We start from the raw sequence: 228,077 nt of genomic DNA on the forward strand, positions 1-228,077 counted from the left end.
ATGAATAGATTGACTTTGATGATTAAAGAAAGAGAAGATTCAGAATACTTTAAGGTATGGAATCAAGTCTACTACTGGTTAGAAAAGAGATACAAATAAGTAAATTAATAGTTATGTATAAAAATGCCATAATCAGAATATTTTGTTAGTGATGAATTGTTGTATTTTATTGGATGAGAATGAAGACAGAAGAAATAACAAAAAGAAGAACGACTGAAGACAACACCGAGATGTCACATGGAAGGAATGACTGATGTATTAAATGTTTGTTTAAAAAAATAAAAAACTTTTTTAAAAGAAGAAGAAGAAGGAGAAGGAGGAGGAGGAGGAGGAGGAGGAGGAGGAGGAGGAGGAGGAGGAGGAGGAGGAGGAGGAGAAGAAGAAGAAGAAGAAGAAGAAGAAGAAGAAGAAGAAGAAGAAGAAGAAGAAGAAGAAGAAGAAGAAGAAGAAGAAGAAGAAGAAGAAGAAGAGGGAGTCAAGCTATTCTCCAAAGCACCTGAAGACAGGACAAGAAGCAATGGGGGGAAACTAATCAAGGTGAGAAGCAACCTAGAACTAAGGAGAAATTTCCTGACAGTTAGAACAATTAATCAGTGGAACAACTTGCCAGAAGTTGTGAATGCTCCATCACTGGAAGTTTTTAAGAAGATGTTGGATAACTATTTGTCTGAAGTGGTGTAGGGTTTCCTGCCTAAGCAGGGGGTTGGACTAGAAGACCTCCAAGGTCCCTTCCAACTCTGTTATTCTATTCTATTCTAGTCCATTTTTCTACTTCTTTTCCTTTTAGGAAAGAAGCTCTGAAGGGTATTTAAGAGCTGGTGGTCCATCACCCTGGACTTGTGAGCTGGATTTGCAATTGTTTTTCTTTCTTTCTTTTAATTGGGGAGGTTTTCTTTTTCTCTCTCTTTTTTTTTTTTTGCTGCTTCCCTCCATTGCCTTATCTGACACTTCCATGGAGTCAGCCTTCGTCTGGATGACCCGTTCTTTTTAAGATGGCATTTCCCAGCTGAAGGGCCAAGGTGGCATCGCTCTGTTTGCAAAGATTCCTTCAAAGCAACCGTGGCACCAATTAGGGCTTACGATTCCTGCCGGTTGTATAAATAGCCTTTTCTGATGAGCGGGCTTTGAGTGCTCCCACGTTTTCCCAGGTTCCTGCGGACCCCTAACACACACAGACAACACATTTACAGAGTGTTCGTATTGATTTTTTTTTCCCCCTCTGAGAATCTTCTCTTTACCTTCCTACGAGACAGGCCGAGCTGGTGGATGTCTTTAATTAAAACGTTTGTGGCCGAGTTCACACGTGGCGCTAAGCCACAAAATAGCTCCTTTGGTTTGGACTTCCTGGTGGTGTGAACCCAATCATGCTTTGGAAAATATGGTTTATGATTTAATTGTGCAGGCTGATATGACCACCCTAAAGTTGTTTCTTTCTTAGGATTTAAGGAGCTGCTGATTCGGTTCTAAAGAGGAATGATTGAGTCTCCCATCCGCATCTCTATAACTCTATAACCTTCCCCCAGGATGTTCTGTCCCCAACCACACGCACACACACCAACAGATGTTCAAGAGTTAAAAACCAAACCAGCCAGCAAAATCCTTTTCCTTATGATAACAGAACTTGGCAACAACCTAGTGGCTGCCTGCCAAGAGTTTATTATTTACGAAGAGGAGAGATAACTACTCCCCACTCCTGGTACATCAAAAGAAACAGCTCAATAATTACGGAGTCAATCAAGTCCAGAGATAATCCAGCAACGTCTATAGCAAAAAGTCCGGCAATGCAGAATGGCGTGGAAGCTTTCAGCTTTGTTCGTCACAAGGTTTGACTGGCCACCACGCTCCCTTTTATATCCTGTGGGGTGTGGTCCAGTGACTCAGCCTAATCTCGGGCACGCCTTTTCTTCTGTTGTGCGTACTTATCTCTGCGATGCTGGCGTGGATCCAGCCAAGACTCATTACCCTCATCACTGTCTATCTGTGCCTGCGTGGACATGCTTGGCCCCGGCCCTATCCAGAGAGGAGGATCCTGGAGAGGGAGGCCTTGCCAACTCCTCTCCTTCACTCTCGGAGTCCTCTCCTGCCGATGACATAGGCTCAGGTAACGGAGCCACAACACAGGAGCGGGGTGGGAATAGAGATTTTGCAGTATCCTTCCTCTGCTACGCCCACGAAGCCACACCACGCCCACCAAGCCACGCCCACAGAACCCGTAGTAAAAAAAAATTGGATTTCACCACTGAAATATACTTCTGGTCTGACACCTGCCCCCTATCCCTACCCCGCCATACTGACACTTTTTGGAAAAGAGCAACAGTGGATTTTCCATCTACAAGATGAAAACATTGTTCAACAAAGGAAATTCAGATTTCATTTTTATTTTTTTTTAACAGTCTCAGAGCTATCCACAAGGTATGGTCACAAAATCACAGGGGTGGCCACAGGATTGTGAAAAAAAATTTTTTGACATACCCAGTAGACATCCCGGGTCTGGCCCAGCACAATATTTGAAATATTTGCACGATAAACCAAAAACACATATCTATCCCAGCCGCCTTTCCAATTCCCCTCTGTCGTTTTTTTTTTTTTTGCTAGTTGCCTCAATAATCATTTGTTTATTATTCTTGGGTGTTTAAAACATGACAGGGTTCCCTTTGATCAGATGGTAACAACATAAACAGCTTTGCTAATTCTTGTAATGGAAAGCAGGGTATGAATCTTACAGCGGCAGGCGGAAATAATTGGTGTTGAGACATCCTCAAGAAATCTCCTTGACAAGACACAGTGATGAGAAGGGTCTTCTTACATTAAATATCCCGGAGTCCATGCTCTACAAGTGAGCTTCAGCATTGAGGACTAAAATATTTATTTGCCCGTAGGCATCGCTGCTAATTTCTTCATGCTCTCGTTAGACCCTCTGTCAAGCTAAGCCTTTGCAAAATCCCCATTCCCTCCCCACTCCAGGGGAAGGGTACTGCAAAATCTCCATTCCCACCCCACTCCAGGGGAAGGATACTGCAAAATGCCCATTCCCTCCCCATTCCAGGGAAAGGATACTGCAAATGCCCATTCCCTCCCCATTCCAGGCAAAGGATGCTGCAAAATACCCATTCCCTCCCCACTCCTGGGGAAGAGTACTGTAAAATCAGAGTCAGCATCTTGCCCTCAACAATCTGGGTCCTCATTTTACCGACCTGGGAAGGATGGAAGGTTGAGTCAACTTCGAACCGGTCAGAATCAAATTCCTGGCAATGGGCAGAGTTAACAATAGCAACAGCTCTTAGACTTATATACCGCTTCACAGTGCTTTACAGCCCTCTCTAAGTGGTTTACAGTCAGCATACTGCCCCTAACAATCTAAATCCTTCCTCTTACCGACCTCAGAAGGATGGAAGGCTGAGTCAATTATGAGCCGGTCCGGATCGAACTACTGAAATACTGGCAGCCGGCAACCAGCAGAAGTAGCCTGCAATGCTGCATTTCTGACCACCACGGCTCAAATAAATAAATTTGGCTAGTGGCCTAAAGAAAAGAATCTTGCTTTTTAATTTTAAAGGAAATCTTAAGATTTATGGGTAGTCAAATTGAAATCGGCATAGGCTGGAGATGGCACACGGAAGAGCTTCTATAAAAGATGGACCAGTTTTTCGGAGGCAACCTAAAATTAGCTAAGAGTTTTCCAGAGGGCATTGCTTGGCTTTAAATACCGGGAACACCTGTCCTGGAGTTTCTCACCAGATGTTCCCATCGCCCTCGGAAAAAGCCGCGGCATTTAAGAGCCACGGCCTCGTCTAGACAGACGCCATAAAACTCTCCATCTGAACACATCAGCTCCCCTTCTGTCCATGCCCGGCATCCAACAATAATAAAAAAAAAAAAGAGAGAGAGAGAGAGAAAGTCGCATTAAAGCTCCATAAAGTTAATTGGATCCCACCTGATTGAAGCCTCAGACCGCAGCTATTTGGAGGGAGATTTAATTAAAACACAAAGAGAATCTGGATGCGGGAGGAGGGTGGACATAAAGAGAGGGAAGGACCACAAATGCAGACTCTGGGGTGATGGGAACGGGCTAACTTTCTAGGAAGCAGCAGCTGTTCCAATGAGGCACAATCAGCAAAGACCAAGAAAATGCCTTTTTGTCCCCCTCCCCACCTCCCCCACTTCTCAACAGTTGAATAAAAACTGCTCTTTCCACACACACTTTGGTTGGAAGAAGAAGGGAGGGATATGTTTCTGCAATTTTACTGATTCAGGGGTGGGTTCTAATTTTTTTTACTACCAGTTCTGTGGGCGTGGCTTGATGGTCACGTGACAATAATTTAGGATTTAGTAGAGGTACTGGTCTACCAGGCTGTACCGATCTACTCATGTATTTTTGCAGGCACTGATCTACTCATGTATTTTTGTAGGCACTGATCTACTCATGTATTTTTACAGGCACTGAACTACTCAACCGGGGCCAGAACCAGTTCGGTGATGTCATATCGTCACCACTCCCGGCTCGGCGGAACCGGGTGGAACCGGGAGGAACCCACCACTGCCGTGGATATCTGGTGAGCAAATTTAACAGTAACAGAGTTGGAAGGGACCTTGGAGGTCATTTAGTCCAATCCCCTGTACTGGGGATTCGAACCGCTGAACTGCCAACCTTTCTGATCTACAAGCTCAGCGTCTTAGCCAGTGAGCCACCTAGTCAGGCAAGAACCCAGAGTAAATCCAAGCCCTGCAAAGCAGGGGATTCAAATGTACTGCTGGTACATGCTTCTTTCCGCAACCGTCTGCAGCACATTTAAAAAAAAAAAAAAAAAACTCCCCAACCACTGGTATAGTTTGGCGGCTGCAATTTTTACATGTGTGAATATATTGCCCCCTGGTGCAGGCCGAATGTTATTACAATCAGCACTGGATGGCGAGGGGGTGGAGTGGGGAGAAGGACACAGCTTCCTCCTTGCACAATGACCTCAGGAGGCATTACGCAATGTGGCCTCCCTTGACAAATGCAAAATTGTTTATTTTCATTCAGGATTTTAAATGCAGTATGTGTCCAATCTGTAGGAGATGACTAGGCTGAGCCTGAGGGTGGGGTCAAATGCATCATAAGTCAAGAGTCCCCGTATGCCGACGAGAGAGCGAAGTCCAGCCAACCTTGAATGCCTTTCTTATCCCCCGCTCATTTCCTTTGACCGTTAGTTGGTCAGATTCTTGTAGAGAGTTTAAGACTGCAATAAATCCTTATACTCAGACCAACAATCAAGTAAGCAATAGCCCAATCAAGGAACTGCCAAAGAGCCACAGCCCAACCAAAGAATCTCTTAAGACCGCCCCCACCCACACAGACAGGCAAGACACCAGAATATAATCTGAGAGTAAACAACACTCCTTACTAGTACTGATGATGTTACCTAGTTAGGGTAATGAAACAACTGCAAGAAACAAGCAGAAAGCACCCAGGACCCCTCTTTATACTCATTTGAACTGCCTGAATTTCCTGCTTTCCCCGGTGCTTGACAAAATCCAAAGAAAAAGGATGGATGGATGGATGGATGGAAGGAAGGAAGGAAGGAAGGAAGGAAGGAAGGAAGGAAGGAAAAAGAATGTAAAATGAAAGAGAGGGAAGAATGGAGGGAAGGAGAAGGAAGGAAAGAAGGTGGGAAAGTGAGAGGAGGGAGGGAAGGAAGGAAAGAAAAATGAAAGAGAGGAATGTAAAATGAAAGAGGGGGAAGAAAATAGTGGAGGGAAGGAGAAAAAGGAAGGAAAGAAGGTGGGAGAGGGGAGGAAAGAAGTAAGGAAGGAAGGAAATCAGAGAGACAGAGAAGGAAGGAAGGAAGGAAGGAAGGAAGGAAAAAGAATGTAAAATGAAAGAGAGGGAAGAATGGAGGGAAGGAGAAGGAAGGAAAGAAGGTGGGAAAGTGAGAGGAGGGAGGGAAGGAAGGAAAGAAAAATGAAAGAGAGGAATGTAAAATGAAAGAGAGGGAAGAAAATAGTGGAGGGAAGGAGAAAAAGGAAGGAAAGAAGGTGGGAGAGGGGAGGAAAGAAGTAAGGAAGGAAGGAAATCAGAGAGACAGAGAAGGAAGGAAGGAAGGAAGGAAGGAAGGAAGGAAGGAAGGAAGGAAGGAAGGAAGGAAGGAAGGAAGGATGGATTCTGGACCAGCCATAACGTTTCTTTCATTCATGAATATAGCACCAGAGGTCAAGAGATGTCTTATGTCCTTACCACTGCAAACCCCCGTTATGATTTCCTGTGATCCACAGGAAGCTTATCTCCCCATGAATGTCAGGACTGCACTGTACCATTATCTGGAAGCAAGCTTGCCAATGCCAACCCATCGCTGTTGACCGGAACCGACCACCTACCACGGTAGGCCAAGGGTGGTCCTTCTGCTTCACCGGGGCAGAGTCCACCAGGAGTAGAAAACGCTCGGTAAAACCTCGATCCCCAGAGCAGAAGGTTCTCCAGAATCCTCTGCCACTCTGCACCCAGGAGAGGAAGGTTAGCTCAGAGTCCCGTGCAGAGCGATGCGGCAGCCGGCCACCCCGCCTGGGCTTGATGGCACATAATGGAATTTCATTCATATTCATGGAGCTGTAATCTCCAGAGTCACCGAAGCAAGCCGATGGAGTGAAAATTTACAGCATCCCTGCCGCTGCTGATGAAGCGCATGGTTTACCCATCACCGACTCTAATTAAATGGGAAATTTAAAATGTTAACTTTGGCAGCCGCCCCTGGAGGATTTCCCAAGCGTAAATTGTGCTTCCCATAAATTAAACCAAAGCCAAGGAGGAACCCACTGGGAGTTACTTACTCACAGCCGAAAACACCTTCAGTGGTCTCCTCCATTTCTTTCAACGGTGCACGGGTGGGTTTGGGATGCTAAAAGAGGGTTCGCACGATGTCATATAGATTTGCCTTAACTTGGTTTGGATTCAGCGGCTCGCTCAACAGATCATGGTTAAAAAAAACCAGCCATTTAGAAAATAGGAAGGTTTTCAAGATGAAGAATGTCCATCTTACCTGTATACCCTTTAAATGTAGAGTAGAGTAGAGTAGAGTAGAGTGGAGTGGAGTGGAGTGGAGTGGAGTGGAGTGGAGTGGAGTGGAGTGGAGTGGAGTAGAGTAGAGTAGAGTAGAGTAGAGTAGAGTAGAGTAGAGTAGAGTAGAGTAGAGTAGAATAGAATAGAATAGAATAGAATAGAATAGGGAGTAGAGTAGAGTAGAGTAGAGTAGAGTAGAGTAGAGTAGAGTAGAGTAGAGTAGAGTAGAGTAGAGTAGAATAGAATAGAATAGAATAGAATAGAATAGAATAGAATAAGAAGTAGAATAGGGTAGGGTAGGGTAGGGTAGGGTAGGGTAGGGTAGGGTAGAGTAGAGTAGAGTAGAATAGAATAGAATAGAATAGAATAGAATAGAATAGAATAGAATAGAATAGAATAGAATAGAATAGAATAGAATAGAATAGAATAGAATAGAATAGAATAGAATAGAATAAGAAGTAGAGTAGTGTAGGGTAGGGTAAGGTAGGGTAGGGTAGAGTAGAGTAGAGTAGAGTAGAGTAGAGTAGAGTAGAGTAGAGTAGAGTAGAGTAGAAGAGGGAATAGCATTAGGAGTAGAGTAGAGTAGACTAGTACAGTACAGTACAGTACAGTACAGTACAGTACAGTACAGTACAATACAATACAATACAATACAATACAATACAATTCAATACGGAATAAAATAGAATTATGAGTAGAAGAGAATAGGGAATAGAATTAGGAATAGAGTAGAGTAGAAAATAAGAAAAGAATAGAATAGAATAGAATAGAATAGAATAGAATAGAATAGAATAGAATAGAATAGAAGTGCACATGTATGCAAGGCGTGCGCACAAGCAAAGCAAGTGTGTACGCACACTCACATGTTCGATTTTGGGCAAACTGGTTGAAAAATGATGTGAAGCCCACTTCTGCCATCAGATAAATAAAACCTGAGTCCAGAGCAAGTTGAGAAAATATTTCAAACAAGACCCTGCATTCAGATTTGAAAGGTTATTTTACTATATCTTTACAATAAGTAGTATTGGCATGCTTCACTTGGGTTGCCTAGTCTGGTCTACCTTGGAGGGCTGGCAGTTGTTAGTTAAAAACAAAGATGATTAGGCTAAAACATATAACGAATGGATGTTGGAATTGGGTATGTCTAGTTTAATAAAAGCAAGGACTAGAGCGGGTGACATGATAGCAGTGTTGCAATATCTCAGGGGCTGCCACAAAGAAGAGGGAGTCAAGCTATTCTCTAGAGCACCTGAGGGAAGGACAAGAAGCAATGGGTGGAAACTAATCAAGGAGAGAAGCAACCTAGAATTAAGGAGAAATTTCCTGAACAATTAATCAGCGGAACAACTTGCCTGCAGAAGTTGTGAATGCTCCAACACTGGAAGTTTTTAAGAAGATATTGGATAACCATTTGTCTGAAATGCTATAGAGTTTCCTGCCTGAGCAGGGGGTTGGACTAGAAGACCTCCAAGGTCCCTTCCAACGCTGTTATTCTAAATTCTAAAAAAACCAGCTTCTGTGACTTGTAGGAACAGGGATTCTATACATTATCTCCATAGTCTTTCCTCTCTCTGTCAGCAGTGGCACAACCCAACTATATACCCTGTACCTAATGCAACCTGTGTTCATCCACTCTCCATTGTTATATTTGTTATGTGCCGTAAAAAAAAGTTTAAAAGCACCCAGTTTCTCATTATGCAAATCATTGCTTCTCAATCTTAGCAACTTTTAAGATGTGTGGGCTTCAACTCCCAGAATTCCCCAGCCATATTCTGGTATGTATGTACGTATGTGCCGGTATCTACAGTACGTATGTATGTATTTATTTATTTTTTAGAAAAAATTATATTGCTGCCTATTCGCACATGGCAAGTGGTATACCTGTATATTTGTTATAATTCTGTACTTTTGATCTGGTAAAATGACTTCTTGTTGTTGTTGTGCCATATTCATCATCGGATGTTGGCAATCATGTTGGCGATCCTATTTTTATCAACAGGCACAACGAAAAAGTGCTGTTGAGTTTTGTCCGAACCGGTCCCTTAGATTTTGAAGCCATGATGTTCTCCTTCTGCCTGGATCTCGTTTGCCTTCAATCTTTCCCTGGAGGATTAAGTGAAGGATGCTGTATTTTTCTGGGTGTCGCATCCCATGTCTGAAATATTCTCACTTTTAATTTTTAATGGCTTTGATGATTTGCCTTGGCTTTCCCAGGTGGCTAATCAACCTCTTCATTTCTGATTTATACATAACAGCCTACAACAACAGGTAAAACTACTACTACATGAATAAAATTTCTATTGCATTCAAAAATCAAGTTAGGTTAGTTGCAGAAACACTTTATACATAACAGCCTACAATAGGTAAAACGACTACATGAATAAAATTTCTATTGCATTCAAAAATCAAGTTAGGTTAGTTGCAGAAACACTTTATACATAACAGCCTACAATAGGTAAAATGACTACATGAATAAAATTTCTATTGCATTCAAAAATCAAGTTAGGTTAGTTGCAAAAACACTTTTAGGCAAACCTTAAAAAAAATGGACCCATTGAGTAAACCATGATTGTTTTATTAGGAGTAAAGGGTTATTTGCAAACATAGGCAACATCGGGATAAGAAATAGAGCATTTTTTAATTTCCAATTAAAAAACATTTTAAATTTATTTATTTATTGGTTCGATTTATATGCCGCCCTTCTCCGGAGACTCAGGGCGGCTTACAATGCAATTCATACTTTTGTATATACCTGCTTAGTAGGGCTTTCGGCCCCCCCTAAGCGGTGTTCATTTTATACAAAGTCAGCTTATTGCCCCCACAATCTGGGTCCTCATTTTACCTACCTTTGAAAGGATGGAAGGCTGAGTCAACCTTGAGCCTGGTGACATTTGAACTTGCAGTAATTGCAGGCAGCTGGTGTTACTTAACAGTGCTTTAGTCTGCTCTGCCACCAAGGCTCTTAAATAAATAACAAATAACAAATGTCACCTTTTTTGACTTAAAAAAAAATATGGGAGTTCCACGAGGGAAGATGAGATGATAAAACTATCCCCATTTGTGGAAATAGAATAGAATTTTTTATTGGCCAAGTATGATTGGACACACAAGGAATTTGTCTTGGTGCATACGCTCTCGGAGTACATAAAAGAAGAGATACATTTGTCAAGAATCGTAAACACTTAATGATAGTCATAGGGTACAAATAAGCAATCAGGAAACAATATCAATATAAATGGTAGGGATACAAGCAACAAAGTTACAGTTATGCAGTCATAAGTGGAAGGAGATGGGTGGTGGGAACTATGAGAAGATTAATAAAATGGTAAATTCTTTGGCCAAGGGGGAGAAAAAAAACACCCCAATAAAATCTTTTTTGAAAAAAAGTCTAGAAGTTTTTGCTTTTGGAGTTTTTGTTTTTTTCCCCCCCAGAAAAAAGACCCAGCAGCTGGTTTAAAGAGATTTGAGGATTAAAAAAGGTCAAAGGAGGGAGGGAGAGTAAAATGGCAATTACTCAATAGAAAAACGGAAAATCATAATTCTACGTTTTCTTCCTTTATTTTTTTCACTTCCCTTTTTTAAATCTCTGTTCGCTTTCTTACACTTTTATGACCTTGGAGGGGGGGGAGAAAAAAAACCCCCATCCTTATAAATCTAAACCCAAAGGAAATAGCTTTGGAAGGCGGGGAGGCTGGTGGGGAGACGCACGGGCTTTGTAGTAGAAGGGGGGAAAAACACGGGAGTTGCGGTGCAAGGGATCCTCTTGGCGATACTCCCGTGTTTCTCCTTCTGACTACAAAGCCCATGCGTCCCCCCCACCCCCTCACCAGCCTCCCGCCTTCTACCGCAGCTTAACCGGGAGAGCCAAATCCCTTTCCCCCACTTTTGGCGCCTGAGCCTTTCCGCCCGGCAGGGGTCGCTGCGTAGTTTTCCCACCCACCCATCCATCCAACCGCCCGGGCGGAAGCGGCGCCGCTCTAGCCGCCCTCCGGCCCTTGCTCTCGTCTGCTCCCTTCCTCCCTCTTCTGCGGGCTGCGCGTCGCCGAAGGTCGCCGCCGAGTCGGGAGCGCGCGGAGGGGAGGGGGGGGGCAGCGCAGCCCCCCGGGAACGAGCGTCCCCTGCCCCGCCACGGGGCCTGGCCGCCTCCATGGACCCTCTGGCGACCCCCGCCCCTGGGAGGAGGACCCTCGCTGTATCCTTAGCCCAGCTGGCTGGGGGTGGGGGGGCAGTTATGGGGCTGGGGGGGGTCGTCTGTGGGGAGCTTGTCTAAACAAGGGGGGGCAGGCTCTGACCTTGTCCTGGGAGGGGCAGCGAGAGGGGGAGCCCCCCCTCCGTAAAATCAATCCCTCTTCTTGGCTTTGGAGTCCCCCCTCCCTATTTGGGGGGGTTGGGGGGGGCTTTGGGGGGGAGGAGGAGGCCCTGCTGTCCTTGCTTGCAGCACCCCAGAAATGGGTGGGATGTTCAGGGCCCAACTGGCTTGGAAGATAGCCTGGCTTGCTTCCTCCCTCCCAAAAGGACTTCCTCTTGAAAGATCAGGGATGGCTGGGCAGGGGACGATGGGCACCCTGCTTTCCTGCGGGCTGGGCAGGGGATGATGGGCACTCTCCTGTGGGCTGGATAATGGGCACCCTGCTTTCCTGCAGGCTGGGCAGGGGATGATGGGCACTCTCCTGTGGGATGGACAATGAACAATGGGCACCCTCCTTTCCTGCAGGCTGGGCAGGGGATGATGGGAATTCTCCTGTGGGCTGGGTAATGGACGATGGGCACCCTCCTTTCCTGCAGGATGGGCAGGGGACGATGGGCACCCTCCTTTCCTGCAGGATGGGCAGGGGACGATGGGCACCCTCCTTTCCTGCAGGATGGGCAGGGGACGATGGGCACCCTCCTTTCCTGCAGGATGGGCAGGGGACGATGGGCACCCTCCTTTCCTGCAGGATGGGCAGGGGATGATGGGCACCCTCCTTTCCTGCAGGATGGGCAGGGCAGGGGACGATGGGCACCCTCCTCTCCTGCGGGCTGGGCAGGGGACGATGGACACCCTCCTTCCCTGTTCCTTTTTTTCCCCCCAGGCCAGCTGAGGTGGCCTGTCCAGGAGGGACCTGCCAGCGTCTGAACCCCCTTGGCATTAAGCCTAGGGTAAGGGTGCCAGAATCGCCTTCCCAGGCCCAAATTTGCTTGCCGAGGAGCAGCTCAAAAGCATGCAAAACCTTTGCCAGGTTCCTGTTGTTCTCCTCCTCCTTCCAGCAGGCTAATTGAGATGCAAACGGTGCTTTGCGGTGTGCTTGTTTCTGCTGCTGATCCCGGGAGGCCGTGGAGGGGGGTGGGAATCCTTGCAATGGATGGCTCTGCCGCTAAGAACTTTCATGTTTTCCGCCCGGTTTTTAAAAGGCTGGTTCTCATCATAGTACGGGGTCGGGTACCAAATCAAAGGGTTATCTAGTCAGCCTGTCGGTCTGCTGAATGTATAGAAAGATGTTTATCAGCATCTGGATCCCTTTAGATCTCTAGAAATAATGTGTATCTTTCAAGGAGATTCTAGGATTTTTCTGATCCTCCCCAGCTCTTTCATCTGATGTCTTCCCTTTCTTGTACTTTCCTCAGCCCATCTAGTCTGTTTGTATCTATCTATGTATGTATTGATCGATCTATATCTCTATATCTCTATTTCTGTCTATATCTAGCTATGTCTATTATATATTGATCTATCATCTATATATTTCTATCTGTCTATATGTCTATCATCTTTCGATCTATCATCTATATCTGTCTCTGTCATCTCTATTGATCTATCTGTCATCTATCAAACTATCTACCTATTTCTCTTTGTCTCTCTATCGATCTATCATCTATATATTTCTATATGTCTATCGAACTATCATCTATATCTCTGTCATCTCTATTGATATATATGTCGTCTATCGAACTATTTATCTATCTACCTATTTCTGTCTGTCTGTCTATCTCTATATCTGTCTATCATCTATCTATCGATCTATCATCTATGTATCGATCTATCTCATCTAGCTAGCTAGCTATCCATATATCTACCGGTATCTATATCTACCTACCTACCATCTATCTATCATCTACTTTTTTCTAGTCCATTTTCCCCAAACCACAATCCCCAAAGTATGCGAGCAGCAGAACGCATCTTCATATTCAGCAGTTTCGTTTCTATACTCTCAGATGCCGTAGGCAGTCAGTCGAGAAAGCTTTATTTTTTTTCCCTGCAGATAAATGAGTTTCTCAGAAACACCTGGCTGGGATTGCTGTTGGAAAATGAACTGGATTTAATACAGGAAAAAAATGGTTCCTCTGATGGTATATTAGCACACAGCAGGTCTTAGTTTAAAGCATAGAAGTCGGAAACAAACGTAACGGTAACAGAGTTGGAAGGGACCTTGGAGGTCATGCAGTCCAACCCCCTGCTCACGCAGGAAATCTGTACTAGGGATTCGAACCGCCGAATTGCCAACCTTTCTGATCGACAAGCTCGGTGTCTTAGCCATGTGTTTGGTTCCCCCGTAACCACACTGCTTTCAGAACAGATGATGGTGTGTTTTTTTCAACCACTTTCTGGTCATTCTTGCTAAAGTATAAAACAGTGCTTTTTTTTTTTCAGGTCAAATGTTTTGGCTTGTACCTCTCTTGCTCTCCCTTAAGGAGCTTGCACAGAGAGGGGGGGGGGTTAGGGGGGAGGAAGCTGGCATGACAAGGCGCTGAGGTTTATCCTCTTTCAGAGGTTGAGTAAGTTGGAGAGAGAACAGAACACAATAAGGAAGACTCTGCCGGTTGGAAATTGCCGGCCTTTGAGGAAAAAACTACCCTCCCTTGCTTTTTTTGCTCTTCCTTTTTCCTTAGCTGGTCTTCAGGGCGTGGAGGTGAATGCAGGTCAGCAAATGCCGTGTGAGTTGAGCCTGGTCCAACGTGGTGGAGAATATGAGTAAGTCCCCAGTGAAGTATGAACATTTCTGTCGCCGCTGCTTACGTACACAGATCCTTGCGCTTGTTAGCCTATGGCAGTATTTCCAACCTTAGCAGCTTTTAAGATGTGTGGACTTCAATTCCCAGAATTCCCCAGCCAGCATTTAGCTCCCATTTGCACTATAGAAAATCATTGTGTAGAATAGAATAGAATAGAATAGAATAGAATAGAATAGAATAGAATAGAATAGAATAGAATAGAATAGAATAGAATAGAATTCTTTATTGGCCAAGTGTGATTGGACACACAAGGAATTTGTCTTTGGTGTATATGCTCTCAGTGTACAAAAGGAGAATAAAATACATTCATCGAGAATAATAAGATGCAACACTTAGTGATAGTCAAGGTTACTAATAAACTATCAAATCGTACTAGGAGACAAATAAAAACAATATAAATTGAAAGATACAAGCAACATGGTTATAGTCATAAGTGGGAAGAGATAGATAATAAATTATTTGGGAAGACATAATAAATTATTTGACAGTGTTGTGGGAATTAGTTGTTTAGCAGAATGATGGCATTCGGGAAAAAACTGTCCTTGTGTCTAGTTTTCTGGTGTGCAGTGCCATATAGCCTGGTTTTAAGGATAGAAGTTAAAACAATTTATGTCCAGGATGTGAGGGGTCTGTAGTCTCTTGTGTTTGGACAAATGCTGTAATGCCATTCCCATTTGTGTGTGTGTCTGTGAATCATCCCACATGTAGTATTTTTGCCTGGAAGGGCAAAACGAAGAATGCTTGCTCCGTTTCCTTCCTGTGCCTCTTAAATTATCACTTTTTTTTTTTTTTAATTGCAGGTTGGTTATAAGCTCCCAGGGGACAGACCCCCCTCTTCAAGAACACATTCCAGTCAACAGCCGTTTTAAATGTGTGCAAGGTATTCAAAGTCTTGTTTTCTTTCTGGTTTGATGACTCATGGTTTCCTGCAAGCCAGGAAAGGTTAGTGTCAAAATCAAAACCACAAACACAATCTGGACCCTAGCAACCAGAGATGCTGGTCGGGAGTTTTCGTGCAACCATAAATCCTGTGCCAGTGGAAACAGAGCAGGGAATCCCCTTGCTTGATTAATGAACTGATAGCCCTGGTTTCAAAGATGCTTTTTCAGGAGGCAACTGGACTTTCTAGTTTTTTCTTTGAAGACGTTTTGCTGCTCATCCAAGAAGCTTCTTTAGAGCTGAGGGAACTTCTTGGATGAAAAGCGAAACGTCTTCAAAGAAAAAAAGCTGAAGGAGCTTCTTGGATGAGAAGCAAAACATCTTCAAAGAAAAAGAGGTGAAGAAGCTTGGATGAGAGGCAAAATGTCTTCAAAGAAAAAAAGCTGAAGGAGCTTCTTGGATGAGAAGCAAAACGTCTTCAAAGAAAAAAAGCTGAAGGAGCTTCTTGGATGAGAAGCAAAACGTCTTCAAAGAAAAAGAGCTGAAGAAACTTCTTAGATGAGAAGCGAAACGTCTTCAAAGAAAAACCAGAAAGTCCGGTTGCCTCTTGAAAAAAGCACCTTTGGGACTGCCATGACCTGGATGACTGAGAATCTCCGCAGACATTTAGTGATGGCCTTGGTGTTTTTGTAAACGAAACTGACTCCGTATCACCTGTAAAACACAATCCAGGCGCTGAGCTCTTGCAAACCAGGATTAAAAAGCCTTACCACTTGATTTCCTCTTTCATTAAACAGTGTGCGGTCTGGGTACAGATATTTCGTGCAATAACAAGGACTAGGGTTGACATGATGGCAGTCTTCCAGATTTTTTTCCCATGTTTATTTGTTTTATTTATTTATATAACATTCAATTTTCATCAAACAGTGTGTGTTCTGGGTATGGTTATGTTTAAATAGTCATATGACACCTCTTTGTATTAAAAGAAAAGTTTTTTAAAAAGTTTTACAAGGCATCTTAGAACAGATAATGCATTTATTGGTTACAGCTCTTGCAGATTCTGTTAAAACTATTTCATTTGATTGGAACAGATTTGACTGATTTTATCCATAGAATGTAATGCAGAATATTTACTACGAAGGTCCAATTTTATTTTATTTTTGTACTAAATCTACAGTAAAGATTTAGCAATTGAAAATAGGCTAGCCCAGGAATCTCCTACCTTGGCCACTTTAAGACCTGTGGACTTCAACTCCCAGAATTCCTCAGCCAGCAAAGCTGGCTGAGGAATTCTGGGAATTGAAGTCCACAAGTCTCAAGGTTGGAAACGCCTGGGCTAAACAGATATTAAATAAAGGAAAGCAAACAACAAAAAATTCTTTACACATTGCATTGTCACTGAATTAAATCCTATGATGAATTATTTTTTTTTAAAAAAAGTTATCACTTGACAGAATGTCTTCACATTTTTTTTTTATCCAGTGTCGTCCCCCAACCACTTGAGTTTCTCCCCTTTAGTTAGCCCAAGTGGGGGGAAAAAATTCCCATTCTATCTTTGCAAGTTTGGCAAGTTTTCTGATTCTTGGTTGTTGTTTTCCCTTCCTTCCAGAGGCTGAAGAAACTTTGCTGATCGACATAGCCACAAATTGTGAGTCTTTTTTCCTCAGAAAGGGTGTCGGAAATAGACTTCTCTGAAAGGCTGACGCGCTTGTCTTTCCCACTTGACTCATTGTCTTGCTCTTCTCTCTTTTGTGCCTTCTGCTGCTGTCTGGGGTAGAGGTTTTCTAGGAAAGGCGGCCGGAACTGGAATTTTCGGTCATTGTTCTTTTCTTTTCTTTTTAAATATTTTTTTTTATTGTTTTATATCACATATTCCATTTCCATGTTGAACAGTGCAGTGTCCAAAGTGTTAATATATAAACGATATGTTCTATTGCTCTTGTCTGGTACTATAGAGAAAAACCAAAAGTACACTATAAAATTCAGCAAGGGATGGGGTGAAACCAGGAAGCAGATGTCCGGCGTGATTACGTAGATATACTGTTTACTTTCAGTCACGGAGAGAATGAAGAGAGTATGCTAATGTTTTTCTGAAAAAAAAGAAAAGTATTCCAGAATGCTGGCATCACAAGCTACATAAGGTCAGAACTATTGAGCCTTGGTGGCACAACAGACTAAAGTGCTGTTAACTAGCACCAGCTGCCTGCAATTAGTGCAAGTTCGAATCTCACCAGGCTCAAGGTTGACTCAGCCTTCCATCCTTTCGAGGTAGGTAAAATGAGGACCTGGATTGTGGGGGCAAGAAGCTGACTTTGTATAAAAAAAGAACACTGCTTAGGGGGGGCCGAAAGCCCTACTAAGCAGGTATATACAAAAGTATGAAAGCTATTGCTTAACGCATTGTAAGCTGCCCTGAGTCTCCGGAGAAGGGCGGCATATAAATCGAACCAATAAACAATAAACTCGGGGGGGAGGGGGGGTCAAAAATATTATCCAAAAGCCAAGGACTTTTGGCTCCAAATAAAACATTGCCTAAAAGAGATGTTAAACCAGACTGATAGATATGACGCCAGAACTCTTCCTTCTGGGTATAGTAAGGGATAATTACAAAAAAGAAGAAGTATATCTTATGGTACACATATTAACGGCAGCGAGGTTGATATTCGCACAAAATTGGAAACGCAGAGAGAACCCACAGGAGGTAGAAATAATCCAACAAAATATTGACCTGTGCAGAAATAGATTAACAATAGGTTAACAATGGAGCTCAAAGATAAAGGTGAATCGGAATTCTATGTAACCTGGAATACATTTTATAAATGGCTAGAGAAAAGGAGGAATGTAGGGATAGAGAATTAGACATGAAGTGAAGAAAAGGGGAGAAAAATAAATAAAATGGTATAAGAAATATTAGATAGGAATGAATTGGATTTGAATAGATACGAAGGGAATATGTATGTAGCTGGAAGGTGATTGAATGTACAAAAACTATATATGGAATATGCATGATGTTATATTGTAATATACACGAAAGAAAAAGTGTTAGAAAAGTATGTACCGGACAAGTCGCACCAAGTCTAATGTTTTTAAATTGTATATTTAATTAAAAATTTAATTAAAAAAAAACATTGCAGAAAATTCGGAGCGATGGAATCTGTAAAGGGTACATTTTCAAGGATGATGTAGAACAGAGGTAGAAAAACTTATGGAGGCTGACAACCGATTTTCCTTTTTCTAAAAAAAATGTTGACCTTCAAGAGACTCTTGGTGATGGTACATTGATGCCAGGGGGGCAGTATTTCCAAACCAAGTTTGCTCCTCCTTTTTTGTGGGGTGGGCGGACAGCGTTTATGCATTCTTTTGGGGTTTTTTTGTGCAGGAGAGTCCAAATAAGCTTGAATCCAAATTTTTGCATCTTGTTCACTCCTGCAAAACAAAAAAAGGAAAGCAGATCGTTCTGCTGAAATCAGCATTTTTTCCAGTAAATTCGGCAAATACAGTCTTTGGGTGTCTCGGGAGATAGAAGAATGACTTGAGGATGCGTGGGGGCCTGATTACCTCTTCTTGTTTAGAGAGAGATGAAAGAATGAAGTGGATGAAATGGTTGTCCCTTTCGGAGGCCTACTATAACTGACCTTCTTACCTCGATTAGTAGCTTCTCAGGTTTATTCTTCGTCACAGCCTGCCAGCCAGTTTGGTATAGTAGTTAAGGCAATGGCCTAGAAACCAGGAGACTGTGAGTTCTAGTCTCATTTTAGGCATGAAACTGGCTGCTGAATCTAGGCCAATCACCAGGTGAACTGTGAGTTCTAGTCCTGTCCTAGGCATGAAAGCCAGCTGGGTGACTGGGCCAGTCCCTCTCTCTGAGCCCAACTCACTGCAGAGAGTTGTGGGGAAAATAGGAGGAGGAAAGAACATTAGGTCCGTTTGGTGCCTTGAGTTATTTAAAAACAACAAAGGCAGGATAAAAATATATCAAATCTCAAAACTGTGGTTGCTTCTGAAGACGCCTGCAAGTGTAAACTCGGAATTCCAGAGAGATATTTATCTATGCAGGCTTAGCCAACTCCCGGTGTAATAATCCTCAATCTCCCAAAGATGTGTGGTTTTTTTCAGGAGGCAACTGGACTTTCTTGTTTTTCTGTCGAAGATGTTTCGCTTCTCATTCGAGAAGCTTCTTCGGCTCTGAGGGCGGGAACCCCACCATCCAGCCAGAGCTGAAGAAGTTTCTGGGATGAGAAGCGAAACGTCTTCGAAGAAAAACCAGAAAGTCCAGCCTCTTCTTGAAAAAATAAAGCACCTTTGGGACAACCAGATCTTGGATGACTGAGAATCTTCGTAGACAGTCCTCAATCTCTCTCTCTCTCTCTCTCTGTCTAGCTCAGGGGTCAGCAACCTTAAACACTCAGAGAGCCATTTGGATCTGTTTCCCACAGAAAAGAAAACACCGGGAGCCACAAAACCCTTCCCGTGCCTGACTATTTCCTGAGCGGCCACAAAACTAGCCTACATAGTTGAATTAAAGATTATGTTTTCTTCTGAAACTTTTCTTTTCTTGGATTTATCCATGGTTGGCCTACCCTGGGTCAAAAAGCTTAATAAATTGCGCGTCGGTGGGTTATGCACATTGGCAGTTGTGATGCATATTTTTGAGCGACGGAGCAGAGGGACGAAAGAGCCACATGTGGCTCCAGAGCCGCAGGTTGCTGACCCCTGCTCTAGCTAGTCATGCCCAAAAACTCTTGCAGAATGGCCGACCCAGCTGAATGAAGCAAGGAATTCTGGATTTCCAAAGAAGAAGAGAAGCCACTGGGTTTTTAGTTTTTGTTGTCGTTGTTATTTTGACCTTGGCATGGAAAAGGGCAGGCAGCGAAGCTTGATGTCCAGGTTTGTTTTGTTTTTTTTCAAGTGTATATTGCAGATAATAAATAGCCTCTGTTTTAGTTTGCATGCCTCCGCAAGTCTCTTTCACTCAGGCGTCGGCGCGGCGGAAACTGATAAAATTGCAAATTTTGGTTGGGGGTGGAGATGGGTGTCTTATCTTGCTCTTGCTGTGGAGCTCTAAAACGATTCCTTTCCCTTGAAAGCCAGAGTGTTTTTTTTTTGTTTTTTTTTTAAAGGCATCCTATGGACCGCAGCAGGGGAGGGGATTTTGAGAATTTAAGGGCCCGAAAGAAGCCTCAAGCCTTGCAAAACTCATTTTGCTGCTTTGGGGTGGGGGTAGGGCAATCTCAAAAAAAATAAAAATAAAATAAATTTAAGTTCACCAACCTTCAGAGAAGCATCTGAGCCAATGCATATTGCATTTTTTTTTGTTGTTGTTTCTTTGAAAGGATCGTGTTAGTATGCAAGCAGCTAGAAAGGGAGGACAATAAATTAAATCTCTCCAGACCTGTTTTGCGCATACCTTTCCTTATATGTCAAGCGCTAACCTCATTTGACTTTCTTAAATAATGTTTGGCATTATTTGATGCAGAAAAATCTCATTTTTCCCTCCCTCCCTCCCCTTTTTTTTTTTTTTTTTTAAAACGTTCTTTGGAATTAGTCATTAAGCAAATGTAAGTGCTTCCGAAGGTCACGTGTGTATTATCGTACATGACAGTTAATAAGATGACAGTTAAACAAACAAGCAGCCCTTCTGCTTATCTCTTGGGGGGGGGCGGGGAGCGAGCAAGGCAAGCTATTAAACCCTGGTTCAAAGAGTATTCTGTATATTGATTTATTGGAGAGCTGATAAGCATAGTTTCTGGATTGTACTAATGGGGAAGGTAAAGCAAGTTTGAGATTTTGCTGGTTAATTCAAACTATGAACTTAGGCAAAAGGATTGTTTCATTCTTGACGAGAAATTATTTGATACTCCTTCCTTCCTTTCTTCCTTCCTCGTCTCTTCTTTCCTTCCTTCCCTCCTTCCTTCCTTCCTCGTCTCTTCTTTCCTTCCTTCTTTTCTTCCTTACTCACTCACTCACTCACTTATTCCTGTATCTCTTTTCTTCTTCCTTCCTTCCCTCACTCCTTTGTCTCTTCTTCCTTCCTTCCTTCCTTCCTCGTCTCTTCTTTCCTTCCTTCCTTCCTTCCTTCTTTCCTTTTTTCCTCACTCACTCACTCCCTTGTCTCTTCTCTTCTTCCTTCCTTCACTCCTTTGTCTCGTCTCTTCTTCCTTCCTTCCTTCCTTCCTTCCCTCGCTCACTCCCTTGTCTCTTCTCTCCTTCCTTCCTTTCCTCACTCCCTCCTTCCCTCCCTCCCTTCCCCATTTGGTTCTTCATTAGATTTGTATCTTCCATTCCTTTGTTCAAAATCCCGTAAAGAGTACTTTCTAGATTAAATGGGTTGAAAGAGAGTGACTCAATCCAACGTCTTAATGGCTGTGCCATGATTTAGTGACTGGTTTATAGCCAACCCTTATTTTTATAAACAACTCAAGGCAAGGAACATACCTCACACTCCTTCCTCCTCCTATTTTCCCCACAACAAACCAGTGAGGTTTGTTGAGCCGAGAGATGGTAGTTGGCTCAAAGTCACCCAACCAGCTTTCATAGCGAAGGTAGGACAGGAATTCATAGTCCCCTTTGAGTGATTGCCCAAAGTCACTCAAGCTGGTTTTTCATGCCTCAGATGGAACTATAACTCCCAATCTCCTAGTTTCTAGCCTGATGCCTTTATCACTACTGGGTCTCAAGAGCTTCCTTTTGAGAAGATGGATCTCTCTCGTGGATATCCGAGTCTTTTCACTCAAGTAGGCCATAGACGCCTATCCCAAAATGTACCTAATTCAGATGCTCCATTCAGGATCTTCCACAACTTTTTTTTTTCTTCAATGAAAGCTAGACATCCTTATTGTACACACGTTTCCTCTTCAACGTTGCTTTCTTCTTTCGTTTAGCATAATATACGATATATGTTTGGATTTCCAGGTCAAGGCAATTTAGGTGCAGCAGGCTCAAAGTCTAATCGCGGTATAGTTTTTTTTTTTTCCACAGTAATGCGTATTCCAGAGCAACGGATCAGAGCATATCCTGCTTCTGGGTGCAGTTCTGATCTTCAAGAGGCAGCCCCAATTCCCAAAAGCCGCTCCGATTTTGAGCAAAGTCGGTTGCTTCCCCCCCAAAAAACTGCTGCTGTGGCCTTTTCCTCTTCCTTCGCTGTCTTTTAACAATCTTCCCTCCCCCTCCCCCCCGGTTCTATCCTTTTAAAGTAAATTGCGACTCGGCTAACGTCCGTTCTCTGACTTATCGGCGTCGACGCCTGTTTCCTGAACATGTGCTTTTCTTGTGTTTGACTCCAAAGCTGGTTGCAAGATCCGTCTCCAGGGTGATCGGACCGCGGAGCGTCTGTTTGACATAGCCGATGAGGAGCAATGCTTGGAGTTCCTTGCCGAGGTGCTACGAGTTCAGAAAGGTGATCCTTCCACTTCCTTGTGATGTCATTAATGAAACCTTAAGTTGGCCGATGAGCAGAGCTGGAGGTGACACAGGTGTCTCTTTTCTTCCAGCGTCATCCAAAGCCCCTTTCCCTGAATTGGCGGACCATGCCTCCTGGCACCAAGTGAAAGGCCTCTCAGGGCCCGTTGAGCCTCTTCCTGCAGGTAAAGGTCTACCTGTCTTGCACGTTTCCCCCTGTGAAAATTCATTTAGCAAATATTAATCTGCATTACCGCGTTTCCCCGAAAATAAGACCCTGTCTTATATTTTTTTGAACCCTGAAATAAGCGCTTGGCCTTCTTTTCGAGGAGGTCTTATTATTTTGGGGCGTGTGGAGCAACCTGGGGCTCCTCTTGCTGTCTTCCCTGATTTCCAGCTCTGCGTTTAAATATTTTCGGGGAGGGCTTATTTTCGGGGGGAGGCTTATTTTAGTGCATGCACTCAAAAGCTCGATAGAGCTTATTATCAGGGGATGTCTTATTTTCGAGGAAACACTATTAATCATCTTATCGTTCCTATCGCCCATCTCCTCCCACTTATGACTGTATGACTGTAACCTTGTTGCCGATACCCTTACAATTTATATTGACTGTTTTCTAATAGGATTTGATTGCTTATTTGTTCCCTATGACTATCATTAAGTGTTGTACCTCATGATTCCTGACGAATGTATCTTTTCTTTTATGTACACCAAGAGCATAGGCCCAAAGACAAATTCCTTGTGTGTCCAATCACACTTGGCCAATAAAGAATTCTATTCTATTCTATGTTTTGAATGCAGAAATTTATTTGTTTTTATTTATTTATTTTGTCAAGCATGTATTAGAGAACAGATATAGGTATAAATATGGTTATTAATACATGAAATGGATACAAATAAAAGGGGACATTAGGACAGGGATGCTAGGCACTCTGGTGCTCATATGCACGCCCCTTACAGACCTCTTAGGAATGGGGTGAGGTCAACAGTAGACAGTCTGAGGTTAAAGTTTTGGGGAATTTGGGGATGAAACCACAGAGTCAGGTAGTGCATTCCAGGCATTGACCACTCTGTTGCTGAAGTCGTATTTTCTGCAATCGAGTTTGGAGCAGTTTACCTTGAGTTTGTATCTATTGTATGTTCGTGTATTGTTGTGGAATATTGTTGTGGAAGAGAGGTGGCCTTGTGTTTCCAGAGCCTCCTTGGAACAGTCTGGAAGTCCTCTGGATGTTTTGAGAGTCAACTCCCAGAATTCCCCCCATTATCAAGGGCACGCTGAGAATTCTGGGAGTGGAAATTGAAGTCTTGAAAAATCTGGGCCGCACCCAGAAGGAAGTTATCAGATGACAGTGGTGCTGGAATAGGGGAATAGGAAATCACCTTTATAAAATGATGACAGTTTATAAAGATTACTAAGTGCAAATAGAAATAACACGCTATTTCCCCATAGCAAGGAAGATAAAGCAGGAATGGTTAATTTTTAAAAAAATGTTTTTTATTAATAGTACAAAATTAAAAAACATTGGACATAGATATGACATCACTGGTTCCAAATGATCTTCCGTCACTTTGCAATACTCATATAAACATATAGTTTATTAACTAATTATTTAGTTAATAATTTTCCCTTATTTATATATATTTATTCCTCTCTAAACATACATTTATCTATAATAACATCTATATTTTTATTCTAACACTGTACATTGTCTCGGCTACCCTCTTGTTATCTATCCAATCATAAAATTGTTCTCAGATTTTGTAATACTTAGTTTCGCTTTTATCCTTGAGTTCCAAAGTAAGTCTGTCCATTTCTGCGCAGTTAAAGATTTTCAGTAATATTTCCTCTTCAGTTGGAATACCTTTCTCTTTCCATTTTTGAGCGAAGGCTATCCGTGCCACTGTGAGTATATGCAGTAATAAATAGTTTGTATCTTTCTTATATTTTCTTTCTATAATTCCCAATAAGAAAAACTCCGGTTTGACTTCTGTATTTGTTGACAAAATTTCTTCCAGCCAATTCTTTATTAAATTCCAATATTTTTGCGCCTTTGGGCATTCCCACCATATGTGGTAGTAATTCCCAACGGTCTCTCCACACTTCCAGCATATTGAGGATTTCGCAGGAATGGTTAACTTGATTTAAAGAGGAAAATACGTTCTTATTTGGATATCACTTCTGGAATTTGTGCTTGCTTGTGAAGAAAAAAAAAATGAAACTTTGATCTTGGTTATGTTGATTAGAAAGATTTGGTGTATAGAAATGGTTAGTTATATATTAATGTGTAAAAGCAAAAAATTGAGGCTGAAGCATGTTTATCTTGGACTGAGCTAGGAAGAGTTGGAAGTCAATGCCTCCTTTTCTTTTCTTTCTTTTTTCTCTTCCCCCTTGTATCTCACACCCCCTTTTCTCCGTTCCCTTTCCCTCCCTTAATTTCTTTTTTGCTTTCTTTTTTTGTATTTTATATTTTATATAATAAAATAAATTTAGAAACAAACTCTTAAGGAACTCTTAAGTGTTAAATTCTTAAGAAATTCTTAAGAAACTCTTAAGTGTGGTCTTTGTAAGACCACACCTAGAGTCCTGCATCCAGTTTTGGTCACCACACTATAAAAAAGATGTTGAGACGCTAGAAGAAGAGCAACCTCTTATTTATTTATTTATTTATTTATTTAGTTAGTTAGTTAGTTAGTTAGTTAGTTAGTTAGTTAGTTAGTTAGTTTCTATTCCGCCCTTCTCCCGAAGGACTCAGGGCAGTGAACAGTTAAAATAACATACATATAAAATGTGAATATAAAATGAGTAAGATTAAGATTAAGATTATGATTAAGGGACAGGAAACTAAAACATACGAAGAACGATTACAGGAACTGGGCATGGCTAGTCTAATGAAGAGAAGGATTAGGGGAGACATGATAGCAGTGTTGCAATATTTGAGGGGCTGCCACATGGAAGAGGGGGTCAATCTATTTTCCAAAGCACCCGAAGGCCAGACAAGGAATAATGGATGGGAACTGATCAAGGAGAGATTCAACCTGGAAACGAGGAGGAACTTTCTGACAGTGAGAACAATCAACCAGTAGAACAGAAGTTGCCTTCAGAAGTTATGGGAGCTTCATCACTGGAGGCTTTCAAGACTGCCATTTGTCAGAAATGGTGTAGGGTCTCCTGCTTAGGTGGAGGGTTGGGACTAGATGACCTAACAAGGTCCCTTCCAACTCTGTTAATCCGTTACCTTCGTTAGCCTTATTTCTTCCATTCTGCTGTTGAATTTCCTGGAAGCCTTCTGAAGGCCAATTTGAAAGTTTTGGTTTTTTTCCCCTTTTTGTCTTCAGGCCTTCTGGGGTTCGAGGATAATTTCAGCGCCATCAGCCTGGAGAAGAAAAGGAACTTGCAGAACCAGCAGATGAGTGCCCGCCGAGAGCCCCCACCCCCACCCCAGCCTCCCAGCCGGTCGTAAGTCAGTCTCAAGAGATGGGCGTCCTGGGTTGAATTGCAGAGGCCAGCTTTGACTCCACGCCTCGTCTCCTTCCTTTAGATACCCCCGCGAGAAGGAGAGCACCAACAAGGACCCGCCCAAAGGCAGCAACACCATGCGCACCTTCTTCGCGCCGTCCACCCAGACGCAATCCGGGCAGAGGGAAGGGCTCATCAAGCATTTCGTCCTTAAGCGGGAGAAAGAATACGTCAACATCCGGAACTTCAGGTGAGGGCTGTGCAAAGAGACCTCGGAGGTTTACCTTAAGAGAAATGGGCCTCTTCGGCTTCCAACGTTGCCAGTCCGTTTCGAAGAAAAGATGGAGGGTGGGAGCATGAGTGAGACACAAACACCCCTCCACCCACCCAAGAAGCTTAATTCAGATAACAGATTAACAGAGCTGGAAGGGACCTTGTAGGTCATCTAGTCCAACCCCACCTCCCACCCTTGCAGGAGACCCTATACCCGTGATGGCGAACCCATGGGACCGCCTGCCACAACTGGCACATAGAGCCCTCTTTGCGGGCATGTGAGCCGACCCGCAGCTCAGCTCCACCACGCATGCACGCGCACCTCCCGCCAGCCAGCTGATTTTTGGGGTGCTAGGGGGCGGGGCGCCCACGCCAGGGGTGGGTTCTACTTACCTTTACTACCGGTTTGCAATGGGGCCGCGTGCTCTTCTGCGCAAGCGCAGAAGCGCTTTGATGACGTCGGGGTCAGTGGGCGGAGCCTCCTGCCGGTTTTACTACCGGTTCTATAAAACCGGTGCGAACCGGGGGCAACCCACCACTGGCTCACGCATGCACACATCACACACACACACACACACACACGCATTCATGTGCATCTCCCGCATGCGCGGGGAGCTGGGGGGAGTGCAGGGGGTGCGGCACGCCCCCCCCCCACGGCCCGTTTTTGGGCCCAGGAGGCTGCAGGGAGGCTTGCTAGGCCAAAAATGGGGGTCCGTGGGGAGCGTGGGGGGTCGTGCACTCATGCGGGGGGGAGGTGCATTGCATTATGGGTGCCGGCACACATGCGTTTTTGGCACACGACGAGAAAAAGGTTCGCCATCACTGCCCTACACCATTTCTGACAGATGGCAGTCCATTCTCTTCTTGAAAGCTCCCAGTGATAAAGTTCCCACAACTTCTGATTCCTAGGCCTGGAGTCTTTGGCAGATAAATACAGTCCTCGATTTACAACCGCAATGGCGCCCCAAATATTCTGTTGTTAAGCGAGACATTTGTTAAGTGAGTTTTGCCGCATTTTACGGCCGTTCTTGCCCCAGTTGTTAAGCGAATCACTGCCCTTGATAAGGTTACTAACCTGGTTGTTAAGTGAATCCGGCGTCCCCCTTTGACTTTGCTTGTCAGAAGGTCGCAAAAGGGGATCACGTGACCTGTGGGACGCTGAAACAATCATAAGTGTGAACCAGTTGCCAAGCACCCACATTTTGATCCCACGATCACGGGGACGCTGCAGAGGTCGTAACTGTGAAAAACAGTCCCAAGTCCCTTTTTTCAGCGCCGTTGTAACTTTGAACGGTCACTAAATGAACCATTGTAAGTCAGAGATTACCTGTGCTTTTTGATTGTGTGAGTCCAGAGGTGCCAGCTTCATGTCTGTGATGCTACTAATCAGTGGTGGGTTTCTAGCGGTTTGCTCCTGTTCGGGCAAACCGGTAGTGGCGGCGGCGGGAGGCTCCGCCCACCCGCCCGGAGGTCATCACGGAGAATCTGCACATGTGCAGAAGCGCTCACGTGTGCTCTCACAGTTCCGAACCGGTAGCGAAGGTAAGTGGAACCCACTACTGCTATTAATCTAGCTTGCCTTTTCGCTTTTGAGGAAACTTCTTTTCATCGCTTTTGGGGTCATGATCTCTGACCTCTAGGACTTTGCCCCGCCCTCAACCACTCCGCTTCCTTCTCTATGTTGCAGGTTTTTTATAGGGACGTGGAATGTCAACGGACAATCGCCAGACGGGGGTTTGGAGCCTTGGCTGATCTCGGACCCGGAGCCTCCAGACATATACTGCATAGGGTGAGATCCCCAGAGGGACCAGAGCCTTATTAAGACCATTCTCGCTTTCTCTTTTGCCACCACGCCACTGTTGTGACCCGGGCCCAAGTAGTTAGTATTAAACACAAACAGTTTGAAAACAAACAGACTTTATTAGAACAGCTGAGAATTAACTCATTCTCAGCGTCGTCCAAACTAAATGAAAGCAAATTCTTCAAAACACCATTCCTCAGTTTATCACCGACCTTGGGATAATTAGGCAAACTGCCAAAGGCTTTTCTTGGCGAAAGTTCAGAAGCAGAAGACGCCGACAAGAAATGAATACAGTGAAACAAGAAGCAATTCTCTCAACGTTGTTTTCCGGCAAAGAGCCCAAGAGCCGTTGCTGGTCTTTTAAACCTTATGGGAGGGGCCAATCATTTTTTTTGGCCCTACTCCCGAGTCGTCCTCTTTGCTTTATCTGCTCCTGCCTTCTGATAGCTCTTCTCATACTTGCACTAGGAACAGGCTCCTCCTGTTCCTCTGCCTCTCTACTGTCAGCCTCTGGAGGCTCCGGAATCCGCACCTCACTCCCCGATGGCCCTGGCCCCATCTTTGCCTCCGACGCAGAGCCCTCATCCGGGCCTTCCCCAGCCTCCAGGACTGGCCCATGTTCTTCCTCAGCCTCATCGCTGTCCGACTCCACTGCCAGCTCCATAGGCTGCTGGCAGACCACAACAACCAGTTCTGTTTCTGGTTTCTTGTTCCTTGTTTTGTTTCTTTTTTAACCGAGACTTTATTCGCTCCACTTCTGTTCATAGGAATCATTAGTTTTAAATTTGGCACAGAGAGAAAAATAATCCCCGGGATTTTGTCCTAGCGTTCTTAAATGTTAACCCAGAAGCAAAAGGTTGGTAAGAGGCCACTTACCTCCGGGAGGGAAGGGGAGGGGAGGCAAAGGGGAAGGGAAGCAATAACCAGGTTTGTAAACATTCAATATATTGTCTTGAGCTCCCTGGGGAAAAGATGGGTGGATGGATGGACAGATAGACAGTATTAGACTAACGTGACTGCAATAAGGATTCTTCTTCAAAGAACAGTAGCAACAGCAGCAACTAGCTTTGGAGGTGACTGCATCAATAACAATAGCACTTAGACTTACCTGCCGCTTTACAGCCCACTCTAAGCGGTTTACAGAGTCAGCATAATCCCCCCAAACAATCTGGGTCCTCATTTTACCCCCCTCGGAAGGATGGAAGGTTGAGCCAATTTTGAGCCTGGTGAGATTCGAACTCCTGGCAGTGGGCAGAGTCAGCCTGCAATACTGCATTCTAACCACTGCACTACCAGGGCTCCTAATAGCAATAGCACTTAGACTTATATACCTCCTCATAGTGCTTTTACAGCCCTCTCTGAGCAATTTACAGAGCCAGCCTATGGCGCTCAACAATCTGGGTTCTCATTTTACCCACCTCGGAAGGATGGAAGGCTGAGTCAACCTTGAGCCGGTCAAGATCGAACTGCTGGCGGTGGGGAGAATTAGCCTGCAACGCTGCATTTTAACCACTGGGAGGGGAGGGAAGGGAAGGAAGGGAAGGAAGGAAGGAAAGTAGCAATAGCATTTAGACTTATATACCGCTTCACAGTGCTTTACAGCCCTTTGTAAGCGATTTACAGAGCCAGCCTATTGTCCCCAACAATCTAGGTCCTCATTTTACCCACCTCGGAAGAATAGAAAGCTGAGCCAACTTTGAGCCGGTTAGGATCGAACTGCTGGCAGTGGGGATGCAGAGTTAGCCTGCAACACTGCATTCTAACCACTGTGCCACCAAGCTGAGGATGGCTGATGATAAGCTGACTGTCGGAGTTTTGAGGCCATGCTCAGCATCTGCTGAATTCTCCCCTCCAGGTTCCAGGAGCTGGACCTGAGCACAGAAGCCTTCTTCTACTTCGACTCCAACAAAGAGCAAGAGTGGCTGGCAGCCGTGGAGAAGGCTTTGCACCACAAAGCCAAGTACAGGAAAGTAAGTCCCAATTCCCTCATCCCGTTGCAAGCAGGCCGGAGGAGCTCCCTAGAATCAGGGCCAGTATGGAGAGCAGGACAGCCATTCTAAGATCTCCAATCTTGCAGGTACAGCTGGTGCGCCTGGTTGGCATGATGTTGCTGATCTTCGCCAGGAAGGAGCAGATGGACTCCATCAAAGATGTGGTGGCAGAGACGGTTGGCACCGGGATCATGGGCAAGATGGTGAGCAGCGCCTCCTATCCCCCGGTGTCGGGATCCCCAGGTTGTCTCCTCGTTGCCCTCCAACCAGACACTGTTCTGTCCCCCCTCCTCACACAGGCAAACGTAATACCAAGCACGCCTGCCAGTATTTTATTAGGTAAACAGATTAGAATTCTTGGCAGACCAAGGTTTTGGCAGCAAACTGCCGAATGCCTGCCAAGACCATTTTCACTCCCATAAAGCAGAAGAGGACTTATCTTCAGTCCGTTCCAGGAGCAACAAATTATCCACGAGACAAGAGTTTAGTCAATGTTCAGTCCAAAATATATCCAAGCCAAATTTCAGAGATCACGATGTGACTTTCAGGGTTTAACTTTGTCCGTCACAAAGCCTGAAGAGCAATCCCACCCACTTTTATTCCTGGTGGGGCGTGGCTCCGTGACTCAGCTCAATCTCTGGCTCTCCCACGCCTCTTCCGTTGCTGCGCACGCTTCTCCCTCCGACGCTGCCTGGGATCAAACCAGGATTCATCCTCCTCGCTCCCTATCAATTGGTGCTCCGATATGCCTTCCTCCTGGCACATCCCAGGCTGTTCCTCTTGGCCTTTGGATGGAACCTGAGGCATTGCCAGAAAGGAGGGTCCTGGAGAGGGAGGCCTTGTCAGTTCTTCCCCATCACCTTCTGAGTCCTCTTCCTCTGTTAGGACAGGCTCGGGAGTCGGGGTCACAACAGACACTTTCCTTCTGCTCTTCCTTCTTCCCTTCCTTCTGTCCGGCTTCCTGCAGGGCAACAAGGGTGGTGTGGCCGTCAGATTCGTCTTCCACAATACCAGCTTCTGCATCGTCAACTCCCACCTGGCTGCCCACGTGGAGAACTTCGAGCAGCGCAATCAAGACTATAAGGACATCTGCGCCCGCATGAGCTTCCAGGTTCCTGACCAGAATCTGCCTCAGCTGACCATCATGAAACACGAGTGCGTCCGAAGAGTGGGACACGGGTGGCGGGTTCATTATTGATTTCGTTGAAGGAAGGCGGAAAGGAATACGTTTGGCTCAGTGAAGTAAACACAATCATTGAAGCCCAAGCCATGAGTGGTGCGATGGCCTAGAGGTGGAGTTCTCACCTCACCATCAGGAGGCTGAGAGTTCGATCCTAGGTAGAGGCAGATATTTCTCTCTCTGGGCACGATGAGAATATATCTGCTGAACAAAACTCCACATTGGCAACAGGAAGGGCATCCGGCCAGTAAACACTCAGCTCCATTCAGTTGCCCCGACTCCACCCCGCAAGGGGATTATGGGGTCATTAAAAGAAGGTGATGATTGAAGCCCAAGCTATCAAGAAAGAATTCGTGGCCACAGAGAAGTTGGGTCATATCTGTGGCATGCTTAAATAAATTATGAATAGGCGTTTTTTGGATTAGATACCATAATACGTGATACGATATCTGGGTTTTTTGTTTGCTTGTTTGTTTTTTTTAATTCTGGTGAGCACCGTTTGGAGAAATGAACGGATTCTTCTCTTCCTCTTTGCTCTGATGAGGTTTCAAGTAGAGCATCTTTAGCCAAGGACACTTACTTAGGACGGGACAGTAAGGGAAGCAGTAGTAAAACCATGCTATCACCGCTAATAAATAATAGTAAAGGTAAAGGTTCCCCTCGCACATATGTGCTAGTTGTTCCTAACTCTAGGGGGCAGTGCTCATCTCCGTTTCAAAGCTGAAGAGCCAGCGCTGTCCAAAGACGTCTCCGTGGTCATGTGGCCGGCATGACTAAATGCCAAAGGCGCACGGAACGCTGTTACCTTCCCACCAAAGGTGGTCCCTATTTTTCTACTTGCATTTTTTCACGTCCTTTCGAACAGCTAGGTTGGCAGAAGCTGGGACAAGTAACGGGAGCTCACCCTGTCATGTGGCACTAGGGATTCGAACCGCTGAACTGCCGACCTTTCAATCGACAAGCTCAGCGTCTTAGCTACTGAGCCACCGCGTCCCTAATAAATAATAGTAATTCGTCCTAATTTATTTTTTAGGTTTCACTACAGAGATTTAACTTTTACCGCAGACCATTCTCAGACTGGGACAGATCAGAACTACAATTCTGAAAGGAATTAAGACATCCGAACCATATAATAAGGGCACCAGGTTTATAGATGGTCTCATAGAGGGGTGGGTTCTACTTACTTTTACTACCGGTTCTCAAAGGGGCGGCACGCTCGCTTTGGTCTCTCGCGCACACTCTCTTCTGCGCATGCGCAGAAGCTTCCTGATGACATCCGGTTCAGTGGGCGGAGCCTCCCGCCGGTTTGACCGAACCGGGGGCAACCCACCACTAGATTCTCGTAGAAGGAGAGTTTCAGGGGACCTTCAAAAAAAGATCTTTTCTTAGCACAGGAATTATTACGATGTGCATCAGAGGAACTCTGCCAGAAAGTTGCATATTTCCAAATGCAAAATATGGGTCGGTGCCATGAAAAGACGTTTTGCGTTTTGCTCATTTCCCAACTCAGGTGGCAGAAGGCATCCAGGGGAAAGGAGCATCCTTGAAGATATGTATCAGTGAGTTTGGGCCGGTAGTTTTTGCAGATCTTCTGGTCCAAAACCACAAAGAGTTTTAAAGATTCTCAGAATGACGTTTGGAAAGAGATCAGGTTCAGTGTAATGTTACCACTCTATTATCTGCTTGTAACTCTCCTCTACTTTCCATTAAAAGAGCTCAGCTGTTCTCCTCCATGCTGGCCAGTGAGACAGGTAGTCCTTGACTTAACGACCACATTTGAGCCGCAAAATTTATGTGGCTCCGTGAAACATTTGTTAAGCGAGTTTGCCACAATTTACAATTTTTCTTGCCACAGTTGTTAAGGGAGTCACATGGTTGTTAAATGAATCCGGCTTCCCTATTGACTTTGCTGCTCGCAAAAGGGGAACCACATGACAGCCGCGACGGTCATAAATATGAGTTACCAAGCATCTGAATGTTGATCTTGTGACCATGGGGACGCTGCAGTGGTCGTAAGTGTGAAAAAACAGTCTTAGGTCTCTTTTTTTCAGCGCCCATTGTAACTCTGGTCGCTAAGCGAACTATTGTAAGTGGAGGACTGCCTGTTAATAGTTCCTCTGCTCTTTCTCGTATCCTTCAGCGTTGTCATCTGGCTGGGAGATCTGAACTACAGGCTTTGCCTCCCGGATTCCAATGATGTAAAAAGTCTAATCACTAAAAACGAGCTTCAGAAACTGCTCACCTTTGACCAGGTAAGAAGGGAAAGGAGGGAGCAAATTGTCATAGATCCACCACGACATGTTTCCTGCCTTTTGAATAAGGATGAGTGACCCCCCCCACACACACACACCCAAAGTCATGTGACAGGCAGTCTTAAGTTTTTCGCGGCCCTCCCTGTCAATACTAGATGGTCTGAGTGAGGTCAGCTGACTGATGGTTGCCTTTTGCCTGCAGCTGAATATTCAGCGTACCCAAAAAGCAGCTTTTGCCGATTTCACAGAAGGCGAAATCAAGTTCATCCCCACGTACAAATATGACTCTAAAACAGATCGCTGGGATTCCAGGTAAGAAATTCGCCCAAATAGTTCAGTCCAGGTAAGAATCTCGCCCCAATAGTTCAGTCCAGGTAAGAATCTTGCCCCAATAGTTAGTTTCCACCCACCTAACCTGCCTGGGACTCGATGGTTTTGCAAAAAAGGTTTTGTTGTTGTTAAATGAGAGGATAGTTCCCATAGAAGGATGGATCTCAGGAATTGAAATTTGTTTGGTGCAGAGATCACGGAAGGTAATGTGGTGAGCATCCTGCAGGCTTCCAGAATATCCCTGATATTGATCCTATCTCCTTCCAGCGGAAAATGCCGTGTGCCAGCTTGGTGTGACCGGATTCTCTGGAGAGGAGGCAACATCAGCCAGCTCCAATACCGCAGCCACATGGAACTAAAAACAAGCGACCACAAGCCCGTCAGCTCCCTCTTCCTCATAGGGGTAATTCCGTTCAGTCGCTCAGTTTCTGATGTGTGGTCCCTGCTTGAAGCTGGTTGTATTACGGGGAGTTGTGGCCTGTCGGCCGCCGGTCCCACCAGCCTCAGAATCAGATGGGGAGGCGGCGTGGGAGGCGGGGCCAGCATCAAGGCAATCAGAGAGCTCCGAGCGGGAAGAGGGAATGCAGCTGTCAGAGATAGAGGCAGAGGCAGAGCCTGGGCCGTCCGTCAGCCCTCAGATGGAGAGTCAACAGCTCCCATGTCTGGAGGTGGCTGATGAGGAAGAGGAGGAACAGCTGGGTCCAGTGCCTGTCGCACGGATGCACAGAACGCAGAGGAGAGGAGAGCAGTGGAAATCTATGGGCCGGTCCTTGGGACAGAAGAGCCACCGCTGCTAGCTAAGCCCCACCTTAGCTCTGGGAATAAAAGGCAGGGCGGAAACGAATAGGTGTGGCAGACAACTATTCATCTCCCTGCCGGTCCGCTAACTGATATCCCGCACTTCCGAATCCTGTCTGAAAATTATCAGAATTCTTCTTGGAATCTGTAGTACCTTCCGAGTATGTGTGTGTGCTTGTGTCTCTGCTGCTGGAAGAAAGCAAGCGCACCTTCCAGGACTTCTTTTGCAAGTGTGGGGAGAGAGAGAGAGAGACTCCTGGTGCGTTGGAGTCATTTCAGAGGGAAAGAGAGCGAGCGGCACTTTCCACAGGCACTTAGGGACTTCGTTAGCCTGCTGTGAGAAAGAGAGAGAGAGAGAGAAAGACTGAGACTCTGGGCTGGGGCTGCTGGCACTTTTAATAAAGGGAATGTTTAGTTAGAGGGCTTGTCGTGTTTGGGAGCCGGGTCAAAACATAGAGTTAGCAAAGCCTCCCTGGAATAGCACTTAGTACTTAGACTTATACACCACTTCACAGTGATTTACAGCCCTCTCTAAGCAGTTTTTAGAGTCTGCCTATTGTCCCCAACAATCTGGGTCCTCATTTTACCAACCTCAGAAAGATGGAAGGCTGAGTCAGCCTTGAGCCGGTCAGGATTGAACTGCTGGCTGTCGGCAGAGGAAGGAAGGGAAGGGAAGGGAAGGGAAGGGAAGGGAAGAGAGGAACTAAAGTACAGGTAGCTATAGCACTTAGACTTATATACTGCTTCACAGTGCTTTACAGCCCTCTCTAAGCGATTTACAGAGTCCGCCTATTGCCCCCCAGCAATCTGGGTCCTCATTTTACTAACCTCAGAAAGATGGAAGGCTGAGTCAACCTTGAACCGGTCAGGATCGAACTGCTGGCAGTGGGCAGAATTATCCTGCAATACTGCATTCTAACCACTGGGAAGGAAGGAAGGAAAGTAGCTGTAGCATTTAGACTTATATACCGCTTCACAGTGCTTTACAGCCCTCTCTAAGCGATTTACAGAGTCCGCCTATTGCCCCCAACAATCTGGGTCCTCATTTTACCCACCTCGGAAGGATAGAAGGCTGAGGCAACCTTGAGCCTGCTGAGATTTGAACTGCCAAATTGCAGGCAGCCAGCAGAAGTAGCCTGCAGTACTGCACTCTAACCACTGCGTCACCGAGCTCGGAAACAACCTCGTTTCTTTTCTACAAGGCCAGGCTGGAGAACTGCTGGATCCACTCCAGAAACTCTGGGAGGTTGGCCAGAGCTCGGTCAAGTAAGGTGTGTCTCCGCTCATTTTGAAGCCCTTTCTTCAAATAACGCAATCTTGGTTTTTCCCAAAGGTGAAAGTCGTAGATGACCGACGGTACCGGAAAGTATTTGAGGACATTGTTCGGATGATGGACAGGATGGAGAATGACTTCCTTCCATCGGTGGAGCTGAGCAGGAGGGAGGTAAGGGAGAGAAAAAATACTTTTTCCTTCCTCAAGAGGGAAGTTCTTCTGCCAAGGGAAATCCCCATCTTGGGTATCTTCCAGATGTATTGGACTTCAACTCCCATAAAACACTAACATGCGTGACCTTGGGAATTGAGTCAAGCACATCTGCAGGAAACATCTGCCCCAAGGAGAACCTCCTCCAATAAGACCCAAATTCTTCAGAGGAAGGCAAATTCCTGAAGTGCTTGTGTGAACCAAATACCGTATTTTTCAGAGTATAAGATGCTCCAGACTATATGATGCACCTACCTTTTTGGGGGAGGAAAACAAGAAAGAAAAAAAAAATCTGCCTCTGCCTCCCAGCAATTTGCCTCTTGCAGTAAACAGCCTGCTTTAGTTTCAGTTTCGTTTTCAGCACAGCCTGGTTAGCCCAAGAAAAAAAAAATCTGCCTCCCAGCAATTTGCCTCCTTGCAGCAAACAGCAGAGGCCCACGCGGCAATAGGCAATGGCAATCCTTGCAGCCTGAAACAGCTGAGGGTCGGGAGGCCGATCCAACCGACAATCAGCTGCTTGTGCTAATCAGGATGTGCTGAAACTGAAACGGGCTGTTTGCTGCAAGGAGGTAAATTGCTGGGAGGCAGAGGCCAAAAGGTGGGGGCCGGCGGATTACATTCGGTGTATAAGACGCACCCAAATTTTCACCCTCTTGGGCGGGGGGGAAGTGTGTCTTATATTCCGAAAAATACGGTATATCCTTCTTGTGTAAACTTAAAATAGAAGCCAATTCTGGTGATCGGAGCGGGTTTCCCTTTTCTGCTGAAAAATACTCAGGTGTTCTGTTGTTGTTTTGTTTTGTTTTTTCTTCTACTTCGGGCCCACAGTTCTCTTTTGAGAATGTAAAGTTCCGGCAACTGCAGAAGGAGAAATTCCAGATCACCAACAACGGCCAAGTCCCCTGCCACTTCTCCTTTATCCCCAAACTCAACGACACGCAATACTGCAAACCCTGGCTCCGTGCCGAACCCTACGAAGGCTATTTAGAGCCAAGTGAGTCTTGAGAAATACGTTCGAATTTTTTTTCCCCTCCCCGCTCCCTCCCCCATGCCTCTTCGTGGTGGAGCCAAGTGCCACCTTCAAGATTCGGTCTTGAAGCTTTCACGGGTCTTCTCCCCATCCCAGACGAGACGCTGGACATCTCCTTGGACGTCTACGTCAGCAAGGACGCGGTGACCCTTCTCAATTCTGGGGAGGACAAGATCGAGGAGATCCTGGTCCTTCACCTCGACCGGGGCAAGGATTACTTCCTCACCATCAGCGGCAACTACCTGGCCAGCTGCTTCGGGACCTCCTTGGAAGCCCTGTGCCGGATGAGGCAGCCCATCCGCGAAGTCCCCGTCACCAAGCTCATCGACCTGGTAGGAAGCTGAGGAGGGGGGGAGCCTCCTGGGATGTTGGATGGTAGCTGAACTCGACGGAGCATCTCCGTTTCCTCGCCCCGCCTGCCTGAATCTCCTCCGTCCTTTCATCCCTGCCAGCGCGGAGGGGACTTCATCCCTCCCGACCGGCATCTTGCAGCTTTGCATTCGCTTTCCTGTTGCGCTGTCCAAATCCTGCCCTTCTGGGTTCCTCCTCATTGAATCAACAGATCTCCTGTTTCCATCTGCCCTTTAACCCCAGCTTCCCTTTCCCCCACGCTGCTCGCTTTTTTATCGCGTGCATTTTCCCACCATCTGGCTTCTGACTTCCCTATAGATGGTGGGTTCCTTTCTCTGCCTTGGACTCGTGCCAGTTAACACATTTTGTGTCTTTCCTTTTTTTTTTTTTTCTCTCCTTTTTTGTCTTCTTTTTTTTTCCATTTTGCCTCTTGCCTCCTCAATTGTGCTCTCAGGGAGAGGACAGCTGCCTTGAAAAGGTAATGGGGCTGCAAAGCCTTCACAGTTCTCTCAGTAGGTGTGGGGAAACACAGCACAGGGGGCACTGACTGGAGAGAAATGCAGAATATTTCACTGAAGGTGGAAGCAATCCGAGGCTGAATTATGGCATGGGGAACGCACAGCTTGGTGGTGGCATCTGCAAAGAAGATTGGAATTGCACCTGTAGTCCTCGACATACGACCCCAGTTGAGCCCAAAATTTCCATCGCTAAGCGAGACATTGTCCCATTTTACGACCTTTCCACAGTTTTGTTAAGCGATGCACCGCAGATGTTAAGGTTAAGTAAACACGGCTGTTCGGTGAATCTGGCTTTCCCGTTGACTCTGCTTGTCAGATGGTCACAAAAGGGGGATCACACGACCCCGGGGCACTGCAACCATCGTAAATATGAGTCAGTTACCAAGGGTCTGAATTTTGACCATGGGGGACACTGCAGTGGTCGAAAATGTGAGAAATGGTCATAAGTCATTTTTTTCCCCAGTGTTGTTGTATCTTTGAATGGTCATTAAAAGAACTGTTGTGTAAGTCGAGGACTAACTGTAATAGATGCACAAGGGATCTATTAACAGATGCACAAGGGATCTATTAAGGGCCTGGTGGCTCAGCAGACTAAAAGCATTGTGATTAACACCAGTTGTCTGCAATTACTGTAAGTTCGAATCTCGCCAGGCTCAAGGTTGACTCAGCCTTCCATCCTTTCTAAGGTAGGTAAAATGAGGACCCAGTTTGTGGGGACAATAAGCTGACTTTGTATAAATATACAAAAGTATGAAGGCTATTGCTTAACGCATTGTAAACCGCCCTGAGTTTCCGGAGAAGGGCGGCATATAAATTAAATTTTAAAAAAAAATACAAATGCCAAAAGGGATATGTATTAGTGGTATGATATGGTGGTTGTTTTTTGTTGTTGTTTTTTTTAAAAGTCAGTTTTAAACTACAGTAGTGGCCAAAATTGTGGAAACATTTTGGGAAAAATGTATTTTCTAAAACTAACTAATAACACCCTTTTTTTTTTGGAGTAGTACCATAAAATTATATATCAATGGAGAGATAATTTATTCAAGAATGTAATGCAATAACTTTTATGGAGGATTTGCTATTAGAATAGCAGTTACACTATAAAGAAGAAAAGTGAAATACGTAGGAAAAACGAGATAAACGAAAATTATCACCATGTCAGTTAATACTTAATTGGGTAACCTTTAGCATAAATTACGGCCTTACAAGATCTTCCCATGGAGTGAACCAAGGCTTTTAGTTCTGCAGCTGTTCTAATGTGAAACCAAAATTGAAGGATTGCTTCTTTTAACTGGGTTTTATTGCTGGATCGCTTCTGACTAACAAGTTTCTTGAGTCGGCTCCATAGATTTTCAATTGGGTGAAGGTCTGGGCTATTCCCAGGCCATTCCAGCAGTGGAATAGGATTATCTTGAAACTTCAAAAAAAAAAAAAAAGATGGTGTTATTAGCCATTAAAAATACACTTTTCCCAATTTTGGCCACTACTGTAAATCAAAATTCAGAGCTTCCAGACCACAGGAAGTCGCAATTCTACTGTGGTTTGGTCTCACCTTGATTTCTAAGTCTACTCCTGGGTTTTTATAAGAATCCAGATAAATTGGAACCAAATTGAAAGAATGTAGTGAAGATGATTAGTGGCTAGAAAGGGAAGAGGGAGAGATTGCGACAACTGGCCACGTTGAACCATAACTATTTCTCGAATCAGATGTCCTACAGAATAAAGTGATGCTAGCTGCGAAGTCCCAATGGCTTAGAAGGTTGATGGCCATCTGCAAAGGAGGCTTGGTTGAGGAGACATCTAGACTTAATGGCCCCAAATGCTCCTTCCAATCCGGTGGTTTTAGCAGAGGGGAGGGCAATTATCTTGATTATGCCCTACCTGGAAGGGGTATAATCAATGACATTGATGGGTATAATCAGTTGAGTATTGATGGCCATAATCAACCGTTGGGCTTAACAAAAGCAAAGTAGGGTTCCTGCATTGCCCATCCTTGCTCTAATCTAATGAGTCATTCAGAAATTTCTATCAGGGATTTATTTATTTATTTATTTATTTATTATTTGTATTTCTATGCCGCCCAACTCTCCAAGGACTCTAGGCGGATTGGAAGGCAAATATCGGCAAAAGCCAGAATAGAGAAATTGATGTCCTTCTTGCTCTCTGTTTCCTCTTCTCACAGCAGTCTCCGTGTTGGCTACCGTATTTTTTGGACTATAAGACACATCTGACTACAAGACATACCTAAATTTAGAAGAGAAAAATAGCAAAAAAAAGTTTTTGGCCTACTTTTTTCAGGCTTTTTTTCAACCCTTTTCCAGTCTTTTTTCCGGCCTGTTTCCAGGGCTTTTTTCGGACCATTTTTTAGGCTTTTTGGGGCCATTTTTTTTTTGGAAAAAACGGGCCAAAAAAAGCCCTGAAAATGGGCCAAAAAAAGCCTCAAAAACAGGCCCCAAAAATGGGCCGAAAAAAGCCTCAGAAACGGGCCCAAAAAGCCCCGAAAACAGGCTGAAAAAAGCCTCAAAAACAGGCCCCCAAAGCCTCAAAAACAGGCCCAAAAAAGCCCCCCAAACAGGCCGGAAAAGCCTCCCAAACAGGCCAAAAGAAGTCTCAAAAAAAGGCAGAAAAAAGCCTCGAAAATGTGCCAAAAAAGGCCCAAAAACAGGGCATACGGAGGCCAAAAAATGGCTGGTGGGTGGGCGGGACTTCGGCGATATTTGGTCTATAAGAAGCACAGACATTTTCGCCCCCTTTTGGGAGACAAAAAAGTACACCTTATAGTCCGAAAAATACGGTATTTTGCTCATAACAGGGTGACATTTGTAAAACAACCAAGAGAAAAATTTTCTGAAGTCCAAAAAACCATTTTAGATGAATTTTTAAAAAACGAAAGGAACCCTTCTCTGTTTATTGTTGAAAGTTCTGGGGAAACCATCTTTGTTCAGCAACGAACTTGTGCTTTTCCTCCCACGATCCACTGCGGATTATTTCAGGCCTTCCATTTTAGCAGGCCAGTTTTGGATGAGAGAAAGGATCATCCCTGTGTCACTGCTAAAAAAAGAACGATTCTCTCTCGATCGTCTGCCGTTCCACTGAGCCCAGTCTAGACCGAGAAGAGAACCTACATTTTTGAAATAGCGGAGGTGGCTTTTATGCGTACTCTCAGGGATGCTGCAAAGCAAAGATGCCATTGATGGACCTTTCAGTGGAGAGACATAAAATAAGCCCCTCCAAGTATTCGGAGGTTCTGATGCCAATTCATTCGCTTTTCAATCAGGAGAAGTCCCTTCTGAAGATGATGCCTCAGGATGAAGATGCTAATGATCGACCTTTGCACATACCCAAGGAGATTTGGCTTCTGGTGGACCACCTCTTCAAGAATGCCTGCCATCAGGTATGCTGGACGGACCATCTCAGCCAGGGGGTCTCCAAACTTGGGAACTTGTAAGACTCGTGGACTTCAACTCCCAGAATTGAACTTCATCTTCTAGGATGTTCTGATCCAGCTCCCCAAACACGACAAACCCTCTGAAGTTAACTCAAAGATTCCTTTAATTAGGAGCACCAGCAGCCCGAGTAAAAAGTTTCTCTCTCACCCCTCCCCCACTGCTGGCACGTGATGGCCCGGTGGGCCTGTTTTTCTCCCCCAGGCTTCAGAGCTTTTCTAGGAGTCTGGAGAGGGCAAAAATGGCCTTCCCCACCCCCCCGGAGGTCCTCTGCAGGCCGAAAACTGCCCATTTGCCAACTTCCGGTGGAACCGGAAGGCCCGTTTTTTGCTCTCCCCAGACGCCAGAGCCTTTTTAGGCATCTGGCGAAGGCGAAAACGGCCTTCCCCACTCCCAGAGGCTGAAAATGGCCAGTTTGCCAAATTCTGGTGCGACCGGAAGGCCCGTTTTTTGCTCTCCCCAGGCTCCAGAGCCTTTCTAGGAGTTCCAGGAGGGCAAAAACAGGCCTTCCCCACTACTCCCTGAGGCCCGCCGGAGGCAGGAAACAGCCTGTTTCCCTACTTCTGCTGGGCCCAGAAAGCCCGAAAACCAGCTGGCAGGCGCACACATCCGGGCCAGAGCTGAGCTCACATGCCCGCCAATATGGGTGGCACACGTGCCATAGGTTTGCCATCATGGTCCTAGCATGTTTCATGAGACCAACACGAGTGTTACATGGGGCTTCTCTCTGGCAGGAGGATCTGTTCCAGACCCCCGGCATGCAAGATGAACTGCAGGATATTATTGAGTGCCTGGACACCAGCATCCCGGAGTCCATCCGTATCCTTTTCCTGGAGAAGAGGACCAAACAGATAGATTTAGTCTGGATTCCGTTTTTCTCTATCTGATGCCTCAAGTCTCTCTAACCAGAGTACAGATAGTCCTCAAGTTATGACCATATCGGAGCCTGCACATTGTGGTTTTAAGTCATAGCAGTCATATGTCAGAGTGTTTATAGCATGACTACTATTTTGAGTCCACCCAGGAGCAAAATACAGGACACAGAGGTTTTGTCATAACAAACAGTGGTTTATATACAAGACTTCTATATACAGACATACACGTGGTAGGCACATACCAGGCAAGCAATCAATCTTCAACTCTACACGGAGAGCTACAATGCAGATAGAACACAACAAGGAGAGAGATACACAGCCTCCCTTATATAGACAGCTTCTTAAAGCGGCAATAACCCTGCTGATCATCCTCAATCTTAAAGCGGCAATAACCCTGCTGAGTCATCCTGGTCCACAGCCTTACAGCACCTGGTCAGCTTTAAATCTGCATTACACTGACATCATAAAATGGATCAGTCGCACTACCAATCTGATTTGATGGTTTTTTGCGCTGATCATTCAGCAAATGTTGCACTTGTATGTGTAAACGATGCAATCGTTAAGCAGGCACATTTTTTCGCCATGGCATGGTTTTGCTTAAAACCGGAAGTAAACTCCCGGTTTTTATCAAAACCATAGTAAAATGCAGACACGTCACCACAGGACACTGAAAACAGCCATAAATGCAGCCATAAATTGCCGAGTGCCCAAAATACAGTCAGATGACCATGGGGGCAATTTGGGGACTTCAGATCCAGGGCATCAATCCTCTTTTTTCAAGTAGGTCACAACTTAAAGTCGCTAAGAGGACAGTTGTAAGTTGAGGAATACTTGTTCCCCTAAGCCTGTGAGTTACCATACTTTTCGGAGTATAAGACGCACTCTTTCCTCTACTAAAAGAGGGTGGAAATGTTGGTGCATCTTAGACACCCAATACAGCCATTTTTGGCCTCCCGAAACCCCACCCGACGCGTCCCGTTTTCGCCAAAAACAGACCCGTTTTTTGCAAAAATGGGATGCGCAGAGCTTTTGGGAGGCCTGCAGAGTGCTCCTGGAGGCTGGGGAGGGCAAAAACACAACGTGTGGGTGGTTTGGGAGGCCAAAAATGGGCCCATTTTTCACAAAAACGGAGGCATTTTTGCCCTCCCCAGCCCCCAGGAGCACTCTTCAGGCCTCCCAACCCCTCTGCGCATCCGGTTTTTGCAAACAATGGGTCCATTTTTCGCAAAAATGGGGCGCACAGGGTTTGGGAGGCCGCAGAGTGCTCCTGGGGGCTGGGGACGACAAAAATCATTTTTTTCCTTGTTTACCTCTTCGAAATCTTATACTCCAGTGCATTTTATAGTCCGAAAAATATGGGTAGGTTGTAGGCTGCACCTACCTGGTAAAACAGGAGGAGGAAGCAAGAAGGGGATGGAGGGCTCTGCACCTACTTGGGAGGAGGCAAAGTACAGATGGTAGCGAACATCATCTTCCTTGACGGAGGACCTTCAGCTGGCAGCAATCACTCCGTGGCTGAAGCTTTGCTGATCTTCCTGGAGGCCCTTCCCGAGCCAGTCATCTGCTACGAACTCTACCAGCGCTGCCTTGACTGCTCCCAGGATAGTCGCCTCTGCCGGCAGGTAGGGCCCCCAAACGGTTGTTCATCTTGGTTCATCCTGGTCACGTTTCCCACTTTCAGCAGTGGAGGAACCAGGTTTTGGTCCCTGGTTGGCATCAGTATCTCCAGCGAGATCAACCCTTTTCCCGGGTGAGTAGGACATGGCCAGCCGTTCCCTGGCCTCTTTCACTCTTCCCTTGGGTACCAGCACAGACCCTCCAGGGATATGCACAGGAGTCCCACTGCCTTCTGGATGCTGTAAGCTAGAGACTCAGAAGCGAGGGTCAATACCATTAATACGTCTCCAACATAAGGGCTGTGGTCATAATTCTCACTTGTCCTTCCTTTATAAGAGTTGTGCTGCAGTGGTTAGAAAGCTGACTCTGCCCACTGCCAGGAGTTCGATCCTGATGGGCTCAAGGTCGACTCAGTGCCTTCCATCAAATGAAGACCCAGATTGTTGGGGGCAAAATGCTGACTCTGTAAACCGCTTAGAGAGGGCTGTAAAGCACTGTGAAGCGGTATATAAGTCTTCTGCTATTACTCTTCCTTCCTCCTTTCCTCCATTCCTTCCTTCTTTCGTGGTTAGAATGCAGTATTGCAGGCTGACTGCCCACTGCCAGGAGTTCAATCCTGACGGAGCTCAGGGTTGACTCAGCCTTCCATCCTTCTGAGGTCAGTCAAATGAGGACCCAGATTGTTGAGGGCAATATGCTGACTCTGTAAATCACTTAAGAGAGGGCTGCCAAACACTATGGACCGGCATTTAAATTGCTATCGCTATTGCTTTTTTCCAGGTTATTTGTCAGTTGCCACGCTCACACCGGAACGTCTTCCGCTACGTGATGGCCTTCCTGCGAGAACTTCTGAAGTACTCCGAGAGCAACAACGTCAGTGCCAACATGCTAGGTGAGAACCAACCAGGTGGACGGGTGCCCACTCTTTCCCCCCATCTCCCCTACCCTCCAACCCTTCGTCTCACCCAAACGTTTGCTTCTTCCTCCCAGCCACCCTCTTTGCCAGCCTCCTCCTGCGGCCTCCACCCAACCTGGTGTCCAAGCAGACTTTGCAAGATCGCCAGCGAGCCAACGGTTTCATCCTGGGCTTCCTGCTGGGAGCAGATGACTACTAAGGACCTGGCATGCATGCTGTGAGCCAGCCGAGTGGCCAAGGGAGGAGAGAGAGGAAGGGCCCAGGTGTTTCTGGGCTCCGGGACAGTTACTACAGGGATAAGATGCTTTAATTCCCTGTCCCTAAGTTTCATCTGTGCCGGTCGCTGAAGCAGGAGGTTTCCTGGTGTTTTAGCAGACAGCCCGTTTGCTGATCTTGGCCGGCACGCGGTAACAGTTCCGTCCACTCCCAGTCTAGTACTGTATTTCCTCACCTTTCGTTCCACCAGTCTTATCCTCTTTAAGTAGCGAAGAGAGCCAGGGCAAGCAAGGTGCACACCGCAGCCCCGTTTATCTCTCAGCCTGCATTTGTACAATTCAGTTGTCCGTTCTCATCTGTGGCCCTTGCTCACAGCTCTCAGCTGGTCTCCCCGCTGTAGTAGTACCCCTTGTACTTCACAGAACAACACCACACTGCCAAAGCAGAAGCGGGAGGGGGAGGAGAGGGGAAGGTCGGCGCAGCAGATCCCTCCTTTCGTGCGAGGTCCACGGGGCAAAACCAGGTGGTTGGGTTCCCCCTTCCCTTGAAGTTTCTGCAACTTTTGTCTTTCCAGTTGTCCGTTTTCAGGTTTCTGTACTTTGTTCACATTCACTCTTTTTCTTTTTCTCTCTCTCTTTCTCTCTCTCTCTTTTTTAACTGTATAATTTATTGGGAAAGTTGTTTCAAAATAAATCTGCACTGTGCAAAAGGCGTCCTGGTATTTGGTGGCAAGGAGAGCGGAGTGGTTGATCTTGTTGTGACCCAGGCCCAAGTAGTTAGTATTAAATGCAAACCTTTCAAAAACAAACAGACTTTATTAGAACAGCTGAGAATTAACTCATTCTCAGGGTCGTCCAAACTAAATGAAAGCAAATTCTTCAAAACACCATTTTTCAGTTTATCACCGACCTTGGTATAATTAGGCAAACTGCCAAAGGTTTTTCTTGGCGAAAGTTCAGAATCAGAAGACGCCGACAAGAAATGAATACAGTGAAACAAGAAGCAATTCTCTCAACGTTGTTTTCCGGCAAAGAACCCAAGAGCCGTTGCTGGTCTTTTAAGTCTTCTAGGAGGGGCCAATCATCTCTTGGCCCTACTCCCAAGTCGTCCTCTCTGCTTTATTTGCTCCTGCCTTCTGGCAGCTCTTCTCATGCGTGCACTAGGATCAGGCTCCTCCTGTTCCTCTGCCTCTCTGCTGTCAGCCTCTGGAAGCTCCGGAGTCCGCACATCACTCCCAGATGGCCCTGGCCCCATCTCTGCCTCTGACGCAGAGCCCTCGTCCGGGCCTTCCCCAGCCTCCAGGACTGGCCCATGTTCTTCCTCAGCCTCATCGCTGTCCGACTCCGCTGCCAGCTCCGTAGGCTGCTGGCGGACCACAACGAATCTCTTCTCCAAAGATCTGTCTTTGGTGATCCTTAGCGATGCCGGAATGGAGATTTTGGGAAACCTTGCGAATCTTGGCTGAGTTTACACATTGCACAAAACCGTGCTATTACTTATACAAGGATAATTTTTGTGTTTTTGGTCACTCTGCTTTATGCTGTGGAAATCTACCCAGTTTTGGGTGATCTGTGTTTTAACAAGCCAGAATATTATATGATTTGCAAACAGATACTCCTCGACGTACAACACTTCACTTAGTGACCATTCAAAGTTTACAACAGCACTGAAAAACAAGTGACTTGCAACCGTTTTTCACACTTACGACCGTTGCAGTAGCCCCATGGTCACATGGTTTACATTCGGATGCTTGGCAACTAGTTCATATTTATGACGGTTGCAGTCACGTGATCCCCTTTTGTGACCTTCTGACAAGCAAAGTCAACAGGGAAGCCAGATTCACTTAACAGCCGCGTTACTAATTGAACAACCGTAGTGAATCACTTAACTGTGGCAAGAAAAGCGGGGCAAAATTCACCTAACAAACATCTCACTTTAGCAACAGATACTTTTGGCCTCCATTGCGGTCATAAGTCGAGGACTACCTGTACAGCTGTTGAGATTGGGGCTGGCTGCCGAATCCGCTTTTTACAACAGGAGCTAAAAGTAGAACAAAACGTAGAGCTGAATAGCGATAAACCTGGGAAACATAGTTATGGGGTCCTTGGTGCTCTCTGAGCTTGGCTGTTTTCTGGCAGACGTTTCATTACCCAACTAGGTAACAGCATCAGTCCTAGAAGGCATAGCTGGCTGAAGAATTCTGGGAGTTGAAGTTCACAAGTCGTAAAGCTGCCAAGTTTGAAAACCTCTGTTTTAGGGCCTCACTTCAAGCGTCCCTTTTTTATCATGGATCTGTTCTGACCCAGCTCTCCAAACACGACCAACTCTCTGAAGTTAACTCAAAGATTCCTTTATTGGGAGCGCCAGCAACCCCGGCAAAAAAGTTTCTCCCTCACAGCAGGCTAACAAGTCCGTCCGGCAGGGGAGATGAATAGTTGTCTGCCGCATCTATTCATCTCCACCTCCTTCCTTTTATCCCCAGAGGTAGGGTGGGGCTTCGTTAGCAGCGGTGGCTCTTCCGTCCCAAGGACCGGCCCACGGATTTCCACTGCTCTCCTCTCCTCTCTGCCTTCTGTGCATCCGTACATCAGACACTGGACCCAGCTGTTCCTCCTCTTCCTCATCAGCCACCTCCAGACCTGGAGGCTGTTGACTCTCCATCTGAGGGCTGACGGACGGCCCAGGCTCCGCCTCTGTCTCTATCTCTCTGCCAGCTCCATTCTCTCTTCCCCCTTGGAGCTCCCAGGTTGCCTTGATGCTGACCTTGACTCCCCACACGTCGTCGTCCTCCTCTGATTTGGCTGCTGGAGGGGCCGGCGGCCGACAGGCCACAACAAGGATCCATCGCTTCTTAGGTGGGCCTTGCCTTGTCTTCCACCACTTCGCTTGCTGATGCAAGGTTTGCTCCCGTTTCTATGCCAAAACCTCTACAATTTTTTTTTATTTTTAGTGTTTCGATAACCTCAGATCATGGAGGCTGTTGAGATTTCTTGACTCAAGCAATTGCTCGGAGGGCTGCTGACTGCAGCAAAATGAATTTGGCTGAATTGATAGGTTCCAAGTCAACGAGCATGTTGGCTTCCTCCAAATAGAAGCCGGTTTTTGGAATACCCAAAGTTAAGAGGGGGGGGTTCTGCTTCGCCATAAGCCGGTTTGTGTGAAATCTTCCTCAACCATGCTTTTGAAGTTTTGCAGATGAAGGAGGATTTCTAATATAAGCGCAGGGTGGGGGCGCTGGGAGGAAAAGGGTCAGTCCATGAGTCTGCGAAGAAGGAGTGGAAATTATGTGAAGGAATAACAGGTGCAATTTATTTTTCCAGTTCTGTTTCCTCACCCACCCACCCACCCCAAAAAAAATGCTTTTAATCAAGACTCCTTTAAGGAAACTGTAACCTCCCAAGTCTTTCCTGCCTCACAAAAATCTAGGAATGTCTCTTTCAAAGAGAAATTTCAAACCCTCTCGTGAGATTCCTAATTTGCTGACAGATGTGACAGATGAACTGCCGACCTTTCGATCGACAAGCTTAGCCACTGAGCCACTGCATCCCTTGCACAGCAGGATAGAGCTGGGCAAATGTTAGGCTTGTAGGATCTAGGGTTTTTTTTTTTCTACAAGTTTAAGGTTTGTCAACTATAGTAGGAAGAGAAAAGCCTATCTAGCATTCTCTCCAATCTGACACTGAACAACGAGCATCTTACTTCATTTGCAACGTGTTGCTTTTTGAAGAATGTTTAAAAAGTTTGCCGGTCCACAATATGGCTTTAGTAGCCTACTATCTGGCAGCCTAAGGAATAAACCTCCCAAGTGGTGTCCATTTAATGTTATGGGTTGCTAACTTCTGGGATAGCAAGGGAAGAAGACTGGGTAAAAACTGTAAAAAGTTGGTTCAGATTGAGTTAAAATCACCTCCGAGCCACTGGACGCTGTGGTTGCATGATGCACATTTGGGTCATTCCGTTAAACTGGGATTTCCCAATTTTCTGCTTTCACTGAATCATAAACTGACCGTATCAGTTTGAGTTTGCACAACCTACTAAGCTAAATTGTGGTCAGCCGTTTGTGGTGGAGTTGTGAGAGCAATAGCCTGCCGGGGGGGCTTGCAAACTCATTCATCTTGAATGCGAATCTTTTCCTGCAAGGGCTGGCTGGCTAAAAGAACTCAATTCACCTTGGCCACCTTGTCTGCAACCTTAAACACTCAAAGAGCCATTTGGACCCATTTCCCACAGAAAAGAAAACATCGGGAGCCACAAAACTCTTCCCGTGCCTGACTATTTCTTCAGCGGCCACAAAACTAGCATATGTAGTTGAATTAAACGTTCTGTTTTCTTCTGAAACTTTTATTTTCTTGGATTTATCCATGGTTGGCCTACCAGTGGTTGAAAAGCTCAATAAATCGTGTGCCGGCAGGTGTTGCACATTGGCAGTTGTGAGGCATATTTTGAGTAACTGGGAGCCGGAGCAGAGGGGTGAAAGAGCCACATGCGGCTCCAGAGCCGCAGGTTGCTGACCCCTGACCTTGGCTGATCTTGAGGGACAGCAAATGAGGTTAAATACAGGCTTTCATTTGGACTCTTAGCTTGAGATGGATTCAAAGACTGTGATTCTGTGTGGAAATTACTGCTTTACTCTCTAATAATAACCCACTGCCTTAAGAAAGTTCAAAACATTCTTAATGATCCATCTCATCCTGAGCACCTTTTTTTTTTTTTTTTAACTATTACCATCTGGCAGACGGTACAGGACAAATAGGCTGAAAAACAGCTATCCTAGAGCAGTAACTATATTGAATTCTACTGTATGGTGCAATATTAATGCAGTATCAGGAGTTTTCAATTCAATCGTATAAAATGTGACAGATGTGTGTTTCTGTTTTATTTTTATAGTTTTCTTATGTATGAGGTACACTGAAGATGGCGTTTAATTTCGTTGTACGAGGTGCAATGACAATAAAGTAATATGCTCTTTGCAAGAACGTTCAGAAGACATAAAGTCCATTGTAGGGCATTCTTCCACCCTAACTTTGCTACAGAGCCAGAACTGTTCCTCCCTTCTCTTCCATCCAGCATCTGTGCTTCTCTCATTTTGTTTTGTTTTTTCAAGATTTTTTTATATTTTTTTACAAACATATCAATGTGTGAACAGTGTGGCACCTGGGTATCATGCATTCTAATACAAATAAAACTAGTAAAATTAATCATAGTTGTTACATTCAATCAACTTATATATTTCTAATAATAATAATACACATTTATATTAAGTTGCAGTCTATTCAATTATTCCATATTTTCTCTTGTTATTGCTTTTTATACATAAAAGTGTATACACTAATATTCCCCCTTCTCTTATTTCTATCTCTTATTCTAACTTTTAATCATATCACCCTTTATTAAAAAACATTTTCTTTCTATCCTACTTAACTTCTAGTCATGTCACCTACCTAAAAAAAAAAGAGAGAGAGAGAGACAAAAAGAAAAGCAAATCAGAACAACAACAAAAAAGAGAGATCATCTATCCATCGTCTCTTGCCCGCTTCAATACTTTTAATTGCTATGCTTTTTTTTTTTACTTGCCTCCCATATTCCTCTCTTGGATCTTTATCTCTGTCTGTATCTACTTCTTGGCTGTTCAATCTAGATATTTCTCCCACCTCTACCTTCTTCCACTGCCTAGTTTCCAAAATTTCTGCCCAGGCCCTTATCTGTGGTTGTCTTGTTTGCAAATTGGTCAGAATCCTGAATTCTAGCAAAGGGCGACCAGCCCCATCAGAGAGTTTTGGATGAGCAACTCGGGGAAAACTGAAGAGAAGCAACATGAAATCCCTGCCGTTGCCATGACAGTGTCTCCTGCAAGCTGTCCCCATGGCTGGATCTCCATGGTCTAGAAACACTATCCTCTTGACATATCGTGTGCTCTTGAATTTTCATCGCTTGCTAAATTGCGGCATCGGCCGAGCAGAGTAATAACCTTTTTTTTTTTTTTTACCAAACTGTCCAAAAAGTAAAAAAGGGAATTCTGCATCTCCAAGGCAATCCTCCCTAGCACCTTCATTGTTCCTCGCTTCCATTTGGTTTCTATTAACCATCTTCTTTAAAAAATAGATATTTGTTTGAATGCACAGAGCCTCATGCTTTGTTTGGGAGAGTCATCTTGTGGCAAGATGGGTAGCAAATTATAAATATTGCTTCATAATGCCTTGGTAAGGCCACACTTGGAATACTGCATCGTTTGTAAAAAAGATGTGGAGACTCTAGAAAGAGTGCAGAGAAGAGCGACATGATTAGGGGACTGGAGGCCAAAACATAATGAAGAACGGTTGCAGGAACTGAGTATGTCTAGTTTAATGAAAAGAAGGACAAGGGGAGACATGATAGCAGTCTTCCAATATCTCAGGGGCTTCCACAAAGAAGAGGGAGTCAAGCTATTCTCCAAAACCCCTGAGGGCAAGACAAGAAGCAACGGGTGGAAACTAATCAAGGAGAGAAGCAACTTAGAACTAAGGAGAAATTTCCTGACAGTTAGAACAATTAATCAGTGGAACAACTTGCCTCCAGAAGTTGTGAATGCTCCAAAACTGGAAATTTTTTAGAAGATGTTGGATAACTGTTTGTCTGAAGTGGTGTAGGGTTTCCTGCCTACGCAGGGGGTTGGACTAGAAGACCTCCAAGGTCCCTTCCAACTCTGTTATTCTATTCTAAATAATTTTTTTTTAAAAAATTAACCCAACCTCTTGACCAAGGAAGGGCAAGCCAAGTTGAAGGTATCTGATTTGTCTTCTTGTGTCTGATGGCTATAACAATTCTGTAAGTCGGACACTTCAGGCAGCAACTATTTTGCGAAGGCAGCCCATGCGTTTCCCACTTTCCATGTTGGATTCGCCGTCTTATTCTCAGTGGGAACTCCACCACCTCTGGTCGTGTTTGGGTTGATTCAATTCAGTGCAATGTTCTTTACTTTCTAGCTTTTACTTAGTCGGATGCGCATGGTGGTTTTCTCGAGAAAGAATGCCGATTTTATGATTTGCAAAACTGCATTTTGGCAGGTTTAAGGAAAAAAATCATGTCACCACACTACAAAAAAGACGTTGAGACTCTAGAACAGGGGTGTCAAACTCTTATTTCATTGAGGGCCGCATCAGGGTTGTGTTTGACCTTCGGAGGGCCGGGGGAGAGTGGCCACAGTGGGCCCAACCCGGGACGAACCAATAGCAACCCACCACTGCCCTGATGCTCATGGAGGTTGAATGCACAAAACTCTGGTTGGTTCAAAGTGCTAGCTAAGCCATGCTTTAATCCTGAAAGAGCCGAGGTGGCGCAGTGGTTAGAGTGTAGTAGTGCAGCTATTTCAGCTGACTGCTAGTTCAGCAGATCAGCGGATCAAATCTCACCGGTTTAAGGTTGACTCAGCCTTCCATCCTTCCGAGGTGGGTAAAATGAGGACCCAGATTGTTGGGGAGCAGTATGCTATTTAGTATACTGTCTTTAGTGTAAGCCGCCCAGAGTCCTCGGAGAGTGGGTGGCATAGAAATATGAATAATATAATAAAATAAATAAAAAATTGGCTACACTCTTAATTGTCTGGCTTCATCATAGAGTGTAAAATTCACACTTCTCTCCGAAAGTCGTTCATTTGGAAAACTCCCGGTTCATCGAAATGCCTAAATTCGACGCAATATTATAGAAGCTCCTGAATAAAACGACTTGCCACAAGATGGAGCTCTGAGCATTTGAAGAAAGAAAACTAGAGTTCCCGTTTTTTTTTTCAGATGGAATTCCCTGAGTGGCACATACAAAAACACATACACACACATCATCCGGCTTCGCAGCAGCTGGTCCCTCTATTTTCCAAATTGTGGACCATTAATTCCACAAATCAGAAAAGCTTCCATTCCCGTGTCAAAATCTACCCTCTCTCTGTGTCCTGGTTTCACCCCAGGCCTGTAATGAGCATCCAGAAAATCACAAGGAATTTTGGAAGCACCTTTTTTCCCAGTAACCTGTATTTTATTGAACGGCATTTGGGAGAGGCCATTTCTCCATCAGATGAGATAAAACGTGCAAATATTTCAACCCAGTGAGCCAGGATGAAATTCTTTTTAAGTCCATTGAGGGTAATGAAGTTAACGAAGGGAAGATCTTGCCTAAATTTCAGTATTTTGATTCGGAAATGTTGAATCACTTTAATCGGTTCTAAAGGATAAGGTAAAGGTAAAGGTTCCCCTCGCACATATGTCCTAGTCGTTCCCGACTCTAGGGGGCGGTGCTCATCTCCGTTTCAAAGCCGAAGAGCCAGCACTGTCTGAAGACGTCTCCGTGGTCATGTGGCCGGCATGACTCAATGCCAAAGGCGCATGGAACGCTGTTACCTTCCCACCAAAGATAGTCCCTATTTTTCTACTTGCATTTTTTACGTGCTTTCGAACTGCTAGGCTGGCAGAAACTGGGACAAGTAACGGGAGCTCACCCCCTTATGCGGCACTAGGGATTCGAACCGCTGAACTGCCGACCTTTCGATCGACAAGCTCAGCATCTGAGCCACCGCATCCCTTTTCTAATGGATACCAGTTAGTAATCAAATGAAAATTCCTTGCTTGTGCTCATCTCCTAGAACTAACCCAATAATTTCAAGGTAGACACCCATTTATTTATTTTTTTACACTTGTCCATGTTCGAATGTAGGTCAAGCAAATGTTGAATTAGATTTTTTTTTTTTTGCAAATAACTTTACCCCCCCCACACACACACACACACCCTTTTCCTGTTGTGTTTTCAAACAGCTGCTTGATGGGATCAAACCCAGAACTGCATATCTGCAGTTTCAAAGAAGAAGAAGAAAAATGCAGCATTTATCTTTAATTGTGGGAATTTCGGAGTTTCAGTCAAACAGCCGTCAAAGTCTATTAAACCCATTCATATATTCTTGTACACAGCCTCGAGCACGATGGAGCCACATAATTAGTGAGCATCATTCTGCCCGAGCTGTTCTTTAGGCTTCCCGAGCTCCCAAATCTGGATTTCTTTATTTCTTAAACCCTTGGCCTTTTCCTACAAAGAATGCCACCATAATACAATGTCAAAAACTGTTGAGTTAACCTAAGCTACAGTTGGAGATCCTCATAGATGAGACTCTAGAAAAAGTGCAGAGAAGAGCAACCAGGATGATTAGGGGACTGGAGACTACAACATACGATGAACGTTTGCAGGAACTGGCTAGTCTAGTGAAGAGAAGGACCAGGGGAGACATGATAGCATTCTTCCAGTATTTGAGGGGCTGCCACAGAGAGGAGGGGGTCAAGGTATTTTCCAAAGGCCAGAGAAGGAATAATGAATGGAAACTGAACAAGGAGAGATTCAACGTGGAAATAAGGAAACATTTTCTGACAGTGAGAGCAATCAACCCATGGAACAGAAGTTGCCTCCAGAAGTTGTGGGAGCTTCATCACTGGAGGCTTTCAAGAAGAGACTGGACTGCCATCTGTCAGCAATGGTGAAGGGTCTCCTGCCTGAGCGGGGGGTTGGACTAGATGACCTATAAGGTCCCTTCCAACTCTGTTAACCTAATCTAATCAATAGAGATGGATGTATGCCTGAAGCCTAGCTAAGCTATACACAGTGGTGAAATCCAATTTTTTTTTTACTACCAGTTCTGTGGGCATGGCTTGGTGGGCTTGGCAGGGGAAAGATACTGCAAAATGCCCATTCCCTCCCCACTCCTGGGAGAAGGATACTGCAAAATCCCCATTCCCTTCCCCACTCCTGGGGGAAGGATGTTACAAAATCTCCATTCCCACCCCACTCTGGAGCCAGCCACAGGTGGTCTTTGCCGGTTCTCCAAACTACTCAAAATTTCCACTACCGGTTCTCCAGAACCTGTCAGAACCTGCTGGATTTCATCCCTGGCTATACAGCTTGAGCTGGAGGCGAGTGAGGTCAACACTTGTAGACATTTTTGGAGAAAGGAAAAGCTCACCGACAAAATGGTAAAATTGCACCCACAGCTTATAAGATTGCGAGATGATTTAACGGAGGAATATTTGGACATTCTGCAGAACTGTGTGGCTTGACTCTCTCGTTACACTATGCTTGTGAGTTACACTACCATTACAGTTTGTTCTATGTCAAGGACAATAGAAAGATTCTCAAGGATACACAGGAACAAAAACCGAATTAAAAGAGGGAGGAAGGAAATCATTGGGCAAGGAAGAACATTAAAGGAGGATATGGCAGAAGAATCTGGCCTGCCTTTATACTACTTGAAGGACCCTGAATAGGTTGAGAGTTGGAGGGCCTAAGTGTAAAACTAATGTGCTCAAGTGGAGGCTCTTTGAGGATATAACAACATACTGTGTGACTGTGAAAACATACAGAGCTCAGACCATCTGCTGGTATGTTAGCTACTACCAGAAACAGGAGGAGGAGGAGGGGAAGGAGGAAGAGAAGAAGAGGAGAGGGAGGGGGAAAGGGGAGGGGGAGAAGGAGAAGGAGAGGAGGAAGGAGAAGAGGGGAAGGAGAAGGAGAAGTGGAGGAAGAGGAAGAGAAGGAGGAGAAGAGGAAGGAGAAGGAGAGGAGGAGGGAAAAGGAGGAGGAGAAGAAGAGAAGAGGAAGGAGAAAGGAGGAGGAGGAGGAAGAAGACGTAGTAGTAGTAGTAGTAGTAGTAGTAGTAGTAGTAGTAGCTGTTACAGGTAGTCCAGAATTTGGGACCAGAATTTCTGTTGATAAGCAAGTGAGCAGCCCCAGATTTTGCAACTCTTGTTGCTTTGGTTGTTAAGCGAATCCCTGCAGTTGAATCACACTGTTGTTAAGCGAATCCAGACTTACCCCATCCCCCACCCCCTTGACTTTGCTTAGCGGAAGTTGCTGGAAAGGTCATAAATGGTGATCACAATGACCCTGGGACGCCACAACCATTGGATCTGCATGCCGGTGGCCAAGCATCCAATTGTTGATCGGGTGGGACCATGGGGATGCTGTGACGGTTGTATGTGCGAGGACCTGTTGTATGGAACTCGCTTTTTCAGTCCCATGGTGCATTCGAATGAGTTGCTAAACGGGGGATTGTTAAGTCAAGGACAGCCGATGTTTGTTGCCCGCAACACGGTTCATGAGCTACCAAACACGATTGGCCAAAGGTTACACACCGTGTAAGTAGCATCACAAATCAACCAGATATAGAAGGCAGTGTGTGAACCAGCTGCTGTGGATTTCTATGTGAAGTGAGCTCTTCCAGACAGAGATGGACAAATATTTATAACAGTGCATCCTTGAGCTCTCTAATGAAGGGAAGAAAACAGAAGGAAAGGAAATGGAAGGGGAGGGGAGGGGAGGGAGGAGAGGAGAGGATTGGAAATAAAGGGAGGAGAGGGAAGAGAAAGGAGGGGGAGGGGGAGGAGAGAAGAGGGGAGGGAGGGAGGAGAGGAGAGAAGGGGGAGGGGAGAGAAGAGAAGAGAAGGGGAAGGGAGGATAGGATTGGAGGGGGAAGGGAGGGGAGGAGAGAAGAAGGGGGGAGAGAAGGGGGGAGAAGAAGGGGAGGTAGGATAGGATTGGAAATAAAGGGAGAGGAGAGGGAAGAGAAAGGAGGGGGAGGGGGAGGGGAGAAGAGGGGAAGGGAGGGAGGGAGGAGAGAAGGGGAGGGGAGAGAGAAGAGAAGGGGAGGGGAGGGTAGGATAGGATTGGAGGGGGAAGGGAGGAGAGGAGAGAAGAGGGAGGGGAGAGGAGAGGGGAGAAGGGGAGGGTAGGATAGGATTGGAAATAAAGGGAGAGGGGAAGGAAGGAGGAGAGGATTGGCAGTAAAGGGAGAGGAGAGGGAAGAGAGACGGGAGGGGAGGGAGGAGAGAAGAAGGAGGGGAGGGGAGAGAAAAGGGGAGAAGGGAAGGATAGGATTGGAAATAAAGGGAAAGGAGACGGAAGGGAGGAGAGGAAAGGGAAAGGAGGAGAGGGGAGGGAGAAGAGAAGAGGAAAAGAGAAGAGAAGAGAAGAGAAGAGAAGAGAAGAGAAGAGAAGAGAAGAGAAGAGAAGAGATAAAGACCATCCTAAGATTCCAACCCCCCAAAAACCCAAGCTTTTATTTCTTTCATATCTCTTTATTATAAAGCTATATTTACATAGAACAAACCTTTACAGATACACACAACACTGGTAACCCAGTTACCAACAAGGGTTTAAAGCGAGGAGGCATCCCTAGCTGGTATAAATTAGTGTTTCTTTACAAAGAAAAGCCACCTGAAGAAAAAAAATAAAAGTTACACAGATGGGAGCTGCCACACCAGGCTTCTGCGCAGCCCCTCCCTCCCCGTGGCCCAAACACACACGCACCCCCCCACCCTCCCCCACCCCCATACACACAAGTGCAAAACAAGAAGAGCACAGCCAATTCTTTTTACAACCTGGGGGATTTTGTTTTGCAAGTGCGAAAAGCCCAAGCAGAGGGTCTTTGGTGAGAAGGTTCCTCCAGTCCAAGCCGAAATGCAGTTGCAACGATAACGACTTTATAGGGTGGCATTTCATGCATCGAAAAGAGCTTTCACATCGGTTTCGGTCACGTTTACAACCTCCCGGTAAGGTAGGCCCATTTTATAAGCCCATCTTATAAGAGGGAGTGGAGGAAAAAGCAGTCACAGAAAGCCACGAACCAAAAAGGACACGGTCTGAAGCTAGCTTGTCTATTCTTGATTTCAGCTGGTTTTTTTCCTTATGGACTCTTGAGGGATGGGACTTCGTCCTCCTGCTCCGTTGCAGCTGCCGCTTTTAAACGGGGTGAGGGTCAAGCAAGAGATCGTAGCAGTGGGGCGTTTCAATTTTTACTACCGGTTCTGTGGGTGTGGCTTGGTGGGCATGGCATGGCATGGCTTGGTGGGCGTGGCAGGGGAAGGATACTGTAAAATCTCCATTCCCTTCCCACTCCAGGGGAAGGATACTGCAAAATCCCCATTCCTACCCCACTCCAGGGGAAGGATACTGCAAAATCCCCATTCCCATCACACTCCAGGGGAAGGATACTGCAAAATCCCCATTCCCTCCCGATCAGCTGGGACTCGGGAGGCAAAGAATAGATGGGCCACTCAGAATTTTTACTGCCGGTTCCGCGAACTATTCAAAATTTTCGCTACCGGTTCGCCAGAACTGGTCAGAACCTGCTGAAACCCACCTCTGATCGTATCCTTGGCTCAGGATGGAGGGTGGAGAAAAGACCGTAGGAAACGGGGCCCATCTCGGTAGGGCAAAACTTGGGGGGTGGAGGGGGGGTGGAGAGGAAAGGCACACGGATGGTCTGGTGCGGGGAAAGTGGCGTGTGATTTTTTTTTTAAAAAAAAAAAGAGAGACACTGAGCAGGAAGTCCTGTTTTGCACCGAGAAAGACCTTGAGGCTCTCGAGACGTCCCGCAGAAAGGCAGGCGCGGAGCGCAGCACCCCAAACTTGGTCTGTCTCCCTTCCCACCCCTTGCCGGTTGGGTCTCCTCCTGGATCTACGTTTAAGTCTGGAGGGGCCAAGCGGAAAGGTAGCAGCTCAGCTTAAGCATCTAAAGGAGAAAAACTGTAGCTGTTTAATGCTGCTGCGTGATTTGTGCAGTTGTGGAAACGTTGCTCTTGGGAATGCTGTGATGGGAGGAATGCAAAAGGGGGCAGGGCAGGGGGGTGGGCGGGCCTGGGGGGGGTGCTGATGATCTATCAAAAGTGCTTTTCACTGGCCAAAGGACCTTGGACTCCAAGGGCACCACTGGTGGAAGAAGGCCTTGCAACCAGCTGGCGGGGGAGACGTAAGGGTGTTCTCCCACACTCCGCCTAACTTCTGTGGCAAAGAGCCGATGCTACGCCTTCCTTCCTTCCTTCCTTCCTTCCTCTCTACCGTCCTCACCTTCTGGGTCCCCCCTTTTGCTTGGCGGTGGGAAGAGAGAGTCAGAGAAGTGTCACCAGCTTGAGCAGGAGGCACCATTGAGACAGTAGAAGGTGGAAATGCTGGACTCGCACGCTCCCTCCCTCCCTCCCACTCGGGGGCTTCCCCGGGGGCAGCAGACAGCTGCGGTTCAAACTCTGCCATGGATGGAAGCCCTTTACAAGCGAAGTTGATCAAGCAGAGAGGACACAACAGGGCAGGTCATTCCCAGGCAGTCCTTGATCCTGTAAAGATCAAAGAGAGAGCAGGGTTAAAGCCTTCCTGGAGGCATCTGGCCACCATTCTCATCGCACCACTGTGGCATGTTTTGGCTGTTCGGAGAAGGCAAACTTCATAAATTGTAGCAACAGCTTCTTTTTTCTCCGGGGATGTGGAGAAATAAAGACCGTGAATGATCTCTTGGCTGAATCCAAGAGGTTCAGCCAAATCATCAAACAGCCCTTACTCGGGATTAGCAAATGACTTCAAGAGATGTTACAAAGGGAGCTCCCCCACCCACCCCAAGGGAGGACATGCTTCGCGTCCTGCTTAATTTCCTTTTATAGCAGGAAGGGCTATAATAAAATACCCGCACTATTGGAGCAAAATCCAAGGTGAGTAAACCATCTGTTGTTTACCTTTGAGGCACCTTTGAGGCACCGTTCAACTCTGGGTGAACGGTGGATATGGATATTATGGATATTTCCATGTAGGATCCCAAAAGATCACCAAAGGATCCCAGGGTTGTAGGCTAAACAAGTAGGAAGTTCAAGAAACATCCCAGAAGGTCCCTTCCTGGAGACATCTGGGTGGCTTTATGGATACTTCCATGTAGGATCCCAAAAGATCACCAAGGGATCCCAGGGTTGTAGGCTAAACAAGTAGGAAATTCAAGAAACATCCAGAAAGTGCCTTCCTGGAGGCATCTGGGTGACTTTAGGGATACTTCCATGTAGGACCCCAAAAGATCACCAAGGGATCCCAGGGTTGTAGGCTAAACAAGTAGGAAGTTCAAGAAACATCCCAGAAGGTGCCTTCCTGGAGGCATCTGGGTGACTTTAGGGATACTTCCATGTAGGATCCCAAAAGATCACCAAGGGATCCCAGGCTTATAGGTTAAACAAGTAGGAAGTTCAAGAAACATCCCAGAAGGTGCCATTACTAAGACAATCCCATAGGGTTGCCAAACATTCTACAGGGAAATATCTAGGCAGATTCTCCATCGTCCAGGTCATGGTTGTCCCAGAGATGCTTTATTTCAAAAGACAACTGGACTTCCTCATTTTGCTAGAAGACGTTTCGCTCCCATCCTTCCATCCTCCACCATTCAGTCACGACTGAAGAAGCTTCTTGGATGAGAAGCCAAATGTCTTCTAGCAAAACAAGAAAGTCCAGTTGCCTTTTGAAAGAAAGCATCTCTGGGACAGCCATGACCTGGACGATGGAGAATCTCTGTAGACACTTCCATGTAAGATGTTTGGCACAGTGGTGGGATTCAAATTTTTTTACTACCGGTTCTGTGGGTGTGTCTTGGCGGGCGTGGCGTGGCATGGCTTGGTGGGAGTGGGAGGGGAAGGATACTGTAAAATCTCCATTCCCTCCCCAACCCAGGGGAAGGATACTGCAAAATCCCCATTCCCACCCCACTCCAGGGGAAGGATACTGCAAAATCCCCATTTCCTCCCGATCGGCTGGGACTCGGGAGGCAGAGAATAGATGGGGTCGGGGCCAGTCAGAGGTGGTAATTACAGGTTCTCCAAACTACTCAAAATTTCCACTCCCGGTTCTCCAGAACTGGTCAGAACCTGCTGAAACCCACCTCTGGTTTGGCAACCCTATGGAATTGTCTTAGTAACGGCATCTTTTGAGGTGTTTCTTGAAGTTCGTTCTTTACGAACTGCCTGATTCGCCAGTTGCGTCCCTTTCTGGACCGGGACGCCTTGCGCACAGTCACTGACGCCCTTGTTACCTCCCGGCTGGACTACTGTAATGCTCTCTACATGGGGCTCCCCTTGAAGAGCACTCGGAGGCTCCAACTGGTCCAGAATGCGGCCGCGCGGCTAATTATGGGTGCAACTCGTTGCGCCCATGTAACACCTCTCCTGCGCGAGCTGCACTGGCTCCCAGTGGTCTTCCGGGTGCGATTCAAGGTGTTGGTTACCACCTTTAAAGCGCTCCATGGCTCAGGACCTGGGTACCTACGAGACCGCCTTCTGCCACCGATAGCCTCCCACCGACCAGTTCGCTCCCACAGAGAGGGACTCCTCAGGGTGCCGTTGGCCAAATTATGTCGGCTGGCGACACCCAGGAGGAGAGCCTTCTCTGTGGGAGCCCCTGCCCTTTGGAATGAACTGCCCCCGGACATACGCAAGATCTCTGACCTCCGAGTTTTCCACTGTGCTCTTAAGACCCTGCTCTTCCGACAAGCAGGGCTAGCTTCATAATTGAGTTTTAAATTCGGAGTTCTTAAATTTTTGGGGTTTTTTAGCTAATTTTGGCCTTAAATGTAATACTTTTAAGAATTTTTTAAATTTAAATTGTGATATTTGTATTGGGTTTTACCTGGCTGTACACCGCCCCGAGTCCTTCGGGAGAGGGGCGGTATAGAAATAAAATCATCCTTATCCTTATCCTTTAGTCTACAACCCCGGGATTCCTTGATCATCTTTTATCCGTGCATTATGTCCCTGGTGTCCACCCTCCTATTCCATCACCCGTCTCCCGCCTTCTCTCTACCTGTGCTAGAAAGGCATGGGTCCTTTATGTGAAAGACGAGGGCGAGGACGGCGATACCTCCGCCAGGCATTGTGCCGGTGCCCCCCTACACTCCGGATGACTTTGGGGTGCACCACGTTGACGGTGTCTCCTTCCATGAGTTCCTTCCCATCATTTGCTTCAGAGACTGGACCTGCAGGAAGACAAGGAATGAGGCGATGGTGGGAATGGTTTCTTTACCAGGGAATCGGTCAATTTAAGGTAAAGATAAAGGTTCCTCTCGCACATATGTGCTAGTCGTTCCCGACCCTAGGGGGCAGTGCTCATCTCCGCTTCAAAGCCGAAGAGCCAGCGCTGTCCGAAGACGTCTATGTGGCCATGTGGCCGGCATGACTAAACGGCAAAGGCGCACGGAACGCTCTTACCTTCCCACCAATGGCGGTCACTATTTTTTCTACTTGCATTTTTTACGTGCTTTAGAACTGATAGGTTGGCAGAAGCTGGGACAAGTCACGGGAGCTCACCCCGTTACGCGGCACTAGGGATTCGAACCGCTGAACTGCCGACCTTTCAATTGACAAGCTCAGCGTCTTAGCCATTGAGCCACCACATCAATCAATTTAGTCTCCCCCAAATTCTAGAATTCCTGGTTTTATTCAAAACCATCGGCAAACGGTCGCAAATCTAGAGTAGAAGCTCCTGGAACCCGACTCATTCACACATGCAGTTAGCTTTCATTTCGTATGCAACCATACCGTCCTTGTCTGCTAAACAGATGGTGGTGGTTTTATGGAAGAGGTTGACCAAATTTGTACGTAGTTTTGTGCAATAACTACAAATAATTGACAGATGAGACCATGGATTTGGGGAAGGGCCATCGTAGGCGGCACAAGCTGCATTTTACTTTGATATAAAGGTCTCGCAAGGTCTTCTGGCATCCAAGGCACTAATCATAGCCGTACTGAGAATTTCAAGCATCTGTTTGACCTGTAACAGCCATAATAATAAATTTAATGTGCCTGCATAGGCCAACGTTGACGCTACAGCTAGTCATCCCGTATTCCATCTCCCAAAAGCGTCTGCCAAAAAAGAAACCCCCGATCGCTTTTTGAAGCTAAGGGGGAAGACTGAGGTCTTTTGAGGGTGTTAGGCAGTGGTGAAATCCAATTTTTTTTTACTACTGGTTCTGTGGGCGTGGCATGGCTTGGTGGGCGTGGCAGGGGAAGGATACTGCAAAATCTCCATTCCCACCCCACTCCAGGGGAAGGATACTTCAAAATCTCCATTCCCGCCCCACTCCAGGGAAAAGATACTGCAAAATCTCCATTCCCACCCCACTCCAGGGGAAGGATACTGCAAAATCCCCATTCCCTCCCCACTCCAGGGGAAAGATACTGCAAAATCTCCATTCCCACCGCACTCCAGGGGAAAGGTATTGCAAAATTTCCATTCCCAACCCACTCCAGGGTAAGGATACTGCAAAATCCCCATTCCCTCCCCACTCTGGGGCCAGCCAGAGTCAGCATTTGCCGGTTCTCCGAACTACTCAACATTTCTGCTACCGGTTCTCCAGAACCTGTCAGAACCTGCTGAATTTCACCGCTGGTGTTAGGGCACCGCTATTCTGATTTTTCTTTTTTAAAAAAAATGCATTAAAAAAAAGCTTTGAATCTCCATTTCAAAGCTGAAGAGCCAGTGCTGTCCGAAGACATCTCCGTGGTCATGTGGCCGGCATGATTCAACGCCAAAGGCGCATGGAACGCTGTTACCTTCCCACCAAAGTGGTCCCTATTTTTCTACTTGCATTTTTTACATGCTTTCGAACTGCTAGGTTGGCAGAAGCTGGGACAAGTAATGGGAGCTCACCCCGTTACCCGGCACTAGGGATTCGAACTGCAGAACTGCCGACCTTTCGATCGGCAAGCTCAGCGTCTTAACCACTGAGCCACCGCATTCCCTACATCCAATAGTTAGCAGCACCCAAAATTATAAACCCAGCACTAAGTAACAGGCGTATGGTCTGCAAACAGGAGCTGGCCAGCACATTTTATAGGAGCAAAAGAAAAGTAAACGGAAATCTTTGGGCTGCATAAATCTGACTGTCGTGGCTGGACAGGAGAGAGAAGAGTTATCAAAAGTACTAAAAATTTGTCTCCTCGGTCAGCCCCTTCTACCCGATCTTTCCACTTTAGAAATTTCCCTCCCCTCCCGTCCTCCTCCACAGCTTTGGGAAGGGCAAAAATTCTCCCTTGAAGGGAAGGCGAGTCCCCAGCGCTTTGATTTCACAATAGAAAAGAGACGCTGCATTGCCAGCCCTCTGTAAATCATTGGGGCCAGATCTCTTTATTAGCCAGCACCAATCTGGAGCCGGAGGAGGCTCTTCCCACTTGGGTTCTGGAGGCTACCAAAATTGGTTCCTCCTTGGATTCTGTTGCTGTGATGTCACCGATCCCTTTTCTACAATGGGAAGGGCAAGAGATTTTTAAAAAGGGTATAAAAGCTTCAAGGAACTCTGGTTCCTGGAAAAATCCTATGTTTTGGGAGAAGAATATTACAGATTAACCGAGTTGGAAGGGAACTTGTAGGTCATCTAGTCCAACCAGAAGTGAAATCCAGTGTTGTGGCCTGTCAGCAGCCTGTGTGGATTGTAGCTGATTTCAGCAGCAAGGAGGCTGGTGTGGTGCTGTGCCAGCAGCCTGTGCAGCTGGCACTCGAGTCAGACAATGAGGAGGCTGGAGAACATGTAGTGTCAGAGGCCTTCAGAACCTCCAGAAGCTCCCTTAAGTGAAGAGGAGGAGCCTCTTCTCGATGCACGGGGCACGCAGAGCTGTTAAAAGGCAGGAGTGGCTCCTCAGGAGGAGGTCTCCTCGAGAGTAAGGCTTGGGGCTAATTGGCCATTCCCCTAGCCTATTTAAGGAAAGACTGAGGCAATTTGCAGGGAACAACCCCCACCCCTTAGCAAATTTTCCCATTGCTATCTCTTCCCTCATTTTCACACATGTTTCTCGCACTCAAACCAAAGGGATTCACTGCATCCTGAATCCAAGAAATAGAAGAAGAAATGATGGGGAAGAAATGAAGGTAGTGACAGATTTTATTTTCCTGGGCTCCAAGATCACCGCAGATGGGGACTGCAGCCAAGAAATTAAAAGATGCTTGATCCTGGGGAGGAAAGCTATGGCAAATCTAGACAGCTTACTAAAAAGCAGAGACATCACCCTGCCAACAAAAGTGCATTTAATCAAGGCTACGGTTTTCCCAGTTGTAATGTATGGCTGTGAAAGTTGGACCATCAGGAAGGCTGAGCGCCAAAGAAATTGAGGCCTTTGAACTCTGGTGCTGAAGAAGACTCCTGCGAGTCCCTTGGACTGCAAGGCGATCCAACCGGTCAGTCCTAGAGGAAATCAATCCTGACTGCTCTTCAGAAGGTCAGATCCTGAAGATGAAACTCAAATACTTTGGCCACCTAATAAGAAGGAAGAACTCCCTGTAGAAGAGCCTAATGCTGGGAACGATTGAAGGCAAAAGAAGAAGGGGACGGCAGAGAAGGAGGTGGCTGGATGGAGTCACTGAAGCAGTCGGCGTGAGCTTCAATGGACTCCAGAGGATGGTAGAGGACAGGAAGGCCTGGAGGAACGTTGTCCATGGGGTCGCGATGGGTCGGACACGACTTCGCAACTAACAACAACAATGAACCCAAGGCCGGCTCCTCCAGGCTGTTTGAGACCAACCTTCCAGTAGTCATGGCAGTAGGCCCAACCCTCAGGCTTTGCTTCCTGAATTGTCCCCCAACCGGACCAATTCAGCAATGAACTATTTCCTGGATGTTATTTAGTCTGAATCTGACCATATCTTTCAGCTTCAGCTCTTGAACCAATGGATTTCCCTCGGCTGGTCTGGGATGTGCCAGCTATGGCAAAGCTCACGAAATGCCAACATTGCTGTTGATTCAACTTCATAAATACATTGGGCCTTTTCCAGAGGTCAAGGTCTTTACGATCCCCAGCGAGAAAATAACAGATAAACACGAGGGAGGGGCAAAGGCCAGGCTAGTCAGGAAAAATACACAAGTTTGCACCAGCTTTAAAAAGAAGAAACCTTCTTCAAACTGGAACTCCAGCCTTGTTGGAGTTCAACTCTCTCAATTCCCAATCAGTGGGATATTTCTTTCGTTGAGACGTCCTTTGTGTTCTCTGAGCTTGGTGGTTGTCTTGCAGACGTTTTGTGACCCAACTAGGTAACATTATCAGTGCTGGAGTTAGTGGAGGGGAGGAGGAGCAGGAGGAGGAGAACTGTGGGGTCCTTGATGCTCTCTGAGCTTGGTGGTTTTCGTGTAGATATTTCATGATCCAACTATGTAACATTATCAGTGCTGAAAGGGAGGAAGTTTGTGGAGGAAGAGGAGGAGGAGGACTGTGGGGTCCTTGGTGCTCTCTGAGCTTGGTTTTCTTGCAGACGTTTCATCACCCAACTAGGTAACATCATCAGTGCTAGTGAGTGTGGGGGTTTGCTCCCTGTTTATCTTCCGTACTTTGCACTGCAGGTTTTGGTGGTGGCTGTGGGTTTTTGTCCTTGGTAGTTCCTTGATTAGGGCCTTGTTTTCTGTTAAGTTGTTTATCTGAACAAACCACTGAATATAAACAGGGAGGAAAGCCCACACTCTCTAGTACTGATGATGTTACTTAGTCAGGGTCATGAAACGTCTGCAAGAAAACCTCCAAGCTCAGAGAGCACCAAGGACCCCCTCATTTCAACCCTGAGCTACAAATATCCCCCCTTTATTGATCCTTTTCATTCTAGTGGGATAAACTCTCCAACCAGGCTATTTTAACGGAGGCACGGACGGACCCACCCACCCACCCCCAAATCGCTCCCGGCAATGGCTCTTCTGGCATGAGAGGCTTGTGTGGCTTGTCCTGCGGCGGAGATGGCACTTCGGTTGGCTCTGCTCCTCGGGCCCTTTCAGCCTTGACAGGATGGGGTTTGTTCCTGGCATGAAAAGCGCTTTGTCCAAGCCTGTTATTGGTGGAGGGGGATGGAGAGGAGGAAGAGAATCGAGTTCCTGTCAACAGAGGCCGATGGGCAAGACCCCCGTAGCGGCAAACATCCGCCTGACACGCAGCCCCACTCAACATGTTGCTGACAGCATCCTCAGAGGCTCTTTTTCCCCCCCTTTTTTTAAAGCAAAGGGCCGGCAGGAACAATCTCAGCTGAACCAGGGATGGGAGAAATGAGAGGAACGACAATGCCAGAGCTCCCTGTAACAGTATTGCCCAAAAGGCATGAAGAGTTGTTAACCTAATCTTGCGTAGCTTCTTCTCCGGCAATATTGTACTGCTAACTAGAGCATACAAAACCTTTGCCAGACCAATTCTCGGATACAGCTCGTCTGCCTGGAACCCGCACAACTCAATACAGTTGAGCGAGTCCAGAGATGTTTCACGAGAAGAGTCCTCCATTCCTCCACCCGCAACAGAATCCCTTATGCCACCAGGCTTGAAATTTTGGGCTTAGACAACTTTGAACTTTGAAAGAGCCTTGGTGGCGCAGCAGACTAATGTACTGTTAAGTAACACCAGCTGCCCGCAATTACTGCAAGTTCAAATCTCACCAGGCTCAAGGTTGACTCAGCCTTCCATCCTTTCGAGGTAGGTAAAATGAGGACCCGGATTGTGGGGGCAAGAAGCTGACTTTGTATAAAAAAGAACACGCTTAGGGGGCCCCCGAAAGCCCTACTAAGCAGGTATGTACAAAAGTATGAAGGCTATTGCTTAACGCATTGTAAGCCACCCTGAGTCTCCGGAGAAGGGTGGCATATAAATCGAACCAATAAATAAATAAATAAACTATGCTGCCTTCGGTCTGACCTAAGCGTAGTACATAAAATTATCTGCCACAATGTCCTTCCTGTCAATGACTACTTCAGCTTCAACCACAACAATACACGAGCAAATAATAGATACAAACTCAAGGTCAACCGCTCCAAACTCGACTGCAGAAAATACGACTTCAGCAACAGAGTGGTCAATGCCTGGAATGCACTACCTGACTCTGTGGTTTCTTCCCCAAACCCCCAAAACTTTAACCGTAGACTGTCTACTGTTCACCTCACCCCATTCCTAAGAGGTCTGTAAGGGGCGTGCATAAGTGCACCAGCGTGCCTACCATCCCTGTCCTAATGTCCCCCTTTTATTCGTCTCCATTTCATGTATTCATAATCATATTTATACTTTTATCTGTAATATATGCTTGAATGAATGAATGAATGAATGAATGAATGAATGAATAAAATAGGGAAAAAATGATGCCTTTCCAGAATGCATCATCAGCGGTCCATGTAATCTTTGGTGCAACGCAGGGAAAACGGTCGCTTAATTTCTACAGAAGAAAAAAGGTTTGCTTTCTGGAGTCGAATTTCTGTTTTTCTTTGGGGGTGGGAAACTGTTCACCCCCTTCCTTCTTTAAATTCATTTGAATAAATTGCCAGCTGGGGAATTCTGGGAGGTGAAGCCCACAAGTCTTACCAGAGTTGCCAAGTTCGGAGACTTCTGGTTTAGTCCCAAGTCTCGCTCTTGTGATGAACTGCAGAACAAGATTCTTTTGTTCACGCAAACCTATTTGTGCATGGAAGAAGGTTTTCTGCTCTCTTCTCTGGACTGTGATTGCAAGCTTCTCTGAAGCACCCTGGATAGATTGATGGCCACAACACGAATTTCCTAACGAGATTGAAGTCTGCGGTTCAAAAGACCCACCACCCTAGGATGGGGAATATGGCTTTAAAACAATTATTTTGAAAGCCGTATCAAGGTCTTATTACTGAGAACTGGCAATTGCCTCGTAACCAGGGGGTTCGTAGGGGTTCGGGAGAACCTCAAGCTAAGATTCTGTGCAGTTCCGAGAACCCCCAAATCCCACTCCAGGCTGGCCCCGCCCATCCCCTCACAGGAGTCCCTACATGACCTGTTTTGGATGCAGGTAAGTGCAGGACGCACAGGGAGGCTCAGGGAGGGTGAAAAACGGGCCTACTGAAAGTTTGGGAAAGCCGGAAATGAGTCCATTTCCAGCCTCCAGAGGGCATCCAGAGCCTGGGGAGGCCGTTTTTGCCCTCCTGGAGGCTTGAGAAAAGCCTCTGGAGCCGGGAGAGGGCAAAAATGCCCCCTCCGCCGTGGTACAGGAGGCCGACTAGGCCATGCCCACCATGGCCACGCCCACCCAGCAACTGGGCAGAGAACTCCATGCTAAAATTTTTGAAGCCCACCGCTGCTCTCAGCCTAAGAAGGAAGCATGGAAGTAACCGTGCCACCATGTATATGGCGACAGATTCACACTAAGCAATGACTTAGCCGTGGTTGACCAAATAAGCCACCATTCGCTGAGTTCCCCCAACAGACTTCGTGAAAGCCAAAGAAGGCAGGTTACCGTAATGTCTGCGAATCCAACCTGATCTACTGGAACCCAATTGCCCTTCTTGTTCCATGCTAAGCTGCATTAGAACGTGCAACTCCAATTACGCACAACCTCCAAACTTTTTAATGCTTGTAAGCTCCCTGGATGAAAGCGGCTTAAAAGAACAAGTCTTGCAACGCCCGTAAAGACTAACCAGTTTGTGAAGACGTTTAAGCCTTCGTGTGGATTAGACTCCATCATCTTTCCAGTCTTTCAAAGAATAGTGGATTCTTATATTGTTTTCGCAAACGCGGCCCGGAACTCTGACGAGATGTCAAACCCACAGCCTTGTGCACTCACCTATGGTTGAAAGCAGTGGTGAAATGTAAATTTTGTTACTACCGGTTCTGTGGGCGTGGCTTGGTGGGGGGAGGGGTAATATGATGGAGTGGGCGTGGCCAACTTTTTTTTTTTTTTTTTTACTTTTAAAATCATTTTTCTACAACCTCTTCGGCTGAAGAGGTTGTTAAAAAAATGCTTTTAAAGCCTCTGACGATCCCAGCTGATTTGCCTGATCGGCAAAGGCTTTTTCTTTTTTTTTAAGCCTCTGACGATCCTAGTTGACTTGCCTGATCGACAGAGGCTTTGTTTTTACTTTTAAAAATATTTTTTCTATAACCTCTTCGGCCGAAGAGGTTGTAGAAAAAATGCTTTTAAAAATTAAAAAAAAAGCCTCTGATGATTGCGTGGCTCATCAGAGCAATGGGGGTGGGGGCAGGGATTTTTGCTACCGGTTCTCCGAACCACCCACCTCCATCGCTACCGGATCAGGCGATCCGGTCCAAACCGGGAGCATTTCACCCCTGGTTGAAAGCTTGGGATCTTGGAAAAAATTTGAGGGTGGCCTCCCGAATTCACAGCCCGTAGGATGTCTTCTCTCTTCCCCCAACCTGTCTGGCACAAGTCCCAGAGATGGCACACACGTGTCACATCAGGCAAATAAATTACATAATGTGTGCCGTTTGTGCAACGCTGTGAGATGTCGTGGGACATCACTCGCCCTTCCTTGCCTCCTGCAGATGCCTGTGCCCTGATTCACTCTCTTCGAATGTGCATCATGTGCAGATGCTTCTCACCTCCCTCTGCAGCCACAGGAGGGAGCCTCTTAATTCAGCACATCATCGACTCATTTTAATTAATAAGCTGGAATCATTCATTCATCAGCCCTCCATGCTGGCCCTTTTAGATATAAAATGGAATGCTGCATCTCATTTGGGTTGCCATGATGTAAAAAAGATGTGGAGACTCTAGAAAGAGTGCAGAGAAGAGCAACAAGTCCATGCCAGCCTTTTTTTTCCTGTAGAACAGGGGTCTCCAATCTTGGCAACTTTATGCCTGGCGGACTTGAACTCCCAGAATCCTCCAGCCAGCAAAAGGGAATTCTGGGGAATTCTGGGAGTTGAAGTCCTCCAGGCTTAAAGTTGCCAAGGTTGGAGACCCCTGCTGTAGACGGAGCCTCCGATGTGGAAAAATACGGTGCCCTATCAGCTGGCCATGATTTTAAGCCATTTTTATGTAAAAAAGATGTGGGGACTCTAGAAAGAGTGCAGAGAAGAACAACAAAGAAGAAGAGTGGACTGGAGACTAAAACATATGAAGAACGGTTGCAGGAACTGGGTATGTCTAGTTTAATGAAAAGAAGGACCAGGGGAGACATGATAGCAGAGTTCCAATATCTCAGGGGCTTCCACAAAGAAGAGGGAGTCAAGCTATTCTCCAAAGCACCTGAGGGCAGGACAAGAAGCAATGGGTGGAAACTAATCAAGGAGAGAAGCAACCTAGAACTATGGAGAAATTTCCTGATAGAACAATTAATCAGTGGAACAACTTGCCTCTAGAAGTTGTGAATGCTCCAACACTGGAAGTTTTTAAGAAGATGTTGGATAACCATTTGTCTGAAGTGGTGTAGCGTTTCCTGCCTAAGCAGTGGGTTGGACTAGAAGACCTCCATGGTCCCTTCCAACTTATTCTGTTATATCCTTGACGCCATCAGAGATATATCTCAAACATCTTCGACCAAGCTTGGTTTGAAGGCAAGGCTGCCTGGGAGAAATCAGCCGTGACCTGTTCCAAGCCAGGTCACAAATACCAATGGCCCTCACTCCTGCTTCTGAGAGGCTTTACAACCCCGAGCTACAACAGGGCAGCTTTGCTGAAAGAACAGGGACAGGCCCACAACCACACCCCAAGGGGAGCACTGCACGGAATCCAGCAGGTTTGCACAAGCCAAGGCCCTTTTCTGCACAACAGGCTGACCCGCAAAGGTTTGGAAAACCTGTGCTTGCTTAGGCAAAAGCTTGCTGGCCTACAACAATATCCAGTTTTTCCTTGTTAAGCCTTATATCACTTTTTTTCTCTCCCCCACCCCAACCTCCCAACCCTGGACTAAATCCAATCCTTTTTCTCATCTGCTTCAAATGCTTCCTCCTGTTTCTTCATCCTGGATGATTCCTGGCAGCAGGGACTCTGCGCCACCCAGTTTTGAGGGCTGCAACTCCCAATCGTTTCGTGCCCAAATTCCAAAGTGCCACCTTTCTACCAGGACAGCCAGTTATAAAGAGCCAGTCAAGAATTTCAGGGAAGAAATCTGTGCATAATTACTGCAATTGGTTGGATTTACGCCCAAGTAGTAAGCCTTTGTAAGAATACAGCAACCGGGGCAGGTCCCGAGTTCAGTTCTCACTTCTACTATTCATTCACTTCCACCTTTGCAATATTAGGAGTGGTAATACAGATAGTTCTTGTTTAATGACAACTGGGACCAGCCATTTGGTCATTAAGCAAAGCAACCCCGAATGAAAACACTGCATTTTTATTTATTTATTTATATGCCACCCTTCTCCGGAGACTCAGGTCGGCTTACAATGCATTAAGCAATAGCCTTCATACTTTTGTATATTTTATACAAAGTCAGCTTATTACCCCCACAAACCGGGGCCTCATTTTACCCACCTTAGAAAGGATGGAAGGCTGAGTCAACCTTTGAATTTGACTCCAGCTCTGACATATGAAGTTATAAATGAGGAGATTGGTCCTAAAAGTTATTTTTTCGTCACCGTCACAACTGCAAACGGTCATTAAATGGCAGTCATTAAACAAGGACTGTCTGTTTGAGCCTACTGCAAAGAGCTGGCACAAAGATTCTTAAATAATCCGAAACACATTAGCTACGGTGCTATTTCATTCGAACAAGATTCCCCCACCCCCACCCCATGCACAGCCCAGATCATATTATCTTATCTTAGTTTGACATTAAGAAATAAATAAATAAATAAATCTTGCATCGTTAATCTTTCCTACCCTGGCAGGACCAGCCAGACAAAAGCTGAAATCTCCAACGATATCTTTAATTAAATACATTATTCTATTCCATCCACTCTTAGGAAAATGGGTTCCGCTGGGAACCCGGCTGGGACTTTAAGCCAACTTCAAGCAGGGGGGGTTGAAAAATCTTCAAGTGTGCCAATTCTGATAAATTTCTCACTCACCCCTCCATCCTTCCCAATGCTAAACTGTAATCAACCCGAAGATGAACTTAAGATTCAGGCTGAAAGTGGAAAAAATATAAAAGAGTTAGGAGAAAGGAGAGTCACCTGCCCAGGAGAAAATCCTAGCTGCCTTTTAAACAAAGCTTAAACATCAAGACAGGCCAAACTGGGTCACACCGCGTGAAAAAAATCCACGGTGACTTGGAATGGGTGAGATTCTAACGAGCGTCTTTACGCAACACATTTGAAATCCGACACAGGGGAGGCACATTCAGTGAAGGATTGCGATGCGTCCCGCATGCCAAGTTTGCGATCCGCAACCTTTTGAGTGACAGGAGCCAGCAGACAGGAAAAAGGACACACACACACCCCGAAGGCCTCCCCGGCAAAGGGTTTTGTGAGACCCCCCCCAAAAAAAACTTTCCAGCTCTTCCCCTTCGGAAAGGCGTGCGCCCCAACGGGTCTGTTTCATCTCCATCGTTGTTGCTGCTTCTTGTTGCAGCGCTTTGGGCAAAAAGGATCGCTGGAGATCCCCAAACATAGCAACATCCCGCGGGGAGGCGGGATCGAAACGAAAGGTCGGAGAAGAGAGCCCGGCGACCGCGTGAAGGTCACAAAAGCGAAACACGAAGGAAGGGGAAGGAGAAACAAGAGGCTGGCTGGCGGTCCACGCTTTCGCCTCCCGCTCCACAGCGCGCGCGTGGATGGATGGGGAAGCGCCAAGCGCGCTCTGCACAGGCTCAGAGGCACCCTTTCCCCTCCCTCTCCCCAAACCCAAGCTTTGGCTTAAGGCCGACCCCCCACCCCCAAGGCCCGCCTTGGCCTTTCCCTTATCCCGCAATCTTTTCTCTAGGAGCTTTTTCCTCCAGCTGCAACGTCCCGGGGGGGGGGACAGCGGCGGAGGAAAGCCGCCCTATTCCTGGCCCCATCGCCAAGAGAGGGACGTGCCCGGCTCCGATGGGCCGGCCCCTTGCGGTTCCCTCCGGACCAGGCTTCCCCCACTTTACCTGGCTGCGCCGCCAGGTGCTTTGCTGGGGTTCCCGCCGCCCGCTCGGAGTCCTTCTCCCCCTTTTCCAAAAAACCGGTCCCCGCTCGCTCCTTTCCCGAATCCCGCGAAAGGCAGGCATTCAACAGGTCGAGCCTCCTCCTCCTCTCCAGACGCGCTGGGAGCGCAGCGCCTCCAGCCAAAGGGCCCTTTTGAAAGCAGCCAATTTCTTCCAAGAGAATCGAGCTGGAAGGGAGGGACCTTAGAGGTCTTCTAGTCCAGCCCCTTGGCTCAAGCAGGAGAAACCTATATATACCATCAAAAAGGGGCTGGAAGCAGGACGGTTCCCTCCCTCCCTCCTTCCCTCCCAGCCAGGCTCTCCTGGGTTCCCTTTTGCCCTTCGCGGGACGGGGAGAGGAGACGCGGGACGGGGAGAGGAACTGCCAATAGGCCGGCCGAGGGCCGAAGCTAGCAGGCGTTCCTGGAAGCAGAAATTCGTCAGGAATGGTGTAGGGGCTCCTGCTTAGGCGCGGGGTTGGACTAGATGACCTCTAAGGTCCCTGCCAACTCTGTTAAACAGAGGCAAGTCGGACGGATCGGACGCTGCTAAGGCTGCCCTTCCACCCAACCACCCGTCCCTGCCCCAGCCAGCCACAGATTGACCCAGGAGCCTGGCACCGGTCCCTATCCCCGGGGAGAGATGGTCCCGATGGCAGCGCCCTCCCCCCCCCCCCGAGGGCGCTTCCACCCACCCACCCGTCCCTGCCTCTGCTCCTGCCCCTGCCAGCCAGAGATTGACCCCAGGAGGCGTCGAGGCGAGCCTGGCACTGGTCCTATCCCAGGGCAGAGATGGTCCCGATGGCAGCCTCCCCCCCCCGTGGGCGCTTCCACCCACCCACTCACCCACCCGTCCCTGCCCCAACCAAGCACAGATTGACCCCAGGAGGAGGCGAGGCGAGCCTGGCACCGATCCCCATCCCAGGGCAGAGATGGTCCCGATGGTAGCCCCCACCCCACGCCCCCAGAGGGCTCTTCCACCCCCCCCCACCCACCCGTCCCTGCCCCTGCCCCTGCCAGCCAGAGATTGACCCCAGGAGGGGGCGAGGCGAGCCTGGCACCGGTCCCTATCCCCGGGCAGAGATGGCCCCGATGACAGCCCCCCGCCCCCCCCCCCAGAGGGCTCTTCCACCCACCCACCCACCGCCCCCCGGCCGGGCAAGAGCCACCCACCTCCGGAGGCCGAGCCGAGCGCCTGGCACAGCAGCAGCACCACCACCAGCAGCGCCAGCAACCAGCGCCGCCCGCCCATCGCGCCCCACGCGGCCGCCACGGCAATGCCCCCGCGGCCAGCAGCAGGCAACAGCTGCAGGAGCGGATGCAAACGGCAAAGCCAGCCAGCCAGCGAGCAAGGCGGTTGGTTGCTCCAGCCGCCGCCAGGCTGCATTTGTAGCCGAGAGGAGCTGGAGGCGGCCCGCCCGGTCATGTGGCTGCCTCCACGCCCACCTACCCACCCAACCCCCTCCACCAGGGCCTCCCACCCCCAACCCTGCTCCCGCGACCGCCAGGGACGCCCCCGCCAGGCGAGAATTCCCTGGCTTCACCCTCCCCCCCCCCGAAGTGGGACTCCGGCCAAGAGGGATCGTGCCCGCCAGGATCGGATCGTGCCCCCCCTCCTTCTCATTGCTAAGACAACCAACCCCCCCCCCTTCCTCGCTGCCACCACTTTTTGGATCTGCCCATTTAGGGGCGGGCTTCCTAGTAACAGTAACAGAGTTGGAAGGGACCTTGGAGGTCATCTAGTCCAGCCCCCTGCTCCAGGGGTGGGTTTCAAAAATTTTTTTATTACCGGTTCTGTGGGTGTGGCATGGCTTGGTGGGTGTGGCTTGGTGGGCGTGGCAGGGGAAGGATGCTGTAAAATCTCCATTCCCTCCCCACTCCAGGGGAAGGATACTGTAAAATCGCCATTCCCACCCCACTCCAGGAGAAGGATGCTGTAAAATCTCCATTCCCTCCCCACTCCAGGGGAAGGATGCTGTAAAATCTCCATTCCCTCCCCACTCCAGGGGAAGGATACTGCAAAATCCCCATTTCCTCCTGACCAGCTGGGACTTGGGAGGCCGAGAAGAGATGTGGGCGGGGCCAGTCAGAATTTTTACTACCGGTTCTCCGAACCACTCAAAATTTCCGCTACCGGTTCTCCAGAACCTATCAGAACCTGCTGGATTTCACCCGATACGAACCCTGAACTGCCGACCTTTCAACCGATAAGCTCAGTGTCTTAGCCCCTGAGCCACCATGTCCCTACGTAAGGCCCACCCTTTTTTTTTTTTTTTTTGCATGCCCCCCTCCCAGTTCAGTACAGCACAGATGCCCTGTAAAATACATCAGGACTCTCAGCATTCCGGGTCTAGTTGTAAGCAATGGGTTGCCATCTTTTCAATTTTTCCTATCAGGTTGGGGATTTACAACCTTTTTTTGATTGTTGGTGGGTGACTTAATAGCAGTGTTTGGGTCAACAGTGAGAGTCAAGCTTTCTCCAAAGCACCTGAAGGCAGGACAAGAAGCAATGGATGGAAACTAATCAAGGAGAGAAGCAACTTAGAACTAAGGAGCAATTTCCTGACAGTGAGAACAATGAACCAGTGGAACAACTTGCCACTAGAAGTTGTAGGTGCTCCAACACTGGAAGTTTTTAAGAAGACATTGGACAGTCATTTGTCTGAAATAGTATGGGATTTCCTGCTTGTGTAGAGAGTTGGACTAGAAGACTCCAAAGTCCCTTCCAACTCCTCTTCTCTTCTCTTCTCTTCTCTTCTCTTCTCTTCTCTTCTCTCCTCTCCTCTCCTCTCCTCTCCTCTCCTCTTCCCTTCCCTTCCCTTCTCTTTATTCTATTATATTCTATTATCAATTCCTATTCCTATTCCTATTCCATTTTCCAATATCTCATTTCTTCTCTTCTCTTCTCTTCTCTTCTCTTCTCTTCTCTTCTCTTCTCTTCCCTTCCCTTCCCTTCCCTTCCCTTCCCTTCCCTTCTCTTCACTTCTGCTGCGAGTGGAGCTGAGATTTTCTCTCCATTATTGCAAAGAAGGAAATGACAAAAAACAATAATAATATTGAGCTTGTTTTAGGATTTATACTCTTATTTCCAGGTGCTTTATTGCAGAAGGACAAAAAAAAAAAAACTCCAGAGTCTCCATTTTCAGTTACTTTGCTGCAATAATTGGGTGTCATTGTTGAAGGAAGTTTCAAGATTTGCACGCGGGTGCAAACTGCCCACTTTACAATTGGCCAAAAGAGGCAGTCACACTCAGCCGTCCTGATTTGGAGGATCAAAGAAAAGGGGGGGGGAAACAAAAAAACAGCTACTTTTGTGATTCTTGCATTTTGTGCAAACAATAGGAGAGAAGATTTTAAAAGCCATTCTAGCAAAAGAATAAAGGGTGGGGAACCGAAAGGAACCGTTTTAAAAGCAATTTCTTCTAGAGGTTTCACTTTTGTTATGAAGATGCAAATGGAATTATGAAGATGCAAATGGAATACTTTTCCCGCAGTTGTTTATTCAGCATTTACTTCCAAGGAACTAGGTTTAGAATTTGCAACTTTACAACACAATCCTTCCTAAGTCTTCTTTTTTTTTAAGTGAGGCACATTATTTTCAGCCCAATAAAACAGAAGTCACTCTCGTCATCTTTGAGGAAGAAATATTGATATACCGGGAAAAAGATCTAAAAATCTTCCATATGGGTTTGATCTCCTTAACGTCAGGAGAAACATCTGTTCTTCCCTCCTCGACGGTTCCTATTGGCTGAAAAGAAATCTTCAGTTTTCATCAGCCCTTCTCCAAAATCCTTCCTATCTTCCCAAGTTGCTGAACTATCCGTTTCCAGCCTTTTGCAATCTGCGATTTGGCACCTTCCAGGAATTCTGCCATTTGACTAAGAGTTCCAAGTCGCTGAACTCAAGAAGAACATTTGGAAGCCAAAGTCATTCGGTAATCTACATGTTTGGTTTCAAAAGACGCGTCTTCTGCCCCTCCAAAACCTCTGCATTCGGTGTCATCACCACAAAACGTGTGAGTACGTGCAAGCTGCAAACCACATCCTCTCCAACGGACTTCAGCTTTTGACCTTCGTTGGAGTTGCTTTAGCCAGTCGGGTGTGAAATACCACCTAATTGGCAAGAGAGGCTCTTCTGTTTTCATAGATGAGCCGTTCCATCTCCTGCTTCAATTCTGGAGATGATGGTTAAAAGGCAATCTAGAGCTAATTTTGGAATCCTGAAGTTGGCTACAAAGTTTGAGAAAGGTTGTTTCTCAACTTCATGATGATGCTGAAGGTGGAAGTCCAGTAGAACAAGTCTTGGCTTCCCGCCTTGAGGTCAAGCACATTTGCTGATTACAGGTAGTCCTCGATTTACTGTTTCTGTTGCTAAGCGAAACATTTTAGTCCTTGATTTATGGACAGAATCGAGCCCCTAAATTTCTGTTGCTAAGCGAGACATTTTAGTCCTTGATTTATGGACAGAATTGAGCCCCCAAATTTCTGTTGCAAGCGGGACATTTTAGGCCTCGATTTACGGATAGAATCGAGCCCCTAAATTTCTGTTGCTAAGCGAGACATTTTAGTCCTTGATTTATGGACAGAATCGAGCCCTCAAATTTCTCTTGCTAAGCGAGACATTTTAGTCCTTGATTTATGGACAGAATTGAGCCCCCAAATTTCTGTTCCTAAGCGAGACATTTTAGTCCTTGATTCACGGACCCAATCGGGCCCCCAAATTTCTGTTGCTAAGCGAGACATTTGCTAAGTGAGTCTTGCTCTCATTTTACGACCTGTCTTGCCACAGTTGAGTCAATCGCTGCAGTTGTTAAGTTAGCAACATGGTTGTTAAGTGAATCTGTCTTCCCTGTTGACTTTGCCTGTCAGAAGGTTGCAAGAGGGGATCGCACAACTCCGGGACACTGCAACTGTCATAAATACGAGTCAGTTGCCAAGAGTTTGAATTTGGATCACGTGACCATGGGGATGCTGAAATGGTCGTACGTGTGAAAAAACAGTCATAAGTCACTTTTTCTTACTTTTAATAAATTTTTATTATAGTTCAAAAAAACAAAAACAAATGTATAATAGTATAATGCATAGCAATGGAACCTACTTCCACCAATGGTGGACATGTCCGCTGGCAGCTAAATATTGGATGAAAATACGACGATGGTTGCTTGAAATTACACACCGTAGAGTGGAACTGAAACCTTTCTGTTGGAGGTTAGACCCGCAAATATTGGATTGACTAAATGGTATCTGATGCTGCTGCACATAATCACTGCAGGGAGACTGGCATTCGCACAAGAATGGAAGAATGAGGACTTACCAACGTACTCAAAAATAATTTATAAAATCATGGAATGTGCGGGGTCCGACAGACTTACCAAACTGATCAAGGGTAAAAGAGACTCAGATTTTTACAGTAGTTGGAACATGTGGTATGATTGGATCCAGAAACAATGGGAGAGAGACAAAGGATAATGTTGGATTATAATTATAGATGATGGTATAATTATGGTAACCAATAAGTATTGAAAATGTAAATTTGTATATAAGAAAATGTAAATAGTTTCTATTTTTACTTTCTGATTATTGGTGCATATATACATGGATATTTTGGTGATCTTACACCGTGATAGAAAAACTATTATACATTTGTTTTTGTTTTTGTTTTTGTTTTTTTGAACTATAATAAAAATTTATTTAAAAAAAAAAATAAGTCACTTTTTCCGGCGCTGTTGTCATTTTGAACTGTCACTAAACAAATAGTTGTCACATTGATGACTAGCTGCCCCTTTCTATTTCCAGTGTCTTCCTTTAATTAAATCTAGAGTTTAGGAAGACAGAAAAGATAAATCCATTTCTGAGCCGGTAAGTTCTGTCCCCAGTAGATTTTTTTAAAATATAAATTTGCATTCAAAGCATTCAGAAATAAGAGACCAGGGCATGCTGCTATGCAGGTAGTCCTCCACTTACAACAGTTCGTTTAGTGACTGTTTGAAGTTACGACAGCACTGGAAAAAGCTACTTACGACCGTTTTTCACACTTATGACCATTGCAGCATCTCTGCGGTCACGTGTTGTAGGGTCTGCTTGGGCGGGGGGGCGGGGTTGGACTAGATGACCTACAAGGTCCCTTCCAACTCTGTTAATCTGTAATCTGATTTATATTTGGATGCTTGACAACTGGCTCACATTTATGACGGTTGCAGTGGTCATGCGATCCCCTTTTGCAACAAGCAAAGTCCGTACGGAAGTCAGATTCACTTAACAACCATGTTGCTAACTGAACAACTGCAGTGAGTCGCTTAACAAACATGGCAAGAAAAGTCGTAAAACGGGACGAAACTCACTTAACAGATTTCTCTTTGAGCATCACAAATTTTGGGTTCAATTGTGATGAGGACTGCCTGTAATAATAATAATAATAATAACTTTATTGTCATTGTATGTGTATACACAGTATACCCATACAACGAAATTCACTTAACACCCAAAGACCAGGTCCAACACACATAACAATCCCCAAACACACTCCCACCCACCACAATTCCCCACCCCTAAACCACCCAAACATCCACACAACAGACCAAGTAATGCTGTCCAACAGCTCACTGATGGTGGCCCTTTAGTTCATTCTTGAGTGCAATTATAGCTCTGGGATAAAAACTATTCAGAAGACCGTGTGGTCCGAGTTTGAATTGTTCTGTATCTTCTGCCGGAAGGCAACAGTCCAAAAAGATTGTAAGCAGGATGGGAAGAGTCTCTGAGAATGTGATGCAACAGCGAGATTCGAAGATGTCGTCCAGGGCTGGTATCTGGAGTCCGATGATAGTCGTACCCCCTCCAAGGGTAGTTCCTGGCTTATGCATCCTCCACGCTTTATGTGCATATCCTATACAGTGAAATTGTAGAAATGTGATTGATCGGGGAAATACTTAAAATCCCCCTCTTCTTGATATAGTATGGGATTGATCGGTGCTTGCAAAACCTGGAATGGATTGGAGCACAAGCTTCTTCGTTCCATTTGGTGTGGCGCAGGCTGGAATGCTGGGCAGTGTTTAACAGATTAATCTGTTAATTAACAGATTAACAGAGTTGGAAGGGACCTTGTAGGTCATCTAGTCCAACCCCCCTTGCCCAAGCAGAAGACCCTACACCATTTCTGACCGATGGCAGTCCAGTCTCTTCTTGAAAGTTTCCAGTGATGAAGCTCCCGCAACTTCTGAAGGCAACTTCTGTTCCATGGGTTGATTGCTCTCACTGTCAGAAAATTCCTCCTTATTTCCAGGTTGAATCTCTCCTTGTTCAGTTTCCATCCATTGTTCCTTGTCTGGCCTTTGGAAAATAGCTTGACCCCCTCCTCTCTATGGCAGCCCCTCAAATATTGGAACATTGCTATCATGTCTCCCCTGGTCCTTCTCTTCACTAGGGTAGCTACTAGACTAGTGTTGCTCAATGCATGAAGCAGGCTCCAGACCCCAAAAAGCAGAGGTACTGTTGGCGGACGTAATGGCTTCCCCACCTCCCTTTAAATGCTTTCATAAACAGCAAATTGAGCCTTCCATAAATGTTTACGCTAATCTGATGCTTTCTCTAAACGCTGCTGGGGTTCCAAGGCAGACCGAAGTGAACTGAATCGCTTGGGTGTCAAAGTCATACTTGTCAAGCTTGGAGTGAAGAGGTCCAGGGGCAGAAGCAGGCAGGCTAAAATAATTTTTTTAAAAAAACGGTGCTTGATTTTAAATTCCATCCAAACAGCTGCAGTCAGCAGGGAAGACGTTTGAGAAGAAACAACTGGAGATGAAGCCACCCATCTCCATGGGATCTGTTGATCTGTAGCAAAGAAAGCTGAGCCCTCAATCCTTATTCCAATCCGATTTCCAGGTGGAGAAGGTAGACTGTGAAGGTGGACTGGTTTCTGAAACAGCTCTCGGCTCCATCCAGGTATCTCGTTGAATTCTTTAGAAGTAGCATATTGGCACACAGGTAATGCTTGACTTACGGCTATTTGTTTATGCTCATCCATCCCATTTGGCAGACGGTCAAGATGCATTGGGGAATGTTCGTATTTTATCATGAAACGTATGAGAAAGGAAGAATGCCTTGTATAAGATTTGTAGCGTGAAGTTTATAAATAGGAGTACTAATGATGAAGTGAACGGCACTCCCAAAAAATGGAAAAAAGTGAAAGAAGGAAGGAGGAAAGGAGGAATGAGAAGAAGAAGAAGAAGAAGAAGAAGAAGAAGAAGAAGAAGAAGAAGAAGGGGAGGAGGAGGAGGAGGAGGAGGAGGAGGAGGAGGAGGAGGAGGAGGAGGAGGAGGAGGAGAAGAAGTTGTTCTGTTTATAGAAGCTTTATATAGAAAGAAGAAGGAGGAAGAAGGGAGGAGGAGAAAGAAGAAGAGGAGGAGGAGGAAGAGGGGAGGAGGAGGAGGAGAGGAGGAGAAGAAGAAGTTCTGTTTATAGAAGCTTTAATAGAAAGAAGAAGGAGGAAGAAGGGAGGAGGAAGAGAAGAAGAAGAAGAAGACTACTTCTTGTTTTATTTAAGGAAACTTCTGCTAAATCCAAAACTCATCCAAAATTGATGCCTAACACTTGGGGCAATCCAGTGGTTTGATCTCTATCTTGCATAAGGAGAAAAATGGAGTTTGATTCATGCATTAACTCAGCCAGTAACGATCCTCTACTTAAACCAACATGGCTGAACGAATCATGACTCGGTCCAACTTATGAGGAAATCATCTCCTTTTGGAAAAACTTGCTGAATGCCCAGCTTTGGCCCTTCTACTGTTCCCAAGAGACTTCCAGCAACGACAACATCGATGACGGTTATTTCTGCACACCAAGACACCTGCCAGCCGCGAAGAGAGGAAAGAGGTTATTGTCGCGAGTTGCATTTTTGCAAGCTTAGCTGGCAACGGCTGGCACATTCCTCCCGTGATGCAAACATCTGCAGGATGACCAGAGCCAAGACAGCAGAAGTTGGGAGGAGAAGAAAGGAGGGGGGTGGGTGGGAGAAGAAGAAATAGCTTCATTAAAGGCCTCAAGAGGTCTTTCCAAATGGTTTAGCATCTGGGGGATAAACAGGAAACCCAGAAGGAAATACTCTTAAAGAGGAAGGATGCAAGACAGAATCCGGCTCAAGGCGCATCATGCTTCTGGAATGTCAGGACCAAGGGACCCAACCTCTGGGCAGTGGCTGCTTCTTGGGGAGGGAGGTGTGACCCTCAGCACATCTGCCAGGGAGCCTCTTTGACCCCCTCCAATTTCAGAAGTCATGGGGTGAGCGAGCCCCACCTGATGCTAAGTTACGATGGGGTTCCTTTAAGTTGGGCTTCATGTATAATATATTTCACATAAGCTACTGTTGTTGTTGTTAGTTGCGAAGTCGTGTCCGACCCATTGCGACCCCATGGACAATGTTCCTCCAGGCTTTCCTGTCCTCTACCATCCTCTGGAGTCCATTTAAGCTCACACCACCTCGTTCTTTGTCATCCCCTTCTTCTTTTGCCCTCAGTCGTTCCCAGCATTAGGCTCTTCTCCAGGGAGTCCTTCCTTCTCATTAGGTGGCCAAAGTCATGTATGTTATAGAAGACCTGTATATTATACGGGTCAGAAAGAGTCTAAGAAGATATCTGCAGACCCTTCACATTCTGGATAGGGGTCCCCAATCTTTCGGACCTCAGGGACCACTAAATTCATAATTTTAAATCCCGCGGACCACTAATACGATCTGCCTAATGACTGGCTGGATAGGCATGCCTGGGTGGTCATGTGACTCGGTGGGCATGGCCAACTCAATGTCACTCACGTCGAGGGGCGCCTCGCCAGCTCATCCCTTCCCTCCCCGCCACTCCTCGCCTCCCCACCTGGGCTCCTTAGGGCCCCAACAGGAAGCAGTTGTTCGAGCTAAGCAGCCACCACGAGAAAGAGTTGGCAAAACAGCTGGCTCAGTTCAATTTGGATCTGGCCGAGAAGAAGGCTCAGCAGAAGCACCTCACTGAGGACTAGGAGCATAGGCTTTCCAAGCAGAGGGAGTGCAAGGCCAGATACCAGCGCCTGGAGGTTCAGTGGGCTGAGATGGTCAGCCAGTTCCAGGCCATGAGGCAGTCCCACTGGAACAAGGCCCTTTGGCTCTTTGCCACCAGTGGCACTTCCCTCCAGTCTTTGCCCAAAGCCCTGCACCAGGAGGCTGAAGCAGACCCCGAGTCGGAATTTCTGCCCCCCTCCGACCCACACAAAAAGACCCCGAAGGGGGAAGCTCTATACAGCAATACAAACGTTCATTGCACATATGTATCCCACGGGCCATAGTTTGAGAACTCCTGATTTAGTGCAATATATAAAAAATGCAAATAATTTTTCTGCGGACCACCAAAATTTTCTCGTGGACCGGACTGCCAATTGGTGACCGCTGGATTAGAGCAGTGTGTGGAGCTATTCTGTTCTTATCACAGTTGCAATCCTTGCTCCACCGATGCTCATCCACTCATCCTGTTGTCTTCCAAATGTGTGGGAATGCAAGCTTCTCATACCCTACCTAGCTTTGATCTCTCCCATTTAGATTCTGCTACTTTCTCATTAAGAGCCTGTAGTGCAGTGGACTAAAGCACTGTTATTAACATCTGCTGCCTGCAATTACTGCAAGTTCAAATCTCGCCAAGGCTCAAGGTTGACTCAGCCTTCCATCCTTTCAAAGGTAGGTGAAATGAGGACCCGGATTGTGGGGGCAATAAGCTGACTTTGTATAAATATACAAAAGTATGAAGGCTATTGCTGAACACATTGTAAGCCGCCCTGAGTCTTCGGAGAAGGGCGGCATATAAATTAAAGCAAAAAAAAAAACTACCACCACCCGACACCTACATAAAAACAAAAAAATCACATGGGTTGCAGTGTGGTATAACAATAACAACATGCGTCCAGGGTCAGAACTCGACTGCCACAGAATCTCAGCTTTTGGGGTGTGTGAGAAATTGAGTTTGTTTAAGGTTGGGAAGAAAAATGTGGAAAGCAGGCAGGCAATCCTTACTAACAAATCCGAAACAGACAGAAGCGAATAAAGTTTTCATTGGTTGTGAAACTTGATCTTAATCAGGGGTGAAATCCAGCAGGTTCTGACAGGTTCTGGAGAACTAGTAGCGGAAACTAGTAGCGGAAACTAGTAGCGGAAACTAGTAGCGGAGAACCGGTAGCAATTTTGAGTAGTTCGGAGAACTGGCAAATACCAACTCTGGCTGGTCCAAGAGTGGGGTGGGAATGGAGATTTTGCAGTATCCTTCTCCAGGAGTGAGGAGGGAATGGGGATTTTGCAGTATCCTTCCCCTGGAGTGAGGAGGGAATGGGGATTTTGCAATATCCTTCCCCCAGGAGTGAGGAGGGAATGGGGATTTTGCAGTATCCTTCCCCTGCCATGCCCACCAAGCCATGCCCACCAAGCCACACCACGCCCACCAAGCCACGCCCACAGAACCGGTAGTAAAAAAATGTTGGATTTCATCACTGATCTTAATTCTAATTTTTTGCAGACACAGAGCCCATGTTGCAAAACAATAATGAGCAAGAATAATTAAGGATTAAGTTAAACCAAAACAAGAAACAAATATGCAATGAATGCGCTTAATAAAACCCTAGTGAGACCACATCTGAAATACTGCAATCAATTTTGGTCACCGTACTACTAAAAAAGATGTTGGTACTTTGGAAAAAAGTTCAAAGAAGAGCAACTAAGATGACCAAAGGCCTGGAGACGAAAACATAGGAAGAACGGCTGCAGGATTTGGGTCTGGCTAGTCTAGAGAAAAGAAGAATTAGGGGCGACATGATAGCAGTATTTCAGTATTTGAGGGGCTGCCACAAAGAAGAGGGGGTCAAATTATTCTCCAAAGGACCAGAGGGCAGCACAAGAAATAATGGATGGAAAGTAATCAAAGAGAGAAGCAACCTGGAATTAAGGAGAAACTTCCTAACAGTGAGGACAATTAACCAATGGAACAGCTGGCCTCCAGAAATCGTGGGCGCTCCATTATGGAAGTTTTCAAGAAGAATCTAGACAGTCATTTGTCTGAAATGATATAGGTCCATGATGGCAAACCTATGGCACGCGTGCCACAGGTGACACGCGGAGCCATATCTGTGGGCATGCAAGCGTTGCCCTAGCTCAGCTCCGGCACGCATGTGTGCAACAACCAGCTGATTTTTGGGCCTTCCGAGCCCACTGGAAGTCAGGAAACAGGCTGTTTCCGGCCTCTGGGGGGTGGGGAAGGCCATTTTTGCCTTCCCCAGGTTCCAAGAAAGCCCCTGGAGCCTGGGGAGGGCGAAAAACAGGCCTACCAGGCCCACCATGCCATCATGTCCCAAAAGCGGGAGGAGGGCAGAGGGGGTCACGCACGCATGAGTGGGGGGGCCACATTGAAATGTGAGTGTGGGCACGCGCGCATGTGACATCCCTCCACTTTTGGCACCACTATAGGTTCTCCTGCTTGAGCAGGGGGCTGGACTAGAAGACCTCCAAGGTCCCTTCTACCTTATTCATTCTAATCTAAATTTCTAAAGGATTATTTTTTGAGAAATGCATGCACACGCATTACAGGGGGCTTGTTCTGTCCCCGTCTCACACACACACACAAACAGACAGCCGGGGGTTAAATAAACTGGCAGACAATCAATTCTTTTGATAAGAAGCTTAGCAGCAACCCAGTAGCTGCTTGCCAAGAACTTTACTCAATAAACAAAATACACACAGTTAAGAATTGTCCAGTTCGTAAAATAAATCCAAGGCCGATAATGTTGTTTCCAAAGATGCAATGTGACTCAATAGTTAGTTTTGTCCGTCACAGAGTCTGAATGGCCACCTCACCCCCTTTTATACCCTGTGGGGTGTGGTCCAGTGACTCAGCCTAATCTCTGGCACGCCTTTTCTTCTGTTGCGCGCGCTTATCTCTGCGACGCTGGCGTGGATCCAGCCAAGACTCATTACCCTCATCACTGTCCACCTGTGGCTGCGTGGACGTCATTGGCCCCGGCCCTATCTCTTGCCCTTTGGCAGACACCAAAGGCATTGCCAGAGAGGAGGGTCCTGGAGAGGGAGGCCTTGCCAACTCCTCTCCTTCACTCTCGGAGTCCTCTCCTGCCGATGACACAGGCTCAGGTAACGGAGCCACAACAGGGCTCTGGCCCTTTCTCACCTGTTCAACCAAGGCAAAAAAGCCTGTAAGGAAACTACTTTTCCCTTCTACCCAAAAATGGCTCTATGTCCCACCCGCTCCCTTCAGCCGTTTAGCAAATTTGGATTTGCACACCAACCAACTCGCATCGCATGAGCCTGGATTCAGATGGCTGAGACCTCCCAGGGAACACAGAGGCCACTTAAAATGTTTGGGATGTCAACATTTCAACCACACATCGATCCAGCCATTAATTACACAAGGATCAAACCCGCAGCTTATTTCTCTCCCCCATCCATCGCCGCTTTAAAAGCTGGGGAAGTGGAAAATACAGGCAAGGTGACCCCTCCCCAAAAGTTTCTGTCTAAGGCAGCGCCTCTGAATTTCAACCATTGTAAGATTTGTGGACTTCAGCTCAGGGGCGAAATCAGAGGTGGGTTTCAAAAATGTTTACTACCAGTTCTGTGGGCGTGGCTTGATGGGGCGTGGCTTGGTGGGCGTGGCAGGGAAAGGATACTGTAAAATCCCCATTTCCTCCCAATCAGCTGGGATTCGGGAGGCAGAGAATAGATGGAGGCAGGGCCAGTCAGAATTTTTACTACCAGTTCTCCAAACTACTCAAAGTTTCCGCTACCGGTTCTCCAGAACTGGTCAGAAACTGCTGAAACCCACCTCTGGGTGAAATCCAGCAGGTTCTGACAGGTTCCGGAGAACTGGTAGCGGAAATTTTGAGCACTTTGGAGAACCGGTAGCAGAAACTTTGAGTAGTTCGGAGAACCGGCAAATACCACCTCTGGCTGGCCCCAGACTGGGGTGGGAATGGAGATTTTGCAGTATCCTTGCCCTGCCACGCCCAACAAGCCACGCCCAACAAGCCAGACCACAACCAACAAGCAACGCCCACAGAACCAGTAGTTAAAAAAATTGGATTTCACCACTGCTCCCAGAATTCCCCAGCCACCCTGCAAGCGAGTTCTAGTCCTGTCTTAAACATAAAAGCCAGCTGGGTGACTTTGGGGCAGTCCCTCCCTCACAGCCAACCCACCTCACAGGATTGTTGTTGTTGTTGTGGGGAAAATAGGAATAGAATGGAATAACAGGATTGGAAGGGACCTTGGAGGTCTTCTAGTCCAACCCCCTTGCTTAGGTAGGAAAGAGTATTAGGTATGTTCACTGCCTTCAGTGATTCTTAGTGGGATATAAATAAAGAAAACGTCTGCTTTAATTGATCCAATACTGACAATTACTGGCAGTTCTCTCTCTTTTAAAATTAGGACTAGAACTCACAGTCTCCTGGTGATTGGCCCAAAGTCACCCAGCTGGCTTTCACGCCTAGGACAGGACTAGAACTCACAGTCTCCTGGTGATTGGCCTAAAGTCAACCAGCTGGCTTTCACGCCTAGGACAGGACTAGAACTCACAGTCTCCTGGTGATTGGCCCAAAGTCCTCCAGCTGGCTTTCATGCCTAGGACAGGACTAGAACTCACAGTCTCCTGGTGATTGGCATAAAGTCCTCCAGCTGGCTTTCATGCCTAGGACAGGACTAGAACTCACAGTCTCCTGATGATTGGTCTACAGTCAACCAGATGGTTTTTGTTTCTAAGAACAGGACTAGAACTCACAGTCTCCTGGTGATTGGCCCAAAGTCCCCCCAACTGGCTTTCATGCCTAGGACAGGACTAGAACTCACAGTCTCCTGGTGATTGGCATAAAGTCCTCCAGCTGGTTTTCATGCCTAGGACAGGACTAGAACTCACAGTCTCCTGATGATTGGTCTACAGTCAACCAGGCGGCTTTCGTGTCTAAGAACAGGACTTGAACTCACACTCTCTCATGTTCTTAACCACCGGCTCTCTTACAGAACATCCCTATTGTCTGCAACCTGTACTCCCCATCGCTCTAGGCATCGCTCTGGCTTTGTCCTCCTTCTGCAAGACGAGATCTTCTTCACCTTCCTGAGGAGCCTTTCTCCCCCTCCCGGTTTCCACATTCCTGCGTCCCCCGATGGGCTATGCGAGGCGCATCCTGTTTCCTAGAAGCATAGCAAGGGCCTTAGTCATGGCATCAGCCGCTCCGGCAGGCAGGTGACGGAAGGCTAACAATAGCCAACAAAGGGAGGATGTGTCACTTGCGCACGATCCTTGGGCCAACCTGCGAAGTATCCTGCCTGACGAGGACCTTCGAAGAAACTCCCATCCATGGCGGAACGTGGTCCAGATGAGCCCCGTGGCTCAACCGACATATTTTTTTTCCTTGCCCCCCCCCCAAGGAAATTGGTTTTCCTGTTTGCAAATGCAGGCTTTGTTTAGGGAGGGGAAGGATGAGGCAGAGGCCGAACGGCGGTATTGGGGAACAGGTGCTTGGCATCTCCCGACTCTTCATTCCAGGGCCCAGACCAACTCTGGTTCATACACTGATGGCCCCGGTTGGTTTCTTTTTATAAAGAAGCGGGCACAGCTGGCCAAGGGAACAGGGAGCCAGCTTGACAAACAACTGCCCGACCTTATGATTCTTGACGAATGTATCTTTTATGTACTCTGAGAGTGTATGCACCAAGACAAATTCCTTGTGTGTCCAGTCATACTTGGCCAATAAAGAATTCTATTCTATTCTATTCTATTCTATTCTATTCTATTCTATTCTATTCTATTCTATTCTATTCCTCTTCTCTTCTCTTCTCTTCCTCTCTTCTCTTCTCTTCTACTCTACTCTACTCTCAATTCCTATTCCTATTCCATTTTCCAATATCTCATCTCTTCTCTTCTCTTCTCTTCTCTTCTCTTCTCTTCTCTTCTCTTCTCTTCTCTTCTCTTCTCTTTATTATCAATTCCTATTCCTATTCCTATTCCATTTTCCAATATCTCTTCTCTTCTCTTCTCTTCTCTTCTCTTCTCTTCTCTTCTCTTCTCTTCTCTTCTCTTCTCTTCTCTTCTCTTCTCTTCTCCCATCCCATCCCATCCCATCCCATCCCATCCCATCCCATCCCATCCTATCCTATCCTATCCTATCCCTTATTCTATTCTATTCTATTCTATTCTATCCTATCCTATCCTATCCTATCCTATCCTATCCTATCCTATTGTATTCTAGTGTTTGGCAACTGGCCGATATTTATGATGGTTGCAGCATCCCGGGGTCATACAAAAGATCATGAATTAATTAATTAATTAATTAATTGGTTCAATTTATATGCCGCCCTTCTCCGGAGACTCAGGGCGGCTTACAATGCGTTAAGCAATAGCCTTCATACTTTTTGTATATACCTGCTTAGTAGGGCTTTCAGCCCCCCCGCAAGTGGTGTTCTTTTTTATACAAAGTCACCTTATTGCCCCCACAATCCGGGTCCTCATTTTACCTACCTCGAAAGGATTGTGCAGAAATGGACCAATTAACGCTGAGTTTAAAAGATAAGAGACATGGATATTTTACAATGTGTGGGAACAGGGGTATAACTGGATAGAACGGAGATAGATTGAAGATAGATAGTTATTAAGTACAAGTAATTGATAAAATAAGAATGTAAATACGCACAATTTAATTTTTGTAAATAATGCACGAATTATTGCCACGAAAAACACCACAATTAGCTGTTGCTGAGTGAAATAATTTTTTTATGTTTTTAATGTAATAAAAGTTTAATAAAGTGTTTATATAAAAAAAAAGAAGATAGGTGGAGATTAAACAACAGCCAGCCACGTTTCTAAGAAAGCCAGTTCCCAGAGGCTGGATCTCGACAAGGGGGTGGCTGAGCGTGGCCTATGCCCCAGCTGGCTGTGACCTCTGACTTGGCTCCAAGCGATGAGGCTTTGCAGGCTAAGGTAGACAGGCAGGGAAATGCACACACAACCTCAGTTGTTGTCTTCTCCCTGCACAACAACAACTCCCATCGCTTTGCAGCCCAGCCTCAACGTCATTCTCCGGCTCCCAGGAGGGAGGGAGCCCTGATTCGCAACTCTCCCCGAGTTGTAACTGGAAAATCTGATAACATTCCCCCTGGTGAAGGAATATAATGAAACCGCCACTTAGGCTGCCAGCCTGGAGGCGATTTATGTCACTTTCACCGCTCTCCCAGAGGGCAAACGTTTGTGTATTCAATACCCAAGAGGGGCACATTCATGGCTCCAATCCCAGCCAGGTAAAAAGATCAGCCGCCAACGAGCAGTCCTGAGCCAGAGAAATCTTGAAAAGGACCCTGATCTATCTCTCCCTCAAGGACGAGCTCCGGTTTCGGGGGTCCACATGTTGGAAAGAAGGCGGAGGAGAGGAGGGGAGGGGAGAAAAGCCGAGGGAAGAGGAGAAGGAAGGAGAGGGAAGGAGAAAGGAGAGAAGGAAAAGGATGAGAGGAGAGGAGTAGGAGAGGAAAGTGGAGAAGAAGAGAGGGGAGAGGAGAGGAGGAGAGGAAAAGGGAGAAGGAGGGACAAGGAAGTAGAGAGGGGAAAGGAGAAGGAAAAGGATGAGAGGAGAGGAGTAAGAGAGAAGGAAGGAGAGGGAAGTGGAGAAGAGGAGAGGGGAGAGAGGAGAGGAGGAAAGGAAAAGGGAGGAGAAGGAGGGAGAAGGAAGTAGAGAGGGGAAAGCAGAGAAGGAAAAGGATGAGAGGAGAGGGAAGGAGAGGGAAGTGGAGAAGAGGAGAGGGGAGAGGAGGAGAGGAAAAGGGAGGAGAAGGAGGGAGAAGGAAGTAGAGAGGGGAAAGGAGAAGGAAAAGGATGAGAGGAGAGGAGTAAGAGAGAAGGAAGGAGAGGGAAGTGGAGAAGAGGAGAGGGGAGAGAGGAGAGGAGGAAAGGAAAAGGGAGGAGAAGGAGGGAGAAGGAAGTAGAGAGGGGAAAGCAGAGAAGGAAAATGATGAGAGGAGAGGGAAGTGGAGAAGAGGAGAGGGGAGAGAGGAGAGGAGGAGATGAAAAGGGAGGAGAAGGAGGGAGAAGGAAGTAGAGAGGGGAAAGGAGAAGGAAAAGGATGAGAGGAGAGGAGTAGGAGAGGGAAGGAGAGGGAAGTGGAGGAGAGGAAAAGGGAGGAGAAGGAGGGAGAAGGAAGTAGAGAGGGGAAAGGAAAGAATGAGAGGAGAGGAGTAGGAGAAAGGGAAGGAGACGGAAGTGGAGAAGAGAGGGGAGAGGAGGAGAGGAAAAGGGAGGAGAAGGAGGGTGAAGGAAGTACAGAGGGGGGAAGGAGAGAGATAAATATATAGAATGTTATGGTACAACTATGAAAATAATGCTTATAACTATGACGTACAACATTATGCATTTAAAAAAGACTATAAATGTACGATTAAGAGAATATTGGTTATAATCAGGGTGTATAAAACTATGCGTACTTAAAAAGGGACTGGATGCAGCCAGTACATTGTCACTGCAAAACTGGAAATGTGCTGTATTATAAAGAAAAATGTACAATAAAAATATTTATATTTTTATAAAAATATTTATATATTTAAAAAAAAAGAATTTCATAATTCGAACACAGAGCCTCTCAAACACTCTCAGGGTTTTTGTTTTTTTGTATTTTGGGATTTACGAGTAATCCTAGACTTACAACAGTTCGTTTAGGGACCGATTGTTTTTGTTTTTTTCCCCTTCACTCTTTTAAAAAGCCAAAAGGTTACTCCGGCTTTTTTAAGTCCTGGAGGGCAGACAATTGGGAAATAAATCATCATAATAGGAGAAGTGGGATGGAGCGAGGGCTGAGAAATAAACCAGATTCATATTGCTAATGCAACGGGGCTTCCGTTTGGCTTTAGCCTGAAGGATAACTCAGCTATTAAGATTTAGTTTAAGCCGTATTTAAACTAAACATAATACCCAAACTCAATTTCTCCTTCACCTTGAGATAGGGATAAAGGTAACTTCATAGGTCTATCTCCGTGATGGCGCATGCCCAAAGTGGCACGCGAAGCCATGTCGCCTGGCACACACGCTCTTGCCTGTTTGTCTTCCGGGTTTCTGGCGTGCATGTGTGTGCGACAATCATCTGTCCTTCACGCACGGCAGTGCCGAAAACTGATGTGCGCATGTGTGCCAGCCAGCTGATTGCCTGATGTGCATATGCGCCAGAACCTGGAATTTCAGCTTTTCTGGAGCGCAATCCCTTCGCGTGTGCAGCAGTACCAAAAACCGACCAGCACATGTGTGCTGGTCAACTAATTGTCGGGCACACGTGCGTGCTAGAACCTGGAAGTTCAGCTTTTCCAGAGCGCAATCCCTTTGTGCGCGTGGCAGTGCTGAAAACCGGCCTGTGTATGCGTGCCAGCCAGCTGATCGTCGGGCGCACATGTGTGCTAGAATCCGGAAGTTCAGCTTTTCCAGAGCATGGCCCCGACAAGGATGTGCGTTCATCACCATCTCTGGTCTATCTGCATTCTGTGGTTTTTTTTTTTTGTTTGTTTGTTTTTCTTTCTTTTCTTTTTTCTTTTTTCTTTTTTCTTCTCTTTTCTTTTTCTTTCTTTCTTTCTTTCTTTCTTTTTTTGGGGGGAGGCCAACAGATTGTGGGGGCAATAAGCTGACTTTGTATAAATATATATAGAATATAGAATGAAGGCTATTGCTTAACGCATTGTAAGCCGCCCTGAGTCTCCGGAGAAGGGCGGCATATAAATCAAATCCAAAAAAAAATATGAAGTTTTACCTTCTAATTATAGGCAGAAGGACATTTTATTTTATTTTCACGCTGCTCTTTCCTCCAAGTACTAACTAATCCCATCCTTTCAGCCATATTCAAAAAACCAGAGGGCCTCCTGCATCTTTAATTGAATGTTTCCTGTGTGAAAGGCCTGCTGAGACCTCCAAGGAAAAGTTTTTGCAATTGCAGAGTCATGGAATTCATGGAATTCAAAACTCATGGAAGGAGATGGGCCAGGCCCAGCCCTCGCTCAATTCCAGCAGTATTTGGCTGGGATTTGGGGCATACATTTGTTTTCTCCAAGGGGATTGAATTGAAAATATAATAACATCCTAGGCTTCTTTGCAACCTACCATATCCAGCAAATGTCTGAATTATTTCTCCCTCCGTTCCTCTTTTCTTTCCTCTTTCTCTTCATTTCTTCCTTCCTCCTCCTTTCCTCCCTCCCTTTCCTTCTCCTTCCTTCCTTCCTTCCTCTCTTCTTCCTCTCTCTCTCTTTCTTTCTCTCCTTCCGTCTTTTCTCCCTTCCTTCCTCTTTCTCTTCTTTCATTTCTTCCTTCTTTGCTTCCTTCCTCTTTTTCTCCTTTCCTCTGTCTTTCACTTCCTTCCTTCCTTCCTTCCTATTTTTCTCTCTTCTTTCCCCGCTTTCCCTTCCTTCCTTCCTTCCTATTTTTCTCTCTTCTTTCCTCTCTTTCTCTTCTTTCCTTTCTTCCTTCCTTCCTTCCTATTTTCCTCTCTTCTTTCCTCTCTCTTTCTCTTCTTTCCTTCCTTCCTTCCTTCCTTCCTTCCTCTTTTTCTCTCTTCTTTCCTCTCTCTTTCTCTTCTTTCCTTTCTTTCTTCCTTCCTTCCTCTTTTTCTCTCTTCTTTCCTCTCTCTTTCTCTTCTTTCCTTTCTTCCTTTCTTCCTTCCTTCCTTCCTTGCTTCCTTTTTCCTCCCTCCCTTTCTTCTTCCTTCCCCCTTTCCCTTCCTATTCTTTTTTTCTGAGCTGGAAAAAAAAAAGTAAAGGAGAGAAATCAAAGAGGTCAGAAAAATCTCAAGGAGGAAAGCAGGGAGGACTGGGGCCCTTGTTCAGAGGACATTCTGTGGAAATAGCTTTTTCCTAAGCAGCTAAAAGGGCAAGTGAAAAGGGATGGGCATCAAAAATTTTAGCAAGGGGTTCTCTGCCCAGTTGCTGGGTGGGTGTGGCCATGGTGGGTGTGGCCTAGTCGGCCTCCTGCACCATGGCGGGGGGAGCATTTTTGCCCTCCCCAGACTCCAGAGGCTTTTCTCGAGCCTCCGGGAGGGCAAAAATGGCCTCCACAGGCTTCGGAGGCCTTCTGAAGGCTGGAAACAGGCCCATTTCTGGCCTTCCCGAACTTCCGGTAGGCCCGTTTTTCAGCCTCCCTGGAGTGGGATTTGGGGGTTCTCCGAACTGCACAGAATCTTAGCTAGAGGTTCTCCTGAACCCCTGCGAACCAGTGGCGAAATCCAGATTTTTTACTACCAGTCCTGTGGGCGTGGCTTGGTAGGCATGGTGGGTGTGGCAGGAGAAGGATACTGCAAAATCTCCATTCCCAGCCCACTCTGGGGCCAGCCAGAGGTGGCATTTGCTAGTTCTCCGAACTGTTCAAAATTTCCGCTAATGGTTTTCCAGAACCTGTCAGAACCCGCTGGATTTCACCCCTGCTGCGAACCCCCAGCAGCCCACCCCTGCAAGTGACCTACCTGATGGGGTTGTTGTGTGGGATAAAACACAACTATCCAACATGGTTGGGCCTGTGAAGAGCTTGGGGGGAGGAAAAATGTCCAAAAGGGAACATGGAAAAAAAAAACAAAAAAACAAAGTTTTGCCCTAAGTAACTTTTCCAGGAAAACAGTGAGGCCGGTTTTTCTTCAAATGACTTCTGGAAGTGCTTTTGAAGTGTATCACAAAAATTAAAATAGACCTAATTTGAGTGATTATTTTGGACAGAAGCCTGCCCCACCTCCAAGGGCCTTTTTTCATTTTCTCAGTAATTACATAAATTGAGTGCCTTGAGCAATTCTCAGCCTGCTTCTCTCTCCTAGGCTGAGCTATTCGTGCAGTTTGGGATTTACTGCTTAACACAATCTATTGTACTGGCATAAAATGAGCACTAGACAACTTCATCTCTTCGCAGACACAAGTCAACAAGGATGTGTGTGTGTGAGAGGGGGGGAGAAGGAGAAGGAGAGGGAGAGAGAGAGGGAGAGAGACAGAGTGAGAGAGAGAGGGAGGGAGGGAGAAGGAGGGAGAGAGAGGGAGAGAAACAGAGAGAGAGGGAGGGAGGGAGAGAGAGAGGGAGGGAGGGAGAGGGAGAGAGGTAGACAAGGGATCAGTTTAGCAACAAAAGCATTAATATATCCAATGGCAACCTGGAAAATGACCAGTTTCAGGGTGCCGTTTTAATTATGACAAGGGAGGAATTTATCTCCCTGTTGCTATGGCGATGCTGGTCCCTACCAACCTGGAGCTTGGGTTGCCATGGCAATGCCAACTGCCCGGCCTTCTCTCTCCATCCCTCCCAAAAAAATGAAGAGAGATGGTTTTTGCAGTTGAAAAACCAACGTGGCTCATGCATGCCCATTTCTGCAGTGGGAAGGAGAGAAAGGAATAATGAAGAGTTGGACTAAGCCTCTCTGAATTGACATGCATTCTTCATATGTTTTAGCCTCCAGTCCCCTAATCATCTTTGTTGCTCTTCTCTGCACTCTTTCTAGAGTCTCCACATCTTTTTTACACAATAATGGCTTAAAATCATGGCCGGCTGATAGGGCACCGTATTTTTCCACATCGGAGGCTCGGTCCAACTTTGGCAACTTTAAACCTGGAGGACTTCAACTCCCAGAATTCCCTTTTGCTGGCTGGAGGATTGAAGTCCGCCAGGCGTAAAGTTGCCAAGATTGGAGACCCCTGGTCTACAGGAAAAAAGGCTGGCATGGACTTGTATTTCCTAGCATATTTACCTACTTATGAAAGCAGCCCTCCATACAGCAAACAAATCTACTTGTTGTGATCCTCCAGCAGCCCGCGGACCTGGCAGCGGAGTCGGACAATGAGGAGGCTGGGAAGGACAATAGGCCAGTCCTGGAGTCTGGAGAAGGCCCAGACGAGGGCTCTGCGTCGGAGGCAGAGATGGGGCCAGGGCTATCTGGGAGCGATGCACGGACTCTGGAGCCTCCAGAGGCGGACAGCAGAGAGGCATAGGAAGAGGAGGAGCCTGTTCCTAGTGTACACATGCGAAGAGCTGCCAGAAGGCAAGAGCAGCTGAAGCAAAAAGGACGACTTGGAAGTAAGGCCAGGAAATGGTTGGCCAGTCCCATAAGGCTTAAAACAGCAGCAACAAGCTGTTGGGTTCTTTGTAGAAAAGCAACGTTGATTTCAGTGCTTCTTGTCAGCATCTCTTGAACTTTGTGGGGGTTTTGCCAAGAAAAGCCTTTGGCAGGTTGCCAAAGACATCCAAGGTTGGTGATAAGGCCGACAGACTGGTTAGGAAGAATTTTGTTTTGGACTAAGCTGAGAATGAATCAATTCTCAGCTGTTTTAATAAAATAAGTTTGTTCAGGACTGAATTGTGTTTGGTAATCACTACTTGGGCCTCCGTCACAACACTATTTATTTATTTATTTGTTTGTTTGTTTGTTTGTTTGTTTGTTTGTTTGTTTTATTTATTATTAAATTTATATACCGCCCTACTCCCAAGGGACTCAGGGCAGTGAACAGCCAAGAGATAAAACACACAGAATTACAAAATTTAAAAACAGTATAAAAAACTACTCTCCCGTTATTCCAAAGGTGCTTTTTTCAAGAGGCAATTGGATTTTCTGGGTTTTCTTTGAAGACGTTTCTGCTTCTCATCCAAGAAGCTTCTTCAGCTCTGTTCAGAAGCTTCTTGGATGAGAAGCGAAAACGTCCAGCTGCCTCTTGAAAATAAAGCACCTTTGGGACAACCTGGATGACTGAGAATCTCCATAGACATTTACTCTCCCGTTAAATTTCCCACAGTGCCACTGAGGGAAGTCTGATCTTAGAGGCCGTTGGGGGGTAATTTGAAAGCCAAGCAAAAAAAGCTGGAAGGCTGGAGCAGGAAAAGGGATGTCAAAGGAAATCAGGAAGGGTCTTTCTCAGGGCAGCTGGCCAAGGTGCTGATGTCAGTTCTGGTTAGGAAGACACCATTCAAATTCCGGCTTCATCGTGAAAGTTATGGAGGAAACGTAGCCAATCGTTGCCTCGCTCAGTTTTGATCTACCCTTTGCAAGGTTGTTGTGCAACATTACAGATTAATAGAGTTGGAAGGGACCTTCTAGGTCATCTAGTCCAACCCCCCACCCATCCAAGCAGGAGACCCTACACAATTTCTGACACAATCTCTTCTTGAAAGCCTCCAGTGATGAACCTCCCACAACTTCTGAAGGCAACTTCTGTTCCATGGGGTGGATTGTTCTCACTGTCAGAAAGTTCCTCCTTATTTCCAGGTTGAATCTCTCCTTGTTCAGTTTCCATCCATTATTCCTTGCCTGGTCTTCGGGTGCCTTGGAAAATAGCTTGACCCCCTCCTCTCTGTGGCAGCCCCTCAAATACTGGAATACTGCTATCATGTTTCCCCTGGTCCTTCTCTTCACTAGACTAGCCATGCCGAGTATTTAACAGATTAATTGAGTTGGAAGGGACCTTGTAGGTCATCCAGTCCAACCGTTCCACCCAAGCAGGAAACCCTACACCATTTCTGACAGATGCCAGTCCAGTCTCTTCTTGGAAGCCTCCAGCGATGAAACTCCCACAACTTCTGAGGGCAACTTATGTTCCATTGGTTGATTGCTCTCAATGTCAGAAAATTTCTCCTCACTGACTGGGGAATTCTGGGAGTTGAAGTCCACCCTTCTGAAGGTTGACCAAGGTTGAAAACCCCCAGAATTAGTTCCTTCAAGAGAAATGAATCAAACTGTAGTAATGTCCTACTGGTAGTGTGTGTGTGTGTGTGTGTGTGTGTGTGTGTACATATACACAGCTCATCAGTTTGGAACCTGCACTGCATATCAGACATTAATACAATTGAGCGCGTCCAGAGATATTTCACGAGAAGAGTCCTCCACTCCTCCGCTCGCAACAGAATCCCTTATGCCACCAGGCTTGAAATCTTGGGCTTAGACAACTTACAACTATGCCGCCTTCGGTCTGACCTAAGCGTAACACACAAAATTATCTGCTACAACGTCCTACCTGTCAATGACTACTTCAGCTTCAACTGCAACAATACACCAGCACACAATAGATACAAACTTAAAGTAAACCGCTCCAAACTCGATTGCAGAAAATACAACTTCAGCAACAGAGTGGTCAATGCCTGGAATGATCTACCCAACTCTGTGGTTTCTTCCCCAAACCCCCAAAACTTTAACCTAGACTGTCTACTGTAGACCTCACCCCATTCCTAAGAGGTCCGTAAAGGGGGGCGTGCATAAGCCCCCCCTGCATAAGTGCGGACCCTGTCCTACTGTCCCCCTTTTATTCGTATCCATTTCCTGTATTCATAATTGTGTTTATGTTTATATCTGTTATCTTATACGTGTTTGACAAATAAATAAATAATTTTATCAAGCAACCACCAATGAAAAGTAGGATTATTATGGGAGCGATTCCAACGTGATTGCAGTGCCACCTAGTGGTTGATCCTGCTGATAGGTTGTCAGGTTATTAGATCCTGTGCAGCAGCACTGGAGATTCGTCGCAAACACGTGTCTTCTCCACCATAGCAATGTTATATAACAATTGTGGCAAACCCTTTGCACTGCTTAGTCCTTTTCCTTTTAGCATTGAAACTACAACAGGCCACACAGTTTATGGATTGCAACTATTGTATAGTCCAGGGGTCTGCAACCTTAAACACTCAAAGAGCCATTTGGACCCATTTCCCACAGAAAAGAAAACACCGGGAGCCACAAAAACCCTTTCCGTGCCTGACTATTTTTTGAGCAGCCACAAAACTAGCATAGGTAGTCGAATTAAACGTTCTGTTTTCTTCTGAAACTTTTCTTTTCTTGGATTTATCCATGATTGACCTGCCGGGGGGTTGAAAAGCTCAATAAATTGTGTGCCGGCGGGTGTCGCACATTGGCGGTTGTGACGCATATTTTGAGTGACAGGGAGCCACAGCAGAGGGGTGACAGAGCCACATGTGGCTCCAGAGCCACAGGTTGCTGACCCCTGGTATAATCAGACCATGTATAATTGACACTGGATTTTATTATAGATTTTAGTTCTTATTTATTATTTTATACTTGAAGTTTTAAGTGTATATATACTGAGTGCTTTTATTTGTTCTGGTCTAAGACTGTAATAATAAATTGTTGTCGTTGTCGTGTTACTGCAGTATTTCACGGCAAGAAAAGTTGTCAAATTGGCAAAACTCGCTTAAGAAATGTCTCGCTTATCAACATAAATTCTGGGCTCCATTGTGGTTGTAAACTGAGGATTGGGCCCTGCTTGGGATAGGGGAGAATTGTCTCATGTATTCTTGGGGTGGTGGTGGGGTGGAGGAACTCACTGGCTTTATTATTTCCCCTACCCAAAGATTCTGGCAAGTTAAGAGCAATGGTGTTGTGGCCCGTCAGCACCCTGTGCAGCTAGTAGCTGATTTCGACAGCGAGGAGGCTGGTGTGGTGCTGCACTAGCAGCCTGTGCAGCTGGCACTCAAGTCAGACAATGAGGAGGCTGGAGAAGATGTGGTGCCAGAGGTGGGGATTCAGCCAGGGCCTTCAGAACCTCCAGAAGCTCCCATAAGTGAAGAGGATGAAGAGGAGGAGCTTCTTCTCGATGCACGGGCACACAGAGCTGCCAAAAGGCAGGAGTGGCTCCTCAGGAGGAGGTCTCCTCGAGAGTAAGGCTTGGGGCTAATTGGCCACTCCCTTAGCCTATTTAAGGAGGAATGCCGACTGAAGCAATTTGCAGGGAACAACTTCGTTCACTCTCCTTTGTGCCTTGATCTTAGTTCTCTGCAAATTGCTTCTGGGCTTTCTGCCAACCATAGTAAGATTACGATTATTTATTCTTTGGATTCTTGTAGGTAGGCTGTTAATAAAGTTAATTAACAGCCTTTGTTTGTAAAAGACTGATTTAATTTAGGTTTGTATGGACTTTGTGTGTGCTGCGTTCTGTGGGGTCCGTAGCTGGGGCAGAATAAATGGGGGGGGTTGGACTAGATGACCTACAAGGTCCCTTCCAACTCGGTTATTCTGTTCTGTTAAAATCCTGCCAAAGGAAAAAACTAAGTTTTAATTGAAAATGGTTTTCCTTTTCTTTTTCCAATGATCTAAGTAAGTGCTTAGTTTCACTTTTGGCCTATCTCAAGACGAAAACACCAAAGGGGCCCCCACACACAGTTGCTGGTCGTCTTCTTTTCCAGCGGATCGTTGCAAATCCTTTCTGTTGCCGTCGTTGGCTCTTCTTCAGCTTCAACAGATTGCTTGAACAACTTGGCTCCTTTTCCAGAAACTCCGCGCGTTGTTGGGAGCCAATGTCATTCCTGCTCTGCCCACAGCTTCGGGATTCTAGGAAAACAGAACACCAAACAACTCCGAGAGGGGGGCAAAAGTTCCAGTGGTGAGTCTGGGTTTCTCTCTCTCTCTCTCTCCCTCTCTCTCTCCCTCCCTCCCTCCCTCTCTCTCTCTCTCTCTCTCTTTCCTGAAAACAGACAGAATTCCAGAGACGTCAGGGAGATGCAACTATTCAACAGATGCAAAATGCAACTTTTTTCAACAGACGCAAAATGTTGCAAAGGGCCGCTTGGGCTGCAGCGCCTTGTGGCACGTCAGCCGCCGTTCTTAGGGGAGGGGTGAGATTGTCGAGCCACACATCCTCCAGCTGGACTTGTCTCTCTCTTGTCACGTCCAGCCCTTCAGCTCAAAAGCAGGTGGCCCAATGTCAGCCTTAAGGAAAGGCGCTGGCGAATAACCTTGCGAGACCTTGAGCATGCCGCGTTGCAGCTCTGCAAACTCTTCCCCCACCCCCGGGATTGACTCTAGCAGCCTCGTTGCAGACTTACAGAACTCTGGTTTCTGCAGGGAATTGAATTCCTCTGCCAGAGCAACAGACATGTAGCAAGCAAGATCAGTTCTGTCCTAGATTTTTTGCTCAGGGGGGTTCCAGATGGATGGTGAGCGGCATTCCCAACCTTGCAATAAGACTTGGTGTCTTTAGCAGCCCCAGACATCGTCGAAGTCCCTTCAGCTCTTCCTTGCAAGGTGGATATAACAGTCGAGTTTCCTGGGAAGGTTTCAGGAGGGGTTTGTTATTCGCCTACTTGCTGGAATTTTCTCCAACGCTGAGATCGCTTGTTTGTCTCCCGTCCAAATACTAACAAGGACAGGTGGTGGTACGGGCTAGAAGATTCAAGATCAGCCAAGGCCAGGTGGGTGCTGCCACCTGCTGGACTGGTATGAAATTGATACAGATACAGATTAACAGAGTTGGAAGGGACCTTGTAGGTCATCTAGTCCAACCTTCCACCCAAGCAGGAGACCCTACACCAGTGATGGTTAACCTTTTGCCCGTTGTGTGCCAAAAGTGTGGGGAACGTGAGGGGGGGGTTGCACGCACATGCACACCCATAATTCAATGTGCCCTGCCCCCCTTGTGCATGTGCACACGACCCCTCCTCCGTGCTCCCCCCGCTTTTGGCACACAATGGCACGGTAGGCACTGTAGGTCTGGTGTTTGCCCTCCCCAGACTCCAGAGGCTTTCTTGGAACGGTCTTCCCCACCGCCCACCCCCCGAAGGCCCTCTGGAAGCAGGAAACGGCTCATTTCCTGACTTCCGGTGGGACCGGAAGGCCCGTTTTTTGCTCTTCCCAGGGTCCAGAGGCTTTCTAGGAGCCTGGGGAGGGCATAAACGGCCTCCCCCCCTCCCACCGGAAGCCTTCCGGAGGCCGGAAACAGCCTGTTTCCCGACTTCCCGTGGGCCCAGAAGGCTCGAAAATTAACTGGCTGACACGCGCATGTGCACTGGAAGCTGAGTTAGGGCATTGCTCGTGTGCCCACCGATATGGCTCCGTGTGCCACCTGTGGCACGTGTGCCATAGGTTCGCCATCATGGCCCTACACCATTCCTGACAAATGGCAGTCCAGTCTCTTCTTGAAAGCCTCCAGTGATGAAGATCCCACAACTTCCGAAGGCAACTTCTGTTCCATGGGTTGATTGTTTTCACTGTCTGAAAATGTCTCCTGATTTCCAGGTTAAATCTCTCCTTGTTCAGTTTCCATCCATAATTCCTTGCCTGGCCTTCGGGTGCTTTGGAAAATAGCTTGAGCCCCTCCTCTCTGTGGCACCCCCTCAAATATCGGAAGATTGCCATCATGTCTTCCCTGGTCCTTCTCTTCTTCACCAGACTAGCCATGCCCAGTTCCTGCAACCGTTCATCATATGTTTTAGCCTCCAGTCCCCTAATCATCCTGGTTGCTCTTCTCTGCATTTTTTCTAGAGTCTCAACATCTTTTTTAGAGTGTGGTGACCAAAACTATAATGAAATTCAAAAATGAATCGGTATGTGGTTATATCAGTCCATGATTGCAGTGAGGGAAGAGCTGCATTTATTTCCCAGTTTATTATTTCACCCCATTTCTAAAGCATATGAAACTTGAAGCCTCCAGATGTTCTTGGCTGTATTTCCCATTTCTCTATTACCTGAGCCTTGCTCAGGAGATTGGGGTTTGTAACAGTGGGGGGTTTCAATTTTTTTTACTACCGGTTCTGTGGGCGTGGCTTGGTGGGCGTGGTGTGGTGTGGTTTGGTGGGCGTGGCTTGGTGGGCATGGCGGGGAAGGATACTGCAAAATCCCCATTTCCTCCCAATCAGCTGGGACTTGGGAGGCAGAGAATAGATGGGGGTGGGGCCAGATAGAATTTTTACTCCCGGTTTTCCGAACTACTCAAAATTTCCACTACCGGTTCTCCAGAACTGGTCAGAACCTGCTGAGACCCACTTCTGGTTTGTAGTTGGACAATGTCTTCAGGGCCTGGAGTTCTGTATCCCTCTGCTTCTCCACTTCTTCTGCACCACAGCTCCTGAGCAGCATCACATTGCATGTTAATACCTGCTATGCCTTTCTGGCAGCTTTGATGTAGCTCAGGTAATCGACATCAAAGCCCAGGAAGCAACGGGGAGGAAGGGAAGCTGCCATGCACAATTGGTTGGTTCTTCTGAGTTGGGAGAAGCTTCCCAAGGAAAAGTAAAGCATCGATAATCAGTTTCTCTTGGGGTTTCTCATTGGCTGGCCATATCTTCCCCAGGAGTAAAGACTCCACTGTGGCAAGTAATCATGATAGAGAAACCATGATGGAGGAGGAGGAGGGAAGAGGGAGGAGGAGGAGGAGGAGGAGGAGGAGGAGGAGGAGGAGGAGGAGGAGGAGGAGGAGGAGGAGAAGACGTTCTGTTTATAGAAGCTTTTGCTAAATCAAAAACTTATCCGAAGAAGAAGAAGAAGAAGACAGAGGAGGAGGAGGAGGAGGAGGAGGAGAAGGAGGAGGAGGAGGAGGAGGAGGAGGAGGAGGAGGAGGAGGAGGAGAAGAAGAAGAAGAAGAAGAAGAAGAAGAAGAAGAAGAAGAAGAAGAAGAAGAAGAAGAAGAGGAGGAGGAGGAGGAGGAGGAGGAGGAGGAGACGTTCTGTTTATAGAAGCTTTTGCTAAATCAAAAACTTATCAGAAGAAGAAGAAGAAGAAGAAGAAGAAGAAGAAGAAGAAGAAGAAGAAGAAGAAGAAGAAGAAGAAGAAGAAGAAGAAGACGGAGGAGGAGGAGGAAGAGGAAGAGGAGGAGGAGGAGGAGGAGGGGGGGGGAGAACAATCAAAGATGTTAGCTGCTGAGGAGGAGGAGGAGGAGGAGGAGGAGGAGGGTTTGTCCATCTTCATGCTTCTGGTTGCACCGAATTATATGTTTGATTTTTCAAAATTCTAGTATGATTTAAGGAGACGCGCACCACATTATGGAAATTGCAAAGAAATTCCAGGTAGATCAATCTAATCTGTTAGATAGATATTTGACCAATGGGCTTCCCTCAAGACTCTTTTTCCTTCCCCCTTTTTTTTTCTTTTTCAGGTTCCTCATGAAAAAATTCTCCAGATAGTTTCTCCTTTCAATTTTCATTCATTCACTTTGAAAAAAAGATAAGTTATTTTTGAAATGCCATTTGGCCAACCTGGGGTTGAAAACCTCAATAAATCGCCTGCTGGCAGGTATCGCATATTGGCAGTTGTGACGCATATTTTGAGTGACAGGAGCCGCAGCAGAGGGGTGAAAGAGCCACATGCGGCTCCAGAGCCGCAGGTTGCTGATCCCTGGACTAGACAGTCCTAGTACACACGAACTCTATGTCTGTATACATTTTAATTCCTTTGATCTTGGTTCATCATAAAAGTGACCTTGTTCTTCGAAACCTTTATCCAACACTTTCTCTATCAATCAACATTATCTTGGGTTAAAGCGATTGTGGTTATCATAGCCTCCTCTGGTGCCAGGTGCCTCCGGTCGAATGTGCAAAAATATAATGACCCATGAATGATCCGAGAGAGATTGCAAGGGAAAGACCCTGAAATAACCTTCTTAAAGTTGCCAGCAGTTCTTATCTCAGGCTAACGGGAAGGTCTGAGCAAGGAAACATTTTTGGCAAGCGTCCCTGCACGCCTTTTTAGTCGCTGCGGCAAAAACACCGAGCAAAGCTCGCCGGCCACAAATGTGTTGCTAACGGCAGGATGTGGCTGCGGGTGCGTGCATTCCTGCACGTTAGCAAAATCATGACAGCTTTCCTCAGGGGAGGGAGGGAAGGAGGGAAGGAGTGTGGGAGGGGGGGAGGATAGAGTATCCCAGGCGGAACCTTTGAGTAAGGCTTGCCATGCCTGGAAGGAGGGGAAAAAAACGCACCAGCTGTCTGCCCGAGTGCCAGGGCCTTGGCACGGCGTGTGGAAAGGGAGAAAACAGCTGACTTTGCTGGATTTCAACAGGGAGAGGTTTGATGGCTCTGACCTGCAGGCGAGATCGGTCGGTTCTCCTTTGATGAGCGTTGAAGGCACTTACATAATCAAGGCGGCATCTTGGCCCTGCCTGCCTCGCAACTGCCTTTCTCAAAACTTGGAACAAGGCCATGGAAAACCCAGGAGAAACCAGGAGGAGAGCTTGGTCCTTCTCCTCCCTCTCCCTCCCTCTCTGGCTGTTCTACGAGCAGATCTAGAGCTTGGAAGAAGCAGAGCTAAGTATGCCAAGCCCGGGAGCCAATAGGGAGCCGAGCGCGCTGTTCTCATGGTTACCGCATCCCCGATGGTACCCGAAGCAAGGCTGTTCCCAGAGGTGGGCCTCGCACGTAACGATGCTTGCCTATCTCGGGCCTGCGATTGAGCAAAGAAAATGGTTGCCATCTTGGATTAGAGCAGTGTTTCTCAACCTTGGAAGCTTGAAGATGGGTGGACTTCAACTCCCAGAATCCCCCAGCCAGCAACGCTGGCTGGGGGTTCTGGGAGTTGAAGTCCATCCATCTTCAAGCTTCCAAGGTTGAGAAACACTGGATTAGACGATTGCCTCGAAGATACTCCGGTCTCACAAACTTGGATGGACTTCTTCTTCCTCATCATCCTCTTTTAATGACCCCATAATTATCGGGGTGGAGTCTGGGCAACTGAATGGAACTGAGTGTTTACTGGCCGGATACTCTTCCTGTCACCAATGTGGAGTTTTTTTTCAACAGATATATTCTCTCTCTTCTTTTTTTTAATTTTTTTTTTTTTATTAAATATACAGTTAAAAACATTAGACATAGTGCGACTCTTCTGGTTCAAACATTTCCATCAAGTTTTACCTTACAACAAATACAATTCATATTCGATATATAAATATGTACAGTCTTATCAAAATTCAGTCACATAAATCTCTTCGTTTGTGAAAATTACTTTCAATATCAATACAATTCCTACCTATCACATAATACTAACGTAATAATTTACCAACTCTCGACTTATCAATATTTCTTTATCCCGACACTCAATGACAAGGGTGAAACGGAATATCATGAAATCTGGAATAAAATGCATCAATGGTTGGAGAGGAGGAAGAATGTCAGGAGAGGGTAAATTCTCATTGTGGCCAGAGAGAGAAATATCAACCTCTACCTAGGATCAAACTCACAGCCTCCTGATTGTGAGGCGAGAGCTCCACCCCTAGGCCACTGCACCATTCTGCTGGACTTCATCCTCATCTCGGCAGGCTATTGTGTTAAATGCAAGTCTACAAGGAGGGTTCCTTGGTGCTCCCTGAGCTTGGATGTTTTCTTGAAGATGTTTCATTCCCCAAACTAGGTAACGTCATCAGTGCTAGCATGAATGAAACGTCTGCAAGAAAACAACCAAGCTCAGAAAGCGCCAAAGACCCCTCAGTTCAGTTCTGAGCTACAAAATATTCTCCTCTACAGGTAATCCTGGACTTACAACAGTTCGCTTAGTGACCATTCAAAGTACAATGGCACCAGAGGTGATTTTCAGCAGGTTCTGACCAGTTCTGGAGAACTGGTAGCGGAAATTTTGAGTAGTTCAGAGAACCGGTAAATACCGCCTCTGACTGGCCCCGCCCCCATCTATTCCCTGCCTCCCGAGTCCCAGCTGATTGGGAGGAAATGGGGATTTTGCAGTAACCTTCCCCTGCCACGCCCACCAAACCATTCCATGCCACGCCCACCACGCCACACCCACACAACCGGTAATAAAAAAATTTGAAACCCACCAATGAACGGCACCGAAAAAAAGAGACTCAGGAATGTTTTTTACAGTTACGACCCTTTGCAACATCCCTACGATCACATGATCAAAGTTCAGATGCTTAGCAACCGGTTTCCTATTTATAACGGTTTCAGAGTCCCACCCAGGAGTCACATAATCCCCTTTTGTGACCTTCTCACAAGCAAAGCCCACGGGGGACCCCAGATTCGCTTAACAACCGTGTTAGTAATTTATCAACTGCAGCAAATCACTTAATAACCGTGGCAGGAAAAGTCGTAAAATGGGGCAAAGCTCGGTTAACAAACGTCTCATTTAAGAACAGAAATGTTGGGCTCAATTGTGGTCATAAGTTGAGGACTATCAGTATTGATACCAAGTCTATAAGTCACTCGAGTCCCGATTTACCGGAATAATTCAGGGCCAGCTACTTTTGCTCAGAATAATCACCTTCCCAGGGCATAAAAAGAAGGGAAGGACCTTCGTGTAAGCTGACTCAGGCTTTCTTAAGAAAACAGACACTCAATAAGGGAATTAATGTGACTCTCCCACTCCTTCAATTTTACTCTCCTAGCCTGCAATTGCAGCTGACAACACCTGGATTCTCCAATTTGAAGATTTGATTTGGACTAATAACCTTTTGGCTTTGCACATTGGTTTGGTATTCATGTTTTTATTTTTTAAAAAAACATTTTTAAGCACCTTTTTTCATATATATATATATATATATATGAATATATATATATATATATATTCTTACTTCTTGGTAGGATTTATGTGTGTTTTTCCTCTAGCCAGGTTTTTCCTACGTAACCAAGGTTTTTCTTGGTTTATATATATATAAAATACTGTTTCTATAATACTATAATACTTTATTATAGTATTATATATAATACTAATACAGTATTATAGTATTACATATAATACTAATACAGTATTATATATAATATAATACTGTTATATTAAACAGTTTCTAAATATTAAACAGTTTCTATTTAAAAAAAAAAAAAAAGAACAGCATTTGGGGTGGTAGAATCATTGGTTCCCTGCAGGGGTGGGCTTCAAAAATTTTAGCAAGGGGTTCTCTGCCCAGTTGCTGGGTGGGCGTGGCCATGGTGGGTGTGGCCTAGTCAGCCTCCTGCACCACGGCGGGGGTGTGTGTCGTTTTTGCCCTTCCCGGGCTCCGGAGGCTTTTTTTGAGCCTCCGGGAGGGTGAAAACAGCCTCCCCGAGGGCGAAAACAGCCTCCCCAGGCTCCGGAGGCCCTCTGGAGGCTGGAAATAGGCCCGTTTCCGGCCTTCCCAAACTTCCAGTAGGCCCATTTTTCACCCTCCCTGAGTCTCCTCTGCCCACGCCCTGCACTTACCTGCGTCCAAAATGGGCCGCGTGGGGACTCCTGGGAGGGACAGGGCCAGCGTGGGATTTGGGGGTTCTCCGAATTGCACAGAATCTTAGCTAGAGATTCTGCCGAACCCCTGCGAGCCCTCAGCAGCCCACCCGCTGGTCCCCTGTAATATTGCCAATTCCAATATTAAACTTTTTTTAAAAAAAATCATATAAATGTGTATAAAATTAGAAGAATAATCTTTGCTAACTCTCGTTTAAAGCCTTTGCCCTTTGAGAGGACTCTGCTCTTACTTTTTTTTTTAACTCCCTGAAATTGCTGATTTCTTTTTTTTTCCCCTTTGAGAAAAAGCGATAAGAGCAATCAGCACACCCAATAAAGCATTATCAAACTATCATTCCATACGGCTTAACCTGGTCATTGACCTATACAGCTAAGTCCTCGACTTACAATCACAACTGAGCCTAAAATTTCTGTGGCTAAACGAGACATTCGTTGAGTAAAATTTGCCCCATTTTGTGACCTTTCTTGCCACGGTTGTTAAGCGAGTCACTGCCATTGTTAAGTGAGTAACACGGTTGTTAAGTGAATCTGGCTTCCCCATTGACTTTGCTTGTCAGAAGGTCACAAAAGAGGATCACACGACCACAGGACACAGCAGCCGTCGTAAGTATGGGTTGGGTGCAAAGTGTCCCTGACGGGGGGGGACTGTGCTGTACCCCGTGTGCCCCGTTTTGGGCCTAGGAGGCCTCCCTGCAATTACCTGGGAGCCAAAATGGGGTGCATGGGGACTCCTGGAAGGGTTGGGGAGGGGCAGGGCCAGCCAGCAATTTAACAACTGATTCAGCCGAACCGGCCCGAACCGGCTGAATCCCACCACTGCTTATAAGTGTGAAAAACAAACATAAGTCACTTTTTTCAGTGCCGCTATAACTTCGAACTGTTACTTAAAGGCAGTTTTGTAAGATTATGTGATGATGGTTGCAATGTTGGAAGATCTGAAGGGCCAAATTTGGGGCCCATCATCCTGGGTGAAAAATCCATCTGTGTGTTTGCTAAGAACAGCAACTCGATGGCCCACACTCCATCAAGTTCATCTTTTAAGATGGATTACGGTTTTTCAGTTCTGTATGGGGGTAGATGTGGATTTATTTGTGTATTTTAATTGTGTTGTTATGGCCCTGTTTAATTCTTTTACTGATCTTATTAGGAGAAATAGAAAGACATGATTACTGCCTGCTGCACGATAAAAAGGACAGTTAATTAAAATCATATGTAAAAGAAACAAGATTAAACAATGTATTTATTTATACAAATGAGAGGCTCTCCAAATAAAAATTATGGGTGGTTAAGAGAAAAAGAAGAGAGCCACCCATAATATCTATCTATCTATCTATCTATCTATCTATCTATCTATCTATCTATCTATCTATCTATCTATCTATCTATATTTTTGTTGAGTGGGGAGGTGTTTTTCCTTTTAAATTTGTTTTTAATAGTTGTCGTATTTTTCCTTCTACCTTCACTCTGGCCTAAGCGTATTTTCTTTACAATAATGTATTCTTTTTCCTTTTCGGTTGTTTTGCTTTTGTTTGTTTCTTCTTGTTTTACCTAATTAATCATGCTCTCTACCGGGAGATTCCTCAAGATAGGAGAAAATTTTTAAAAAGTATCTGGAATTCCCTATTGTTGTGGCCCGCCAGCGGCCTGCGTGGATTGTTGCTGATCCCGACGACGAGGAGGCTGGTGTGGTGTCGCGCCAGCAGCCTGTGCAGCCGGCGCTCAAGTCAGACAGCGAGGAGGCTGAAGAAGATGTGGTGCCAGAGGCAGGGATTCAGCCAGGGCCTTCAGAACCTCCAGAAGCTCCCTTAAGTGAAGAGGACGCAGAGGAGGAGCCTCTTCTCTAGATGAAGCACAGAATCAGAATAGAATAGAGCTGGAAGGGACTTTGGAGGTCTTCTGATCCAACCCCCCCTCCTCCTCAAGCAGGAGGCCCTATACCATTTCAGACAAGTGCTTGTCCAGTCTCTTCTTAAAAACCTCCTATAATTTTCTTTATCAGTGTAGTTTGAATAGATCTTGGGACCGCAAGGGCAGCTGGAATCAATTTAGACTGAAGCTTGAAAGAATCTCAAGGTCTTTAACAGGACTGGAGGAGCTGTGAGGTGACCTTGGCTACAAAGATCTTGTGGGTTGGGAGTTGAAAGCTTTTGAGAAGCTTTACTGGGCAACCCTTGCCAGATATAACCACCGTTTCAAGGGGTCCTTGGTCCTTGGTGCTCTCTGAGCTTGGTTGTTTTCTTGCAGATGGTTCATTACCCAAAAGAGATAACGTCCTCAGTGATGATCAGAGCAGTGATGGCATTACCTAGTGTTGGAAGAAATATCCATCTGGTTCAGTTCCAAGCTGGGAAAAAGACACTGGAAACATAGAGCCTGGTTGGAAAAAATGGTTTATTGATGAAACAGAACCACATGGTGGTTTGTGGTTCTGGGCAGCTGACCACATGGAGTTGAGTGTGAGGGGTTTTTATACCTTCTCTTGGGCTTTGCACTTGAGCTTCCTGTTCCTGTGCAGGAACGTGTATTCTATTGGCTGTTGTCAGACTCCCATGGAGCCGTGGAGCTGGCTCTATAGGTTGTCTGAGCTAGGTTTGGTTGAAGTTTGGAGGGTGATGCAATGTTCTTAGGAGATTGTGTAATGCAGTGAGCTCTGCTGCTGGATGATAGTGGGTTAATCCTATTATGTCCTGAAGGTCATGTCTTCATCCCATCATCCTGGAGCTGAAGGTCTTTTGTTTTGTAGATAGGATGGCCCAGACTTTCTTAATAGGCACAAAATATCTGCTAGGGACAGGGAGCTAGGGCTCTGAGTTTCTGTCTCCCTTAAGATTTTAATTTCTCTTTTAGGGGAAATATTTTATCCTGCCTTTTTTAATATTTCTCAAAATATTTCATTCTTCTAAGAGAGGGGTCGTCGTTAACTTTCTACACTAGTTTGGTCATGAAATGCCTGCAAGAAAGCATCCAAGCTCAGAGAGCGCCAAGGAACCCTAGATTTCAACCCTGAGCTACAAATATTCTCCTTCGCTGGAGAAAATAGTTCTCTCCAGCATTGCAAAATCTGGAACAGCCCCCCCCCAGAGCATTTATAAGTTCACAACTCCTTGAGAACATTCACACTGATTCACCAAACATGAATTGTAGGCTAATTTTGTGCATTGGCTTTTACTTTTCCGATCATCTACGACTAGTTTTTCCTTTGAGCAGAACGGAGACCAAAGTTAGCGGCCTGACACACAGCAGATGTTTCTTTTTAACTTACACAGCTTGCATCTTGATGCAATTCGATCCCATCACTCTCTCTCTCTCTCTCTCTCTCTCTCTCTCTCTCTCTCTCTCTCTCTCTCTCTCTCCCTCCCTCCTTCCTCCTCCCTCCCCCCTTGTCTAAAAACACTAAACCCAGAAGTTGTGAACTCACCATTGAGTGAGTCCCTGTTTCCTTTTTTGATTGAACTATTATTTACATTTCAATGTTGTTGTTGTTGTTTTAAAAAAAACATCCTTCGTTTCCTTTCTTTTTCTTTTTCTTTTTTTTTTACACCCTTCCCCTTTTCAGCCTGACTGTTTTTTATGAGCCCTACCATGTTTCTGACTACCACAAACTTCATTTTTGTAACCTTCAGCTGCATCGGGAGGCGAAGCTCCCTTGTTTACGCTTTGAAGTGAAAACTTCGAAGTTTTTCAACTCAATTCTTTAAAAAAAAAAAACAGTTCAATTGGAGTATATTACTCAGAGCAATTGCTTACTCATAGGACTGTTGCCCAGCCTGAAACTAACACAGACTTCCTCCGATTTGATTCTTGCTGTGCTTGTGAGTTGCAATTTCTTCTCAAACGGCCACATTTGTTGTTGAGGTTACCTCCACCCACTTCAGACTCCAAAGACAAGACTTGTATGATATAAACACCACTGGGCCAAGGAAAAGCTGGACCGTCTCTAGTCCCTCATAGGTAAGTGACCAGATTTTAACATTGGTAAAGCGGGACACCATTGACCGGGGGGGGGGGGTTCTTTTTTTTTTTTTTTGCAAAATATTTTTTTTTTCCAACATAACACATAAAATACATCTCTTTCGAGAGCGAAGTCTCGATACAATCGAGGTACAAGGTACAATCACTTACATTTTAAAAAAGCTCCATTCACAATTTCCCATTATATCTTTTAAAATTCAAAGTCAAAACATAGAAAAATTTTTAGTCTAATAAACTCTAATATCTTGATCAGAACCATTCTATTATATCACCACCAATTTAATTTCCAAGTACACATTTAATTCATTGTTATGTTCATTTATAAGTTCAATTATCTCTGGTTCTTTTCCAAGTTCTCTTCATTACACCTTTTAACATCAATATTAAAACATTAAAAAAAGAAAAAAAAATATTCTAATCTCTTAGTCTAATTATTTACCTTACAATTTCTAACCACACATCGTAGTTTCAACTTAGATACAGCTCTATTTTTTATTTCAAATAATAAATCAAAATTCAGTCCATATGTCTTAATCTCTTGACCCCTTCATCAGATCTTTAACCCTTAAAGCTTTGTCAATTTGCCTTTAGTTTTGCATATTTCATGTTCTCAAATTTATCTCAAAATCCCTATCCTCCTCCCTATCTCCTCCTAATTGGCTGATTTCCAGCATTTTATTGTTTGGCTGATTAACAGCATATCCTCCTCCATACCTCCAACTTTTGTTTGGCTGATTTTCAGCATGCTTTATTTTGGCTGATTCCTAGCATAGTCACCTCCATACCTCCCCCCGTTGTTGGCTAAAGTCCAACGTATTATATTTGGCTGATTTCCAGCATCGTCTCCTCCATAACTCCCATTATTATTGGGCTGATTTCCAGCATATTTTATTTTGGCTAGTTTCCATTTTAATTAGTTCACATATAACATAAATTGCCTTTTCATTGCCACAACTTTAACTCAGCATAGTTTTTAACGAATATCTTCTCATCCATTTTCTCCTAGGTTGTAAATTCCCTTTAAAATAATCTACTTCATATTTAATTTAAATCTCAAAAATTCATTTAAGCATTTAGAACATTTCAAAAGGTCTTATACTCACTCAATCATTTATAGTCTCATTTCATAACTAAGTATGAAAGAGAAGGTGAAAGAGAAAAAGAAAGAAGAGCAAAAACAAGGAAGCAAAGGAGAGGAGGGAAGACAAAAATAGAAAAGAACAAAGAAAGTATCAAAAAGAAAAAAAGAAAGAAGAAAAAACAAAAAAACTGAAAAGTAACAAAGGGGAACAAACAAAACTACAACACATATATATATATATATATATATATTTGCTTATGTAAGTTTTCACGGGTATATATGTGTGTACAGTTAATAATAGCTCGGGTTTCTTCCCATGTAATTGTAAACATATCCTTAAAAGGGTAGTAGCGACGTTTCGACGAAATCACATTTCATCGAAACGTCACTACTACCCTTTTAAGGATATGTTTACAATTACACGGGAAGAAACCCGAGATTTAATTTTAATTTAAATTTAATTTAATTTCCAATTTATATACCGCCCTTCTCCCTGAGGACTCAGGGCGGTGTACAGCCAAGATAAAAAACATAGAATACAAATATTATTAGATATTAACTGTACACACACACACGCACACACACACACACACACACACACATATACACACATAATTCTTCGTATCAGTATTGAGACTTCAGATATTCATTACATTTCTAATTTAATCAAACTGTGTTATTTTTCTTGTCTCATAACCTGCTGCATTCCATTTAATCTTTTTTCCATCTGTCCAAAATTGTTCTTTTTCATTTTCAATATTACCACTGTTAAGAATTTTATAAAGTTTGATTCGTTTATATCCTTCCATGTATGATCAATTCTTCTTTTAGTGCCACGCCTTTTTCCTTTTGTTGCTGCGCCTATAAATCGAATTATAATTATCCATTTTATTTCTTCTTTCTTTCCGTCAATAAAGTTTCCGACAGACAAATTGAGTCTCTCCAAAATCAAAGCTTCTTATTTGTTGCCAAAGTAGTCCAGTTAGGTTAATGAGACACACAGTTTCTCTTCCAGATTGCTAACAAGCCACAGTTATACTTTCACTTCCTCACAGTCTCCATTTTGTGTATTCCAAGCCCATCCGCTTGTCTTTTTTCTTTGTTTAAAAAGGTCCCGCTTATCAACTCTTTCCTTTTCTCTCTTCCGAGAATAATCCATTCCCATTTGGTAAAAAGAAACAGTTTTTCAAAGTTTATAGCTCCCCAAAAGAGCAGTCATTCCCAATTAGCAATAAAGTCTGCAAACCTTTATAAAGTTAATGGGTCTTTCCCTTTTAAAAACCATTTTGTAAATCTTCTTGCCCCAATCCTCTGTAGCTGCTAATTAAGGCTGGGGCACATTTGTAAACCACAATTTAAGCGCTGTTCCCGCCTGGGTTTAGTCTTGCTTACCCAGCTTCCAAACAACTCGCTCTCCCATTCTCTTCTTCCTCCTGCACAGTGCTTTCTCTGGTTGGCGTGGGCTTCGAGGCAGTCGCCATGACTGCCACTCCCCCGCCGCCGGCTCAGAGGGCTTCCTCCGGCCCCAAGGGACCTGCCCGTCCCTCTCGGCCGTCCAAGGGGTCCCTCTCTCTTCCCCTGTCCCTACAGGACAGGGTAGGTCCGTAGTCCAAAAATCGGGACTTTTTAAAAATGCCGCGGGATGCGGGACAAATTGTTAAAAATCGGGACTGTCCCGCCAAAAGCGGGACGTCTGGTCACGTTGCTCATAGGACACCCAGAACTGACCAGCATCATTCTGGGTAATTCTTAGATGTTTGGTTTCAGTTTCAGTTTCAGTTTATTTAGATTTATATACCGCCCTACTTCTGAAGGACTCAGGGCAATGAACAGCCAAGATAAAATACATATAATATAAAATTTAAAAAACAATTTAAAACGTATTAGATAAATTTGGCCCATGCTAATTAAAATACCCCCGTTTTTTAAAAAACGAATTAAAATTAAACAATTAAAAAGAGTTAAGCCAGTTCCTTGCTGGACTTCCATAAACTTCGTGGTTTCCTACCCAAGATTGCCACGCCTGGGCTCAACCCAGAGACAACTGCAGTGTAAACTAAACAATAAAACCGGTTTAGTAGCTTCTCCTGTTTTGTTTTGAAAAATCAGCGCCGATGTTCCAGAAAGGAAAACAAAATCATTTTCCGATGCTGAAATCTGGACTTTGCATCACTCTCTCTCTATCACATGCTATTTGCTTTACTGGAGAAAACAGAAAGAGAGGCATTGAGAGCTGGATAATCTGGAATGTTGTTTCGACTGACTTGGACTGCTCTTTCACCTTTGTGACATCGGCATAGTTGGACTCTCACCTGGTTGATGGGATTAATTTGTTCCTGAGATTATTCTCTTGGCAACGTCGCGAGTCTGAAGAAGGACATGGCCTCCGTTTCTTACGTCCTACGAGCCTGGGTTTTTCTCTTCCTTCATGGTACGTATTGTGGTTTGAGACCTGGACACCCTTTCCTGGAACTGAGCAACCTAAAGAAAGGATGTTCTCATTTGTGTTACTCTCGAGATGAGTTCTCATGACTTCAGTGGTCTGGTGAGTACAGAAAAAGTGGAAGGACTCATCTGGGTAGATTTGACCCACAATGTAGCAATTAACAATGAGATTTCTTTCCTGGGCACCTGCTGAAATATTGCATGATGTGACACTTTTCTGTCACTTTCATTTCCTTTTCTTAGTTCTGCAGGACCTCCTGATCCGGGGGACCATGGGAAAAAAATCTTGTTTAGATGCACTCCAAGGGACAAAGCAGAAATGCATGGGGTTTTGGGAAATGTAGTTCCCTTCTCTGCCATATTACTAAAAGTTCCCCTCGCACATATGTGCTAGTCATTCCCGACTCTAGGGGGTGGTGCTCATCTCCATTTCAAAGCCGAATAGCCAGCTCTGTCCAAAGACGTCTCTGTGGTCATGTGGCCGGCATGACTCAATGCCAAAGGTGCACGGAACGCTGTTACCTTCCCACCAAAGATAGTCCCTATTTTTCTACCTGCATTTTTACGTGCTTTAGAACTGCTAGGTTGGCAGAAGCTGGGACAAGTAACGGGAGCTCAGCCCGTTACGCAGCACCAGGGATTCGAACCGCTGAACTGCCGACCTTTCAATCTACAAGCTCAGCATCTTAGCACTGAGCCACTGTTTCCCACCATCTGGGATATTACTGTATTGTTAATATAAGATGAAACCAATCATAGCCAATCAGAACCCTCTGGGCCATGAGATTGTTAGGACTAATTGATCCCATTTTGAAGTAAAGGGATGTAAATTATCTCTTAATGATATTAAGTCCAGCGTCTAATAATTAGAACTGGAGGGGATCCAACCAACACTTGCTAATTTTTGCATATAGTTATAGCACGGCTAGGCTCAATCATTAGGTGAGATCTAATGGCTAATTACAGTACTGATACTGTATTGCAGAGGTCTTCAAACTTGGCAGCTTTAAGACTTGTGGACCTCAACTCCCAGAATTCTCCAGCCAGCATAGCTGGCTGGAGAATTCTAGGAGTTAAAGTCTACAAGTCTTAAAGCTGCCAAGTTTGAAGACCTCTGCAATACAGTATCAGCAAACTGCGGACTATTTGATGCATTAATATGGTATTTGCCACTGCCAAGAAAGGAAACTTGAGAGAAACTCTCATGCAATGTTTTGACTTGACTGCTACAATAAGGTGACCAACCTTGACCGCTGAATATCTTGAGCGTGGAGTCCACTATGGCACTCACAGTTTGTTTTGAAAACTTTTCTATTTTTTTTTTTTTACACGCTAACACTTTCCCCATGTTAAGAGGTGTTCGTCTCCAGATTGCAATTGACTCAATATCCTGCTCAGGAGAAATGATGTTCAAATGTTGCAGTCACAAACTAGGTCAGATCAAAAGAGAGCAGCATAGATTCGAATGCACCAAAGCATTAAATGTGCAAAATGTACATTTTTTTAAAAAAAAAATTTATATATATATAATTTGATTTCTATGCCGCCCTTCTCCGGAGACTCAGGGCGGCTTACAGTGCATTAAGCAATAGCCTTCATACTTTTGTATATTTTATACAAAGTCAGCTTATTGCCCCCACAAACTGGGTCCTCAATTTACTTACCTTAGAAAGGATGGAAGGCTGGGTCAACCTTGAGCCTGGCAAGATTCGAACTTACTTTAATTGCAGACAGCTGGTGTTAAATTACAGTGCTTTTAGTCTGCAGAGCTATCCAGGCTCATTTAGTGTGACTTTTTTTTAAAAAAAAGCAGGAAGTGCTTCCGATCCTTTTATTTACGGAGATGCAGGAGGAAATGGATGTGTGGTTTCCCCATCCAATGTTTTGACAAAAGGAGAAAAATGAAAAAGACAGCATTGTGAATTACTTGATGGATGGATGGATGTTCAAACCTCCCAGGCCATTTAAAGAAGGCTTCCTTGAATAAAAGTTTTTTTTTCCTTTCACCCTAGGCTGCATCACAGGGTATCCTAAGCAAGCACGCTCTGTGTCAGAAGACACAAGAAACTGTACAACTAACCCACCAGTGAGTTCCTAAACCTTGCCCCAAATGTGTGATCTGATAATATGTTAGAACAGCTTCTCCAAATAATAAAGTTTGGGCAACTTCCGATGCCTGAGCAAAGCCCCATCCTTCCTAGTCAGAAGAGACAATCCAGTTCCACTTTTGCAGCCCCCAAGTCCTTCAGGATCACGCCAATGAAATTTTTGAGAGCCAAATCTCTGTTTTCCCCCACCGTCTCTCTCCGTTTCTTCCTTTTTGTGGTTTACGTCATAAAAAGATGTGCTGGACCTGTAAAAGAAAGTTTACCAGGGATTGCCAGGGATGTCCACAGACAGATGGGCAGAAAAGTGGAGATGACAACCAAAACCATCCAATTGATGCCCTGTGCTCATCTTTGGTTTATGGCTGTCTACAGTGGTGGGATTCAGCCAGTTCGCACCTATTCGGGAGAACCCGTGGTTAACTTTCTAATCAGTTCGGAGAACCGGTTGTTGGAAGAAATCTTATTTTGTTTTTTTCCACTTTACAGGGCTAATCCTGTAAGGAAGGCAGGAAGGAAACATTCTGCTGTTGTTTCTAGCCTAATCTTTATTGCCCTGCTTACAGAAACTGCCTCTCTGGTTAGCCCTTATTACATTGTAACAGTGAGTGACGTTGAGTTGGCCACGCCAACACAGTCACATGACCACCAAGCCACGTCTACCCAGAGGATCATTAGAGCAGAGAACCAGTTGTTACATTATATGAATCTCACCACTGGCTGTCTAGGAAGGAAGGAAAGGAAGGGAGGGAGAGAGGAAGGAAGGAAAGGAAGGGAAGGAAGGAAGGGAGGGAGGGAGGGAGGGAGGGAGGGAGGAAGGAAGGAAGGAAGGAAGGAAGGAAGGAAGGAAGGAAGGAAGGAAGGATTAGCAATAGCACTTTTATACTGCTTCATAGTGGTTTTGAAAGCACTCTGTAAGTGGTTTATAGAGTCAGCCTCTTGCCTCAGCCGAAGAGGTGGTAGAAAAAATGCTTTGAAAAGCCTCTGACGATCCCAGCTGAGTTGCCTGATCGGCAGAGGCTTTTCAAAGCATTGTTTTCTGCAACCTTTTAAGGTTGTAGAAAAAAATGCTTTAAAAAGTTTTTTTAAAAAAAAAAAGTTGGCCATGCCCACCAGTCACATTACTCCCCCCCACCAAGCCATGCCCACAAAATAAGCCACACCCACAGAACCGGTAGTAAAAAAAAATTAGAATCCACCCCTGTGCTGATTGTACACAAAAGTAACTGTACAAATGCTAACCTCTTTAATCCTTCTGTTCCTCTCTTCCCTCTCCTAAACCCTCTGCCGCCCTGTTTTTCTATGCTGTAAGTACTTGCCACCCACGGCGATTGTGACGGGCGAGAGGCTGAAGGCCTTACGTGAGCATATGAAAACCTACAAGCTGTCAGCCTATATTGTGCCTAACACAGATGCACACCTGGTAAGTCAAAGAAGACAGGAACAGGTCAGTAGTGTGATTCAAATCCCGTCACTACCAGTTCGCTCGTGGGTACGTGCCAGTGGTAAAATCTGAAGAAGCTTCATGGATGAGAAGCGAAACGTCTTCGAAGGAAAACCAGAAAATCCAGTTGCCTCTTGAAAAAGAGTTGGCCATGCAGAGTTAGCCGTGGGGAGGTGGCCACAGCAAGTTGGCCATGTAGAGTTGGCCTTGGGGAGGTGGCCACAGTGAGTTGACCATGGTGAGGTGGCCACAGTGAGTTGGCCATGCAGAGTTGACCATGGGGAGGTGGCCACAGCAAGTTGGCCATGGTGAGGTGGCCACAGCGAGTTGGCCATGCAGAGTTGGCCATGGTGAGGTGGCCACAGTGAGTTGGCCATGATGAGGTGGCCACAGCGAGTTGGCCATGTAGAGTTGGCCGTGGTGAGGTGGCCACAGTGAGTTGGCCATGTAGAGTTGGCCGTGGTGAGGTGGCCACAGTGAGTTGGCCATGGTGAGGTGGCCACGGCAGGTTGGCCATGCAGAGTTGGCCATGGTGATGTGTCCGTGGTGATTTGGCCATGGTGAGGTGGCCGTGGTGAGTTGGCCATGACAAATTGGCCATGGACAGTTGGCCGTGGCGAAGTGGCCATTGAAAGTTGACTTTGAGAAGTTGTCCCATTCCACGTTTTCGCTACGAAAGATTACTTAGGTGATTACTCAGAGAGTATTGAGTTTTCTGAAAAGCGAAGAGTATAGATAGGCCTGGGATCCTGTTCGAATGGGACAGCCGTGGGCCGTCTCTTGTTTCTGAAAACCTTCTCATCTTCCAGAGTGAATACGTCGCAGAACGGGACAAGCGACTCGCTTGGATGTCGGGTTTTTCAGGATCGTCGGGTGAGTCCTCTTCCAGAAATGCAGCAACCCTCAAACCCTACATTTCTTAGTTGAGTCTCAGGTTGTCAGGAATCAAATTAGCAGCTGTTCTCAATGCTCATTGGTGGATCAAGTGCAGCTAGTCCTCAATTTACAACAGTTCATTTAGAGAGACTATTCGAAGTTACCATGGCACTACAAAAAGTGGCTTGTGACAATTTTTCACACTTACCACCATTGCAGCATCCCCATAGTGACATGACGCTGTGGCAACTGACTCATAGTTATGACTGTTGCAGTATCCCAGGGTCATGTGATCCCCTTCTGCAACCTTCTGATGAGCAAAGTCAATGAGGAAGCCGGATTCACGTAACAACCGTGTGACTATCTTAACGACTGCAGTGATTCACTTAACAACAGTGGGAAGAAAGGTCGTAAAATGAGGCAAAATTCACTTAACTTGCGCTTAGCAACAGAAATTTTAGGCTCACTTTTGGTCATAAGTCAAGGACTACCTGTAGGAACTATGAACTAAGCAAAAAAATAATAATAGTATAATCCGTGTGTCCCATCCAAACTTCCTTGAAAATAGTATTAAAAGGTAAAGATTCCCCTCGCACATATGTGCTAGTCGTTCCTGACTCTAGGGGGCGGTGCTCATCTCCGTTTCAAAGCCGAAGGGCCAGCGCTGTCCGAAGATGTCTCCATGGTTATGTGGCCGGCATGACTCAACGCCAAAGGCGCACGGAACGCTGTTAACTTCCCACCATAGGTGGCCCCTATTTTTCTACTTGCATTTTTTTACATGCTTTCAAACTGCTAGGTCGGCAGAAGCTGGGACAAGTTAAAGGGAGCTCACCCCGTTAGGCAGCACTAGGGATTCGAACCGCTGAACTGCCGACCTTTCGATCGACAAGCTCAGCATCTTAACCACTGAGTCACCGCGTCCCTGAAAATAGAATAGTTGCACCCTAATTCCAGGGCAAGGCTGAGTAACATAGATCATATTTTTTGTTGTTGAAATATAGAAAAGCCCTTTTGCTGGGCTTACAGTGGCTCGTCTCCAGTCCCAGGATAAATTCAGATTGCTCCCTCCACCCCGTGGGTGAATTACGACTATGTTTAAGAAAGAAAGAAAGAAAGAAGAACAAATACCTTTATGCAAAATAATAAAAACGAAAGTCTTTTTTTCTGACTGAATCTTGCCTCAGCAGAACTGCAGTGCAACAGCTATATTTAATGTATTCAAGATGTTTAAATGCGTTCGATGCAAATTTCTCACTCTGTGCACTTTCTAAAAATCAACAAAAAGGGAGATAAACCTCCCACGTGTAATTTCCCACGTCTCTCATCCAGTCGCTGAACCTACAAATGTATGTAAACGAAAAATGTCTCCGCAGCTTTCCTGAGTCGAGTCTGACATTAGCAGCTTTCAGGAAAAGCGCCCTTGAGATTTAAAACTCAGGCGTAGCATTAATTGGCAAAATATTTTCACCTTCCTTGGGAGCTGGATTTCAGGGAGATTAGCACCTCCTGTCAATTGAGGATTTAAAAAATCTTAATTTATAATAAAGATTCACATGCTATGAAGCTTATGCAGGGTGTGTGTCAGAGGTGGGTTTCAGCAGGTTCTGACCAGTTCTGGAGAACTGGTAGCGGAAATTTTGAGTAGTTTGGAGAACCGGTAGTAAAAATTCTGACTGGCCCCGCCCCCATCTATTCTCTGCCTCCCAAGTCCCAGCTGATCGGGAGGAAATGGGGATTTTGCAATAACCTTCTCCTGGATTGGGGTGGGAATGGAGATTCTACAGTATCCTTCCCCTGCCACGCCCACCAAGCCACGCCCACCGAGCCACGCCCACAGAACTGGTAGTAAAAAAATTTGAAACCCATCACTGGTGTGTCCCTTCGTCACCAACCAGAAAACGACATCCGGGGAAACAGCAGTGAAATCGATTTTGTCTTTGGCGCCTCTGATTTTTAGAATTTCATCCTTAGGGACTGGTGTGATCACCCTGCAAAAATCCGTTCTCTTCACGGACAGCCGCTATTGGATCCAGGCTGAGCGTCAGATGGACTGCAATTGGGAGCTGCAGAAATCAGGTTTGTCCATGTCTTAATTTTGTCTTAGAGCTCCACGTTTTCTCTTTTCAGCTCCAGTTGCTACCAACAATCTCTTAGCCGTGTAAGCAATATCCTAAAGTAGTATTCCTCAGCTTGGCAACTTTTAAAATGAATAGAATGGAATAACAGAGTTGGAAGGGACCTTGGAGGTCTTCTAGTCCAACCCCCTGCTCAGGCAGGAAACCCTACACCACTTCAGACAAATGGTTATCCAACATCTTCTTAAGAACTTCCAGTGTTGGAGCATTTACAACTTCTGGAGGCAAGTTGTTCCACTGATTAATTGTTCTAATTGTCAGGAAATTTCTCCTTATTTCTAAGTTGCTTCTCTCCTTGATTAGTTTCCATCCATTGCTTCTTGTCCTACCCTCAGGTGCTTTGGAGAATAGCTTGACTCTCTCTTATCCAACTCATCACGGCCAACTTGTCACGGCCAACTCACCATGGGACAACTCACTGCAGGACAAAGAGTTACACTGATATCAAAAGAAATGGTGGAATAGAATCATTAGAGAAAGGATACAAAAGGAGGGACAAAATGAAATCTGACAAAAACAAATTTTTAATCTATTTGAAATAATTAAATTGAATTGATAAATTGTCCTCGTTGGCTGTGGTGAGTTGTCCCACAGGTAGTTGGCCGTGGTGAGTTGGCCATGGAGAGTTGGCCATGGAGAGTTGGCCATAATGAGTTGACCATCGTGAGTAGGCCATGGAGAGTTGACCATGGAGAGTTGACCATAGTGAGTTGGCCATGGAGAGTTGGCCATGTAGAGTTGACCATAGTGAGTTGGCCATGTAGAGTTGACCATAGTGAGTTGGCCATGGAGAGTTGGCCATGGAGAGTTGGCCATGGTGAGGTGGCCACAGCGAGTTGGCTGTGGCAAGTTATCTAATTCCAATTTTCCAGCTCTTCCCTGGAAGTCCTAGAAATCAGAACCTGGGGCTTCTGCCTACTCAGCAAGTGCTCAACCACTGTTCCATGGTCCTTCCCACAACTGATTCACTCTTGTGACCACTGAAATGGGACTCAGCTCCTGCCATGTTGGTCCATGCTTACAACATCTAGTCCTTCTGCCAATCCAGAGAAAGAGGCATGGCTCACTGATGTCTTTTCTTTTGCAGTGTGGGTCACCTCTATTGGACAATGGATACTCAATGAAGTTCCTGCTGGGGGAACCATTGGATTGGACCCCTTCCTCTTTTCTATCGGTATGAAGCATCTTTGGAGTTTCTCGGGCACATCAGGGCAGGCTCAAGAAGCTGGTCCACCAAAGGAAGATGAGGCTACCTCACTGCCTTGCATTAGCAGCTTGCACTGAAATGCTTAAATGCCAGCTGTTGTGCCTTCCCCCATCTCCCATGACAGTCTCCTGGCTGACAACAGCCATTCTGCTGTTATGTTTCAAGAGCTCTCCTTCCCATTCTCTTTCCCTAGACACTTGGTACAGCTATCAACAGATCCTGGATGGTGAAAATAGGACTTTGGATTTCCCTGTCGTTAACCTGGTGGACCTCGTGTGGGGCAGCGAGCGGCTTCCGCCTCCGACCAACACAATCTATCGACTCACTGATGACTTCATTGGTATGTGTGGAGCACAAACAAAGTGCCAAGGGGAGATTCATAATCATAAGTTTATTTGTCAAGCATATATAAGATAACAGGTAAAAGTATAAACATAATTTGAATACATGAAAAGAATAAGAGTAAAAAGGAATATTAGGACAGGGACGGTAGGCACGCTGGTGCACTTATGCACGCCCCTTACAGACCTCTTAGGAATGGGGTGAGGTCAACAGTAGACAGTTTAAGGTTAAAGTTTTGGGGGTTTGGGGAAGAAACCACAGAGTCAGGTAGTGCATTACAGGCATTGACCACTCTGTTGCTGAAGTCGTATTTTCTGCAATTGAGTTTGGAACGGTTTACCTTGAGTTTGTATCTATTATGTGCTCGTGTATTGTTGTGGTTGAAGCTGAAGTAGTCATTGACAGGAAGGACATTGTGGCAGATCATTTTATGTACTATGCTTAGGTCAGACTGAAGTCGGCGTAGTTCTAAATTGTCTAAGCCCAAAATTTGGAGTCTGGTGGCATAAGGTATTTTATTGCAGTTAGAGGAATGGAAGATTCTTTTTGTAAAATATCTCTGGACTCTCTCGATTGTATTTATCTCCGATATGCAGTGCGGGTTCCAGACAGATGAGCTTTATTCAAGAATTGGTCTAGCAAATGTTTTGTATGCTCTAGTTAGTAGTACAACATTACCAGAGAAGAAGCTACGCAAGATTAGGTTAACAACTCTTCATGCCTTTTTGGCAATGTTATTGGTGAGGAGTTGGGGGTCATTTTGCCTGGAGACAAAGGAAGTTTGTAATTCAATATTTGTCAGGCACTAAGCATCGGTGACATCAGGGACGCGGTGGCTCAGTGGCTAAGACGCTGAGCTTGTTGATCGAAAGGTCAGCAGTTCAGCAGTTCAAATCCCTAGTGCCACGTAACGGGGTGAGCTCCCGTTACTTGTCCCAGCTTCTGCCAACCTAGCAGTTCGAAAGCACGTAAAAAATGCAAGTAGAAAAATAGGGACCACCTTTGGTGGGAAGGTAACAGCGTTCCGTGCGCCTTTGGTGTTTAAAGCTCTTCGGCTTTGAAACGGAGATGAGCACCGCCCCCTAGAGTCGGGAACGACTGGCACATATGTGCAAGGGGAACCTTTACCTTTTTATACACAAGAGTCTAGTCAACTAAAGTTCAGTAATAAATTGGTGGCAGATAAGGGTCAACAAAATTCAAAAGAGGTTGCATTTGGGGTTGGACTTGGATAATTTGTGGCAACGTAAGGACTCTAAGATGATGACACATTTAACTCCACCACCAGCCCAGCTCTGTCTGCTCTTCCCTTGCAATATTTCTGGAACAGCTCAATTTGAGAAAGGTGGCCTTAGGGCAAACCTCCTCACCTTAAATTGGCTGCCTATCAGTTCTCCTGTTTAATAGAAGCAGCACCGCAGGCCATAAGAAAAATGTATTGTTTTTCTTGCTCTCTTTTGGCCAGACTGGATGCTGTTTTATAGTGAAGGCCAGGAAATTGGCGTTTTCATCAGTCAGGCCTCCCAGTCTTATGATCTTTTCTTCCTTTAGGAAGTACCTGGCAAGAGAAGGTTGCCCACGCTCGGTCGCAGATGGAGCAACACAGCAGGAAGCCCACAGCAATCTTGCTTTCTGGCCTCGAGGAGACGGCATGTATGTTGGTTAATATTTAACAGGCATCTATTTATATATTTCTCTCCTAGATCCCTCCCTCCCTCTCTCTCATTCTATCTATCTATCTATCTATCTATCTATCTATCTATCTATCTATCTATCTATCATCTATCTATTTATCATCTATCTGTCTGTCTGTCTCTCTAGCTATCTATCATCTATCAATCTATCTATCATCTATCTGTCTGTCTGTCTGTCTATCATCTATCTATTTATCTTTTTATCTATCTATCTATCATCTATCTATCTATCATCTATCTATCTATCATCTATCTGTCTGTCTGTCTCTCTGGCTATCTATCTATCATCTATCAATCTATCTATCATCTATCTGTCTCTCTGTCTCTCTGTCTATCTAACTATCATCTATCTATCTATCTATCTATCTATTTATCTATCTGTCATCTATTTATCTATCTATCTATCACGTACAGTATCAATCATCTATCTATCTATCATCTCTTTCTATCCTATTATCTATCTATCCTATCATCTATCATCCATCCATCCATCCATCATCTATCTATCATCTACAGTATCAATCTATCTATCATCTATTTGTCTGTCTATCATCTATATATCTATTTATCTTTCTATCTATCATCAATCTATCTATCTATCATCTATCTCTCTGTCTGTCTGTCTCTCTAGCTATCTATCATCTATCTATCTATTTATCTTTCTATCTATCATCTATCTATCATCTCTGTCTGTCTGTCTCTCTATCTATTATCTATCTATTTATCTTTCTATCTATCATCTATTTGTCTGTCTCTCTGTCTATCTATCTATCATCTATCTATCTACTGTATCTATTTATCTTTCTATCTATCTATCATCTGTCTCTCTCTCTATCTATCTATCATCTATCTATCTATCTATCTATCTATCTATCTATCTATGTGTCTATCTATCTGTCTAAATATCTGGATATGTATCTGTCTGTCTGTCTATCATCTATCTATCTATCTATCTATCTATCTATCTATCTATTTATCTATCTATCTATTTATCTATCTATCATCTATCTATCTATCTATGTGTGTGTCTTTCTATCTAAATATCTGGATATGTGTCTGTCTGTCTGTCTGTCTGTCTGTCTGTCTGTCTGTCTGTCTATCTATCTATCTATCTATCTATCTAGATCATCTATCTCTATTTCTATTTCTATAACCATCAACTATCTAGCTATCTCCAACCTATCTAGATAAGGTTGTAGCTATCTCCAACCTTATTTTTAATAATATCTCTAGGCATTGAACATACCTAATACTACTTCCTCCTCCTTTGTTCTTCCCAATAACAACCCAAATTGGGCCCAAAATCACCGAGCTGCTTTCATGCCTAAGCTCGTACTAGAACTCATAGTCTCCTGGTTTCTAGCCTGTAAACTCTAAGCAGTTTACAGAGTTAGCCTATTGCCCCCAACAATCTGGGTTCTCACTTGACCGACCTCGGAAGGATGGAAGGCTGAGTTTACCTTGAGCTGGTCAGAATCGAACTGCCAAACTGCTGTCGGTCAGCAGAATTAGCCTGCAATACTGCATTCTAACCACTGGGCCACCATGGCTCTGCCCAGCATATGAAAGGTTCAATCGTGTGTCTTGTTTCCTCATTACACAAAACCTCTAGTTATCTCTTCTTCCCATCTTTGTCTCAAATTCCTACTTCCTGGCTCCCTGCAGTGGCCTTGGCTGCTTCCTTGTCTCTCTTCTGCGATCCGTCTCTTCCTTTAATCGCTTAACGGCTGTCCTGGTTTAACAAGGGGGATGTTACAGGCGTCTTTTTGTCCCCCTGTAGGGCTCTTCAATCTTCGAGGAGATGACATTCCTTACACCCCCGTCTTCTACGCTTACACTCTTCTCACCAAGACAGATATCAGGTACTTGATCTCCCTGCAACAATTCAGACAACCGTCTGGTTCCCATCGTAAGTGGGAGCTTCCACGAAATGTGGCCAGGGTCCAACCGAGCAGTCAGCTTTCCATTCCTTTCGTTTCCTTTCCCCTCCCATTCTGTTTTTCTTTTGATTTTTCCATCTCCGCCCCCACAGATCAGCATGCTCAGACATCGTTGGGCTGTCTTTAGGAGAGAGAATTGCCTTCTTCGTCTTCTCTTTGTTGGCTAAAGAGGGGGTTTTTTGGTCCCATGGGTTCCCTTAAGTTTCCTGAGATCCCTCTTCTGTGCAGATTCATTTGGGTGGAATATACTGGAGTTGCTGAGGTCCTGGTAATCACCTCTGAAGTTCTTCAGAAAAAAATAGACGAAATAATAAAGCCTTTTGTGCACATCTGAAAGCCTTGTCTACTGGGGGTTCGCAGGGGTTCGGGAGAACCTCTAGCTAAGATTCTGTGGATTTCAGAGAACCCCCAAATCCCACTCCCGGCTGGCCCTACCCTGCCCTGCCCTGCCCACTCCACCCCTCCCCTCCCGGAGTCCCCACACAGCCCGTTTTGGATGCAGGTAAGTGCAGGGCATCCGTGGAGGCTCGGAGAGGGCAAAAAATGGGCCTACCAGAAGCTTGGGAAGGCCAGAAATGGGCCCATTTCCAGCCTTCAGAGGGCCTCCGGAGCCTGGGAAGGCTGTTTTTGCCCTCCCAGAGGCTCGAGAAAATCCCAGGGAGGGCAAAAATGCCCCCCCCCACCGTGGTGCAGGAGGCTGATTAGGCCACGGCCACGGCCACCCAGCAACCAGGCAGAGAACCCCTTGCTAAAATTTTTGAAGCCCACGCAAAATCTCCATTCCCACCCCACTCTGGGGCCAGCCAGAGGTGGTATTTGCCAGTTCTCCGAAGTACTCAAAATTTCTGCTACCGGTTCTCCAGAACCTGTCAGAACCTGTTGGATGTATTTCCTTTATTGTACTTTTCTGGTAAGATACCCAACAAAAATACTTCTGGTTTTAAATCAAGTTCAATTGTTGTTTGCAAACAGAATACAAGAATGTCAGAAGGAAGAGACTCTTGGCCGTGGCAGCAACGTGGCAGGTCCACATAGAGAGAGAGAGAGGGTTGGTCCATGTGCTCCCAGGGCCTCTTGGCTGGGTGCCACAAAGATATCCAAGTGCCAGCTGGTACTTTGAACCAGCCTAGAACTCTGAACTGATGTGGCAGGACAAGGCTTACGTTCTTAAGGAGGAAACAAATTACAGGACTTGTAAAATCATGGTGGGAATGTGGAAAAGAGCCATGTTTATACGGCGTGAACTTTGTGTAGTCGAAAGCAAGCCTACATCTTGCATTTGAATTCACAGGCACAAGAAGAAAGAAGGAAGGAAGGCTTTGGGTTGTGAAAATCCTGCAGTGGGTCTGCCTAATAGGGCTTTGTGTTAAAATAAACTTCACTGTTTAGGATAGCGCAGATGGGGAGAATTTTAAAACAAATGAACGATCCACCGCTGTTCGTGTTATATTTGTATATGTTTTCAGCGAACGGCAAAACAAATGTGGGGGAAGAGAGGCCTGTGTCAACCTGATGGCCTCCAGATGTCTTGCACTACAAGTTCCAAGAGCCTTCATCAGTATGGGAATTGTAGTTCAGCATCTCTGGAACAGAGCGAGTTGAAGAAAGCTGACTTAAGCCTTTTTCTTCATCGCTTGGAGAAAAGTCGCGGAAATGCCTTTTGAACCCCAGGAGAAGGCCCGTTTGTCTTCTTCTGAGACGATGGTCAGTGGGTTGGAAGCTGCAAGAAGTGGGCTGAGATCTTGGCCTGGCCAACATTCAGTGGGTTGATGTTATGTCGATCATCAACTTTTAACCGTGCCTAATTGGCAAAGGGGTTATTAGGAAGCTAAAAGGAGGAAGCATGGCCAGGAAATGCTACTCTCCAGCACAAGGAACAATAGTGGGATGGAAAGGAAGATTTCTAGTGTGATTGGAGCTCTCCTATAAATGCTGAACCATAATTCCCAGCAGCCTAGCCAGCATGGCCAATAGGGAAGGATCAGTGGTGAAATTCAATTTTTTTTTACTACCGGTTCTGTGGGTGTGGCTTGGTGGGTGTGGCAGGGGAAGGATACTGCAAAATCCCCATTCCCTCCCCACTCCAGGGGAAGGATACTGCAAAATCCCCATTCCCTCCCCACTCCTGGGGGAAAGATACTGCAAAATCCCCATTCCCTCCCCACTCCAGGGGAAGGATACTGCAAAATCCCCATTCCCACCCCACTCCTGGGGGAAGAATACTGCAAAATCTCCATTCCCACCCCACTCCAGGGGAAGGATACTGCAAAATCCCCCTTCCCACTCCATTCTGGGGCCAGCCAGAGGTGGTTATTTGCCGGTTCTCCGAACTACTCAAACTTTTCGCTACCGGTTCTCCAGAATCTGTCAGAACCTTCCAGATTTCACCCCGGGAAGGATGCTGGGAGATGTAGCTGCCCAACATTTGGAAAGGCCACATTTTCCTGAATAAACTCATTTCCTTTTTTTTTTTCAAAAACATTTTTATGAAGTTATAAAATATTATAAAATACAAAAGCAAATAAGAGGACAAGGAGGGGAAAGAGAAAAGAAAATTGTGGAAGGGTAGGGAAAGAAAAAGAAAAAAAAAACATTGACTCCCGACTCTCTCTGTTACAGTAGAAAAGGGCATTATCAAAAAAAAAAATCACAACTTTTAGTTTTACCATAATAGTATGAACCAGTTATTTCTGGCAAAAGTCTAATCTACCAAACCCAAAGTCAAGATTTCATTCTTTTTCACATCAAGCATGAAGTTCAGAAGCGGTTTCCATCAGAGGTGAAACCCACCTCTGATGGAAACCGCTTCTGAACTTCATGCTTGATGTTTCACATAACAGTTATGCGTTTCACATAACTTTACCACCAGTTCGCCGCGCACTGAAAATGTGCGTGCGCACCTTCCGTTCATACGCCTGGCCTTCCGCGCATGTGCTTTGTTCGTGCACGTGGCTTGCACGCATGCATGCGGCTTAGAAAACATGGCTAAATAGGACGGCATAGAGCCAGGGCGGGTGAGCAGATGGGTAGCCTCACCCAAAGGTTGCCACTACCGGCTGAAGACCACCACTGGTTTCCACATGGAAACAAAAGTAGTCAGTTTTGCCATTTCAGACAACTCCCATCGGCTTCTGCAACCGTTCTTCTATAGGAGGATTAAACTCATTCCCAATGGGGATGTCTCACTTTTCCTTTCATTTACTCCCAGTCTGTTTGTGAACCGGAGTCGGCTGAGCACCGGAGCACTCCAGATGTTGACAGCAGGCTGTGTGGAATCTTTGTGTGTGAAGGTCGAAGACTACGACCAGATAGGGGCCAGCCTGAGAAAATATGCCCACCAAGATGGGGTGATCATCTGGATCGGAACAGAATACACAACTCTGGGACTTTACAAGGAGATCCCTCAAGTAAGAGAGAAGAGAAAAAGAAAGATAAGCTAATTTGTCTTCTTCCCCCAACCCAGAGGTCGGCAACCTTAAACACTCAAAGAGCCACAAAGGTCCTAACCGGAAGCCCCCCTTCAATTCTGGAGCCGACCGGAAGTCCAGTTCCCCCATCATAGTCTCTTCCTAGCATGGCGTCCTTTTTCCTCTGCTGATCAGAAGTTTGGTTCCCCCGCCATAAAGTCTCTTCCTAGCACGGCATCCTTTCTCCTCTGTTGACCGGAAGTCTGGTTCTCCCACCATAGAGTCTCCTCCTAGCACGGCATCCTTTTTCCTCTGCCGGCTGGAAGTCTGGTTCTCCCACCATAGAGTCTCCTCCTAGCACGGCATCCTTTTTCCTCTGCCGGCTGGAAGTCTGGTTCTCCCACCATAGAGTCTCCTCCTAGCACGGCATCCTTTTTCCTCTACCTATCCTAACTGAAAGCCCTATCAATTGTGGAGCTGACCAGCAACAGGGAGCCGCAGCAGAGGGATGAAAGAGCCACATGTGGCTCCAGAGCCGCGGGTTGCTGACCCCTGCCCCAACCTATCCTAATCTCACGTTTCTCCCACGATTATAAGGAGAGTATCTCCTAACCCTGTGATGGCAAAGTTATGGCACATGTGCCAGAGGTGACACGCAGCACTCTCTCTGTGGGCACGCGAGACATCGCCCCAGTTCTGTTCTGCAGTGCATGCGCACGTGCCTCCCACTGACCAGCCGGTCTTCGGGTGTCTGCCGTGCATGTGCAGGAGGTGTGTGTGGGGTATTGCACATGCATGCAAGGAGTACGCAAGCATGCGTGGGTGACTGGGTGCATGCACAGGGACCATGCACACATTGCATTTTGGGGGTTTGAGCATGCACGCATTCACACATGGGCAATCGGTCCGGAAAAGGTTAGCCATCACTGTCCTAACCACTTTCCACCTACGAGCTATCTCTTCTAATACCTGTTCAATCCAACAATTTAAACCCATTTTTAAAAGACCAGGATTTAAGCAGAAGCACAACATCGTCTCAGAAGTTGTAAACAAGGACACAACAAATTGAGCAAGTAGAAGAGGGTAACTATCATACATGTCCATTATTACAACAGGCTGTTAGCAATTTAAAAAAAGAAAGAAAGTAAGAATTGGACCTGTGCTACAGTTTGCATCATGCTCCTAAGCACAAAGCAAGATGCCAATATAATTCTTAATTTCTACGCAGGGGGAAAAAAAAAGAATAAATGTTTGATTTCCACTTGAGGAGGACTTTATTCCACTTCCTTCTTCCTAGATCGTGAATCCCTTAGATCGTGAATCTTCCAGAATCATGACAAGCAAAGATAACCGTGTTCATTGCAGAAACTGTTAAAGATGAAATGCGAAGAAACAGAGGGCAGATTAATGCAAACTGATTAATGGAATTTGCTGTGATGAGTGATGCAGTTGGTTAATATTTAATCTCTGAATGAGCCTCCTATAGATATGCTAAACTTTCCCCCAGTTTTTCTGACTTAGGTTTCTGGAGCCAACTCCAACTCTGGGGACAAGTTAGCACTTTTTCCTCCTCCTGTCCCACCTGAAGCTCCAATAGAGGAACACTGCAGATCTTCTGAGATTCATGCAGCAGCAAAAGCTCTTGTAGGAAGTGCCCCATCTCAGAATCAACCTGACCTGAAATGAAATATTCCAACAGCAATAGCACTTATATACACTGCTCCATAGTGCTTTCCAGCCCTCTCTAAGTGGTTTACAGAGTCAGCCTATTGCACCCAACAATCTGGGTCCTCATTTGACCCACCTCGGAAGGATGGAAGGCTGAGTCAATCTTGAGCCAGTCAGAATCGAACTTCTGGCAGTTGGCAGAGTCAGCCTGTAATACTGCTTTCTAACCACTGGGAAGGAAAGAATGGCTCTTTATGCTGAGATCCCAGTGAAAGCTTGTTGCCAGCTGTGCATTTACAGGTGCATGTCTCAAGAAATTGCTGTAATTCCCATAGCGCTGCCTTAGGCCTGTGAAATTTACCCATGTAGTAGGCTGCATTGCTATTATCATCTTTCTCCTCGTCTCTTGTCTTCTCTTCTCCTATTGGTATCTTATGATAAATTACTTGTTATTTGTCTCTTATGATTAATGATTGTTAACTATGAATTATGATCTAGGACCTATAACCGTGATAGCGAGCCTATGGCACGCGTGCCCTCTTTGTGGGCACATGTGTCATCACTAGCTGCTCTTCTGGTTTCTGGCAGGCACATGCATGCCAGCCAGCTGATCTTCGTGGGTGCTGGAGTGCCGGAAAACAGCCTGAAAACGGCTGAACGATGGCCCAAAAAAACGGTAAAAAACCAGGCCATTTTTTGGGCCGTTTTCAGGCCGTTTTTTGGGCCGTTTTCAGGCCGTTTTTCGGGCTATTTTGGGGGGCATTTTTTGGCCTGAAAACGGCCCCAAAAAATGGCCCAAAAACATGCATGCATGTGGTACAGAATGCATGCACATGCTTTCCGGTTTGGGCACTTGGTGCCGAAAAGATGCACTATCACTGACCTATAACTTTGTTGTTGTATATGTGTACATTGAGAGCTTATGCACTGGAGACAAATTTCTTATGTGTCCAATCACAGTTGCCTAATAAAGAATTCTATTCTATTCTATTCTATTCTATTCTATTCTATTCTATTCTATTCTATTCTATTCTATTCTATTCTATTCTACTCTACTCTACTCTACTCTACTCTACTCTACTCTACTCTACTCTACTCTACTTTATTCTATTCCTATTTCTTATTCTATTCTGTTCTACTCTACTCTACTCTATTCTATTCCTATTTCTTATTCTATTCTGTTCTACTCTACTCTACTCTACTTTATTCTATTCCTATTTCTTATTCTATTCTGTTCTACTCTACTCTATTCTATTCCTATTTCTTATTCTATTCTGTTCTACTCTACTCTACTCTACTTTATTCTATTCCTATTTCTTATTCTATTCCTATTTCTTATTCTATTCTGTTCTACTCTACTCTACTTTATTCTATTCCTATTTCTTATTCTCTTCTGTTCTACTCTACCCTACTCTACTCTACTTTATTCTATTCCTATTTCTTATTCTATTCTATTCTATTCTATTCTATTCTATTCTATTCTATTCTATTCTATTCTGTTCTATTTCATTCCACTCCATTCTAAATTCCCACCTTCCTGTTTGCAGGAAAAACTCTTGGAAGACGATTTCTCCCCTGTCATGCTCTCCAAGGCAGTCAAAAACTCCAAGGAGCAGAAGATGATGGAAGCCGCTCATGTATGTAATCCACAGCAGGGACACTCACCCCACGTGATGCAACGACCTTGAGAGCCGAGGTCCAAAAGGACCTTCAGGAATCAGTGAAAAGGAATGCCCACAGCTGGAAAGATTTTGAGTGTTCCACTGTGAAGCTTTGTGAAGCACACTGGCCTAAAAGCTGAAGGACAGAGGGGCAGAGGGGCGGAAGGTTAGAAGTACGCAGTGCATAGCTAGTCCTCAACTTGTGACCACAATGGAAGCAGAATTTCCATTCTGCTAGGCAAGGCATTTTTTAAGTGAGTCATACCTGAATTTATCACCTTTTATTTATTTATTTTTTTGCCATGTCTACAGAGTTTCTCAGTCTTTCAGGTCATAGTTTCAAAGGTGCTTTTTCAAAAGGCAACTGGCCTTTTTTTTTCTTTTTTTTTTTTGAGGAAGAAAAGGAAGAAAATATTTCGGTTCTCATCCAAGAACCCTTCTGGATTTTCTCCAGGGGTGGGCTTCAAAAATTTTAGCAATTGGTCCTGGAACCACACTTTAGTCACTGTGTACACACGCCGTGTTTAACTTGGTTATTAAATTAACCTATTTGGAGAAGGGGGGATCCTCCCAATGGACTGGATCGCACTAACCCCAAAAGCCAGATTTGCCCATCAGGCTAAAGCGTAAAAAAAAATTCAAACATGATTCAAACTAACCCAAACAGAACTGTTGTGTAAATATAGCTCCAAGGGTTTTACTAACCCAGGGAAAGTGCTGTGAGAGCAGAACCCAGAAGAAGTCCCTGTTTAAATCTTATTCTGACTCCAGCAAAAAAATAAAAATAAAAAAATAAAAACAAGGCATGGCTGTTTTCCTATCCAATCCTGTTATTGCAACTTCTCCCCCTCCTTGCTTGTTCTCCTGCTTCGGTGCAGGGTTGAGTGACAGTGGCCCTTTCCGGGATCTCTCTTTGCTTTGCGTTGGCCTTAGATACGAGATGCCGTGGCGCTGATCCGGTATTTGGTTTGGCTGGAAAAGAAGGTGCCCAAGAACTCTGTAGATGAGGCGTCTGGAGCACATTACCTGGACGCGCTACGAAGGTCAGTTTGAATGAGGCGATTTTAGGGGCCACTAATAAGCAGAGGGGAAATAGTACAACTAGAGAGTCGGGTAAAACATTAGCAGAATGAATGCATCCATTCCCCAAAATGAATGAATGAATGAATGAATGAATCTATCTATCTATCTATCCTATCATCTATCATCTATCTCTTTCTTTCTTTCTATCCTATCTATCATTATCTCCTATCATCTATCATCTATCATCTATCATACATCCATCATCTCTCTCTCTATCTATCTATCTATCTATCTATCTATCTATCATTATCTATCCTATCTATCATCTATCTATCTATCATCTATCTCTTTCTTTCTATCCTATCTATCATTATCTATCCTATCTATCATTATCTATCCTATCCTATCCTATCATCTATCTATCATCTATCTATCATCTATCAATCACCTACAGTATCAATCATCTATCTATCTCTTTATCATCTATCATCCATCCATCCATCCATCCATCTATGTATCTCTATCTATCTATCAATCTATCTATCTATCATCTATCTATCACCTACAGTATCAATCATCTATCTATCTCTTTATCATCTATCATCCATCCATCCATCCATCCATCCATCCATCCATCTATGCATCTCTATCTATCAATCTATCTATCTATCTATATCATCTATCATCTATCATCTATATATTCTATTATCTATCTTTCTATCTATCTATCTATCTATCTATCACCTATCAATCATCTATCTATCTATCTATCTATCTATCTATCTATCTATCTATCTAGTGCTGTTATGCAAAATTTTGTGGTCTTGTCCGAAATTGATTCCACAAATTGGTTGGCACCTTGATGCTTTGAATTATCAACCAGAGATCCAATTGTTCTGATATTTCAAATTATAGAGAACTCTCTTGAACTCGCTGAATATCGAATTAATGATGCAAATCAGCTAGAATATCTCCTATAATCCTAGTAAGAAATTCAGCTCAATTGATGCATTGCCCCAAAGGATAATATGAATTGTTCAGGTTTTAGCTTAGTGCACTATGCAAACCTAGCGATTGGGAGCTTATTCCAGAAATTCTGATTGTTTTAACACAAGGTGGGGATCCAGTCACAGAATACCAGATGTTCTTTCTCCTTCCACAGGGAAGAGCTGCACTGCAAGGGGCCGAGTTTTGAGACCATCTCAGCCAGTGGCTTGAATGCAGCCTTGGCTCATTACAGGTACTGGGAAGAAGAGGGGGAGAAGGGATAGGTTTTAACGGAGGGTGTAAAATAAGCAAATGTTTCCTTTTCCTACAAGGCAGGGGTCATCAACCTTAATCACTCAAAGAGCCACAAAGGTCCTAACTGGAAGCCCCCCGTTCAATTCTGAAGCGGACTGGAAGTCCAGTTCCCCCACCATAGAGTCTCTTCCTAGCACGGCATCCTTTTTCTTCTACCTGTGCTAATCGAAAACCCTATCAATTGTGGAGCTGACCGGAAAACCCACCCCTTGCCATAGTCTCTCCTCCTAGTGCGCTGTGCTTCCCCTCTGGAGCCTGGGGAGGGCAAAAAACAGGCCTTCCGGTCCCATTGGAAGTTGGAAAATGGGCCGTTTCTGGCCTCCAGGGGGGTGGGGAAAGCTGTTTTCGCCCTCCCCTGGTTCCTAGAAAGTCTGGGGAGCCTGGGGAGGGCAAAAAACAGGCCTACCGAGCCCACCGGGCCAAAAGCAGGGGGAGCACGGGGGCGGTCATGCGTGCATGCATGGGGGCGGGGCGCATTGAATTATGGGTGTGGGCACGCGCGTGAGCGATCCCCCGCACTCCCCCTGCTTTTGGCACGCGACGGCAAAAAGGTTAGCCATCACTGTCCTACAATGAACATCTCTTCATTTGTGGAACGGCAGAGGTAGAAGACCTGACTCACATCCTATTTGATTGTTGCCTGTATAAGAGGGTGAGGGACAGGTACCTCGGTCTATAGACCAAATGAATGACCCATTGGGATCCCCATATCAAAACCACTCACCTTATGTGTGGCCAGAATCTGAAAATAACATTTAACACAGCACAGGACTTAAGCAAAATGGTTTGGTTGAGATCGGCATATGTGGGACTGAGTGGGGTAAATGGTAGGGGTGACACTGCGATATAATTTTCTCATATTTTATCTATATCTTAAATTAGTGTATTTTACTCCAATTTCATTTTAAATTGTATTTTATTCCAATTCCATTTTAAATTGCTTTTATCAAATTTTAGTAATAATTTGTTTCTGGAACTCTACACTTTGATATGGCCAAAGGCAGTGGTGAAATTCAAATTTTTTTGCTACCGGTTCTGTGGGCAGGGCTTGGTGGGCTTGGTGGGCGTGGCAAGGGAAGGATACTGCAAAACCTCCATTCCCACCCCACACAGGGTGAAGGATATTGCAAAATCTCCATTCCCACTCCACTCCAGGGGAAGGGTACTGCAAAATCTCCATTCCCACCCCACTCCAGGGGAAGGATACTGCAAAATCCCCATTCCCTCCCCACTCCTGGGGGAAGGATACTGCAAAATCTCCATTCCCACCCCACTCTGGGGCCAGCCAGAGGTGATATTTGCCGGTTTTCCGAACAACTCAAAATTTCCGCTACCGATTCTCCGAACTGCTCAAAATTTCTGCTACTCATTCTCCAGAACCTGTCAGAACCTGCTGAATAGCACCCCTGGCCAAGGGCTAACCAATAAATAAATGTAAATGTAATATGAAGATCTGGTCAGGTAGACATTCCATTCAACCAGTTGTCATAAGACGTGATATCAATGTACTGTAGATATTTTGAAATCTTTATGATATGAATTTATAATGACATTATAGTCAAGCTTATCATTGCTATGAGACTTGATGAAGGATGTGAATGGGGTTATCTTTGATCTTCTTTAGCCATGGATTTTTTTGAAGGCAACATACCTTTCCTTGTTTTTCTTTCAGCCCGTCCAATTTTACTGCTCGAAAGCTAACTCCCAATGAAATGTACTTATTGGATTCTGGAGGCCAATATTTGTGAGTATGACCATCAAGAACCATCTTCTGGATCAAGCTCAGATGCCAGCATTTGGTGGAAACATTTCAAAGGATCTTCCCGGCTAAGGGTTGAAATTGGGGTGTACTCAGAGAACAGCTGTTAATATGATTTATTATGCCTCATTGAATTGATGTTGAGTCTTGGCAACCAGATAGTTAGATGAGAGTTTTCTCCAGTAGGATCTGGTCCTTCAGATCTTCCAACCGTACACCCATATAACTGAGTCCATTCACCTTGTGCTGGTTGGCATCTTCCCTTTCCTTCCTCAGCTCTTTAGCACAAAGTTGTTTCTCTTTGACCAACCAGCCACTTCCTCCTTAGTTGAAATTTTGAGATTTAAGGGCAGCAGAGCGAATCTATCAGAAGAACATGTCAAAATAAATACTGATATTTAGAATAGAATAGAACAGAACGGAACGGAACGGAACGGAACGGAACGGAACAGAACAGAACAGAACAGAACAGAACAGAACAGAACAGAACAGAACAGAACATAGAGTGGAGTGGAGTGGAGTGGAGTGGAGTGGAGTGGAGTGGAGTAGAGTAGAGTAGAGTAGAGTAGAGTAGAGTAGAGTAGAGTAGAGTAGAGTAGAGTAGCGTAGCGTAGCGTAGCGTAGCGTAGCGTAGCGTAGCATAGCATAGCATAGCATAGCATAGCATAGAATAGAATAGAATAGAATAGAATAGAATAGAATAGAATAGAATAGAATAACGAGAGTTGGAAGGGACCTTGGAGGTCTTCTAGTCCAACCCCCTGCTTAGGCAGGAAACCCTACACCACTTCAGACAAATGGTTATCCAACATCTTCTTAAAAACTTCCAGTGTTGGAGCATTTACAACTTCTGGAGGCAAGTTGTTCCACTGATTAACTGTTCTCATTGTCAGGAAATTTTTCCTTAGTTCTAAGTTGCTTCTCTCCTTGATTAGTTTCCACCCTTTGCTTCTTGTCCTGCCTTCAGGTGCTCTGGAGAATAGCTTGACTCCTTCTTCTTTGTGGCAGCCCCTGAGATATTGGAACACTGCTATCATGTCTCCCCCAGTCCTTCTTTTCATTAAACTAGACATACCCAGTTCCTGAACCATTCTTCATATGTTTTAGCCTCCAGTCCCCTAATCATCTTTGTTGCTCTTCTCTGCAGTCTTTCTAGAGTCTCCACATCTTTTTTACATCGTGGCGACCAAAACTGGATGCAGGATTCCAAGTGTGGCCTTATCAAGGCATCATAAAGTGATATTCACACTTCCCATGATCTTGATCCTTGACTTGATCTTAACAGAGAGGAGTAGACAGAAATACATACACAAATAATTTCTTGGAGGAAGGAACACCAGAATAAAGTCGTTAAAAATGCATTTCAAAGTCTTCTTTTTCAGGATAGAAACAGGCAGCTATTATGAACCTACCTTTTAAAAGAAACTAGGATCCTTCAATTCATCAAAGAATTTGAGGCAAATTCTTCGGAATCCAAAGAATTTAGTTTTGAATTGCAGTATTGCAAAGAGCTTGAGTAGGTCAGATTGATTGGGCAACACTGGGGCAATCAATGACCATTCTTATAAAATAACATTAGCATCCGAAAATCTATTCCTGATCTGCTGTAAATAACCCATATTTAGATCCCAGACCTGGCTTTACTCATCTCCCATCCTTTAGAAGGGCTAAAACAAAGATTTTGCTCTGTAAAGCAGACACGAAGGTCACAGTCTCAGGCCTTCCCAGTTCAGGATTCTACTGGGAAGTCTGAAGATCCGTGGCTTGTTAGGAGCTCAGTTGGAGGAAGTTCCGTCTTGAAGTAGCTTCTTCCTTGTTTCTCGTTTTGTAGTGACGGCACCACGGATATCACTCGGACCATCCACTGGGGGGAGCCCACAGCTTTTCAGAAGGTAAGGCTGATTCTCAAACACACCTGAATGGTACAGCTACCGTAAGTTCAGCTGGCTTTCAGCTGGCTTTCTCCAGGAAATCTAACATCTCCAGGAAATCTAACACCTTCCTAAGGGGAGCAGAAGGAGGGAGGTCCCCCCCCCACAAAGCATCCAATTCAGGCTCCTTGGTGAAACTAAGGGTGTCCCAGAAATCCATAATCGGCATCATGTGGGAAAAGGTACAAGCACCCCTTGTGAAAACAATCAAGTTTCTAGTATTTTGTCCAGCAAAGCATAGAGTAGAATATTCACTCCAATGTACTGTGTTTTTTTCCAACAGCTATACCGTGTTTCCCCAAAAATAAGACCCTGTCTTATTTTTATTTTTTTTGAACCCTGAAATAAGCGCTTGGCGTTATTGTCATGTGCTCAAAAGCCCGATTGGGCTTATTATCAGGGGATGTCTTATTTTGGGTGAAACACGGTAGGAGAAATGGTTTATATAGAGTGTTGGGAGAAATGTCCATTTGGGTTCAGCTCCAAGTGAGGAGAAAGACACTGGAAACATGGAGACTGCTTGAAAAGATGGTTTAATGGTGGACAGGACCACGTGGTTTTGAGGTCTTGGGCAAAAAAAGGCACATGGGTGAGAGAGAGAAAATAGAATAGAGTAGAGTAGAGTAGAGTAGAGTAGAGTAGAGTAGAGTAGAGTAGAATAGAATAGAATAGAATAGAATAGAATAGAATAGAATAGAATTGAATTGAATTGAATTGAAATGAAATGAAATGAAATGAAATGAAATGAATTGAATTGAATTGAATTGAATTGAATTGAATTGAATTGAATTCTTTATTGGCCAAGTGTGATTGGACACACAAGAGAGATTTATACCCTCTATTGGGCTTTGAATTTGAGCTTGTGCTCTGATTGGTTGTCAGTCTCCCATGGGGCCATGCAGGGGTAACTTTGTAGTTGTCTTTTGAGTCCCAGGCTTGGTTGACTTTTGCTAGGTGATGATGTAATGAAAGGGCTTTGGGCAATGCCTGAAGGAGGTAGATTTTTGTTATATAGAATAGACTGGCCCAGGCCTTAATGGCCCATTGACAATGGTGGTGGGGGAGGCTGAGTTTCTGCCTCCCTTTTAGGGGAAATATTCTGCCCTTTTAATATTTCCTAAAATATCTCATTTTCCTAGGAGAGGGGTGGGTGCTAACTTCCTACAAGAGGAGAAAAAGAAAGGATATATTATTGATAATATCTTCAATAAAATACTGGATGAATAATTAGAGAGAGGGAGAATGGAGGTCTTGTGAGAGAGAGGTGCTACTCCAGCACGGAGATATTTATTCTATTTAAACTTATTTTAGTCTATAGCAACCGGGCTGTTGTTCTGTACGTCCTTCATACAAGCCATTTGCTGGAAATTGTAGTTATGCATATTCTGGGTTCACACTTCACACACGAGGCCAAGTCCTAGCGCAGTGATGGCTAACCTTTTTGCCGTCATGTGCAGGGTAGTGGGGGGGGGGTGTCACTCATGCGTGTGCCCACACCCATAATTCAGTGCGCCCCACCCCCCATGCATGCATGCACGACCGCCCCGTGCTCCCCCCGCTTTTGGCCCGGTGGGCCCGGTAGACCTGTTTTTCACCCTTCCCAGGCTCCAGAGGCTTTCTAGGAGCCTAAGGAGGGCGAAAATGACCTTTCCCACCCACCCACCCCTGGAGGCCGGAAACAGCCCGTTTTCCAACTTCCAGTGGGATCGGAAGGCCCGTTTTTCACCCTCCCCAGGCTCCAGAGGCTTTCTAGGAGCCTGGGAAGGGCAAAACCGGCCTTCCCCTTCCCCGAAGGCCCCCCGGAGGCCAGAAATAGCCCATCTTCCGACTTCCGGTGGGCCCGGAAGGCCCAAAAATCAGCTGGCCGGCGTGCGCATGCGTGCTGGAGCTGAGCTAGGGCAATGCTCGTGTGCCCACAGATATGGCTCCATGTGCCACCTGTGGCATGCATGCCATAGGTTTGCCATCACTGTTCTAGGGTTACTATAAATTCAACTCACCCTTTTCCTTCCAAATATGATTCCAGAACATCTTCTTTTCGTCTCTAGGAAGCCTACACAAGAGTGCTGATGGGAAATATTGACTTGAGCAAGCTTGTCTTCCCACCCAGAATGTCAGGTAAGAATTTGGGAGAGAGGGGGGAAAAAAGAAAGCAAAGAAAAGCTAACATCCTTACTGATGATTTCTCAGTTTTTCTTTGCTGATGGTGAAGAAATCCAACAACTCTCACATTTTGGGCGTAAATCTAAGCAGGGTTTCCTCAAGGGGACAGAATTTAAGAGGTAATATGTAGTCTGCTCAAACTGATGGGCTCCAGATGTGTTCTTGGAAATCCTTGGCCAGAAGGAACTGCAGCTATTCGAAGCATCTGGAAAACAGTATGTTGAAAGAAGCTGAGCTACAATAATCATCAATGAAAGTTTCATTTTACCACACGTATTTTGGATTGTCTTCTCTACCTCCTAAACATCTTAGGCTTTAGAATACTTACATGTCTTTGTTTTACCGCAATACGCACCTTCCGCCGCGCCCTCAAGACCTTTCTATTTCAACAGGCTGGCCTGGCCTAACTTTCCCTTTTTAAATTGTAAATTTTAAATTTGTCTTAACCATTGGGGGTGTTTTTAATTTGTCCTGGGCCAAATTATTTAATGTGGTTTTATACTGTCTTTTAAATTTTGTAATCTATGTGTTTTATTTTTTGGCTGTTCTCCGCCCTGAGTCCTTCAGGAGTAGGGCGGTATATAAATGTAATTTTTTTAAAAAATAGTCTAGAACTGCATCTCCTCTATAAATTTCTACTAGATTTGTGTATCTAGTATTACCTCATAAAGTAGTCAATTTGTCGCATAGAATGATTCGGAAATGTTTTATGCAGATGTTATCTTGTGAAGCATGATCCTCAAGGCCTATCTAGCATCCCATGCGTGAAAGTCTATGATTTGGTACATTGTGAGAATCCAGCACCATGGACTTCAGAAAGAAAGGTGTCAAGAACACACAGCTACCTGGAGAACACTTCCTTTCAGAGATCTTTTATGAATCCTAAATCATAGCATTGGAAGCAACCTTGGAAAACTTCTGTTCCAACCGCCTGCTCAGAGAAAGAGCCCTCAAACCATCTGAGAGAAATGACTTCCCACAGGTTCTCCAATGTTTAGTAATCTCACAGTCAGGAAATTTCTCATTTAAAGCTTTGGATCTCTCTGTGAAGTTTCCACCCTTGGGTTCTCGTCCTATCTTCAGACATTATGGAAAATAAATCCAGATATTTTCCCAGTGATATTCCCTTCAAGTCTTGGAAAAGCTGTTCTCGTCTCTCCTCTTAGTCTTCTCTTCTTTAGGCTAAACATACTCAGTTCTTTGAACGGTTCTTCTTAAGATTTTGCCCCCATGCTTATCATCCCCTTTGCAGCTCTTCTCTGCATGTTTCCAGGTTCTCAGCTTGAATTCTGGCCACCAAAACTCGCCACAGAATTCCATGCTACGTAGAGTGGAACTCTCACTTCCTAGGATTTCAAAATACTGCTGCCCACATTGGAGAGTTTCCTATGTACATTTGGTTATCACAGTGGGAAGCCAATGTTTGATTAAATTGGCCGATGGCTTGTGGACTCTTTTTATATTTTTTAGAGCAAAGCTTCAACTTGCATGTATGGGGGGAAAAGAAAAGAGGGAAACCTAAATATGAAATAATAGAAAATATTTGTAGCTCGGGTTTTAGATTTTGACAGTGGTTTGCTCTCCAAGCTTGTTTCAATTTAGTTTCTGAACATTTCGTCACCAGACTAGGTAACATCATCTGCAGGATTTTCTTGTCCTATTCCAGAATCGAATCAAATAGAGTAGGGTAGGGTAGGGTAGGGTAGGGTAGGGTAGGGTAGGGTAGGGTAGAGTAGTGTAGAGTAGAGTAGAGTAGAGTAGAGTAGAGTAGAGTAGAATAGAATAGAATAGAATAGAATAGAATAGAATAGAATAGAATAGAATAGAATAGAATAGAATAGGAGTTAGGATTAGGGTTAGGGTTAGGGTTAGGGTTAGGGTTAGGGTTAGGGTTAGGGTTAGGGTTAGGGTTAGGGTTTATTTATTTATTTATTTATTTATTTATTTATTTATTTATTTATTTACATTTCTATACCGCCCTTCTCCCGAAGGACTCAGGGTGGTATACAGCCATATTAAAACAAACCCATCACAAAAATTAAAAACCGTTAAAATAAAGGAGAGAATGGAATGGAATGGTAAAAGGGTTAGGGTTAGGGTTAGGGTTAGGATTAGGGTCGGTTCTTTATTGGCCAACTGTGATTGGACGCAGAAGGAATTTGTCTTAGGTGCATAAGCTCTCAGTGTACATAAAAGATATAAGTGATGAATCATGAACATAGTCATCATAAATACATTTATCAGGAATAATAACATGCAACACTTAGTAATCGTCATGGGATCCTAAATAAGCAATCAATAAAAATCATAATAGAAAACTAAATAAAATGTTATAAATCGTAAGGATACAAGCAACAAGTTATAGTCATAAGTAGAAAAGGAAACAGGGAATAGGAAGGATGAAAAGAATAATAGTAATACAGCCTTAGTAAATACTTTGAAAGTGTTGTGGGAATTAGTTGTTTAGCAGAGTGATGGCATGGGGGGAAAATTGTCCTTGTGTCTAATTGTTCTGGTGTGCAGTGCCGTATAGCGTGGTTTTGAGAGTAGGAGTTGAAACAATTTATGTCCAGGATGTGAGGGGTCTGTAGATATTTTCACAGTCCTCTTTTTGATTTTTTTTTAAAAATTATAAATAAATCAACCTAAATATTTTCCCTGCAGAGGCTAAGCAAGATTTTATTTCCGCATTGCAGGGAGACTGGTGGAAGCGTTCGCTCGCCGGCCCTTATGGGAAGCTGGGTTGAATTATGGCCATGGCACCGGTCATGGCATCGGCAACTTCTTGTCTGTTCATGAGTGTAAGTGGCATGAAGACCAGGTCAGACCACATGTCTTTGGCTGTTTGGGGACAGCAGATCTGGTGGGGCAGAGGTGGGTTTCAGCAGGTTCTGACCAGTTCTGGAGAACCGGTAGCGGAAATTTTGAGTAGTTCGGAGAACCGGTAGTAAAAATTCTGACTGGGCCCGCCCCCATCTATTCTCTGCCTCTCAAGTCCCAGCTGATCAGGAAGGAATGGGGATTTTACAGTAACCTTCCCCTGGAGTGGGGTGGGAATGGAGATTTTGCAGTATCCTTCCCCTGCCACACCCACCAAGCCACACCCACCAAGCCACACCCACAGAACCAGTAGTAAAAAAATGTGAATTCCACTACTGCTTCTGACTAACAAGTTTTTTTAGTCAGCTCCATAGATTTTCAATTGGGTGAAGGTCTGGGCTATTCCCAGGCCATTCCAGCAGTGGAATAGGATTATCTTGAAACTCCCCCCAAAAAGTGGTGTTATTAGCCATCAAACCTCAAAAATCCACTTTTCCCAAAAGGCTTCCACAATTTCAGATTGCAGATTCAAGATGTTAGTTATCACCTTTAAAGCGCTCCATGGCTTAGGACCTGGGTACCTATGAGACCGTCTTTTGCCACCAATAGCCTCCCACCGACCAGTTCGTTCTCACAGGGAGGGACTACTCAGGGTACTGTCAGTCAAATTATGTCGACTGGCGACTCCCAGGGGGAGGGCCTTCTCTGTGGGGGCTCCAACCCTTTGGAATGAACTGCCCCCGGAGATACGGAATATCCCTGATCTCCATGCTTTCCGCCGTGCCCTCAAGACCCTGATGTTCCAACAGGCGGGGCTAAACATACGAACATGTGAATGATTTTTTAAATGTTATCTAATTCTGGGTTTTATTTAATTGGCCAAACTAAGTAATAATTTTAATTAGCAATTTTATGATGTTTGTGTGTCTATATTTTTCTTGACTGTACACCGCCTTGAGTCCTACGGGAGAAAGGCGGTATAGAAATATAATAAATAAATAAATAAATAAATTTTGGCCACTGCTGTACTTGGAAAGGATCATCTCTAAAACTCCGAAGAAGGGAGTGAAGACAATTCGAAACTAGATCTAGGATAGCCACTGATGGGCTGCAAAAAAATCCAGCCAGTCATTAGAAATCAGTCAAGGTTTATTGCTTGGCTGGCATCTACTGGTAATTTGGATTTTTGTAGCTCATTAGTCCTAATTTAAGGCAATTTCTGCATAAGCTGCGTGAATGAGGTCCAATCCCATTTACTGAAATGATTGGCTTGATTGAAAGATCCACATTAATTCACTTTGCGTTTGTCACTTTGATTGTACCATCAGGGTAATTTCATTGCAAAAGACCAGCTCGATCTGGATTATTCTTCTGGGGGTTGCAGAAGAATTTTTATCAATCGAACCAGCTTGCTGTCTCCAACTCAGAAAATTGATTTGATCATCCAATTGCTGAAACGGTGTTGACTTTACGCAAGAGAGGGAGCCACACACTCCCTAATGCAGGGCTCTGCAACCTTAAACACTCAAAGAGCCATTTGGACCCGTTTCCCACAGAAAAGAAAACACCGGGAGCCAAAAAACCCTTCCCGTCCCTGACTATTTCTTAAACGGCCACAAAAATTAGCATATGTAGTTGAATTAAACATTCTGTTTTCTTCCGAAAGTTTTCTTTTCTTGGATTTATCCACGGTTGGCCTACCGGGGGTTGAAAAGCTCAATAAATCGCGTGCCGGCGGATGTTGCACATTGGTGGTTGGGACGCATATTTTGAGAGACAGGGAGCCGCAGCAGAGAGGTGAAAGAGCCGCATGCGGCTCCAGAGCCGCAGGTTTCTGACCCCTGCCCTAATGTTATGTGAACGTGCTTCAGGTGTAGGCTATGAAACACACTGAAACCATGCATGTGTGAGAGATACCTTGTCATTGTCAGGGAAAGTCACAAAAAAAAAAAAAAGTAGCGCCTCTTACTGTATAACCGCTTGAGATGGCCAACTAATTTTGATTTTCAGAAATAACATTTTTCTTCCCCTGTCAGGGCCTGTGGGGTTCCAGTCCAACAATGTTCCTTTGGACAAGGGGATGTTCACTTCCATAGGTAGGTCAACCATTGATTTTATTTTATTTAATTCATTTATCAAATTTATTTGGCCTCCCCCCCCCATCTCACGGTTCAAGGCAGGGGTGGGCTTCAAAGGTTTTAGCAAGAGATTCTCTACCCAGTTACTGGGTGGATGTGGCCTCCTGCACCACGGTGGGGGGAGAGGGCGTTTTTGCCCTCCCCGGGCTCCGGAGGCTTTCCTCGAGCCTCCAGGAGGGCGAAAATGGCCTCCCCAGGCTCCGGAGGCCCTCTGGAGGCTGGAAATGGGCCCATTTCCGGCCTTCCCAAACTTCCGATGGGCCTGTTTTTCGCCCTCCCTGAGCCTTCATGAGCGCCCTGCATTTACCTGCATCCAAAACGGGCCACGTGGGGACTCCTGGGAAGGGAGGGGCAGGGTTGGTAGGGCCAGCCAGGAGTGGGATTTGGGGGTTCTCCAAACTGCACAGAATCTTAGCTAGAGGTTCTCTAGAACCCCTGCGAACCCCCAGCAGCCCACACCTGGTTCAAGGTAACTCTGAGTGACTTACACTTATGGACAATCATAAATATAACATCGGAAATATGTCAGATTTTGTTCCCTGCTCCTTTTCTTCTTTTCTTTGTCTCCAGAGCCTGGTTATTATCATGATGGGGAATTTGGAATCCGTCTCGAGGATGTTGCACTCGTGGTGCCAGCTAAGACCAAGGTGAGATCCTTTTTCCAGCGTTTGATCAGTCCACTCATAACATGCCATCCATCAAAGGATCGCCTCTGGGCAGGCGGTTGGCTATGATAAGCTAGGAAAGGCAGTTCTAGCAGGTAGATATATATTGCAATGCAGCGAATAAGACTTGCAGGACCTGGAATATTAGCTGTAGACTCATCCATGGCATGCTGGAAGTCCCTGGGAAAAAAGGAATCTGGGATTATCCCAACAATTATTATGTTGAAAGGAGGAGGGATTTTTATCAGCCTTCCCCATCTTGCTGATTCCCAGATAACCGTTGATTGAGAAAGTATATAGGGGAAGGGCAGGCAGAGTCAAGCAAGTAATTAGCCTAGAATCATTCCATTCCCACAAATGATCTAACCCAGGGGTGTCAAACTCAATTTTATTGAGGGCCACATCAGGGTTGTGTTTGACCTCGGGGGGGCGTGGCCGGGGTGGGTGTGGCCAGCTCAATGTCACTCATGTCTGGGATGCCTGTTGATTCTTATCTGGTGCCAATTTAATGCTGGATGTTGGTTGACATGATTCTTGTATATAGGCACGAGCAATAAATAATCTTTACTGGAACTTAAAGGTATGGTCCCAATTCTTCTCAGCCAATAAAAACCGGCCATGAGAGCTGCAGCAGGCAATCTACTTAGGCCTGGACCCTCTTCCTATACTCCACTTATGTTTGATAATGGGGTTTTGGGAGTTGACTCCCCAAGAGACAACATGGAGAGGAAAATAAAATGTGTTATGGCAGGTAATAAAGATCTTTGGTTACTGAGCCGATTAGATGTAATCTAGAGACTTTCTAGATTACTTTCTAGAGACTCTAGAAAGAGTGCAGAGAAGAGCGACGAAGATGATTAGGAGACTGGAGGCTAAAACATATAAAGAAAGGTTGCTGGAATTGGGTAAGTTTAGTCTGATGAAAAGAAGGACTAGGGGTGACATGATAGCAGTGTTCCAATATCTCAGGGGCTGCCACAAAGAAGAGGGAGTCAAACTATTCTTCAAAGCACCTGAGGGTAGAACAAGAAGCAACGGGTGGAAACTAATCAAAGAGTGAAGCAACCTAGAACTAAGGAGACATTTTATAACAGTGAGAACAATTAACCAGTAGAACTGCTTGCCTCCAGAAGTTGTAAATGCTCCAACACTGGAAGTTTTTAAGAAGAGATTGGACAACTATTTGTCTGAAGTGGTGTAGGGTTTCCTGCCTAAGCAGGGGGTTGGACTAGAAGACCTCCAAGGTCCCTTCCAACTCTGTTATTCTATTCTATTCTATTCTATTCTATTCTATTCTATTCTATTCTATTCTATTCTATTCTATTCTATTCCATTCCATTCCATTCCATTCCATTCCATTCCATCCTATATTTGTTCTATTCCATTCCATTCCATTCCACTCCACTCCATTCCATTCCCTCCTATATTTATTCTATTTATTCTATTCTATTCTGTTCTGTTCTGTTCTGTTCCAATACAATACAATACAATACAATACAATACAATACAATAACAATAACAATTACAACACAACACAACACAACACAACACAATACAATACAATACAATACAATAACAATTACAACACAACACAACACAACACAACACAATACAATACAATACATATTATGTACAGTGGTTAGAACCTCAGCTGGCACCCAGGCAGGGGATAACGCGACCCATGCACAGGATTTCAATGGAAAAACCTTTTTCTTTAATTATTTCTTGAAAAAGCAACACATACATTCTAATGAGATGCACAGTCTCCTGCACTGACTCAGAAAGCTTTCAAAGATTCCGAAATGCCAGTTGCCATCTGAAGGGCAAACCCCAGGGGCCTTGCATGTCCTACAAGAACTGAGCCTCCCTTCTTTTGATCGATTGCAGTATCCGGTGCACGAAGAGCCCTACCTGACATTCAAGGTGGTGTCCCTGGTGCCCTACGCACGGAACCTCATTAACCAGAGTCTCCTCTCTCCGGATCAGGTACCGTATTTTTCAGAGTATAAGACGCACCAGAGTATAAGACGCACCTTAGTTTTTGGAGAGGAAAATAAGAAAAAAGCTGATTGGCGGGTAGATCGGCCTCCTGGAATACCCCCAATCAGCTGTTCCCAGAGGTGAATTTTAGCAACAGGTTGTGAGCTCTGTGCCTTGCTTTTTTTCCTGCCTCTGAAAGCCTCCAAAACAGAGCTTCAGAAAAAAAAGCCTCTGAAGCAGTGGTGGGTTGCCCCCGGTTCGGACCGATTTGCAAGAACCAGTAGTAAAACCAACGGGAGGTTCCGCCCACCGCCCCAGATGTCATCATAGGCAATCTGTGCATACGCAGAAGCCATTGCAAACCAGTAGTAAAGGTAAGTAGAACCCACCCCTGCTCTGAAGCTCTGTTTGGGGGCTTTTTTTTCTGAAGCTCTGTGTGGGGGCTTTTTTTCTGAAGTTCTGTTTGGGGGCTTCTTTTCTGAAGTTCTGTTTGGGGACTTCTCTTCTGAAGTTCTGTTTGGGGGCTTCTCTTCTGAAGTTCTGTTTGGGGGCTTTTTTCTGAAGCTCTGTTTGGGGACTTCTCTTCTGAAGCTCTGTTTGGGGGCTTCTTTTCTGAAGCTCTGTGTGGGGGCTTCTTTTCTGAAGTTCTGTTTGGGGGCTTCTCTTCTGAAGTTCTGTGTGGGGGCTTCTTTTCTGAAGTTCTGTTTGGGGGCTTTTTTCTGAAGTTCTGTTTGGAGGCTTCTTTTCTGAAGCTTTGTTTCTGATGTTTTTTTTCAACCTCTGAAACCTCTGTTTGAGAAGCTGGGCAGGGCTACATTCGGAGTATAAGACGCACCCAGATTTTCACCCTCTTTTTTGGGGGGAAAGGTGCATCTTATACTCTGTAAAATACAGTCAATGAGGTCTAGATGGGCAAGAGAGGATCAAGCCAAGGGACGCCATCTTAAAATTCACAACTTGTCTTTCTGCAGATCCAGTATATCAACAAGTACTATGAGACCATCCGGCAGATCATTGGGCCTGAGCTGGAGAGACGTCAGCTGAAAGAGGAACACCAGTGGCTGCAGAAGAACACGGAGCCTTTCTCTCATGCCTCCTTGCTGGCAGCTTCGCTTGGCACCTTGGCAGCGAGCACACTGGCTTCTACCATTCTGCCAGGAGCCCAGCATTGATCCGGGAGCACCACACAACTTCCTTGCAACTCTTTGCCCCATCCTTAAGTCTCATCGTGTGGTCCACCTCAACCCGTATCTCACAGGCCTCCATTTTAGGCCTCTAAGCATCACTAACCATCCTTCTTCCCATTTCCATTGGCATCACCAGAGTCTCCTGATGTTCTGACCTAGGCTTCCCCAGAGCATGAAGCAGATTCCTTGTCCCGACAAAAACCCCTTTTTATTAAGTTACTGTGAATTCCTCTCATTCACATTCAGCAAAGTCTTTCAAGGGAGAATTTACAGTCACAGACCTTATCTGGCTTGGAGAGCTGCCATGCCGATATCTTCAAAACTTAGCAAGGAGTCTCCAGAGAGTCACGAACTGATTAAGCGAACTAATTGTCCCCTGCAAACTCACCTCCCCTTTCGCTCCTCTTTTATTCCCTCTGGGAGGGGCCATTCACCATCCACCTGTGGCTTTACTCCTGAGTCGACCTTTGTTCCTTAGCTGTTCCCTTCTCCTGGCAGCTCACACTAGGAACAGCTCCAGCTGTTCCTCTGCCCCACTGATGTCTGACTCCGAAGGCAGCTGACAACTATCAGATGGCCCTGGCCCCATCTCTGCCTCTGACACAGAGCACCCATCATAGCCTTCCCCAGACTCCAGGACTGGTCCATGTTCTTCCCCAACCTCCTCACTGTCTGAGTCTGCCACCAGTTCCGCTGGCTGCTGGCGGGCCATAACACTTGCATCTGATTCCAAGCCAGGAACTGTATAAACCCATTCTGTGTTTCTCTCCTGGGCAGACCTTGGGAGCCAAGGTGGAGCAGAGGCTGAAAGAAGGAAGGTGGTAATAAAATGACATCTGAAGAATTTCATTGAGTGTTATCTTTTTATGACTTGAATTAGAATTAGAATTAGAATTCTTTTATTGGCCAAGTGTGATTGGACACACAAGGAATTCGTCTTTGGTGCATATGCTCTCAGTGTACATAAAGAAAAAAATAAAATATATTCAGTGGTGGGATTCAGCTAATTTGCACCACTTCGGGAGAACCAGTTGTTAACTTTCTAAACAGTTTGGCAAACTGGTTGTTGGAAGAAATCATTAGGACAGAGAACTGGTTGTTAAATTATTTGAATCCCACTACTGAATATATTCATCGAGAATCATAAGATACAACACTTAGTAATAGTCATAGGATACTAATAAGCAATCAAATCATATTAGGAAACAATATAAGTTGTAAAGATACAAGCAACATGGATATAGCCATAAGTGGAAAGACATAGAATGAGAAGAATAATAGTAATACAGTCTTAGTAAATGGTTTGACAGTGTTGTGGGAATTAGTTGTTTAGCAGAGTGATGGCATTCAGGGAAAAAACTATTCTTTTGTCCAGTTGTCCTGGTGTGCAGTGCTCTATAGTGTCATTTTGAGAGTAGGAGTTGAAACAGTTTATGTCCAGGATGCGAGGGGTCTTTAAATATTTTCATAGCCCTCTTTTTGACTCATGCAGTATACAGATCTTCAATGGAAGGCAGGTTGGTAGCCATTGTTTTTTCTGCAGTTGTAATTTTCCGTTGAAGTCTGTGTCTGTCTTGTTGGGTTGTGTTCTGTCCCCATCTCACACACGCACACAAACAGATAGCCAGGGGTTAAATAAAACTGGCAGACAACAAATTCTTTTGATAAGAGGATTGGCAGCAACCCAGTAGCTGCTTGCCAAGAACTTTACTCATAAAGGGAGGGGTTGTTCCTCCATCAGATAAACCCAAACAAGATACACAGTTCAAGAATTGTCAAGTCCAGTCCGCATTAAATCCAAGGCAGATAACGTTGTTTCAAAAATACAATGTGACTTGCTAGTAGTTAGTTTTGTCTGTCACAGAGTCTGAATGGCCACCTTACCCCCTTTTATCCCCTGTGGGGTGTGGTCCGGTGACTCAGCTTAATCTCTGGCATGCCTCCTTTTCTGCTGCATGCGCTTGTCTCTCCGACGCTGGCGTGGATCCAGCCAAGTCTTATCTCTGTCACTGTCCGACTGTGAGGAGATACCTGGCTCCTGGCCAATCTCTTCTCCTTCGGGAGACACCTGAGGCATTGCCAGAGAGGAGGGTCCTGGAGAGGGAGGCCTGGCCAACTCCACTCCTTCACGTTCGGAGCCTTCTCCCTCCGATAAGTCGGCCTCAGGGATCGGAGTCACAACAGGTTGCAGAGCCAAACCAGACAGTTATGGAGGTGCAGATGACAGATTGAAATGGAGAGGGGGGAAAAAGAGCCTGCTGAATTCTGTGCACCATCTGTGCCTGGGTTGGTTCCTCATCCCCTCATAAAAACGTCGTATAACAAAATTAGAGTTGGGGGCTAGGCGCAGAGGGGCTACTGCTGACAAGAAGAGTGGCACACTGGTGAGTGACCAGGCTAATGGTTGATTCCAGGCTGAACGGTTGATCTGCGGGCTGAAGACGAAGAAAAGTAGGAGCCCGAGATGGAAACCAATGATCAATGAACAATAGTTTAAGAGAGTGACTACAATGAATGGCCTACCTCCATGACTCTTGGAGGGACTTCCAGTCAAAAGAAGGGTCTGACCATTTGGAAATCTAAAACTCGGGGCTTTTGCCGGGCTTCGCCACCCACCGAGTTTGCAAGTTGAAAGGGAAGCCCACAGCAATTACCAGCTCAAAAGAGGACCTGCGCCCCCCCCCTTCGCCCCAATTAACGGCTTAGTGGTGGGGGGGGTAGCTTGGTGCTTTGCATGCAGAAAGTCTAGAGTTGCACGGAGGTCTTCCAGAGAGGAATAGAACAGAATTTGTCCTCTGCTGGAGAGATTAGAGAACTGCTGGAGGAGGAGGGGAAGAGGAAGGGGATGGGAGGAAGAGGAGGAGAGGGGGAAAGAGAAGGGGAAGAGGAAGGAGAGGAGGAGGAGGGGAAGAGGAGGAGGGGAAGATGAAGGGTAGGGGAGGGGGAAGAGGAGGGGAAGAGAAGGGGAGGGGAGGAAGGGGAAGGGGAAGGGAGGAAGAGAAGGAGAGGGGAAAAGGGAAGAGGAAGGAGAGGAGGAGGAGGAGGAGGGGAAAGAGGAGGAGGGAAAGATGATGGGGAGGGGGAGGGGGAAGAGGAGGAGAAGAGAAGGGGAGGGGAGGAAGAGGAAGGGGAAGGGAGGAAGAGAAGGAGAGGGGAAAAGGGAAGAGGAAGGAGAGGAGGGGGAGGGGAAAGAGGAGGAGGGAAAGATGATGGGGAGGAGGAGGGGGAAGAGGAGGAGGAGAGGAAGAGGAAGGGGAAGGGGGAGGAGGAAGAGGAGAGGGGAAAGAGGAGAAAGAGAAGAGGAAGGGAAAGGAGGAGGAGAAGGGGAAGGGGGAAAAAGAGGAGGAGGAAGATGAGGAGAATTGTAAGGGGGAAAATGGCACCCTTAGAGCCGAAAACTAAGGGGGAGATTCCACAGGTTGGCACAGAGATGCTGGCGAATCGCCTCTAAGTCACTGCCCTCTCGTTTGCTTTCAGACCCAAATTTATGAAAATGTTCTCCAAGGGACGAAGGTCCACAGGTGGCTCGAAGCTCTCTCGCTTCATAGACCGAGCCTCCCTACGTCGTTTATTCGTACTTAGACTTTCTTCTCCTGCTTTCCGCTCGGCAGCAGTTTTCACCTGCTCTGACAGAACTTCATTTTGATTCTTTCTCACTCCGTGCTTCAGATCTCAAACGTCCTAGGAGTGACAGGGGGGCAGGAAAAAAAACATCTTCATCTGCTCAATAGTAGTAACTGTGAGAGGGATCTTGGAGTCCTAGTGGAGAACCATTTAGATATGAGCCAGCAGTGTTGCAGCAGCTGCCAAAAAAGCCAACACAGTTCTGGGCTGCATCAACAGAGGGATAGAATCAAGATCACGCGAAGTGTGAATACCACTTTATAATGCCTTGGTAAGGCCACACTTGGAATCCTGCATTCAGTTTTGGTCGTCACGATGTAAAAAAGATGTAGAGACTCTAGAAAGAGTGCAGAGAAGAGCAACAAAGATGATGAGGGGACTGGAGGCTAAAACATATGAAGAATGGTTGCAGGAATTGGGTATGTCTAGTTTAATGAAGAAAAGGACCAGGGGAGACATGATAGCAGTCTTCCAATCTCTCAGGGGCTGCCACAAAGAAGAGGGAGTCAAGCTATTCTCCAAAGCACCTGAGGGCAGGACAAGAAGCAATGGATGGAAACTCATCAAGGAGAGAAGCAACTTAGAACTAGGGAGAAATTTCCTGACAGAACAATTAATAAGTGGAACAACTTGCCTGCAAAAGTTGTGAATGCTCCAATGTGCAAGTTTTGTGCTTCCAATGTGGAAGTTTTTAAGAAGAGGTTGGATAACCATTTGTCTGAAGTGGTGTAGGGTTTCCTGCCTGGGCAGGGGGTTGGACTAGAAGACCTCCAAGGTCCCTTCCAACTCTGTCATTCTGTTCTATTCAGAATAGCTGAGACAGGGCGGGGGTGGTAGAGGCCCCCCCCCAACCTAAATAATTTGCCCAAACTTGCTGCACGAAACCAGAGTGGTGCAAGCTGGTTGCCCACCAAAGTCAGATGACACCAATGTACACACATTTCATCAGAGCAGCCAAGCTCACACGTGGAGAGAATGGCGCACAAATTTTTACTGAAATCCACTTCAACGTTTTGCCAGGAAGTGACATGTTTTGTGACCTTTATGTGCAAATCATTATTCTGCATAAAGAAAAAGGGGAGAAGAAAGAACCTCATTATAACTTTATTAATTATGGATGTTATTCAACTTTGATATTTAGGGTGGAAGGGAAGCCACAGACTGGGAATGTAATCCTGTCCTAATTATCTGGATCTGAAAGATTAAAGATTGTTTCAAGTCCAGCTTGGCTCTTGGTGACTTTTGGGCATCGCTGTGTAGCGTCTTAGCAGTACGGAAGTTGTACGATGGTTTTTTTTTTTAGACAGTTTGGGGATGAAAAGATTAAAATCCGTGAAACTGTAGGCTATAAACAGCAATAAAACAATACAATTCTCTCCCTCTCTCTCTCTCTCTCTCTCTCTCTCCTTCTCTCTCCCTCCCTGTCTCTCTCTCCCTCCCTCTCTCTCTCTCTTTCTCTCTCTCTCTCTCTCTCTCCACACGGTATATAGGATACTGCAAAATCTCCATTCCCACTCCCCTCCAGGGGAAGGATACTGCAAAATCCCCATTCCCTCCCCACTCCTGGGGGAAGGATATTGCAAAATCTCCATTACCACCCCACTCGGGAGCCAGCCAGAGGTGGTATTTGTCGGTTCTCCGAACTGCTCCAAATTTCCACTACCAGTTCTCCAGAACCTGTCAGAACCTGCTGGATTTCACCCCTGGTATATACAGAGAGAGGTGAGGGAAATTAGCATATAACTTCCTTGCATTCAAGTGGAACAAAACCTGATTCGTAACTTTTAAAATACTACCAAGAAGATCTTAGTTCTTACCATTTTTAATTCAAATTCAAAATTTTGCCAGAGGTTATGACTGAAATAAATTCACTCAATCCTTGGTGATCTTTTTTTCCCCAACCTGTCAGAAGTAATAGATGCAGTTCCTGGTTTCGTTTGCAAAAAAAGATTGAAGAATCTTCAAAGCAGCAAGCTCGTAGTTCTGCTGAGAGTGGGTTGGGGAATGTTATAAAGGTAAAAGAAGGAATTGCTTCCCTGCACCGAATATGAAAAACTGGTTAAAAATTAAGGAAAAGAGAGGCATTGTTAGATGCCCCAGTTCTCTGCTGTGACTGATCTAGCCATCACCATAAATCTAGGGATCTGAGCTGCAAAGATCCAGATGACCACAAGAGGGTAGCAAAGGGTTAGATGTTCTCTCTGCTGCCATCTGGTGGATGTCCATACATTCTGATAGTTCTGCCAATCTCAATAAAACCAAAGTGTTCAGCCTTGTCCTACATCAGAGGTGTCCAACCTTGACAATTTTAAAGCCTGTGGTCTATGGTGAAATCCAGCAGGTTCTGACAGGTTCTGGAGAACCGGTAGCGGAAATTTTGAGTAGTTCGGAGAACTGGCAAATGCCACCTCTGGCTGGCCCCAGAATGGGGCGGGGTTGGAGATTTTGCATTATCCTTTCCCTGCCATGCCCACCAAGCCACACCCACCAAGCCACACCCACAGAACCGGTAGTAAAAAAATTTGGATTTCACCACTGCTGTGGTCTGTAGAGATTCTCAGTCATCCAGGTCATGGTTGTCCCAAAGGTGCTTTTTCAGGAAGCAATTGGACTTTCTTGTTTTTCTTTGAAGGCATTTCGCTTCTCATCCAAAGAAGCTTCTTCAGCTCTGACTGGATAGTGGGGAGTGGAAGGATTGCTATTCCTTGCAGACACCAGACTTTTAGCTATACAATTTGGGATGAACAGCCTTTGAACGGTGTGGGAGTAAGAATGGATTTCCGGAGGGGAAAAAATTGCAGACTACAGGAACCATTTGCGCTACTCAGGTGACCCTGAGGACACAGATAAACCTCCAAGCGCTTCAACGACCCTCTAAAAGGATGCTAAGGACCAGCTGTCTGCAAGGCATATCAATCCTTCCATTCCCCACTATCCTGTCAGAGCTGAAGAAGCTTTTTTGGTTTTAAAGCCTGTGTGGATTTTAATTCCCAGAATTCCCCAGCCAGTCAGTGCTGGTTGGAGAATTCTGGGAGTTCAGATCCACAAATCTTTAAAAAGAAAAGCTGCCCCAAAACACTTCTCCCTCCCTCCCTCCCAAAGTCATCTATCTTTTTTTGTAGCTTCAGACGAGGCCAGTCCTCATGAACGTCAGGTTGCCACTTCCTTCCTGTTCAAAATGTGCAAGCGCAGGGCTGGGTCTCGCTTTCAACTCTTGCAGAGGCCCAGCTGCTGGGAAAGGAGGTCCATGTGATGCACTGATTTCCTGCCTGTTTCCTGGCCTCTGGGCTTCTTGCGGTCCTCTGCTCTCTCTCTCTCTCTGGCGGTCCTCCTGCATCACCCATCCATGAATTAAGGCTCTTTGGAGGTGGCACCATGCTGCGTCGGAAGCCATCCAATGCCAGCGAGAAAGACACGGTCCAAAAGAGGAAGGTGAGTTGGGGGAAGGTCTGTCTGAAGCCCTCGCAGGGCAACTGCCCGGCTGATCCATTGAGATGGACTGCAACAAGGCAATGAAGAAGGCAGCATGGATTCCCTTCCCTACCTTGGGTGTAGACATTCCAAATGTAGAGTTTGTAGGACTTTGGAGAGGGATGCTTTGTGTCAAGTTAGGAGATGAAGAATCAAAGAGACCACAGAGGGAATTTGAGCCCTGCCTGACCCCTTAGAGGCATCCACACCAGTTGCCCCCTCTGTGTTTTGAATGCTGTCATCAAGCTCTTGTGTCCCTTCTAAAAAAGATGTGGAGACTCTAGAGAAGAGCAACAAAGATGATTAGGGGACTGGAGGCTAAGACATATGAAGAACAGTTGCAGGAACTGGGTATGTCTAGTTTAATGAAGGGGTAACATGATAGCAGTCTTCCAATATCTCAGGGGCTGCCCCAAAGAAGAGGGAGTCAACCAATTCTCCAAAGCACCTGAAGGCAGGACAAGAAACAATGGGTGAAAACTAATCAAGGAGAGAAGCAACCTAGAACTAAGGAGAATTTTTTTTAAAAAAAAAACAAGTTTTATTGGTTCCCCCACATTTACCCCTACAGAGTATTGGCCATATCTTATCTTATACAATTAATCAAATTCAAATACATTTTACTCAATTACAGTTTTTGCCAAAATCTTTTTCCCCTTTTTTTTTATCATGTCTCAATATTTCTATGCTTGCTTACATGAACAACATCTTCATTTGCCCTTAAATTCTAATTATTGCTATTTATTCATATTTGTTCTCTTTTATTCTTTAAACAATTCATTCTTTATCTTAATATCTTTATATTTGTTCAGGGTTGCCTTGCTTCCATTTCATTTTTTTTTTATTGTACAGCAATCTTTCTCCTCAAACCTACCACCTCTCTCTTTTCTTAAGGAGAAATTTCTTGACAGTTAGAACAATGAATCAGTGGAACAACTTGACTCTGGAAGTTGCGAATGCTCCAAATGGGAAGTTTTTAAGAAGATGTTAGATAACCATTTGTCCGAAGTGGTGTAGGGTTTCCTGCTTAGGCAGGGGGTTGGACTAGAAGACCTCCAAGGTCCCTTCCAACTCTGTTCTTCTATTTCTATTCTTGATCTACCCACGTGGCGCAGAGAGGTCCACTCCATCGGGGATGCCGTCACAACCACCCAAAGCATTTTCAAGAGCTCTTGCAGCTGGAGCAGTAAGGTGTGTGGGTCACACTAATGAAGAGGGGGCATGCAAGGAGTGAGAGATGCATTCTGCAGAGGGAGAAGGGGGGATATTGTAACTGCCCAAAGACGTGAACCATTTTGAATAACAGCGCTTGGATGTGGTTTGGCTGTGCTGCTTTCTGCTGTCAGTACAAGTTTCGTGATAACAGTGGCACTCATATAAGTCTCTGGGTAGTGAGGTTGGGTTTAACATCAGGACTGTTCCAGTAATCCACCAGAATCTACTGTTAGAACACAGAATGATCTTCCTCCAATCATAAGGATTCCTTACCTGTGCTGTACCAAAATCCAACTTTTAACTTTTCACAAGTTCTTTCTTTCTTTCTTTCTTTCTTTCTTTCTTTCTTTCTTTCTTTCTTTCTTGCTTTCTTGCTTTCTTGCTTTCTTGCTTTCTTGCTTTCTTTCTTTTTCTTTCTTTCTTTCTTTCTTTCTTTTTCTTTCTTTTTCTTTCTTTCTCTCTTTCTTTCTTTCCTTTCCTTTTTCTTTCTTTCTTTTCTTCCTTCCTTCCTTCCTCTCTCTCCCCTCCTTTCCTTCCCTTCCCTTCCCTTTCTTCTTTCTTTTCCTTCATTCCTCCCTTTCTTTTTCTACTTTTCTAACTTATTCTTGGGGATTCGGATTTCCCGCCCCCCCCCCACACCACTTCAGACAAATGGTTATCCAACATCTTCTTAAAAACTCCCAGTGTTGGAGCTTTCACAACATGTATGATCTATATTCCATTCCAGTAACCAAAAGACAGCTCAGGGTTCTTTCGTGTTCAAACTCTATATTTTGCCCTGTCAACCCTGCCTCTTTTTGATCTCACAGTAGCCTCTGGAGCCATCAATCATAGATAGCATCCTCTTGGACCGTCAGCTCTTCGAGCTAGCCCAGACAAGAAACCAAAACTATGAGTACTATCACAATTCTACCTTTGTTGTAAAGTTAGATTTATGGGGCCAATGGCGTACACTAATACGTTGGTACTCATCCTTAATTGGTTCTGAGAAGTGCGATACGTTCCAAAAACGATGAGTACCAAACAAATTATTCCTGTAAGAAATAACATCATGAGTCACAAGGCAGCCAACGTTGATATGTTCTCGCTTGTACGTTGAGTACCAAACAAACAACAAGTACCAAGACAAAATTTTCACGTCAAAATGCACTGAGTACCAACTTCGATGAGTTTCAAAACAGTTGAGTACTGAGGTACTCAACTGCATTTCCAGATAAACCTCTCTTTTTTTGTTGCTGTTTTAAGATCAATCAATCAATCAATCAAAATAGAGCTGGAAGGGACCTTGGAGGTCTTCTAGTCCAGCCCCCTGCTCAAGCAGGAGATCCTATGCCATTTCAGACAAGATGATGCACAAGTTTAATCCCTTGGAAGCAGCTTCCTACCAGAATGTGAGAAGACTGTAGATTATCTTTAGGAAGAGGTTGGATAACCATTTGTCTGTAGTGGTGTAGGGTTTCCTGCTTGAAGGGGGTTGGACTAGAAGACCTCCAAAGTCCCTTCCAACTCTGTTATTCTGTTATTGCCGAGCCATGCAATGCGACCTCTTATGGTCAAGGCTTAGCTTACTCTGCTTACTCTGTAAAATTAGCTGTTGTTTGTAAATCCTGGTTTGGATAGAAAGTTGTATGGACCCAGCCAGTTTTGGTTTAAGTAAGGTAGGCTTAAGATAAACAGTGGCTTAGCATAATGCATATAAGCTTAGCAAGCAACTATTAACCTTTGTTTTAAAAACAAGGATGAAGGGCTGAAAGAAACCAGTTTCTCTGCTTTTTTATTAATAATACAAAATTTAAAAAACATTGGACATAGATATGACATCACTGGTTTCCAAACATCTTCCGTCACTTTACAATAAGATTAGTACTCATATAAACATATAGTTCTTAAACATACATTTATCTATAATAACATCTATATTTTTGTTCTAACACTATACACTTGTCTTGGCTACCCTCTTGTTATCTATCCAATCATAAAATTGTTCCCAGATTTTGTAGTATTTAGTTTCGCTTTTATCCTTGAGTTCCAAAGTGAGTCTGTCCATTTCTGCGCAGTTAAAGATTTTCAGTAATATTTCCTCTTCAGTTGGAATATCTTTCTCTTTCCATTTTTGAGCGAAGGCTATTTGTGCCGCTGTAAGTATATGCAGTAATAAATAGTTTCTATTTTTCTTATATTTTCTTTCTATAATTCCCAGTAAGAAAAATTCCGGTTTGACTTCTATATTTGTTGACAAAATTTCTTCCAGCCAGTTCTTTAGTAAATTCCAAAATTTTTGCATTCCCACCACATCTGGTAGTAATTCCCAACGGTCTCTCCACACTTCCAGCATATCGAGGATTTCCCCTTATTCATTCATGCTAATCTTGTGAAGGGGAGGTGCCACCTATAAAACCAGTTTCTCTGCTTGTTGGGTCTTCCTTAAAACCCCTTTTTTAAAATACATCTCCTTTATCATCTCCCTTTATTTCCTCCCCTTCTTTCAAGGACCCCAATTCTACAGTTTGAAGAGATGAGCTTAATGTCAACACAAAATCAGCTTGGCAACAGGTTAATTTCAGGGGAAGGTGTCCATCTCAGTCTACTGCATGCATACCAAGCTACAACTTGCAGTCAGGGAGTCTTCGAATAGCCTCTGGGTTTTTCAGAGAGTAGCAGCTACACAATTTGGGGACAAACTTTGCAAACATCACAGGGTGTCCCCCCTGCAATGTAAGGGGCCTCCAGAATAGTGGCTGGGGCTGCCGCTAAGGGTTAGTGGTATATTTAGGTCAATGGTCTGTAGTTCCTGCTCTTCCAAGGAAGAAGACTGACTTCTCGCTTAGTTCTTGCTAACTGATATTTGCATGGGCGTATCTGAATGTGGAACTAAGGTTGCAGCTCAGCATCCTGTAGTTGCCTCTCTCACCTCAGCATCCTGGACTCACCCATATGCACTGAGGCATGTATTTGGGTTTCTGGGCTCTCAGCACATGCCTTTCCAGGAACACCCAAAAGTGGGCAATGCACCTGTTGGCATGAACATGTGTCGTCTTCTTCTTCTTCTTCTTCTTCTTCTTCTTCTTCTTCTTCTTCTTCTTCTTCTTCTTCTTCTTCTTCTCCTCTTTCTCCATCTCCTTCTCCTTCTCCTTCTCCTTCTGCTTCTATGTTTTTGATTTAGCAAAAGCTTCTATAAACAGAACAAGTTCTCCTCCTCCTCCTCTTCCTCCTCCTTGCCTGGATTAACAAAGTTTCAGAAGTGGTTTGCCCTTGCCTCCTTCCTAAGGCTGAGAGAAAGAGACTGGCCCCAGGTCAGTACCCAAAGCAGGACTAGAACTCACTGCCTCCTAGTTTCTAACCTAGTGCCTGAACCACTACACCAAATTGGTTCTTTGGTTTCTGCAGAAAGTGGGTTTCTACAGACCCTTGTTGCTGTTGTTGTTTAAAAAAACAGAAATCAACCCACCCCCATTGCTGCTTTTTGCTACTCTCCCAGGTGTCTGGATTCTGGAAACTGCAGTTGCTAGTCACCTGATGCTAACCCACTTCCTCTGCACGGTATTGATCTACGTGTCGATTTTGAGCAACTCTGCAAAAAAAGAGAGAAAGAGAAAGAGCTGCAGAGGAGGGGGGAGGGGCAGTCAGTCAGAACATAGCTAGATCAACTTAGAAAAAGCATCCGGACAACCCAGTATTCAGAAGTGAGCAGTGCTGACCAGGTGGTTTCTCCTATAGCAGGGGTCAGCAACCTGCGGCTCTGGAGCCGCATGTGGCTCTTTCATTCCTCTGCTGCGGCTCCCTGTTGCTGGTCAGCTCCACAATTGATAGGGCTTTCGGTTAGGACAGATAGAGAAAAAAGGATGCCACACTAGGAAGAGACTCTATGGTGGGGGAACCAGACTTCTGGTTGACTCCAGAGTTGAATGGGGGGGCTTCCAGTTAGGACCTTTGTGGCTCTTTGAGTGTTTAAGGTTGCCGACCCCTGTCCTATACAGATGTGTAGAGGTACCGAAGACAATTCTGCTCTTGGAATTCATTCGTTGAGTACCCCAGGAGGTAGGAATACACAAGCATTTTTAAAAAAACACCTTTTAATGAAATTGCAAAAAAAACAACAACCCAGAAATGGCTAGGCAGAGGCGAGATGCTATTTGAAGCCCCAGATTTGGTCTTGGAAAGAAAGAGCATCAAAAGCTTTTCCCTTCATGTAACTATGTATGAAATTGCCAGCCTGCCAGTTTTGGTCGTCATGATGTAAAAAAGATGCTGAGACTCTAGAAAGAGTGCAGAGAAGAGCAACAAAGATGATTAGGGGACCGGAGGCTAAAACATATGAAGAATGGATGCAGGAACTGGGTATGTCTAGTTTAAGGAAAAGAAGGACTAGGGGAGACATGATAGCAGTGTTGCAATATCTCAGGGGTTGCCCCAAAGAAGAGGGAGTCAAGCTATTCTCCAAAGCACCTGAGGGCAGGACAAGAAGCAATGGGTGGAAACCCATCAAGGAGAGAAGCAACTTAGAACTAAGGAGAAATTTCCTGACAGTGAGAACAATTAACCAGTGGAACAGCTTGCCTCTAGAAGTTGTGAGTGCTCCAACAATGGAGCTTTTTAAGAAAAGATTGGACAACCATTTGTCTGAAATGGTATAGGGTTCCCTGCCTGAAAAGGGGGTTGGACTATAAGACCTCCAAGGTCCCTTGCAACTCTGTTGTTCTGCCTTTCATTCAGGAGCCAGGGAGTCTATATAGCGATCCCTCTTCCATGTTTTCACCTCAGTCCCTTGTAATCGTTTGAGCTGAAAGGGAACAAATCAGGGGTGAAATCAAGCAGGTTCTGACAGGTTCTAGAGAACCGGTAGCGGAAATTTTGAGTAGTTTGGAGAACTGGAAAATACCACCTCTGGCTGGCTCCAGAGTGGGGTGGGAATGGAGATTTTGCAATATCCTTCCCCCAGGAGTGGGATGGGAATGGAGATTTTGCAATATCCTTCCCCCAGGAGTGGGGAGGGAATGGGGATTTTGCGGTATCCTTCCCCTGCCATCAGAGGTGGGTTTTTCAGCAGGTTCTGACCAGTTCTGGAGAACCGGTAGCAGAAATTTTGAGTAGTTCGGAGAACACGTAGTAAAAATTCTAACTGGCCCCGCCCCCATCTATTCTCTGCCTCCCAAGTCCCAGCTGATCAGGAGGAAATGGGGATTTTGCAGTAACCTTCCCCTGGAGTCGGGTGGGAATAGAGATTTTACAGTATCCTTCCCCTGCCACGCCCACCAAGCCATGCCACGCTCACCAAGCCACACCCACAGAACCGGTAGTAAAAAAAAAATGAATTCCACCAGTGGAACAAATGGTCCAGGATCACCCAATGAGTTTCTATAGTTCAGTGTGGGCTTGACCCCCAAGTGTCCTGACTCCTATCCCAGCACCACATCACATTGGCTTTTTAATTAACAATCTTCTAGAGTTCATCTTTCTGAAGAAGTCTTACTTCCGCCTCTGATATTGAGTCATAATTCCACCATGCCATTCCACCTCTGTCAAAAGCTGCTCTTGTTCCAAGTTGAGGGTTTAGCCTGTTCTTCCTTAAACATCAGCCTCATTATTATAATCATCCCTCCATTGTCAGGCAGGCAGGCAGGCACACCAAAGAACAGGACCTGGTCCCAAGGACTTTATAATTACCGGTATAACTCATTTCTAAAATCTGTAAAGAGCCCACTGTAACAACATTGCCAAAAAGGCATGAAGAGTTGTTAACCTAATCTTGCATAGCTTCTTCTCTGGTAATGTTGTACTACTAACTAGAGCATACAAAACATTTGCTAGACCAATTCTTGAATACAGCTCATCTGTCTGGAACCCTCACTGCATATTGGACATAAATACAATCGAGAGAGTCCAGAGATATTTTACGAGAAGAGTCCTCCATTCCTCTAACCGCAATAAAATACCTTATGCCACCAGACTTCAAATTTTGGGCTTAGACAACTTAGAACTACGCCGATTTCAGTCTGACCTAAGCATAGTACATAAAATTATCTGCCACAATGTCCTTCCTGTCAATGACTACTTCAGCTTCAACCACAACAATACACGAGCAAATAATAGATACAAACTCAAGATCAACCGTTCCAAACTCGATTGCAGAAAATATGACTTAAGTAACAGAGTGGTCAATGCCTGGAATGCACTACCTGACTCTGTAGTTTCTTCCCCAAACCCCCAAAACTTTAACCTTAAACTGTTTACTGTTGACCTCACCCCTTTCCTAAGAGGTCTGTAAGGGGCGTGCCTTCCGTCCCTGCCCTAATATTCCTTTTTACTCTTACTTTTTTCATGTATTCAAATTATGTTTATACTTTTACCTGTTTTGTTATACATGCTTGACAAATAAACTTATGAATATAATCTGAAAAGTGACAGGTTCCATCAGAGGATGGGGTGGGGGCAGGGCAAATAGGCAGCGAAATGTGTGTATTTTCAGCTACAGGAACCGGTTTAGAAGAAACGGAGGTGGGAAGTAGGACTTAATATTTTTTATGTAACCTTCTGCATCTTCCAGCTCTCGCTGATTGACTGCCTCTTCTTCTGGGGGAGGGAGCCACATCTGTGCACACATGTTTGCCTTCCTGTGTAAGAGGCACCGAGGGAAGGAGAAGGCAAAAGAACAATGGTCTCCGGGCAACTCCATCCACTTCTGGCTTGCAGTTCCATCTGCTAACTCCTCTCGCCGAGAATACTGTAAGCTGCCCAGAATCACGGATGTGAGATGGGCGGCTATAAAAAATAAAATAAATAAAATAAAATAATAAAATAAAATAAAATAAAATAAAATAAAATAAAATAAAATAATAAAATAATAAAATAAAATAAAATAAAATAAAATTTATTGATTGATTGATTGATTGATTGATTGATTGATTGCGATTTATATGCCGCCTTTCTCCCTAGGGATTCAAGGCGGCTTACAAAATGACAACTTCAATACAAATCACAATACAATACCAAATTAAAATCAGTAACCCAATTAAAAACGATTTAAAATTATACCAGTGTACCCCCAAATGGATCAGTTTAATTGGCGGAAGAGCCACATCTTCAGCTCGCGGCGGAAGGAAAGAAGGTCGGGGGCTGTCCTGAGCTCAGTGGGCAGCCCATTCCAGAGGGTCGGGGCTCCCACAGAGAACGCCCTCCCCCTGGGGGTCGTCAGCCGACATTGTTTGGCCGACGGCCAAATAAAATAAAATAAAATAAAATAAAATAAAATAAAATAAAATAAAATAATAAAATAAAATAAAATAAAATAAAATAAAATAAAATAAAATAAAATAAAAAATAAAATAAAATAAAATAAAATAAAATAATAAAATAAAATAAAATAAAATAAAATAAAATAAAATAAAATAAAATAAAATAATAAAATAAAGTAAAATAAAATAAAATAAAATAAAATAAAATAATAAGAAAAGAAAAGAAAAGAAAAGAAAAGAAAAGAAAAGAAAAGAAAAGAAAAGAAAAGAAAAGAAAAGAAAAAACAATGGAGAGGGCTGCAAGATTCCCGTTGGCTTTCTCTGCTCTGCAATCCATGCTATTCCTGACCATCTCTGCCTTCTTTCTCCCCACAGCTGTCGCTGCAGCGGTCCAGCAGTTTCAAAGATTTTGGCAAATCCAAACCCAGCTCCCCGCTGGCGAACAACAAGGCATTCAGCCTCGAAGAGGAAGAGGTAACACCCTATCCGTCTCCCCAAACCTGGGGCTCAGGGTTGGGTTTCACTTACCTTTACCACCAGTTCACCCCGCGCATGGTGTACGCGCATGTGCCCAGCCTTTCGTGCATGCGCTTTGCTTGCTCGCGTGCCTTCTGTGCATGCACCCAGTCTCGAAAACGTGCCTAAATAGCATGACTTGGAGCCGGAGTGGGTGGGTGGGCGGGCCCAGCCACGATCGCCGCTACCGGTTCGCATGAACCTGTGCGAACTGGCTGAATACCACCTCTGCTTGGGCTCCTCTCTTCTGCCCTTTCAATGACAGCTCGGTTGGCTTCTCATCGTCCCCCTTTGCCACCAATCCTGGCTCACGTCCCTCTCTTATCAGTAGCCAAATTCTTCCCAACCGTATCTTTAACTTTCTCCATCGCACTAACCTTACAGCAGGGGTCTCAAACTCAAGGCCCGATGTGGTCGGCGATGTGGTTGGATCCAGCCCGCGGGGCCGTCCTAGCAGAGGTGGGTTTCAGCAGGTTCTGACCAGTTCTGGAGAACCGGTAGCAGAAATTTTGAGTAGTTCGGAGAACCGGTAGTAAAAATTCTGACTGGCCCCACCCCCATCTATTCTCTGCCTCCCAAGTCCCAGCTGATTGGGAGGAAATGGGGATTTTGCAGTAACCTTCCCCTGGATTGGGGAGGGAATGGAGAATTTGCAGGATCTTTCCCCCGGAGTGGGGTGGGAATGGAGATTTTACAATATCTTCCCCTGCCATGCCAACCAAGCCACGCCCACCAAGCCATGCCATGGCCACCAAGCCATGCCACGTCCACCAAGCCATACCCACAGAACCGGTAGTAAAAAATTTTGAAACCCACCACTGCGTCCTAGTCTACCCAATGCAAAGAGGAAATATTGGGCCAGTATGGCTTCGGCCCAGTCTACCCAGTGCAAAGAGGAAATATGCCAGCAGTTTGGGGAATGGCGTCAAGCTGGCCATGCCCATGCAGTTGGCCACGACCACCCAGCCGGCCACACCCACCCAGCTGGCCATGCCCCCCCAACCACCACCCCCCAAGGTCAACCGCAGCCCTGATGCAGCCCTCAATTAAATTGAGTTTGACACCCCTGCCTTACAGGTAGTTCTCCACTTATGACCAAGACTGGGAACTTCCACCCATTGCTAAGCCATAACCATGGCCAATTTTATGACCTTTTTGGCACCGCTCATTAAGCAAATCACACAATTAATTATTAAATAAATCTGGTTACCCCCCCCCCCCATTGACTTTGCTTGTTGGAAGTCAACTGGTAAGATCACTAATGATGATCATGTGATTCTGACATGCTGCCATCATGGTTAACACAATGTTGCCAAGCATCCAAATTTTTATCTGCACTATGATTGCACTGAGAAGGACAAGACTGGTCATCAGTCCCTTTTTTCAAGCTCATCTTAAGTTCAAATGACCACTACACAAGTGGTAAATTCAGGACTACCTATAGTTGTAGCCTACTGGTTGGCCAAAGAAACTGTTTGCTTTCTGAAAAGCAGACTCCATGTGATATTGAGTTCAAAATCAGTGGCCCAAACTAGGAAGGTCCATTCCTGAATTCAATTCATCCAAGCCCATACCAATGAGGAGTCATCTTCTCCCTTCCTGGAAAGCCAAGGTCCATGGTTCTCTCTGCAGGTTCTTGAAGGTAACCCACCACCTAGCCCGGATGACGTGGGACGCTCAAAGCTGGGCAAGAGATGGAGAGCCGCCATTTCCCGGACCATGAACCGGAAGACGGGCAAGGCAGTCGCTAAAACATTGGTAGATCAGGTGAGAGACGAAACCGTGTCCACTCCACCCGGGATTTGTGTGTGTTTGAGCGAGAGAGTTGTATAGGATGCCTCCTTCCAAAAAGTCTCACTATCTCACCGTTGCCCAGCATTTAACTTCTTCCTCTAAACCTATTTGCATGCTCTCTCTCTTACATACACACGCACACACTTCCTTCTCTGTGTGGTTTTGTGAAAGCAGAAAAAAAAAGAGCATGCAACAGAGAAGGCTTGCAGGTTCTGCTCGTGAGCTCTTCAGCAGGTAACCAACCCAAGGATGCGGGCTTCTGTTGCTACCTAGACACTGAACCCATCTCCACCCAGCCGCAGCGCGAATGTGCCTCATTTTTTTTTATATAGCCTAAAATAGATTTAAGGGTGGTTACATGAAATGAAATCTCCTTTCTACCCCATGAGACAGTTCCTTTTGTTTTGTTCTTGTCTCATATCCCCAAATCTCACTATATTCCCCACTTGTGCCAAGCACAGCTGGGCAATGATATTTGGCCGGTCCATAGAAGAGTGGATGCGAATCAAGTATCGTGTTGCAAATGATTAACGGGGAGCTCCCGGGAAGATAACTTCAACCAGGAGTTGCTCCTCAACCCCTTTTAGAGCAACAGTTGTGGCCCACCAGCTGGCAGCAGACTCAGACAATGAGGAGGCTGGGGAGGAACTTGGGCCAGTTCTGGAGTCTGGGGAAGGCTCCGATGGGTGCTCTGTGTCAGATGCAGAGATAGAGCCAGGGCCGTCTGACATTTGATAGAGCCACTGGAGAGGCAGCTGCCTTTGGAGGCTGATATGAGTGAGGAGGAGGAATAGCTGGGGCCTGTTCCAGATGCATGTATGCCCAGAGCAGTTAGGAAAGGTGAGCAACAGAGGACAAGGAGTCGACTCGGGAAGCAAAGCACATGTGGACGCTGAATGGCCCCTCCCTGGCTGGGGAATAAATAGAAGGAAAGGGGAGTTGGTTGTCGTAGGAGACAACCGTTCGTATTTCTAAAGATTTTGCTCATTGTGTTTCGTGCCACAAAGACTGCTTGCCAGAACTTACTTTGCAGCCTTTCGGCTGGGAGCTCACGGCCTGGCAACGATTGCAAGGAAATGATAATGTCTGTTACTGCAGTTAACTCTTTGAAGGACTATTGACTGTTTTCGGTGGGTGAATGCCATTAATTCACAAGAGGTAAATAAAGAGGGGTTTTTCGTGACAAGGAGTCTGTTTCTTGCTTCTGCTAAGGCTGGCTCAGAACAGCAACCTGTTGACCTGTGGAGTATGAAACGTGCAGTTCCTTCTTTTTAAATGCTCTTGTGTGTGCAACATGCTCTCTTCCTCTTTCCCAAAAAAGCAGGCCTGGGCTTCATGGAAGGCAGGCCTTCAAAGGAAGCAAGGGTCAAACATAGCAACCATGGCCAACTGTGTTTCTGTCTTGGGAAGAAAGAGTTCTCCATGGTTTCACGTTCGTCTTGCAGGGACACGATGAATCCGAGACTCCTGCGTCTCCAGCCCACAGTCCTGTTGAAGAAGACCTTCCCATCTTTCCAGTCACAACTCAGGAGACTAACAGCCCCAGTGCCTCCAACGGTAAATGGCTCACCCATCTTAGATTAGATTAGAATTCTTTATTGGCCAAGTGTGATTGGACACACAAGGAATTTGTCTTTGGTGCATAGGCTCTCAGTGTACATAAAAAGACAAGATACGTTCATTATGAGGTACAGCACTTAGTGATAGTCATAGAGTACAAATAAGCCATCAAATCATACTAGGAAACAATCAATATAAATCGTAAGGATACAGCAACAAGTTACAGTCATACAGTCATAAATGGAAGGAGATGGGTGGTGGGAACGATGAGAAGATGAATAGAAGTGCAGACTTAGTGAATAGTTTGACAGTGTTGAGGGAATTATTTGTTTAGCAGAGTGATGGCGTTCAGGTAAAAACTGTTCTTGTGTCTAGTTATTCTGGTGTGCGATGTCCTATAGCGTCGTTTTGAGGGTAGGAGTTGAAACAATTTATGTCCAGCCCTCTTTTTGACTTGTGCAGTATACAGGTCCTCAATGGAAGGCAGGTTGGTAGCAATTGTTTTTTTCTCCAGTTCTAATTATCCTCTGAAGTCTGTGTCTGCCTTGTTGGGTTGCAGAACCCAACCAGACAGTTATAGAGGTGCAGATGACAGACAGCTTCAATATAACTTTCCTTCCTCTTTCTCAAGACCAAGCCATCCCTCTTCTTGTCTTCAGGAGATTCAGCTTCTGGCCTCCGATAGTCCTTTCCTAAACCTATTCTGGTTTACCGTGTCCAGAACCAGATATAATATTCCAGAGATAGGGTTCATCTAATATAGAATCATCATCTTCTTTTAACAACCGCATAATCCCATGCGAGGTGGAGTCTGGGCAACTGAATGGAGCTGAGTGTTTACTGGCCGGATGCCCTTCCTGTCACCAATGCAGAGTTTTGTTCAGCAGATACATTCTCAATATAGAATGAAGTGCAAATATTTCTTAACAAACCCTAGAACTGCATATGCAGAATAACGATTCTGGTAGTTTATAGGATGGAGAAACTCACCCTAAGCCGAACTCAGTACAGATAGTCCTCGACTAATTTTGGAGCCCAAAATTTATGTCGTTAAGCGAGACGTTTGTTAAGTGAGTTTTGCTCCATTTTAACCGCCTTTCTTGCAATTGTTAAGTGAATCACTGCAGTTGTTAAGGTAGTAACATAGTTGTTAAGTGAATCTGGTTTCCCCATTGACTTTGTTTGGTCACAAAAGGGGATCACATGATCCTGGGACCCTGCAACCATCATAAATATGAGCCAGTTGCCAACGGTCTGAATTTTGATCATGTCACCATGGGGGTCATTCTGCAATGATATGAAAAAAATGGTGATAAGTCACATTTTTCAGTGACGTCGTAACTTTGAACAGGTCACTAAACGAACTGTTGTAAGTCGAGGACTACCTGTGTTAAACCGTCTCCAAGCTGCCATTGAGTCAGCTAACGTTTCTTTCTCCTGGCTCTTGTCCCCTTCTAGAAAGGGAATTGTTCAGTCCCACCATGAGCAGCCACTGCAGCAAGGAAGAGATCATCTCTACCCCGTACAACGGACCCTTCTGTGGAAAAGCCAAGGTTCACACGGATTTTATTCCCAGCCCTTATGACAAGGACTCTCTGAAACTTCAGGTGAGTGCTTTGCATTTCTCTATGGCAGCAGTCAGCAACCTGCGGCTCTGGAGCCGCATGTGGCTCTTTCATCCCTCTGCTGCGGCTCCACAATTGATAGGACTTTCGGTTAGGACAGGTAGAAGAAAAAAGGATGCCGCACTAGGAGGAGACTCTATGGGGGGGTGGGGACTGCACTTCCGGTCAGCAGAGGAAAAAGGATGCCACGCTAGGAGAAGACTCTATGGTGGGGGAACCGGATTTCTGGTCGGCTCCAGAATTGAACGGGGGGGCTTCCAGTTAGGACCTTTGTGGCTCTTTGAGTGTTTAACAGTGGTGCATTTCTACCAGTTCACCCCAGTTCAGGCGAACTGGTAGTGGAGATAGCGGGAGGCTCCGCCCACCCACCCAGAAGTCATCACAGATGCTCTGCGCATATGCAGAAGATTCTGCGCATGCACAGAAGCGTCCCACGTGTGCTCCCAGTTCCGAACCGGTAGCAGAAGTAAGTGGAACCCACCACTGGTGTTTAAGGTTGCCGACCCCTGCTCTAGGGAGCTTTCCAAGAGTGTTCCTAATGCCACAAGTGAAAAACACAGGGCAGGTATTCCTTCTTCCCAAATTAATTTTCCGTGGCAAGAAAAAGAAAAGCAGGAAGAGAAAAATCATGGAAAGATTATACACAGAAAAGGAAGAGGGCCCTCCGCTCAAGAAGCAGTGCTGGGCCACACAGAATATTGGGGTTAATAAGAGCTTTTTGGCGGCCGTTTGGGAGATTTAATGTCCCTTCCTGGCTGGCTGGCTGGGGAATTCTGAGAGTTGAAGTCCAGAGCAGTGGTGAAATGTAAAATTTGTTACTACCGGTTCTGTGAGCGTGGCTTGGTGGCGGGGGGGGAGGGGAGGGGGGGTAATGTGATTGGGTGGGCGTGGCCAACTTTTTTTTTTTTTTACTTTTAAAAGCATTTTTTCTACAACCTCTTCGGCCGAAGAGGTTGTAAAAAAAATGCTTTTAAAAGGCTCTGACGATCCCAGCTGAGTTGCCTGATCGTCAGAGGCTTTTGTTTTTTACTTTTAAAAGCTTTTTTTTTTTTTTTGCTTTTAAAAGAAAAAAAAAGCCTCTGACGATCGTGCGGCTCAGCTGGGATCCTCAGAGCCTTTTAAAAGCATTTTTTTTACAACCTCTTTTCAAAAGCATTTTAAAAGCATTTTCAAAAATTTCCCAGCTGAGCCGCACGATCATCAGAGACTTTTTTTTTACCTTTAAAAGCATTTTTTCAGCCGATGAAGTTGTAGAAAAAATGCTTTTAAAAGGCTCCGACGATCCCAGCTGAGCCGTGCGATTGTCAGAGGCTTTTTTTTTACTTTTAAAAGCATTTTTTTCAGCCGCAGAGGTTGTAGAAATAATTGTAGAAAGCTGGGCATGGGGGAGGCGCAGAGATTTTTGCTACCAGTTCTCCGAACCACCCACTGCCATCGCTACCGGATCGGGCAATCCGGTGCGAACCAGGAACATTTCACCCCTGGTCCAGAGTTCTTAAAGTTGCCAAGATGGGACACTCGTTGCTATAAAATATTGTTCTGATTTTATTAAGAAAATCCGTGCAGAATCTATTAATCCAATACATTGTGCAGAAATCGCTACGGGAAGAGTAGATTACTTCTCTTTGATGTTCACAGCCGTTCTCCAGAAGTCGGCATTGCGACACAATTTGCTTTTGGAAATGTGCAGCTTTTGTTGTTTCTTAGGAATAAGCGTCATACGAACCCCATCGCCTGTTTTGATTTGGGCTTCCTGCGCTGCATGAATCAAGTTTGTAAAACCACAGCTTGAGGGCATAACGTGTTGTGCAAAACTAGCCCATTGTGACATGCAGAGTGAACCATAACTGTGCTGAATTGTACAACCAGAGACCTACTAGGCCAGTGGTGGTGAACCCTTTTACTAACCGAGTGCCGAACGGATACACGCTTGGCGCCCTTTGTGTGTGCGCGTGCTATCCGCGCTAACATGCAGCTCCTCCCCTGTGCGCTGCACACGCAACTGCACCATCGGCACATGCAGTGGCTTTTGTGCAGCTTCCCCTGTGTGCTATGTGCGCAATTGCACCATCTGGGCATGCATGTGGTTATTGCCCGCGCAATGCAGGTGCGCGAACGCCATCTATGCAAGCATGCGCTAAACATAATATACTCACATGCATGCACAAATGCACATGTATGCGCAGGAGAGCTCCGAAGACCAGCTGGATCCCCTGAATTATGCACATGCGCACCGGAGGCCTGAACACCAGCTGGGGCGCATGCGCATGCACAGCTGCAGGTGAGTTGGGCGACAGCTCGTGTGCCAGGAAAGATGGCTCTGCGTGCCACATCGGGCACATGTGCCATAAGTTCGCCATCATAGGTACTAGGAACTAACGATATTGCAACGCGCTCTACATGGGGCTACCCTTGAAAAGTGTTCGGAGACTGCAGTTGGTCCAGAACACAGCCGCACGAGCTGTCGTGGGTGCACCTAGGTACACCCACATTACACCAATTCTCCGCGAGCTGCACTGGCTCCCTATTGGTCTCTGGTTACAATTCAAGGTGTTGGTTATTACCTTTAAAGCCTTACATGGCTCAGGGCCAGGTTATCTTCGAGACCGCCTTCTACCACATAACTCACAACAACCGGTAAGATCCCACAGAGTTGGTCTCCTCCGGGTCCCATCAGCTAAAAAATGCCGGCTGGCGGGCACGCGGGGGAGGGCTTTCTCTGTGGCTGCCCCAGCTCTCTGGAACCAGTTACCTCCTGAGGTCCAAACCATCCCTACCCTATTGGCCTTCCGAAAAGCGGTGAAGACCTGGCTCTTCCGGCAGGCCTGGGGCCGTTGATCTCGCTTTTGTGATCTCACGAGATCTGGCCATGAATGGTGTGAATGAGTTTTTAATGTTTTTAATTTTCAAATGTTTTTTTATAATGATTTTAAATGCATTGTGAGCCGCCCTGAGTCTTCGGAGAGGGGCGGTATACAAATTGAATTAATAAATGAATGAATAAATAAGATATGGCATTTGGCACAGAAAGGGGACATCATCCACATCATTGCAAAACCTCCCGTCGGAACCTGGACCGGCCTGCTGAACGACAAAGTGGGCTCCTTCAAATTTATCTACGTCAGCATCATCCCTGAAGAGATCATCTCGGCTACGAAGACCTGTTCGCGGCACCGGAGCAAAAGGCCCAAGCCCAAAACCTTGCAGGAACTGTTGCAACGGATGAACCTTGAGGTGGGAACGTTGCCCCGACAATGACTCAGTAGGATGTCTAGTCCCCGTCCGTCCGTCCCCCACTTAGAAAGGAAACCAAGCTGGGTGACTTTGGGCAAGTTTGTTTCTCAGCCCCAACCCATTTCACAAGGGAAGGTGTGGTGTGGTGGGGTGAGGAGCCTTGGTAGTACAGGGGTTTAAGGCACCCTGTTATTAAGCTTATTAAGACCAGCTGCCTGCAATTACTGCAGGGTTCGAATCTCGCCAAGGCTCAAGGTTGACTCAGCCTTCCATCCTTTCTAAGGTAGGTGAAATGAGGACCCAGTTTGTGGGGGCAATAAGCTGACTTTGTATAAATGTACAAAAGGATGAAGGCTATTGCTTAACGCATTGTAAGCCGCCCTGAGTCTCCGGAGAAGGGCGGCATATAAATCAAATTAAAAAAAAAACAAATGTAAGGTTGGAAGCATCAACAGAATAATAAGAGTTGGGAGGTCTTCTACTCCAACCTCCTGCTCAAGCAGGAAACTCTATACCATACCAGATAAATGGTTGTCCAATCTCTTCTTGAAAACCTCCAGTGTTGGGGCACCCACAACTTTTGGAGGCAAGTTGTTCCACTGATTAATTGTTCACACTGTCAGGAAATTTCTCCTTAGTTCTAGTTTGGTTCTCTCCTCGATTAGTTTCCACCCGTTGCTTCTTGTCCTGCCCGCAGGCGCTTTGGAGAACAGCTTGACTCCCTTTTCTTTGGGGCAGCCCCTGAGATATTGGAAGACTACTCTCATGTCACCCCTAGTCCTTCTTTTCATTAAACTAGACATACCCATAGAATCTAATTGTTTTAATTAGGTTCTAATTAGGTAGTAGTATAGTAGACGATGCAGTGGCTCAGTGGCTAAAACGCTGAGCTTGTCGATTGAAAGGTCGGCAGTTCAGTGGTTCGAATCCCTGGCACCGCATAATGGGGTGAGCTCCCGTGACTTGTCCCAGATTCTGCCAACCTAGCAGTTCGAAAGCACGTAAAAAATGCAAGTAGAAAAATAGGGACCACCTTTGGTGGGAAGGTAACAGTGTTCCGTGCACCTTCGGCGTTGAGTCATGCTGGTCACATGACCACAGAGACGTCTTCAGACAGCGCTGGCTCTTCGGCTTTGAAACGGAGATGAGCACCGCCCTCTAAAGTCGGGAACGACTAGCACATATGTGCGAGGGGAATCTTTACCTTCACCTTATAAGACATGGTTCAGAAGGTGGTTTTAATCCCCGACATCTCTCGGTGAAACTATGGAAGATCCCGTTGAGAAGTCAGGGTGTGTGGTCATTCTCCACCAGCAAGGAGTAGAGGGTGATGGATGATAGACATGGTCTTGGCAAGTTGCTGAGGACGAGGGCGGCCAAGGCCAATACCTACACTCAGCAGAACTAAATGGGCCCTGGGTGTGACCTGGGTGAGGAAGTTTCCAGCAATTCTCCTGCATCAGAAAAGCATTACTCATCACCTTCAACACCCTGATGGCGTGCCTGGCCAGGACAATACTTTATAAACAGGAAATGGCATTGGTCCATTCGCTGAACATCTCTTGTAATATTAAAAGGGAACTGAAGGAGCGGCTGTGTGTCAGAGATTTGGACCACATCAGAGGTGGGTTTCAGCAGGTTCTGACCAATTCTGGAGAACCGGTAGCGGAAATTTTGAGTAGTTCGGAGAACCAGTAGTAAAAATTCTGACTGGACCTGCCCCCACCTATTCTCTGCCTCTGATCGGAAGGAAATGGGGATTTTGCAGTAACCTTCCCCTGGAGTGGGGTGGGAATGGAGATTTTACAGTATCCTTCCCCTGCCACGCCCACCAAGCCACACCCACCAAGCCATGCCACGCCCACCAAGCCACATCCATAGAACCGGTAGTAAAAAAATTTCAAACCCATCACTGGACCACATCCATGTTTTGAGCTCCCCACAGACTAAGAAAATGGGTGCCCGCCTAAGTTTCATTTTGGGACATGGCAGAAAACAGGAGAACAATATATTGATACCAGTGGTGGGTTTCGAAATTTTTTACTACCAGTTCTGTGGGCATGGCTTGGTGGGCATGGCAGGGGAAGGATACTATAAAATCTCCATTCCCACCCCAATCCAGGAGAAGGTTATTGCAAAATCCCCATTTCCTCCCGATCAGCTGGGACTCGGGAGGCAGAGAATAGATGGGGGTGGGCCCAGTCGGAATTTTTACTACCGGTTCTCCGAACTACTCAAAATTTCTGCTACCGGTTCTCCAGAACTGGTCAGAACCTGCTGAAACCCACCTCTGATTGATACCCATTTCTAGCTACTGCAATCAGCAGCAGAGTAAATATTTCATAAAAGAGGAAAAATATTTCTTTAGATGTACCTACTCACTAAATACAGGTGCTTCCCTTATGTTAGGTATTTTTTTCAAACCCTCTTCCTGAAAATATTAAGCTTTGTATCTTAAAAGATAAATAAGACCTAATCTCCATCTGAGGTTGATTAAACCACAATTATTATTTTTAAAAAACTGTCTTGGATCGTTAGAATCTATTTCTAATGCACATAACAAATGCGGTAGCATTTAGCACTCAATTATTACTCATTGTTTTGCTGCAGCCTCTCTGGATTTTTTGGATTTTTTTTAGTTACTGTATTTAAGAAGCAACTTTCTCCCACTCCTTTTGTCTGATACAGAACTAGAAATGTAAAAGTTCTAAACGCAACCAGAAAAACGGCCACTTCAAACATTTGGAGGCTAAAACGTATGAAAAACGGTTGCAGGAACTGGGTATGTCTAGTTTAAGGAAAAGAAGGACTGGGGGAGACATGATAGCAGTGTTCCAATATTTCAGGGGCTGCCCCAAAGAAGAGGGAGTCAAGCTATTCTCCAAAGCACCTGAAGGCAGGACAAGAAGCAAAGGGTGGAAGCTAACCAAGGAGAGAAGCAACCTAGAACTAAGGAGAAATTTCCTGGCAGTTAGAACAATTAATCAGTGGAAAAACTTGCCTCCAGAAGTTGTGAATGCTCCAACACTGGAAGTTTTAAAGATGATGTTGGATAACCATTTGTCTGAAGTGGGGTAGGGTCTCCTGCTTAGGTGGGGGGTTGGACTAGATGACCTACAAGGTCCCTTCCAACTCTGTTAATCTGTTACTCTATTGTATGAAACAAAAGCAGATGATCTCAGGTTCTCCTTGATGGTGTGAATTGGGATAGGAAACTAAACTCGCAAGCAATGAGAATTGCGTTTAGCAATCTCTGGAGGACCACACCCAGTTCTAAATCCTTTACGTAGGAGTTAAGTCACTTCTAGGTTCTCCAAGAGCTGTAGTGGTTAGAACGCAGCATTGCAGGCTAACTCGGCTCACATTGGCTCACATTGCCAAGAGTTCGAGTCCCTCAATCCATGACTAGTTCAAGGTTGACTCAGCCTTTCCGTCCTTCTGAGGTTGGTCAAATGAAGAACCAGATTGTTGGGGGCAATAGGCTGACTCTGTAAACTGCTTAGAGAAAGCTGCAAAGCACTGTAAAGCGGTATATAAGTCTATGTGCTATTGCTATTCCACTCTCCCTCCCTTCCTCTTAGTCCCTTTCTCCTTCTCCTCCCTGGTGGTGCAGTGGTTAGAATTAGAATTAGAATAACGAGAGTTGGAAGGGACCTTGGAGGTCTTCTAGTCCAACCCCCTGCTTAGGCAGGAAACCCTACACCACTTCAGACAAATGGGTATCCAACACCTTCTTAAAAACTTCCAGTGTTGGAGCATTCACAACTTCCGGAGGCAAGTTGTTCCATTGGTTAATTGTTCTATCGGGAAATTCTTCCTTAGTTCTAGGTTGCTTCTCTCCTTGATTGGTTTCCATCCATTGCTTCTTGTCCAACTTCAGGTGCTTTGGAGAATAGCTTGACTCCTTCTTCTTTGTGGCAGCCCCTGAGATACTGGAACACTGCTATCATGTCTCCCCTAGTCCTTCTTTTCATTAAACTAGACATACCCAGTTCCTGCAACCGTTCTTCATATGTTTTAGCCTCCACTCCAGGTTAGATTGCAGTATTGTAGACGAAGCCAGGAGTTCAATCCTAACCGGCTCAGCCTCCCATCCTTCCCGAGGTCCGTCAAATGAGGACCCAGATTGTCGGGGGCAGTAGGCTGACTCTCTAAACTGCTTCGAGAGGGCTGTGAAGCGGGATAGAAGTCTAAGCATGATTGCTATTACAGGGAGAGAAATAAAAACCACTCCTTCCCACCCCCTCAGGTAATCTATCCCAAGTATTACAACGGGACTGTGTCTCTTCCCCCCTCCCCATTCAGGAGCACATCTCTACACTGTTACTAAATGGTTACCAGACCGTGGAGGACTTCAAGGAGCTGCAAGAGAATCATCTGAATGAATTAAACATCACTGACCCACAGCATCGCACCAAGCTGCTTACAGCCGCTGATCTACTGCTGGATTATGACAGTAAGTGCCCTTCTCCGCCCAAAAAAGAGCTTTCTTTCTTCCTTCCTCCATTGTCAGGCTCCTTTCTTGAAGCGAGGCCAATTCTGGGTGCAAAAGAAACCTCACCTTGAAATCCTACCACATTTGGTATTAAAGACCAACTGTGACACGAACCCGAATTGATCAATCGGATTAGACCGCGATGAGATAGAGCAGGGGTCAGTGGTGGGCTTCTACCGGTTCGCCCCGGTTCTGACAAACCGGTAGCGGTGGTGGGAGGCTCCGCCCACCCGCCCGGACATCATCATGGATGCTCCATGCATGCGCAGAAGTGCCATGCGCGAGCACGCACTCACAGTTCCGAACCGGTAGCGAAGGTAAGTGAAACCCACTACTGGCAGGGGTGTCAAACTCGATTTCATTGAGAGCAGTATCAGGGTTGTGGGTGGGGTGGACATGGCCAGGGTGGGCCTGGCCAGCTCGATGTCACTCATTGAAGCTCCATTTTCGGCCACGACGGCCTCCTGCAGGCCTCTGTCAGTGAAAATGTAGCTTGGGAGGGCCGCTGTTTTCGCCCGCGACGGCCTCCTGCAACCCTCTGCCATGCGCCTCCCCGTTTTCGTCGGCAGAGGGTTGCAGGAGGCTGTCACAGTCCAAAACACAGCCAGGGAGGGCTGCACGCGGCCCTCCCGAGCTCCCTTTTTGGTGGCAGAGGCACCACAGGATGGTCCTTCACTGTTTTCAGGGTGAGCCCACGGGCCACATTTAAGCATCCTGTGGGCCAGATCCATCCCCCACGCCTTGAGTTTGACACCCCTGGGATAGACTTATTACAAATCTTGAAGTAGTAGTTTCCTATGACATGTGATATAAGGCACGTGGGGGCTCAGTGGCTAAGATGCTGAGGTTGTTGATCGAAAGGTCGGCAGTTCAGCGGTTCGAATCCCTACTGCCGCATAACGGGATGAGCTCCCATTACTTGTCCCAGCTTCTGCCAACCTAGCAGTTCGAAAGCACGTAAAAAATGCAAGGAGAAAAAATAGGGACCACCTTTGGTGTGAAGGTAACAGCGCTCCGTGCGCCATTGGCATTGAGTCATGCTGGCCACATGATCATGGAGACGTCTTCGGACAGCGCTGGCTCTTTGGCTTTGAAACGGAGATGAGCACCGTCCCCTAGAGTCGGGAACGACTAGCGCATATGTGTGCGAAGGAAACCTTTACCTTTAACTCATAACATGTGAACATGGCTCCATAGTAGGAAGCCACACCGTAGAATTTTTTGGCAGTCTCAACATTTACCGTGAGGCTCCTGCTCATCACAAGCCAGGTTACGGAAACTTCTGTTTCTCACCCAATCAATCAATCAGAATAGAACTGGAAGGGACCTCGGAGGTCTTCTAGTCCAGCCCCCTGCTCAAGCAGATCCTATGCCATTTCAGACAACTGTCCAGTCTCTTCTTAAAATAAAAAGAAACCTCCAGTGATGGAGCACCCATGACGACCCAGGAACAAATGAGGCCAGGCCAGACCATCCTTCTTCCCTTTCCAGGGTTTCCACTTTTGGCACCGTCCCAGCTCTTGTTCTTTTTAACAGCTGGCTTCTCTCTTCTCACACAGCGAGCAGCGAGGCCGAAGAGGAAGGAGGCATCTTGGAAGGTCAGCTCTTTCCCGGAGAGCTCAAAGAAGACATTCCCCGCGATTCTGGCTGTTTTGAAGGGGCGGAGACTTTGGACAGTGGGCGGGAAGAAGACGTGAAGCTCGAGGAGGGGCTGCCATCCCATTCTCTGACCAGTTCAGGCTGAAGTGAAGGCCCCACTATCTGCATCCTGAGCCCCGGTTGGTTGGTTAGTTAGTTGGTTGGCTGGCAAGCAAGAGCTTCCTTCCCCTGCCAAGATAACTCTTTAGGCCAAGTAAGAATACAGCTCCAACTCCTGGCTGATGATGATGGAGAAGGCTCGGATCCAGAATCCGCACTGATTACTGCATCAAAGACACCGTTGCCAGACTGTTGCATGCCAGAGGCTCCCCTTTCAGAGTTTGGCCTGTGGCGAGGAGGCCCTATGTTGAGATCTCCAAGGTCCCTTCCAACTGTTACTATTACTTCCCAAGAAGCAACCGAACTCCACTCTGCCTCCGTGTGCCCAAGTCTCCTCTTCGGTGCAAAGAGTGTTTGCTTGCCACACCACCACCACCACGACAGCTCTGCGCAATCCAAATACCGCCAGAAAGATGGACAAAGAACTTCTGAATGGGGCTGGGGCTTCTTCCATCCTTCCGTCGCTGAGGAGGAGTCCCCACTCTTGTAGCTGTAGTTGGGAAGGATGGGGGTGGGGGTGGGGGGACTCTGCTCTGTTTCTTTTCCAATAGATCTACTTTATTTGTAAACAGCTAGGGATGTTTTGCAGCTTTAGGACAAGATTCTAATGAAGGACCGGTAGGTGCAATTTCTAAACTGGCTTACTGTATGAAATGGCAAGCACTATTCTCTGGGTACCGATCTTTCCAATAAAGCATATTTTTCTCTGGAGTGTAGATCTGACCCTGTATGTCTGGATTGTTTTTAGAAAAATTAAAAGGTAAAATATTCTGGAGGGAGGGAGGGAGGGAAGGAGAAAGAGAGAAAGAAAAAAGAAAGAGGGAGGGAGAAAAGAAAGGAGGAAAGAAAGAAAGAAAGAGAGAGAGAGAGAAAGGGAGGGAGGGAGAAAAGAAAAAAGGAGGGAGAAAGAAGGGAGGAAGAAAGAGGGAGGGAGGGAAGGAGAAAAGAAAAAGAAAGGAGGGAGGGAGGGAGAAAAGAAAGGAGGAAAGAAAGAAAGAAAGGGAGGGAGGGAGGGAGAAAAGAAAAAAGGAGGGAGGGAGAAAAGAAAGGAGGAAGAAAGAGGGAGGGAGGGAGGGAGAAAAGAAAGAAAATAAAAAAGGGGGAAAGAAAAGAAAGGGAGGGAGAAAAAGGGAGGGAGGGGGAAAAGAAAGAAAAAGAAAGAAAAAGGGAGGGAGGGAGGGAGGGAGGGAGAAAAGAAAAAAGGAGGGAGGGAGAAAAGAAAGGAGGGAGGAAGAAAGAGGGAGAGAGGGAAAAAGAAAAGAAAGGGAGGGAGAGAAAGGAAGGAAGGAAGGAGGGAGGGAGAAAAGAAAGGAGGGAAGGAGGGAGAAAGAGGGAGGGGGGAAGGAAAGAAAGAAAGAAAAAGGAAGGAAGGAAGGAAGGAAGGAAGGAAGGAAGGAAGAAAGAAAGAAAGAAAGAAAGAAAGAAAGAAAGAAAGAAAGAAAGAAAGAAAGAAAGAAAGAAAGAAAAAGAAAGAACACAATAAGCCCAGGTCTCTATTATGAAGCACAACTAGGTAGCTTATTCCCTCAAGGCTTCATCGGAAAAGGGTCGAAGATCTCAAAAGACAGGTTTTGCAGAACAGCGAACGTGCAGTGAAGCAGGCCTGATCTTGAAAACTGGCAGGCAAAAGAGAGGAGCTATTCCTTGCCTGGTTTTCCGCTCTGCACTCAGAGCTGGTTTGCTTAGCGCAGCTTCGTTGGGTTATATCAAAAATGGGTGCACTGTACAAAAAGAAGCAATTACGGGAAATTCTGAATCTTGCACAGAAGCAGAAGCAGCCAGGCCTAGCTGCAGAGGTGAACAGCCGATGGCCGTCTTGAGGCCAAGGTCACACCAACAAAACTTACACACACACATACACACTCCAAAACCTTCACTGAAACCAGCGGTGGGCATACTAGGTAGCTAGCATCAGCCTGGAATAATGTGTCACGGAACATGAAAAAAATGGTATCTTTAAAACAGAGCAGGTGATTTCTTCCAACAGCAAAGGAGAGAAACACCAGCAGCCTTTTCTGCTCTTGACGCAAGGACGGGCAGACACACTGAGGGGGGGAAAAAAAGAGTTGTGTCGTCTTTTCACAACCGGTTGTGGAGAAAGGAGGAAGCCACGCAGGCTACCGGGTTACACCGGGATGCAGTACCTCTCCTGCCAATCATAGCCGCCGTTATGGAAACGGCTTCTACAGTATTTCTGTCATGAGAAATAAGTGTCAGGTGGGGAGGGCAGACGGTGAATTATTCCAAAATACGGCAGGAGCCTTATCAATCTCCAATGCCGACAGCTCTGTGGCGAATGATCGTCCGTCCATCCCAAGGCGACGCAGGAATGCGAGAGATTTCATCGCCGCCATTCTCTCCCCAACCATTTTTCGAGATACGAATACGGGGTTTTTTTTCCCAGGATTCTCTACACATCTGAACCAGGTTACTTCCTGGGAACTATCCCAAAGGAGCTTTTTCAAAAGGCAACTGGACTTCCTGTTTTTCCTTGAAGACGTTTCGCTTCTCATCCAAGAAGCTTCTTCAACTCTTGACAGGATGGCGGAGAATGGAAGGATTGATATTATTTGCGTCCTTTTAGAGCAGGGGTCACCAACCTTTCGGACCTCAGGGACCACTAAATTCATCATTTTAAATCCCGCGGACCTCTAATATGATCTGCCTAATGACGGGCTGGGTGGGCGTGGCTAGGTGGTCATGGCCAACTCAATGTCACTCATGTCAAGGGGCGCCTCGACGGCACCTACACACGGGTTCTTCCCGAGAAGTTTCCTGGATGAGAAGCAAAGTCAATGGGAAGCTGGATTCACTTAACAACCCGTGTTACTCACTTAACAAATGCAAGGATCTGCTTGTCAGCTGCGGCAAGAAAAGTCGTAAAATGGGGCAAACTCAAACTTAAACACGTTTCACTGAGCGATGTAAATTTTGGGATCAATTGTGATCGTAACTCGAGGGCTACCTGTATTGTACTCCAGAGATCAGGCATTCCTTTTTCAATTCATTCCCCCAAACATTCTTTTTGTAGAATGAAAATAAACCCCGGGGGAAAGGATTCTTAGCCAGCTTTCTCTCTCCACCGAACATTATTTTTCCATCGCCTAAGACAGTGATGGCTAATCTTTTTGCCATCACGTGCCAAAAGTGGGGGGATCGCGAGGAGGTCACGGGTGTGTGTGCCCACACCCATAATTCAATGCGCCCCACCCCCGTGCATGCACACGCAACTCACCCCCCCCCCCATGATCCCTCTTCTTTTAGCACGCGATGGCCCGGTGGGCCTAGTAGGCCCATTTTTTGCCCTCCCCAGGCTCCAGAGGCTTTCTAGGAGCCTGGGGAGGGTGGAAACAGTCTTCCCCGCCTCCCGGAGGCCAGAAACAGCCCGTTTCCCGACTTCCAGTGGGCCCGGAAGGCCTGAAAATTAGCTGGCCGGCACGCGCATGCACGCTGGAGCTGAGCTAAGGCAACGCTCATGTGCCCACAGATATGGCTCTATGTGCCACCTGTGGCACGCGTGCCATAGGTTTGCCATCATGGGCCTAAGAGATACATAAGTTTTCAAAACATATTTATCCCCGTTTTCCTGTCCGACTGGCACAATCAGCCCAGAAGTGTATAGGGTAGTGTAACATTGAAATATGATTCTATGGGCAGAGATGATTTGTCGTGGTTCCCCCTGCCAACCCCATCTATTGTGACCCGCCAGCAGCCAGCAGAGCTGGCAGCAGATTCAGACAGTGAGGAGGTTGGGGAGGAATGTGGGCCAGTTCTGGGGGCTGGGGAAGGCTAGGACGAGAGCTCTGCATCAGAGGCAGAGAGGGAGCCAAGACCATCTGGTAGTTCTTTGCTATCTCCGGAGTCTGACATCAGCGAAGGCAGAAGAACAGTGGGAGCCTGTTCCCAGTGTGTGCATGCATAGAGCTGCTAGGAGACAAGAACAATTAAGAAAACAGGGTCGACTTGGGAGTAAGGCTTGGAGATGATTGGCCCCTTCTATAAGACATAAAAGAGAAGTGAATGGGACGTGAGCTTTTGCAGGAAGCAATTAGTTCATCTGGTCGGTAAAAGCTGTGGGAAAGTTCTGTTTGACTCTGTGCTAAGTTTGGCCTTGCCCTGCGTGTAGCAATTAGTTCTCTGGCAGCATTCCAAGGGAGATAAGGTGGCTGTTTGTAAACACTCCCCTGCAAGACTGTTTGAGAAGCCTTTCGGACTGGGAATGACAATAATTCACAGCCGTATGAATTAAAGAGGTTTGCCGGGACTAAGTTTGTGCTGTATACTTTCTCAGGAAGTCTAGGTCAGAACACCATCCAAATTCAGAGTACAGATGGCTTCCCCGACATATGGATTCTCAACGCACATTCAGAGAGACAAGAGAGGACCGAATAACACACAAGGGATCTGGACTCAAGTCATAATTTAAGTCAGGTATTTCCCAAAGCAGCTTCCAGCACCGGATCAAAAGAGCTTCGAGCACAGACATTATGGGCTGTACGGAAGTCACAGACCGAGAGCCCATCTCGTCTTTTATCTGTACAGCGATAAAACTTTCTACCCACAACAACACCAGCTCTTCTGCTTCCAGAGCATTTACACGCTGCCCTTGTGACTCCATTTCCCCAGCAGCCCTTCGGTAACTGCTAGTGAGAAGGAAGGTTCTACCTTTTCCAGGATATGGAAGGAGATCAGAACCGCTTCTAATCGAAAAAGGGAGGCGGGGAAAAGGGAGGGAGGAAAAGGGAAGGTTGATACTGCACCACAGATTCCAATACCTGAACAGACGTCGGGGTGGGGGAGGAGGGGAGACAAAAGGACCACGAGGGTCCCCTGGCAGGGTGTAATTTAGGACTATTTGGGACTTCAAGCTGCCAATTGGCACGGTTTGTCAGGAACGTTTAAAGGAAGGCTACGATTTCTGAACTTGGCAGGCGCTAGCTTCCATGGATCCAGCCCGACTCCATTGGCAAACGGGACCAGTCAAACACACAATACTGCAGTCACAGAGGAAAAAGATGGCACAGATCAGAATCACCAGGTTCCGTCTTCTTCCCAGCACATTCCATGTTCCAGGGCTGGGGCCAGAGAGGCACTCCCTTAATTGGGCTTAGAGACTGCCGACGGAGGAAGAGTTCCGTCAAGCAGCAGCGACGAGTGCCCAGCCTCTGTGACAAAAAGGGAGCATTGGCAACTGTCAAGTTTGTGGGCACCGTTCACGACCGCTGGCGAACAAAACCGCCTAAGGAACAACATGCTGTCCAGCCAGCTGTTCCCGTCCTTGCTCACGCTGCAGCTTCACAAGAGGCAGCCAAGGAAAAGCACTCTCGGGTCCATCTCGGAAGCTAAGGTGTCATCTGCGCAGGATCGAGTGTCTGAACAGTTGATGATTCTGCTTCTTCTGCAGTGGTAGCAGCAGCGACAGGTGGCTTGGTGGCTTCCTGGGGCACCTTGTCTGTTGGCCCAGGGAGCTGCGGAGGAAGAAAAGAAGGGAGGAGGACAATACACAGCAGAGTCCCGCAAACAGCTCCTTGAAAGCAAAACTGTCAATCTTACGGACATTTGGAGGCACGTTAAGGATGTGGCTTAGTGTCTTTCCCATTATAGAAATCCTTTCTGGAAATCCATTCACCCAGCAACTTCCCTATGGGCTACTAGAAAACAGTGCTGGTGCCAAGGCTGGGAGCAGGTACTGTATTTTTCGGAGTATAAGATGCATCTTAGTTTTTGGGGGTGAAAATAGGGGAAAAAAATTCTGCCAACCAGGTATTCATCTGGCTAGTCCTTAGCCTGGTCAGCTTCAGCACATTAGTTCGTGCGCTGGTTTTGAGGTTGGGGCTGGTTGGGGCTAAAAAGCCGCTTCTAAAGCACAGCTGATCATTGGAGGGAGCAGCAATTAGAAAAGCAGGCAAAGCACAGAAGATTGCTTCCTGCATGCTGGGGCTGAAAAACAGCTTCAAAAGCACAGCTGATCGTCGGAGGGAGTTCCAGTGATTAAAGCAGGCGAAGCGCGGAAGGGGTAAGAGAAGGCAGCAGCTGTTCCGGGTAGCCGTTTTGGGCACCGCGCATCATGTTTTCAGCCTCCAAATGTGTCGCGTTTTCGGGCGATGATTGGCGGCGATGTACTTTGGCGATCCCCGCAGCCTTGAACGGCTCTCAAACGGAGTCTTTGGAGGCTGAAAACATGATGCGCGGAGCTTAAAAACACAAGCCATTGTCGATGGCAATCTCTGCAGTCAGGAAGAAGACGCACGGAGGCCAAAGGGTGGAGGCCGACGGGTGAGCGGGATTACATTCGGAGTATAAGATGCACCCAAATTTTCAGTCTCTTTTAGGAGGGAAAAAAGTGTGTCTTATACTCTGAAAAATATGATAATTTTCATCCTAAATGCTTTCCACACTTACCAGGCTTTGCTCTGGGAAGGCACTGCCGCCCTCGGGGGCACCACCGGCTTCCTGGGCACTGCATTCCTTTGCGCTTCTCTTCTCTCCTTGCGTTCTGGGCTCAGGCCCAGCTCCGCTCCCTGAGATAGCACTCTCTTGAAGCAAGATGCCCCGTCTGTCCAGCACGCTGTAAAGCAGAAGCGGATGATCAGGGAAAATAAGACTTTTGAGAGGGAAAAAATGTTTAAAGAGATGAGAATAGCTAAATTATCAATAAAGGAGAATATGTGTAGATCAGGATTGAAAAGAAGGGTCCTTGGTGCTCTCTGAGCTTGGTGGTTTTCTTGCAGATGTTTCATGACCCAAACTACAGTAGTGGCCAAAATCATGGAAATCTTTTGGGAAAAGTGTATTTTTGAGGTTTGATAGCTAATAACACCACTTTTGGGGGGGGGAGTTTCAAGATAATCCTATTCCACTGCTGGAATGGCCTGGGAATAGCCCAGACCTTCACCCAATTGAAAATCTATGGAGCCGACTAAAGAAACTTGTTAGTCAGAAGCGACCCAGCAATAAAACCTATCATTCAATAGAAGCCATCATTCAATCTTGGTTTCACATTAGAACAGCTGCAGAACTCAAAGACTTGCTTCACTCCATGGGAAGACGTTATAAGGCCGTCATTCATACTAAAAGTTACCCAACTAAGTTTTAACTGACATGGTGATCATTTTTGTATATCTCATTTTGTCTACGTGTTTCACTTTTCTTCTTTTTACTGTAACTGCTATTCTAATAGCAAATCCTTCATAAAAGTTATTGCATTACATTCTTGATTAAATTATCTTTCCATTGATATATAATTTTATGGTACTACTCCCCCCCCAAAAGTGGTGTTATTAGCTAGTTTTAGAAAAATACACTTTTCCCAAAAGGTTACCACAATTTTGGCCACTACTATAGGTCACATCATCAGTGCTAATCCACTGATCGCTAGCATTGATGAATGTTACCTAGTTCGGGTTATGAGACATCGTGACTCAGAGAGTGCCAAGGACTCAACAGCTAAATTCCATCTCAGATCTGCAGGAAGAGCCCCTTCCATCAATTCCCTCTCCACCACGAATGCTGCTGCACCGTTTCATACACAAGGGAAACAACATCGAGATACGGATTGAGCCATCACCTGGGAGGCAAAGGACCACACAGAACTTCGCAGCAGTTCTTCACTATGTTACCATGGCTGTAGGGATTCTGTACACGGTTCTTCCCTGTCCAGGAACCTTTAATCTGAAAGAACAAGAAGAGCAGCCTCTAAAAATCCAGAACCAAGGTTAGCATTGATCTACATGATGATGATGTACACCCAGATCCCAAATGAAAAAGCATCTTTCAAAGTTACTCTGGCTTCTTCCAACAGATCTCTCCTGGAACTCTTGGCTCCTGCTGTTTTTCTAATTACTTTGTCCTAATGAGATGCCTTCCTCATCCACAGAAGAGTTTTACTCCCCCCGAGTCTGATGCATCAGTCAAAGGCTCTTTACTGCTTGCAAATGAGAAGAAACAACTGCCCGGTTGAATAGGCGGGCTCTATTCTGCCTGAGGATTTGAAGAAACGCTAGAAATTGTAGCAAAGGGACGGAAGATGGAAATGCATTTAAGTCTTTACTTCGCTAAATGAAGACTTCTTTTTAAAAAAAAAAATTGACATGTTTGGAAGAAAGCTTATTGTGTTCTTTGGAAGGAAATCCAGTGGTTCCAATCCATTCAAGGGAGAATGGGTATTCTTTCAAGAAACTTAGTCACGCCTGTCTAGAGCAAGGCCAGACTTCTATGATAATAGCTCTAACCAATGTTTCCGAAAAAGAACATTCTCACAGAGAATGTGAGAGAGAGAGAGAGGGAGGGAGGGAGAGGGAAAGAGAGAGAGAGAGGGAGAGAGGAGGAGAGGGAGAGAGGGGAGAGGAAAAAAGGGGAGAGAGGGAGAGAAAGAGAGGAGAGAGAGGGGGACAGGGAAAGAAAGAGAGGGAGAGAGAAAGAGAGAGGGGGGAAGAGGGAGAGAAAAAAAAGGGAGAAAGGGAGAAAAAGAGAGAGGAGAGAGAGAGGGAGAGGGAGAGAAGGGGAAGAGAGGGAGAGAAAAAGAGGGAGAGAGAATTTACAGATGTGTCTTTGGAAGTACTTACATCTTCGTTCGTTGTCTGATTCAAGGCTACCAGGAACGTGTGGAATCCAGTTAGGCCCACCACAGACCAAAGAGTGAAAAAGCAGATCAAAACTTCCAGAGCCGTGGAAAGATCAGTTAAGGAACACAAGCTCCTTACAGAATCATTAACTTCTCCCAACGCTATCCAACCCCATTTCCCCCCTCACACACACACACACACACACACACACACACACACACACTGGAGAGCAGGGCAGAATGATTTCTCTCCTATTTCTCTCCGGCCAAATTAAAAACAACTATCGATCAATCAGCAGAAAAGATATGTCCCTGGAGTTTCTTTCAGCGTACTCAAAAAGCCGATCTTCAGGGATTCTGCATGGAAGGAAAAACACAATGTTTTTAATCTCGAATTATTAACCACATCAAGAGCGAAGGCCATTCCCCCCCCCCCCCTTCCTTCCTTCCTTTCCAAGATGCCTGTGCAAAGCTTTTGGTCCAATTTTTTCCTCCCCTGACTATAAGCCCTACTCACTCAGGGCGACGTAAACAATGTTGAAGGAGAAGATGTAGATGGTGAGGAGTGACAAGGAAAGGATGAAGAGGTAGAAATAACGGTAGTTCCTCTTTCCCACACAGTTTCCTACCCAGGGACAATGATGATCGAAACGCTCTGTAAAAAAAAGAGAGAAAGAGAGAGAGAGAGAGAGAGGTTTTTGCTGCTTTTCTCTTTGCTGCAGAAGAGAAATTTCAGCCAGCATGTTGTAAAGTTTCACTCTCATACCAAGCCCACGCTGCAAATCCTTCTGGCTAACTATGGAACGGATTCATGCCCTCGTCTTTGAGGTGGGAGGATTGTCAAGTGGGCAACTTCTGCCTTCAAAACTTTGCTTTGTTTTAAAGAAGCAAACCTCTGTGATAGTGTCAAAGACTGGCAACCTACAGGAAAGGGGCTTGCCGAATTTTTGTGCATATGGGACCGTGTTTCCATGAAAATAAGACCCTGTCTTATATTTTTTTGAACCCTGAAATAAGCGCTTGGCCTGATTTTTGGGGAGGTCTTATTAGTTTGGGGCGTGTGGAACAAGACGGGGCTCCTTTTGCCGTCTTACCTGATTTCCAGCTCTGCGTTTAAATTTTTTCAGGGAGGGCTTATTTTCGGGAAGAGGGGGGAGGCTTATTTTAGCGCATGTGCTCAAAAGCCCAATTGGGCTTATTAGCAGGGGACTCTTTGGGGAAGGCAGAGGGAACCAGCAGCACTGGGAGGAATGGTGGGGGGGACAAGGCCCACTATCTGAACCTGAAAAACAGTAGCCGAATGCGAGCTCTGATGCTTTCAGGTATTCTCACCCTCTTATTATAGGGAAGTTGCAAATCACCGCAGATGTAGACTTGTGTGGTGGCTTGCGTGGCATCGAAATGACTAACCCCCAAAGTCCTGCTTTCGTTTCACTTGAAAGTCTAGAATTTACACTTAAAGAGAGGTTTGAAGGCTGGCTGTAGACATCCTGCATCCGGGTAGGCGGAGTTGCCAGGTCTTCAATTTCTTTTTCCCTTCAATCAGTAGCAAAAGGGACCACTTACTGCCTTACTAGAATGTCTTAAATTCTGCAGAGCAGCTCATGGGCCATCGGGAGAAGGTAAAGGTTCCCCTCGTACATATGTGCTAGTCGTTCCTAACTCTAGGGGGCGGTGCTCATCTCTGTTTCAAAGCCGAAGAGCCAGCGCTGTCCGAAGATGTCTCAGTGGTCATGTGACCAGCATGACTCAACACCAAAAGCGCACGGAATACTGTTACCTTCCCACCACCAAAGTTGGTCCCTATTTTTCTACTTGCATTTTTTACCTGCTTTCAAACTGCTAGGTTGGCAGAAGCTGGTACAAACAACGGGCGCTCACCCCGTTACGTGGCACTAGGGATTCGAACCGCTGAACTGCTGACCTTTCGATCGACAAGCTCAACGTCTTAGCCACTGAGCCACTGCTGGCTCCCTATCTTTTTTCTTTTTTCTTTTTTAAGAATGTACTTAGGTGCACATTCTCAGCCCCGAATAGAGCCCTGAAGGGATTTGGAGCCCAGCCTCTTGTCACTCACCCACACAGTTGTCGCAAATACTGCAATGTGAGGCCCGGGGTGGACGGAAGATCTTGCAGGTATAGCAATACTTCAGCTTCACGATCTGGTTATTGATCTGGAAGTTCTTAATGCGCGGAGGTGGCCGCTGGCCGGGAGGCACCGTTCCATTGGTTGCCTCTGAAATGAAAGCAGACTGTTGGCTGCCTGACCTTTGCCCATCTTGCCAGGAGAAGTAGTCTACATCCTCTGGCTGGCTGGTTTCGCCAATTGCCACCCCACGTACCTATTTCCATTTCAATGAAAGCTGCCTCATCAGGTAGGGCCCGTGGAATGACCCCAGGGTCACTGAAGCTTGTCCGCAACAGGGTTGCCATTGCAAACAAAAAGAGAATGACTGCAAAGACGGGGATAGCTGGGGAGAGGTGGATAGCAAGGTACCGGCACCTGGAATAGGAAAAAATTCAGGTCACTGAAATGACACACAAAGACGGTCAGTTCCTGTGAAGACTTACAAAGGTTCTAAAAAGGGCTCCAGGCAAGGATCTAAACACACTGGATTTCCACCCTTTCGCTGGAGGCCAAAGAAGGGACTTGTTGAAGTAGTTTGTATTTCAAGAACCCCTTTTCTAAAAACAATACTCATCAATCCCAGAGTCTGTACAGATTCTCAGTCATCCAGGTCATGGTTGTCCCAAAGGTGCTTTTTCAGGAGATAACTGGACTTTCTTGTTTTTTTCCTTTGAAAATATTTCACTTCTCATCTAAAAGGATGCACATGACCAGCTGTCTGCAAGGAATATAAATCCTTCCATTCCCCACTATCCTGTCAGAGCTGAAGAAGCTTCTTGGATGAGAAGCGAAACATCTTCAAAGAGGAAAAAACAAGAAAGCCCAATTGCTTGAGAATCTCTACAGACTTTTTAGCTTTGGGATGGATGCCCTTCGAATGGTGTGGGAGTAGGAATGCAGACTACAGGAACCAGGAGCATCACTCAGGTGACCCTGAGGACACAGATAAACCTCCAAGTGCTTCAAGAACCCTCTAAAATATGCAAAGGACAAGCTGTCTGCAAGGAATATAAATCATTCCTTTTTCCCCAACTATCCTGCCACAGGTGAAGAAGCTTCTTGGATGAGAAGCGAAACGTCTTCAAAAGAAAAAACAAGAAAGTTGCCTTCTGAAAAAGCACCTTTGGGACCTCTGGGACGTCACCTCTGGGACGTCAATCCCACATTTGCTGAAAGCTCTTGGAAATATCTCAGCAGCTTCCAGTGCAAGCTTAGAACCAAATCACATCTGTATAAGGACCAGCACTGATTACCGGCTTCCTCCTCCTGTGGCATTTATTGACACTCTTAGGTTGGCACTTGTTTTTAGGGAGTTGGTTTTGAACAATCATGTGCCTGTTTTGCAAATGATTCAAAAAAAAAAAAAAAGATGATAATTGAGGAAAAGCTCACACAGAAATTGTGCTTGTCTAGGCAGTTGATCTCATATTTCAACCAAAACAATCAGAAAGACTTAATGAGTTAAAAGGTCCGGCACTTTAAATATTGAGAGAGGAGAATAAGAGGAATAACGAGAGCAAGAATTGCTGGCTCGTGGATTAGCTTATGTACTACTAAAACTTTCATGGCTCTAACCTTTAACTGGATGAAACGATGCACGACAGGGGCAAAACGTTTTCAACCATGTGTATCTCAAATGAATATTCACTGAAACAATGGCAACGAGCAACAGGTTGTCTAGTTTTATATATTTTAACTGCACAGTAGCCCAGTTTAGAGGAATTCCAAATGGATCATCCTCCCTATCTCTCTCTCCTATTTTGGGTATTCCGTCATAAACACATACATGACACAATAAAAACGTCTGCACCCCAAGGAAAACATACATTTTTATATCAAATTGGCAGCCCGGCCCCTTGGAGAAAAGGCACATCATCAAGAATAGTGTTCCATGCCAACATTTTTAATCTGGTTGATCTAAAAGTGCAGGCAGGAAGTATATTGAAACGTAAACAACATTTAAGCATTCATGGAAATCAGTTCACGTGACTTAGATAAACTTATTCACAACACAATCATTTTGATAACATCTTTTTTTTAAAAAACAAAAACAAAAATTGAACCAACTCTGAAAGTCAAAAATATCCAACCGCTTAAATAATAGCCTAAATGAATCAGTGATTTCTTAAAATAATCCTCCTATAGCTTTCTACAACTTCTGGAAGCAAGGTTCAAATGCGGAATGTTCTGGTTCTTTCTTTCAAAGTTCCATGTGAATCAGAAGCAAAGTGAGTGTTTTGTTTGGAAGTGACACAATCAGCCAATTAACCTTGTCTCACAGGCTAAACATGCATAACAAAATCAACATTGAGTTGCTATGTACTTTCACTCTGAACTTATACAATAGTCCTCAATGATATCCTTCACCATGTCCTTTCTCACCCTGTTCTCATTTCTGCTTAAAGAGGAGAATGCCAGGATCTTATGGAAACGTCAACAAATACAAGCAAAACTATTAAAAAATTCAAAATTCTCTTTCTTTATTTAGAAACACTTCCCCAGCATCACAGGTGCTTTAACCTGGCTAATTTCTTCTTGTAAACCTGAAGAGGGGAGAACAGATTGAAGATTCACATTGAACTAATAACATGAAGTTTTCCAACTTTTATTTTCATCGAAATTAAGTTGATATGATTGAATTAACCTTTCTAAAGGTTCACCAACAGCAATCTTCTCTATTGTCTTTTAATGCTTAAGACACGTCTTCCCAGTTTTCAAGCATAACCTTTCGCATATCAGGTATAGCTATTTATTTCTAATATTTTGTATCATCAATCAGGCAGCTACATATAAAGTGCTGGACAAGACCTCTGGTTACTATACTTCCCACTTTGTATTATTGCTGATTCATGCCAAAGTGCAGACTGGGGTAATATTTCTCCTAGATTTCTCAGTGAACGATATTAAATATTTATATTCCATAAATATAATTTATGGAACAGTTCTACACATTCTCTGTTTTGCCACATTCTCTAACCTGGGAACAGCTTACGATACAATACTAGAGCAGTTCTGACATTTGATATTCTTCACCCAAGGTGGGAGAGCAGTTTCTAAAGATATTACTCCAGGAAAATACCAATACGGTACAGGGACTAATATCAGAAAACTGGTACAGAGACTACAGGTTCAGTTTCCATGCATAAGGCCACACTTCTCGAACCGGGCATCTGAAGGTGGCTCAGGTATGAACAGCTCTTTTTTGTCTAATCTGTCTTCCATGATTTTGCAAGAATAAAAGGAATGAGGAGAACCACATATCATCCTGAGTTCCTTGGAGAAAAATCAGCATTGCTTATTCAGAACTGAAGAACTGTTTCTGAAATATTCTCCAAGGCAGGATTCTGTTTTCCAGTTAACATTGTTTAATTAATACAACAGTATTTGTTTTATTAAGATACCCCTTCAACTCCCAAGATAAAAACGTATAGACTATCATAAAAGACAAAATAGTAAAATCAATCAATCACAAGTCATCACATAGCACTTAAGCTACAGAACACTTCTTCCGTAAATTGAGTGTTGCCTTCTACCCCAAAAGGCCCATGGAAAAAGCAGTTTTGGCTGCTTTCCCAAATAAAAACAGGAACGGAGGCATCCTCCATCCTACAGTACAGAGACTATTTCAAAGTGAAGGAGCTATGATGTGAAGGCCTGGTTCCCTACTTCCTCCCCCATATCATTAATTTGCCCTCATGATCCTCCCTCACCCATAACATCTTCCTATCTTTGAGAACTGGGTGGGCAGACTGTACTTTGGGTCAGATGCTACCCAAAATAGCAGCAACCTGAGCCATATGGGGCTTTGGTAAATGATCATCAAGCACCTTGAGTTGCACCGAAGAGGCTTCTGATAACGAGCACACCTCCCACAAAATTGGTGTTGACACGTTAGTAGGCATACAATTAAAGTGTTTCCAAATTACCTTCAAGGACAGTTCCATAAAGAGTAAATTGCAATAATCCAAACGCAAAATGACAAGGCCATGAGTTACTAATCTCCTGATCCAAAGGAGGTCACAACTCATGCATCATCAGTTCCTGATTATGACCTTCCTGGCTATAATTCCCAGCTTTGATCCAAGCAGGAGTCTCCAAAAGGACCCCCAGATCTTTTTGGACACAGTCATCCCATCGCAGGGCTAAACAAGGAAAAATTTTGAGCAAAGTAAGACTACACCTGGAATACTGCAACCAATTTTGGTCACCATACTACTTAAAAGATGTTGAGATTTTGGAAAAAGTTCAGAGAAGAGCAACTAAGATGATCAAAGGCCTGGAGACTAAACCATATGAAGAACGGCTGCACGCTGTGTGTCTGGCTAGTCTAAAGAAATTAGGGGTGATATGATAGCGGTATTTCAGAATTTGGGAGGCTGCCACAAAGAAGAGGGGTCAAATTATTCTCCAAAGCACCAGAAGGCAGGACAAGAAATAATGGTTGAAAACTAAACAAGGAGAAAAGCAACCTGGAATTAAGGAGAAACTTCCTAACAGTGAGGACAATTAACTAGCGAACAACTTGCCTTCAGAAATTGTGGGCGCTCCATCACTGGACGCTCCATCAGAAGAGACTAGACAGTCACTTGTCTGCGATGGTATAGGTTCTCCTGCTTGAACAGGGGGCTGGACTAGAAGATGTCCAAGGTCCCTTCCAGCTCTATTCTATTCTAAAGTCTAAGTTAACAAGAGAAATTAAAGTAAGTGGCCAAATGCCATTTAATTTTCAAGGATGAGAGAAGCAGACTCAGACCAGTCTGCCCCCCTCTCGCCAGCAAATGCTTGAATGCTCATCAAAGTAAGTTGAAAGACATGAGTGCCAACATATAATCATTTGTGTAACAAGACTGATCCATCACTCTATTATCTTCATGAACGCAACAGTCATAAAACCCTAAGGAGTCCATTACAAATGGAGGTAGCCAAGATTGGTAAGAGTGATGCAGTGTCACTACAGGAGATGGAGGTAGACAATGCCAGAATCAAGATATATAAGATTGGCCTTGGATATACACACAAAGTACCCAGAGGACCATAAAGGATGCTATGCTTCCATAAGTCCTCTTCATGTTCAACAAGCTATCTTATTACAAAATGCCAGGAGATCCAGCAGCAAAGTCTGTATCTATATAAATGTTAAAAATGAACAAATCAAAAATGATTAGTCCAAAGCAACAGGTGAAAATAGGTATGGTAAGAATAAATACTAGAAGTGAATCTTTTTTAAAAAGCATGTACACCTTTTTTAAAAAAAAAAACAAATTCTTTTGGTAGAGCTCTAAACAACTTCTCCAAAACTAGAGGCTGTGGGAGAAGATACTACTGAAAGACCTGTTTCTACTAACCACAACTGCAGCTGTAGATTTCAGATATGCTCCAAGCTTTAACGGAAAATATGAGAAAAGGTACCCATTAGATACTGTAGCTCCAAAGGGTGAAGATATGGGGGATGGTGCCATATATGCCAGTTTCCTCTGGTGTCCACATTCCTTTATAATAGATTTAGTTCCAAAGAAGTAATTACAAGCCAATGAAGACAGCAGTCTACCAGTATAACAGAACTAGAATTCTTCTTTGTCTGCAAAAAAACTGTCCTCTGCACATGCTCATTTTTATATAATATGCATTAAACCACATCCTTTTCCAGAAATGAGTCTTCCTTTGACCAACTGACCAAGTTATGAATCTGAGAAGTGCATAAATTTCAGATAAACTCACATTAGCATAATGGCCTCACAACTAAACAGTTCCAAAAAGGTTCCTGCAAATTATGCTACAAACATTATTGGCAGAAGACAACATCTTTTTATTATGCCATTTCCTAAATTCATACTGTAAGCCATTCCTATCAGAATATTCTCCCAAAGGTGAATCATATTCTGGGAAAGAGGGCATTTCAGTCAGCAACAAATCCTCCCCAATCCACAATAGAAACCACATTCTCTCTTAACAAGGCAAATGCACCCAATCTCTACTATTCAAATATCTTTGAAATCTGACATGGTATTCCATACCAGGAAAGGATCCAAGAATTTTCTTTTCACTTTTTACAAGGCATTAAACATTACCGGATTAAATTCCTTCATTTGATTTATCTCTTTCAAATAAGAAACCGCAAGAATGAAAGCACCTTTCAAAACAGAAATTCTTGACATCATTTAGCAAAACCTTTCTTTAAAAAATAAATAAATAAATAACGGAGATTGTTAGTATGTTCTGCTCTGACCAACTTTTGAAAGAATGTACTGGTGTGGGAAGGAAAAAACAAAACAAAACAGAGACAACTTTGTTGCTTTCATCCAAAGCAATCAAGACAGAAAAAGCATATCCACCTCCACAAGAAGCCAAATGGGCCGTAGAATGCTAAAGCAGGGGTGTCAAACTCACGTTGTCACGGCAGCGTCACGTGACATATTGGGATTTTCCCCCATTCGCTAAACCGGATGCGGGCGTGGCAAGCGCATGACGTATCCGGCCCGTGGGCCGGGAGTTTGACAATCCTGTTCTAGAGCAACTGTAAGATAATCTTGTCACTTTTTACTGTGAACACACTGGCACACATTAAAAATGAAATTGTTGCCTGCTCTCACAAGAAAGTACATATCTACCCATACGCATACATCACACACACTTTTGCAAAAGCTTATGATATATATCTATATATCTATATATATCTATATCTCAACAATAAATCTGCTTTTTACTTGTTCATGGCCTCATTTTTTAGAGGTTTGTGTTTTTTTTTAACTCTCTCACACGCACATATTTATATATATATGCTAAATATATATACCTACATCCATATATACACCCACATATATATATATATATATATATGTTAATCACTGTCCGTTTTGAATAAATAGTGGAAAGAGAAACTTGAGAGTTCACAAGGTTGATGCTCTATGGAATAAAAATGTGACTGAATCTAGATGTTCTCCTTCGGATACCACAAAGTCTCCTCCCAGAAGGTAACAAGGAAAACAGGTCGTGAAGAGCATGGGCAGCATCCCAGACAACATTAGGGACCTTGCTCAAGCAGCCCTTAGATCTCTAAGAATGTGGGCTGTTAATGAATTCCATCTGGTGAATAAAACATGCAAGCAAGCAGGCCAATGATGATGATGAACTTACTCAAAAGCAAAGAAGAGAGCGCACGTCCCCACAATGAGGAAGAGTGTCAAATAGAAGATGCCTTTCTGACGGGCCATCATAATACGCCCGTCGCAACAGAACGTATTCCTTCCTGGCAGCTTCTCCCATTTCCGCGTCACTTTCTTTCTTGCTATCAACACAGACATGGCTGCACCTTCACCGAAGGTGGGGTAACTCGGTAATGGCCTGTCTCCACTCCGGCCACCGGGAAGCACACACCATCCTCAGCAATCCAGCCTCAGCCCCTGGAAAAGTAAGCAATAAGGAAAGGTCAAGGCAACTCCTCAGGAGGCACTTAAGATTAGGAAATTGGTCCAAGCTGTTATTACTGGAAGCAAATCCTTTCTGGCACACCCACATCCTACATTTAAGCTTTAGTCACTGTACAATTTCATCAAGCAAGACAAGTGCCTGACAAAGAAGGAGAGTACGTGCCGTCATTCTTGATATCAAAGAAACCTGCCCGATCCAGTGTTGGGTAATCGATCATGACTCCCTCTGGCAAACGAGACTAGTTTAAAACAATCCAAACTCACTTGGACCTCACTGCATTCCTGACAAACCTTTTCTCTGACTCAGAGGATGAACAGAGAGCCACAGTAGGAACCACAGTAGCGTTTTATGCGAGGTTTGTTTTTCTCCTCCTTGACATGTCAGTCTGTGCTACAGGGAGTAAAGCCCGATCCAGTCAAAATAATATTTCATCACTTACATTCCAATTGTAACCACAAAATGCTGCATGGATTTCCGGGCACTCATCACAAAGCATCACACAGAGTAATTTGAGTCTAGCACAAAGCCTTTGGACCAAACCCAGACATTCACATGCTGGCCTTAGTACTTCAGTCCAAAGTTACCCAACGCTTCCCTACTGAATCCGGTTCCAGAGTGGTTAATAATCAACTCCCCTCCTGTCTCTTTCTGCCCCACCTTTTCGCCTACTTGCTTTAAGGCCACACAGATCGACAATGAGAATAAAGCATTTAAAAAAACCCCAAACCCTTCTTTTCTTCCAGCTTTGGTTTTCCAATGTCTCCACCACCCACAGCCTCCCGGCTCCCCAACCAGGATCCTGAACAAATAAAAGCTGGGGATGGGCTTGACGAAGAAGCCGTCAACAGACCCACTCAAATTCAGAATCGAGGCTCGAAATAACTTGGCTCTGCTCAAAAACAAGTGCACAAGATCCACCTTTTTTTTTTTAAAGGCTCTTTTCAGCAACCCTTCAAGGAAAGGAGTTTTAACCCGTGACAAAGAGCATAGAGAGAGAAAAATACTCCACCGGTTAAGATGAAAAAAGCAAAATAAATACGGACTCTAGATGAGACGAGATTGATAGATTAGGATAGATATAGATAGGATGGATGGATAGATAGGATAGATAGAGATAGATAAATAGATAGCATGGATAGATAGGATGGATGGATGGATGGATAGATAGATAGATATAGATAGATAGGATGGAGGGATAGAGAGAGATAGAAAGATAGAGATAGAGAGACAGAAAGGAAGGAAGGAACGAAGGAAGGAAGGAACGAAGGAAGGAAGGAAGGAAGGAACGAAGGAAGGAAGGAAGGAAGGAAGGAAGGAAGGAAGGAAGGAAGGAAGGAAACAGTTTTTTGTCTAATCCACCTTCTATGTTTTTGCAAGAATAAAAGGAATGGGAATAACCACATATCATCCCGAGCTCCTTGGAGAAAAAATCAGCAGAGCTTATTTAGAACTAAAGAACTCTTTCTGAAATTCTCCCAAAGGCAGGATTCAAGGATCTCTCTGCTCTATCTATCTATCTATCTATCTATCTATCTATCTATCTATCTATCTATCTAACTATCTGATAGATGATAGATAGATAGATAGATAGATAGATAGATAGATAGATAGATAGATAGAGGTATTTTTTAAAAAAATTTCAACAGCAGGAAGAGCGAGGAGGGGTTCTTTTGTTTGCTTGGCTTTGGGGGAGGCAGGGAAGGAAGGGTCTCGATCCACGCGCGTCCATCCACGCCGGCCTCCTTCCTTCCTTCCCCGCAAAAGCCATTGCTGCCAGGCGTGGCATAAACACGGGGAACTCGTTCAAGCCTTCTTTCCTTCTTGTCCGCTTCTTTCTTTCTTTCTTTCTTTCCCGATGGAGGAATCGAACGACGTCTCTTCCTCAAAAAAAGGTTGCCTCTCTTTCTGCAGGGATGCCCCCAACCACCCCTCCTCCTCCACCACCACCACCCCACAGCAGCCACGCGAGTCCCGGCCTCCCTCTCTTCCCCCCCCACCCCACGTTCCCACAAGCGTCCCCGGCAGACAAAGGCAGGGCCTCGCTTCCCACCCACCCACCCACCCACAATAACAGCCAAGCCCACCCAGCCACGTTTTCATGCGTACCGCCAGGATCCTGACGACCCCCAAGCCACAACCCCGCCAGTGATAAACCCAACCCGACCTCGACACGCGTCTGGGCATTCCCACGTGCGCGGCGGAAAGAGGTCCCCGGGGGGGGACGGGGAGGGGAGTTGTCTGGCCAAGGGAGGCCTGTCGGGCGCCGCACCCCACGTGCGGCCGGGCAGCCACACCCCCGGGCGGCCGAGACAGCGAGGCCGGAGGGGGTCTGAGAAGGGTCTCTGCACCGACCCCACCACCCACCGTTGCAAGGCCAGAGACGGGAGCGTCGCCTCTCCTCGGCTTCCTACCCCGGACCGGCGTGGCTCTCTCTCTCTCACCTGCCGCCTGGCGTTGCCGGGGCTGAGACCGAGGCCGGCTCCGGCCGAGGCCTTCCTGCTTTTTCTGTCGCGGCGCGGTTCTGAGGAGATGGGGGGGGGGGTTGAGAGGAGTCGCTGCTTATTGGCCCAGCCGCGCCTCCGCACCGCCTCCCGGCTCAGGTGGGCGCTGCGATTGGTCCAGCCGGCTGTCACTCACTCTGAAGTAAAGCAGTGGGTGGGGGACGGAGGGAGGGGGAAGAGAGGAAAGAGGGCGAGGCTGTTTTTCTTCGGCTGGCTTCTTTGCCGCTCGGGCGGAGGGTTGGTGAGGGAAGGAAGAGGCGCCGCCTCACTCGGGGGACCCTCCCGGTAGACCCAGGAGGCGGCTCGTTCTACAAACGGGAGCAGGATTTTTATATATATATATATTTTAAAAAAAGAGGTGGACTTCGTCCCCCTCAGGCAGCGCCTGATGTTGTGTGGAGACTCGAACTCGCCCGCTTGGCCCCGAAGGCAGCCTTTTTATTGGTCGGGTGGCCCGTCATTTGGGAAGAGCGGCGGGGCGAGCCGCCTAGTGGGCGGGGCTAAGCGAGCCAAAGAGCCGGAACGATTTCCCCCCCCCCTTTGCGTCAACTAATCGAAACGGGTGGGCGGGGCCGACGTTGGATTCCTACGCTTCATTGGATCGGGGAAGCCGCGCCCCCTCCCTCCACGGTGGCCCAGATTCCAAAGGGGGTGGGCGCGGTCAGCGGTAGCCCCGCCCACCTGGTTATTAAATTGCCGGGGACCTCGCCCTGCAAATCGGGGTAAGGCTTGGAGGAACGAAGTGTTGTTTTTTTTTTATCAGAGTCCTTTTCCCAACGCCTGGGAATTTGGCAATTTGCATAACATTTAAATAATTAGCATAGGTACCCGCAACAGGGCAAGAGCGGCCCCTGTACTTGTCATTCCAAATGAAAGAAGAAAAGGGGGAAAAGGGCGGAACTGCTGCAAAAGTCTGGCTTCAAAGGCGGAACAGCCGGTGCGCTTTACGGCAGAGAGGGCTCTTAACACGTGTTCGGTAGCCTTGTTCGGAAAGGAAAGGTGGTTCCCGTGTTCGGCTGGAAGTGGGGGGGAGTTTCGGTGGCTTTGCACCCCCCAATGGAGGCTGTCCAAGAGGAAGATCCCTCCGAGAGGGAGCTGATCCCGAGCGAGGAGGACGAGGTGGAAGAGGTGAGCTCTCTCCCAAGAAAAGAAAAAGACTCTCTTCTGATTCTGGAAGTTGGATTTTTATTATTATAAAATCCTTCTCTGCACCGGATCGGATAAGTAGCAAGGATGCATTTCCACGACCGACCGGCGGGTGGCTGCTTTTTCCTGCATTGAATGCGCTTGAGTGAATTGAGAAAAACTCTGCCCACTGTAGCACGTTCGATACAATGAATGCGCTTCAGTGGAGTGGGAAAGTCTGTAGAGATTCTCAGTCATCCAAGTCATGGTTGTCCCAAAGGCAGGGGTGAAATCCAGCAGGTTCTAACAGGTTCTGGAGAACCGGTAGCGGAAATTTTGAGCAGCCCCTGACCTTCGCACTTTCCTCCGCGAATTAAAAACATGGCTGTTCAATTTGCCCAGCCTGGACTGATGGGGTTTGGGTTATTTTAATATGTTTAATATGTGTTTAATATATATTTTAACATGTTTTATCTGGTTTGATTTTAATTGTTGTGAGCCGCCCTGAGTCCTATGGAGATAGGGCGGCATACAAATCAAATAAATAATAAATAAAAAATAATAAGTTCGGAGAACCGGCAAATACTACTTCTGGCTGGTCCCAGAGTGGGGTGGGAATGGGGATTTTGTAATATCCTTCCCCCTGGAGTGGGGTGGGAATGGAGATTTTGCAGTCTCCTTCCCCTGCCACGCCCACCAAGCCATGGCATGCCCACAGAACCAGTAGTTTTAAAAAATGGATTTCACCGCTGCCCAAAGTTGCTTTTTTAAGGAGGTAACTGGACTTTCTTGTTTTTTTTTTCTTTTGAAGACGTTTCCCTTCTCATCCAAAGAAGCTTCTTCAGCTCTGACAGGATAGTGGAGGAATGGAAGGATTGATACTCCTTGCAGACAGCTGGAAATTTGCATCCTTTTAGAGCAAGAGGTCTTCAAACTTGGCAGCTTTAAAGACTTGTGGACTTCAACTCTCAGAATTCTCCAGCCAGCTAGGTTGTGGAGTTGAAGTCCACAAGTCTTAAAGCTTGCCAAGTTTGAAGACCTCTGTTTTAGAGGGTCCTTGAAGCACTTGGAGGTTTATCTGTGTCCTCAGGGTCACCTGAGTGGTGCTCCTGAGTCCTGTAGTCTGCAATTTTTTCCCCTCTGGAAACCCATTCCTACTCCCACACCATTCCAAGGGTGTTCATCCCAAATTGTATAGCTAAAAGCAGGGGTGAAATGTAAAATTTGTTACTACCGGTTCTGTGGGCGTGGCTTGGAGGGGGTAATGTGACTGGGTGGGCGTGGCCAACTTTTTTTATTTTAACTTTTCAAAGCATTTTTTCTGCAAATGCAAAAAAATGCTTTGAAAAGCCTCTGCCGATCAGGAACACAGCTGGGATCGTCAGAGCCTTTTCAAAGCATTTTTTAAACCACCTCTTCCACTGAAGAGATTGCAGGAAAAAAATGCTTTGAAAAGCCTCTGAGATCCCAGCTGAGCCGCGCACTCATCAGAGGCTTTTTTTTTTTTACTTTTAAAAGCATTTTTTCGGCGGAAGAAGTTGTAGAAAAAATGCTTTTAAAAGTGTAAAAAAAAAAAGCCTCTGATGATCATGCGGCTCAGCTGGGCATGGTGGGGGGGCAGGGATTTTTGCTACCGGTTCTCCGAACCACCTGCCGCCATCGCTACGAGATCAGGCGATCCGGTCTGAACCAGGAGCATTTCACCCCTGGCTAAAAGTATTAATTGAGAAAGGCTCTGTAACTAGCATGTTTGGGGGGGAAATTTGTGTGTGTTGGCTTGCTATGGTCCTTGGGGTTGCGAAGAGTGGACACAATTTAGCAACTGAACAACTAAAGCCTGTTGAATGCAGGGATAATTTACCACAAATTATGTTACTTTCATCTGGATTTACGAGTTCTTGCTTTATTATATACGTTGACCGCAGCAAGGCTATTCTATGCACAAAAATGGAAGGACACTTCGATTCCTACCATGGACGAACGGTTGCAGAAGTTGACGGAGTTGGCTGAAATGGCAAAACTGACCACTCTGATTAAAGAAAAGAACTTTTCTTTACAAAGTACTTTTGTTTCCACTTGGAGACTGCTTCTGAACTTGGTGCTTGAAGTGGAAAAATGAATGAAACTCTGACTTCGGGTTTTACCCAATAGAATGATAGATCTTGACTGAAATGGCTTGTTCCTATTATTATGAAAAAGCAAAAAAGTTGCAATTTGATGTTAATGTCTTTATTTTACTGCAACAGAGAGAGTCAGAAGTCAGTGTTTCTTCTTATCTTTTCTCACGTCTCTTGCCCCTTTTCCTCCCCACTGCTTTTCTATTTACTTTTTGTATTTTACAATATTTTGTAACTCAATAAAATGTTAAAGTGATGAGTTCTTGCTCATTGGAAGTCTTTTTTCCCCCAGGTGGACGAGGAAGGGGCAGCCAAGAAGCACCGGCAACTGGTAGATGCCCTCACCGCCTTGGTTGGTGGGAAGCGGTAAGAGAGAAAGTCCTTGGTGAGGGAGACTGAGAACAAGCCATCCTCAAAGGTTACCATGCAATCCTTTCCCACTAATAAATTGGTTATTGTCCTTCTTGCAGAAAACGAAAGGTTGAACGTACTGAGGCCAGCGCGCAGATTTCAGAATTCGATGTGGGTGGTGGAGGTGAGATTTATTTATTTATTTATTTATTTTGCTTCTCACTGTTAAATCCATACAATACCTTTTAATTACCATATTTTTCGGAGTATAAGACGAACCTTTTTCCCCCCTAAAAGGGGGTGAAAATTTAGGTGCGTCTTATACAGTGAATGTAGCCCCGCCCACCCACTGGCCCCCGCCGTTTCGCCTCTGCCTCCCAACAGTTTACCTACTTGCAGCAAGCAGCAACAGCTCCTTTCAGCTTCAGCACATCCTAATTAGCACAAGTTGATTGGATCGGCCTCCCGACTCAACTGTTTTGCTCAGGGCTCTGCTGATTGCTGCAAGGAGGTAAATTGCTGGAGCAGATTTTTTTTTTCTTTGTGCTAATCAAGCTATGCTGAAAACAAAAATGAAAGTAAAGCAGGCTGTTTGCTGCAAAGAGGCAAAATTGCTCAGAGACAGAGGCAGATTTCCTTTTCTTCTTTTCCTCACCAAAAAAAGGTAGGTGCATCTTAATAGTCCAGGGCGTTTTATACTCCGAAAAATATGGTATGTACCATCACATAGTAAAACTTTTACTCTGCAACAGTCTAGGTAGTCCTTGTCTTATGACCACAATTGAGGCCCAAAATTTCTGTTGCTAAGGGAGACATTCGTTAAGTGAGTTTTGCCCCCATTTTACCCCCTTTCTTGCCACCGTTGCTAAGTGAATCATTGCAGTTGATAAAAGTTTGTAACCCGGTTTGTTGAGTGAATCTGGCTTCCCCGCTGGCTTTGGCTTGTCAGGAGGTCACAAAAAGTGATCCCGTGATCTTGGGACGCAGCAACGGTCATACGTATGAGTCGCTTGCCAAGCATCTGAATTTTGATCACACCATCATGGGTCTGCTCCGAAGGCCGTAACTCTGAAAATTGTGTGTAGAATAACAGTGTGAACTTCGACATTCCTGACTCAGAAATATCATGGCCTTTTGCAGATGCCAATGAGAAAGTCCAGCTCTCGGAGCTGCTACAACCGGTTTCTGCTGTGCCAGCTCTGCGCCCCGTTCGGAAACAGCTGAAAAAAGCTCAGCAGAAAAAACCAACTGAAATCCCACTTAGTAAGGAAGACACTGAAAGGGTAAGTCAGAAGGACAGTATTATTTGCGGGAACTGCACTGGTTGCCAATTTGCTTCCTGGTGCAATTCAAGGGGCAGGTTTGTCACCTTTAAAACCCTTCGTGGCTTGGGACCAGATTTTCTGAAGGACCGTCTCTTGCCGGTCACATCTACCTGACCCATCGTGAGGGAGGGAGGAAAGGAAGGGAATTAGAGTAGGAGTGAGGGTAAGAGGCCAAACAATGTCAACTGGCGGCCCCTAGGGGGAGAGCCTTCTCTGTGGGGGCACCTACGATCTGGAACGAGCTCCCCCTGGAGATACGGAGGATCCCGGATCTGTGCACCTTCCGTCGCGCGCTTAAGACTTTTTTATTTCATCAAGCTGGCCTGGCCTAAATCTTCTCCCCTTTTTAAATGTAAATTTTAATTTGTTTTTAAATTATGGGGTATTTTAAATTCAGCCAAATTATTTAATTCGTTTTTATTCTATTTTAAATTTTTGTATTTATGTGTTTTATCCTGTGGTTGTTCTCCGCCCGGGAGTAGGGCGGTATAGAAATTTAAATAAATAAATAAAATAAATAAAAATAAGAGAGGGAGAAAGAGAGGAGGAGAAGGAGAAAGGAAGGGGAAGTAGGGAGGAGAAGAAGAGGGGAAGAGAAAGTAAGAAGGAAAGAAAAGAGAGAGGTGGTAGGTTTGAGGAGAAAGATTGCTGTAGAATAAAAAAGATGAAATGGAAGAAAGGCAACCCCGAACAAATATAAAGATATTAAGATAAAGAATGAATTGTTTAAAGAATAAAAGAGAATAAATAGCAATAATTAGAATTTAAGAGCAAATGAAGATGTTTATGTAAGCAAGCATAGAAATATTGAGACATGATAAAAGAAAAGGAGAAAAAAAAAGGTTTTGGCAAAAACTGTAATAGAGTAAAATGTATTTGAATTTGATTAATTGTATAAGATAAGATATGGCCAATACTCTGTTCAAAAAAAATGTGGGTAAATGGGGGTGGGGGACACCAATAAAACTAGTTTTTTTTTAAAAAAAGCCCTTCGTGGCTTGGGACCAGATTATCTGAAGGATCGTCTCTTACTGGTCACATCTACCCGACCCATCAGAGCGGAGAGGCAGGGAATGTTACAGGTCCCATCCTGGAGGGAGATTACACCTGGTGGGATCCAGAAGAAGAGTCTTCTCCCTAGTGGCTCCCTCTCTGGAACATCATCCCCACAGAGATTAGAATGGTCTCCACTCTAATACTCTTCCGGAAGGCCCTGAAGATCTGGTTCTGCCAGGGGGCCTGGGGAACATAGAGTGGGATGGAGCCCATTAAATGGCTCATGTGATCAGCTGTTGCCGGGTGGGTGGGTGGGAGATGGGGGGTGATTTTGTTATATTGTACTATACTAATTGATTTTTTTTTTTTTTGTTAGCTTTTATTGTTTTAAACGTGGTTTTATATTCTGTAAGCTGCCTTGAGTCGCCATGGGCGAATAGGCGGCAATATAAATTCAAATAAAAATAAATAAATTATTACTTACAGTATCTGTTGTTGGTAGGAATTTGCATTCTGAGTGATGGCAAGAATGCGTATGTTCGTGTAGGGAACTTCTAAAGAGAGATTTTTTTTTCCCATGCTGTAGAAATCGTTACCACATTTAAACAGATTCTGCCTTCTCTTGCTGCTCGCTAAAAAGCCTTTTATAGACTAGCATCTGCACTGAATTGTGACTGTCCTTCTCATTGCATCATTTATTAATTTATCTCGTATTTGAAGACCATCCATCTCCCTCGCAGAGCGACTCTGGGCCATGTACACGTAGATAAAAAAAACAAAAACTGTGAATAAATATTATAAAACTGAAACAATATATCAAAAAAATATAATAAAACAAGAATCAAATGATTAAAATTTGGAATTAACAAAAAGGCAGTAAAGTGCTTTTTGTCTGTAAAGTGCTCCCGGAGATGAGTTTCTGTCATTGACCCTTGTAATGTCTCCTTAATGGGATGCTTTGACCATCGGGGCCCTTGGTTATCTGGTTGTGTCTGCAGGTGGTAAGAGAAGCAGCTTACACGCAGACAGCCGAAGCGCTGAACAAATGGGATCCAGTCGTGAAGCAGAATCGACGGGCAGAGCAGCTGATCTTCCCGCTGCAGCAGGAGAGCGTGAGCATTTTGCCCATCGAGGAAGTGATATCGGGTTGGCAGGTCAGTGTTATTTGGACCCTTATGATCATTAAAGTTGGTCTTTTCTGGCTGCAGCAATGTGGTAATCCCCTAAAACAGAGACCGGCAACCTTAAAAACACTCAAAGAGCCACGAAGGTCCTAACCAGAAGCCCCTGTTCAATCCTGGAGCCATCCAGGAGTCCGGTTACCCCATCATAGTTTCCTCCTAACGCACCGTCCTTTTTCCTCTGCCGACCAGAAGTCCGGTTCCCACACATAGAGTCTCCTCCTAGCACGGCGTCCTTTTTCCTCTACCTGTCCTAACCGAAAGCCCTATCAATTGTGGAGCCGACCAGCAATAGGGAGCCACAGCAGAGGGATGAAAGAGCCACATGCAGCTCCAGAGCCGCAGGTTGCTGACCCCTGCCCTAAGATATACCCTGTGCTGTATTGACCGTTTACCATGCTTTTCCTAGCCCGTGGTTCAGCAAATTAAGATAAAGGTAAAGGTTCCCCTCGCACATATGTGCTAGTCATTCCCAACTCTAGGGGGCGATGCTCATCTCCATTTCAAAGCCGAAGAGCCAGTGTTGTCCGAAGACGTCTCCGTGGTCATGTCTAAATGCTAAAAGGCGCATGGAATGCTGTTACCTTCCCACCAAAGGTGGCCCCTATTTTTCTACTTGCATTTTTTACGTGCTTTCGAACTGCTAGGTTGGCAGAAGCTGGGACAAGTAACGGGAGTTCACCCCATTACGCGGTACTAGGGATTTGAACCGCTGAACTGCTGACCTTTCGATTGACAAGCTCAGCATCTTAGCCACTGAGCCACCGCATCCCTTTTTTGTCAGTAAATTAGGTTGGTTCTATTCACGTAGGAAGTTGAGTTGTAATTGTGCTTCTTATTTCTTCTTATTTCTTTCTTTCTTTCTTCAAGTCAGATTTCACTCCAGGCAACTACCTGGACTATTTTAGAAACGGCTTGTTCTTGTCTCCCGTCTAGGGCAGAAAGAGAATGACTGGCTCACAGTCACCCATGTGGCTTCCATGTCTTAGCCAAGACTAGAGATCCCAATCTCCTGGTTTTATCACAGAGTATTTCACCATTTGGCTAGGATTTGCCCATCATTCTAATCCATAAATGTGAGTGTGTGTGACCATTGCAACTTCCAATCTGGTTCATAAGTAGGCCCCATAGTAGCTCTTTAACTTTGACTGGTCAAAAGTCAAGGACTATCCCTGTAATATTTTGATTATCTCCAACTTTCTTAATTTCAGTCAATTTAAGGGAACAGACACTGTATCCTTCTTGATCACTCAGTCATCTCCCAGTGCATCCTGATCCTACTTTAAGCTAACTTTGAAAACCACTGAGATGGCTCCCACCGTTCTGTAGTCTGCCTTCAACAATAGCAGCCATCTTGCTGGTTTCATCAACCTCCCTCAAAAACCTGGCCTGAACTTATTATTATTTTTGTAAGGTTTTTTTATTTTTTTAACTTGAACATATCTTCCATTAAACAGTGTGTTTAATGTCTCTGTGCTATTAAAGTCAAAATTTACAGTATTTGTTACATTGATAATAATTTTCTAATCTTACAATAAAAATCAGCATTATAACGCTATTCATTTCTCCCTCTTAACGTATCTTCTACTGAAAATATAATATTACATTAGATATAATCTTAACAATCATATTGATAATCATATTATCTACATCTCTATCTTAACGTACTGTATGTTCTTTATTTCACTGATCTCCATTTATTTCTCACTTCTATTTTTGTTCTCCGATGTCATATAATATTCAGTTTGTTCTTTCTCCTTTATAGCAAGCGTTAATCTGTTCATTTCTGCACATTCTAATATTTTCCTAATCACATTCTCATCCGTAAGGATTTCGTCACTTTTCCAATTTTGTGCAAATACAATTCTAGCTGCAGTTAATACATGTATAATTAAATATGCATTTCCTTTACTATAAGTTTCGGGCAAAATCCCCAACAAAAATATTTCTGGTTTTAAATCAATGTGCTGCTTTATCATTTTTTCCAACCACATTTGTATTTTTGTTGAATATTTTTTTGTCCTCTAGACATGTCCACCACATATGATGATATGTCCCATGTATCTGGTGACATTTCCAACGTTTAGCTGATTTATCTTTAAACATCTTTGCCAGCCTCACACGTAGTTTATGTCTACATGCCCCCTTTGCAGGCCCGGACCCCCTTGGAGCAAGAGATCTTCAGCCTTCTCCACAAGGCCCAGCAGCCAGTGAAGGATCCACTTTTAACCCCCCAGGAAAAAGTCTCATTGAAAGCCATGAGCCTGGAAGAGGTAAACCTTGTCCTGGCTGACCCCATCCCATCCTTCACCTTGCCTGCCCTGTCGTGCTTGACTCTGCTGTGACTTAACAGAACTTCCAGCCAGCTCTTCTTTGCTTCTTCCATGTATTCCAGGCTAAGCTGCGCAGAATGGAGCTCCAGAGAGCCAGGGCCTTGCAGTCCTATTACGAAGCAAAAGCCCGACGGGAAGGGAAAATTAAAAGTAAAAAGTAAGCACTGGTGGAATGCCACAGGTGGGAATGTGTTATAATGAAAGGAACTGGTGCTTCCCTATATTCAGGTAGAATATAGGAGAGGAGAATAAGGAAAGAATAGAATAGAACAGAATAGAATAGAATAGAATAGAATAGAATAGAATAGAAATAGAATAGAACAGAATAGGGAAATAGAATAGAATAGAATAAGGAAATAGAACAGAATAGGGGAATGGAATGGAATGGAATGGAATGGAATACGGAAATAGAATAGAATACTAAAATAGAATAGAATAGAATAAAGAAATAGAACAGAACAGAACAAGGAAATAGAATAGAATAAGGGAATAGAATAGGATAGAATAGAACAGAATAAGGAAATAGAATAGAATAAGGGAATAGAATAGAATAAGGGGATAGAATAGGATAGAATAGAACAGAATAAAGAAATAGAATAGAATAAGGGAATAGAATAGGATAGAATAGAACAAAATAAGGAAATAGAATAGAATAAGGGAATAGAATAGGATAGAATAGAATAGAATAGAATAGAATAGAATAGAATAGAATAGAATAGAATAGAATAAGGAAGTAGAATAGAATATTGTCAGTTTGAATGTACACTAATTGGCATACATTAAAGTGAAACTTCGTTGCATACGGCTCTCAAAGGGTCAGCATCTCCAATATACACTATATAATATAACATAAAATAAATAAGTACAGAATTGTGCATATACACACATATATGTCACAGAGAAACAACACAGTCTAGTGCAGATGTATATGACGAGAAAAATGAATCTTGTGAATTTACCAGACGGATGGCCTAGGGGACAAAGCTGTTATAGAATCTGGTAGCCCTGTTAGACATACTTAGCACTGGAAGAGATTCCTTTTGGTAGATCCTTGACCTTAGGACCAATCTGATAGCAACCATTCAGTTATGATAGATCCCCTCCAAAAGGAACTGAAGACCTGGTTCCAATGTGATCACATTCCTGATATTTGGCATCCGGCCTGTGTTTTATGGCCGTTTCAGGATCCCACAGTCACAGTAGTACAATTTATGATGGTTTTGTAGGCTCCGTTACAGTCGTAAATCGAGGACAACCCGTATGATGGGGGATGTAATATATTAAAAACATCCAGAGGACGAGCGGTTCTGGGCTCTCCTCCAGTGCTTCGTCCTCTTGGCTTGCGTTGCCTTCCTTGAATCCAGAAGTGGCGGCAACTCTTTTCTTCACAACTTGGTTGATTACATCCATGGCGTTTCTCTCCTCTCTTCTCACCCCAAGGTTTCACAAAATGCTTAGGAAGGGGAAGAGTCGGAAGATCTTGCAGGAGTTTGAGACGTTGCGGAAATGCAACCCGGAGGCTGCCCTGGAACAGCTGGAGAAGATTGAGAAAGCACGGATTGAGGTGAGGCTGGTCTTCTTCCAAATGAAGCTACCATATTTTTCGGACTATACGACGCACTTCTTTTGTCTCCCAAAAGGGGGTGAAAATGTCTGTGCATCTTATAGACCGAATATTGCTGAAGCCCCGCCCGCCCGCCAGCCATTTTTTGGCTTCCACAATCCCTGTTTCGGGCCTTTTTTCAGCCTTTTTCAAGCCTTTTTTTTTCTTTGTTTGGCCCATTTTCGAGGCTTTTTTTCAGCCTGTTTTCGAGGCTTTTTTTGCCTGTTTTGGGGGCTTTTTCAGCTCGCTTTTGGGGCTTTTTTCGGCCTGCTTTTTCAGCTTTTTTCGGCTCGTTTTTGGCCAAAAATGGGCCAAAAAAGCCTTGAAAACAGCCCCCAAAAGCCTTGAAAATGGCCCCAGAAAAGCCAAAAAAAATGGTCCGAAAAAAGGCCCAGAAACAGGCCGAGAAAAGACTGGAAAAGTCCCCCAAAAAAGGTAGGCCAAAAACCTTTTTTTGTTGTTTTCCTCTTCTAAATTTAGGTGCGTCTTATAGTCCAAAAAATACGGCAATACCTGTATACTGCACGAGTCAAAAAGAGGGCTGTGAAAACCCTCTTTTCCCTTAAACCCTCTATAGGCCCCCTCACATCCTGGACATAAATTGTTTCAACCTCTACCCTCAAAACAACATTATAGAGCACTGCACACCAGAACAATTAGACACAAGGACAGTTTTTTCCCGAATGCCATCACTCTGCTAAACAAATAATTCCCTCAACACTGTCAAACTAGTTACTAAGACTGTACTACTATTATTCTTCTCATCTTTCCTATTCCCTATCTCTTTCTACTTATGACTATAACCTTGTTGCTTGTATTTTTATGATTATATTGTTTTATTTAGTTTCCTAGTATGATTTGATTGCTTATTTAGTATCCTATGTCTATCACTAAGTGTTGTATCTTATGATTCTGGATGAATGTATTTTTTATGTACACAGAGAGCTTATGCACCGAAGACAAATTCCTTGTGTGTCCAATCACACTTGGCCAATAAAGAATAAAAATGAGGCCTCTCTGCTTCAAGATAAACCTGCAGGCATTCTTGGTTTTGGGGGACATCAATGCTCCCTTGCGTTGACTTATTCTGTCTTTCTTTTTACAGGAGAGGATGACCCTCAAACACCAGAATAAGGGCAGGTGGGCCAAGTCAACTGTCCTTATGGCAAAGTACGACCTCCAGGTAAGGGAGCATCGGAGAAGGTTTCATCTGAACATCTTAAGATGTTAAATTGTGGTGGCACAGTGGTTAGAATGCAGTACTGCAGGATAATTCTACTGACTGCCGACTGTCAGCAGTTCAGTAGTTCGATTCTGACCGGCTCAAGGTTGACTCAGCCTTCCATCCTTCCAAGGTCGGTAAAATGAGGACCCAGATTGTTGGGCTGATTCTGTAAACTGCTTAGAGAGGACTGTAAAGCACTACGAAGCGGTATATAAATCTAAGTGCTATTGCTATTCCTCCTTCCCTTCCTTCCTCTTATTTCCTTTCTAATTCTCCTTCCCGGTGGCACAGCGGTTAGAATGCAGTATTGCAGGCTGACTCTGCCAACAGGCAGGAGTTCAATGACCGGCTCTAGGTTGACTCAGCCTTCCATCCTTCCGAAGTTGGTAAAATGAGAACCCAGATTTTTGGGGGGCAACAGGCTGACTCTGTAAACCGCTTAAAGAGAATTGTAAAGTGGTATTTAAGTCTTAAGCGCTGTTGCTATTTAATGGAGTCGCTCCCAGTATTGCTACATTCATCTCAAGAAAGAGATGAATCCTAAAGGAGAAAATTGTCTAAGGAAGATTAACTATGCGTACTGGTTCATTCATTAATGTCTTGCTTTTTGCAGGACTTTGGAAGTTGTAAGAATACCAGATGCCAGAAGTAGCTACTCCTTAAGTTTTACTATTTAACACCTCATCCCTAGTAGATACTGGGCCAAAAACGTGCTTCATAAATTACAAGTTGGCCCAGCGTATCGGCTCGGATATAATTTTGGCATCCTGCACAGCTTGTGGTTTGCTTCTTGTTCCTTTTTTGTTCCTGGTTTGGATTAGTGATCTCTGAAGATTTAGATAAAAATAAGGAAGTCAACGTGAGACTTGCTTTTGTGTTGATCTACTTGCAGTATATTTCTTTGGCTGCTGTATGGTGATTTCCGACCTTTTTATTTCCCAGGCTAGGCAAGCTATGCAAGAGCAGCTGGCTCAGAACAAGGAACTAACCAAGAAGGTCTCCCCTGCCTCAGAAAGCGAAGAGGAAGACGTAGGTGACAACCCTGAAGCAGAGAAGGATCTCGTTCCAGATGTCGTCAATGAGAGGTATATCGGAATGGCTTCCAGCAACCCCTGGATGTTAGGAAAAAGTCCCGCAGAATCCCAGGAGAAGCCAAATCTCCCAACAGAAGACAGCGAAGAGAGCGAGGGAGAAGGAGAAGAACCGTTCATGGCCAACGAGAAAGATCCGTCTCAAGGTTCTGATGGACAGTGGCAGAGCCTGAAATGTCAGCAAGGCAGGGCTGGGCTTCAAGGTGAGCTGCCAAAGTATCCAGAAAAGCTTTAATCATATCTTAGGGCAGGGGTGGGCAACTGTGGCCCTTTTACAACTCTGTTGCTGAAGTCGTATTTCCTGCAATCAAGTTTGGAGCGGTTTACCTTGAGTTTGTATCTATTGTGTGCTCGTGTATTGTTGCGGTTGAAGCTGATCCGACGATCAGCTGGGCGACGATCAGCTGTGACGCGCGATTTAGATTAGCTAGACTCGTCGGACTTCCTGCTTTCTTGCTAATCTAAATCGCGTGGCAAAGCGGATTTCTTCACAGGATTTCACCCCTAAGCGATTCCCATGTTATCCTAGCTAGCACGTGTGAACATATCTGAAACAGAGTTTTGCTTTAGTCCACCCTGGCAGCCTTTTCCTGTCATGCATACCAGAGGTGGGTTTCAGTAGGTTCTGACCAGTTCTGAAGAACCGGTAGCAGAAATTTTGAGTAGTTCAGAGAACCGGTAGTAAAAATTCTGACTGGCCCCACCCACATCTATTCTCTGCCTCCCAAGTCCCAGCTGATTGGGAGGAAATGCGGATTTTGCAGTAATCTTCCCCTGGAGTGGGGTGGGAATGGGGATTTTACAGTATCCTTCCCCTGGAGTGGGGTGGGAATGGGGATTTTATAGTATCCTTCCCCTGGAGTGGGGTGGGAATGGGGATTTTACAGTATCCTTCCCCTGGAGTGGGGTGGGAATGGGGATTTTATAGTATCCTTCCCCTGGAGTGGGGTGGGAATGGGGATTTTACAGTATCCTTCCCCTGGAATGGGGTGGGAATGGAGATTTTACAGTATCCTTCCCCTGCTATGCCCACCAAGCCATGCCCACCAAGCCATGCCACGCCCACCAAGCCACACCCACAGAACCGGTAGTAAGAAAATTTTGAAACCCACCACTGATGCATACTATCTTGATTCTTCTGGTCCAGAACCTGGCAATGGAGAGTTGCCACCAGAGGCTCCGCCGAGCCCCCCATCAGGGGAGCAGCTCTTCCTGAGCGAGAAGCTGAAACGCATCCGCACCCTGGAGGATCTTGAAGAGGGCCTGGATCCAGAAGACGTTCCACAAGAAGACGAGATGCTCCAACCCAAGGAGACCCAGCCCTCCCAGTCGGTGGGCGCCGAGTCCCTGCTGCAGCCCCAGATCAGCAAGTCCAAGAAGTCAGCCAAGCAACGGACCCTGATTGATCTCAAGGCGGTCCTTGCGGGAGCACCGTGTGCCACGAGTTGCCCGCTTGTGCCTGCTGCAGTGCAGGATGAGGTGAGCATCAGTGGGCAAGGAGAGTAGACTGTTCAGGTAGAGGAGTGGTGTCAAACTCAGTTTCATTGAGGGCCACATCAGGGTTGTGTTTGACCTTGGGGTGGGCATGGCTAGGATGGGCGTGGCCAGCTCGACGTCACTCGTGTCGAGGGCGCCTGTGATGGCCCAGCGAAAATGGGCTCCCAAGCTCTGTTTTTGGCTGCAACGGCCTCCTGCAACCCTCTACCAGTGCAAATGGAGCTCGGAAGGGCCGTGGGCTCCGTTTTCACTGGCAGAGACACCGTGGGCTGGTCCTTCGCTGTTTCCAGGATGCCCCTGCGGGCCTGATTTAAGCACCCCGCGTCCGGCCCATGGGCCTTGAGTTTGACACCCCTGATTTAACTGATCTCACTAATGGCAGTCTCTTGGACTGCAAGGCGATCCAACCGGTCAGTCCTAGAGGAGATCAACCCTGACTGCTCTTTAGAAGCCAGATCCTGAAGATGAAACTCAAATACTTTGGCTACCTAATGAGAAGGAAGGACTCACTGGAGAAGAGCCTAATGCTGGGAACGATTGAGGGCAAAAGAAGAAGGGGACGGCAGAGAAGGAGGTGGCTGGATGGAGTCACTGAAGCAGTCGGCGTGAGCTTAAATGGACTCCAGAGGATGGTAGAGGACAGGAAGGCCTGGAGGAACGTTGTCCTTGGGGTCGCGATGGGAATCAGAAGCCCCCGATGGATGTTTGCTTGGGTCTAGTAACTGGAGCCTAAGCTCAGTTGAAACTGGTCAGAGTGGGCTACAGCAGTTCCTCTGTATGAGCTGCCCCTTTCACTCATTTCAGGGTTGAGTCCAAATCACATTAAACCAAATTAGAAAGACAAGACAGATCATGGCCTGTTACAAGAATATTCCGGCGGCTCCCTTGGGCTTCTTAAATGTGTCCACGAGTGGAAGAAACTGAGGTATGCTTTTGTTCTTCAACCGGGCACACATTCCTCAGTATCTTCTAGCTGTGGACAGACTGTTTCAGGGGTCAGCAACCTGGGGCTCTGGAACCGCCTGTGGCTCTTTCACCCCTCTGCTGCGGCTCCCTGTCGCTCAAAATATGCGACACAACCGCCAATGTGCGACACCCGCCGGCACACGATTTATTGAGCTTTTCAACCCCCGGTAGGCCAACCATGGATAAATCCAAGAAAAGAAAAGTTTCAGAAGAAAACAGAATGTTTAATTCAACTACATACGCTAGTTTTGTGGCCGCTCAAGAAATAAGTCAGGCACGGGAAGGGTTTTGTGGCTCCCGGTCTTTTCTTTTCTGTGGGAAATGGGTCCAAATGGCTCTTTGAGTGTTTAAGGTTGCAGACCCCCTCCTCTAGTTTGCAGTGCATTAAGGACAACTCAAACCACGGCTCCCTGAGATTGAACTTGGTGGGGAAGCAGGTCATAAGAGGTGCATGGAGCCCCTTTGGGTTGGTGGTTAAGACACTCGGCTAGAAACCAAGAGGCTGTCAGTTTTTACTCCAACCGCCTAGTGAGTCCCACCTCTGACCATGAAGCCAGCTGGGTGACCTTGGGCCAGTCACTCTCTCCCTGCCTTAGGAAGGAGGCGGAGGAGGAGGCAAGGACAAACCACTTTGGAAATTTGCTTTAAAAAAAAGAGGGCGTTCCAAGGAGTCGTTGCTCATCCAAAGGGCACCGAAAGAAGGCGCAGCAATCTGGGCTGGTCCTCAGAAGAAATCCAGATAAACAATTTGCCCCCCAAGACAAATGAGTGCCTGCTTCTTAACCTTTATTTATTAACCTTTATTTATTAACCTTTATTTATGAAGGAGAATATTTGTGGCTCACGGTTGACATGAGGAGTCTTTGGTGCTCTCCGAGTTTGGATGTTTTCTTGCAGAATGTTTCATGACCAAGCTAGGTAATCTCATCAGTGCTCTGATCAGCACTGATGAGATTACCTAGTTGGGTCATGAAACATCTGCAAGAAAACTAGCTCAGAGAGCCCCAAGGATCTCTTATAATGTTTATTTTTTTAGCTTGTGTGGGACAGAGACGTTGGGAGAGACAAGACCCCAAACACTTTATTTGCTCCATTCCATACTGTTTCATCTCCTTTCAGGGACCAACAGGATCTTTATAGCAAGAGTAGAGTAGAGTAGAGTAGAGTAGAGTAGAGTAGAGTAGAGTAGAGTAGAATAGAATAGAATAGAATAGAATAGAATAGAATAGAATAGAATAGAATAGAATAGAATAGAATAGAATTAGAAGAGAAGAGAGGAAGAGAAGAGAATGGGAATAGAATAGAACAGAACAGAATAGAATAGAGGAAGAGAAGAGAATGGGAAAAGAGAAGAGAGGAAGAGAAGAGAGTATGGGAATAGAGAATAGAATAGAATTAGAATAGAATAGAATAGAATTAGAATAGAATTAGAGCAGAATAGAATAGAATAGAATAGAATAACAGAATAGAATTAAAATAGAATAGAGTAGAATAGAATTAGAATAGAGTAGAATAGAATAGAATAACAGAATAGAATTAAAATAGAATTAGAGTAGAGTAGAGTAGAATAGAATAGAATAGAATAGAATAGAATAGAATAACAGAATAGAATTAAAATAGAATTAGAGTAGAGTAGAATAGAATAGAATAGAATAGAATAGAATAGAATAACAGAATAGAATAGAATAACAGAATACAATTAAAATAGAATAGAGTAGAATAGAATTAGAATAGAGTAGAATAGAATAGAATAACAGAATAGAATTAAAATAGAATTAGAGTAGAGTAGAATAGAATAGAATAGAATAGAATAGAATAGAATAGAATAGAATAGAATAGAATAGAATAGAATAGAATTCTTTATTGGCCAAGTGTGATTGGACACACAAGGAATTTGTCTCCGGTGTATAAGCTCTCAGTGTACCTAAAAGCTACAAGTGATAAATCATGATCATAGTCATCATAAATACATTCATCATGAATCATAAAATACAGCACTTAGTGATAGTCACAGGATACTAAATAAGCAATCAAATCACACTAGGAAACTAAATAAAACAATGTAAAGATACAAGCAACAAGGTTATAGTCATAAGTAGAGAAAGGAGATAGGGAATAGGAAGGATGAGAAGAACAATAGTAATACAGCCTTGGTAGATAGTTGGACAGTGTTGTGGGAATTAGTTAAGCAGTCATTGAACATTTTTTTTAAAAAAATTCACATTCAAAATAGCCCAGAGAACCATAACCTTCATCCGTTGCATCGCCTGTTGACTGAGAACCTAAGGAGCTGCTTCTTCACCAAAGTCTGTTTTTATTTCCTTGGGCAGCTGGAGTCCGACGCAAGCCAGAGGCAGATGATCCGAGAGGCTTTTGCGAGCGACAACGTCTTGGATGACTTCCTGAAAGAGAAGCGAGCGGCTGAAGAAGCCGGCAAACCGAAAGCCATTGATCTGGTGCTTCCCGGATGGGGCGAGTGGGGAGGTGTGGGGCTGCATCCAAGCAAAAAGAAAAAGAAAAGGTACGTTGAGGGATGAGCTTGGATGGCTATCCAGGCCCCTGCCCTGTTCTCAGCTCAATCTCTCTGCTTCTCTTAACAATTAACCAATGGAACGGCTTGCCACCAGAAGTTGTGGGTGCTCCATCAATGGAGGTTTTTAAGAGACTGGACAGTTATGAGCCAGGGTGGCGCAGTGTTTAAGAGTGCAGTACTGCAGGCTACTTCTTCTTTCTTTTTTTTCCATATTTTTTTATTATTAAAAAAAAATTAACATACGTAACATACATGAATCATAATATATAATATATAACAATATACACAATACAAACAATCGAGTGCTCCCCCACCCCTCGGGATCATTCCTGCTTCCAAAATCTTAAAGCTTCTTCTGGTGGTGGTATCCCCCTTCCTCCAGAAAACATATATATTAGGAACTGTTTCCAGATTCCATTGAAATCATTTACTTTCATTATGCCCCTCCTTACTTTAATATTACAAGTCAATTTATCATTTATGGCAATTTCCCATACTTCCTTATACCATTCTTCCAAACAACAATCACCTCGTGTCTTCCAGTTCCTAGAAATCATTACCCTTGCTGCGGTCAACAAATTTGTTATCAACTCTTTAGTCTCTTTTTTACACTTTATATCTTCCAATAGTGAGAGTAATGTTACCTTTGGTGCCTCTTCTACCTTTATTCCTACAATTTCTTCAATCTCCTTAAACACCATCTTCCACAATTTTTGCACAAATTTACAGTCCCACCACATATGTAAATACGTTCCTTTTTCCCCACAACCTCTCCAACAATTATCTGAATAGTGTTGATTCATATTGCTTAATCTAACCGGAGTTAACAAGTAACCTGCAGGCTACTTCTGCTGACTGCCGCCTGCCAGAAATTTGGCCGTTCGAATCTCACCAGGCTCAAGGTTGACTCAGCCATCTGTCCTTCCGAGGTCGGTAAAATGAGGACCCAGATTATTGGGGGCAAGAGACTGACTCTGTAAACCACTTAGAGAAGGCTGTAAAGCGGTGTATAAGTCTAAGTGCTGTTGCTATCTATCTATCTATATCCACTAGAGCTGTGGTGGTACAGTGGTTAGAATGCAGTATTGCAGATTAATTCTGCCAACTGCCAGCAGTTCGATCCTGACCGGCTCAAGCTTTCCTTCTTTCTGAGATCGGTAAAATGAGGGCCCAGATTGTTGGGGGCAATATGCCGACTCTGTAAAACCACTTAGAGAGAGCTGTAAAAGCACTCTAAAGTGGTATGTAAGTCTAACTTCTATTGCTATTTGTCCAGAATGGGTATACAGTCGCTTGAGCAGGGGTTTAGACTAAAAGACCTCTAAAGTCCTTTCCAACTCTTGTTATTAAATTAGGTTCCTCATTAAGCCAGCGCCTGGACCCCCAAGGAAAGACCGCCACCTGCCCCACGTCCTGCTGAACGAACGGCGGAATGTTTTAGCCGCAGCTCATCAGGTGAGAGCAACATTCTTCCCGTTAAAATTTTGTGCATTTAATTGGATTTATTGATTTGATGGACGTAGTTGCCCATCTCACGACAGTGGCTCCCATTTAAAAGCAAAGCCAGAGTTGGCAGGTTAACAATGCAGAGCCTAAGCCGACAGATTCACAAGCCATGCTAACTCCGAATCAAATAAACCACACACTAGCTGGTTTTTACCCAAAGCACTTAATTTGGTCTTTGAACTTACTAACTTGTTTTCTGGGTTCAACCAATACAATGAATTGTTAGAAGAATTAAATGGCCCGAGTTTAACCAACATGCGAAGCTAACCAAAAATATAAAACCCGTTTAGAATAAGAATGCCACTACTCCATCTTTTGTTGTTGTGGTTGTTGTTAGTTGCGAAGTCGTGTCCGACCTATCACGACCCCACGGACAATGTTCCTCCAGGCCTTCCTGTCCTCTACCATCCTCTGGAGTCCATTTAAGCTCAATCCATCTTTAACCTGGTTTAAATGAATTGTGCGTACCCAACCAGTTAAGGTTAAGTGCAAGGAACAGGAATGGCACCTGCTGAGATAAAATCCATAGGAAGAAAAATAAATAGATTTGAAAACTTTTTTTTTTATTTCTGAGAATCTTATATAATTTCCAGAAATAATACTAAAATTATACATGGGTGAAAATTTTGAAATATTGTAAGGCTTTGGGCTTTTCTTTTTTTAGTTTTTTGGCTCGGCAAGTATCTGAAACAATTTCTAAATCCTAACATGGTGTGTAAATCAGGCCATTGTTTTATATCTGAAAATTGAGATTCAGGATGTATGTTGCCGAGTATCCGTGTTATACAAATTGTGAACTTGGGGAAAATAAATGAAAAACCACTTAAGTTTAAAACTAATCGCTAAGTCGGAAGGCAGATATCCCTCTGCTGCCTTATTCCGATATTGTGCTGGCTTGAACGATGAGCCCTGGTGGCGCAGTGGTTGAAGTGTAGCATTGCAGGCTAACTCTGCCCACAGCCTGGAGTTCGATCCTGATGGGGCTCAGTATATAAACCTATTGCTAGTGCAGATTCAGACAATATCACGCTCTACTTTTCAGTCTTTCCTTTCGGGGCGGACAGTGATTCGATCAGCCTAACCAGCCAGGAAATATGACCAGATAAATTAATTCCATTTTTATTGCAAAGCTGCATTTAAGATAATTTTGCAAGCCTGAAATTACACGCGTCTCTCTTTTGCAGCCTGAGGACACTAGGGAGGATCCCTTTCTGAGTCTCTTATCCTGACCCCTATCCAGTTGGGGAAAATGTTGTCTAACCTCTCTCTAGACCAGGGGTGTCAAAACTCAAAGCCCAGGGGCAGGATTCGGCCTGTGGAGTGCTTAGATCTGACCCATGGGGCCACCCTGGAAACAGCGAAGGACCGGCCCGTGGTTCCTTTGCCAGCGAAAATGGAGCTTGGAAGGGCCATGTGCAGCCCTTGTAAGCTCTGTTTTCGCTGGCAGAGCGTTGCAGGAGGCCGTTGCAGCCAAAAATGGAGCTCGGAAGCCCGTTTTCTCTGGCAGAGCACTTGGGCCGCCACAGGCACCCCGACATGAGTGATTGTCGAGCTGGCCATGCCCCCCCTCCCCAGGTCAAACACAACCCTGATGCAGCCCTCAATAAAATTGAGTTTGACACCTTTGCCCTAGACAGCATCTCTGCATCCCATCTCCCAAGGTCTTTCTCACATACCATGACGGGTCCTTTTCTTCCCACAGGTGAACCAGCTGCCCTTCCCCTTTGAGAACAGTCAACAGTTTGAACGCAGCATCCAAGTGCCAGTGGGCTCCACGTGGAACACGCAACGGGCTTTCCAACAGCTGACGGCTCCCCGGATCATCACTCAGCCAGGCCAGATCATCCGTCCCATCACTGCAGAAGACACCAACCTGATCCATCAGAAGGACAAGCCGACAGCCGCGGCTGGACTGAAATCAGATTTGGAGTTAACCCTCCCTCTCCGTCTGCCTCGTCCCCACCATACCCCAAAGAAGAAAGGCCGGTAGGAGTGAATTTGTGCCGATATGACCAACGGGCACATTGGCATCTTATTGGCATTGTCCAGAACGGATGTCCTGCCTCTGGACTTTTCTTTACTTTGATGATGATCCTATATATACAGTAGTAGCCAAAATTGTGGAAACCTTTTGGGGAAAGTGTATTTTCTAAAACTAGCTAATAACACTTTTTGGGGGGTAGTAGTACCATAAAATTATATATCAATGGAAAGATAATTTAATCAAGAACATAATGCAATAACTTTTATGAAGGATTTGCTATTAGAATAGCACTTACAGTATAAAGAAGAAAAATGAAACACGCAGAAAAAACGAGATATACAAAAATCACCATAGAAAAAATGAGATATACAAAAATCACCATAAAAAAAATGAGATATACAAAAATGATGATGTCAGTTAATTGGGTAACCTTTAGCATGAATTATGGCCTTACAACGTCTTCCCATGGAGTGAACCAAGTTTTTTAGTTCTGCAGCTGTTCTAATGTGAAACCAAGATTGAAGGATGGCTTCTATTAACTGAGTTTTATTGCTTCTGACTAACAAGTTTCTTTAGTCGGCTCCATAGATTTTCAATTGGGTGAAGGTCTGGGCTATTCCTAGGCCAATCCAGCAGTGGAATATGATTATCTTGAAACTCCAAAAAAAAAAAAAAGTGGTGTTATTAGCCATCAAACCTCAAAAATACACTTTTCCCAAAAGGTTTCCACAATTTTGGCTACTACTGTATGAGGATCTTCTATACCAAGGGTTTGCCTGCCCAACTGGAAGATTTACTTGCTTTCTTTCAAATGATTTGGTTTTATTCCCTAAACCTCGCTCACCCACCCCCTTTTTTAAAATACTAAAGAAGTTAGTTAAAACTCTTTCAACTCATCCCTTCTTGACAAATGAGCTAACTTGGGAACAAGCAGTCCTATAACCATGGCCCTCTTGCAGGCACCATAATATAGTGTTAAATAGGCACCTTAGATCTCACAGAAGGATAAGGCACCATTTTCTCCAGTTAAAAACCTCATCCCTTCTCCCAAAATAATTGGCTTGATTCTTCCTGTTTGGGGAGAGGTTAAGGTGCACCCCAACCCTGCCAGAGAAAAAAGAGAGAACATGTCACTCCATTTGTCTGTTTTAAGACCTCTGTATTATTGCTCATAATTCCACTCTCCTTAAGCAGGATGGAAAACAAAAATATAATTCACGCAGCCGAAAAACAAAATTGCAGTTTGGATGGAGGAAAAGAAGGGCAAAAACCACAGGAAGTTTTCTTGCTGAGACAACCCAGGTTTTTTAGCACTAGAAAAATGACCGGAACCAGCCAACTAATAAACTGATCTGTATATTTTTGAAAAGTGTCTCATTGTGCTTTCTTTTTTCCCCCCCCTAATGCCAGGAGTGTATTTTTGTACCAAGGGCGAATTTATGATTGCGTTTTCTTTCCTCCTAAATTTTCTCAACAAGATGCAAAAAAAAGAGAGAGAGAGAGAGAGAGAATGAGTGCCATTCAAAATTTACAGGCTTGACTTTAAAAATTGGGGCTTTGCCAGAGTTCGTAGACATCAAAAAATAAATTAGGCTGCTTGCTTATTACGAGTTCTCTGAAGTTTGTTACAATTCCCTTGCTTAGCTATTGTATTGATCCACAATTCAACCGTTTTTTCTAAATTTTCAAATCCTTACGACCGAGAAGACGGTTTAGATAAGGTTAATGTTTCAGATGCTTAGGAAGGTGAGTGGGTAAGACAGAACGATATTAGGAATTGGCAGGTGAAGTTTTCATATCTTTACATGCTTCCCTCTTCTCGGTGACAGGAAGAGGATAAATTTTGCAAACAAAACAGTTGCATGTAAATTGACTCTCTTGCATCATTTTATATGTGTTGCTTCATCAAAATAGCAACATATTTTTGTTAAAGCCTATTAGCTTCAAATAGATGGGTGGTCCTGCCTCCAGGGGGCATTTCCCCCATTTCCCTCTTTTTTTTTTTGTCCCCATTTTGGAGAACGTGAGTGTCAGATATCAAGCCAATGCTAAGCATATCAAAAAGGCCACTCTTTTTGGGCAAGGATACTAAAAAGACATCATTAAAGGAGAATATTTGTAGCTCAGGGTTAAAATGAGGGGTCCCTGGTGCTCTCTGAGCTTGCTTGTTTCCTGGCAGACGTTTCATTACCATACTAGGTAACCTCATCAGTGCTAGGGAAACCATAAATCCACCTTCGTGCAAATGAAAATACGGCATGCCGATTCTAACCCAGTGTCCTAAACGAGTCGCAAAGGATACACCCCCAGAGACGTGGGACTTAATTCTACCTTCCTCCACCCCAAGGATCCTTGAGAAAGGAAGGATTACAATACTCATCATGCCCAGCAAACATTGCTAGTTAAAGGTAAGAGTAGCCAAAATAAAACAACCCTCCACAATTAATCAGGTTGTGAAATTTCTGCCACTTAACATTCTATTTAGTTTTCACTTGTGAGAAAGCTCCGATACAGGGTAGTCCCTCGGCTTATAAACTATTCGTTTAGTGACTGTTTGAAGTTACAACAGGGCTGAAAATGTGACTTACGACCGTTTTTCAGACTTACGACCACTGCAGCACCTCTTATACGACCTGACAAGCAAAGCCGACGGGGGAAGCCACATTCGCTTAACAACCGTGCTTCGAATTTAACAGCGGCAATTATTCGCCGAACAACAGTGGCAGGAAAGGAGCATCAACCCTTCCGTTCCCCTGCCATCCAGTCAGAGCTGAAGAAGCTCCTGGGATGGGAAGGGAAACGTCTTCGAAGACAAAACCAGAAAGCCCAGCTGCCTCTTGTGAAAAAATAAAGGACCTTTGGGACAACCTTTGGTGACCTGGATGACCGAGAACCTCCCTAGACAAGGCGGCAAGAAAGGCTCGTAAAATGGAACAAAACTCGCTTCGCCAATTCTCCCTTAACCACAGAAATTTGGGGCTCGACGGTGGTCGTAAATCAAGGACTCGCTGTATTAAATTTTCAGGCAGGGGTGGGATTATAGCTACGCCGGGTTTTTTTGTCGTCGTCTCCGCTTTGCCGTTCTCTTCCAAACAGAAGCTTTAAAACGGGGGATTTAAATCGGCAGCCAGACAGATTGCAAGCGATCCTTGACTCCGTTCCAGTGTCTGCCTCCCCCTCCCCTCCCTCTCCGCCCACCCCTCTAAATCTGTTCAGACCTCCGTTAAATCTACTGCAGCCGGCTACTCAAAAGCCCGATGACCGACACTTCCTTTGCCCCCCCCTCCCAACTTGTTCCTGTCTCATCCACCAGGAATTATCTCGACTGACCTAATTGTTTACATCTCGCCCGGATCCATTTGGGGCAGTATTTTCTTTTATTTCTCCCGCTCGCCCCGCCTTAAACTGGGGCGGCATATGCGCTGCTCCTGTTGAATTGCAGGCCAGAAAGGCAGAAGAGCAGCCGAACAGCTGGAAGGCTTCGCCTTATCCTTTGCATGACAGCTAGTCCTCGACTTTACGGCCTACAACAGAGGCCAAAATTTCTGCGGCTAAACCAAAAGACAATTGCAAAGCGAGTTTGGCCCTGTGATATGACCTCTCTCGCCGCTGTCATTAAGTGAATGCACTGCAGTTAAGTTGCTAACTGAATCTGGCTTCTGCGTTGACTTGGCTTGTCAGAAGGCCGCAAAACGGGGATCAGGACGCCAAAACCGTCATAAATATAAACCAGTTAGCAAAACATCTGGATTTTTGATCAGGTGAAGCAAGGCGACGCTGCAATGGTCATGTGAAAAAGTGGTCGTAAGTCACTTTTTTTTTTCGTGCTGTTATAATGTCCGACGGT

General features: G+C 45.3%; 6 protein-coding genes across 13 annotated transcripts; 4 read left to right on the forward strand and 2 right to left on the reverse strand.

Annotated features, from left to right (window-relative positions):
* The first annotated feature begins 10,950 nt into the window (after window positions 1-10,950).
* On the forward strand, window positions 10,951-45,541 carry OCRL (OCRL inositol polyphosphate-5-phosphatase). Of its 3 annotated transcripts, XM_034424072.3 has the most exons (24): window positions 10,951-11,225; window positions 13,909-13,979; window positions 14,821-14,900; window positions 16,509-16,547; window positions 22,185-22,295; window positions 22,390-22,482; window positions 25,635-25,755; window positions 25,838-26,005; window positions 27,716-27,817; window positions 29,685-29,799; window positions 29,907-30,023; window positions 30,788-30,975; window positions 33,141-33,252; window positions 33,455-33,564; window positions 33,850-33,985; window positions 35,714-35,824; window positions 36,692-36,857; window positions 36,990-37,225; window positions 37,699-37,722; window positions 41,040-41,156; window positions 41,943-42,027; window positions 43,578-43,705; window positions 44,481-44,592; window positions 44,691-45,541. In XM_034424072.3, exons 1-24 carry the CDS (start codon window positions 11,181-11,183, stop codon window positions 44,813-44,815), a joined length of 2,712 nt encoding a protein of 903 aa, XP_034279963.2. In that variant the 5' UTR covers window positions 10,951-11,180; the 3' UTR covers window positions 44,816-45,541. The 3 variants fall into 3 exon arrangements, with proteins under 3 accessions (XP_034279963.2, XP_087733580.1, XP_087733581.1); XM_087877454.1 differs by lacking the exon at window positions 37,699-37,722; XM_087877455.1 differs by lacking the exon at window positions 16,509-16,547 and having other exon boundaries at window positions 11,030-11,225.
* Window positions 45,542-56,891: 11,350 nt separating this feature from the next.
* On the reverse strand, window positions 56,892-74,812 carry APLN (apelin). Its single transcript, XM_087877456.1, has 3 exons — window positions 74,566-74,812; window positions 61,438-61,609; window positions 56,892-58,946 (listed from the first exon to the last, which is right to left on the reverse strand). Exons 1-2 carry the CDS (start codon window positions 74,777-74,779, stop codon window positions 61,443-61,445), a joined length of 381 nt encoding a protein of 126 aa, XP_087733582.1. The 5' UTR covers window positions 74,780-74,812; the 3' UTR covers window positions 56,892-58,946; window positions 61,438-61,442.
* A 25,712-nt stretch (window positions 74,813-100,524) lies between these two features.
* Window positions 100,525-152,102, forward strand: XPNPEP2 (X-prolyl aminopeptidase 2). Of its 5 annotated transcripts, none has more exons than XM_060692118.2 (23): window positions 100,525-100,752; window positions 111,862-112,256; window positions 115,468-115,789; window positions 117,816-117,889; window positions 119,221-119,331; window positions 120,162-120,225; window positions 122,203-122,307; window positions 123,454-123,540; window positions 123,767-123,913; window positions 125,467-125,568; window positions 127,390-127,471; window positions 130,758-130,956; window positions 134,172-134,261; window positions 135,219-135,328; window positions 136,471-136,548; window positions 138,283-138,354; window positions 140,201-140,261; window positions 142,349-142,418; window positions 145,160-145,264; window positions 147,320-147,379; window positions 147,992-148,068; window positions 149,974-150,072; window positions 151,038-152,102. In XM_060692118.2, the coding sequence occupies exons 3-23, from the start codon at window positions 115,738-115,740 to the stop codon at window positions 151,236-151,238; spliced, it is 2,046 nt and encodes a 681-aa protein (XP_060548101.2). In that variant the 5' UTR covers window positions 100,525-100,752; window positions 111,862-112,256; window positions 115,468-115,737; the 3' UTR covers window positions 151,239-152,102. The 5 variants fall into 5 exon arrangements, with proteins under 5 accessions (XP_060548101.2, XP_087733690.1, XP_060548102.2 ...); XM_087877564.1 differs by having other exon boundaries at window positions 100,529-100,752; window positions 111,929-112,256; XM_060692119.2 differs by having other exon boundaries at window positions 100,572-100,752; window positions 112,059-112,256.
* A 6,067-nt stretch (window positions 152,103-158,169) lies between these two features.
* SASH3 (SAM and SH3 domain containing 3) lies at window positions 158,170-182,493 on the forward strand. The gene is made up of 8 exons (XM_034424077.3): window positions 158,170-158,309; window positions 167,171-167,269; window positions 168,944-169,078; window positions 170,551-170,662; window positions 172,124-172,272; window positions 175,318-175,524; window positions 179,830-179,980; window positions 181,579-182,493. The coding sequence occupies exons 1-8, from the start codon at window positions 158,253-158,255 to the stop codon at window positions 181,761-181,763; spliced, it is 1,095 nt and encodes a 364-aa protein (XP_034279968.2). The 5' UTR covers window positions 158,170-158,252; the 3' UTR covers window positions 181,764-182,493.
* Window positions 182,494-186,182: 3,689 nt separating this feature from the next.
* Window positions 186,183-202,908, reverse strand: ZDHHC9 (zDHHC palmitoyltransferase 9). Of its 2 annotated transcripts, none has more exons than XM_034424079.3 (10): window positions 202,338-202,908; window positions 199,603-199,868; window positions 192,683-192,843; window positions 192,418-192,576; window positions 190,858-190,995; window positions 190,649-190,697; window positions 190,342-190,444; window positions 189,345-189,448; window positions 188,180-188,345; window positions 186,183-187,245 (listed from the first exon to the last, which is right to left on the reverse strand). In XM_034424079.3, the coding sequence occupies exons 2-10, from the start codon at window positions 199,767-199,769 to the stop codon at window positions 187,120-187,122; spliced, it is 1,173 nt and encodes a 390-aa protein (XP_034279970.2). In that variant the 5' UTR covers window positions 199,770-199,868; window positions 202,338-202,908; the 3' UTR covers window positions 186,183-187,119. The 2 variants fall into 2 exon arrangements, with proteins under 2 accessions (XP_034279970.2, XP_034279971.2); XM_034424080.2 differs by having other exon boundaries at window positions 202,261-202,419.
* A 138-nt stretch (window positions 202,909-203,046) lies between these two features.
* Window positions 203,047-225,599, forward strand: UTP14A (UTP14A small subunit processome component). Its single transcript, XM_034424078.3, has 14 exons — window positions 203,047-203,525; window positions 205,932-206,005; window positions 206,110-206,174; window positions 207,131-207,273; window positions 209,310-209,465; window positions 211,646-211,765; window positions 211,888-211,982; window positions 213,266-213,389; window positions 214,534-214,611; window positions 215,596-215,947; window positions 216,892-217,223; window positions 220,538-220,728; window positions 222,096-222,195; window positions 223,949-225,599. The coding sequence occupies exons 1-14, from the start codon at window positions 203,454-203,456 to the stop codon at window positions 224,234-224,236; spliced, it is 2,190 nt and encodes a 729-aa protein (XP_034279969.2). The 5' UTR covers window positions 203,047-203,453; the 3' UTR covers window positions 224,237-225,599.
* The last annotated feature ends 2,478 nt before the right edge of the window (window positions 225,600-228,077 follow it).

This window comes from Pantherophis guttatus, chromosome 12 (assembly GCF_059756535.1).
Source record: "Pantherophis guttatus breed Tessera chromosome 12, ASM5975653v1, whole genome shotgun sequence".
Classification (NCBI taxonomy): domain Eukaryota; kingdom Metazoa; phylum Chordata; class Lepidosauria; order Squamata; family Colubridae; genus Pantherophis; species Pantherophis guttatus.

Excerpts from the sequence above, each read along its gene's own strand:
- ZDHHC9 (XM_034424079.3), bottom strand. The coding sequence starts at position 199,769 with ATGTCTGTGTTGATAGCAAGAAAGAAAGTGACGCGGAAATGGGAGAAG. Across the intron at positions 190,996-192,417 it reads TATTTGCGACAACTGTGTGG|AGCGTTTCGATCATCATTGT; the intron begins GTGAGTGACAAG and ends TTTTTTTTACAG. Across the intron at positions 190,698-190,857 it reads CATTGTTTACGTCGCCCTGA|AATCCCTGAAGATCGGCTTT; the intron begins GTGAGTAGGGCT and ends CCTTCCATGCAG.
- SASH3 (XM_034424077.3), top strand. The coding sequence starts at position 158,253 with ATGCTGCGTCGGAAGCCATCCAATGCCAGCGAGAAAGACACGGTCCAA. Across the intron at positions 158,310-167,170 it reads ACACGGTCCAAAAGAGGAAG|CTGTCGCTGCAGCGGTCCAG; the intron begins GTGAGTTGGGGG and ends TTCTCCCCACAG. Across the intron at positions 167,270-168,943 it reads TCAGCCTCGAAGAGGAAGAG|GTTCTTGAAGGTAACCCACC; the intron begins GTAACACCCTAT and ends TTCTCTCTGCAG.
- OCRL (XM_034424072.3), top strand. The coding sequence starts at position 11,181 with ATGGACCCTCTGGCGACCCCCGCCCCTGGGAGGAGGACCCTCGCT. Across the intron at positions 26,006-27,715 it reads GTCAACATCCGGAACTTCAG|GTTTTTTATAGGGACGTGGA; the intron begins GTGAGGGCTGTG and ends TCTATGTTGCAG. Across the intron at positions 36,858-36,989 it reads CGAAGGCTATTTAGAGCCAA|ACGAGACGCTGGACATCTCC; the intron begins GTGAGTCTTGAG and ends TCCCCATCCCAG.
- UTP14A (XM_034424078.3), top strand. The coding sequence starts at position 203,454 with ATGGAGGCTGTCCAAGAGGAAGATCCCTCCGAGAGGGAGCTGATCCCG. Across the intron at positions 206,175-207,130 it reads ATTCGATGTGGGTGGTGGAG|ATGCCAATGAGAAAGTCCAG; the intron begins GTGAGATTTATT and ends GGCCTTTTGCAG. Across the intron at positions 209,466-211,645 it reads AAGTGATATCGGGTTGGCAG|GCCCGGACCCCCTTGGAGCA; the intron begins GTCAGTGTTATT and ends CCCCCTTTGCAG.
- APLN (XM_087877456.1), bottom strand. The coding sequence starts at position 74,779 with ATGCAGCCTGGCGGCGGCTGGAGCAACCAACCGCCTTGCTCGCTGGCT. Across the intron at positions 61,610-74,565 it reads GCTCGGCTCGGCCTCCGGAG|GTCCAGTCTCTGAAGCAAAT; the intron begins GTGGGTGGCTCT and ends GTCTTCCTGCAG.
- XPNPEP2 (XM_060692118.2), top strand. The coding sequence starts at position 115,738 with ATGGCCTCCGTTTCTTACGTCCTACGAGCCTGGGTTTTTCTCTTCCTT. Across the intron at positions 123,914-125,466 it reads ACTCACTGATGACTTCATTG|GAAGTACCTGGCAAGAGAAG; the intron begins GTATGTGTGGAG and ends TTCTTCCTTTAG. Across the intron at positions 140,262-142,348 it reads AGCCCACAGCTTTTCAGAAG|GAAGCCTACACAAGAGTGCT; the intron begins GTAAGGCTGATT and ends TTTCGTCTCTAG.